Here is a 288,358-nt window from a genome sequence, read left to right on the forward strand (position 1 = left end):
CCATTGAAATACCTGTAGAACAGACACAGCATGCCTACATTGCGTCTATGCATCAGAGAAGGCAATCGGTCTGTTAACAACGGATTGTCAATCAGACGGATCGCTCTCCTTTGCACAGACTCAAGCAGGTTTATCAAGTATTTTGGGGCACCAGCCCAAAGGTGGCTCCCAAATTCAATAGTTGGGCGGACTTGAGACTTGTACAGGGTCAGCAGCTGGTCACTGTTGAAGAATCTCCTAGCCCTTTACAAGACGCCCAACTTTTTGGAGGCCTGATTAACTCGTGCGTCTATGGATCCCCGATACTTGAGCTGGTCTGATATAGTAACTCCAAGCATTTCAATGGAGTCTTTATTGGGGAGAGTGCTCCCATCAAATTGCACCAGACAGTCATTGATCTCCCTCTTTGCCGAAATCAGACACGCTTGGGTTTTTGAGACGTTGAAACTGACCAAGTTGGCCTTACCCCAGGCACGAACCATCTCTAGGTGTCACTAGTGTCCGAGTGAGAAAAATATTACATTATTCGTCAAAAAGTACCAAGGGTAATAAATAACATTTGTAAATCTTAGAGGTTAGGAGGTTTTAATGAATAGTACCTATATACGTATATTGAATCTATTCACTATATGACTGATGCTCTGATATGATAGTCAGGGCCGCATTTACGCACAGGCTATCAAGGCTGCAGCCTATGGAGCCGCACCACTAAAAATTGTTCAAAGTTATGTTGCGAAGATATTATATGTAGCTTCATCAATATGCCTTATTAACATGTAAAAAATATTTAAAATTATTATCTACTAGTCAATCTATGAGAAATAGTTAGGATGCAGGTGAATTCTCAAGTTGTTGTTTTACAAAATTATCTTTTAAGGCGATGCACTACGTCGTGTAATATTTTAAATTGAGCCGCTATCAATAACAACCCTTACCACCATCCACCTGTTTTGATTTATGCAAGAAAAAAACATGGCCAAAAAGTGCCTTTTATTTTATTTTGTGGATGTTCAGGCATAAATATTCAATTTTTTTTGATCATTTTATGAATGACTTAATTTTCCACATTATACAATAAAATCATAACCGAAATGGGTTCATAAGTAGGAGATTTTGAACTTTAAAGCAGTTTTGATAGGCCTTATACATTATTTTTTCTGGGCTTATAAAAAGACTTAACTAAAATATACTCGATTATTTCAAAGGCCAAGATGTATTCTACTCGCAGTATTTAATTAAAGCATCTGAAACATTTCTAGGCGACCAAAATTTCAAACCAAAAACACATGATTTTGCATTACTACGTATGGCATCGCCTAATTTACGGTCTGTATCTGTGTTTTCTCCTTAAATAAATAAATAAAGTTTAGAAGCAAACCAAAGCTATTTCCAAATTATGTTTTATGCAGTGACTATAAATCTCTGACTGTTTTACCTGTTAGAAGAATATTTTTGTATTATATTGTAAGCTTACATGTTATATTATCTAATTCCTTGTACAGGGAATGAGTTTACCCTAAACACAATAAAAGATTCATTCAAAATGAAGATTGGTGTGATTTGAGTTATTCGGCTTTGGGGTGTACAGATCCTAAATACGGCCCTGACGACTCTAGCACCGCTAGAGATCTCCTACACGCGACCATCACGTTGCGCCTGTACTTGTATTGGTAACAGTTTCAAGGATGTCATCAAACGGCGCACGTCATCTTTTAAAAGGTGCATGCATTTAAAAGTCGACCGCGGGCAGATTGATTGATTGAACAGTTGACCAGCCCCGGTGCTGGGGCTGATCAACTGTGATGTGATTTTACATGCAATTGAAGCATAAATCAACGACACTGAAGAAAGAGGTTAAACCGATTGCGGGTTTTTAATCGTTATCTCAATTTAATTGCGCACTATTTTTACTATTTTTTAATTCATATATTTTTCATGTGAAACTGCACAAGAGTCCCATCTGCTCCCAGCCGTCTGGAGCCAGGGAGACAATGGCATCCCCGATTGGGGTATGTTGTGAGGTAGTGGGAAGGGGAAGGAGATGGGGAATAGAAAGGTGGGAATGTACCTGGCTATTCAGATCAGGTCGCAAAACACGGCTAAAGCGATTTCAAGCAATGTTTCAATTCTGAATGATGGTCTTACGCCTAGGCGATACTGAGAGTATCTTCCACTCTGGAACATGCTGCAAATGTGCTGCTTATTATTTCATATTAATCAAATAACAATCCTTAGCGCACGCCGGGATTCGAACTCACAACATCCGGCTTGCAAGTCGATAGCCTTACTCCTCGACAACGGAGACCATCAAATTTACTTCTCCAATGTAATTAAAGTCACAATTAAATCCCATATATAATTCCGTGTACCTACGTACCTATTTTATTTTCAAGGAATGCACTCAGAAAAAATGAGTATGGCTGATTTATTGAAATGCTGTTAAAAAACGTGATTGAAATCCATTTCCTAATAAAATATTAGTCTATTAAGGATATATCGGAACACGTGTTCACGCAGGATTCCTTTTCCTGATAAATATAATGACGAAATGTTACAATACTAAATTTTTTATGAACAAGTGTTCCAACAGTCTCGATAGGAAACCTGTCAATTCATTCGTTGAAGGCCTGCAATCCCTTTTTTAACAGGGTTACGAATAATTTGACCAGATTTTTAATAAATTAGAAATATTTTATACCAGTAAGATTGAAAGTGTATACGTGATAAAATTATGTTTAAAATAATAATATGATGATATTTTCCACCCCTTTAATTTTTTTTTATGCTGACTCTTGCATTCAATGCAGCAAATGAATTATGAAGGTTCAGATGAATTTGAAAGAAGACTGTTAACCGTGACGAAACGAAATGGTGCTTGTTGGAATTTTGTGACGGTATATTTAGGATAGAACAAGGTATTGCAAGAAAAGAATGACCAATCACTGTAACATCTGTGTAAAGGAACACAACTTTGTCAACACAATCACAATATAGTTAAATGCACTGTGATACCTCGAAGTAATTACCGCCATATCAAAAAATGAGTTCTATATTACGAGATTGTACACCGACAACACGAACAACTTGCTTCCATGATAGTCTAAATCAGAGGTTCCCAAACTTTTTTGCCCCGTAGACCACTTGCCAAAATTTTTTTTTCCGTAGACACCCTGCCTGCCGAATATTGAATTTTTCTAAAACTATTAACGTCCCATGTGATAATCATTTCTCTTTTTTGTAAGAAGATTCCCTTTCGTTGCCAGTCCACCAACCGAATGGCGGTATAGTTCCTCTGTCTTTGAATTGTGCAGACAGGGGCGCCCGTGTGAGGTATTACACCAAATGAAAATGAAGCAGGATAAGCAACGGGAATTTCTTTCTGTAGTTGGCCCTACATGACCTGCCCCTTAAGTTCTTTGTCAGTGCTTATTCCGGTCAGTTCTTCTTTTCAAATGATATCCAATTCTTCAACGTTGCATTTCCATAGTCAAAATGTCCTCAAACTTAGTTTGAAGTCAGTGTGAAGTGCATTTAAATGTTGAACCTCATTATTGCCCTGGACGTTTTTCAAAAACAAGTTGGGGAATTAAGAAAATTCGCGGCTTCCAATGTGCAATGTTTTGCTTGAATATATTAATGCTGACGAGAATAGGAACGTAGACTCTATTTATATATCTCAATTAACAACTTTACGAAATATAAAAATACCAATATCAAATAAGTAATTTCTCAGTCTATTATATTTGTGTTAGGTCTATTGTGTCATTTACGGAACTCCTAAATGTCGACTTGAGGTAAATGGGGGTCTGCTCGTATGTACCCCCATTTGAATCTCGTGGACCCCCAATTTTTTTTCTCGCTTACATAGACCCCCAGCAAGCCGATATCGACCCCTGGGGGTCCATATAGACCACTTTGGGAACCTCTTGTCTAAATCGTTCTTTTTAAAATATTCTGTTCCATTTTTTGAAAAGTTTCTAGCTACTGATCTACTCAGGGAAAGGTAGGTATCTACTAGATAAATGACATTCCGGTAGGAACCAAGCATATTGTCATTGCAATACGAAACACCGACCAATGATTAAAGTAAATACCCTAAACACGGGCCAAGTTTTTCTTTGATTGGAACTTCATCAGAGTTTTTAAAATTGGGACCTGATAAAAGAACTGTTTAGCATAAAATATATTATTAATTGTCTTGTCTTCGAGTTTATAATGTCAAAAGTACAACAACGCAAAAATAACTTCTTTGTAAGACTGTCTCATTTGGGCACTAGATTTTGAATATGCTCATTGAATGATAATTGTACGCACTAAAGTTGTGGGTGAAATTTATAAAATATTTTCTAAAAATATAAAATTAAATTTTTCGTGTTTCAAAATGGAGGGGATATATTCCAATGCAAAAAACCCTTATCACAGACAAATACATAAAACATCGTCTTTGTACTATGATAGGTTTAGGGTTCCAAGGTCGTAATCTAACTATCGGGCAATTCCTGGGGTATTGCAATCCAAAAAGAAAAACAATTTTGTGAGCTAATCATCAATTTCTGTCAATGGAGGAAACACGCAATTTATGTTGTAAAGACGAATACAAAAGATCGGATGATTCTCATAAATGGCCAACCACATAGCTAATGTATATTGATATTAAGGTCATATTTAGACTTCAAAGCAGAACTGAAGCCTTTTCAGCCTTTCAGAAACCATTATTCATCTATTATCGGTTATATTCTATACTCTGTATAAAATACCATCAAGTATTATGATACCATCAAGCTGTCAAATGACTCATATAAATATTTCTATTAATGAGACCAAATGACGATCTCCGTGGCAGAACAGTAAGCTCCTTTACTAAAATTTCGACTTAAAACGAAATATATATATAAATATGATCGCGTATTTTGCACTTCTTTCAAAGGTAAAAAACATAGACATCCACAATCATAGCGTAGCTAAAATGGCTTTTGCATCGTTAAGTAGCATGATCTAGAACTTCTAAATTTCTTCCTTTCATAGTTCATTTGAAGACGAGATCGTTGAAACTCTTGTTCAGTAGGTATCTTTTATAAAATAATGATACATATCAATTGAAATAATGTCAATAACTTCAACATCAGGTTCCAACCAAGGGGTCGAGGGGTCAATTTTTCTGAGGTAATTCTACCATAATTGCACAAGCATAATTTTCCACTTATAATGATAGTAGTAGGAGTTTTTAAAATATTTTCAGGTTATTCTAATTCCGGATTTTTTTTCTTTCACTATCAAAATAAACAAAATAATAATGAAATAAAATACTTTTTGTTAATTTCATTTTAAATATGTCAAACCACAAAGTGATTGCTTTCTACAATAATAAACAAAATAATGTTTGTGTGCTTACTAACATCAAAAATTTCAATAAGTGGGGCGTTAATGGCAATCGATTAAAAATATATATTTGCAAAACCAAGAAAATAAGAATAAACACACATAATTATAAAATGCTATATAAAATTAAGCAAAAAAAATAACCGAAATGAATATATTTAAAACAAAAGTAAAAATATGGCTGTGAGAACAAAGTGATATTCAACTTACAAACATTATGAAGACGATTTAAAGACAACTTGCAACTAAATACAAAAGTTTAAAAACTACAGGCCGCCTCAGAACAGGAAACCACAGTGAGGAGGACTATGATTTTTTTAAATGTATACTTATATTATACTTTATACCTACATCATGTGCAAACTTTACAATTAAAACTAATAAAAAAATAAATAATTTTAAGGTTTACGCAATAGGTATCGTCATTAAAGACACGTGTAACATTTGATATCTCTTTAATAGGAAAATGGGTGGATTATTTGGAAGGAAGGAGCTCTTGACTATTGACCAAGCTCCGAGTTTAAAAGTCACTCTCAACTCCTTGAGCAAATTGTCGCCATTTATTTAGGAGATCTGGCCCATAATTCATACTTCCACGTCAATTATTTTGACATTAACCATTGAAGATATACTTGACACAAAGTGCCGTTGATATTTGGTACGTTACGAAGTGTTGATTGGTTAAACGTTTTTTTTCGCCGCTTCCCGGATAAACCTTTAATACGGTCCAGGAAAGTGAGAGCATACAGAAGCAACGTGATGATCATCAGAACAAAAATAATAATGGATTTAGACGTGTTTCTTCAACTTACCCATCTCCCTCTCCCCTAATAATAAATGACTAACTATAAGCTTCTGAACAATTTAGGCATGAAAAAATCGAAATATTATTACGTTGAAATTGTTTCAATTGCTTTTATATTTCCAAATTAAAATAGTTTTTATACAGGGTGTTTGGGGATAAAGTGCTCTAATTAAATAACTTTTACAACGAAAATAATTTTAAAGAATTTTTTCCAAATTCCATTATTTATTTTCTCATTCAAAAATATTTTTCCATAGAAGAATATTTATTTTACCATACGTACAATTCAATTATTTTTACCTAAACACCAGAATTCAGAAAAATAGATATTTTTAAAGTTGTCTCTTCCGGAACACCCTGTATCATTATTTTTAAGTCTTCTACTGAATAAATTTACCCTTGATACATATCGAAATTTCATTGTGTTGAAATTGTACAGCTCTTATATTTAATATTTAAAAAATATTAACTATTTTTATCTTATTATCTTAAAACTTCCACTACCTATACTTTCAACACACTATCGTCCTATTCAACACAGGTGAACTCCTACTATGGACGACTATATAAAATATCTGTAAATGAACAATATATTACAGAATACCTTCTAAATAATAGTTTAAAAAACTCTAATAAACCATCATATATCATCACCTATCCTAGATTTTTCACACGTAGTAAATATAAATAACAATTCAATTATTTATTTCATTGAAATAACGAGTAAGTCTTTGACAAGTAGGGAAGTAGTAGTATAATTAATAATGATGTCGGCATCACTGATTGCTCTATTTAGTTTCTGCTTCACAGTTTCATGTTGTTGTTTTTTTTTTTTTTTTTTTTTTTTTTTTACAGTGAATACCTCACAAGAGTCCCAACTGCTCCCGTCTGGAGCCAGTGAGACTATGGCATCCCCAATTGGGGGGTGTTGTGAGGCTGAAGGTAAGTGGGGAAGGGAAAGAGGAAGGTGGGGAAGTACCTGGCTATTCAGATCTAGTCACTAAACACGGCTAAAGCCATTTGGAGCAACGTTTCAATTCTGAATGGTGGTCTTACACCAGGGCGATACTGGTAGTATCTTCCACTCTGGAACGTGCCGCAAATATACTATATATTATTTTAATTAATTAATTGTGAAATAACACAAATTAATCAAATAAAATTTATTTGCGCACGCCGGGTTCGAACCCGCGACCTTCGGAATGGCAGTCCAATGCGTTACCACTGGACTATGCCGGCCGTCTATATATGAATATATATAGTATATATGAATCAATTAAAAAAAATGTTTCTTAGGTTAGATTGTGTAGTGTTGGGTAGGTTTATGTGAAAAATATTGTCTTTTTTGAAAATACTGTTTTCAATAAAGAGTATACATATATTACACGCCATTGGTAACTCTTATGCTGTCAGCTGATGTTTTAATATGCCTCTATTGAAGTATAAAGCTGTACTATTAAATATTTTAGCAGTGCATATTTTAACAAGGTCACTGCATAACAGGTTTTTCTTTTTTGTTTCTTATTTATTTCTTTCAGTATTACAGTTTTTTCCACTTATCTATTATTTTATGTTTTCGAATAACTTAATGAGTAATAGGACTCCAACCCAGGACTCTTGCCTTGCCGGGGCACTGCTCTACTAACTGTAATAAAAATAAGATATACTTATCTAAGAGACTGTCTAGATTGTATTTAATTCAAGTTGCATCTTGCGATCATACATAAAAATTGCAGTGAATAAAAATGTGCGGTGAGAAAAATCAAGGCACATACAGTGAAATATGAACGAAGGAGATAGGGTCCCATTAGCTCAATTGGTAATGCGGTGCCCCGGCAAGACAAGGGTACTGGGTTCGAGTCCTAGATGTGAACGTATCTTTTTCTGATTTTCTGTTTCAAATATTCGTTTAGGAATCTCTAATATTGTCTTCTATAAATATATATTATTCGTTGTTGTTTGGTTTTCTTTTATAATCTTATATTGTACTATGACTGTTAATAACTGTTAAATAAAGCCACTCTAAGTAAAATCCACAAAAAAGGTTTCTTAATTGGGTTTAAGCACGTTAATAAATGTAAAAAGTAAAACATGGGTACGTTACAAGTTCACAGACGTAATGTCTTCGTAGTTACAAATTCATTACTTTCATGGCGCGTTTGATATTACGGACTGCTGAAAATCAATTGAAAATTTAGTCACACAGTTTCCAAAGTTAAAAGACTATTTTCATACGACTGAACACAGTTATAATCTGTTTGGAAAATCTGATATTTTCTGTAACCTGAAAATTCATAGTTGTCTTTTCAACGCTCCATTTGCTGCATTGTCCAACTGCAGCAATAGGAGTTATCATAAATTTCCAACAAACTTACCGATTAAAAGACAACCACCACAAAAAGGATGCATTTAAATCTTTGGTCTGTAAAGATTATGTTATGAGGGTTTGTTTCTTGTGGTAAAGTTGATTTGTTTTATGGACGCCGGACGTGCAGAAAGAGCAAGTAGTTGAGCTCTTGTACGCCGCGGCGTCGTTAAGTCGACGTTCAGTCAGTGGGGCGTCGGCGTACAAAGAGCCCGCTCTGACGTCGCCGCGCGAATTTGGCGCGTAAACTGTCCAATTCCAGCGCGAAATCTTAGCGTGAAAAACGTCAAATAATATTTTACACAAAATAGCTTATTAAAATAGGTCCAATTTTTTTTCAGCGTTTTGGTGCGAACACTTGAAACTTCAAGGTTTTATTTAACGTAGAGTAATACAAGTGTTTTCAGTGAGTTTTATTGTTATATGTTATTGTATTTGTTTGTTCCGTAAGAATTGATTCTGAAGAGTGCAACGATCGTGCTTGTAAAGTGTTTGATTTTTGTTTAACGGTTGGTATTTTATTTCTAGAAATTCGTAATCTATTTACATTATTTTTAAGAAACCTTTAATTTGTACTTGTGTAAACGTTAACGTGTGTTCGTTCTTTGTTGAAAATTCTCGTTATTTGAACATTACGTATAATTTCAGAACCAAAAGCCATTAATATAGCAAATTAAAAGATACCGAATTCTTTTAAAGGGTTTTTTTAGGTCACATAAACCTTTAATAGTTTAATAATAATGTGTTTTATGTGCATGCTTGGCAATCGATGAAATTTCATTAATCTTTGAAAACACTTTATAAAAAAGCAAATTTTACTATTTTTATACACGTGTTTTATCTTTTTCATTGCAAACAAAATAATTTTTAAAATTAAAATCGTCGTCTTATATAATAACTGGTTCCATGACATAAAAATCAGAACAGTGATAAATATTTTTCAAACATTTTTGAAAAGTGTTATGAAATCATTAAAATTTATAAAAAGGAGTTTAAAAATCTAACATATCCTAACCTAGTTTATATTTTGTTATTTTTATCAAAAATACCTAACCTTATTTTTACATGTCTTTATATCGCTTTTATAAATATATTATATTCTTTTATTTTGCGGGGAATAAACGGGAATAGATGGATTTCTTCCTTGTAAATGTACCTCTATTAAGAATAAAACATTGAAATTTATGAGGAAATTATATAAAAACAAAATATAGCTCGTAATAAAAAAGCATTCTGACGTATCACAGTTCTGATTTGTCCGGTTACCATAAAAGTCACATGTCTAGGTAAAAAAATGTTAACTTAAATGTTGGTAACCGAGTATAACTTTAATGATATAATTGAAAATAATATATTATTGCAACAATTATTTTTATAAGCAATAGCCATTGGCGTCATGTATCTTTTATCAGGAGATTTTTCAATGTGGATGAGTGTTTCAGGCTAATAATTATTGCCTATAATAATAATTCTTACCCTTTGTGCTATGCATAAAAAATCTTGTCTTAAAACATTAGTTTACCAAAAATATAGTTAATATATTATTGCATTCCGTGTAATGAACATGGCAAATGTGGCTGTGTAGAAACATTGCAATATGTCTAGTAGGTACACCGCATTCACAAAATATTAATATTTAAACACCAACATAGGTACATCATGCTAAAAACTTATTAATCTTGTAAATTAGTGATTAAGAAGTTTAAGTAGCTATTTAAGGCTGGCAGAAAATATAAGGGAAACGTTTTGCCAGTAGAAAATTTAACAAAATTTTAAGTGTATTTAAAAGGAAGCACTGTCCTCTGGGACATCAACTGGCTTAAAGCCCGCAGCCTGTAAAATAAACACACTAAGTACACAAAAGGAAAACGACAATTTCCTCAAAACCAAGCACGCGATCACACAAAAATGTCGCAATGAGATCATAGCATGATAAATTATGACCAAATTTCATGGATTTCATATATTATTTCGTGGTCGCCTTTTGTTGAGCTTTTGGCTTCTGTTTCGCAAACTATTCTTTACCTACATCAAACCTCAAAGAAAACTTTGCTAAATACTTCATTTCAATACTCTATTACACGCAATATTATTTAAACGAATACAAAATTTGACTGGAATTTTCAGAATAACAATGGAGATCTGAATTTGTCAAGAAATTTCGCTTTGTAACAGAAAGTTGTCAGTATCACACAATGGGAAGTTGAAATAATGGTTGTAAATAATTTGATATGACAAAGATAAACGACACTTGCTGAGTTGAAATGTTTAATGGGAAGGAACTTAACACGCCTTAACTGGGGTGGACTGGCAAGCAAATGGGAAGGAACTTAACACGCCTTAACTGGGGTGGACTGGCAAGCAAATGGGAAGGAACTTAACACGCCTTAACTGGGGTGGACTGGCAAGCAAATGGGAAGGAACTTAACACGCCTTAACTGGGGTGGACTGGCAAGCAAATGAGACTCGGAAAATGGTTAAAATCGGCTCTTTTAACGGACCTTTTTATGTACCTAAAACAATAAACTGATTGTACGCGTGTATTAGGGAGCATTAAGAGAGTACGGAGTTTTTTTCGCATTATTCTCGCATTATCTCGTATCTTTCGCTCGTTGTTGGAGGAAGTTCACACTATACGAGAGCTCTCGCGTTTACGTGGCGTATAAAGTCTTAGTACCTTTATCATAAAAAAATGTAAAGTTTCGGTATAAATATTCAGAGAATGCAAGAAATTCGCCAGGAAGAGCAACTCATTGCCGATGTGCAATTAAGTCGTCTGTATTATTAATTGGAGCTCAATTGAGTTCTAGACTCTAGTTCCTGCGTGAATTGCTGTACCACCGTATTTATTCGTACCATGCAAGAGGAGATAATATGTGAACGAAACTCATCCATAGTATTATGTTGTTCACACAAAGAGTCCAGGAAAGCACATTGCTAGGTATCTCCTTGCACGATAGACAAACTAATGATTCGTTCGGGTAGGCGCAAGACACAGGTAGCCATTGTAACCGTCACAATGTTTATAGACAAGGGTTGTAAGTTGCCGTTTAGCACTTCTACAGACGGGCTGGCCCTGAGCCAAAAGGCGCCTGGCACTAGTAAAAAGCTCAAGGGCGCTGTATTATGCGGGTGATAGGTATTATCAGCGTCTTACCAAGTCGGCGCCCAGAGCGGACTGCTCCAATTGCGCCTGCACAGGGCCAGCTGGATGGCCGTTGAGATACCATTATCACAATATTAGTCATTGAAAGAAAAGTAAAAAGAAAAGTCCTTGCCGGCATCGAATGGGAGAGAGGTGAGATATATTCGGTCATAGACATATTTTCTTATGACTACCACGAAAAAGTGATTCAACGGGTCAAATCAAATGGGAATCAATCAAAAAGTGAAAAATTGTCGACACTAAACACCTTGTTTATTACCGAAATTTTAACTCAATCGAAAATCGGCCATTGACAGCCGCCAGCCAACTATCCATTCGACCTTTTGTTCAGTAGCATAAATTGTATTTTGACGGCATGATGTGATTATCAAATACAAAGTTGGTACCATCGCACACCAACGTACACCACAAGGGGGTTTGATTGTTCGGAGAAAGTTTTATCTCCATTGCGGAATTTCGGTATAAATTTTCTTTTTCAATTTTTTATAATCTCTCAGCGACAAAACTAATGGTTTACCATTAAAATAACTTATCATTAATATTTCTTATTCCAAACATCGAAGAACTTCACAAACTGTGATTAATATTCTTTTTAACAAAAAAATATCATTACCAGGGAACGTTATACATCGAATATTTACATAAAAAGGACTTAAATATTTCTGTTAACGATTGTTGTCAAGTTTCGTTTTCTACAAAAACTTGTAGAATCGATTTTTTTGGGAAAACTGTAACATGATTCCTCAGTGAATAATGTTTTCTTTGAATATATAAAATGGGTTGCTTTAAATGTTGGTGATTCAAGACTTTTAACCTTTTTAAAGGAAAGTAGTTGGGTTTTTTTTAATTATGATTCATTATATTGCTACGCCGGTGACGTCCCTGGCTCACTAGTTATTGGTAGTGGAAAACCTTTTTTGAGGTGAAATTAATGAGTTGGATTAAATGAAGCTGGGAAAAAATCTAACAGAATCTAAAAAAAATAAGAAACAAACTGTATTACTTTGTAGAAAGAAACAAACTGTATTTTCCCATTAAATTGGGATATTTTTTCGAAGAAAGTTCTATACTTTAGACATCTTACGAGAAAACTTGTTGTTTTCGAATTGGGATAATTTTTTGTGGTGTGCGTGGGTCCATAGAGATAACATTTTCAACTTAAAATTTAGAATTTCCAAAAAAAAAAAACACTATACCCTAATGTTCAGGTATGAGTAGTAAACTATTACTTGGTAGAGCAAGAATCTCTTTTAAATAATATTTAAAAGAATTATTTTTTTTTATTTGAAATTTGGTGGTATTCAAAAGTTTTTGTGGCGACAGAATTAATTATAATTTTAAAACCAAAAAGCCACGTTAGTTCCCTTCACGAGCTTACTTACACATCAGTTTTATCTTACTTAGATCAGTTTTCAATCTTAAAGATGAAATCGAAATGATGGCACGAGGATGATTGTAAATGATCACGTTTCATCAACCATGGAGGTATTGTGTGATTTTTCTTTCAACGTTTCATAAAAGCTTTTCTGTTAGTGTTACTGACAATTACTGTTGGTACAGAACATCTTGGGATTAATCGATACATATTTCTATACAAAGCGTTAGAAATTAGAAGAAACAATCACATGGACTGTGACTACACCGGAAGTGGTTTACTGAGGACCACCCTGAGGAAAGAAGCCTCGCAGTTTAGCAGTTGGGTTCACATACATGGTGTTTGATTCCATGTCCAAGGTCTGCAACAAAGTTAGCAACGGCTTGTCGGAAGGTTTACAAGCTCGTCTTCCTAACATTATTCACAGCTTTTTCGTACCCCCCCTGAGGTTTACTGTCTCCCGCCTTAGTGTATATAGTGTGATATTACACGCATTAATAATATTTGGCTTTTCACTAAATCAATTAGTTTGTTGAAAATGGAAGTAAGTTTGATTTGTTCACACACTGGGGCAGTTCGACACAAGACCCTAAAGAAATACAAGCTGAAGAAAATTATGAAAATTTTAGGAATAAACTTACAATACACTCAAACTAATTTGGTTGTGTGGTATATAATATATATATTTTTTTAAGAAATACAAAAATTCCCGGGTTACGAATAACCTGACCGTATTTTAAAATCTCCTACTATCACCACAGTAAGCGAAAAATGTTGCTTGTTTTGTGATGGAGGACTTATGCAGCCGAGGAATTGAACACACCACTTCTGGGTGGGACCTAAACGCGATGTCAACTCAGCCACCGACCGGTCATTGAGTAATAATATTGTATAAAAATCAGTATTAAAAATATACGCATAAATGCACACAGGAATTTTATTTTAAATTATTCTTAAATTTTGCAACAATTAGCGTATTATTATTACATTAAATAATGTTATTCTTTACATATATGTTCATAATTTGAAAGTTTATATGTATTGTAGTAGTGCTAAAATTATTTTATATATAAAACTCAAGACGACACTCCCTCCCTAAACACGAGTTATTCTCAATTAGGGAGGTATTAATTAACAGCTTGAAACATATATTATATACATACCCTTATGCATCATTTGAAATAACACAGAGTCATTAACAACTTAATTGATAGTCCTGCCATCGTTACCACTATTAAATTCCATGTGCCGACTAGGAAGACAAAATATAAAATTCTTCTGCAATACATACACTACTAACTATCAGACACACTCACTGACCAATAGGATGCATGATCTGGGCAGCAAATATAGGGGTGCTATTGATTTATTTATTGACTCCATTTATAGAATTAAGCATAATCTATACCAACACTAAATTAGTTGTAATGTTTTGTTTAATATGTAGTGTTGTTGTAATTTATTTGTTCCTTTATGTTACTCTTACGTTTTTACTAATATTGCTTCATATTTAGTTTTTTAAATTTTTTTTGTTTTAAATTATTTCTTAATATTTTCTCATTATACTTGTAATCGCAATTTTACAATTGTGTATTTTGTACCTACTTTACAGTGGATTACATATTACATCTATTTACTGTCAGTATCTCCTGTATAATATTCTCCTATGTACACATTGTACACTGCATAATGTATCACTTTTATGTGAAAGCCTTTTTAGGCATATACAGGGTGAATCGGCACGTACCCGACAAACTTTAACCAGCTATTCCTTAGCACATTTGGAGTAAAAAATGTTATGGGCACTTTGCTGTCCGGTAACATTTTTTTTCAATTAAAAACAAAAAATTATAAAAAAATCCACACTCACACTCCGTCACTGTCATTGGCATTGTTTCTCGTGTTCAACAGCTGTTATTAGCAAGTGTGTCAAAAAGCGTCTTCGCTCTTTCATACACACTAAATAATAATAGTTAAAAATGAGACGAATGGTGCCATGCCATTTCGTTGTGATTGTAAAAGCGCGCCAATGTAGGTACGTACGTATATTATTCAACGAAACTCGAATAAAATATTGCCAGATGGGTTTTCAAACTGTGACAAAGGATAAAACAGTGGTGACATGCGGTGAAAATATGAATGGTAAATTTTTTATTAAAAAAAAAATGTTACCGGACAGCAAAGTGCCCATAACATTTTTTACTCCAAATGTGCTAAGGAATAGCTGGTTAAAGTTTGTCGGGTACGTGCCGATACACCCTGTATATAAATAAAAAAAAATACTGTTCCAAACCTTCATTGGACGGTCGGAATATATACTTTGTAATTTTCTCAATGTTAACCCTATCTTTGCTGTACACTTAATGATGTTCTGACTTACTATCAATGTGTATTATAATCTCTATGTTAATAAAATATGTAAATATACATATCACCAAAACGCTCAGTCAAATCGTACATTTCTGTCGAACATTGAACAAGAATTACGCTCCTTGAATCTTTTTCGTATTGACCGAAAAGGTACACACACACGTTGAGACATGTTCGAATGAGCGTAAAACATCGAGCATGAATAGGCGTGGGTACACAGCTTTGGGGTAGGTGTTAGGAATGATTTGACATTTCTTTACTGTAGAGTTTTTCAAGACATTGTAAATAGTGCGTGGTTGGTGTTCCTCGTTTAGTTATTTCTTAGTAAATTAGTTAAAAAAATGTATGCCATAATAAATAAGATTTTTATTAAGTATGATACATAAACAGATTACCTCAGATATCCAGTTTTAACAGACTTCTAAAAAAAGTGTTTTTGTAAAGAAATTTGCCTCTCAAAAGAAATCTAAATCCTTGTACTGTTGATATTTGGCTCTTTTGCCTAATGGGGAGGATGTAGCAGGATCGGAATGTAAAAGGCTCTGTGAAGTAATGTTTTCTAATCCAATCTCTCTGTTCAGTAATCAGAGCACAAAAGGGTACATCTCTTTATTGCCCACCTTGATTGTTTAGCTTTATCCAATAGATTGATTGCGAGATTGACTGATTGATTGATTGATTGTTTGGTTTATGTTTGATTGTTTGTTTACAGGGAGCAGTGGCGGGACGCGGCGCGCGGCAGCGGACATGTGCCGCCCCCCGCGCGCCCGCTCTGCTCGCCAGTGGGCTCTGCTTATCCTGTGGTGAGTTTACATATCTTATTTTAGTTTTATCAATTAAAACATAATATAATGTCAGTAAAGTAATTTTATCAAAATCCTTCAACCTACCACATAATTTCAATACCTACTGATGATGTTGAAAGTTTTTAGTTATTTGTCATTAAAGTATAGCAACCCATACCTTATAAATATATATTATTTTTAATTATTTGGAATATTTCGATTCATATATTTAGTATATTTCGATAAATATGTATACAGGGTGTATCGGCAAGTACCCGACAAACTTTAACCAGCTATTCCTCAGCACATTTGGAGAAAAAATTTTTATGGGCGCTTTGCTGTCCGGTAACATTTTTTCCATTAAAAACAAAAAAATAATAAAAAAATCCACACTCCGTCACTGTCATTTGCGTCGTTTCTCGTGTTCAACAGCTGTTATTAGCAAGTGTGTCAAAAAGTGTCCTCGCTCTTTCGTACACACTAAATAATAATAGTTAAAAATGAGACGAATGGTGCCGTGCCATTTCGTTGTGATTGTAAAAGCGCGCCAACGTAGGTACGTACGTACATTATTCAACGAAACTCGAACAAAATATTGCCAGACGGGTTTTCAAACTTTGACAAAGGATAAAACATTGGTGACATGTGGTGAAAATATGAATAGTAAATTTTTTATAAAAAAAACACGTTACCAGACAGCAAAGTGCCCATAACATTTTTTACTCCAAATGTGCTAAGGAATAGCTGGTTAAAGCTTGTCGAGTACGTGCCGATACACCGTGTATTATCTATAAGCATTTGGTATCGCTGCTGGCGTATTGTTCATCTCACTAGATGATAAACGCCTGTATTGAGATGGCAATTTACGGGAGTGGTTGTTTAGCCAGGTCTATGTTAAAAAAAAGACAAGCAGATGAAAAATTACAAATGTTTTAAAACTTTAACCGATTTTAAAATATAAAAGGTGAAAAGGAATTACTAACCGGTTGTATTTACTTCAAACAAAAAAGGCGTGATGTTGATGCTGTTGAAAATATACATCGACTTAGATATGATTTGAGATTTTCACAACGAAATTTATTTTTGGTGTACTAAGCCATTAACGGTGTGAAAAGAAGGAGGTACCGCAACACGGTATAATACCCCACAAAAATTATTACATTACATCCACATTTACTTAATTTTTATCAGGAGAGGTACTGTTCTGGAAAAATACTGCCGAACCATTCAAGCAACTATCTTTCGTAAGTTAATAATGCGTAAAATTTCGAGTGAAAAATAATTTAAAATAGAATGGCATCACTGGTAGAGTCAGATTTTTATTTTTTTATTTTCTAGATTCTTATATTCCATGAAGTGGTGAATCATTTAAATTTACTGAATTTAAAGTTAATGTTGATTGCAACAATAACATTTGGCTGTCATCAGTTGTTTTGTTTTGCTCTATCTAAAATTAATTTTTTACCATTCTTTTTTGTTTTCTGGCAAAAAAAAGTGTAGTGTGTTGTGCCTTGAGGTTTCTTCTCCCTCCTGATCTTCCAGGAGTCACTTTTCGCTGCTGATTTCCAGATATTTATAAACTTTTTTACTTCTGTCATTTTTCATACTATTATTGTAGTTGTTTACTGTTGTGAATAATGGAGGAAGATTTCCCTCCTGGACCCCCTACAAAGCCCCCAGATCCCTCTCCAGACCCCCCAGACGGGGAAAATGTAGAAATTTCTGACAGTGATTCTGTCATATTGACTTCTACCAAAAAAAGGAAATTTACTCCTTCTTCCCCAATAAAACTTGACTCGCCTTCGACTTCACTGTCCCCACCAGCACTTTCTCAACTTCCTCCAACAAACTTTTATTCTCCTCATTCCCGTGGCCCATTCATAGCATACGCCCAAAAAACTGAGCAAGGAAAAACCATCCACCCTCTTGAATTTGGCAAATTCCTATCAAATAGCAAGAATCTTTCAATCAAACCTGGAGGTGTAAAAGCCGAGGGTCGCTTCCGAATCTCCGTCGAATTCCTCTCAGGGCCAGCTGCCAACAGTTTCATCAAAAATATCTTCATTTCATCTAATTCAAAGTTCAAGGCATATATCCCTACTTTCAATGTCACTCGCATGGGCCTGGTCAGAGGTATCTCGACCGATCTGTCCATCGAAGAAATTCTGTCTTCACTTTCAACCCCCCAACACATTGGCAATCCCATAAAAGCCAGGAGGCTAAATTACAAGGACTCCTCTGAGGGTATAATTACCTGGAAGCCCTCCCAATCTGTTGTTATCACCTTTGAAGGTCAATCTCTTCCCTCCCATATATATTTATTCTTCAACTCATTACCAGTTGAAATGTATACATATCCCACCACTCAATGTTTCAATTGCTGCCGTTTTGGTCATACCAAAGCTGCATGCAGATCTCAACCCAGATGTTTTAAATGTGGAGAAAACCACGCAGCTGACCAATGTCCTTCTTCCTCCTCACCTAAATGTTTTAACTGCTCAGGCTCACATACAGCTATCAACACATCTTGCCCAGAACAATCTCGCCAAAAAAATATTAAAATTTCAATGGCCTCTCAGAACTTGTCTTTTCTGCAGGCTTCTAAATTATTCCCGCCTGTCAAAAAATCATTTGCTGAGGCTTTATCCAGCAACTCCTCATCCAACCCTCTTCCCTCCACTGCAACAACTTCTTCTCGTTCAACTAAATTCACATACAAAAACGCTATCTCTAAACCGGCTCCTGGATACGATCAGCAACAACACAACTCACTGCTCTTAAATCCCAATGGTTCACCTCTTTCAAATGCCACAAATGGGTGTGCAAATAATTATAATCCGTCCTCAATGAACTCTCTTAAGCTTTCTGAAAAACTCTCCCAAGACAATTCTTCATTTATCCAAACTCTTATTATGCTTCTAATTGACCTTATTTCTTCTCAAAGTAATCTACCGTCCAACGCTGCTACTATTATTTCCACATTAAAATCATTTATTCAAAATGGCTCTTCAGGATGTCAGAATACTTCAGTGGAATAGCCGAAGTGCTATTTCTAACAAATCTGATCTCCTTAACCTATTAAATTCCAACTTTATTTCTTTGGCTGCTATCTCGGAGACTTGGTTTACTCCATCCACCCACTTTAATGTGGGAGGGTATTCCTGTCTCCGCGACGATCGCCCGGAAGGTTTGGGTGGCGGTGCTGCCCTTTTTATTAAAAAATCCATATCATTTTCCCCAATAAATAATATCAAACCCCCCAATGCTGACTTCCAAATGGTTGCAGCTAAAATAAAGGACACATCCTTTATTTCAGTCTATCTTCCCCCAACAGCCCACTTCAATAAACAAACTTGGTTGCAAATTGTAAGTCAACTAAGCCCTCCTTTCTTTATATTAGGCGATTTTAATGCCCATTCCCCCGTCTGGGGTTCTGCTTTCTCCGACCGAGATGGTCGAAGTGTGATGGATTTCCTAGATCAATCCAACCTTTTCCTTTTGAATGACGGATCTCCTACTAGGATCTCACGCCCCAGCACAAACCCCAGTGCAGTGGATCTCTCGATATGTTCTACTAGTCTGGCTTCTCTCTCCTCGTGGGTGGTGTCCCCCGACCCTTGCTCCAGTGATCATTTCCCGATCATCATTACTTATCAAACTTCTTTCCAATCGGACAAGTCTCATATTTCGACAAAGATTAAAACGAAACACACCAAATGGGATGAATTTAACTCTCATATGGACAAGTTCCTACTAAATTCACCCGCCACCGATATATTTTCCGTCAAAGATGATTATAATAACTTCAAATCAATGCTCATAACTGCAATAAATAAATCAAATCCTCCCCCTAAAACTAAATCTCTCAAAAAACTCCCTCCAACTCCCTGGTGGGATGAGGAATGTTCCAAAGTAGTAAGAATTCGGAAAGCTAAATCTCTTTCCTATCGTTACAATATGACTATGGAGAACTATCTTATATACAAAAACGCTGAATCCAATGCCAAAAGGGTATTGAGGTCAAAAAAAAGATCCGGATGGTACAACTTTTGCAGTTCAGTATCTCCGAACACTCCAATTTCGGAAGTTTGGTCTATGATCCGAAGATTTCGATCCTCCTTCAGTTCACCATCTCCTCGAGCGTCCCATTCTAAATGGATAGATGAATTCTTGGACAAAATTGCCCCCCCTTCTGTTCCTAACTTAGATGAAATAACGCCCATCTATAATACTCCCATGTCTAATCATTGGCTAGACTCTCCATTCACCTTAATTGAGCTAAAAAATTGTTTATCAACAGTCAAGGACTCATCTCCAGGCAGAGATGGTATACCTTACAGCATAATCAAAAATAGTAATGATAATGTTCTAAACCACTTCTTAAGCATCTTAAATAAAATCTTCCAGACTGGTATAATGCCTGATGACTGGAGTTCTCAAATAATCATCCCTATTTTAAAAACAAACAAATCTCCAAATTTTGGATCCAACTACAGGCCAATCGCTCTTTCATCCACCCTCAGTAAACTTTATGAAAAATTAATTAAAAACCGATTAGAATTTTTTGTCGAGAGTAAACAGCTTCTCTCTCCATCTCAATTTGGATTTAGGAAAAAAAAATCCACTCAGGATAACCTTGCCATCATCAGCACTGATATTAATTTATCAATTTCTAAACAGGAAGTTTGTCTTGCCGTCTTTATAGATATAGAAGGCGCCTTTGACAATGTTTCCATCCCAATCCTGAAAAAAAAACTTCTAGGCCTTGGCCTTCCCCCCATGTTTGTCCAATCAATTATTAATCTATTTCTAGATAGAAAAATTTTCATTGAACTTCCAGATATTTCTCCTCAAAGTAGGTCTATTTGGAAGGGTTTACCACAAGGCGATGTATTGTCCCCCTTACTGTATAATATATACACATATGATATGCATGTCACTATTCCCCCACAAATAAAAATTATCGAGTTCGCAGATGACATAGCTTTCTTCTTATCATCCAAAATCATCCCTCTTGCCGTCAAATATCTTAACGAAGCCATGAATGCCCTTTGCACATGGCTCACGTTACATGGTCTTGAACTTTCAATCCAAAAGACTCAGTGTGTCACCTTCTCAAACCGCCATAAAAACCCCCCCGTTCAAATTTTATTTAAAAATTCTCCAATCTCCAACGCTCTGAAGTAAAATTTTTGGGAGTAACATTTGATAGGAAACTTAAATGGTCTTCCCATATTAATAATTTAGTTACTAAATGCGAAAAAAATTTAAATATCATCAGATCATTATCTGGCGTTTGGTGGGGAGCTCACCCTACTTGCATTAAGTTGCTTTACAATGCACTTATTCGAAGCCATCTCGACTATGCCTGCCCACTTTTTAGTACTGCCTCAAAAAATGTACTTAATAAATTAGAAAAAATTCAATCTAAATCTTTGCGAATAATAACTGGAGCGATGCAATCGTCACCCATCAATTCCCTTCAAGTAGAATGTTCTGATCCTCCTCTTTATTTAAGGCGTCAACTATTTGCTGACAAATTTGTTCTTAAATGTTTAAATTCTAAATGTCATCAGGTTATCCCCAGCCTCTCGTTGTTCATTGACTCAAACCATTCATCTACAATCAGAGCTTCAACTAAACCTATTCCTGACATCTGTAAAAATTTTAAGTCTCTCTCAGAGCTCCACATCATCCAAAATGATCTACTTCCCTTATACAAACTAAAATATAGTCACGTCACCCTATCCCCGACAATATTAGAAGGGATCGGAATCTTTAAAAGTCATTCCAATCTCCCGGCCCGAACTGTCAATAATATGTTCAATGACATTATTTTATCTAAATGGCCCAACTTTTCTCTTTTATTTACTGATGGATCCAAATCTCCCGACTCTCCTAACTGTGGTATAGGTATTAACGTTTACCACAATAATTCTAATGATAGAATATTTCATTCAATTTCAAATCAATTTTCAATATTTTCAGCTGAGTGCATTGCAATAATAGAATCTCTCAAATATATAATCAAAAATAATTTTGAACATTCCCTCGTTCTCTCTGACTCTCTCAGTTCCCTCCAAAAACTTAAATCCAGTCCTCTTCTTCATCCTGATGATCATTTTGTATGCCTTATTCGAGAGATGATAGCATCCATTCAAAGCTCTGGTAAATCTGTAACTCTGATTTGGATTCCTGGACATGTTGGTATCATGGGTAATGATATTGCGGATGCCTTGGCAAAACAAGGAGCGTCCAACCCTGTTGTTACCCTCGTAAACCACATTCCCTTATCTGACATTTTTTCCATCATCAAAGAAAGATCCCGCAATGTTTGGTCAGAGTATTGGCACATTGCTAGTCAATCCAAGGGAGCCTGCTATGCCTCAATACAAAGGACTATACCATCAAAACCGTGGTTTCAGCAATTCCCTCATTTTTCCAAAAAAGAAATTTCTTCACTCATTCGAATGAGGATCGGTCATTGTTCCGTTCCTTCCCATCTTTTTAAAATTCACGTCCTTGACTCCCCAGATTGTACATTCTGTGGTCTAGAAGTGGGAACTTTAGATCACATATTTTTTGGTTGTCCCTCTCTAAACAAATATCCTCTCTTCTATCAAGCCTTAAATAAAATTGCCTCCCCTCCATTCAACATTTCATCTCTTTTAAGTCTGAACTCGACTCCAATTTTCATTATAATTTTGAAATTTGCCTATTTAAATAAAATTAATATTTAAATTCACCTTTCAATACACCTTTCTCAATAATTTTAAATGATGGCCAAGAACACCCTTGAAGGGTGAAAGCCAGAAATAATGGAAAAAAAAAAAAAGTTAATGTTCTTTATACAAATAGAACGGCGTCATATGCGCCTCACAATTTTTACCTCATATGGGTTTATTCAAATATTACCTGGCTTTTATAGACTTAGAGGCCTTGTATTTTCTCGGTAGGGAAAAAATTTGTTACCTAAAAACCCTACTAAAATTGCATGTATCATCATCCAGCATCAGCACCAGCGGCGACCTACAGCGGCCATATACTACATACGTGTCTGTTTGTGTTGTGTTGGGAATGGGGAGGAAATTTCGGCTGCGCCCTTTTGTTGGAGTCCTTCCGCATTTGCCGTTGGGAGTAAGGAAAATCGCAGAAAACCTTACCCAGGAAGGAGCGGCCGAACGTCAACTTGAAACGTTTGCGGCCTTCAGTAACATCGGTATATGATGTCCTGCATTTTTGAGATGTGTGTGTGTGTGTCTGTTTTTATGTTAATATATACTTATGGGAAGATAGAAAATAAACATACATATACATACACATTATAAAATATTATATAAATATATAAATAGATATATAAACATTATATATTTGGGAAGAAGGTCGGGAGTTTAGGAAATACCTACTGCGTACTCGTCCGCGTCTAGTTCTGGTATGTGCCATATTAGGCCAGTGCAATTAGCGCCAAAAAGGGGGTCGCAAAGCGATCGAAGTAATTCCGGTAGTCCCAATTTTTTTATATGTTATATAAACTGATCCTCTGATGTAAAATCTGATTTTCCGACCTTGGCGCACCTGTGCTCGCGCCGCCATTTTGAAAAAACTGGCCGAAATCGGGCCAAAATCTAGTTTTTCCAAAATATCTCATTTCCAATGCAAATTTCGGCTAAAACATTTTAACAAGTATAATAGAACATAAAATAACCTACAACTTTTGTAAACCAAAATTTCTTCTATCTCTAATAGGTACCGAGGTAGAAAGTCGTAAAGGTGCGTATATTTTTGAAAAAACAAGTTTTTTGCGCGACTAAGTTTGGTTTTTTATAAATACCTCGTTTCCAGTGGAATTTCATGAAAATTTTATTGATACCAATTATGTAGAACATAAAATTTCAAAAAAAACTGTGCCGTTTTTATGTTTATATAGTTTTTTACCGATATAAAGAATAAACAAATCCAGGTAGGTACGCACAGAAAATCTATCACGGTTTATTATCACGTTATTAGATTTTTTTTGCATTTTTAAATACAAACATCTATAAATTTACTATAGGGCACTTCGGTATGGGGGGGCTACCCCCCACCCTTCTACTCCACCCCTCTGGTTCCCTTCAGTTGCCGCGTGTCACGTCTTGAGCCTGGAGCGGAGCTTCACAGCGTCAGTGTCACAGCAGCGTTCAGTGCGAAATGATTCAGTGCAATCGAGTATGAAAGATTTACAAAAGAGGGCTACTTTACGATCCGACGGTCTCATAAATTTTGGTCAGGGATTTGGTCTGACATGACCATCGAACAAACTCTGATGAGATCGATGAAAACGAGGTTTGACCCAAGGACGGGGAATCACAGACAGTTCCATCCTTCGTTGGACTGCTGGATTCGTTTATCTGCATAACATTTGTGAGGGTATCGAGTCATTTTGTGGGATTGAATCAGGAACGTCAGAGCAACATGTAGAGATGAGGCCTGCAAGAATTAAGAGGGATGATCGAGACGTTCAAACTCTCATTGATTGGTTTGCTTGCCATGAACCATTTCCTAAAACAAACGTGATTATGTCTATTAGCAGTGGCACAATCGGGGATAGCAAAGTCACTTGTCACATGGCTGAAAAGATGGGGAAATTAGCTATGTCTAAAGTTATCAACAAGAACTTTGGAAACCTACACTTAAAACGTAATGATGCAATAGTTTCTCTTGCGGCGGTGACCAGCAGTGTCAAAAATCAGGGTGTGACTATGTCAATAGATCCATTAATGCTATTCCATCGTATATGTATTGCCAAAAAGTCTAAAAATGAACTTAAATAATATTTTCAATATGAACTCTCTCCTGTACCATTGTCTCTTTTCTCAGAAGAAGGCATGCGCAAAAGAACGAAGTCTATATTTTATTCATCATTAAACCCTCTACCAAATAATACAGAACTGGGAAGCAGTAAAATACATGTAATTGATGGAGGATATTTACTGCACAAAGTTGTATGGGGCTCGTGCTCAACCTTTTTCAGTAATTTTCCAGCAATATGTCAGATATGTACAAAATCACTATGGATCCAATGCAGTAGTGGTATTCGATGGATACCCAGATTCTATGGAAAAGAAAAGCACTAAAGGGGTGGAAAGAGCACGGCGTGCCAGAGTTACAACTTCTGCTGAAGTTTTGTTTTTTGAAAGCATGCACCCACAGGAAAAGTTTCTGGGAAATGAGAAGAACAAGTCTCGTTTTATTTCCCTACTCAGAACCTCATTTGCACGATCCCACATAACGACAGTACAAGCTGAAGAGGATGCTGACGTTCTCATAGTGAACACAGCAAATTCGTTGTCATCTCAACATGATGTAGTCATAATCGTTGGTCAGGATATTGATCTGCTGGTACTCCTTACAGCTCTTTCACCTCTCAACGTATATTACCAAAAAGTTCTAACGCGTTGTACTCGAAAAAATGTTTTAAAAACATTGAAATAATTGAAAACATTTTATTACTTCATGCCATAAGTGGTTGCGATACAACTGGAGCTCCGTTTGGTCAAGGCAAACACAAATTTTGTAATATTCTTCTCAAGAACCACTCAGTGAATGAACTTGTTCGTGTATTTCAAGACCCAAAAGCAAAGACAGAAACAATCACTTTGGCTGCCGAACAACTATTTGCACTTTTGTATGGCGGCAACGAGAAATCAAATTTGGAAAATTTAAGGTACATCATTTTCGTCAAAGGAGTAAAAAAGAACAAATTCAATTTATCCAGGCTACCACCCACCAAAAATGCAGTCCAGCAACACGCTTCAAGAACATACTTGCAAGTGCAGACTTGGCTTGATCACGATAAAGATCCGACTGAATGGGGGTGGAAAAAGGATGCTGTTGGGTTACTTACTCCAGTAACAATGTTGAAGGAAGCTGCAGCTCAGGCCTTGCTGAACTTCATATCATGTCAATGTAAAAAAGGTTGCGCTGGAAAGTGCACCTGCAGAAAGTCGGGTTTGAAATGTTCCCTACTCTGCATTCATTGCAATGGCAACTCCTGCGAGAATGCTGTAGAAGCCTTCGTTGATGACGATGACAGGAATATGATGTCCCAGTCGCCACAAATTTGGGTGATAAGACAGATGAAGAAGCTATTCAGGGCCAGAAGTAAGAAACTATAGTCAAGGGCTCGTACTTCTGTCTAAACTGATCTACCATTAATTTTATTTTTTGTTATGCTGACAACTTAACTAATAAAGAAAAGAATGTCAATAAATGTTAATTTTACGAAAATACCAATTTTTTATCTTTTTTATGTACCTTATCATCTTAATTGTATTAATAATCTTAAATGTATGTTGTGATTACGTTGATAGGCATGTCAGACCAAGCTGCGAGCACAAATGTAGTGGCTTGGCCTATTTTAGTGGTCTTCCCATTGGGAATGTATGGCGACCGATATGCTGAAATAGTCTATCTACTATATTTATAGCTAGGTCTGACACAGGCATGACGATTGTTGTCAACGTATATGTTCTTAGAACAATAATTGTTAAAGAAAAATAAAATCAAGGAATGCCAAGTTTAAAACACCTAACCTCAGTTTCAATTTTTGGCCTGGTTTTGGTGGATTAGAGTTTGGATACGTAATAGAGATAAAAAATAAAAATTATATACCTATTTCTTTAACGAAATTTTATTTTCTACAAAATTATTATCAATAAATTTTTCACAAAATTGTACTGGAAACGAGGTATTTATAAAAAACCAAACCTAGTCGCGCAAAAAACTTGTTTTTTCAAAAATATACGCAACTTTACGACTTTCTACCTCGGTACCTTTTAGAGATAGAAGAATTTTTTATTAACAAAAGTTGTAGGTTATTTTATTTTATATTATACTTGTTAATATATTTTAGCCAAAATTTGCATTGGAAATGAGATATTTGGGAAAAACTAGATTTTGGCCCGATTTCGGCCAGTTTTTTCAAAATGGCGGCGCGAGCACAGGTGCGCCAAGGTCGGAAAATCAGATTTTACATCAGGGGATCAGTTTATATAACATATAAAAAAATTGGGACTACCGGAATTACTTCGATCGCGAATCGCTAATTGCACTGGACTATATGTGGTCATGGTCCATGAGGATGTGTTTAGGTAGTCTATGTGTGTATCTGAATGTCAGGTCGCTCGGAGCATTGTATTGTCCTATGTCTCGTATTAGTTGGTTTTTACTAAGTGTGAGTGATTTGTAAAAGCGTTCAGTCAGTCTGTGTGTGAATTCGTATAGAGTTGGAATTTGATCTCGTTCGTGTAATCTCTTCAAGTTTGTTCTGAGTCTCGTGTTGTATGTGATTTTAATGCAGAGATTTTGAAGTGTCTGTAGATTCTTGTGGTCTGTGTGTGAGATGCTGCTCCATACGGGAATCGCATAAGAGAGTACTGGACGAATGAGCGAGTAGTAGACGAGGAGTTTGGTTTTGGGAAGTAGCGGACTCCGTCTATTGAAAATTGGCTTCATCATGCCGATCGCTTGTCGCGTGCGCGTGTGCATCTTCGCTTGGTGAGATTTCCAGTTGAGGCGGGAGTCCATGGTCAGGCCCAGATATGTCACTTCATCTTTCCATTCTATGCTGTGTCCTCCCATTTCGATGTTAAAGTCAGGTGTTCTGTTTACACGTTTTCTCGTGAACATGATGGCTTCAGTTTTCGCCTCGTTCAGTTTCAGGCGCCATTTTTTGTAGTATTCTACGAGCGCGTCGAGCGCCCTCTGTAGGTAAATAGCGGCCATATTCGCTTTCAGCGAGGAAACGTATAGTTTGACGTCATCTGCGTAGATAGACAGATTGCATCTCTCGTCTCGGGGGATGTCGAAGGTAAACAGAATGAAGAGAAATGGTCCAAGTAAACTTCCTTGCGGCACGCCTTTTGGAATCTCACGCATTGAAGATAGCACGTTCCTTATGAACACTCTGAACGATCTATTCTTTAGGTATTCCTGTATCAGTCTCGTTAGGTATATGGGCGTGTTAGTGCGGTGCAATTTATGCACGAGCCCGTCTATCCATACGGTGTCGAATGCCTTCTCTAGGTCGATGAGCGCAGCAGCGGTGAAGCGGTGTTCGTTAAATTTTCTTGCGATGTATTCCGCTACTCTGGTGAGTTGATGGGTCGTGGAGTGCCTCTTTCTGAAGCCGAACTGCTCGTCTGGCAACGTTTTGTTGTCGTCGTGGTGCGGTACAAGCCTGTTGAGTATAATTTGTTCAAATACCTTGCTCAGCGTAGATAATAGGCTAATCGGCCGGTAACTTGTCGGCTGCGTTCTATCTTTATTCGGCTTTGCGAAAGGCAGCACGGTCGCCGATTTCCAAATCTGGGGGAAATGCCCGGTCATGAGGCAGGCATTGAACAATTTTGTTGTGTAGATGATGGCTTTTTGAGGGAGATGTTTGAGTAAAATGTTGTGAATTTGATCGCTTCCCGGCGCCTTGTTTGTTCTCAATCGCCTGATTGTGACAGCAATCTCGCTTGGCGTAGCAAAGCGAATATCTTCAGCGTTTGTCTGTTCCGCTTCCCTCAAGTCTCGTAGAGAGTCAGCTACGATCCGGTCCGTAGCCGGGTCGGAAAGGCCGTCTGTAGCGGCGTAGGCTCTCTCGAACCCGTCGGCGAGTGTTTCAGCTTTTTCTTGTAGCGAAAGCGCCGTCCCGGGGCCGTTCAATTTCTGTAGCGGGGGGATTGTGAAGTCTTTATGTCTCAGCGCGCTTGCCATTTTCCATAGGGAATTATCCTTCGGCGTGAGTGATGCGACTTTTTTGTCCCAAAGTTCGCGCTTGAGTTCTGCGATTTCGGTCTTGATTTCCCTCTGCATGCAGTTGTACGCTGTCTTGAAATATTCGTCGCGTGTGCGGTGAAACATGCGTCGCAGGCGATTTTTCTCCTTGATGAGCGATAGAACGTACTCGGGAAGCTTGATCGTGTATGGGTGTATTTCTTTGAGAGGAATGTGTGTATCTTGTGCTGTTTGAAGAATCTCCGTGAGAGTGCTTGTAGCTGCGTCGATTTCTTGTGGCGAGCGCAGAGTTCCCGAAGTGAGATGAATTCGTTCGTTGACTTCTTTTTTGAATCCTTCCCAGTTCGCATCCTTGTAATTGCGCTGTTTTCTGGGGGTCCTTGAAGTTGTGCCGCCTATAGTAAAGCTCACGGGCAGGTGGTCCGAAGACAGTTCGTCTAGTGTGCGCAGTGGAGATATTGTCTTGACATTTTTCTCGAGTACTATGTCCAGTGTACTCGGATATCTAGATAGTTGCGAGTAGTACGTAGGTCTGTCGGGCGCCATTATCGAGTAGGTATTTGTCTGCATGTGTGTAAAGAGCGTATTTTCGTTCGCATTTCCTCTGTAGTTATTCCAATAGTTGTGTTTGGCGTTCAAGTCGCCTCCCATCACAACAATCGGTCCCAGATTGAGCAATTTATTGAGATCTTCTCTCACTAGGTTACGTTGGGTGCAGTATACGGAGATGATGGTGTGCGCTCTACCCTCTATGGTGACTTCGATAATCGTGGCTTCGGCGTACTTCAACTTCGGAGTGGGGATTCTTGTGGACGTCATAGATTGCCGAACGAATATTGCGGTTCCTCCGCCTGATCTTCCTTGTCGGTCGTCACGATAAATCTCGAAACCTTGCACTCTCAGCGGTACGCTTGGATTCAAGTGAGATTCTGATAGGAGAATAATGTCGGTGTGTAATTCGTTTGCCAAAGCGAGCAGTTCGTCTGTCTTGTTGCGCACGCTAAATGCGTTCCATACGAGGACTTTCACCGTCTCGGTATTAGGCATCGAGGGTGTCTAGGAGCTCTATCAGGATGACGAGCTTGTCTGCTCTTGTTGTGCAGCGGGCGAGCTGTGATCGCATCCTCAGGAGTCCTTGGAGCAGGGCCATCAAATCCAGGTTGTCCTCTGAGGAGTCGGGCGCGCGCACGTGCTCCTGCTGTGGGCGGGGCTGGGGGCGGGGCTGTGGGGGCGGCACGGGCTCGCGCTGCTGTTGGGCGGGGGCGGTGCCTCCGGCTACGTTGGCCCATGTGCGTCCATCCGTCCTCGGCTGAGGAGGTGGCCTGCTCGGGTTCTGTTCTTCCGGTGGGCGTTGGGCCCTTCTGGCAGGTCGCTGCTGTATGGAGGCAACGTACGCTACCCGCTTGGGGCAGCCTCTGTAGTTGGCGGGATGCGGGCCTGAGCAGTTGCAGCATGCGGCGTGCTCATCTCTTGTCTTCTTGGGGCATTCTGCCGAAGCATGCTCCAGTAAGCATTTTACGCACCTTGCTGTGTGCGAGCAGTTTCGGGACCCATGCCCGAAGTCTTGGCACCTGTAGCACTGGGTGCCGTGCTGTAAATGGTTGCTCCTGTGCTTCTGGAGGCGAATGCGGCAGTGGCACAGATATTTGACGGCCGCACGCAGCTGTCCCATGTTGACTTCCTTATTGAAGTGTGCTAAGTATAGGGGATACTCAATTGAGGCGGTCATCTTGACCACCTTCACTGCTGGGAATCCTTGTGATTCCAGATCTGCCTTTATTTCTTCCACTTCGACGAGCGGCAGGCCCTTGATGACGGCCTTTTTCATCTTTTCCGCTTCGGCCGTGAACGTGTGGAAGCCGCGAGCCTCCGCTCGCAGCCCGTTGGTAAGGGCGCGGTGGTCCTCCATCGTGCGCACGAAGATGTTAGCCGTGCCGCCCCTGTTGTATCTGAAAGTGAAGAGCTTACCAGCCCCCAGATGTCCTTGCACCGCAGCTGTGATCTGCGCGTGTGTCATGTTCCCCAGGGTCATCACAACCGGGGGAACGCGGTCTCTCCTGCCGGTACCTGCGGGAGAGAAAGATGTATTAGTATTGGCACGCTTTATACGCGGCGCGCCAGCGCCTTCGCTTACCTCGGGCAACTCTTCAAAACGGTTGCCACACTGGAGCGGTTGTGGTCCCCGTGGGGACATGGGCCTCTTCACGGGGTTGGACGGCCTCGTCCAGCCTCCATCCTGGGGGGCAGCCGTCTCCATCGGCTGCTGCGGTCTCGGGGGCGCCACGTAGGCCGACGCTGGGCCTATCGGGGGGCGCGTGGGGGCAGAACTGGGTCCTGCTGCCCAAGAGGGGCCTGCTGCGGGCTCCGTCATCTCGGTGGCGTCGGGCGTCGTGGAAGCCGTGGTGGTGGATGGTCTCCGGGTCCTTGGGTCCTCGGGGCGGGGCTGTGGTGCGGGGATCGTAAGGCGCACGGTCCCGGTCTTAGTGCGATGCGTAATTTGGTGAGCGCCGGGCGGTACCACGACCGGGGAGTCCTCGTGGTCAGCGGGGAGCATCCGGGTCGGGAACATGGTCATCTGTGTCGAACGGTGACTCCTCTTGAAAAGGGAGCACGTCTCGGGTGCTTGCGGGCGGTTTGTGGGGGCCAGCGTGGATCTTCGTAAGTTGAGTGTTTTGCGTAGAAAAGTGATGCCTTGAGAAAGGCAGTTGGGGGCGCGAGCGCCTGCTCAGTGGGCCGGCGGGATTCCTCCGGCCGGCAAAAGTAGCGGGGCCTGGCTGAGTACACAAGCCAGACAAAAACGCTTCTGTGGTTGTGTCACAAACCACAAAAACTCCGATCTCTCTCATCTATCCTCTCAATCCTCCAATCTCCAAGGTAGAGTCAGAATGAATGCCTATAAAGACCCATATAACTAAAGATACCTTTACCACACATCTGATGGGTCTACTTTTTACTTAAGGACAAGGAATTGTCCTTAACCATAAAATTAACCGGAATCGCCCCTTTGCATTGATAATAGATATATTTATATATAAAGGGCGTTAAGGGACGTACTTAACTGACTTTAACCAGTGATTCCTTACATTATTTGGAGTAAAAAAGTAAATTAAATTTTTGAATCTGGTGACACATTTTGTTTATATTTTAATTTTTAATTCAAAATCAAGCAAAAAAGACACTCGTAGGGTCGTAGCAATTCGACTCATATATTGTCGTAAGGATAATCTTACGATTTGGGAGGCGGGTATAGGTAACACCGCCCCGGGAACCATTTATTGGATAATCAACACCTCTTCCATTTCACACGGTTCGCTACATTTGGTGACTTGTAGACTAGTTGAGGGACACCTATGACCTCTCCAGTAGAATAACCTCGACCCATCGACTTGCACCGCAATAGGAGGAATGGATTATGTTATTAATGGGAATCTAGGGATCAGTGTCAGTGTCACTGAACCTGGAAACTTATCACCAGATTCCTACCCAGCTCTCACACCCTTGTCCTTCCCAGAATTTCCTTTCCTTCATGTTTTAAAAGAAGCCCTCCACACATCAACTCCAATGATAACATAAGCCTTTGTGAACTAATGGAAAAAAGGAAAGGATAATCATACAATTTAAGCAAAAAAAATTTTTTTATTTTTTTTTTATTGAATAAATAGTTAATACATATCAACAAACAAGTCCTGCTAAGCCAATTGATTGGCTTGTCAACAGGTGCTTAAAGTTTAGTTACATATACATTTTTATAAGTTATAATTTACATCTTATATCTACAGAATCAACAAGTTTTTCATACAATTTTTCATATACAGGGTGTCCGGAAACTCGTAGTACAAGCGGGAAACTGGTGAATCTACATCACATTTGGAGTCGATTTTGTGGTATATTTTTTTTTTATTTGAGCTTTCGTTATCGAGTAAATCGAGTTTGAAGTTGATTTTTTTTTATTTTTTTTTTTTAATCAAATTCTTATAAATTATTACTGAAGATCAAAGTACCCAACTAATTAAAACTATTTGAAAGTAAAACAAATGAAGAAACTCGGATTTGAAGCATTATTTTGAAATCACCCTTCATTTAACCCGGTGTAATCATAAAATATTTCTGCTCTGCAGGGTTAAAACATCTGTTATTCAACCCTAAACACCAGAAAAAACTTAAAAAACCCTAAAATAGCCGAAAAATATTTTTTTTTAGTTTTTTTTTTTTTTTTTTGAAAATGCTCAAATCAAAAAACTTTATGTTTTTTCGGGTTCCCCATGTGGTGTAGATTCTCCAGTTTCCCGCTTGTACTACGAGTTTCCGGACACCGTGTATAATAAAGTAAATATTATTTTTCCGATAGCCAATTTTTCACCATATATTTGACTTTATTCATAGACTTACCTACATTGCTTTATAGTGTCAGGTAATAAATTAAATATCTTCGGTATGTTGTATTCAAAAGTTCTCTGTCCGTATTTATTATTAAATTTCGGAACTACCCGTCATTGCGCGTGAATCTAGTACTGTATTTATGTTCTAATTTTTCTTTATGCTGCGGGGTAAATATATACTAAATTATGATTTTTTGCCATAGAATAGCCTTAACAGGTAAAATTTTGGCACTCTGAAACAGCAACAGTGTATTATGTCTCTGTTTAAAAATATTAGGGACGACTAGTAATTTTACAATTGCGTTTTGTACAACTTGGACTTGTTTCAGATTGGTTATAGTAGTATTTCCCCATATGGTTAATCCATATCTTATAATAGATTCATTGCCATATAAATTATTTTAAGTGTTTCAATTGATAGGATAAAATTTAATGACATTTGATGTTAAAAAAATACATTTGACTAGCGACAATTAAGTATCATACGAAAATAAAACAAAATAATAGCAACTCTAAAAAAAACCGGAGAGTTTTTTAATTTGTATAATTTAGCTCATTAAATTTTTACGAGAAGTTAAATGTTAACAATTAACCTTTTAATTAGAGCTAAGCTAAACTGACAACTTAATAAAAGCACATTAAAATACACACTAAGAACATTAACACTCTGTATGTACTTTGAGCTTAGATCTAATAAAAAATAAATTTTTATAATGCTGTTGAGAATTTTGCTATTCCACTCACTTAGAATTTATTTAGTCGCACAAATCAAATGGCATGCATGATTTGTACCAATTTTATAAAATCCAACTTTCATACATTATAGTGAAAACTTTTCAAATTCCGAGAATAATGACATGTTTCACGTGGTTTGTTATATCCGGACGATTGCTGAACGTTTCAGTTGGCGTCGGTGGATGTATGAAATATGCAATATATATAGATATGTACCTACCTCTGGAGATATAAACAGGTACAAGCAAGGGAGCGTGTTTGTGTGCCCGAAGTAATTTCAACTTGACAAAACTTGGCCAAGGAGTCGAAAGATGCAAATTGGTGACAATTTTTTAGTTTTGACAGTTTTCTTTCAAGTTGGTGCACGGAGAAAAACGAGTATTGCTAATTTATTAAGAATCTTTAAAATTATTGGTAGTCCGATTAAAAACGGGATTGCAAACCTTAACGACATTCTAAGAAGCTTCGAGCTTCGAGAGCTTTTAGTATGACACGTAAATAAAATTTCTGCTTCTCTAAATAGTATGAAATAAAGTCGCTATCCGAGTTTGTCGGTTTGTGCGCTTAGTTCTTATAACTAGGTAACAGATTTTGTCAAGGTTTTCACTATCATTTAGAGAATTTCTTCTAGAAGGTTTTTATATATAATAAATGCATTATATTTATAGGAAGTAGAGAAAATTTGATGTTTTGTAATCAAAAAAATCATAAAAAAATTATTTTCGGGCATATACATTGCTAACGCTAGCTAAACCCTATGAGATACATCAAAATAATGTTCCACGGGATTGTATATCTTAAAAAGGCCTACAGAAATGTCTGTGATATATGTCTATCTTCTAAGGATAATCCCCATGGGCACCAAAATGAAAACTCCTTTAGTTGAATTATCTTATAAACGTTGTTAGTGGCTTATTTTTTTTTTTTTTTTTAAAGTCGGAGGCGGTTTACTTACGTTCCCCGCGAGCACTTAGCACCATTGTACTATCTCCCATTTTACCTCATTCCCTTGCCAGTAACCCGGTCCCTTTTATGAAGTTCACCAGGGCTGTCATTGGATATGTGGCGATATCTTATGGTTCCACACTGTGTCTTCCCAGGTATCTGAGCCTTATTCCCAGCAGAGCGGGACATTGGCACCATAGGTGAATTGGAGTCTCTTCCTCCTCTTCACATTTCCTACAGATGTTGGTGTTTTCCACTCCCAACAGTTGCATGTGTCTCCTGAGATGGCAGTGTCCCTGTTAGTGGCTTAACTACTGTTTGTAAATTAAGTAATGGAGAATATCTATGAAAAATAATTTACTTCGTTTATTCGTTTGATCCTCCTTTGTTCACCTGTACAGATAATGGGTACCTGTCTTTGTTTCTAAATCTGTACGTTGGTTTGGCATAATTCAAAATCAAACTATACATGGTCTACGAAAACTAGTGGTACAAGCGGAAAAATAGTGAATTTACATCATATTTGGAATTAATTTTGTCATATAGCTTTTTTGATTTGAGTTTTCGTTTTCATTTTTAGTAGTCCGAAGTTGAAATATTCGAAGTTCAAAATTTAAAAAAAGGGTTCGCTAGTAGTTAATAGTTACTTTCAGTTGTTTGTCGTCTTTTAAAAAGTGTCGCAACGTAGACCCGGCACCAAAAGTTTTTTGGGTTATGTGATGTATATTAATTAGTTTCCTGTTTGTAACACTAAATCCCGGATACCGTGTATAAAAGCCTTAAAATTATTGCTATTTTTAAATAAATAATACTACGTAGTTGATTCGTTCGTTAATGAATTATTTCTCTTTTTGCTTGCGCACATATGTTTGAAAATATGTTTATATGTGTAAGTACCACAATTAAAAGAAAAAGAAATATTATAGTTTTAAAACTATATTATTTTTCTAAGTTTTTTTAAGGAGGCTATAAAATATTTTCGCATATCCATTGAGTAGGTAATCATGATTAATCTTATTCTAATACATTAATCAGCCATATTCATAAACAACATAATCAGACATTTAAGATTCTAGGATTTATAGGTATTTTACCTATATATTCTGATATTTTTATCGTTTTGACGGTTAAGGTAAATGCTAAATTCGGAAAAGCTTGGAATACGTTTTACGATTCGTAAAAACGAACATAAATAATGCAAAATTTTTGATTTTCACCGGAGGAGAGATAAAACTAGCGTAAGGATTTCGGTGATAACTTTTTGAATACCAAAAATTGAAATAATAAAATTTATTACAAGATTTTAAAATAATATGAAAAATTACGATTTTGCATTGAATTAAAACGCAAATATCTTTATTTTAAGTATTTATCATCAAAATAAGCTAGAATGACATTTTATTTCCGTTTTGATCAACACATGAAAAAAATCCCTTTTCTATTTATATATTTAATATGAATACCGCACAAGGCAAGATTGTGCGAAATTCACATTAAAAAAATACTTTAGGTAGAATATTCGATCATTTACATACAGTAATATACTAGTTAAATGGAGATAAGGTTCTAGAAATGTGCTTAATTTTTTTTCATAATAATTATTATTGGTCTGGTGAGTAATACGAACATTCATTCTCGATTATTTAGACAATCATTTGTTCAATAAAACTTAACAAAAATAGAATACATGCCTCATACATTAAATAACCTTTCGTGATGAAAAGTTATGATCACGTCAACTATTTTATACGCAAACATTTCTAACTGATTAAACAAATATCACGCCATACGCAATTCAAAGTAGATGTCACCCCGAGGTTAAATATATAATATTAGTAACACCATGTTATCATTTGCCTAAGAAAATGATTCATTCATTCATTAAAATTAAAGTCTTTTAATTGAATTTCAACACGGGTTAAGCAGCTAAAAAACATGCTTTATTACATTTTATAATTTTTTTAGGTTGGAATTTTTAAACTCACTAGGACAAGCCTGTATTGAGGTTAATAATTTTACAAAAAAATAACATAAAGATTATGTATTAAGATGACAATATTGTTACATTGACGTTTCTACGAATTGGATACCTACATGGTACCTATCATCCTATTCATTACAGTATAATGTTCTAATTTAATAATATTTCCCCAAGAAAGAGAAATCGCAAAGTTTTTCCACTTAAGGAATCATTCTACGTTATACGGTTGAAAAATGAGGTATTTTTGCGATTTTTTATCATAGTTCCTATAAAAGATATTAATGTAAATCTTTTTGAGCTTTTTGAATGTATGAAACATTTTATTGAACCTTGTTTTTATTTATTTATCTATCCCTGGTAGCAGCATCCGCATTGCCCCTCGAAAAAAGCTATGTCAGCTTCGTTGCTGTTATTTCTAAGTAGATTTATCTGAACCACTGAAACCAAAATTATTTGTGTTGTTTATAGTTGTGGCTACCGTCCGAACTAGAATTATAATTTTTTAATGTAAAAATAACCTAATGGTGGCTATTGGCTCCAAAAATAAGCCAATTTTTAGTGAAATTTGATTATAAAAAGTACAAAAATCAAAATTTTCAAATAATTCTAGTTCCAGCAGTAGCTATATACGAAGCAAATGTGTAGTTCAAATTAAGTAATGATCGGTTCAGTAGTTACGGAGAAAAAAATTACGGAGCAAGAAAAAATGGTTTGGAGAAAAAAGCTTTTGAAGTATTTTTTACCGAAAACCAGCTAATCTCTTCGACTCGTTCTGGCTGTTTGTATAAAGCAGAACTTTTAATAAATTATACTCCATTATCGTTATTATGTTAAGTTATATCATCTGGAGGAAAAGCCTACAAATGGATTTCTTGCCAAAAAATCCCATTTCATTTGACGGCCTCCGTAGTCAAGAGGTAAGGCTCTCGACTAGCAAGTCGAATGTCGCGGGTTCATAATCCGGCGTGCGCAAGTAAATTTGGTTTTATTAATTTGTGATATTTCACAATTTATTCATTTAAAATAACAAATACTACTCTTACAGAATGTAAGATACTCTACCCTGGTGTAACACAACCATTCAGAATTGAAAAGTTTCTTGAAATAGCTTTGGCGACGTTTGATGACCTGCTCTGAATAGCGAGGTAGTCCCCTACCTATCTGCTCTTCATTCCTACTACCTTCAGCCTCACAACATACTCAAATTGGGGATGCCATAGTCTCACTGGCTCCATAAGAGTTTTCAGAAAACTTCAGAATTTTGAAAGAGCCTTTCTAACAAATTCGAGAATCGATTTTTCAGTACTCGGGGCCAATGTCTGTACTAGAATAGCTTTTCTTAAAATTAAAACTTGCCGAAAAAGAATTTTTTTATGTAATTTGATTTGAAATACCGATATTGCTCTTGTTCGAATATTTTATTAAATGATGAATTTGCTTGTCAGATATTCAGTCACCTGAATAATAATTGGAATTGTATTATCATTTCAAATGATTTTATTTTTCGAATCAATATAATAGAGTAATGACAATTTTTCTATACAGTTACTGAATTATAAATTTCAAATTCATTGTTGATATTTGTTGTTATTATGGGCAGATGTATACGGGTAAGAAGTCGGGGACTCCCTTGCAAGACATGGCGCGAGATATCTTTGCCCTTCGAGTATATACAAAGAAGTTAGTTGACTGTTTTTTACATTATCTCCACACAGAAAAAAATATTTATTTATTATTATTACTCTCTGAGCCTATGAAATCTTTGGGGGTGCTGTGTGGAGGGTTTTATTAAGGAAAGGAAACAGAAGAAAGGGATTAAGATCTGGGAAGGAAAAGGTATGAGGGGTGGGTAGGAATTTGAGTTTCAGTATGTCCATGAGTGACGGCCTTTGAATTCATCCCTTCCACTGCAGTGAAAAGCGATGGGTTGAGAGAGTTCTGCTGGAAAAGGTGAAAAAAACCTCCCTCAACCACTCTATCCAAAACCATAAGACAGTATGTGGGCAGGCGCATCCGCCGCCAAGACCGAGACAATCCTTACCCCCATGAACCCAGGCACCCCTGCCAAGTTACCAAACGTGGCAAACCACTATGATAGAAGTGTTGGTTATCCAATGAATGGTTCCTGGGGCGGCGTTACCCATATCCGCCTCCCAAATTGAAACAGCCCTTAACTATATAAATGAATATACAACATTATTCCTAAGGATCGGTCAGTTCTCCAAACATGAGTAACATTCACATCACCCGACCTGGTCATATCAATATTCTAAGTACATAATTATGTATATATGATGGAATAGTTCAGTTGCGGAAAATCGTTGGTACCATCTAATCACTTAACAAAATAGCGAATATGGACTAATGTATGACGAAGCGAATTCTCCCCAATCGCACAAGTTATGTAAGGAGAAATTGCTTAAACTTCCTCAAGAGTTAAAGGTCACTGGGTAATACAACATTTCATACATTTTCGGTATACCGTAGCAGGTTATGTAATGCGTTATTCAATCTTACGAAATGTCATAAAAATTCCGAAATTTGTGGAAAAAATATAAGAGGGTCATAAAGTGCACGTGTTTATACAAAATTGCCATACTAGTTGTTTAGTGTGGTTCATGTAAGTATGGCGATATTTTTGTAGTTATTTTTTATCATAATTATTAGTGTATATTAATGAGTTTTCAGAAAGAGGATTTATTGTTGGCATGTGATCCAATTGCTGTTCATAATGAAAATATCAAAGAAATTCTAGAGTCAATCTAGAAGGTAACTAGGCTCATTTACCTTGCATAACTTAAAAGAAATAACCGAATGGAAGGAGATGAAACACCAGCAACCCAGTCTTGAGGCACACCCATTGCTTCATTCTCATTCACACATCGTCTCACAATATTATTTCTGTTATTTCGACTTTTAACACGGCTGACTTAAGTATTTCTTACTTTCTGTGAAGTTGAAATTATTAAGTGGGGATGGTGGTAGCTTTAATGAAGAACGAATGCAACAAGAAAACACTGAAAAACTGATCAAATAAATGAAAAAAAGCGATGGCAACAAGAAGACCATGAAAGGTAGATTAAATAAATAAAAAAGCGATGGCAACAAGAAGACACTGAAAAGATGATCAAATAAATAAAAAAAGCGATGGCAACAAGAAAACCCTAAAAAGATGATCAAATAAATAAAAAAGCGATGGCAACAAGAAAACCCTAAAAAGATGATCAAATAAATAAAAAAGCGATGGCAAAAAGAAAACCCTAAAAAGATGATCAAATAAATAAAAAAGCGATGGCAACAAAAAGACACTGAAAAGTAGATTAAATAAATTAAAAATAATTTAAACTATTTAAAAAAAATCCAATTACTATACAGATTTGCGGTTAATATTACGAAGTCAATCAATAGGATAATACAGTTATCTCGGACGACTTAAAATGCGACAAAAATTACCATTTCATTAAGTTAGTATCCTATTTCGTTTTACATAATTACACACATAACCATCACAAATTATCCTCCAAACCAGTGTGGAAACGAGTAAAACTTATTATTTAATTTATTTATTTGCGATTATAAATTATAGAATTAATTTTATTAATTTAAAAATGTTCATTTGCAAAGGTGTGGCTAGCTAAATAAATATTGGGAAACTCTTACACTATTAGATAAGAGAAGAATTTTACTTTTTACTTGTGGTCCGCTGAAAGAATTTAAGTAATTGAGTTGAAATTTTGTGATGTTCTATTTCTACATAAAACACAACTTGTAGAATTTATTGGCACTACGACGTGTTCCAATGAATAATTTGTGGAATAAAATATGTTTACCCATAAATAATGCCGAAATCCGGAGTATGAAAATCTTAAGTGAGGAAAATATAGAACTGGCCATTTAGAAAGTTGGCCATGTATTATATCCGCATAAGATACGTATTGAGGGGAAATGAAGAAAAAATAGCTGACCTTCAGGAAGTAAAAAGGAAATGAAGGACTGAGAGTACTCCAATTGACCCTTTTTTATCATTTCATTTCATTGTATCGCCAAGTATCAGCATTACAGACAATTTACTTGTATGATTGTTTTTTTTTTCAGAAAAAATATAATTTCTATCTAGTTTCAATCGTAGGTACTTACAAAATATTATATTGCTTACATAAATAATACTTATATATAGATACATTCTTTACTTACAATATAAAATTTTTGTACTTACTCTTACCATACAAATGTGTACATGTGGATCAAAGTTTTAATGTTGATTTTGATAATACCAAAGAAATCCGCCACGAGTATGACACGTTAATATATATATATATATATATATATATATATATATATATATATATATATATATATATATATATATATTTTTTTTTTTTAATTTTTCCGACATAAAGTCTGGGTTAAATCTTTCCCACAGGAAAAACTAAACCCTTCTACACAATTTTCCACAAGTGATCATCTAGTCAATCCACATTATGTAAGTGCATTATATAAGCATAATAAATACAAAACAATACAAGAACAACACGTCAACTCACCAGAGATCAAATGGGAATATAATTCAGATATTTTCATATCAGAGGGTTCGGCTCGGTAGAACTCCTAACTGGACCTATAAATCCTACTGATCCTTCAATATAAATATTTAAAGAATCTTTCGTAATCCTACATGTATTTAAAATGACTGATTTTTGCATTTTTATATATAAATTCTTTGACAGATCTAATCCGCCTAAATTTTTAATGAGAGAGCTAGGTATAATGCCAGTAGCCGTCTGAGAATGCAAAAATTTTATAATCTCAGGAAAATATTATTGTTTGCGTTATTTTTTGTAATATATTATTTGTCATATTATTATTTTACGTTATTATTTTGTAGTATGACAAATAATAACTTTAATATTATTGGAATCGAAGTAATGTGTACGTACTCGTATGAATAAAAATATTGCCTTCGAACTTTTTTTGTTCACAAGAACAACAAATATATTCTGAAGTGCTTATTACTCAGGGTTTGAATTAATATGGGTATACGATATGATCACTTCGTTTTTTCTAATGAATTATAATATTAGATACGATCATAATGAAGTGCCTACCTACTATTGATTTAAAATGTCGAAGGATTTACAGGTTAGTCGGACGAAATACATAAATGGAAGTTAATCGATTTACCAACCAGTCACAATAATATAAAGTGGAACAAGTTTAGTCATGAAAGATCCATGTTCTGTACCATATCGTATTAAAGCTCTGGCAGTAAATCAATTAACCAGTGATAATTATTTATAAATCACACGTTTTGTATCCTATCGCCCGAACATCAAAAGTTCGTACTAAAATCCCCCGTTACTGTTATTGCTCCAAGATTGCCTGATTCATAAAATTATACTACACCAATCTCAATAGTTTCAACGGGTTTACCATAAATTTTTTGGCACCATTTTGCTACGGCCGTGGTGAAAATACAACCTTGTTCGTATTCAAGTTATGGCTGTTTTAAAATCACCAGGGAAACTTAAGGTCGTTTCACCATACGGCTTTTGTGGTAGTTCCTATCCGTTATGTTAAAAGTCGTACCGCATAGTATCTTTCCTGGTTGTTTGTAAATGTCTTGAATGTTTCTTTCGCAGCCCTAAACCAGCGAATTTGACTAGTAAACTATGTACTTTGGAGTTTGTAGGTCGGTCTAGGCGCAAGTCTCGCCCGTTTTTATGAATATGCCCTGGCGTATAATATCGTAAATATTCATTATAATATAAAAACTATTCATATTTATCCTTGTACAATCAATATTATTGGACAAAATATAGATTGAAATAAAATCCAAGACAATCAGCCAACAGTAAAATGTGTTAATTTATTGTATTTGTGTGCACACTAAAATGCGCATTTGCTTGACTTTTGGTGGAAGCCGGGCTATTAGAGATTTTGAGCAGACACGTGGAAAATATATAGAAATTCCTAAAACTCGTGATTAAGGCGATGTCATACGTAGTAAAGCAAAATCATTTGTTTTTGGTTTGAAAATTTGGTCGCCTAGAAATGTTTCAGATGCTTTAATTAAATACTGCGAGTAGAATACATCTTGGCCTTTGAAATAATCGAGTATTTTTTAGATAAGTCTTTTTATAAGCCCAGAAAAAAATAATGTAAAGGCCAATGAAAACTGCTTTAAAGTTCAAAATCTACTACTTACGAACCCATTTTCGGTTATAATTTTATTATATAATATGGAAAATTAAGTTATTTATAAAATGATCGAAAAAAATTAAATATTTATGCCTGAATATCCACAAAATAAAATAAAAGGCAGTTTGTGGCCATGTTTTTTTCTTGCATAAATCAAAACAGGCGGATGGTGTTAAGCGGGAATTTAAACCTTATCGCCATCTAAGTAAGGGTTGTTATTGATAGCGGCTCAATTTAAAATATTACACAACGTAGTGCATCGCCTAAATTCATTTGTATTTCAGTCAAATTAGTCTTTCTGTTCCACATTCAAATTTCCGGATATTGCCAAAATGCTCTTGAACCAGTCTTAAACCAGTGAATTTGTCCGCCCCGAAAGTGGTGTAGTTTGGAGTACGGACTATTTGAGGAGTGTTGCTCGTTTTGAGGAGTGTTGCCGTGGCACTGGGTGGTGTGTTGCCGTGGCCCCGTTACTCCTTCCGGTGAATTTACGGCCATGGAAGTTAACTACAATTTCCTGAGGCTGCATCGTGATAAGCGTGAGCTTCGCCGTGGAAAAGGCCAAGGTACGGAGCTCTTTGACGTCATGCACGTTATACGAGTATGCACGTTTTCTTACCGCTGAGTGTGGTGAACATCTTATTTACCGTTTATTATTGCTGAGGGTGTACCTACGTTTTATGTACGATTTCGTAATGCCATGAAAAAAGTATTTCATTACCACTTACACAAAGCTCTAAATTTCGCATGGTTTTGCAAATGCGTCGTTTATTACAGGAAAAATTCGCTTCGTTACTTATCCATAATTAATAAATTTATTAGTAGTTGATACATACCCTATTCCTTCGCACAGAAAAATAGAATCAAACATGGTTTAAAGTCATTTATTTTTGAGGAATTATGCCGTGTTGCGCTACCTACTTCTTTAAACAACATTTCGGACGGCATTAGAGTGTCCATCATCAGGGCAGATGTGTAAAACCCGATGGTGGATAACGTAATGCTGTCCTAAACGTTGGCGAAAAGGTGTATGGGATTATACCCCAAAAATAAATCACTATAATTCTTTCTGCCATGAAAACTCATATCTTATCACCAAACAAGCCAATTAAACCAGCTTTCTTCTAGTGCAAAAATTAAAGGTACAAAACTGACGTCAGTAGAGATAGTCTTGCCCTAACTTGAAATTCTGGAATAATTTCAACGAGCCACAGACAAACCATGTGACCATATTTTTGGCACCATGATGGTTCGAGAATGCTTTGAATAATCTACGACATCAGTCGTACGTTGAACGCCGAAGAGCGCACATTAAAGTAACCAGACCCTTGTCAAAAAAATACAGTTCGCTACAACGCAGTCCATCAGACATCTGAATGTTCCTTCTTAAACGAATCGCCTGGCATAGCGACGCTAAACTTGAGTGAGGTGGGTAAATTATAACACATTTGTAAAAGTTTCTAACTAAATAGGGCATTTTCGAAATAAGCCCGAATTTTCGTTTACCAGTTTTGGGATACGTTGTTAAGTTTTAAACCATTGTCAAAATAACTGGTAATTCGTAATCAGATTTTATTTTCGAGACATAAATAATAATATTACAATTCGAGCGATGGCGGCTCGTGACTTTTGTAAGTAATAGGGTGCTTATATTAAAATAAAATGGCATTATTCATATTGAAGATCGAAAACGTTTTTTTGTTTTTTTTCTAAAACTCGATTTTTTTGTAAGATTTTCAGAAAATCGGTGCAGTGCACTGCCAAACTGAAATTTACAAAAATCTCCTTACAAAAATCGAACTTTCGAAAAAATATAAATAACGTTTCAGGATACAAAAACATCAATGATGACTAAGTTTTTAGATTCTCACGGCCAAAAGCATTTTTGTTGTTTGTTTTTGGGGTGTTATGCCGTGTTGCGCTAACTCCTTCTTTAGCCGACGTTTCGGACAGCGTTGCAGTGTCCATCATCATCAGGATCTGCCCTGATGATGGACACTGCAACGCTGTCCGAAACGTCGGCTAAAGAAGGAGTTAGCGCAACACGGCATAACACCCCAAAAACAAACAACAAAAATCAATGATGACATTTTATTTAATATTAGCGCTCTAGTACACCCAAAAGTCACGAGCCGCCAATGAATGCGAGGTGCCTGTATACTGTCAGATTCATTTATTGACAAATCACTGTAAGTGACACGTTTACGCCATTCCTCCTGCTCCGCGCCTTGGTTTATTCACCTCGCTCTTATGGGTAGCTCTGTCTATTTCTCTGTAAGGTACAATAATTTTTTTATAGGTAAACGGATTTTTTATAGTTGCATAGATTTATAATTTACAGATAAAAATAAAGGTTTTCTGGTTTATTGTGGAATTGATATATTATGTATCTACATAGGTACAATATTGGCTAAAAAAAACATTGAGATTACACCATCCATCATAATGATTCGCTATAAAAATAGCTTGAAAAATTGTATTTTTCAAATAAAAATATGTTTTCTTCTGAATTTAAGACACGACAATATTTAACTCAAGTCCTTGCAATGAAGTTAAGTGTATAACTGCGGGTTTCCGCTTTTGAGCAATTTTCAACAACAGTTGCTGTTTTTTCTGGAAACTTCATTCCTGAACAAATTCGTTTAATAAAAACAATACTTCTCTTCCAATACTCAAATTTACAAAATGAAAATAATTTAAAAAGTGCATAATAATTATTTTTGACTTAGATAATTGGTTATTTTATTTGTTTTTTTATTTAATTCTCGTAAAAAAAGAAAATAACTATAAAGAATGTATTTTTTGTATGTGCTATTTCCGATTTGCCGCCAAAACGACATGTTCGTTTTTTCAGCGGCGTTGAAGTCACGCCGGCCAACGTTGGTGACAGCCATAGACATATGAATATTAGTAGACCTGCCCTAAGTGATTAAAAGCGTATTATCCCCACTCCCCATATTGGTTCCATTGGAGCCGGCTGTGCTGGCGTATGGCCTCAAGTGAAATTTGAAAACGTGACGTCATCATTCTTGTGCGAACTATGGTCGAGGCATCATCGGTTCATTTTACGAAATAACACGGCAAAATTTTGACTTGTACTATGAAAACTTGTAAAAATAGATGTGAAAAAGAGAATAAACCCAATTGTCGTATTACATTCCATATATAAGCATTATTTTACTTTATTTTAAGCATATTCACATCGTATAATATAGATCAGTTTTAGAAATATATACTATCACATCGAGAAACGTCTGGACGCGAAACGCAAAGCTGGTTGGTTGCTGGGAAGTAAATTATGAACATTTATAAAAGTGTCTTAACTAAATACTTAAACGAAATATTCGACTCTGAAAATGAACCGAATTTTTTTGCCGAATTTGGACTTCGCAAATTTGTTCATAACGTGGCGAGTAATTTGCGCTCCCATGTAAAAATGTCTATTCATTCAAAAGCAGATTTTACTTTTAAGAAGTAAATGGTGATATTATAATGCGAGATGCCTATTTACTGTCAGATTGATTTATTGACGAATCACAGTCAGCTTCACTCCCTTCGTTCTTCAACAGTTGATTTTACCCCTCGCCATTATCTTCTCGTCTATTAATTCCTATGTCTGTGGTGACAGCCGTGTTACTAGACATATGCGTTTTCTATGCCATAATGACGTTTTGAAATCATTAATTACGAATAAAAATATTAAAAAGATACAGGTTTTTAGTACGATAATCATAGTCAGAAAAATAAACTTTTAATCTTCCAAAAATTCGTAAAGGTTTTCATTCATTTGTGAAAATACCCTATTAATAACTTTTTTTACATTTAAAGTAGGTAGGTACTTGCTTCATTATCTCATGATGTGCACTTTTAATCATTTTTTTACCGCGAACTAAGTTTGCTTAACCTTGGTAAGTAATTCATTAGAAACCTTAAAGCAGAAAATCATATTGGGTCTACCGAACGGTGATTTCTGACGTCACAGAATTTGCATGAATTTTGTATGAAATTTGATTGTTCGAATTATTTGAAATAATATGCATTTTATTGATAAATTCTGCAAAATGTTTATCTCTTCAATAAGAATAAATCGGTAGGTGAAAGATTGTAGAATATATCTTTAGAAACTGATTTTTTTCTGTTATGCAAGCAAAATATTTTTCCACTGCTATTCAAAAAAAAAGTTTAAACTTATCCAAATCCGGAAAAAGCCATTAAATATAAATTCAGCTATTTTTTACCATCAATTATTTTCTCATTCATATTTTTTTATATACGCAGTCAAAAGCGCCTTTGAAGTGATTTTGCACCAAAACGAAGCTATAAAATCATTCAAATAACTTTATTATTATTAAAAAATTTGATAATCTACCTTATTAGCCTACTATTAGCTGAATTAATTGTGCTCAGTTTTAAACTCCACACTAATAGCACATATTAAATATAAAGTAATTTTGAAAATTAATAAGCGACAAACGCCATCATTAATTAAATAAGAGCAAATAATATTATGCAGAAATTCTCTCAGGTATTATTTTTTCAATTCCATTAGCGCCGTTTTAAAATGGCGTGCCCGAAGACATTTGTAGCAAATAATGCTCGACGATACCACCCGCAATCTATAAGGAAATAAAGGTATTTTTTCGTTGCATAATTACTACGTATAGATGGCAGAATTTCAGCTAAGGTTAAACGAAAATCGAAAAGTTGAAAGTTTAATTAGCTTACCTTAAAACATTCATTAGGCTTTGTTTTGAGCCAAGGTGAAAAGGCCAAGGACTAACTCTGCATGGTGTCTGCGAGGTGTATCTTTTATCGGAACCGTTTATAGGTTTTTACTATACTACGCCTAAACAAACCTTATGGGCTTTCAAATTGTGTTACGAATGGCTAATCAGGGGTGTGTTTTGTTATTTTTAATTTTTTTATGTGAATACCTCATAAGACTCTTAACTGCTTCCAACCGGTTGGAGCCAGTGAAACTATGGCATACCTAATTGGGGCATTTGGGCTGAAGGTAGTGGCGAAAAGAATGAGACGGGGAAGAGGAAGTTGGGGATTACCCGGCTGTTCAGCTCTGGTCACCAAACACGGCTAAAGCCACTTCGAGCAACGTTTTTTTCTGAATGGTGGTCATACACTTGGGCGATACTGAGAGTATCTTCGACTCTGGAACTTGCCGCAATTATACCATATATTATTTTTTAATTAATAAATTGTGAAATAACACAAAATAATCGAATAAAATTTACTTGCGCACGCCTCAAGAGGCTGTGTTACTCCCAGAGGGGTTTTTCATTTTTGTTTTTGTTTCATGTGGTATCGCACTAAAATTTCTCCAGCTAGCATAGGCAATGGAAAAATGGCACAGTGCATTGATTCTAATCAATAATCAGGCTAGCTAGACAAAATTATTGGATTGGTTTTTTTATCCCTGAAAGACAAAACACAAATGTAATTTTTTTCACCTATTTTCTGGTCATTCCGTAGTACAATACGTGAATTTAAGGATCAAAATAGGTTTATTTATAAATTTGTTATTGAAACCAGAGGAATAAAACGTACAATATTGTCGGAAGTTTGTAATTTAAAACGAAGTATTAAGTACAATCACACCCGCTTTTCGATGCTTAGCTTAGATTTATCTGAAATTCATGCCAATTTTCGAGAAATATTGTAAAAATTTTACAATAAAATCTTAGACACCTACTAATTAGAAAAAAATATGTAATAGTAAGAAAAAGATATCACTAATTTATCCAAACGAAACATGAATCAAACAGGACCCAGTAAAATAAAAAGATAACGGTCACAACTAGGAATCGAACCTTGGATTTATTGTCTTACTGGTAAGTTAAAAAAAAGTTGTTCCTGAATTATTAATTCAATAAAAATACTGAAATTCCGTTTTGAATTTTGTCTCGATAGATTGTTTGAATCAATTCACTGTGTAATGGGTTCAGTGACGAATTCAAGGGAAAGTCCGGCTTAAGGAACTTATGGAAGTAGAACTTAAAAAGGAAACCTACCTATTCAAATCTAAACATACCTCAATCAAATTCAATGAAATTTGTTTTGAATTTGACTAGTCTCTCGCCAGGTTTACATTGAAAACGTCTTTCATCCAAGGAGAATTTATACTGGCAATTTGTTTGTCTACGATTCTTATCATTTATGGCGCAGAAAAGTCTGCAGATTGTCCATATATTTTAAATGGCAGAATCTGTTTTGAATAGTGGTACAGGTAATTGAGACTTGAAAATGTCGAAAAATTAAATCAATGGTTACTTTACAAAATTTCACTTACCAATACTACACTGTCAGAATTACACACGGACGGAATCACACAGGACCAAATTACACCTATTTAATTTTACACCCCACTGAAAAACCAAACCTAACTTTTGTATTTTTTTTTCTGAATATGAAATTTATTTAGGACACACATTTATATGTATAAGGCCAAAAATTTTGACTCATTTAAAAAAAAATATATAATTTTTAACTATGTAATTATTCCAGTAGGCGTAATTCGCTACATTTGTAATTTCGTCCATGTCTGAGTAATTCCGTCCATGAGTAGTTCAGGCAGCGTAATACTTAAAAATTAAATTAAAAGTTAATTTACACCTGTGTAATTTTGTTCTGACACCACTAACAATATAGCTTGACTTTTTGTTTACCATGAAATTCCACTTGGAAAAAGCAGTGGAAAATACAACAAGCAATAAAAAAATAACATTATTCGAGAAATTTGGATGCTGCAGAAAACAAACTTGTGCTCTATCGTTGTAAAGGAGAATTGTGTGTGAAGCTTGCTCTTGACACCCTTCGCAGGATGATATATTTGACGTAAAGCAGTAAAACCAAGATAACTAAGCAGTTTAGTTATCACCGACGCAATTTAATGCAGGAACCTCAATTTCCCTTTGAATTAACTTCCGTATCGTTAATCCGTTCTACCCATGTTCTACCATTAGTTAGTTTCTACCGGAGAACAACGAAATAGGCCTTTTTAGTAGCTGCCATTGTGGAAATCAAATATATTTTTTCATCCACCCTCCGCCTCGAAGAAAAATAATTTTCGTTACATAAATGAAAACAGAGCTCGCTTTAAGGAACCCACTAATTATTACAGATTGGAAAATCAATTCTTGCGTCTTTCAGTTCCAGTTTCAAGTAACCTAATTAAAAAAAAACTTTAACATATTTTTATTTTCCTCAGTGTTTCTTGTTTTTAAATGGTTCATATTTAATTGATAATCTCTCCTCATCCTTTAATACCAATTGTTGCCATTGATGTCAAAACTGATGCCACCCAGGACCCTTAGAGTGCCTCAGAGAATCAGCTTGGGTTTATATTTAATTTGTTTTCCTTTTACCTTAGTCTGCCCTGGGTCCCATGTCTTTCTATTTAGATAATCCATCCTCGGCGCGCGCTGCCAACGGATGCTTATCTCAGTGTGTGATGAATGCCCGTCTTGACCTTCAAGGGGCTTAGCGGCCGTTGTACAAGTGGCGTGATTGCCAATTGAGATACCAGAATAATAGTGAATGCCGTATGCACCGCACACTACCCGTACCTACCATCACTACCACTACCACTACCACTGCCCATGCAAATCCAGGGTCACTTTCCTAATGCGATAATTACGTCAAATGTCAACGTTTTTAAATTATTATAAGCAATAATTAGTCGCCTAATATCAAATAAATTAATATCAATACAAATTGAAAATATCTCCAGAGTAAAAATAAATGCCGCCGACGGGAATTGTAAACAACCAACTTTATTTTTTTAGGAAAGGCTTTGTTAGTGCTGAATTTTCCCGCTAGATGGCGTCGAGACATATTATATCTACATTTGTTGGTGAAATATTTTGACTTAAATATTATTATTTTTTTAATGATAAATTAATGTTTATAATACAAGGTTTTTATGCAAAGCACAAAGGATAATAAATTATTATAAGCAATAATTAGTCACCTGTAATATCAATAAAAATTGAAAATATCTACTAATTATTGCTTATAATAATTTATTATAAGCCTTATAAACATTGGTTTATCATTAAAAAAATAATTCAACGCTTTTGCTAATGGAACATCGACCAACAAATGGAACGTCGACCAACAAAAAGTACATCGACCAACAAGAGGAATATCCAACAGCAGATCGATACAATGAAGTCAGGAACTTCACAATTGTAGATTTTGGAACCATCAGTAAAAAGTAAATCTTTGAACTTTTCTATCATACAAATTATTAAATCAATATAGTGTCCAAATTTATTAATTCTTCCTCTCCTGTATAAGGAAGTGATTTTAAATATTGTAAAATAAATTATTCATTTTGAAAAAGAGATTTTTTACAGCAAAATTGGTATTTAAGGGGCTTCTTGTAGTTTTTCAACGTCCATTAATGTCTAAACTTTGTGAAAAATGTTTATTGGCCTGCAAAATTAACCCCATAGAAAGATTTAATTAATCTTTTAACTCGTTATGTTGCAATAACTGTATTCTCTGAGAAGTTATTTGCCGTTAATATAACAAAAATTTATATTAATTTTAATAATCTATTAAGTCAGCTAAAGTATTTTCATGAACTCTATCGAGACTCCGATTTTCATTACGGCGCAATTGATATATTTTTATTTAATTGTATTATTTACACAATTGTGAGTAAAGTTGTAAGTCAATCAAATCAAGTTATCTTTGTTTACTCTTATGCTCGTACATCCATTTTTCAGTACGAGTAATACAAAAAATGTTCCTATTATAAATCATTTTAGTAGAGTGTAAAATAATCAGTACTGTATGTAAATGCTTAAGTATAAGGACGGGTTGTTTCGGAGAATTTGAACAATTCATCAAATTTCAACGTTCATTTTCCAGTTCCGCGAAAGATTTTTTCAAGTTCTGTTTTTATTTCAGTTCTTTCAAGCCAATAACCTATAATGATATATTAACAGAACTCGCATAGGACTTTCACAGACCCCGAAAATGAACGTTGAAATTTGATGAATTGTTCAAATTCTCCGAAACAACCCGTCCTTAGTAATGTTTTGTGAACACCTCACTAGCAGAAGCTGTGCTGATGTTCACATGTTTTAGATAAAGTGTTTTTCGTATATTAGGGTAGAAGCAGTTGAAGTACATCGTAGTTGTATATATATAGACATTAAAAATTGTAGCAATGCAGTATGTTCCAATTCCAAAAATAATGTAAGGAATGGACAAACAAACCTCAAATCTATTAAGTTTTCATCAATAAAACCAAAATTGGTTTTCAGAGTTTCCATAAAAAATATTAAAATGACAAGGTTATCGATTTATTATTTAGTAAATACGCACATTGGCATTGAAACTAAAAGGCGGGTAACTTTCAGTAAGGGCTTTCAGCCTCAAATAGTATTTTGAATTATTCAATAAGTACAGCGGGTTCCAAATTAAAAACAGATTAAGGGAAAAGTAGATAGGTACAGGCAAATCATTTTAAAGAGCCTACAATTGGATGTTTTTGTGAACGCCGATAGTGGTTCGACATAGTTTGGAACACCCGCCCGCAGTCCCTTCGCACTCCGCAGTAGTCCTACGATACAGAACACCAATACACAAGATAGATTCTCCTTAAAATGCTTCTACTGTACTTCCTCCCGCCAGGAAAATGTCGGGAAATCTATGCATATGTATATAGTAGCTTGAATGAAGGAATTTTTAAAGAGAGTTTTTCATGACAGCCAAACTAAAGCTCTTATTATCTATCTCTATCAATGGTATGTACATCACAGGACCTCACTAAATTATGACGAGCCACAAAGTAAATGCTTATTACAAATATGTAACGAATAAAAAATGGCTCAATTTATTTGTTCACTAAAATTGCAAGGTTACGTCGTAACGAATCATTGATTCGTCTTACGAAGGTTATTAAAAATCATGTATAATGTAAACAGAGTCATAATATTTATTTTCTATTTTTTATTTCTTGCTAGAGGAATCCCGATGAGTTACAAAACTCATTGTAGGATGAGAGGAACTTATAATTCACAAATTACAGGATAAAATTGACATGATTGACAAAACAACATTGATAAAACAACATAAAATAACGTAACATAAATAAACCAAACATAACATAAACATAACATAACATAAATATAACATAACATAACAAAACATAACAAAACATAACATAACATAACATAACATAACATAACATAAAATAACATAACATAACATAGCATAACATAACATAACATAACATAACATAACATAACATAACATAACATAACATAACATAACATAACATAACATAACATAACATAACATAACATAACATAACATAACATAACATAACATAACATAACATAACATAACATAACATAACATAACATAACATAACATAACATAACATAACATAACATAACATAACGTAACGTAACGTAACGTAACGTAACGTAACGTAACGTAACGTAACGTAACGTAACGTAACATAACATAACATAACATAACATAACATAACATAACATAACATAACATAACATAACATAACATAACATAACATAACATAACATAACATAACATAACATAACATAACATAACATAACATAACATAACATAAATATAACATACTTAACGTAAACGGTACAGAGCTGGTAACAGTAGATTATCACAAAATTATAAAAATAGGAACCTGTGTACAATATAAGTGGGCGCTTTTCGTTATTAAACCAAAGATTTTTCTAAAATTAGTAGCGTTTTTTTAAAACAGAATTATGAAATTGGCAATCTTATAAACAAACACAGCATATGGGAGTAAACAAATGTGATTATAAAACATAAAGATAAACATAACACAAACATACCATGAACATAACATAAACATATTGTATTGTTTTCACCCTCTCTTGGTCAAAACCAAAGGAAAGAAGCCAGATAGATCTTCTTAACGGATTAATATTTTGCTCGTTTGATTTACAACTTCCCGCGGTTTATCAACCCTTCAATCTTAACGAATTAATATGTCACGTTGTGTCAATTTTTTTGTTTCGACAGGGATTAATTCATTGAAGGATCCTGTTCATTGGTTGTGGTAACTTTGGTTCTTTTTAGATGAGGCGTGTTACATTCTGTATGGTTTGAAAATAAGACAATGACCGACTACCCTGATTTTAACTACCTTTTCCTACCTTGTTTGCTCGCCCAAACGTTTCCGGTTGCTGCAGTTGATAATGTGCTAATATAATGAGACAATTAATTACAAATTAAGTACATAAAATTCACTATAGACAATTCAATTCAAGATGCACAAGATTCTAAGTTAATGATTTGACTATGGATTGTTAGTTTTGTGAGTTATTTCTATGAGTAGGTATTTTCGGGAATAGCTAGAGACAAAACATGTGTTGCTTTCGATTGGTCTCCGTCCAAATCCCACCCATCAACGTGACCAGCTCGAGAGCAGCCAAGTTGATGGTCCAATCCCAACACCTCCAGAAATGAATTGAATATCGCTCAGCGACAGATGAGATAATGACATGTTTTGCCTCCTGCCGGAGGGTGATGAAGGTGGAATGTGGGTCCTTGGTGGTAGCTGTTGATGTTGATGTTGATGATGAATGATGAAGATTCATCTTATACCGTTAGGTACAAGGAGCTGCTCTGGTCCGGTGGCATGATAGCCTGGTGTCAGGAACCATTTGGGCCACGTGGGTAGCGCGAGGTTTAGGTCGCGTCAACCTCCCCCAAATCGATGATGAGTTGAGCTTCGCCAGTATGCCGAAAATTAGGAGTCCACTCTACTAACCTCAAACATAAACGTATACTGAAGTGGTTTGCATCAGCAACGTCAGGAGTTCGGGAGTCCCGTGAACACCCCTCTGGTTTACGCTCGTAAGAATAATGATGAATTCAGCTTCAGTTTGTTCGACTTCGCCTCTGCAGTCACGCTACTCCAAATAGCTTCCGGCTCCAGTCTATACAGCTTCTCGTTCCAGTAGAGGTAGTGACACATATTTATCATATGTACAATACAGAACATACTTCAAGTCTTTCGTCCACACTCAAAATAGTCATGTCAATATTTAATTTGGATGAGGGCGTCCATCCGAAATAACGAATGTTTCCTAGACGGGAGATTTTACCCCACTTCAAAGTCATGGTCATTCGCTCTATCGTTTGTTACCCTCCGTTCGCTTCAAATATCAAAGAATAGTAGAAATTGATATCCTCGACTTCCGGCGCTAAGGATCAGGGATACTGGAATCATCAGGTCGTGAATCTGAAATCATCCGATCTCCGTCAGCTCAAACGGTTTCAGTCGGAGTCAATTTCCAACCTAATTCTGGATGACTTCTCCTCCTATAGTGGGGTAAGTACTTATTGAATTTGACAGGAAGGACGTCAGAAAGCGCCGAAACAACTTCATATTCGTCACGATCCCTTCGTTCTGTCAGCGAGAAAATCCTCTCCATACGCCAGACAAGAATAGCATAGCCCTTATCCGCTTTGTTCCTTCGTCTACCAGCTAACTCAAGTAGGAAAGCCCATTAGCAATTTTCGTTCCCTTCGATCTGAACTCAGTGAAAACGTCCTCTCACCAGCTGAAAATACTCGAAACAGGGGTCTATTCCGGGTGACTATCTAAGGCTGGTCCGCCAACACCTTCGACAGAAACCGGTGCTTTTACGGGAATAACTCAACCACACCAATAGCAGGGGAAAAAGCCGGCGCTGCTATACTAAAATAGACGTTATATCGGTATCCAGGGTTATCGACTTTGCTAACACAAGAGTCCCTATTAGGCAAGCCAAATTACAAATTTCGTTCCCTTCGCTTTTGTCGCTTTGGTAAGATAGGACAGCCTACGGAAAATTCGTATACTTCGTCCCCGTCAAACCCATGAAAAATTAAAATCTCGCTTGATAGAATAGGAATGCCAGACAGATGCACTCTCTCGGCGACTAGCCTCGATCCGCTGCGTTATTCCGATTCAAAAATGAATTAAAAGAGCGATGTTTGAATAAATTATATTTAATTAAATATATTTTATGAATTCCGTATAGAATAAGTTGAATTCCCAAGGAGGATACGACAACTCATTTTCAAATAACAGGCATTGAAGCATTTAATTTACCGTTCTATCCGTTACTATAAAAACACTGCATAAATACAATGGTTTGTGTTCTTTAAATTTTGGCGCTAAATATAACTACTAGAGAATTATTAAATCATTTTAAACTCATAAACAATGTCTATTGTTGGATGATCTAAAGCGGTTTCAGGGTAACCGTTCTTCGTCCCTTTTTTTTAATGGCCAGGTCTCGTAATTTATGACCTCCTTCGCTAACGGGTACCTATAGTGCTCAAGTTGAATACCCTTACTTCAAAATACAATTGGATTATTTGGTTTACATTAAGGAAATAAGTGTTAATAATTAGATTATAAAAGACTTACCGATACATCTTAGTGTCAACAATCCAAATAATTATAAAAAAACAAACACAGTCACATGCAGAAAACTCATGCTGTTAGAAAACCGCACCTTCTACACTAAATGATTTTAGCCGTGTTCGCGTCCCGACGATTAATTCTTGTTGACGCGCTTCCTAGTTTTTACTAACTCGACTATCTTAAAACGCTGACCGATCTTGATTATTCCTGACCGTCTCCCAGACCTTGAAACTCTGACCCCCTTGACTTTATTTCCCGCCTCCCAACGTTTTCAAACTGACTATCTTGAACCGCTTTTTCTAACCACCGACTATCGACTTCCTTCTTCCGTTCTTCAACGCTGACTGTCTTGAACCGCTTTTTCTAACCACGACTATCGACTTCCTCCTTCCGATCTTCAACGCTAACTGTCTATCCGCCCGGGCTCATTAACCACGACTATCGACTTGCTTCTTCCGACCTTCAACGCAGACTGCCTTGACCGTCTCCCCGCGCTTTCAAATCCAGACTCCCCCTTCTCAAACCAACCCCCCAAATCACCATATGCGATTTCTAATTTATGTTCTTTTGAATTCTGAATGCTTTTTGTTTTCAAAAGACAGAAATGCACTAAAGGAACACATCAATTATGGCCCTAGAACCTGTCACATTAATTTTAAATCGTCTCAAAACCAATAAATTGTTACTCCTCCAGTGAAATGTCTAATTCTTTGCAAAAGAATGAAACACGACCCCCCTAGATCCAGTTTCCAGCCCAAATTCGCTCTCCACTGAATAAAATCTAAGAATTCAAACCACATCCCGGAGGTCTCTGACGATACAGTGCACGTTCCCATTTTTTTTTCTCTACCCTAATAAATCTAAACACTTGTTTCTAAAACAGCTTTAAGGCCAACATCTGGAAGTCTCCATCTCGTGAGATCAACTGAAAAATTCCTTTCCCACCATAATAAATCAATACTTAAAAAAAAATGTCCCAGGGCAAGTTCATCACAGACTCCCTTCTGGAAAAATAATAGTGGGAGTAGATACGGAGATAAGCTATTGTCAGCTATTATTGTACCATCAACTTAGCAGCAGAACACGTTTGAACTCGCCAATAATACATTTTTTTTTCAAACCTTCCTAGGTTTCACTTGCTCCCCACTGCCCTGTTCTTGTTGCTAAAATTGTTAAAACTCCTAATCCCTTTTACCTTTTATTTTTTTTTTTTTTTTTTTTTTTATATATATTTTTTTTCTACGAAAGATTTCCCAATCCGCCCCTGTCTCGCTCGACGTTCTTATTTTTTTTTTTTTCTTGGCCGCACGCTATCAGTTAAACCTCTGGTAGGTCCGTTATGGGGCCCTTTTGTTAACTTTTTGTGTGTTCCTGCCGTTGTTAATTGTTTTATGACTGAGCATATAGTAACCGAGATCTTGAGAGTTATTTCGCATTTTTAAGCGTTGGGTAATTTGTTTAGGTTTTTTTTTAATTCATGTGAATAGGACTCCTTCTATATGAACAATCTATTAGTGTACCTATATGTTTTGCGGTAATTCAGTTCCGTCTAATTAGAGTGGATAATCTCTTTACCAATTTAATTGATAAATTATTTCTCGTAAAACCGTGTGCCTTATTTCCTATTCCTCCTTACAGGACGCCTGATAATAATAATTATTATTATTGAATAATTAATATAGCGCCGCTTTCGTGAAAGGCTAACTCAAGGAACCTAATATTGTAGTAGCTACTAATATTTTGATAAGAGTTTTGTTGAACAACTAAGTCGTATTATGGGAAAGGAAGTGTGGAGGGGGAGGGGAAGGAAAAAGGGGTAAACTATACAAATGAAATCTCTTTCAAACTACGCTGTCTTACATTAGCCAAACAATAACGGTGAATGGTGATCAGAACTCAAACATTGACCTCAGCGTGTCTTAGGCTATACTTTAATAGCTGGCGACCCACTTCTCAAAGGTACCGTGACCTACCAGAGCCCACCACGCCTGAAGGAAAACGAATTGAGACTTCCCAACACTTCCAGATACTGTTCCAGCGTATTCACTTCTGTGAACCTACTTTACTGTCTCTAAATGGGGAAAGTAATTGCATCCCATATCACGATGCTGACGCGAAAATGTGTCATGTAAGTTTCGTCTGATGAAGCCCTCCTTCCACGTGCTGTCAGACCTACACTTCACCTCTTAGAATCTGTTGTAATTAAGCCAAGATTGCGTTGGCTTACATCAGGTTCCAGGTCGACGCCATTGGAGTATTTGATAGAACTTTAACGGGTTTATTCCTACGGAATATCGCGCGAACATCTCTTCCACATAACCTTGCAGGAACCTCGCAGGTTACCTTCAGCTAGACGCCTTCAACAGCGAATTACGCTCTTTTCATCCCAGAGTCACTCATGTCTTCTCACCCTGTCTGTCATTCCCCTTTTCATTGCATAAAACCGCGAAAGAGTGAAGCCTTCAGTATGCCGCGCTGATCCGCTCAGTTCACGCTGGCGTCTTCGTCCACGCGATAGCGCAGGAAAAAAAACCCATTTCGGCTTGCTAATATTTGTGTGATATTATTACAGCGAAACTATCTAATTCTCCAATTATGAAGTTTAATCGTTGGTCGAAAATCGGGACAGGGAAAGGTTTAGTAATGTTGATGACACTACCGAGGTAATTAATGTTGATTCGATGGGGAGTCTGAAAATTATCAGGGAAACCCTAGGTATAAATATGTTTATATGTATACATATTTTTTTTTTTATCGAACCCTTTATTTCAATACGCAACTTTTATTAAAATCTTAACACTCGTGTTTCTATTACGTTTCAGGAATCCTATTATTATTCAACCGTTTTGAATTGAAGGCCCCGATCGATTTTACATTCGAACTGTGCTTAAGATGAGTTAGATTATTTTTTTATTATTAAATTATGTTGATCCCTCCGTTTATTATTGTAGTACATATTTTTTGTTTAATTTGAAAAGAATTTAATTGTTTTATTTACAAAACTTAATCATTGATTCACGCCGTAATGTTCTCATCATCACTTTATTCAATTAGCAAGTTAGGTTATATCAAAATTGAATCAATTTATTGTAGCTATTCACTGCACAAGGACACGGCCTTCTTCTCATGGAAGAATACCCGTTAGGTAACGAAACATAAATACTCTACCAGTGCACACTTTTATTGTTCACTGAATTTTTTCTAACATTTCAAGATAATATAAATCTGTTCCGTCGACCCACTTATAAATGGTCAAGTTCATAGTAAGTGACGTAATAAGCTATTATTTGGTTTTGTCCCCCCCGGGAAGAGGCTCCGGTCTAGTAGTACAATACATCTTTGTTTAGATTTTACAACCGTCTTGGCCCTAGGGTCTTCCTCACCGTACGTCTATTATTGACTTTAAAATGTTTGTTTAAATTGCACTTTCCCTTTTCGTCTCCCTTCAAAGTAACACGGCATGTGCCTAGCATAGTGGTCGAAAAAATCCTAAATGCATTTAATAAATAATTTCAATGAATAAGGAAACATAAAAAAAAGTTTTATCTGTTAATTCAGTCCTTATCGGAGGTTGGACATCAGCCTCTAGAATGAACTGGGTTTGTGTCTACTACTTGAAGAAACGATTTTCTCCCTCCACAATGTAATACCTTTAATAACTATGTCTTATCGGAGGTTGGATGACAATACAAAATTTTGTTTTACAATTTTATTTAAAATTTAAATAATCTAATTTATTCCCTACTGATAAATTCACGGATATTTTTATTACGGATATTTAGCATTTAAAGCAAATAAACTAATGCGCTGGTGTTAGGTCTACTACTGAAGGAACTATTTTCTCCCTCCACAATGTAATACCTTTACTCACTGTGTCCTATCGGAGGTTGGATAACATCATAAAATTTCGTTCGTATATTTTTATTTGGAATTTAAGTAAATTAATTTTTTCCCTAGTGATAAATTCACGTATAGCTCAACTATTATTGTAGAAATTCACTACCTTCCGCAGTTTTGTATTTAAAACACTGAACTATTAGCCCTGGCTTTTTATATATATTTTTTTCGTTGTCTTGAACCAAACAGAATGTAAAACATTTTAAAACCCCACCTCCTGGTCCAACGGCATCACTGTAATGTTTCCCCGTTCTCGGTATCCAGGGTTATCGACTTTGCTAACACAAGAGTCCCTATTAGGCAAGCCAAATTACAAATTTCGTTCCCTTCGCTTTTGTCGCTTTGGTAAGATAGGACAGCCTACGGAAAATTCGTATACTTCGTCCCCGTCAAACCCATGAAAAATTAAAATCTCGCTTGATAGAATAGGAATGCCAGACAGATGCACTCTCTCGGCGACTAGCCTCGATCCGCTGCGTTATTCCGATTCAAAAATGAATTAAAAGAGCGATGTTTGAATAAATTATATTTAATTAAATATATTTTATGAATTCCGTATAGAATAAGTTGAATTCCCAAGGAGGATACGACAACTCATTTTCAAATAACAGGCATTGAAGCATTTAATTTACCGTTCTATCCGTTACTATAAAAACACTGCATAAATACAATGGTTTGTGTTCTTTAAATTTTGGCGCTAAATATAACTACTAGAGAATTATTAAATCATTTTAAACTCATAAACAATGTCTATTGTTGGATGATCTAAAGCGGTTTCAGGGTAACCGTTCTTCGTCCCTTTTTTTTAATGGCCAGGTCTCGTAATTTATGACCTCCTTCGCTAACGGGTACCTATAGTGCTCAAGTTGAATACCCTTACTTCAAAATACAATTGGATTATTTGGTTTACATTAAGGAAATAAGTGTTAATAATTAGATTATAATAGACTTACCGATACATCTTAGTGTCAACAATCCAAATAATTATAAAAAAACAAACACAGTCACATGCAGAAAACTCATGCTGTTAGAAAACCGCACCTTCTACACTAAATGATTTTAGCCGTGTTCGCGTCCCGACGATTAATTCTTGTTGACGCGCTTCCTAGTTTTTACTAACTCGACTATCTTAAAACGCTGACCGATCTTGATTATTCCTGACCGTCTCCCAGACCTTGAAACTCTGACCCCCTTGACTTTATTTCCCGCCTCCCAACGTTTTCAAACTGACTATCTTGAACCGCTTTTTCTAACCACCGACTATCGACTTCCTTCTTCCGTTCTTCAACGCTGACTGTCTTGAACCGCTTTTTCTAACCACGACTATCGACTTCCTCCTTCCGATCTTCAACGCTAACTGTCTATCCGCCCGGGCTCATTAACCACGACTATCGACTTGCTTCTTCCGACCTTCAACGCAGACTGCCTTGACCGTCTCCCCGCGCTTTCAAATCCAGACTCCCCCTTCTCAAACCAACCCCCCAAATCACCATATGCGATTTCTAATTTATGTTCTTTTGAATTCTGAATGCTTTTTGTTTTCAAAAGACAGAAATGCACTAAAGGAACACATCAATTATGGCCCTAGAACCTGTCACATTAATTTTAAATCGTCTCAAAACCAATAAATTGTTACTCCTCCAGTGAAATGTCTAATTCTTTGCAAAAGAATGAAACACGACCCCCCTAGATCCAGTTTCCAGCCCAAATTCGCTCTCCACTGAATAAAATCTAAGAATTCAAACCACATCCCGGAGGTCTCTGACGATACAGTGCACGTTCCCATTTTTTTTTCTCTACCCTAATAAATCTAAACACTTGTTTCTAAAACAGCTTTAAGGCCAACATCTGGAAGTCTCCATCTCGTGAGATCAACTGAAAAATTCCTTTCCCACCATAATAAATCAATACTTAAAAAAAAATGTCCCAGGGCAAGTTCATCACAATATCATAACATAACATGCACATAACATGAACGTAACATATCATAAACATAAACCTACCATAAACATAACATGGGTGTAACATAAACATAACTTAACAAAAACAATACAGAGCTGGTAATAATGGGTAATTACAAAATTATAAAAATAGGAACCTGTGCACAATAGTAGTGGATTGGAGTTATTAGGTACAATTTTGCATTGGTATTTTGATATCAAAATTATAAGTTTCACAAATGAAACAGTACAAAAATAGAAAATATCATAATTATAAGTGTTACATACAAAACAGTACACAAATAGAAAAAGGGAGATTAAGTGGAACAAACAAGAAGAAACAAAAAAAAAACAGTCAAGGAACAAGAAGAAGGCACTTACTCACCAATACATTGGTAAAAATAGATTATGCTCGATTAAAAATACATGGGAATGTAACATGTGAATGGAAAACGGGAGAGAAATAAATAAAACAAAGTATACAACACGACAAGAATTACATATTTTCGTTTAAATATGTTTTAAAAAAAAAATTATTTTAAAGCCTTAATTTCAATTTTTGGATTATGCTGGCTGTTTTTATACATATCTGGAAGAGAGTTATAGAGTGTGTAGGCAATAAAGTTAAGATATTTTATTATATTAGTGTGTTAGAGGAATTAGGATTTTATTGTTATTCCGAGTATTGTGGTTGTGGATGTCTTGATTGTAAAGTAGTTTGATGTTAGTCTGGGTTCATTGTTGGGTAATTGTAGGATGGTGTTATTATGAATAAAAATATTAAAGTGTTGATTTTTGGGTTATTATGCCGTATTATGCTTTCTCCTTCTTCAACCTACGTTTTTGACAGCGTTACAGCGGTCATCATCTGATGTGGACACCGTAACACCGATGATTATGAATCTGCCCTGATTATGGATACGTAACACTGTCACTGTCAAAAATAAATCACGATAATACTTTTGGCCGTAAAAAAAATCAAATCATATCGAATAAAAAGATTGTTTATTGCTAAAAACCATAAGTAGGGTGACTTGGAAACGGGTGAGTGTGAGCGCTAAAAGGGAATCGTGGGAGACGTTTATAATACAGGCCAACAATATTAGTGGTATCCAGATGGTAGATCGAGGCAAAAAATCGCAAAGATGGAGGAATAGGAAAATAAGTAAAAGGAAGGTGTTTTACTAGGCAAGAAAGACTTATATCCAACTATATTATTATTACCAGCACAAAACCTGCGCTTCCAATATTAATGTGCCCTTTAAATATCGCGACTAGGGTCAGTGTTCCGGTTTCCCACAATTTCCCAGTCTCTTTAACTTTTACTTTTTCTTTGCCTTGTACGGAAAACATTTTAAATCAGTTCCAGTACCAAGCAATTTCGTAATAACTAGTAATGTGATAATGCTGGGGTGTAAACCGCCCAAATTCATAACATGTGATTGCTGGTTTAGAAATTTATTTAGCTCATTACGTCCGTTGAACTCAACTACAAAGCTTTATCATGTCTGACAACACGACCTTAAAGGAATAATGGAAACATTAATAATAAGGTACCCCCGTGGTTATACCCACTAGATTATAGTCTGACTCAAAGGTTCCCAAACAGGCATGGGAGAGCCGTTGGAACCGAAGGAATCGTAACTCAAAAGTTCCCAATCAGGTAAAGGAGAGCCATTGGAACCGAAAGAATCTTAACTCAAAGGTTCCCAATCAGGCATAGGAGAGCCGTTGGAACCGAAAGAATCTTAACTCGAAGGTTCCCAATCAGGCATAGGATAGCCGTTGGAACCGAAAGAATCATAATTCGGTAAACTAATATATATTTTTGTTTTTCAATAATCTTAATAGAACTATGTAGTACTACGATAAGGTTTGCAGCAGGTATGATAATCTGGGCTGCCACTCTACTGTACCACTTTGACGATATTTGCCGAAGGCCACATTTACGATTCTGTTTCCCTCATGAAGCACCGGGTTGCTTGTCGAAAATTCTCAAATACATACGAGTATGCAACAACTTTATAGTTCGGTTATGATTAACTATATTTGTATTATTATTAATATTGTCTAATCTTTTCCACGCACTGATCATGTAGTGGAGTTGGCATCATGGTGTTACAAACTTCTTGGATTTGTGATGAGAACAAGTAAACAGTTTTCCAAGCCCGAAGCAATTACATCGATATTCAGCTGCATTACACGATAAAAAATAGAACACGCCTCTGTTGTTTGGGATCCATACTAGCAAAAATAAATATAAGTACTAGACCAAATTCAAAAAATGTCTCTAAGGTACCTTTATATGAGAACGCATGAGTACCGTGATTTATGCATCACGTAGATTTTTTCCCTATAACAAGCTACGAAAGTCTCCAATCTAAGAGGAATGGGGCCCCCAATAACAGCATTAAAAATAATAAACTATTTTATTGACTGCCCATACCTCCTGGAATTCTACCGAACAACTACCCCCAGGACTTGCTCTGTATTTCACATGGCAAAACGGACTTGGAAAACTGGCCCAGGAAAGCATGAGAGGAGGTATGGTGCTGTTGAACGAAATCTGTAGGTCTCTTGACTTTTTCAAAATTGCCCTTGAAGGTATCAAAAGTTATTTTAGGCAAGGCTATATTATTGTAAAATTTTAATTTATTTATTTGAAGTTATGTTAATTATGTCATGCGTATTGTAATAGGATTACATACCTACATCTAATACGTATTATTATTTAAAAAAAATATGTATGTATTCTTTCATCCATATTTTTCACAGTGGAAATAATTATAATAATTACTATTAACCTAAAATAGATCCATTAATAGCAGCGCTTACAGTAAACCTTCAAATACAAATCGATTCTTCATTCTTCAATATTATTGTTGCTGTTCACATATTTCTATTAAACTCTTTAGTATGAAAATTGTGTTTCGAATACACATACACAGTACAAAACCATGAAAAAAAAAATATTCTCGATTTCGAAAATGTATCGCTGTTCTAAGAATTTTGAGAACCAATGTATCTGAAAGCTTGTAAATAAATGTGATACTTTCGGTACGTTTTTATCACATTAACTAGGTATTCATATTAATTTATTATTCCTCGTTTTCGAATGTTGGATAAAATCATCCTTCTGGATCGAAACTTAAATTGTCTTCTGTCAGACCCGTTTTACCACAAACCCTTTTGTATCGCCATTTATGTATAGATGGACCAGAAAGGTTTCGCAGTTAATAATAATTATTGCTTGTTAAAAGTACAGTAGTTTGTGTTGATAACTTCCTTACTGATGAAATTCTTGCTGCGATATCTCTTTTCGATTATATAAGAGGTTCAAAGACCTTTTTTCTTTGTCGGTTATGAGTCCACGACTAAACTTCATATACATTCAAGTATTTGACTGTTTGTAAACAGGATTGTAGATATGAAGGTACATAACGAAAAGGTTCGACTTAATTTTTGATAGCTATGCACTTATTCGACTCTTCAATGCAAAACAACACTGTTTCTGCAATATAAGTTTTATTGGTCTTGTACATATGTTAAGCCTTCGAAAAACAAGTGGTTCTTATATTAGTTTTACACAGCAAATAATTTAAGTTCGATTTCTCCAATACCCAACATTATGTGTGTCATTGCAAATAAAAATCTTGTTTAAATATGCCACTAAATGCTCTCGATTTTATATATTGAGTTTTTAAAGAAAGTATTAAAAAGCTAGCAATTTTGGTCCTCTGGTTCATAACACAATTTTCTTTTCAAGAACATTTATAAAAATACTTTTAGTGATTTAACTTTGTACAGCATAAGTTATTCACATCAATTTATTTTCTTGAAACATTTTATTATTACTCTTCGCGTTAGGATTGGTTACTTTTGTTTTCATCAATGACTGTTCATTATCATTGCTTGCGCGTCAACTTGGTCATTTATTACTCCGTGCATATTTGCTTTCATCCACCTAATAAACGATTGTCTGAATATGAGTTCATGTTTACAATTGTAGGTAGTCCACTACACTTTTATGATACAGCACAATATTTTCAATCAATACCAAACTCATAGAAGTACAATAGAAATACGTTACCCATTCAAGTTATTTTTAAGCCATTTAGTCGGCGCACATGTTTTACATGTTAGAAATCACTGATAAAGGAATAATGGGATATTCAGTAATGACAGTGTTATAACTGATTAATGTTTTTAAAAAAGAGCTAAAGATCAAAAGGAACATTTCTTTAAAAATAATTGGGCTCTACAAGAATGTACCTGCGTACTTATGTACGTTAAGGCGATGCACTATGTCGTGTAGTATTTTAAATTTAGCCGCAATCAATAACAACCCTTACGTGAATGGCGATAAGGTTTAAATTCCCGCATAACACCATCCGCCTGTTTTGATTTATACAAGAAAAAAACATGCCCAAAAAGTGCCTTTTAGTTTATTTTGTGGATGTTAAGGCATAAATATTTAATTTTTTTCCGATCATTTTATAAATATAATGGGTTCGTAAGTAGGAGATTTTTAACTTAAAAGCAGTTTTAATATGCCTTTACATTATTTTTTTCTGGGCTTATAAAAAGACTTATATATAAAAATACTCGATTAATTCAAAGGTCAAAATGTATTCTTTTTATTTTTTTATTTTTATTTTTTATTTTTATTTATTTTTATTATTTATACTTTAATATATTTGTTAAACAATGGTATAGTATATTGTTATTATATTCTACTCGCAGTATTTTATTAAAGTATGTGAAACATTTCTAGGCGACCAAATTTTCAAACCAAAAACACACGATTTTGCATTACTACGTACGGCATCGCCTTAACTTATATATCATATTGGCTTTATGGCTACTACAAACGATTTGGTGTCTCATATTATTTGTGGACAGTTGAATGTATATTCGAAGCTCCATAGCACATGATGGAAGTGATAAGATACATAATTGAGTTCGGCTGAAAATTTCAGATAGATAATTAGTGCAATTTTCTCAATTATACTTTTGAAATTTTTTTAGTGCGTCACAATCAGATAGATTTTCTGCATTATAGTTTTTTTAGAGCCTCACAATCAAATATTTTGCTTTATAGTTAAAATGCGATCGTATCTGATCGACTGCTTTATTTTTGCTTGCTTCTAAATATACCTAATTACTTTATTCACATTCCAAATGCGATAAGTACCGCGATGATAAAATTGATGGTGAAATACTTAGTTTCCAAACTAACCTTTAAAAAACGTGCTGAGTATAGACGAAAGCAAAATGGAAAGAATTCGTCAAAATATTCCAGAAAACTCCATTATTATCGAAATTTTAATTACTGCTCAACGATAATTTTCATATGTAATGACAGAAAACAAAATAAGTTGCAAATTCTCAAAATATAGCAAAGAGAGTAATAATTAGGCGAAATAGATTTACAAAAGTAGTTAAAATGTTAAAGGAACTAAATTGGCTAATAGTGAAACAGATGCTGCCCTTGAACGCGATGATATTTATACATAAAATAATAAACAACCTGTTACTAAAATGTTAAAGGAACTAAATTGGCATCTAGTGAAACAGATGCTGCCCTTGAACGTGATAATATTTATACATAAAATAATAAACAACCTGTCACCAAATTACTATTCAAACAAAACTATAATTAAAAGAAATACAAATATAAACTATATGTACTTATTTTTGATCCTAAATTTTGGAAAATAATTGGAACATATTTATATTTAGCCTGAAACAGTAAAACTTTTGAACATTTACTTGATTTGAGCTTTATGGATATTATATAAGTTAAGTTGAGCTTTTCTGCTTATAAATAGGAACATGTTTTTTATAAAATGGGGTTTCTATTTTTAAAACCCGCTTTTTACAAATGGCTGTTTATAGAATCGCGAACGATTACGAGAACGGTGGCACAGTTAAGAGTGTACATACAAATATCACGAACAGTAGGTTACGTACACATTGTACTAGAGTTCAGTATACTGTAAAATCAATGAATTATAATAAAATCCGTTTTGGATTGGTTAGAAGCGTGACAAAGGTAGCCAACATCTAGTAAGCTTGTCATTCACAAGTGTGATCATTCTGTGCTCGAAGCACGACTAACAGGATTCAAACATTATCAGTGGGGCGATTCCGGTTTCACTTAGGGTAAGGAATTATCATTAACCTTAACATTAATGACTTCTCGCTATCATTCGAGAGAACTGGAATCGCACTTATCGAAAAAGTCGTTTATTTGAATGTTAAGAACCCTTCCTTATCTTAAAGTGCCCCTTGTTAACGAAAAATCGTTTTAAATAAATGAAATGAAAATAATTGCTTTTAGGTAACTTTATTGATAAATTTTATTGTGTACCGGTACAAAACCGGTAGACAATAAAAAAATATCAATAAAGTGAACTAAAACCAAGTATTGTCATTTCATTTATTTAAAATGTCAAGTAACAATGTGTTTTCTTCTTCCGAAAAAAAATTAAGAAAATCGTTTATTTGAAGGTTAAGGACAATTCCTTAAGTAGAAACGGAATCGATCATAGATAATAAAGAAGTTGTACATTTGAAGGTTAAGAACAATTCCTTATCCTTAAGTGCCTCTTGTTTAGGAAAAAATAGTTAATTTAAAGGTTAAGGACAATTCCTTATCCGTAAGTAGAAACGGAATTGACCTTAGATAATAAAAAAGTCGTTTATTTGAAGGTTAAGAGCAATTCTTTATCTTTAAGTAGAACCGAAATTTCCCCTTGTTAACGAAAAAATCGTTCATTAGAAGGATAGTGACAATTCATTATCCTTAAGTATAATCTAAATTGTCCCTAGTGAACGAAAAAGTCAAAGAAAAAAATGATAAGGACAATTCCTTATAAGAATAATAATTAAGAAAGTAGAACCGGATTGCCCATCTGGTTAGTTAGGAAAAAGAAACGGAGGTCAATCCAAAGAAAACTATCGAAAAGGTGAGAGCCATAAGGATTCAGAGTTGGCCTTTTTTAGAGTTTCTCGAGTGAAAAATATGGAGAATACGCTTAAAAATCAAATTTACGGTCAAGTTAATCCTACTTTCGGTTCCCCGAAGGTATTTCAGAAATGATTTGACGCGATCAATCTTGCTTAAAAAACTGCTAGGTAATCCGAAGAAATATTTCTTTGAATCGGATGCATTTGTATTGTAAATTGCGTGATCCAATTCATTTTGCTCGAGTTAAATGTGTGTTCTTAATTAGGTCGAAACGTAATAAAACTAAAAGATATGTCAAGGTATTCAATAAAAATAATTTTATTGTGATTTGAAGACCGAACAACACATCAACGCTCTTGTTCGACAACAGAGTTAAATTTCTACTGTAGGGTTAAGATCTTGATAGGGTTCAGTTACCTGGAAATAATATCACTATAAATCATGTAAAAAAGTAATCGCTGGATCTTGCTAGAAATTTTAATGTTACGGAATGAAAGAGGAAAGCAAAAGTTTTATCGGAGGTAATTGAAAGCGTATGAAGGTAAAGGTTATATAAGGTACGAGGTTTGGAACTTCTTGATCTTGACCTCAAGGCAAACAGGCGTTATTTTGCATTATATGTTTTATCTATTCAAAAACCCTTGAGCTCTCGTAATAAATTTGAGATTATAAAGACACAAAAGATTATAAAATAAAACATTTGTAACTATATTTTATTCAAGAATCTTTTTTTCTCTGACTGAAAATGTATGAAAAAAATTGATCATAATGAAATAAAAAAGTTGACTTAGCATAAAATATCAAGTAATTAAATGGTAATACAAAAATCAATTTTAACCACTATTTTTAATTATGTATATCAACATGTTTCGTAACCAATGGTTTCTTCATCAGAATACAAAATACCGTCATAGTCATAAGTATACTTTGTACCTATCCTGACGAAGGAACCATTTTTTAAGAGTATATATATATATATATATATATATACGTATGCCAAATCTGATGATTTACTCAACCAAACGCTCAAATAATTTATAAAAATGTACTCGTGAATGGCCATGGGGACGCAGTACTATCGAAGTAATGCGTGGACGCAGCAAAATCGTCGTTATGCATTAAAAACCACGCAAGACGATTCTTAGTTCTGAGTATCAAGCGGCATCGTTGTAAATTAACCAATTGTTGCCAAATCTGATGATTTACTCAACCAAACGCTCAAATAATATTTAACAGTGTACTCCGAATGGCCACGAGGACGCAGTACCATCGACGTAATGCGTAGACGCAGCAAGACCGTCGTTATGTATTCATAATAATATTTCAACATGATCGGCCAGGGGGACGCAATACTATCAAAGTAATGCGTGGATGCAGCATGACCGTCGTTGTATATTCAAAATAATATCTACTAGTGATCGTTCAATGGGACGCAATACTATCGACGTGATGCATGGAAGCATCATGATTGTCATTATGAGTTAAAAATAGTATATTCTCATGAGCGGCTACGGGGACGCAGTACTATCGACGTAATGCGTGGACGCAGCACGACCGTCGTTATGTATATAAAATAATATCTACTCGTAATTTTAACATTACACTCGCCACAGCGGCGGTGTGTGGACGTATACGTAAATACTTTCGTCTTTACAATATTAGAGTATTGTTACACCGTTACTAGTATTTTGCCGCGAGTGAGGTGACTGCGGTCACTAAACCCAACCCATTATGGATGTGCTACAAATAATTGAACATATTAAACTAGAAATCTCAAATATTTCTACCAAACAGGACTCCAAGGCCAAAACTAATCTGGAAACAAACATCAAACTTCTAGAAGAAAAATGGATGCACGAAAAAACTTCATTTCAAAACGAGATTGTTTCTCTGCAAACCAAATTTATAGAAAAATTAGAAAAAAAAATTGAAAATTCAAGTTACATGGAAAAAAAAACCTATGCAAGTCGACTAAAAGAAATCCCGGAATCGAAATATTCATTGATTATTAAAAGTGAAAATTCAAATATGACATCAGACGCAATAAAAGAACAAATTGTCAAAAAAATAAAAATAGCAAATTTAGGCATTGCAGTAAATGGAGTTCGTAAAGCCGCCCAAAATAAACTGATAATATCTTGCCCTACTAAAGTCCACGCAGAAAAATTGACGGATGAAATTAACAAAACGCTCAAAAAAAATATGGTTGCGGAAGAACTAAAAAAGAAAAACCCAAAAATTTTCATAAGAAATCTACAGGCAGATCTCACAGAAGAAGATATAATCGAGGCTTTAAAAACCCAAAATGAAGGTATCAAAGATATAATGGAAAATGATACAAAAAACACTGTAAAACTAATAAAAATGTTTAAACCTAAAGTACAAAATGGACTCACGAACTATATACTAAGGATCACGAATGGAAGGAATGCCCAAACAAAAACTCGGAAGAAACATGTAGCAACTGTATTTACCAAAACAATACTTTTAAGATGACCCTTAACACTAATCATAAAGCAAACAACACTAACTGCACTTACTTTAAAAAGATGATGCATATCGCGCAAAGTCGCATAGACTATGATTAGGTATGTTTATATGTATTATTATTCTAAAAAATCAATGCTTCTAACCAAAACTTTATTTAAATACTTAACATCTTCTTCTGATAAGCACAATAATGTATATCTTTTACTTCCGAAATATGAGTATCTCATATCTTTGATATTTTTTTCTTCTTTAAATATATTATATTCTAATTTATTGTCCGGTATCTATAGTGTTAACACGGGAGTATTGAAATGTATATTGATGTTAGTTTATCCTAGGTATACTCATACATGTAGAAAAAATATTTATTGTTGTCAATTATTTAACCAAAAACTTTCTGAACAAAGCAAAAATCTAACTAGGAATATATTGGTAATGTTTACTTCCGTAAAAATATTTATACAATTTATTTGCCTTGATAAATCTTCACACTTGTTTATATACTATTGCCGCCTATTAAAATATTATTCAATATGGGTGATTTGAACGTAGATTTTGACACCTCTGAAATCGCTTATGAACGCACACAAAGTTTTGAGAACTGGATTATCAAAAAACATGTTTCGGGAAATAATAATTTAACTGCAATCAACTTAAACATTCGATCCTTATCAAAATATTGGGATACGTTTCTTGTCGTTATCTCTAGCTCTCTAACTAATATTGATATAATCACGCTTTGTGAAACGTCGATTAATGAAAATAATATACATCTATACAAAATATTGGGTTTTACTTCTCATTACTTTTGTCGAAAAAACAAATCGGGAGGCGGGATTATTTTATATGTGAAAGATCACCTAACGTTTGAACAAATTAACATAATGCCAACTAAATTTGAATGTGTCTACGGAACTATTTCGGTCAAAAAACATAAACGTCTACATATATTGGCAATATACAGACCACCTAATTCAAATAAAAAAATATTTCTCGAAGAGCTAGATGTAATATTGGGAAATATTGAAATTAAAGAATCCGTTATGGTACTTGGGGATACGAACATAAACTTATTAAATTATCAGGAACCAATTGTAATGCAATATGAAAACATTATGGCTAAATTTGGATTTTTAAAATGTATTAATGACGTTACCCGTGAAGCCATACTGACTAACTATGTAACGGCTACATGTCTAGACCATATCTATGTAAGAGAGAGAGAGACAAATGAAATCAGCTCATGTGTATGTGAAACTATAATAGCGGATCACTACCTTATTGCAACAACGATGCGTTTCTCTACCTATGAGGCAGGTACCACCAATAAATCGCACCATACAAAATATACTGTAATATCGGAAAAAAAAGTCGACCTACTTATTGAAATCACTGATTGGAATGAAATACTAAACATAACGGAACCTTACTTAATTTATGAAGAAATTAAATCGAAATTCAAATATATTTACGAAAAAAGTACTGAAACAAAATCAAATACAAATAAACAGCGTAATAACCAAAAGGGCTGGATAAATTATAATCTCATTGAAAATATACAACTACGTGACACATTATGGAGGAAATGGAAAAACACGCCTAACAATAAAATATATGAAATCGAATTCAAGAAATACAGAAATAAACTAAATAAAAAAATATTAAACACAAAAAAAATATACTATAATAACAAATTTAAACATTGTTTCAAGGACATTAAAAAAACATGGAATGAAGTAAATCAAGTATTGGGTAGGAAAAATAAATCCGATTGTGATGAAGTAATATCTAAATATTTCTTAAATTCCCAAACTGCGGATGTGGTGGCAGAAAACTTTGCAAAATTCTTTGACGAAGGTGTAAATCAGTTATTGCACGAATGCAATGTTCGAGCGACTGAGTTGAAGCAAGAACATTTGCAACATTCAATGTACCTACCAAGAGCTAATACAGAACAAACTGAATGCATTATCGGAAGAATGAAAAATTCAAAGACACCGGGCGTCGATCTAATTCGCATGTATGATCTAAAAAAACATGTTAAATTATTTAGTCCTATAATTACTCACCTAATTAACAGAATTATTGACACAAGTCACATTCCAGCTGAACTAAAATGCAGCATCATAAGGCCCATTTTTAAAAATGGAGATCACACCGTAATAAATAATTATAGGCCTATTTCCTTATTACCCGCATTAGAAAAAATATTAGAAAAATATATATCTATAAATTTGGATAAATATTTAAATAATTTGGGCATTATTGATGAATGTCAGTATGGCTTCCAAAAACAAAAAAGCTGTGATAAACTGCTCGAAAAATTTTCCAATTATATAAATTCAGAGCTTAACTCAAAAAAACATGTACTAGTATTATTTATTGATTTCTCAAAAGCTTTCGATACACTCAGCCATACACAATTAATCAAGGTACTCGAAATCATAGGAATCCGTGGTAAACTCCTATCATTTTTCAAAAACTATTTAACAAATAGAAAAATGTATGTAAAGATTTTGAATGTAATGAGTAATTTTAGATTTATTAAATCAGGGGTGCCACAAGGGTCAATTTTAGGACCAAAATTATACATTATATATGTAATTGCCATGTCTAAACTTTTTAAAATAGCCCGTAGATTTATTTTTGCTGATGATACTGCACTAGTTGTCTCTAATGAAAACCCTGAAATAGCTATTCAAGAATTACAAATTGACTTTAACGAGCTACTTAAATGGTCTCATGATGTAGGATTAATTATTAATGTAAAAAAAACTAAATGCATGTATATAAGATCACCGAGCTTGAAAATGTGGAACTTACCTAAAATAACTGCACATAATTTTGATTGTATACATAAAAAAATGGATAATATTTGCTGCTGTGAAAAAATTGATTTTGCAAACGAATATACTTACCTTGGCATAATCGTAGACAATAACTTTAAATGGGACAAAAGTGTGATAAAAATTTGTAACCAGCTTCGATGTTTGGCGAGTAATTTTTATAAATTAATATTTGTATTGCCTCGATGTACTCTCAAACTTATATATCATTCTATGGTCGAATCAATACTTAGATATGGAATTCGAACTTGGGGACACTCGAGTAATATTAATATTAAATACATTCAAAATCTACAAACTGCTATAATTAAAAAAATTGTTAAACCTAGCATTTACAAACAAAGAAACAACTTAAAATTACTGTATGGCTCTGAGGGCCTACTCCCAATTAAAGGGCTTCTCTGGTTTATTATAATTATGGATAATGCGGGAGAAAATGCGTACAAAAAGCCATTGGTGCATAGTCACAAAACAAGATTTACTGAAAAAAAAGGCCTAAAAATTCCACTAATATCAAATAAGTATGGTAGCAGAACACTTGACTATTTGATACCTGTGATTTATAACAAATTTAACGAAAACTTTAACTTGAAAAATAATGAGGAACCTTGCCCTAAACTGACAAAAAAGTGGTTAATAAATGAACAAAACGTTTATCTATCCTAAACATTATATTTGGTATTTATATTTAAACTTAAGCTAATGTGTATTATGTTATAACATTAAATGGTAGAACCTACAGACAAGCTGATTGTCACAGCTTTGTGGGACTACCCATATCTTATATTGTATAAAATGTAACTATATTAAATTTAATAAATAAAAAAAAAATAAAAAAAAAAAAAAAAAAAAAAAAAAAATCGGTCTTGAGGTCTTGATATATATATATTTTTTATTTTTTTTTATTTTTATGATAAACAAATGTTTATACATCAATATATAATTTATGAATAGCAAAAAGGAAAACGCACTTTTATAAGCAATAATTATTCACCTGAAATACTAACACTAATTGAAAAAATATTCCGAGAAAAAATAAATGCCGCCGGCGGGAACTGAAAAAGCAGCCTTCTAACTGCCGGTCAGCTGCTCTAACCATTAAGCTACGTCGGCTGATTACATAGCCACCAAAAAATTCAATAAGTGCTAGTATTTTTCACTCAACAATTATTGCTTCTTAGATTTTTTTACCTGAAGACGACTGCAGGTTCAATTCCCGTCGGTGGCATTTATTCTTTCTCGGCAGATTTTTTGAATTTGTATGGGTATTTCATGTGTATAATTATTGCTAATAATTATTTAGTTATATTTTGTCAAATTATAATTTTTTAACATTTTATATCTTGTAAATATATCTATTCTAGAACTACTATAATATTAGTTCTGAAAATAACCGTTGCTTCTGAAACATGTTGATATAATATAGTCAAACAAAGTACCTTCATAAGTACACTTTGTAGGTACCTATCTTGCTGAATTGGTTCTGAAACATGTATATATCATTACAAACTAAAGATGTAATCATTTTTTAATTAAAAATGGTGCCACAGACTACTTTTACAGTTACTAAAGAAATAAAAAGTTTAACCTCAAGATTTTTTTTATCAGAATGAATTGAGAATGACTAAAATTGACAGAAGCTACGATATAAAGGAAATATAAGAAATTGGGGTCAGAACAGAAAACATTATTATTTATCAAGACACAGTTTTTTATGAACATATTATTAGAATAAATCTTCTAAAGAATCAGTCTTATTTGTGGAAAAATAATTGAATAAATAGCAAGTTGCCAGAAAAAATGTTCTTTGAAATATTATTGTTCACTGAAAACAGAAAATTTAAGGAGAAAGCATTTCAGATAAATAAATTTGAGCTTTTTGGCTGTTCTGGAAATATCGAAACTCTATCGATAATGCAAGTACTTGGAATACTTAGATTTTTTTCCTTTTAAACCCTCACTCGCTCAATGGAAGAAACTCACTACACGGCAAAGTTAAAACCCTCTTAGCTTATGTATGCATAAATAAATATAGCTCAACGTTCTACGTTAACACACACAGTATTACTTATAAAGATTATAATACGCCGCTCCAGCGTTGGCATAGCTATAAGGGATGTATACAGCTCTGGTTGAAATCTTTACTCATAAAAATATTCTTGCATTTTTTTTAGACTGGCATCACTCTGTTCCAATTCTTAAAAAAAACAGGTCATTTTCGCTTTAATTTGCGTTTAGATAACTTCACGTTTCTTCTTGACCCGGTCAGTTTTGAATTTCTTCTAAATTTAGTTAATTCGGTTATGCGTTCCGCATTTGCTTTTGTAAATCGATATTTCGATTTAAAATATTCCTCTAATGATAAATGGGTATTACAGCTTTTTTACATTTTCATTGCGCAACCGATCGATAATTGTCAAATCAACCAGATTGTTAACAAATCCTCGATTTCCGCCTTAATACGATCGTAGTACATCCCTAATCCTGTATTTAAAAATAATGAACTGTATTTAAATATTTTTTCCAGGTTTTGCACTGAAGTTTCATCGAAGAGAAATCACACCCTAAAGCCCAGAATCGTATTGCCGGAGCATTATGTTAAAGGTAATGAATTTCTTATCACTGATCACAAGAGTCATAAACCACCATCCACCTTGATTATTTGCTTTCACCTCTGACCTTTGGAGCTTTTTACCTTTCAGGTATCTTCAGGTAAGAAAACATGTAAGTACGGCGATTATATCGCTTAACGATATAATCTAGTCTGAGTGTTATTAAAATTGGTAAGCATTGGCGTTGGAAATGCGTCTGACATGTAGTGTAAAGAGCACTTAAGATAATTTTTCATTTATCATAATTTAAAATATTTTGAAGGTCAGCTGTGTTTTGGCTTATGAAATTCTATTTTAGAACATTATCAGCATCTTCAATTATTAAATTGATCATAGCCAAGGTACATGCTTTCATTTCATTTAAGAAATATACCTGTCACCAAGTCAATCCATTGTAATCATGTCCCCTAATGTACGAAGACCTCTTTCGGATTCTTTCACCTTCTTTGACACGGAGTTCATGAACCTTTCGCAGACGGGATGGTGCGTGTGATTATCATTACACGAATACAGAAGTCTTTGTATCTATAAAATATAATATTGAAGAAATCGATCACTTTGTGGCTAGTCATATTTGATAATAATAAAACACTTATTTTGTGTTGAAACATGAGTTTTTAAATTTATTTATTTACCGACCGGTTTAGCTTTGCTCAAGCATGATCAGGGTACAAATTAATACTTTAAGAATTTGGTAAGGAGGCAATGAAATAGGAAGGTTGTGATGTCACAGCGTTTATTTTGAGTCAGCTGCGCAGTTGTGAGATGACTCCGGACCGAGTAACGACACCGCGTTGGTGGAGTCCGGACTTGTGGATTCGTTAAGAACTGGCGAAGTCATGGAGTCTTCTTGGTACTCCAGTGTAAAAATAGCCGAATGTATGACCTGGTCTCAGATGTGCCGGAGATGCAGGCCAGCGACGATATCGTGGGACCGAGGCGCAAACCGGCGCAGGTGTCGCAGGGTCTAGGCGCGTGAGAAGCGCAGGCCAGGGATGATATCTGGGCTCAGGGTGCAGATGTAATCCCGCGTTAGTCCATGATAATTCGTAGCCTCTCCTATAAGGTCGTAAGTCGGTCCGTGGCCTGTAGCGGCGCGGTGGGGTAATGGCGGGGCACGACGCAATTGGCCGCGAGCACTCGAAGGACCCGCAGGTTGCTCACAGTTGTAACTGCTGATTAATGACTGACAGACTGACTGCGTCAGATGTTATTATATAATTATTGAACAGTTGTTTCACAAAAATGAAATAATATGATTTTTTCAAATTCTATGAAACTACCCGTCCTAAATGTTCACTGAAAACAGACCTTATTGGGCTACTAGATACGTCTAAATTATGTATTCTATTGTATCTGTATTGTTTGTTATATGTTTGTGTTGTTGTCACCCTCTTTATGTATATATAAGCACACACTATGTATTATTATTAATTTGTACCCTGATGATACTAAACCGATGGTGAAGCGAAACCGAAAAAAGCGTGTTTTCAAACACGAGAATCGAATCAGATAAAAACGGCTCAGAGTCCTCTTAGCTCATATCGGTAGTATTTTTCATTTTATTATAAGAAAGCATAATTGAATTGGCATATAATAAAATTTCTTAGTTTAGAGTAACAATCTAAACAATATAATCGATGATAACAACTTCTGGAAAAATACCTATCTTTCTTTGTATCACTCTGTATAGTATTTTGTTGTTGTTGTCGAGAATATGGATCCTACGTTTGTAGAAGATACGAAAAGACAATGCTATCAAAAAGTCTCTACCGTAATAAAAGCAAAATTCCATTGCAATCAATCTAAGTAAGGTACCGAAAATAAATTTCCCATAAAGCTACCCAAATTTCCCGAACACCTCCATTATCTCAGCCTAATCGTTAGTTGGGAATAACCTTCCGATCTGATTTCTCAATGCATAAAAAGTAGCTCGTGTGAAATTTTGCGCGTAAATTTCCCAAGTTGATTATACACCCCGATAAGACCAAAGCAATAGTTTGACTACACGCAAAACGTAGACAATTTACGAGAATTTGAATTAATCAAAATACCAACAGAGCTAGATTACGGAGCGTTTTCCTACTAAGTTTTCAACTATATTTTTTCCTTGCTGATATTTTGATAGCGCCATTTCCAGATTAAGGGTAGGATAATTTTTTGCACAAAGAAATATTTAAAAAAATGTATAGAAATGATACAAGCTCTTGGTAACTATGTTTTTTATTAAGGTTGAAACCTGTATAATTTAGCAATGTTGTCTCTTATTATCTAACATCTAGGAAAACAATTATTCTGCAAGTATTAAATTTCAAGCATCACGCATCGTCGTGTAATTTCAGATTCATAAATCTACCGACGATAAAATCTGAAACGGACTTCATGCGCGTTTGTATCACTGAAATTATTTGATGTAGATTGTGCGTAATCATTCCACGATTATTTTATGACACTTAAAAACTTGATTGCGCACTAAATTTTATTATTATTACGATTGTGCAAGCTATATATATGATGTACATAATATAATAACTTGCCAAGCTTTATATATATAAAAGTACATGATAACAATTCCAACACTAATACAATGATTTAATCCTCACCTTTTAGTCGTTTACTTTAAGCAAAAGGACGTGAATGAGTCATTTTATTTTATCTTTTATATTAGCTACACAAAGGAGTTACTGAGGAAAATTATTCCCCTCAGGGCCTATGTTACCTTTGAGGATGCTGTGTACAGGGGAAGGAAAATTGTACGAGGGGCGGGTAGGAACCTGGGGGTCAGTGAGTCCAGGAATGACAGACGTATGAATCCATCCCACCCACTACGGTGCAAGGCGATGTTACGAAAGAATCCTGTTGGAGAGGTCAAAAGGTCTCCCTCAACAGTCTCTCCGATCCGGCTTACAATAAATACAATGAAAACTTACCAATAAAAAATCTTTCTTATTTATTAAGAATTTCTTCAAATTATTCGTAATAAATGAATTGAAAGGAATCCTGATAAACTTTGATGTTGGAAGGTGAGTTCATAAAAATTCTAACTTCTTCGCATTTTTCGAGGCAAATGCGATGTACGAACACGTGTTCCGATACAATTAAGAATTAACTAAAAGTTTATCAGGAAGCGGCCTGCAGTCCCGTTTTTAACAGGATAACCAGATTAGATTTTTTTAATAAATCAGCAATACCCATTTTTCTCCGTGTAGTGGAAACAACTGATTAGTGTATCTTTTAAACTGGATGAATAGGTAATTTATCTTGTTATTATCTGATTTCAATTTTACTATCAATATGCTATTTTTTTCCATTTTATCATTTACATTTTACGTTGTTAAAAATGCATTGTTAGTAGAAACGTCACAGGCTTATGTAACAAAGTAAACCAGTAATACATCAACATGTTTACATGCGAATTTATGTTTTCTCAAAAATTTAAATAATGCATAGACATGAATATAATATTTCTAGAAAACGTTTAAAATCGATCGTCATTGAATATAAAAGCGGGTGTAGCACTCGTATGAGTCTCTACTAGGCCAATGTCATTGACATGACGGACTTAGTCATTACTTCCAGGTACTAGGTACTATTGGTAATTGGCATGCTCAGTGAGGCAATATTATTAAACATAGTTTAGTAATGTTTAGGGGCGGAATCCTGTCGAATGATTATCTTGGTTAGCTAGCCACACATCAATCTAAAATATGTTGAAGGTTAACGTACATTGTCATCAATTGGAGTATTATTCAACGGTTTTAACGGAGTTTAACACAGTTTATAAAGAAATATGTTTTCTTTGTTTGATTTCTAATTTGGTACGAAATCAAAAGTACTCTGGGTTTTCCCATTTCCCATTTCAGTAAATATTATTTCAAAGTTCGTAGATCACGATCGATATGAAATTTTGCTAAAACTAGGTTAAGGCGATGCACTACATCGTGTAATATTTTAAATTGAGCCGCTATCAATAACAACCCTTACGTAGATGGCGATAAGGTTTAAATTCCCGCTTAACACTATCCGCCTGTTTTGATTTATGCAAGAAACGAACATGGCCAAAAAGTGCCTTTTATTTTATTTTGTGGATGTTCACGAATAAATATTAAATTTTTTTTCGATCATTTTTATAAAAACTTAATTTTCCACACTATACAATAAAATCATAACCGAAAATGGGTTCGTAAGTAGGAGATTTTGAACTTTAAAGCAATTTTCATAGGCCTTTACATTATTTTTTTTGGGTTTTAAAAAGACTTATCTAAAACATACTCGATTATTTTAAAGGCCAAGATTTATTCTACTCGCAGTATTTAATTAAAGCATCTGAAACATTTTTAGGCGACCAAATTTTCAAACCAAAAACACATGATTTTGCATTACTACGTATGGCATCGCCTTAAGAAAATCCAAGAAGAATTCCAGAGTTTGACAGTTTTTTGACAGTTTTTAATAATCAGATTTTTGATTTCTTTCAGTTTTTAAACAACTTTACTTACCTTCCCTTTTTACGTTCTTAGTCCTACTCTTAAGATATATATAAAATAATTTACCTTTTTACCCCCTTTTGACTTCCACATAAACACACACTATGGCAGAGTAGTAAGATCCTTAGCTCTGAATCCAGATGCCGATAGTTTCCGATAACCAAAATTTTTTTTTGTATATTCTGGATTATTGAACATGCTCCATTTAATTGTTAAATATAAAAAAATTATATCATACGCGTAAAATTTCGGAGGCAGGTATAGGTACCGCCGCCCCGGGAACTATAAAAAAAGGATTATCAACACCTCTGCCATAGGCCGCCCCAAGTACTATGTTCAAGTTTTGGCGGCAGATACGTCTGTTTATTAACTGCGTGGTGGATCTGATTAAGAGAGAGAAACCTTTTGATCTCTCTACCCAGACGCCTGGGAGGGATGGATTCATAGGACACACTGACCACCAGTTTTATATAAAGTTTCCCTTAGCGAACTTCCTCTCCTTCCTTTCCTTAAAATCTTCCTCCACACAGCATTCCAAAGATGACATAGGGCCTGAGGTAAATTATTTTTATTAGAGCCTCGTGTATGGAGTTAATGTAATGTCACCATTAAATTCCATTTGCCGACTAGAAATACAAGACAAAATATAACATTCTTCTGCAATACATACACGACCAACTATCAGACACATTCACTGACTGGGGGTGCTATTGATTTATTTATGGCTCCATTTATAGAATCAAGCATAATCTATACCAACACTTTGTCGAATCCTAAAAAAAGCGTTGGTAAATTTATTTATTCCTTTAGATTTACACACAGTACAATATGATACAAGATATAATTAAAATATTTTTAGTGATTATAGATTATTGTACCTTAATTAGTTTTAATGTTTTGTCTTATATATGTAGTGTTGTTGTAATTTCTTTTTTACTTTATGTTACTCTTACCTTTTACTAATATTGCTTCATATTTAGTTTTTTTTCAATTATTTCTTAATATTTTCTCATTATACTTGTAATCACAATTTTACAATTGTGTATTTTGTACCTACTTTACAATTAAGGTTTTAAAGGATTACATCTATTTACTGTCAGTATCTCCTGTATAATACAGATTTTCTCCCATGTACACTGCATCATGTATCACTTTTATGTAAAAGCCTTTTTAGGCGTATATATATATAAATAAACAAATAAAAATATATAAATAATGTAGAATAAAAAATCATTACCTGTTTAACGTGTCACTCTATTGCAATTTACATAATAACCAACGTCCTTAACCCATTTCGCTTTTGATATAAGATTTGATAGAAGTAATCCAGTGTCCATCGGGTCGCCAAGGTACGTCAGAGCATCATAAAGGCCACGTGGTCATAAAGTAAACTAGTGAGATCCCCTTATGCAACGACAATAGTGAGCCGAACGGCTGCAGACTTGATTAACCCTTTGTTATTTATTTGCTTGGAACGCGATTTCCAAACACTGCAAATGGCGCGTGCAAAGAAAAATAAATTCTTTCAGTAAATGATGATGATGATGATTGGATTATTTGTATGGCGCTGTTTTCGTCAGAAAATCACCTCAAGGGTGCTTAACAACATCATTTATGAATTTAATCTATTCCTACCCCTTAGAATTATAAGTTATTACTTGTGGTTTATAACTAAATTTTATAACTAGTAGCTTATAACTAAGATCAATGTTTAGTAATTTACAACTCTTTTAAGTGACTTAAGGCGATGCACTACGTAGTAATGCAAAATCATGTGTTTTGGTTTGAAAATTTGGTCGCCTAGAAATGTTTCAGATGCTTTAATTAAATACTGCTAGTAGAATAAATCTTGGCCTTTGCAATAATCGAGTCTTTTTTAAATAAGTCTTTTTATAAGCCCAGAAAAAAATAGTGTAAAGGCCTATGAAAAGTGCTGTAAAGTTCAAAATCTCCTACTTACAAACCCATTTTCGGTTATTATTTTATTGTATAATGTGGAAAATTAAGTTATTTATAAAATGATCGGCAAAAAAATAAATATTTATGCCTGAACATCCACAAAATAAAATAAAAGGCACTTTTTGGCCATGTTTTTTTCTTGCATAAATCAAAGCAGACGGATGGTGTTAAGCGGGAATTTAAACCTTACCGCCATCTACGTAAGGGGTGTTATTGATAGCGGCTTGATTTAAAATATTGCACGACGTAGTGCATTGCCTTAAAACTATACATATTTTCATGACCGAGTGGGTATTTACGTAATACCGTTATAATAAAACTTACAACTACGGCGTAGACTAGAGATTTATGACTAACATACCTACATAATATTTACGTTTACAAATACAGATTGTTATGATTTCTGCCCGTGATGTCAGTGATAAGGTATAAAATTGAAAAAATAGTTAAAGCATAATAAATGGTTTTTACATTAAAGCGGTAGTCTATATAATATGACTTGCAACTACAGGCAATATCGATTTACGACTAAGATACATGTGGGTAATGTTCTAACAAGTGCATGCAAAAGTTGATATATGTTAAAAGTTTGCAACCACGCGATAAACAAAGCCATTTAAAACAGTAATAAAAGGTTAAATCAATATATATATGTCGATACTTGCTACCTTTTTCTGCAAATGTAAACAAATCAACTACAAGCACCTTATCTGTGTCAAATCAGACCATAATCAACAGGTACCTACCTTAATGCACGAAACACATAGTACAACACAAACAATTTCTATTTACAACCTTTTCTGTAATATTTCAAACCAACACCAATATTCATGCCTCAGCCTTCATATAAAAAAAACATGTTTAACACCTGCATATCTGTACGAAGTGTAAACATTATCAACACTTTTCCAGGACTCAATCCAAACATAATGCTGGGTTCCCACGTTACCTTTTTTATAGTAGCGCCACACGAGAGGCCATGAAGAAAATAATTTCCCCCATGGCAAATGTCTTCTTTGGGGATGCTGTGAGGAAGAAAGGAAGGAGAGGAAGCTCAGGGAAGCATAAATGTTACACGGTGATAACTTACTGATTAAAATTTTTTCTAATTTAAAAAAAAAATGTGGTAGAATTATACATATTCTTGTTAAAAATGGGACTGCATGGCTTTAACGAATGAATTGACAGATTTCCTAACAAACTATCAGTAAAACGTCGTGTCGTGTAGACTTTCGGAACACGTATTCATTAATACCTCCGCGCAGTAATTGGGTAGTCGTATCCGATGCCAAGTCCTAGAAAAACCTCACCCATGTATTTGAGCACCCCTGCTAAGTCACCAAACGCAGCGAACCAATTAGAGCGACCTATGTCAGAGGTGTTGGTTATCCAACAAATGGCTCCCGGGGCGGCGGTACGCATGCCTGCTTCCTAAATTGAGAACCTATTTTAAGGTATATTTCGACGAGTGAAATTTGAAGACGATTCAACTTTGGGTTTCTATCGAATGTTCATGGAATAAATGATGAGGTGTGCTCCCAGCTTAATCAACGTTATGTTTTTTACCAATGCCTATAACTCAACTTCCAAGTTCAGGTCTAGTGTGGTGTGCCCGTGTCATTAAAAAACACGTAGTTACACAAAGGAAAAACTAACCGGTTTCTCCAATATTTCTTCTTTTCTCTGTCCTTCTCTATCCTAATTCCCTTTCCCACACAGCGTTGCCCAACATTGCGGCGCCATTCTGTCTGAGGGCAGCTTAAGCCTCTTACTCTCGATTGGTTCAAGATGTCGCAATCATATAAGAATTGATTCGTAATTTTGACAGAATATATAATAAATATCCAAAAAGCATTATCTGGCGACTTCTTGATAACAAAAAAAAACAGCCGACAAGCTTTTAGACAAGATTATTATGTCCGAAACCATAAACTTGTTATATGAACGCAGACCTAAGGAAAACTGTAAAAAAAATATACCCCTTCGCTTCGTGTGTCATCTAAATTGGATAGTCTGAATTGGTCTGAATCAAAGATATTAGAAGAACGAGATGTGCTATGCGCAGTTCGTACTGAGTGGAATTGTTTTGCCGAGTGTCGCCGGTTTTGTTCACCAATACTACTGCACACCTTCGCTTGCGCTAAGGTATCCGCACTAATACATAGAACAGATTTCTGTGCGTACACGTCCCGATACCGTTCAAAGTACCCTAATTAGGTAGTACTCCGGCTACGGTCCGGCGGCCAACATAGCATATCTCGTTCTTTTAATATCTTTGGTCTGAATGCTCTCAAAGTCAGTTCCAATTCTAAATATGGCAATTAAAATAATTTTCCGTTAATTTTTTTGTATTATGGGTACAATTTTGAAAATGAAACTAATTCAATGCAAAAGATTTATAATTCATATAACCGGAGTTAAGGAATGAGCCACAAACGAACTTAGTAGTTTAAATTATCTTATTTATAAATTTGAATGTACGCATTTTTCCCAAAAAAAATGTTGGTAAAATGCTTCATTTACGATTAGTTCACCGTTTTACCGCCAGAGTGCACTAGCGCTACCTTCACCACTGGCGATAAAAATTAGAACTATTTACCTTGTCTTTAGGAGGACTACACTTAACAAGAAATCCGATTTTATTTACAGGTGTATACCTACCTTGATGGTGATCAAATTTTGTGGTCAATATAAAATAGACATTACTCGTCCACGTGTCTAGATGTTAGACTCTTCTCGCTTCCACGGAGAAAACTGATTACTGATATAAAATACTGTTAAAAAGGGGACTGGAGGCCTGTAACGAATGTATTGATTCATTTCATAACAAAATATCAGTAAACTACGAATATGTTATGCGGAAGTCGGAACACTTAAAATTTATAATATATTTGCATCTCGTCCATTATATTTATACTGTCGTGTTCAGATAAATTCTGAATGACTAATATTTTATAAGGAAATGGTGTAGTCACATTTTTATCAGTATTTCGATTTATAAGCTGTACTCATATTTCTCTGTGTACATGGAAACATTATCCCCTGAGTTGTAGGTATTGTGAATATACTGTCAGAGTTAACGAGCCTCTAATTAGTCTAATTGATTATGAAGATTTTTGGGGATGAAGAGGGTCAGTAAAAGAACTGAGCAGTCCCAAAGCGTTGTCTCTTTGTTGAATTAACTGAGCTCGTAAATCAATTTGTAAGTCATCCTCGTGATGTTTGATATTGATTAATAGCTCCACTTCTGTCATCAAACGAAGAATGGAAATCTATACGCGGATCTGCCGGCTTAGCGGGTACTTCTGCGTTCTGTGTCCACATAAGATTATGTAACCACACGGAATAAGGCAGCAGGATGTAAATTTTCTAAATAAATGTATTTGCTTCAACTAATACGATTTCTGTTTATTTGCACTATGCTTTAGAACATCTTGGCTTTGCTTTGATTCAGAGTATGAATTTCATCCAAAAGTAAAAGTTTTTTCGGTAATAAACATGACCGCAATAAAATATGTACCCAAAGTATCCCAAAAGTCAATCTCATCCATTGAGGGCTGATAGGCCTAATCAATACTCATATATTAAAAGACGAATTTAGTAAAACATCATTAGTTTACGAGATATTGTTACTTTTATGAATTTCGTGAAAACTGATAACTTGCAACAGTTTTTCAAATGCAACAGCCAAAAAAATCTATATTTAAGCATTCAACCCTGGATCAGCGCCTCACACTGATAAAAATAAATCTACCGCGCTAATCCAGAAAGCTATTTAAAAAAAATGGTAAAAATAAATAATTCATTCGAACCGGACTCAATTTTTTTTCTAAGGGTTTTTTAAAGCTGTTAGTTTTATTTTGGGTTGTGATCAATAGCAGGGCTTTTTAGAGTTGATAAGTAAAAAACCGAATCTCAGAATATGGAACTTTGTAGCTGTGGCGCTCTAAAAATTAATGATTCACGAAATTTACGAAAGCGCCAATATCTATTTTATTGAACTTTAATTCCTTTTCAGTTGATTGAATAAAATACTTGTTTTGGTCTGTAAAAACAAATAAACGACAATAAAGTTTATTGAATCAGTTTCTTTTCAACAGTCGGTTTGGTTTTTGTTTGGTTACATCTGACGCAATATCGCTATCTTGATTTTCGTTCTGTTTTGGTTTTCACGTAGAACGCGAACGGCTAAATTCTTAAATTAAAGGAAATACATTTCCTTTACATATATCCAACGATTTTTCTACTGAAGCCGTATTTTGATATTCTGGTCCGTCATAAGTTGGCCTGTCAGCCCTCTAGATCATTAGTCAACTCGAGGGTTAAAATTTAGATGTTTCTTGTAAAATCCCATCTCAGCCAATACTACAGTGGTATTGTATCGTATGCAATAACAATAAAAATATGAAAAATAGAATCAGACATGAAGCAATCGTACCACATTCCATTACAAAGTGTTAATCAATAACATTTTCACAGTAATAATATAAATTACAAATAACTTGAACAATTCGCCCTGGTGAAGTAATATCGTAAAAGGGTAAATATAGTTTTGTGATGTGATCGAGAAGTAAGGATATAATATCGAATAGTAATCCTGAGGTGGCGGGTGCGCAAGTAAAGTTTATTTAATTATTTTGTATTATTTTAACAATTTAAGCATTTAAAATAATATATAGTATTATATTTGCGCAACTTCAAGAGTGGAATATCCTCTCACTACCGCCCTGGCGTAGGACCATAATTCAGATTTGAAACGGCTTTAGCCGTGTTTGGTGAGCAGATCTGAATATCCAGGTACTTCTCTACCTTCCTTCTCCCCTCCCCACTGCCTTCAGCCAAACTACCCTGATTGGGGATGCCACAGTCTCACTGGCTCCGGGCGGTTGGGAGCTGTATTCACATAAAAACTTTACGACGAAGTTGAACTGCTTGAATTCTCTTCCGAGGGAGGTCGGAAACAAAAAATAGTTTCCAATAATTTGTGCACAAATGCCAAAAGTACCTACGTGTAAACTGTAGACTATACAACTACATAGGTAGTAAAAATAATTAATGCATTTTTAGAATTGAATTTGCATGAGAAGTTGCATGTTCTCTCTCATAAACGTTTGGTGTTTCACATATCGTCCCTCCCCTATTTTAACATTCTCTTCATTCTAATATTCGAACTTATTGACATCTCTTGGGATTAAACTTTACACTTTGCAACCTCCAAGATTCCCTGGTAACAAATTCTCCGAATTGTTTCAGTACCCACATAAAGCATACAATTCCTGGAACTTTCGCATGATTGTGTGGAACGATTATCCCAAGTGGAAATATAATCCCAAGCGGAATACAAGTCTTCTGGAAATTTTGGCTTATACGAATCGAACGTTATGGAATTCCACTTCAGGCCTATTTATTAGTCTGGCAAAATATTGATGCACGGAAAAAAAAACCAATGAGGTAATGACTTCACGAGTGCTCTGGTATAAGAGTATATGAGTTGGTGTTAGAAGCAGTTGCTCGTATAAGTCCTTAGCAACACGCTCGAAGGACCAGTCCCAAAACTCTATCAACTACAATTATATTCTATGGGACAATTAAATTTCTACATATATATACAATTTTCACATGATAAAAATGGGAAAAAATGTAAAAACAATAATATTGTAATAAATAAAATTTAATTGGCAATACGATTAGTAATAAATAAACAAAAGAAAAATTAAATTAAAAAATATATCGCCATCTACGTAAGGGTTGTTATTGATAGAGGCTCAATTTAAAATATTACATGACGTAGTGCATCGCCTTAACTAATAATTCCCACCTCCTACGCAAATTCATATAAAAATCACCAACTCATTAGAATGATTAACAAAGGGTGTTTATTTTTAAGACAGGGGTTTTCGTGTAAAATAAAGTGAGCGCACAAATTAATATTGAAAGTGGAAGGAAGCGCTAAACTGAGAGTGAAAACAGAAGCGGCTGTGATTGATTATCTAAAGCTGCAAATGATTGAAATTTTCTTATTAAATATCCCAACTAAGTGGTCTTATCTTGTTTTCATTCAAGGGCTCCTACAAAAAGACGGAGAATTTCGCAACGTTAATTTTAAACAGCCATTCATCTCCATAAAAATAATGTTCAGTCGAGTTGATTGGTGGGTATTTTCCATTATTTTTTTATTCAAATATATAAATCAATTTTACAACAACAAAAAAATCATTTGAGTTTGAATATTTTTGACATTTGTGCACGGAGAAAACTTACTGCACTAACTACTGGTAATTTATTAAAAATCTAGGGAAATTTTTCGTTTCCCGTTAAAAATGGGACTGCAGGGCTTCAACGAATGAATTGATAGAGTTCCAAACAAAGTATCAGTCAAAACGAATGTTTTTGAAATGTAATAATATTATTTTTATTTTACTACATCCATATTCTTAAATTTATTTACATTTAGTGTGTATCTAATTTAGTAACTGCTGTTTCAGTTTATTTCATTATCTATACGTTTTTTATCATGCTATATAAATTTGTTTTTCTTACTTTATAAATAAAAACTTTCTTTATTTTCTTTACCTTATGTATACTGTAATGGCACTACCCTAATTCAAACACGAGAAACGTTTTTTTCTATTGAATTGGGAAGTTAACGTTAAAGAAAATATTTTATTGTAATTAATTTTCAGAACCATATGTTTTTCTTCTGTAAATCTGTCATATGTACGTATTTCAAATAAAAAAAAATCAAAATTTACTATGACGGCGGAAAAAATGTTCATATTGATATTGATATTACATACTGATATTTTTAGGAAAAGAACACGTGCTCTCGATATATTCTGAATGACTATTTTATTAGGAACTTTTTTAAGTTTAATTTTAATTTTTCTCCGTGTGGAGATGCTTGTAACTAAGATGATTTCTTTGTTTCCAGTGTTTTTAGTATTTTTACCCGATTACCTACTCCTCACACACTTTTTAAAATTCATTTTGGGGTGCATGCTCCGATAGTTCAAAATGATTCGTCACAAGATGGCATCACATTGACAATCTTCTTTCTTTCGGCTTATACTATAATATTATGTTTTAATATTAATGGAAAGGGCGGTACGTATATTTTATATTTTAATGTATCTTAAAACCTTCTTCTTCTTCTTCAATGGCGCTACAGCCCATTTCGAGCCTTGGCCTCCTTTAACATGAGCCTCCACCGCCCTCTGTCCTCGGCCGTCGTCTTCCAATCTGCAACATGGAGTAGTCCTCTGGCATCTTTCCTGACATCGTCCTCCCATCTCAGCCTAGGTCTGCCCGCCTTTCGTTTACCTCCCGGGTGTCCTGTTAGAACCTTCTTTGGTACACGTGTGCTTGGCATTCGGTGCACATGTCCGGCCCATCTTAGTCTTTGGAGCCGTAAATGAGTAGAGAGTCTGGGAGCTTGGTAGATGTCATAAAGCTCCTTATTGTGGCGGATTCTCCATGCCTCTCCCTCTCGCACCGCTCCTAAGATTCTTCGAAGTACCTTTCTTTCGAAGGTGTCCAGCCGTTCCGCAGACTTTGCTGTCAGTGTTCCCGCCTCACATCCATAGGTCAAGACCGTTCTAATAATTGTTTTATACAGGGTTATTTTGGTTTTCCTATGGACGTTTCGGGATTTTAACACTGGCAGCAACGCGAAGTAAGTGTTGTTAGCGGCTGTGATGCGCTTTCTTACTTCTGCTGGGTCTTCGTTGTCCTGCGTTATGATGGAGCCCAGGTAGGCAAACTCTTCGACCACTTCAAAGTTATAACCATTAACACTTAAAACCATTCACAATTAAACAAGCAGTATCATAAAAGGTTTTAAAAAATGGTTAAATTTCTGCTGAAAAAACGTTAGAGATTCAATTTATTACACGCAGGGAGATAGTGAACGCAATATTTTTCTCTCTAACAGTCATGTTTTCTTTATATAATATCTCTAGTCTAAGGTTCCATATATACTGTCGGCTGATCCCACCACTTCACTATGCCAATTTCATGATGCAAGATCTCACCGTTGACGATTTTTTGTTGCTTAACAGAAACAGATTTATACTCTATCTGACGTTTTTGTAGACTTCGTAGAAAACTTACATACTCGTAGTTATGAAAACAATTTTCCATCCGTAAATCTTTTATATTATATCTATGTAGTTTTATAACTATTATTAATATAAATTATATATTTATTGCAGAGGTCCGTCCCCCGTCGAGAAAGGGTCAACCCGTCACGGTGGAGTTCAGCATCTACGTAGTGGACGTCAATTCAATCAACGTCGAGGATATGGATTTCCGGTAATACTACGTTCCGTTGCACAGCGTTATTACTTTTCCTGGCACAGACCCGTGAAATATCATGGGACATTATATTTACAATTTTGAATAAGAAATTAAATATTTTTTTGTTAAAATATTACATTAGGTAGGAACTTCATCGATGTATAAGCTTTATTACAATCAGTCCCCACTTTGAAAGCTACAATTAAATTTAAAGGAAATTGTGTGGTTCATTGAAATGGAGTTACAGACGGACTTACAACCGAAATTCGTATTTTTGATTATTTCGTTCAATTACTTTTTTATTATCTTGGTTTGTACTACATAGGTTGTCATGAAATCTAGAAGATGAAGTCTGCCATTCACTTTAAGGTGAAAATCATTCAGTTTAAAAAAAAGTTTAATGCTTTGTCGCGTCAATCGCCTTCCTAGAGTTACGCAAAATATTGATTTATTTTATACTAGCTGACGATGCCCGGCGTTGCTCGGGGTTGTGAATGATTTTGAGGTTTTTCTCTACTTTCTATAAATATAATATGTATGTATTATACATGTAATCCTTCCGAAAGGAAATCCGTTGGGTAGTTTAAAAGAACTAAGCCCACAGACAGTTGCGGATACTGACTTATTTAATACTAGCTTATGACGTGTACCGTGTACCCGGCGTCGCTCAGGGTTGTGAATGATTTGGAGAAAAATTTTGAGGTTGCAAGCTCTAGGATAAACGCCGACTTTTCTCTACTTTTTATAAATGTAATAAGTATCTATTATATATATGAACCTTCCGGAAGAAATTCTCTAAACGATAGTGAAAACCCTATAAAAATCCGTCTCGTAGTCTAGAAGAACTAAGCGCACAAACTGACAGATCGGATAGCAACTTTATTTTAGGTATACTATTTAAAAAGTAGCAGACGTGAACCCGGCGTTACTGGAAATTACCCTTAGAAGATGGACATTTACGGTTGCAATTTATTCTGTAGGTCTGTTTAAGATACAATTCCGTAGTACATTATTTTGATGCATCTCATAAGGTTTATCCAGCGTTGGCAATGTATGCGCCTGAAAATAGTTTTTACGACTTTATTACAAAACATCGTTTTTTCTCTACTTTCTATAAATACAGGGTTTTCCAATAAGAGGTGTTATTTTGAATAGCCCGCTATTTCAGTAGATGTTACTTTTGAAGCTGTCATTTTTTGACATTTGACAAGTAGAAACTATGCCATTAATAAAAATGGAACGTACACGCTTCAACAATGCATTTAAATTATTAAAAGTCACTTGGGTGAATCAAATGCAAATCATCTTGAGTGATGAGGCCCATTTCCACCTCGGTGGCTTCGTCAACAAGCAAAATTGTCGCATCTGGGGCTCGGAAAACCCAAGAGTTATTGTTGAAAAGCCTCTCTATCCTCAACGTGTGACTGTTTGATGCGGTTTATGGTACTTTTTCGAAAATGAGGCTGGAGCAACAGTTACGGTGAAGGGATTGGGCTATCGAGAGATGATTAATGATTTTTTTATGGCCGGAATTGATCTGGACAGCGTTTACTTTCAACAAGATGGCGTTACGTGCCACACAAGCGACGAAACCATTGATAATTTACGATTGAATATCAAAATAACACCTCTTATTGGAAAACTCTGTATAAAACGCATGTATTATTATACTTTAACCTTTCGGAAGAAATTCTATAAATGAGGGTGAAAACCTAATCAAAATCCGTTGCGTAGTTTAGAAGAACTAAACGCACAAACAGATAGACACGGATATAGAATTTGTTTTATACTATTTAACTAATAATAATAAAAACTTTTAAGAGATTTACAGCTCAAATTTAAAAATGTTTTTAGTTTAGAAATTGAAATATCCCACATTATACAATAAAACACTCGAACAAAATTTAGAATTCTTTACGGAATCCGAAAGATCATTTTCGCAGGCCTGCTAATGAATTCTTTAAGGGCTTATTAAAAGTTTTACAAGAAAATTACATAGGCCAAGGTGAATCATAATCAAAGAATTTATTATTATTCTGATCGATTAGATATAAATTACTTTGAAGTTCTAGAAAAAATCAATCACTTTGAAAAGTGTAAATAATATTTATAATGTCTCATAAGTTATTAGAATTATCTGTTAACATGTTTCAGCGTGGACATGTTTATTCGCCAGACATGGGTGGAGTCAAGACTTCAACTGCCGAATGATATATTCGAAGAGGGGGACGACTACGTCACACTCCCATCGGAGTTCTTCGATAACCTCTGGCACCCGGATCCATACTTTCTTAACTCTAAAATAACAGGTTGGAAATTACCTTCAAAACATATTATTGGAATAGTTTAGGTAATCTTCATGTTAGCAACATTGATGGCAATGGCACACCACCCCCCAGTGAAATATAATATCCTCGCGGAAGAAAAATTACAGAACCGAACTGCGAGGACAAAGAATATTGTCTACGCTTGTGAGTATCACCAGTCATATTGGGTAGAAGAACGTATGTGCGCAAGTGCACGGATAGAATGAGTAGCTACGGCTTTTTAAATTTGTTTATTAAGGTACTGTTGAAAATTTGACCATTTCCAAATAAAATATTTGTCTTTCGGAATAAATCTAAACACGTGTACAACGCATTTAAATAAATTTAATGGACGCGATGCATAAATATTAGTATTTTGAAGAACACGTGAACTGAATTTCTCATAAAATATCCGTGCTTTACTGACGGTTTGATATGAAATTTGTCAAATAATTCGTTTTAGGCCTCTAGTCCCGTTTTTAACAGGAAAATTTTGACCAGTATTTTAATAAATTAACAATATTTCATGTCAGTAAGTTTTCTCCGTGTGGTTCGAAGAAGCCTGAGTTACCCCTGAAAGATATGACTGAAATACCAAGGTAATTAATTAATGTACCATAGGTTTTTCGAAGTAAAATTAAAAGAGGTTGTACTTTAAAAAGGATTTATTTAAAGGTTTAAGAGGCAGGGTTTATGATGTAAAGTGGAAGGACGCAGAAAGGAGAGTGTATGACGGGCAAGTGCATGGGTGGAAGGAGAAGTCAGGGAACCCCAAGGAAGAGATTACATGGCAATGTAAATTAATTACTTGAGTCGAGTATTAATGCAAATGAAGCTAGGACTGTGTGCGTGATAGTTATTCATGTATTTAAATACTTAAGAGTAAACTGAAACGGTTGTAGGTATTTTTCGTACCACCATTGTATCCATTACGACTCTCTGAAAGTCTTCCATTCGCGTGCTAAAAATGGGCACGATTTTGTAATGTATTAGTTTATTATACTAAAAGGTTGGCGTGCGAATAATTGATCTTGTTAAACGGTGGTTTTGTACCTACAGTATGATAAAAACAAATTTCTTTTATTCCAGAGATCGCGACGCTCACTCATAAATTTTCTTCAGTCACTCTTTATAAAAATAAAACTGTGAAATACGCTGCCCGAATGCACGCCATCATTGCGTGTCAGATGGAGTTCCAATTATATCCAATGGACATACAATCCTGCCCGATATATATCGAAAGTTGTAAGTATAAAACCATAAGCTCACTGCTCCTATAGGGCTTGTGCTTTACCTAACCTACCGTTTCGTACACAAACCATGACCATGAACTTTTTTGAAAAAAGCGGCAATAACTGTATTAAATTAGTGATATATATAAATAAAGCTTTCATATCGATGATGCTATAAAAAAAAATCACCAATGTCAAGGAGCAAGATTTTAATAATAGGATTTACAAGACTTATTTGGGTAGCTGATTCCTTTTCAAGTATGTTTTGCCTCCAGCACCTCTCTTAGAAAATACTTAAGCTTTTTAGACTAATTATAGCATTGACATGCTCTTCGTAATACGTATTTCTGCCATATCCCACACGAGTCAGAAGTACTAGAAGTAATCTGTCATACCTGCCAATTTAAAATCGATAATTATTTTTTAATGATAGACTAATGTTTTTAAGAGAAGTTTTTTATGCATGGTACAAAGGATAGCAAGTTATTTTTACTTTCGGCATTTGTTTTTACTTGGGAGATATTTACAATTTGTTTGGATATATCGATTATAATCATATTTTTTTACACCTGTAATATGCCCTATAGCAGTGCTCCGCAACCTTTTCTCACCTACGACACACCAAATTTCTTCCTAGAATTCCGCGGCACACCAAAAGCTAAAATATATAGATATTAAATTGATACACAAATTTTACAATAATTCCTTGTTTTTTATTTGAAAAGTATACATACATACATATAAATATAACATATTTATTTTTAAGCAATCTTAACAATTATTATAAAATAATAATAAATTAATGAGCGATTAATTGTTAAATTAACCTGCGCTTGTTTCAATGAACACAAAAGTTTTATATTCGGCTCGATTTTTGACAGCGCAACCCGAAGTTCTTGGTCAAGACCTTTTAAGCATGACCGCTTATCATTTTTAATTAATACAAGCGTTGAAAAACTTTGCTCACATAAATATGTCGTTGAAAATGGAAGTAGTGTTAAGAATGAGTTGGCGGAAATGTGAAGATATTCTTTTTTAACGTAAATCCAGAAAACATCTAATTGATCTTCGGAGAAGTGAAGTTTTATTGTCATGTCATTATTTAAATCTGTAAATTCCACTCAAATTTGCAGAGGCAGTGCTTCCGTAGAATTTATTGCATTGGTTGCAAAAGGATTTCGAATCCAATCGTATTATTCCGTATTAATGGAATGAAAATACTGACCAAATTTTTGCTGAAGCATAATTAAATGTTGTTGGGCCAGATCCACAGTTTTCAATTGTACTAACCTTGATCCTTTGGGCTAACTTTGGTACTAACTTTTTCTGCCGAAGTTCGTTATTAAGTTCATTCAAATGCTCGAATATATCAGCCATGTATGTATGCAAGTTTGGATATCCAGTAATTATCATCGAGGTGCTGAAATAGTTTGGGCATATTTTGATTTAAAAGAAACTCGCACACCTCGTGACGAAGCTCAAACAATCTAGCCAAAGCTTTGCCTCGGGATAGCCAACGAATTTCAGTATAAAACAATAAGGATTCATATTCGGCTCCCATTTTTGCATAGAGTATTCCAAAGATTCGCGAGTTTAGGGCTCTTGATTTAATTGTGTTTACGATTTTAATGCATTCATTCATCGTGTTCAAAAGTTCCTCCGGTAAATTTTTGACCATCAATGCTTCTCGATGTATGCAGCAGTGTGTAAATTGTAACTTTGGATTTTTTTGTTTTACACAAGAGACAAAACCCCTTTTATTACCCGTCATTGCCGCAGCGCCATCCGTGCAAACAGCAATGCAATTGCTCAAATCATCGGTTACTTGAAAAAATTCTTCACCGGTAGTTCACTCTGGAACCTCCTTACAAAATAAATAATGTTCTTTAAGTCCTCGTTAACGAAAAGTACAATAGCTATCAACTGTGCTTTATTTTTAATATCGGTTGTTTCGTTGATCTGAAGTGCAAAATTTTCAGCCAATAACAGTTTTCTAATCAGTGTTTCTAATATATTGTGAATAAGTCTTTTAACAGTATCTTCAGACAATGAAAAATAGACAATATTATGAAAAATATTTTGTCATTGTGTAATAAATACATAATGAAATATTCTAAAATGTCAAATACATTGAATTTGACCGCGGCACACCTGTGCCCGGCTCACGGCACACCAGTGTGCCACGGCACACCGGTTGCGGAGCACTGCCCTATAGTAAAGTGAAAATAAAACGGAAGCGAATGCGATGTTGAAAAAAAAATTGTCACCATTTTTTCAGCAAGTTTTTATTGCTCTTGTAGGTCCTTTGCTGCCCTTCAATACTCCCCTATTGCTCCCGAGGTCACCGTCGTTCTTCCCTTGGATCTCTTAATCCAAATGATAAAAGATTATACACGGTCAATAATTATTATTCATAATCTATTTAAAAATATTTTTCAGTTTCTTACAATAATCAGAAGGTCCGATTACGTTGGAACGTAGCAGGTGTCACCATAAACCCAGAATTGAAGTTGCTTCAATATCACATGGGTGAACCACTAAGGCTGGAAGAAACAGATGGATATATGGTAGAGAAAGACGGTAGTAATTATCACTTTTCTATAGCTTTGATGGAATCAAATATACAAACTATACGTATTTTTTGTAATGGTTGTGTGGTGTTCCAGGAAATTATTCGCGACTGGTAGTGTACTTCAGATTCGAAAGACAGATCGGTCACCATTTAATACAAACGTTTGCTCCATCGTCCTTGGTTGTGATGCTATCTTGGTTCAGTTTCTGGTTGGACCTGGACGCGATTCCTGGTCGAGTCACTTTGCTGGTCACTTGCATGTTAACGCTGGTGACTATGTTCACTGGACTTAGAGCTGATATTCCTCCAGTGGCTTACGTCAAGGTTTGGCTTATCTCACTTTCTTATCCTTGTTCCTTGAAAATCTCCAAATAACTCATGAATCGAAAATCAGTTGTCCTTGAACATTTTTCGGAACTGCTGGAACAAGATGACGTTAAAGTTTTATAAGTAATAAATAGGCAAAACTTCAAAGTGAGAAAACTTACTCGTTTGTACTAACCGTTTAGGATTGGTGCACATAATCTTTTGATTATTATTATATTATGTATTGTTTAATTTACAGGCTTTGGATTTGTGGATGGCAGGATGTATGGTGTTCGTTTTTGCGGCTCTTGGAGAGTTTGTTGTAGTAAAAGTTCTTGATGTTCAGTACCAAATAAACAAGAAAAAGTCTCAGGAAGGAATGCCCCGTTTGATTCCAGTGGTAAGAAATACTCACTGTTTATGCATTTCCTATCGACTTAAGTAAATAATAAAATTGGCTGGAAAAGAAAACTAAAATTGACACTAAAACAAAAACCGATCACAATAAGTGATGGATTTGAGATTCTGCAAGACAGCAAAATTTGTGTTTTGGTTCTTTTATGATTGAGGTATATTTAATTATTATTTTTATACTTTCTAGAGAATCAACTCCAACGAGAAAGGCGGTTGCAACACCGTGGCAGCATGGGACAATGCTGGAGTGCGATGCAGGAAGGTGGAAGTGGTATCTCCATCAGGCAGCAGTACTGGACGGGCTGGTATGGAGAGAAGACAGAGCATCTTGCAGGTGGCCTGGATGGACCAGGACACCGGACAAGAGAAGGTGCTGTGGCGGGAGATCGACAAGCTCTCCAGGGTCATCTTCCCAGCTGTCTTCCTCCTGTTCGTCATACTCTACTGGCCAGTCTTACTCCTCAAAACCAAGATGGTTGCGTAACGTCATACTTTGGGTAGTTCAAAATAGTTAGCTGCTCAAACCTTAACGGAATACAGCATTTTGTCATGCTGTCTTTATCAGACGTCGATATTGAAAACCTGCCTATCGATTATATGTGTCTTTGATACAAACTTGAGTAATATTTTTAATTTATATCATTACCAATGAGTCACATTACTACAACACAGCCGAAACTGCAAGAAAACTCCTTTTTGCTAAGTCAGACACTAAGAGTTCAAATTGTAATCAAAATGTTTGGTTTGAAGAAGTGAAGAATATAGGTTGTGTTAGATAAGTTAACAATATCAATTAGATCCTGTTTATGGAAAGGAAGTGTAACTATTGCTTCTGTGTTCGGAAAATGAGGAATACAAAGTCAGGTCACACAGTTTCCATAAACTAGGGGACAGAATTTTCATAGTAAATAATATATATTTTCGCATTGTTATTTTTCAGCCAAAAAATGGTCGAGCCGATGTTTCGTAGTGTGTATGTACGCATTGTACACGCGCCATTCAAAATAATCGTTAATCGTAGTTCTTATCATTAGCTTAAATTTCTTCTTCCCTTCTACACGAAACCAACCAATATATTTTATTGAGGATATCTATCAATCAAATCATATTGATTTCGTAGGGTTTTATACCATATAATATTATTAATATGAGCCCATTCATATAAATATTGTTTATCCAATATATTTAATTCTAAATCATCAAACAATTTGTTATGCGAAAATTGTTGCGGTTGTTTTAATTTTAATTTATACACTAACAAACGCATTTAAACTCATTCCTATTTTTCACTGTAATCATGCTTTCTTCCAAACACTCTAATATTACTAAGAAATTTAATGAATTTAAAATAAAAATCATCATGTTGTCCTTAATCTATTTGTTAAAAATTAGGGAGAATGGTTTCCTTAAACATACCTATATTAATTGATTCATAAAGTAATTTAATTTTTATATATATTCATATTAGTTTACATTGTCTATAGGTTGACTGTTCAAAAATGCAAGAAAAACATAAGAAAGAACAAGCCAATTTTTTGACAGATTTTAAAAATCAACGTTTTACCAAAGTTTCTCAAAATATTTGTAACATTTGCAAACCATTCTATGAAAAATCACCTGTGCCTGAATACGTAGGGAAGATTTGTACGTCTACACAATTTGTATTTATATTCTAGAGTAGAAGTAAAAGATAAGTTTTCATCTTTTAGGCAGTGTAAAAATGCTTAAACACCAATAAATTTTCCACAAGATTAGAAAAAATGCACAATATTTTGAATGTATGCGTATTTAAGTTTATGAAAAAATATAAAAATTTAGAAACATTTTTATTTAAAATTAAAAATAATTTATTAAATCTTGTGTAGTTACGTTAGGTAGCTAGTGTTGTATATTAGTTAAATATTCAGGACCCGAATAATTACTTATATTATAATATAAATATAATATTTATTGAAATCAGCCTCCAGTGAAATTCGTCCCTCCAAATATCCTTACAATTACTCTTTTGGCATACAAATTGCAAGCTAGCTTAACAATAATTGCTTCATTGGAATAAGGAATAATTTTGGAGGTTTAGCCACAAAGAGACGCGTAAAATTTTCTTGTGTTAATTAAATTAATTAGGAAAGATGTTATGAAACATAACGGTGATAATTATTTTTTTACTAAATATATATTTTTGAATAGTTAAATATATTATTCAAGCTGAGTTAGATGCAAATAGCACAGCAATGAACATATTATGTAAATTATTTGCTTTTGAGTAGGTTCCTCCCAATTGTATTTATGTATTTGTTTTTTATTAGTAAAAAAACTTACTTTCCAATGATTGACTTTCAGTGGCTTTACCACTGTTCGAAAACGAGAAACAGCTGTTACATATTGTAAAGAGTTGTATAAAATGTACACAAAACTATAAAGACCTTTGTTTGTATTTGTACGCATGCATTAACTTATATTAGTAAGTAACTAAGAAAATGTAGCTATATTGTTAAGTTTTTATTTGCTGTAAATAAAAGTTTATATATATATATACATATTTACATTTTAAGATAAACTTCATGACAATATTAAAGAAATTGCAGCTTTTGCGTGGCCTTAAACATTCACATTTACTATTAGTATAATACATTTGTGGTTAATTATCACAAAACCTTGCACTCAATTGGTACTGCGAAATACCCCAGGACTACGATTTTGGGAACAATTTACTTGGAACTTGCTCCAAACAAAATTAGTTTTTAACGAAAAAAAATTATAAGACCAAATTCTAAAATTAAAAACGAAGAAATAAAAAAATCGAAAGTCTATTATCATTCCATACAACACATAATAATAATTATTATTCCATACAGTGTTCAGTCATTTACATTCTTAATATCACATAATCGACTAAATTAAGTTATACATTCTGCCTTTACCGATATATTACAATATTACAAGTCTAAATCATTGCTAGCGCCATTGCCCAACAACTGAACTCCTTTTGTTGAAAATATTCTTCCTGAACTCGTCGATCTTTATAGAAAACCATCATCGTTCTTTGTTCTTTGACCGCGCCATACCGTCGAACGTGAAAGTTTTTTAACAGTCCTTGGACCAGGGAACATAATTTTTTTCGGGTTGCAACCCCAATTTACAGAGGCTCATGCCCTTGGGGTAGTAAGGCTTCTTCTGCCATTTTATCAAACAAAAATAAAATTTAGTTACAATACGTTCTTCATAACTTTTCGCAAATATAGAAGGCTATTTTCGGATATTAGATAAAAAAAAAATGTGATGCTATCAAACTTCGAGACATATAATGATTAAAAATTAACATTATTACAATAATATCTTGGGGCGACCCCACAGAAAACCCTTCGCGACCCCATTTGGAGTCGCGACTCATTATTTGGGAACCTATGTCCTAGAGGTTGGATACCCTAAAAAAACTGAGTAATTCTTCTGATTCATGTTGGAATGAACGTAATATGTTTAGAAATTTAATAGGTACTAACCTGTCACCTTGAAGCTATAACCGGAGTGAAGCAAGGGTGCATTATTGTACCAACACTATTTTCTATGTTCCTGGCTGCAACACAAAAACTATCGAAAACTTTTTTCAAAACCATAAATTATTCGATACATTCCATCGATATATTTAGGTTGATCGTAGGTACCATCAACAAAATACCAGGTACAGGTAACAGGTACCTACCATGAACCAAATAACAGGTTCAGGTAACAGGTATACACCATCAACGAAACCAAGCATTTGGTTGATGGTGTATACAATTTACGTTTTATATATTTATCTAGGTAAGTGTTGGCTTTTATTTATGAATTGGTGCTATTCTATTATCCCTTCATTTCCTTTGCATTGCGCATTCCACACGGAGAAAAATGAGCATTGCTGATTTATTAAAATCTTGTTAAAAACGGGATTGCAGGCCGTTTCCTAAAAAATACATTGAAACACGTATGAGGAAATATTCGGATTTTTATGAACACGTGTTACGACATTGTGATTGTACATTCGTATCTTACTAAAAGTTTTTTGGGAAACCTGTCAATTTATAAGGGCCTGCAGTCCCGTTTTTAACCGGATAATGAATAATTTGAAGAGAGTCTTAATAAATTAGCAATATTTTATGTATGTAAGTTTTCTCCGTACACTTTTGACATACAACATATTGTAAATGGAACTTAACTGGCTTATTTTGTTCTCAACATCTTAATCCTCCAAAAAATAAAATTAATTCATTTGTATAACTGTATGTTTCCTAAATATACTCAAATAAGATATTGTCAAAGATAATAAAAAAAATAAAGTTATATACCTAATAATATAATCATTTTCGTTTAAATACATAACTAAATCATAAATCATTTAGTCATACTACGACAAACCTGCCTATTTACTTGTCATTTTGGGTTTAATTTTCAAAACATTATCCAATTTTCGTTAGAAGTTAAATATTTAATTTTAAATATTATTTTTCTCCGTGTTTTTTTTTATGGATGGTAGTTGTTTTGATACGGTTTATTCCACTAATAAATGTCTCTTTCTACAGTCAATATGCAAATATTTTCTAATTTTTTTCTAACAAAAATGCCAGGCTGCGATTTACATTGTGCTTGTACATGACGAATTTTATTATTAACATAGAATACCGAAACATTTTGAATCATGGTCACATAATATATTTTTGAACTAACAGATAGATGTACCTAGTAGTGTGGTATATATAAAACAAAAGTGCATTTACGGTCGACAAAATAAGTTTAAAAAATACCTAGGTAATTTTAATGCTTTCAAAATAAAAGTTTGCTAATAACTTAATAAAAAAAAATAATGTTTTAAAAAACAAGTTAACGATCTTTCTTCATCGTGCTATTTTTATTATGTAAGAAAATAGTATGCCTACACTTTTGTAAGGTAGTTGTGAATGCAGAGTATATTGTACAGAGTATTAAGAGACGTACCTACCTGACTTACCCACCAGTGATTTGGAGTAAAAAATGTATATGTAATTATTTTGCTCTCCGGTGACAATTGTTGTTTAATTCTTTTTTTTTTTTTGTAACTAAACAAAAAAATTTTCACAGGCTGATTCAATACATACTGATTTTTTTCGTTGAAAAAAAAATCAATCGAAAAAATGTTGTCTACATTTTAAACTCCAAATAACTTCGAGAATAACTGGTTAGAATAAGTGAGATAAGTCTCTGAAAAACCTGTATATCATACAAAAAATTTACTTAGAAAACATTGCGTCATAAACTGTTAAATAAATTTTCTTCATAATTATGTGAATACATATTTTCAATAAACTCCATAAATGTATTTTTCAGTGAGTTTTATTTTTCTGGGTGACATTTTTTTTCTACAGTATTATACATCAAAAAATTGTATTATAATTTTATAAAGCTGCCTACGTAAAAAAATATTATTTTGGGAAAAATTATTACTCGTGTTAACATATCACAGAAATAAATATTTATTTAAAACATTAGGAAAAATATTGTTTTATTTGATTATTTTTTATCAGTACTAAATTAAAGTATACACGAGATTTATATTAAATAAAAATCGGCCCGATTTCCGCCATGAACTATGAAAAGAGAATAAAATATTATATTTACAATAAAATTAGGTCCTAACCATAAATAAATTATTTTTTAATTAACTTCTTCTAAACGACGTAAAACGACGGAAATCTGTGGGTTTTCCATGCGGAGATAATATTAAATTTGCATTACGTTTCCGCATGAAAGCTAATTATTACAAAAATATAAAATAAGATAATGTTACTTAAATTATTTATACACGGTGTCCAGCAACTTGTAGAAAAGCTGGAAGTTATACCACAAAATCGACTTAAAATGTGGTGTTTACGAGTCCGAACACCGTGCACTTAAAAATTTCTGTAATTTTAATGTACTAGTTAGATTTTTTAAACCTTTAAATGTGTGACTTCTTACGTGTGTTCTCAGATGACAGAAAAGTGATTTGAAAAATGTCAATTTCATTTTCCATTTTTCAGAAAATCGTGTTTTTCAGTTCAATATAATAAGGAAATTATTAAACTTACTAATTTCGGTTGTCGGTGTATGAATTTTACTATTCTTTATTTTGGCATTCACCCATTAGGGATGATCTTGGCCATATACAATTAACATTTTTCTTATTAACAATATCATCATAAACATAACATAAATAAACCAAACATAACATAAACATAACATAACATACTTAACATAAACGGTACAGAGCTGGTAACAGTAGGTTATCACAAAATTATAAAAATAGGAACCTGTGTACAATATAAGTGGGCGCTTTTCGTTATTTAACCAAAGATTTTTCTAAAATTAGTAGCGTTTTTTTTAAACAGAACTATGAAATTGGCAATATTATAAACAAACACAGCACATGGGAGTAAACAAATGTGATTATAAAACATAAAGATTAACATAACACAAACATACCATGAACACAACATAAACATATCATAACATAACATACACATAACATGAACATAACATATCATAAACATAACATAACATAAACATAACATAACATACACATAACATATCATAAACATAAACATAAACATAAACATAACATAACATAACATAACATAAACATGACATAACATAAACATGACATAACATAAACATAACATAGGGCATAACATAAACATAACTTAACAAAAAAATACAGGGCTGGTAATAATAGGTAATTACAAAATTATAAAAATAGGAACCTGTGCACAATAGTAGTTTTTTTGTTATTTAAAAGAACCGAATTTTCCAAAATTAGAAGCATTATTTTTTTCAAAATAGTACTATGAAATAAATATAAACAAATACAATAAAAGAATCAAGAAAAACATACAAATTCATAAAGAATAATATTTTAACTCAGTCAAAATATGCAGAGTTGGGATTAGTGAAAATAAAGATAAAAATAGGAAACTGAACAAATGTATACAAATGAAGGTGAAAGAAATTTTATGTATATTTATTATTATGGTCAGATATTAAGGCCATTTTTATAAATAAATTTTGCCAGCAAGCGATTTGAAATTGTTTTCCTGCGTAGTTTATAAATTTAATTTCCAAAATCAGAACTCATAAGTGTAAATCAGATCAGACAAGCGATAAAGTAGGAACTTATCTAATAGGTAGGAATTTGTCTATTTTTTTTATTCGTATTGTAAAATGGAAAGAGTTGAGTTGGCAGACACAAAACGTTTCGAAAATTGTGTAATATGTGAGATTCGGAAAATTACGAATTTTTCTTCTTTTAAACGTATATTATAATTAGAAAAAAGATTCTTTCGTAATCACAGCTATTTTTCTTCAATAATATGTAGTGTGGTGATATTTTGGAATCAAATGAATTCGTAGACGATATGATGTAATGGCGTGTCGTTACCTTTACATAAATTATTTCTTATTTTATTCAAACTACTACACATTTAAAAAGAACATATAAATATGCCAGAAGGTATATTATACCAGTAGGTAATGTGAGGCTGAAGTTAGTGGGGTGGGGAAGGAGATGGTGAAAAGGAAGATGGGAGAGTATCTGGCTATTCAGATCTGGTCACCAAATACGGCAAAGCCATTTCAAGCAATGTTTCAAGTCTGAATGGAAGTTTTACACCAGTGTGATCCTGAGATTATCTTCCACACGGGGAAAGTTGGGGCTTTCAGAATCATCAGAATCAATTTTAGAGTACTTTCGTTGTAAAAAAACACAAATGTAGTCGACGAGAGAAGGACATAGAGAGACTAATCAATATATTTCGAGAATGTGGTGAATGCCCGCGACTGTTCAAAAATGCCCCGCAGAAAAAATAATATAATGTTATTTTTATTTTTACTGAGGTAGCACAAAACTGAAACGTCAAAACAAACGTCAAAATAACTTCTTTCGTTGGATTATTAGGATGTCGTAGCATTGCAAGTTGAAATAAGATTATAAATGACAACATGTTTTTTTTTGCCTTGTTTTATCTTTTGTTTGCCTTTCTTCTAATTTACCCACCGGTGGAGTTCGTCACCGCGGGTTTGACTATTCCGGGGATATTTGCTAAGTTCTTGGGCTCTGAGGGAGAGTCCTTCATAGAGTATCACAGGGTTAGAGTAATAGTTACTCTGCTAGTTCATTCTTTCTTACCGTTAGGTTTCATTTTCGGTTTGTTTCTAAATGACCCTGATGTTTTTCCTTCCCTATTCCTTGATCCACCTTACGCACTCTTGTGGCGTTGCTATTTTACGGCGGCTTTGGCGATTCCGATTACACTTGCGTTGAAAATATTTGATTGGTGGAGAGATTCGTGGACCCGTCATCCTGTGTTCTTGAACTTGGGGAAGTTTACTGATTCAGATCATGATTTCAAGGCCCTGGTCTCAAGTGTAAATATAGAATTCAGGAGGTAAAAATAGATTTTGATTTATTTTGTGTTGTTAATTTTTGTTTTTTGGCGTTGGAAATGATTTATTAAGTGAAATCTAGCGAATTGATCACTGAATAATCTTTATTCAAAGATTTACTTGCATCTCAATGTACATTTGTACAGAGGAATTACCTAAATTCGCTGTGCTAATTAAAAAAAACAGTATTCATTCCATTGCAGCACTGATAAATTTGAGTTTATTTCAGATTTGACAAAGTTGCCATTCAAACAAATGCAACTTCAAGAGCATACGTGACTGATACCTGGATTATAAAAATAGGAATGTATAGTGTTTATTTTGCACATCAAACAGATGCTATGCTAATTGTTAATGATGTAAGTATCTTTGAATTCATTATTTGAAATGTAAATAGGTAACATAATCTAATGGTGACCAATAATAACCACACATATCAACAATAACCTTCGTTAGTTATATACTAATATTCAACCATTTCAAGTAAACAGCAATTGTAGTTTCAATCTCTGTCACATTTCTACTGAAAAAATGGTTAATGCACAAAAGTGCCATTATTTTATATTAGTATATTGTCAGTTTACCTTTTCGAATCGAAATGTTTCTTGAAATAGCCGTATTTAGTGACCAGAATTGAATAGGGATTTCTCTATCTTTTTCTTTTCTGTAAAATTTCTTCCTCTACTGTCTTCAGTCTCACTACATACGCTAAATCTGGAATGTCAGTGGCCTTGTGCAGTTGGAACTCTTTTGTGTATGCATCTCTTTTATTAGGTGGAATCTTAATAGTTTCCTCGCTTCATTTTATTTCATTCTAAAACTGCTAAGAGATTAATGCTTCTTGAATTTTCAGAGTGACACTCATCAGTTCACACCAGCCGGCAGTGGAGAAATGCAGTTTATAAATATAGAAGTGAAATCTACTAGGCCAAATAGGCCAACCTTCAATTTTAGATTAATTGCTCAAGACTTCAAGGAGTTACAAGAAAAAGTCAGAAGGCCCATTATTATTCTGCCAAATATTGTGTTCCACAAAACTCTTATAGATAAATTTATTGAAGTTTTTAGGGAACAAACTTCTTTAAATGAAGTGCATGTTGCCACTCACGTGAGTACAAAGATATGAACTATTTTTAGCATGACCTACTTACTAACCATTCTTTCTTTATTTATACATTCTCCCACATATTTTAAGAAGTGGTTTTACAAAAATGAAAACCTGTCTATCAGTTGAGACTGACTTTGTTAAGAATCGAAGTCTAAACCACTATTTCAGATTCAAAGCCATGGCATAATTGTATCATCAATATTTTTTTTGATTTTTGGTATGTTAAATTTGAAGACATTGCAATGTTTTTCTAATTAACATTTAACCTCCGCGAGAATGGACGCTTTTGGACGAAAACAGTTTCAAAGGGGTATCGACACACCCAGGCATTCACGGCTAAAAATCAAATGAATATATTTATTAGAAAATATACCGATTTGTGTTGCAAAACCAATTGTTGACGATTTCAAAAATGAGTTTTATTCGGTTTACATACAGTTGGCAAAAACTTACTCTCCGAGAAGTTAAACATATTTTATACCTCTATTACAGCCCTTGGAGCTGTGCATAGGATGTATGCAGGAGAGATCTAATGTGAAACTTAACAAAAAGTGTTTAGATCCTACTGAAATAATTATAAGACCAGGAGAACCAAGGCCTCCGGAATGCACACAGTGTAACTGCAGGTAAAAACAAACTATGTAATATAATATATGCATACAATCATAGATTAAAGAATATCAATGGAACTGCTTTCCATACAAATTTGAATGGAAACAAATGTTTCATTTAGCCCAATGGCCCAGTGTTTAGGCTCACTTACACTCGCCTGACATCGTAGATCTCGATGCCATTTGAATTTTGTATTTGAAATATAAGGTTCAATTAGGAAAATAATTGTATTACGAATCACGTCCACAAGGCACCTCTTGTGTTATTCTTTATTCTATGCATACAATGAATCATCCATCATCATTACGGCATTACAATCCAATTATAGAATTCTGCCTTCTCCGGAAATGTTCTCCACCGCCTCTAGTTATTCACTTCCATTCCTCAAACCTTCCCATCCTGCTACATTCTTCTTCCTGTCAGTAGACCTCTTCTACTGCCTGTCTATGCATCATTTCCACTAGAGCACCCACTCACTATACACTGCCAGTCACACGCAGTCTTTAAGACTTTTATTGTGGTAGAAAATTTCATTAACTTCATGTTTACCATTATTTCATCTGTTTTAATGCGTGTTAATCCTTTTTGTTTCAGGCCTATGTGGTGTATCGATTGCATGGCCCGTTGGTTTGCGTCTCGTCAAGACCCGGATCAGACTGACAAGTGGCTCAGCAATAAGTGCACCTGTCCCGTATGTCGGGCCGTGTTCTGTCTACTAGACGTGAACTTTGTTCAAGAACCACCAATAATCACCCTTTAATTAAATCGCAGACATAATATTCTTATAAGCACCTACAATAACATTTTAATGTGAGTTTCACACTCAAAAGTTAATTAAACTGATTAATGAACTGCTACGTAATATGTATTCAAAATAACTCACTTGAATTTTTGTGATGAAACTTTCTTATAAGGTTTGCCAAGGGACGGAAAAATCTTATATTATGTACATAAGTTCCAAATATTAGATTTAAAATAAAAAAAAATATTTCAGTGTTTAAAGAACTAAAACCAAGGTCCAGTTGTTTCGTAGAATTTCACATGTGACAAAGTCATCAAATCGCCACTCAGCGCCATTTTATTTTTTGACATTTGAAAGGTTGTACGTCGATTCTTGATGTGTTTCAGCTTTTTATTAAATTGTAATAAGTTATAAGGGCACAACAACATGATAGTGACCCTCTTCTGATCATCACAATTTGTTCAAAAGCTGAAACAGACTTGGAATCGGCATTTAACGGGATCTTTCAACTGTCAAAAAAACCAAATGGCATTTGGTGACAAAGTTACATTTGAATTTTGACTGTCCTAAAACGGGAATTCCTCCTAGTTGGGCAGTCAAAGTATTTTTTATCTACATGTGTCATTGTATCATCACCTGTACTAAATAAATAAATAAATAAATAAATAAATTTCTCTGAAACAACCTGCCCTAAATCTTTTAGAAGTGAGCAATTCTTCCATGGGAACCTTATGTGCGGGTTTTAATTAATACTCACTGCCAAAATGTTACTAATGTGATATTGTTGTGAACAAATAAATAAATCATTACATTTTCGTAACAAATAATAAATAACTCTTTTGTAAAACTTTTCATTACTAATAAATAGGCCAGATTTCGCTAGTGAGTAAAGTAATCACAGAGAGAGGTTGAACATACGTCATCGACGATCGTTCTCTTCCTTACACATCTATGAAAAGACAGAGTAAACTAGAACGAAGACGCCACGTACAACCTCTCTCCAGACTATGAGCATTTTATTTTTTTGTGTACTGCCAACTATATGCGAACACCGATATTATAATAACACAATTCCATCAGTGGGCTACTTGCAGTATATGTATTGAATTGTTTAATTCTGCTTTAATAAATTAGTGTGTTTGGAGTAACTGGGGTATGTTTGAATACAGGTCCTAAGAGAAATCATTTTCCTCAGTACCTCGTGTGTAGAGTTAAGACCCTGCACACCTAAACGGATTTATAATTTTGTAAACGCCTACCGCCAATAGCTTCAATAGCTGCGCACAGGGGTTCCATAGTTATTCAAAGATAAGAGATTATAATGTACCGAATTTTGGATTAGTAGTTTTTAGGTAAAAAAAAAAATTGTTTGTACGGTAAAATAAACATTAAATTTCGAAAAATTTATAAATCTTTTTTACTTCTAACATCACGTACAATCTCCTCCCGAAGTTAGTACACTTTATCCCCGGACACCCTGTATTAAAGTGTAACTTAGTTTTTTATCCATATTCATTCTATAAAAGTGTATATATAAACTTTTATAAAGTTAATGTGTATGCTTTCATAAAAAAATATTAAAAAACTTTTATTTGCGCCGTTGAGGTGATTTTCTCACGAAAACGTTGCTATACAAAAAATTAAATCATTATTATTATTATCGAATTGAAATAAAATTTTCACCCATGAAGGTATTTCTTATAAGATTATCTATATAAGATGTCCAGGGGTAAAGTGCACTAACTTCGGGATGTGAACTACATGATGGTAGAAGTAAAAAAGACAAATTACTTTTTTAGAAAATCCATTGTTTTTTTCCCATAGAACAATATTTTTCCATAGAAGAATATTTATTTTTCTCTACCTTATTAACTTATTTACCTGAAATCTACCTTGAAACATTGGAATTTCGGAAAAGTTACATTTTATTTTTTACTTGTATAATCATGCAGAATCACCTGAATCCTGTGTGAAATTACGTAAAATAACATCATCATCATTCAATGTCCAATACAAAACGAACTTCCTCGGTTTTTACACTTATCACAATGCATTAAATATATCTTCAAATGGACTCATTTTTACTTAAAAATAATTAAAATAACTTGATAAGTTTTATATATTTTTTAATACAGAGTTGTCCCTTAGCGATAATTTCTAATACTCAGGTTTGTTTGTTGATATTTTTGCTTTAACTTTTTTGTTTAAATTTAAGTAAAAATTGAATTTCATAAAGATATATGTAAATTTTATAAAAGTATATGTGATAGATACATCTTAATAAAATATAAAAAGAACTACGTAATTCATTAAAGAAATAATCTCAAAGTTCTAAAATAATCAGCTACCCAATGCGTTGTTGTGAAAAAAGCGATAGCGCGTTTTATACGATTCAGGAATTTGGTTTTCAAGTGGATATTTCTGTAAAATTAATTCCTACGATTGAAAAACTCCAGGTGGTATTTAAGAATTGGCATTGGTACAGATTATACAGATGGTAAAAACTATTTTTGTTGGAAAAAATATCAATCATGACCTAAAATATACTTATCGAATGATTGGAGCTAGGATTATTGTTGTACTCTTTCAGAATACAGAACGGTAGAACATCCCATGTTATTATGTACCTGCGCTAATGCAGGCCATTTCATTTCATTTTAAGAACATGACAGCTAATACTCAATTACCAATGGCACTTGAAGTGAAATTACACTAAACTGCGCTCTATAAATGCTGTGTTATTATTATTATTCCATGTCATGGTACTGAGAATCGGACACCGAAAGTTTGCAAGTAAAACTTTCATTTTACAATTTTAAAAAAAAGTAATAATATAAGAAAATAGTATATTAATATTAATGTAATAATAAATATACGGGGACTATGTAAAATGGGCTTGCACGCCCCCAGTAGCAAGAATCTACTGTCCAGATTGCAACATGTGTGACTCTGGAGATTTAATATATGTTTGTTAATTTAACTGATAAATGCTATATAAACGTAAAATAAATTATTCAAATATTTGCAATAAAATATTATTTACAATAAATCACGTCATTTTAGGTGCCGAAAGCACTAGCGCAGATCTATTAGGCTTGCCGTCTGGGCGGCGAATGACGATTGTTTGAAAGGGACTTATGTAAATCCGAATGTTAGAGAGAGGGCGCAAATATTCAAAACGATTGCAATGAACAGACAAAAGTGACTGCTGTGAAAATATTTAATAAAACACGACTCATTTGAAATAGAGGAAAAAACTCTCAATAAATGCTTTAGTTGTATTTAAAGATACACTGTGAATTTTTTCATGCCCATAACATATTAAATAACAGAACAAAATGTGTTTTTAATAATTTTCTGAGTTTATTTTGCTATTTTTTTTTTCTATAATGGCAATTTTATACAGTTCACATTTCGGCATAACAAATAATGTATAGATATTATCTTCAAAAGTAACATATATTTTTTTTGTGACTTAAAAGCTTAAAGAGTTAACGAGAAACTTGTTATAAATTTATGTATGCGGGGTCTATTAAAAATAAACAACATTAATCTTAAAACATATTTTTTCTAAAAACTTATAAATACTGTACACAATCGAAAATGGGCATAAATTTATCATTTTGTACAACATTAGTACAAAAAGTAATTTATATTTTTACAAATTATAAGTATAAAATTTAAAAAAAAATATTGTCAGGTTTAGAACAAATTTTCTTCATATTAGTCTAAAGTACAACCCAAATTTAGTTTACAAGTACTTGATTGGTGTGTATCAATTTTTTTCCGTCTGGCTTGTATGAAACAAAACTCTGTGCGTCGCACCGAGGTAAAACATACACACGGATGTCATCTTGTCAACTTCCTTCTAGTAAAATTTTTCTGTGTGGAGGTGTTAAGGAATTGATCTATTTAAAAACATTGATTGATTCTCGTGGGGACATGGTCGGGACAGCCTGGGACCATGCATGGGACCATCCTGGCGCATTCTGGGACTGCCTGTGGTGCGCCAGTAACTGTGGCTGTTTTTGTGTTGTTCGCTGCCATTTGTGTTTGAATTTGCTTTTACTTTCTAACATATGTTCTTCTTTATAAATGTCGACCATACTCTAACTTCAAGAACAAAAACAAACTGCCTTGGATGAGAACGCTTAAACGTTTTTGGTATGTATTTGTTATGTGAATACCACGCAAGAGTTCCAACTGTTCCCATCCGTCTGGAGTCAGTGAGACTATGGCATCTCCATGGGGTATGTTGTGAGGCTGAAGATAGTAGGGTGGAGAAGGAGATGGGAAAGAGGAAGGTGGGAGAGTATCTGGCTATTAAGATCTAGTAACGCTAATTCAAGCAACGTTTCAAGTCTGAATGGTGGTTTTATACCAGGGCGATAATGAGAGTATCTTCCACTCAGTATAAATGTATGTTGTGCCGTGTAGAAACAGTTCGGGCCTTTCAGAATCATCCAAATTAATTTAAGAGTGGCTTCGTTTTAAGAAACCAAATGTGGTTTTGACGGGAGAGGGACACAGATGGGTTGTGAGTAGTTTATTTATGGAAGGACCAAATAAAACATTTCAAGAATGTCGCGGATTTCAATACGCGGTTGTTCAATAATGCCCCGCTTCAAAAGCAGAGAAAAATAATAGAATGCTATTTTTATTTTTACTGTGGTAACACAAAACTGAAACGTCAAAACAGACGTCAAAATTACTTCATTCGTTGGATCGCGTTGGATTATTACAAATTATTACGATGTAGCGTGAGTGCCAGTGAATGGCCAGTGAGTGGTTAATTTATGGAAGTGGCATTGCAAGTTAAAATAAGATTTTAAATGCAGATATTTTTTTTCGCCTTTCTTTATCTTTTTTTTGGCTTTCTTTTAACTTACCCACCGGTGGATTTCGTCGCCGTGGGTTTGTCTATTCCGGGGATATTTGCAAAGTACTTAGGCTCTGAAGAAGAGTCCTTCATAGAGTATCACAGGGTTAGAGTAATAGTTACTCTGTTATTTCATTCTTTCTTACCTTTAGATTTCGTTTTCGGTGTGTTTCTAAGTGACCCTAGTGTTTTTCATTGCCTATTCCTCGATCCGCCATACGCACTCTTCTGGCGTTGCTTTCTTACAACGGCTCTGGCAATTCCGATTATAGTTGCGATGATAATAGTTGGTTGGTGGAGAGATTCGTGGACCTGTCATCCTGTGTTCTTGAACTTGGAGAAGTTTACTGATTCAGATCATGATTTAAAGGCCTTGGTCTCAAGTGTAAATACAGAATTCAGGAGGTAAAAATAGATTTTGATTTATTTTGTATTGTGGTATTGAAAATGATTTATTAAGTGAAATCTAGCAATTTGATCACAGAAAATTTCAGAAAGAAAACAGTTTTTGTTCATCGCTCATAAAATGTACAATGTATTGAACACCTAAATAAAGTCAATTGATTCTATATTCAACATTGGCTATTTTAAAGTATACTAGCCATAAATAAACCGTACTAGTTTCTTTAGAATTCATCAGTTCCCAACATCATCTAAAAAAAGAATGTCAACTCTTTATCATTCATTTGTTACTATTGCTAAATTCAAATGTGATAATGTGACCGTAAATAGGTACATCTCTAGATAAGTACGTACCATGATTAACCTGTGTAAAGAAAAAGAAAATAATGACATAAAATTTGGTACAATTTACTTAATTTAATTTTAATTTAAGTATCTTACTTTTAATATTTTCTTTAGTGTAAGAATAAACTGGTTATAATAATAATTATTTTTTATTTCTAATATGATTTCTTTAATAATAGGTATTTTTAAAATTTTTGTTTACTATAATATCTCCTTTTCCCTTATGTTTTATTATTTGTTGTACAAATTATTTTGTTATTCTTGCATAAATCATGTACGACTACCATAATACGGGCATGAGTCTAGTGTTTTAGTTGAGAAAGTCATCAAAATTGTAATCTTAAAATTTATAAAATAAAAATTTTATACAGAGGAATTACATAAATTCTTTGCACTAATTAAAAAAAGTATTCTTTCCATTACAGCACTGATGCAAACTAAGTAATAATGGGTTTTCCAATAAGAGGTGTTATTTTGTTATTCAAAGAGACTTTTCCCGTAAAAGATCAATGGTTTCGTTGCTTGTGTGGCACGTAGCGCCGTCTTGTTGAAAGTAAACGTTGTCCAGATCAATACCATCCAATTCCGGCCATAAAAAATCATTAATCATCTCTCGATAGCGCAATCCATTCACCGTAACTGTTGCTCCAGCCTCATTTTCGAAAAAGTAATGTCCAATGACTCCGCCGGACCATAAACCGCACCAAAGGCACGTGGAGTATAGAGAGGCTTTTCAACAATAACTCTTGGGTTTTCCGAGCCCCAGATGCGACAATTTTGCTTATTGACTAAGCCACCGAGGTGGAAATGGGCCTCATCACTAGGGGTACGTAAATTTCGCAAATAAAAAATCGTGATTTCGTATTTAAAAAAACTCAAAATAGAAAATTTCGCATTTATTTCGCAAAAAAAAATACAGTGTTTAAAACTCAATTAAAGGCTAGCATTGTTGTAATTTCTACATTTTCATCTTTCATTGTTTGCCTGCGATCAGTTACGACAATGTTGTAGATACTAGAGTACCTCTCGGCATCAACACTATTGACAGGGCAATTGAGACATTGAATAGCTGCTTTTGGAAATCCAGGGTAGCAAGATTTTGATGTAACTAAAACTTGCATTACATCCACAGGAGCTTCTTGGCCGACCAATCGGAGTAATTGTCTGTGAAAATGTGAGTACCCGTCAATTAGTTCTTCTTGTGGTACACTTTTGAAAAACGGAATTTTCGCAAAGCTTTCCACTATGGAATTTGAATTGACAGAAGAAGAGGGCACATTTGTTGCTTCTGATGGAATTAAAAAATGTGTCAATGTGCTTGTAGCACTCATTTGTTGGATTCGGCCCCATGTGTACCAACAATTTATCCAAGCTCTTTTGAGCTGCTGTCTTCAACATCATGCTGTGATCGATAGAATTTTCGGTTGATAAAATAGCCGTCTCTGTCTGTTTTGAACAGAGTTGTAATAATTGTTAGCGCGTCTGATCAACATTTGAAAGCACGTAACGTAAAAAGGTGCGAAAGTATTTAATTTTCAAATTTCGCTTTTATCGCAAATAAAATGCAGATTTCGCTTTTATCGCATCTATTTCGTAAAAACGAAATTTACGTACCCCTACTCATCACCCAAGATGATTTTTCGATGGAATTCTAATAATTAATAATAGTGAATTTTAATAATTTCAATGCGTTGTTGAAGCGTGTATCGTTCCATTTTTATTAATGGCGTAGTTTCTACTTGTCAAATGTCAAAAAATGACAGCTTTAAAAGTAACATCTACCGAAATAGCGGGCTATTCAAAATAACACCTCTTATTGGAAAACCCTATATTTTGCAAATACAGTTATAATGTAAATATCAATAATTTGAGTTTATTTCAGAATTGACAAATTTGCCATTCAAACAAATTCAATTTTAAAAGCCTTTGTGACTGATACCTGGATTATAAAAATAGGATTGTATAGTGTTTATTTTGAACATCAAACAGATGCTATGCTGATTGTTAATGATGTAAGTATCTTTGAATTCATTATTTGAAATGTAAATAGGTAACATACTCCAATACCAATAATAACCACACATATCAATAATAACCTTCGTTAGTTGTATACTAATATTCAACCATTTCAAGTAAACAGCTATTGTAGTTTCAATCTCTGTCACATTTCTACTGACAAATGGTTAATGCACGAAAGTGCAATACATATATTATAGTCGGTCACGCAAAAATTTAAGACAGGGTCTGCAGCCAAAAAACGACCGCTTCGCCCCATTTTAACAGACCGCATTGTTCATTTTCGGTCGCAAGGTACTGTGCCGAGATGTATGAAAAATCGTATGGAAAATTCAGCCAATATTCGGTATTCATTTGTTTCGACGAGGTGGTTTGCGATACTCAACCTCCGTCGCCCGTATTTTGGTCGACCTCAGGGTTCACTTTCGCCAGCCCGATCGCGTGAAAGTTACGTCATTTCGCTTCCGAGCCGCGAGTTCTCAAGCGGGTCACGTAGCGTGATATGATTGGTTTTTTTTCAAAATCTCCATCGTTCACTTGGTGATGAAATCCCGTCCGAAACGCAGACTCTGCGGTTAAATTTTTTGGAAATTTCATTGTCTGAATGTTTAGAAACGTTAATCAGCTGTTGCAAATATAGCTATTCATTAAAAATGTCGCACAATACCAGGCCAAAGTTTTGACATTTGCGAAATCACAAAAAAATGTCATTTCATTAAAATATTCAGTTTGGCTACATTTCCGTAGTAGACATCTAGCGGCGGGGAAAGGAAGTACGCATAATTTGCGAAAGAAACTCTCAAATGCTTTCATACAGCCGTAGTTCTATATCAATCCGTTCAAATTTTCGCTGATGTGCCGTTTTCATTTTGCCATTTCAGTTTCACAATTTATAATTCCTAAGCAGGTTGGGGTCGTTAAAAAGAAACCCCTTAAAAAAATTAAAATTAATAATTTGCTATTATTAACTAAATTTTCTTACATACTAAATAATGGCGAGACAAACGATGAGATACACATTGAACATCTGTTGCCTCGAAAGAAAAAATTCAACATTAGGTGGAAGCAGACATACGTTCATTGTGTATCTCATCGTTTGTCTCGCCAGCAGCATTAAGGTGATAAGGAACAAAAGCTTATTGTCTTTTTTGTGCCTTCGCCGTGCCATAACCGTGAAAATAATAATATTAGGTATTAGTTGCCTGCAACAGGTAAAAGACTAATCACACACTCCTTGCTTCATCCACATTCAAACATCAAACCGCTTAGTACTCTCACCAATTAGTTACCTGCAACGGGCAAAACAGCTAGTTATTTTATATTAGTATATTGTCCATTGTATTTCCCAATCTTTTTCTTTTCTCTAACCTTTCCCCCCCATTCTACCTTCAGTCACACTACATACCCTAAATTGGGGATGCCACAGTCCCACTGGCCTCGGGCAGCTGGAACTCTTGTGTATTCATTTCTTGTATTAGGTATCTCTTGATGGAATCTTAATAGCTTCCACACTTTATTTCATTCTAAAACTGCTAAGAGATTACTGTTTTTTGAATTTTCAGAGTGACATTCATCAGTCCACACCGGCCGACAGTGGAGAAATGCAGTTTATAAATGTAGAAGTGAAATCTACTAGGCCAATGAGACCAACCTTCAATTTTAGATTAATTTCTAAAGACTTCAAGGAGTTACAAGAAAAAGTCAGAAGGCCCATTATTATTCTGCCAAATAATATATCCCACAAAACTCATACGGATAAATTTATTAAAGTTTTTAGAGAACAAACTTCTAATGAAGTCCATGTTGCCACTCACGTGAGTACAAAGATACAATCAATTTTCAACATGACCTACATACTGACCATTCTTTCTTTATACATACTCCCACATATTTTAAGAAGTGGTTTACGAAAATGAAAACCTGTCTATCAATTGAGACTGACTTTGTTAAGAATCAAAGTCCAAACCACTATTTCAGATTCAAAGCCATGGCATAATTGTATCCTCAATATTTTTTTAAATTTTTGGTATGCTACATTTGAAGACATTGTAATGTTTTTCTAATTAACATTTAACCTCTCCCCGAGAATGGACGAAACGGTTCTTCCAAATGAAAACAGTCTCAAAGGGGTATGGACATAACGGGACGTCTGCGGCTAAAAATCAAATGAATTTATTTATTAGAAAATTACCGATTTGTTTTGCAAAACCATTTGATTATGATTAAAAAAAAAAAGTTTTATTAGGTTTATTTGTGTGAATTGATGTCAATCACATTTTTATTCATAATATAAGACTATCGTCGCTGCATATAAAATATAGCCAATGTGACAGTTTTTTCGAAAATGAGTTATTGATACCATTCGATGTATATTTTTTTCTACATTGTCCACAATATATCGCATGTGAAAATAATTTACTCACCCTTTATTAAAGCTATATTAAATAATTACTATGTGCCGGCATCCTAAATCGTGCATCCAAATTAAGCTTATGTGACAAGTGTCACATAGGCTATTTTTAATATGCTTTGTCTGCGCTCTTTTCGGTACATAGGTTATATTTTAGTCTATGGTGATTGTACCGGACAGCAGATGGATGTACCTAAATAATAATTGAAATAATTAAAGAAATTAATATTTTTCTGTTATTACATATTTTACGATGTTGAATCCTTTATGATGTTTATCACCTGACACATATCATGTGTCAAATGGGATTTAAGGGTAATAATTAAAATTTCAGTTACTATTTCAGTTTCTTGGTTCCTTAATGCCCTCATTCATCCTGTTTAGAGATAAGAATAATTGCTGCACGTGATACATGTAGAATCTGTTGAATTTTAGACCAATAAATACGCAAACAACTGGCACAATCAGTCAGTTGTCCAACGACATTCATGAATCTGTGTGAAAAAAGTATAATACAGTGGATTTGATTTGTTTCACAATGAATAATTGTGCCAGAAATATGGTTCGTTTGGCTCAGCAAACTATGCAGCAAAGTGCGATAGAAGACCCTCAACCTTCAACATCGCAGCACCATGCACCACAAGTACTGGACTATTTGGCGGAGCCTAAGCCTGAGCCTGAGCAACGTATGCACATTGATACCAACTTCTGTGACGCAAACCAAGATCTTCTAGTACCATACGAAGACATCATTGAAGATTATATGTTATGTGAAACCACTGGGCAGCTTATCCGTCCAGGCATTATTCATATGGAACTTCTAGCTACACCCTGTAAAGACGTAACTGAAAGTTATGTGCTATGCAAGACCAATGGACAGCTTATCTGTCCAAATCTCATAATATGGATGTATCTTAAGTAACTGAGCCTGACATATCAGTCACTCAGAAGATAAAGATAAACCAAAAATGAACAACTCTTAGGAAAAGGTACATCGGTTATAAAAGAGCAAATAACACACATAATAAATATGTTCACGATGAGAAAAAGCCGGCAAAAACATTGCTAAGCAGATGTAAGCAAAACTCATATTTATGCAAGTCGATCACAGCAGCAGACCGTCAAAAAATGTTAACTTACTTTTGGACATTAAAAACATGGCCCGAGAAGAGAGTATACATTCAAAGTCTCGTGTCAACTCGAAGCATAAGGAAGCGTCGTAAGAACATTCCGGTAAAGGCAGAAAGAAAAAACTGCACGCGATGTGTTCCTTTTAAATAATGCCGGAGAAAAGCACAGAGTCTAGAAAAAGAAAAACTTCCTCAATACTTTGTGTATTGGTGATAATATTTTCAAAAGATGGAATGTGCCTACAGTAGAAGAAGAATCAGAGGATGGAAATATTCCGCTCACACTTGCGGTTCTTTCAAAGAGAATTGACAAAAAGATTGCCACGGAGGGAAATATAAGAACATGGCTCAATCTTCTGCCAATGGTCCCAAGCTTCTATTATAGCAGGGGTGTCAAACTGGATATTCTTAAGGGCCGTTTATAACATTTGGCGTGTGTAAGCGGGCCGGACTCAATATTTAAAAAATAAAACCCATACTTAATTGTTAGAATCTTTATTTAGTTAGATACCTATTTATTATAAATTCAGTAAGTTAAAAAGAAGGGTAACAAGGTAAATTATCTTGAGCCGGACACCTGACTTCTCTTGTTTTTGACAAGTTCATTGATGTCGGGTGTCATATTCGTCGTAGTTACTTTTAGAATCGATTGGAGATTTTCATCCGTAAGCCGTGAGCGATGTTTGTTTTTATTGAAGTGAAACTTCTTTAGGCGCGTAATTCGGGGACGGAGTAAAACCGAGTCAGGATCGACACGAAAATGCGGGTACCCCCACCACCGCTCACCGTTCACTGTCCCTCTCTCACCATATGCGCTTGTTGAGGTGGGGGAGCCGCTCACGAACGTTCTCTCTCTTCTCTTCTTTCCTCTCTCTCAGACACCAGCGAACTGCGCCACGCCAAGCATCAGCTGCTTGGTTAGTATACTGCGTCGTGAGTGTAATACGAGTGAAATACGTAATTGATTGTGGTTCATACGGTTTAACAAAAGAAGTTTCACTTCTGTCTTGCGTAGGCTTGACACACCCACTTTTTTTATTTTCATAACGGAAAACATCTGCTCGCATAAATACGTACTACCAAACATACACAGGATACGTGCCGCATGATTTCTTATACTTGGATAGTTATTCAAACTCTTGAAATATTGTGTATAAAATGTAGTAACATTAACTTCCTTAAATTTATCCTTTACAATGCTGTCGCATTGGAGATTTATCAATTCCATTTGCAAATGAATTGGTGCCAGTGCAGCATCAAAAGTAAATGGATTGTTAAAAAGTGGGAATTCCATTTTATGCATTTTGCGAAAATCTTCAAAACGACTGTCCTCTGAATATCTAAAATCTACAATGAAAGAGTGCGGTTCTGTCCTCCGCGACATAATATTGTCACGTGGTAGCGAGCCGTAATGATGGGACCTGAGTGCCGCATACGGCTCGCGGGCCGTATTGATAGGGTCCGAGGGCCGCATGCGGCCCGCGGGCCGTATCTTTGACACCCCTGTATTATAGGGTCAACTCAAATAGGAGGTATGTTGAGTCTTCGTTCCTGTCTCTGCAACACATGCTGTCCGTATACAATACATGGTGCACTGACAACAATATGGCTATTGTGGGCAGGAATTTATTTACAGAAGTACTGAAATATTAAAAGGTGTCCGTTCATAGGCCTCAGAAAGACCAGTCCGTAGGTTACCAATGTGGTAGCATTGGTAAAATAGCATATGAACATCACATAGAAAAAAAAATCAGGCAAAAGAGGCAAAAACAGCAGCAAAGGACAGTGCGAGCAATTCTACATTGGTCTTAACAATGGACTTGCAACGTGTTCTGCTATGTCCTAAACTGTTAGCCTCTGCGGTTTATTTTAAGCAAAAGCTACAACTTCACAAATTTACTGTTTATGTTTTAAATAATGCAGATGTTACCCTGTATATGTGGCATGAGGCAGATGGGGGCATGACAGTCAATGAATTCCCTACCTGCGTAGTAGATTATTTACAGAGCTTACCAACAAATTATACAAAAATAATACTAATTTCTGTGGCTGCAATTACCAAAATCGAAATAGAGTGCTGGTGAGTGCCCTCAGTGACCATGCCAAAGCTGCATCTGTCACTGTGGAGCAAATCATCCTCAAGAAAGGACAAACAATGATGGAGGCTGATAATTCCACTGTGTTGGAGCTTTTTTTCAAGCCACCAATGTATTCCTATATCTATTCCTACATCACCCTTATGTGAATGGCCCAGTCGAAACAGCCGTATGTACAACATTAAAACAATTAATTATGAAGCATTATCTACAAATCTTTCTTCCCTGCGTCCCGGAAAAAGAGTCAGGAGATCCTGTGGTTACTGACCTTAGACGAATTAAATACTTACCCTCAGGAAATAACCAGTATATGTAAGTTAAATTATTCAGGGGCAAAGCAAGACCTTCCCCAAAGGTACAGGACTGGTCAAGTTGCCGTTTCTTTGGGTCTTTAAAATGGACCCCTTGCTCTCACGGAATCTAAATGTAAGCACTTGCAGGAGCTTAAAGCGGTCATTGATATTCTTTAACTTTCAGTCGGGGCAAAATCATCATTTCAATGGAAACATCGAGATAAGAATATTAAAAAAAAAGGATGATCGTCTATGTCTATTACTTGCTTTATTTCTGGTAAATGCCATAAAATTGACCTTATTTGATTTGCAACGATGATTTGTGATAATTGTTTACTTGTTTTTTTGTTTATAACTTTTCTTTAAATAAATAAAATAATGATCTTTAATATTACAGTCAATTTGTTTTATTTCAAGAGCCAGTATAGTAGTCCCAGAGCGAGAGCTCGTTTGTATGTCATCCATGATCGTCCTCTTCCTTCTTACACATCTTGTATGAAATGAAAAAGACAGAAGATACTAGAACGGCATCACATATGATCCCTCGCTGGGGACTAGTATAAAAAAATTAAAGGAATGTAAAGATATCTATTTTATCAAGAAAGGTTCACCTGAGATCCCGTTGCTTTAACTTGGTTGATAAAAACTCTGCCTACTCCTGCAGACACATACTTTCGAAAATAACCTAAGCAATTTTCTCTCATTAATAAAAACATACTTACCTCTCCCATTTCATGGACATACGTCAGTATAGAATAAATCCTATGTGCACAAAGTATGCAAAGAATTAATCCTATGTGCAAAAACGTCAGATAATGACAAATTTTCATTTAAATAATGGATATTTACTAAAAATCGTATTTTTCTTAAGTTGCAAAATATGCCTACTAATTATTAAAAATAATTTTGAAATACTTACCTTCGCAATTATTTATTAAAGGTTTTTTTTTAGATTATTGTCATAAGTTAGTACAAAATACATATATCCTATGTGAACGAATTATGCACAGAATAAAGCCAATGTGCACAAAACGAGAGAAAATATTATTTATTAATATAATTAATGGATGTAAGCTAAAAAGTATAGTTTTGTTATGCTGGAAATCTTTCCTAATAATTATCAATATTTTTTTTTTAAATCTAGCAATACAATTATTTTTTAAAACAGTTTTTATCGATTATCTCAGAATGTCCAAAACGTCACATTGGCTATATTTCATATGCAGCGACAATATGTTATTTGTTAGTTTATGATACTTCAATTATTTTTTAAATTAATTGATTGAAAAAAAATCTCCCCACATACAGATAAACTAACTGTTTGCAAAAACTTACTCTCCGAGAAGTTAAAAATTTTATACCTCTATTACAGCCCTTGGAGCTTTGCATAGGATGTATGAAAGAGAGATCCAATGTGAAACTTAACAAAAAGTGTTTAGACCCAACTGAAATAATCATAAGACTAGGAGAACCAATGCTTCCGGAATGTACACAGTGTAACTGCAGGTAAAAAACAAACTATATAATATAATGGTATGATTTGCGATTTGCACGGCCAAAAGCATTATGTATAGTGATTTGTTTTTGGGGTATTATGCCGTGTTGCGCTACCTCTTTCTTTAGCCAACGTTTCGGACAGCATTGCAGTGTCCATCATCAGGGCAGATGTGTGCATCTGCCCTGATGTCAACTTCGATACAAAGTCGAAGTGGAGCGGGCACAAAGTCTATGAAGGAGACATCGTCCGCGCCACGTCTCCATCACTCGCCACTTGTGTAGGTATAAACCATGCCTTAGATTCTACAGTTAATGGTTATTTTTAATTTCCTTAGGTTCAATTTTTCGGTGTAGGTTCTAGAAACTGTTTTTTTGCTAAATTACGATAATTTGGTTTCATTAAGTTTCAGTTACCCAGTGAGGCCAACATTACTGGAAAACTTTAAAATGTAAAAAATATTGTACCAAATAAAATAAAAAAAATATCACATGTGATTGTCATGTCACATGTTCAATGAGATGTCACATGTGATGGTCATGTCACATGTTCAATGAGATGTCACATGTGATGGTCATGTCACATGTTCAATGAGATGTCACACGCTTTTCGGCTGACTGCAAATATCAGTATTTTAATGGCTTGTATCTTTGGTACTTTTTATCTATTTTCTAAAAATTCAAAAGTCATCCTCAGCATCTCTAAATAAAATAAAGTCACTTTTCATGTCTGTCTGTTTGTGCGCTTAGTTCGCCTGAACATCGCAACAGATTTTAATACAGTTTTCAATATCGTTTAGAGAATTTCATCCAGAAGGTTCATATATAATACATGCATATTGTATTTGTAAAAAGCATAGAAAAGTTGACATTTTGTAATCAAGTCAAAAAAAAATATTTTCGTTAGCTTAAATTGCTAACGCTGGCTAAACCTTGGAAGATACAACAAAATAATTTACTATGGAATTGTATATCTTGAAAAGGCCTACAGAAAAGTCCGAGATGGTATATATCTATCTTCGAAGGATATCCCACAGTAATCATTTTTATCTTTTACATATATTATGTGTTATTTGCGATGCTATTTTGACCAATAAAATATTAATTCTTATCCAATATAATATGTTAGTTATGTTGAGCATTTGATGTATATTAAAATTGCCCTTAACAACATATGATTGAAATCAGTAATAGAAGCATACTAGGGCCCGTTCTTTTCATAATTTACATAAATGAACTTTGCAGCATGGAAATAGATGGAGAAATAATTAGTTACGCAGACGACACAGTTTTACTATTTAAATCTAAGGATTGGAATAAGGTTTATAACATAGCGAATCTAGGAATCACGCAAGTGAAAAAATGGTTGGACTCAAATACACTCACACTAAACATATCGAAAACAAAATTCACAACGTACAGCATAACTAACACAGGACAGCCAAAAAACAATACAAACACCATAAAAATACACGAATGCATAAACACCAACATCTGCGATTGCCCCCCTCTAGAAAAAACAGAACAAATAAAGTATCTAGGAATCGTAATTGACCATAATCTTAGATGGACACATCACATCAAACAAATCACAAATAGACTCCTCAGAACAATACACATTTTCCTAAACATAAGAAACATATATAAAATAAAACAATTGAAAACAATATATTATGCACTATGCCAATCAATAATAGAATATGGAATAATTGCTTGGGGAGGAGCAACAAACGCAGCTATCGCTCAAATAGAAATCGCACAGAAAACGATATTAAAGGTAATACTCAAAAAACATAAACTAACCGACACAGACCAAATATTTAAAAGCTGTGACGTACTTGATATACGCCAATTATATGTTAAAACACTAATAAACTACATTTTCGACCAAAAAAACAAACCCCAACAAACACAAAATATCACTAATAGACCGGTCAGACAAGCGTACAAAGAAAACATAAAAACTCCGACGGTAAACACTACCTTTGGACAAAGACACCATAAATACCACGCTATTAAAGCATTCAACAGTCTTCCACTTGAAACAAAAATTGAGGAAAGTAAAAATAAATTCAAACACAAAATAAAAAAATAGATTAAAGAACAAAAAAGACAATATTACCAAAATTCCATGACATAAAAGAATAAAACATATACACGCAACACAAAAAAATATATAAAACACGCAACACGCACAAACACATAAATCATTATAAATGCCGATTTCCATTCTCTTTTAATATTTTTCTTTTAGTGTGATAATTATATTTTAATTTGTAATCTTTATTTTTAGTTTAAATTTATCTTTATTTTAATGTTGTTTTATTTTTAAATGTATAAATTCTTATATTATAAAATGGGGGCCTCAGCACGGGTAAACAACCCAGTGAGGCCAACATTACTGTATTAGAATATAAATATTGTAAAATAATGTAGCAACAATAAAAAATAAAAAAAAAAGTATCTTAGAAGATATCGCAATTTGAAAAATCACTTGCAACAAAAGTATTTGCCGCACGCACAAAAGCCGCCGTGGCGAGTATCTTTGTCGCGATAGCAAGTATATCGGAGCTCTCCGTGTTGGGTTGTTTATTGATAATATTATTTGGTTTTCAAATATGAAACACAAGCTATTATTATTTTAGCGTTGTTCTTTTAAACAACTGTAATTTCTAGTAAAATTGTATTTTTCAGTGACCACAAGTCACAGGGCTCAAACTCTTAGGACGGGTTGTTTCGGAGAATTTGAACAATTCATCAAATTTCAACGTTCATTTTCAAGTTCTGTGAAAGATTTTTTCAAGTTATGTTTTTATTTCAGTTTTGTCAAGCAACTAGCCTACAATGATATAATAACAGAACTTGAATAAGTCTTTCACAGAACCCGAAAATGAACGTTGAAATTTGATGAATTGTTCAAATTCTCCAAAACAACCCGTCCTTAATGTTGCAGGTTTAGATTTGAGTGTTTTTTATATGGTATTTTATATGTAGCCCTTTTGCGTGTAACTTCTAAGCAAAATCTGTTTGTGCTGCGTAATGAAAGATCAGCTGTAAACATTGTACATAAAGATATTCTGTAGTTACTGGCAGTATAGTCTGATTTAAGATAAAAATTGATACTTACAGCTAATATAATATAAAAATGCTATGTAAAAAAATGTATGCTTACAATAAAATTTAAATAAAAAATAAAGCACATTACTTAGACCAAATTTATTTTTTTAATTATTGCTAAACGCACTTCGGGACTACAAAATGTCAATGTCAAAGCGCTAAAAATGGATCGGATAGTACATTATTTGTCGCTCGCACTCTTATGATGCCACATTAGTTTACACTCATTTTTGTGTTTATATTTTATCTTTTTTCACTTACATTCTGATTTTTTGTGCCTGTCGGAATCACCTGTATTATTATTAATTTTCTTAGTCTAATTATGTATATTATTTCAAATATGGAATGTATTGCCTTGCACTACCCCTGCATACATCTGGAATAAATTCTTAATTATTATTATTAGTGCATTGCACCCGTGCGAAGCCGGGGCGGGTCGCTAGTCTTCTAATAAATTAATATGATGCATTTGTAAAAATATCTACAAATATTTTTTTGTGGTAGAAAACTTCATTAACTTCATGTTTACCATTATTACATCTGTTTTAATGCACGTTAATCATTTTCCTTCTAGGTAATGAATATCATTTTTGTTTCAGGCCTATGTGGTGTATCAATTGCATGGCCCGTTGGTTTGCATCTGGTCAAGACCCGGATCAGACTGACAAGTGGCTCAGCAATAAGTGCACCTGTCCCGTATGTCAAGCTGTGTTCTGTCTACTAGACGTGAACTTTGTTCGAGAACCACCCTTTAATTAACTCACTCACATAATATTCTTATGAGCACCTACAATAACACGTTAGTGCCAATATTCAATATTCACACTAAAATGTTAATTAAATTAATTAATTAACTGCTACTTAATATGTTTTTACGATGAAACGTTCTTATAAGATTTGCCAACGGACGGGAAAATCTTAAATTATTTATTTATGTATTTAATATCAATATACCATACACAATAATCACATGTTACAGTATTCAACCATAATCAAACACTAGTTATAATTTAAACAAAATATAAAAATTACCTGTGGCAATTGATCATAAAATGACGACAGATAATATAAAATTAATACAAACTCCAGAAGTAGATACATGTATATTCAAAATATAATAAACCATCAGAAGTAGATACAAGTATATTCAAAATATAATAAACCATCAGAAGTAGATACAAGTATATTCAAAATATAATAAACAAGTAGAAGTAGACTTAGGTTTAATTAATAATGATTTAAAATATAATGATAGTATGTATAGCCTTTTAGTACGTAGCTTCCGTGCAGTTAAACAGATCCACTACATCTACATGCCCATTACTAACTTCATGTAAACTAGGTACAAGCGAGTGTTTGAAATGCTCAGTCCTGGAATTGTTACATTTAAACAGGATTTTAGAATGAGTAGTTCTTGTAGGTATATGAAATTCAATGAGGTTAATTAAATCAAGACTATTTACAATTTTGAACATAAATATTAAGTCAGATATAATTCTTCAATCTGAGAGTTTCAATAAATATAATTTTTTCATTAAGTAATTATAGTTTATGCCAACCTTTTTAGCTTTTTGAAGAATGGAATATGGGTCAGCCTGGATTTATGGTAGAGTTGAATTGAAGTAATTGAAGGTACTAGCGGCTTGGTCCCTTAAATTGATGTAACTAGTGTTAATAATATTTGGCTAATTTATATAGCTCCATTTTCGTGAAAAATCACCACAAGGGCGCCATTGACAATGTTCACTTAGTTTTAGTTTAAGAAACTTGTAAATTTGTTTTAGAACTTACTTAAACTTGTAGCTACTTAATGGCTTGTTATATTGTAAGTTGCACTCATACTCTGACTTCAATAATATAATTACCCTAAAAATTCGTTACTGTTCATTGGTTCACCCTGTAATGTTTTCACCCTCCCTCAACGTTCTTATTAACGAATTTACATTTTTTTAAGCGTTGGGTTTTAACTTCTCGCGGTTTATCAACCCTTCAATCTTAACGAATTAATATGTCACGTTGTGTCAATTTTTTGTTTCGACAGGGATTAATTCATTGAAGGATCCTTTTAATTGGTTGTGGTAACTTTGGTTCTTTTAGATGAGGCGTGTTACATTCTGAATGGTTTGAAAATAAGACAATGACCGACTACCCTGATTTTAACTACCTTTTCCTACCTTGTTTGCTCGCCCAAACGTTTCCGGTTGCTGCAGTCAATAATGTGCTAATATAATGAGAAAATTAATTACAAGTACATGAAATTCGCTATAAACAATTCAATTCAAGATGCACAAAATTCTAAGTTAATGATTTGACTAGGGATTGTTAGTTTGTGAGTTATTTTCTATGAGTAGGCATTTTCGGGAATAGCTAGAGACAAAACATGTGTTGCTTTCGATTGGTCTCCGTCCAAATCCCACCCATCAACGTGACCAGCTCGAGAGCAGCCAAGTTGATGGTCCAATCCCAACACCTCCAGAAATGAATTGAATATCGCTCAGCGACAGATGAGATAATGACATGTTTTGCCTCCTGCCGGAGGGTGATGAAGGTGGAATGTGGGTCCTTGGTGGTAGCTGTTGATGTTGATGTTGATGATGAATGATGAAGATTCATCTTATACCGTTAGGTACAAGGAGCTGCTCTGGTCCGGTGGCATGATAGCCTGGTGTCAGGAACCATTTGGGTCACGTGGGTAGCGCGAGGTTTAGGTCGCGTCAACCTCCCCCAAATCGATGATGAGTTGAGCTTCGCCAGCATGCCGAAAATTAGGAGTCCACTCTACTAACCTCAAACATAAACATATACTGAAGTGGTTTGCATCAGCAACGTCAGGAGTTCGGGAGTCCCGTGAACACCCCTCTGGTTTACGCTCGTAAAGATAATGATGAATTCAGCTTCAGTTTGTTCGACTTCGCCTCTGCAGTCACGCTACTCCAAATAGCTCCTGGCTCCAGTCTATACAGCTTCCCGTTCCAGTAGAGGTAATGACACATATTTATCATATGTACAATACAGAACATACTTCAAGTCTTTCGTCCACACTCAAAATAGTCATGTCAATATTTAATTTGAACGGGGCGTCCATCCGACATAACGAATGTTTCCTAGACGGGAGATTTTACCCCACTTCAAAGTCATGGTCATTCGCTCTATCGTTTGTTACCCTCCGTTCGCTTCAAATATCAGAGAATGGTAGAAATTGATATCCTCGACTTCCGGCGCTAAGGATCAGGGATACTGGAATCATCAGGTCGTGAATCTGAAATCATCCGATCTCCGTCAGCTCAAACGGTTTCAGTCGGAGTCAATTTCCAACCTAATTCTGGATGACTTCTCCTCCTATAGTGGGGTAAGTACTTATTGAATTTGACAGGAAGGACGTCAGAAAGCGCCGAAACAACTTCATATTCGTCACGATCCCTTCGTTCTGTCAGCGAGAAAATCCTCCTCACACGCCAGCCAAGAATAGCATAGCCCTTATCCGCTTTGTTCCTTCGTCTACCGGCTAACTCAAGTAGGAAAGCCCACTAGCAATTTTCGTTCCCTTCGATCTGAACTCAGTGAAAGCGTCCTCTCACCAGCTGAAAATACTCGAAACAGAGGTCTATTCCGGGTGACTATCTAAGGCTGGTCCGCCAACACCTTCGACAGAAACCGGTGCTTTTACGGGAATAACTCAACCACACCAATAGCAGGGGAAAAAGCCGGCGCTGCTATACTAAAATAGACGTTATCTCGGTATCCAGGGTTATCGACTTTGCTAACACAAAAGTCCCTATTAGGCAAGCCAAATTACAAATTTCGTTCCCTTCGCTTTTGTCGCTTTGGTAAGATAGGACAGCCTACGGAAAATTCGTACACTCCGTCCCCGCCAAACTCATGAAAGATGAAAATCTCACTTGATAGAATAGGAATGCCAGACAGATGCATTCTCCCGGCGGCTAGCCTCGATCCGCTGCGTTATTCCGATTCAAAAATGAATTAAAATTATATGCTAACAGAGAAACCCCTGTAATAACTACAATAGACCGCAGCCTTCACAAAGTTCGTAAAACGGACTTGGAAGTAGATATTAGTGGTACGTAGGTATACGCACGTGGCTCTAATATTTGAAGTAATGGTGCACTCGCTGTACATGGCTAAGTGAGAGTGATGGTCGAATAAGTTATATTTAATTAAATATATTCTATGAATTCCGTGAAGAATAAGTTGAATTCCCAAGGAGGATACGACAACTCATTGTCAAATAACAGGCATTGAAGCATTTAATTAACCGTTCTATCCGTTACTATTCCGCCCATAGGTATCTGATTGTTTCGACTAGTAACCGTTCTATCCGTTACTATAAAAACACTGCATAAATACAATGGTTTGTGTTCTATAAATTTTGGCGCTAAATATAACTACTGGAGAATTATTAAATCATTTTAATAATTGCATAAAATAGTCTAACTCATAAACAATGTCTATTGTTGGATGGTCTAAAGCGGTTTCAGGGTAACCGTTCTTCGTCCTTTTTTTTTAATAGCCAAGACCCGGTCACTTCAATGCAATGGGTGATTTATGGCCTCCCTTGCTAACAGGTACCTATAGTGCTCAAGTTAAATACCCTTACTTCAAAATACAATTGGATTATTTGGTTTACATTAAGGAAATAAGTGTTAATAATTAGATTATAATGGACTTACCGATACATCTTAGTGTCAACAATCCAAATAATTATAAAAAAAACAAACACAGTCACATGCAGAAAAACTCATGCTGTTAGAAAACCGCACCTTCTACACTAAATGATTTTAGCCGTGTTCGCGTCCCGACGATTAATTCTTGTTGACGCGCTTCTTAGTTTTTACTAACTCGACTATCTTAAAACGCTGACCGATCCTGATTATTCCTGACCGTCTCCCAGACCTTGAAACTCTGACCCCCTTGACTTTATTTCCCGCCTCCCAACGTTTTCAAAACCTGATTCTCTTGAACCGCTTTTTTCACCCTCGACTATCGACTTTCTTCTTCCGTTCTTCAACGCTGACCGTCTATCCGCCCGCGCTCCTTAATCACGACTCTCGACTTCCTCCTTCCGATCTTCAACGCTGACTGTCCCGACCGTCTCCCCGCGCTTTCAAATCCAGACTCCCTCTCCCCAAACCAACCCCCCAAATCACCATATGCGATTTCTAATTTATGTTCTTTTGAATTCTGAATGCGTTTGTTTTCAAAAGACAGAAATGCACTAAAGGAACACATCAATTATGGCCCTAGAACCTGTCACATTAATTTTAAATCGTTTCAAAACCAATAAATTGTTACTTCTTTGTTCAAAGGATGAAACTTGACTACCCCCAGTCCAGTGGCGTGTTGGCCCACCAGCATTTTAGCTCGGCTTACTATTATCAACCACCATCACGGAGGTCTCTGACGATACAGTGCATGTTCCTTTTTTTTTTCTACCCTAATAAATCTAAACACTTGTTTTAAAATCAGTTGTCCAACATCTGGTAATCTCCTATGTCGTGAGACCAACTGAAAATTTCTTTCCCACCATAATAAATCAACAATAAAAAAAATGTCCCAGGGCAAGTTCATCACAGACTCCCTTCTGGAAAAATAATAGTGGGAGTAGATACAGAGATAAGCTATTGTCAGCTATTATTGTTCCATCACCCTTAGCAGCAGAACACGTTTGAACTCGCCAATAATACCTTTTTTTTTTTTTTTTGTTGACCGTGCTCGATCTTTGCAAAACATTGTAATCACAATAACTATCGCGTCTGGAGTGCATGTTTGCACATACTCCCAATGGAACACAAGGCCACACCTGGGTAATTACAATATGTGCAAGAATGTATATAAAAAAAAAAAAATTTTTTTCTTTTTGGGTGCGCACCCGCCCGCGCTAACCCGATGGCTTTCTACCTTTTGACCAAAGCCTCTCGTACAATGTTTTAACAAAGATCGTGCCACAATCTCGCGAGTATAATTTAGTGTTCAGCGGTCGCCAGTCACGCGTGCCCTCATGGCTATTTGTAACCCTTGTGTGTTTTTTTTTTCGTTATTATTATTTTCATATTTTTTTCTCTGTCAATATTAGTTTGAATTCGCTGTTCTCTAACGACCGGTGTACAACTTGGCAAAAAAAAAAATAAGACAATTGAAATATCTGTTGCTTAACTAACACATTGAAACTGTTAACATTCATTTATCGTTGACTTAAGAAAGACTTAAAATTAATGTTTTTTTTTTCTTTAATGACAAACTAGTGCCTACAAAACAAAGTATTTTATTTTTCTCTAGCATCTTTTCCAAATAATTACTGCTTATCAGCATTTCTTAAGATAATCATAATTACAACAATATTTATTCTCAAGTGCATTTATGAAAGGCTTTCAATAAAGAGTCTCGCCTATTTGTTCTAACGGAACATCCTGCCTTATATAACCTTGCACAATAAAATCTTAACCTTGTGTAAACTGCCCTTACTTTGTTAAATCCAATTTTTTCTTAAAGGAAACACAATTATTAATACTACTACCGTCCTACTGTCATAAACTATCAAAGCCATTACTCTGCCCTTTTGACTCCTAACTGATCCATTCATACGCTCTCCCCTTTCTTTCTCTTAGTCGCACTTGTCCCCGCTAGTCTGTGTCTCGCCTTTGTTAACGTAATACCTCGCTAGATGTATGGCACTGTAATTACCCCTAATCTTCCTAGTTTTTGGGTCTACCAGTGTATAAGTATTGCTATAGGGGGTGGCCCCGATGACGTAAGGCCCCTCAAATAACAATGAGAATTTTTTTGTCTTCTTTTTCAAAAGGTCCGACTGTGCGAAACGCCTCAGTTTTACTATTGCACCGATCTCATAAACGGCTAGTCTCTTCTTCATGTTAAAGTAATGTTGCCTTTTCGTAGCATTAGCTTGCAGATTCTCGTAGGCCTTCGCTTTTACTTTTGCTAAATCTACGATAGGTACCACACTATTGTCCAAATACTTATCCAGACTGTACCTAGGCCCATTTCCAAATACTATCTCATTTGGAGAAAACCCTGTGCTACAATGTATGCTGTTATTATAAGTATCTTCAATATTGGGCAACAGCGTCGTCCATCTGGTGTGTTTGTCGTGACAATAGATCCTAAATATACGCCCTAATTCTTTGTTGACGCGTTCGGTTATGTTGGGCCCCGGGTTATGCACCGAGGAATGCAGTATTCTAATACCTAACCTACTTAAACAAAGGTTCCACTTTTTTGAAGTAAACTGTGTACCGTTATCCGTCAAGATGGCCGTTGCCTTAATAACCTGCAGGAACTTTTCCAGACACCTTAAAACTGTTGTTGTGTTCGCAACCCTTAAACTAAACAAATTTATATATCTGCTGAAAGAGTCTTGAATGACGAATATATACTTAACTCCAAGTAAACTTCGAGGTAGTGGCCCGTAGAGGTCTGCCATTATCAGCTCGCCTACTTCTCGGGTGATGATCGACTTTCCCGGTCCCACTGTCGGCCTTATCTCTTGTTTCGACAGCTGACAGAGTTCACACTCCCGCACTAATATTTTCGCCTGCTTACTCATTCCTGGCCAGAAGTACCTGTCTTTTAAAGCAGCTATGGTTTTATATCCGCCTCCGTGGCCGATTTCCAGGTGTACGTATCTAATTAGCTCACTCGCCATCTCTTGTGGGACTGCAAGTACACTCCGCCGTTCGCCGCTGAGATAGTACAATACTCCGTTCTTCAAATTATAATTCTTGCCGTATTTACTCAGGCTCCTACTCGGTGTTCCCTGTAGCCCCTTGTCTACAAACTCTCGCACCTTTATCAAAAATTCATCTCTTCCCTGTAGCACACCTATGTTACGCAACCCCTCTTTAAGCTTTCCTTTGTCTCTGACGATAAATGCCGCTATATCTGGGCACTCCGTTCTATCCTCTTGCACTTCCAAAGCATCGTGCGAATATCGAGATAATATGTCCGGGCCTATGTTATCCTTCCCTTTTACGTATTCTACTTTGAAATCGAACTGGTTTAGGTACAGAATCCACCTAGTTATTCTACCGCTATACATTTTCCAACTTTTCAGGAATGACAACGCCTGGTGATCCGTTCTAATGATCAACCTGACGCCGCGCAGGTACGTTTCAAACTTATGTAAACAGTATATGATGGCAAATAATTCTTGTTCGGAAACGGTCCACCTCAGTTCTGGCCCCGTTAACCCCTTACTAACGAACCCTATAACGTGGTGGTTGCTATCTTCATCTAATTGGTAGAGCTCTCCGCCAATTGCGTATCCAGAGCTGTCTGTTTGCAAATAGTAGGTATTCTGCGGATTATGATGGTGTAAAATAACCGAAGATAAAAATAACTCTTTTACATTGTCGAACACCCGCTGTTCCTTGTCCGTCCAACGCCATGGTTGATTTTTTTGTAATAAACTGCATAATCCCTTTGTCGCCTCCCCGTACATTTTCACGAATCGCCGGTAGTAGTTGCACAAGCCTAAAAATGCCCGAACTTGTTTAACTTTTTTTGGCACAGGAAATTTTTGTATCGCCTCCACCTTTTCCGGATCCATCTGGATACCAAAGGGAGTAATAATGTGACCTAACATATGGATTTCCGTGTATAAAAACTGGCATTTCATCAGTCGACATGTCATGTTAGCATCCTTCAGCCTCTTCAAAACCGCGTCTACGTGCCCTAAATGTTCGTCAAGTCCACCGCAGGTAAATACTACTAGGTCGTCTAAATAATTTGCGCAAAATTCGCGGACGCCCGGGCCCAAAATAAGGTCCATCGCTCGGCTAAAACTACCGACAGATGTTTTCAACCCTTGTGGCAGTACTCTGTACACGAATGATTTACCATTGTAAACAAACCCTGTGAACTTGCGACTTTCCTTACTGAGGGGGATTTGAAAATAAGCATTATTTAAATCTAGCGTTGTTATATGCTTTACGCCGTGAAATCTCTGTATGATCTCTGAAGTTAGAGGCGGCTTCTCCACTTCGGACTGCATTCGCGTATTAAGCTCCCTCGCATCTAGCAAAATTCTAACGGTACCGTCCTTTTTTAATGTAAATGTGAGTGGGCTCGAAAACTGTGTCGCTTCTCGGCTAATTATATTCAGGCTCTCCAACTCAGCAATCTTAGCATCTACCTTATCCCTATACGCGAATGGCACTGGATAAGAACGTTTCACGAACGGCGTCTCATCTATCATTCTAATTACATGGGTGTATGCATTCGTAAGGCCCGGGTTTTCAACAAACACTTCCCGATTTTTTAACAATACTTCCGCAAGTTTATCCTTAATAGCTACCTCTAGTTCCAGTTCACCTACAAAGTCGTTGATCTTAGCCGACACTCCCTGTATCATATCTGCTTCGTTGTCAACATCGATGGTGTGCACATGGCACCTGTGCTCGCCCCTGCCGGGATATTGATTGATATTATCTGCTTGCGGCTCAGTACGGATTATTCCTGATAACCTTAATTCCACTTCAAATGTGCCTAATTCCGATGACAGTACCAAACTACGTTTCCGTCCACACTTTAATTCTGCGCTATAATCGTCAAGCCAATTAATTCCTAAAATTATAGATTTTATTAGCTTCGGAACTATAAGACAAGGGGTATTAAACAATGCGTCACCGAAACGTAAAGGAATTAGTACTAAGCTAGATATGCGTTGACTCTTCTGACCTACGGCACCCCGTAGCTGCATAGCCGTCACCGGTATTACGGGATATCGTCTATGGTCGCGCAGTTTACATTGCCACAATTCTTCCGCCACGCACGTTATCTGACTACCGCTATCTATTAGGCACCACACCTTAATCCCGTCAACGTCGGCTTCCACTTCGGGTAGTTGGGACAAGGTACTACCCCTTTCTACTTCATCGTACACCCCTTCCTCAAAAATCGTGTTAAAACCCGCGTATCTCTTTCCTTTCTCACGCTCTCCTACCTCACATTCGTTCCAAATGTCACTCACATGTTGTAGTCTTTTCACACATGAGCCGACGTCCATACCCACATACTCCCTTTTCCAAGCTCTGCCTCTCAATGTCTCGCCTTCTTTTATTCTCCTCGCTTTTACAGGCTCAACCCTTCCATTCTCTCCCTTCCCTAACCCTTTTCCTAAATTCCAATTTTGTCGTAACATTATCCTTAAAGCTATGTTTGTTCTCGCCTCCGGTGCCCCGCTCTCTGCTGGTTGAGTCGATGTCCTCAGGGCATCGGATCCGACTCGACGGCGTTTCCCGCGTGCTCAGCTTCTATCGGCTCCTGCTCTGCGTTGGGGCCCTCAGATGTCCTGCTATTGGCGTTCATTCCAGCCGGCCGGCGTTTTGAACTTTCCCTTACGAAAGTGTTTATATTCCCCCTCTGGAATCGGCGCCTTTCGTGTACTCGCTCCTTTTCCCTCGGTTCCTCTCTCCGTCCTCCCTTCTGGATGTTGCTGGCGATGGGCGGACTAACCATATTGTCCATCTTCCTCAGGAACTCGGCAGCGTCAAGTTCATCTCCCTGTTCTCGAGAGAACCACAACGCTTGCGTTTCCTTCGGGTAATGCCTCATAATTTCATTGATTACCCCGGCCGGGGAATCAGTTATTTTTAAGGCCTTCGCCAGCTCCCAGTATCCGGCAAAGTGCGTAAGCATCGTCATGTCACCGTTTGGGTCCCAAGCCGCATCTGACAACTTCCGTTTGAGTTTATTCTGGCACACTTCTCCCCAATAATTGGCGAGGAAATCTCTCTCAAAATCTTCGATCGTCTTCCACCTGCTACTATAAATCTTCATCCAGCTCTTAGCGTCTCCCTTTAGGCTTTCCTTTGCCACCATCACTTTATCCGTCCTCTTAGTCTTCCGAATGTATTCCCGCAGGTCCTCAAGGAAAGAGATAGGGTTCTGGCTCCCCCCTTTAAAGGATGGCTTCTCCTGCGCAGGAAGTAATTCCACAACCTGTCGCATGTTCCCGGATCCTAGGAGCACTTCCGCCTCGCTCTCTTCCCGTCTTATCACCCGTATTTCTAGTTGTCTTTCAATAGTTTGCACCTTTTCTACTAACGGCCCTAGCGCGTCCTGGATAATCCTCGTCACCTGGCTCAGGTTCACCGGTATTGGCATCTCTCCAACCGTCTCCACTGCGGCAGCGACTTCCTCCCTCGCTGAAGGCCGCCCACGTCCTTTGGCCTTACGTGCTGACCCTTCCATCTTTAACTGTTACCGACACTAGTTGACACTTTAAATCCACAAAGAACACACTATGTTAGATTTCTTATTATTATTATTATTAAAAAAAAATTCACTTTCAATTTATTTTTTATATATTTTTTTTATTTTATTTAATCGATTCTACTTCCGTAATTGGGATTCTGAAACTGACTTATTTTAAAACATTGTTAACATTCAAATACCAGCATCCTGTCCGTTGACCCACTTATAACGGTCAAGTTCGTAATAAGTGTCGTAATAAGCTATTATTTATTTTTGTCCCCGGGGGGGTCCGGTCTAGTAGTACAATACATCTTTGTTATGATTTTACAACCGTCTTGGCCCTAGGGTCTTCCTCACCGTACGTCTATTATTGACTTTAAAATGTTTGTTTAAATTGCACTTTCCCTTTTCGTCTCCCTTCAAAGTAACACGGGCATGTGCCTAGCATGGCGGTCGAAAAAATCCTAAATGCATGTAATAAATAATTTCAATGAATAAGGAAACATAAAAAAAGTTTTATCTGTTATTTCAGGCCTTATCGGAGGTTGGACATCAGCCTCTAGAATGAACTGGGTTTGTGTCTACTACTTGAAGAAACTATTTTCTCCCTCCACAATGTAATACCGTTAATAAATATGTCTTATCGGAGGTTGGATGACAATACAAATTTTTTCTTTCACAATTTTATTTAAAATTTAAATAATCTAATTTATTCCCTGCTGATAAATTCACGGATATTTTTATTACGGATACAATTTTATTTGAAGTTTAAATAAACTAATTTATTCTCGGCTTATAATTCACGGATATTTTTATTTCGGATATTTAGCATTTAAAGCAAATAAACTAATGCGCTGGTGTTAGGTCTACTACTGAAGGAACTATTTTCTCCCTCCACAATGTAATACCTTTACTCACTGTGTCCTATCGGAGGTTGGATAACATCATAAAATTTCGTTCGTATATTTTTATTTGGAATTTAAGTAAATTAATTTTTTCCCTAGTGATAAATTCACGTATAGCTCATCTATTATTGTAGAAATTCACTACCTTCCGCAGTTTCGTGTTTAAAACACTGAACTGTTAGCCCTAGCTTTTTTATATATTTTTTTTCATTGTCTTGAACCAAACAGAATGTAAAACATTTTAAAACCCCACCTCCTGGTCCAACGGCATCACTGTAATGTTTTCACCCTCCCTCAACGTTCTTATTAACGAATTTACATTTTTTTAAGCGTTGGGTTTTAACTTCTCGCGGTTTATCAACCCTTCAATCTTAACGAATTAATATGTCACGTTGTGTCAATTTTTTGTTTCGACAGGGATTAATTCATTGAAGGATCCTTTTAATTGGTTGTGGTAACTTTGGTTCTTTTAGATGAGGCGTGTTACATTCTGAATGGTTTGAAAATAAGACAATGACCGACTACCCTGATTTTAACTACCTTTTCCTACCTTGTTTGCTCGCCCAAACGTTTCCGGTTGCTGCAGTCAATAATGTGCTAATATAATGAGAAAATTAATTACAAGTACATGAAATTCGCTATAAACAATTCAATTCAAGATGCACAAAATTCTAAGTTAATGATTTGACTAGGGATTGTTAGTTTGTGAGTTATTTTCTATGAGTAGGCATTTTCGGGAATAGCTAGAGACAAAACATGTGTTGCTTTCGATTGGTCTCCGTCCAAATCCCACCCATCAACGTGACCAGCTCGAGAGCAGCCAAGTTGATGGTCCAATCCCAACACCTCCAGAAATGAATTGAATATCGCTCAGCGACAGATGAGATAATGACATGTTTTGCCTCCTGCCGGAGGGTGATGAAGGTGGAATGTGGGTCCTTGGTGGTAGCTGTTGATGTTGATGTTGATGATGAATGATGAAGATTCATCTTATACCGTTAGGTACAAGGAGCTGCTCTGGTCCGGTGGCATGATAGCCTGGTGTCAGGAACCATTTGGGTCACGTGGGTAGCGCGAGGTTTAGGTCGCGTCAACCTCCCCCAAATCGATGATGAGTTGAGCTTCGCCAGCATGCCGAAAATTAGGAGTCCACTCTACTAACCTCAAACATAAACATATACTGAAGTGGTTTGCATCAGCAACGTCAGGAGTTCGGGAGTCCCGTGAACACCCCTCTGGTTTACGCTCGTAAAGATAATGATGAATTCAGCTTCAGTTTGTTCGACTTCGCCTCTGCAGTCACGCTACTCCAAATAGCTCCTGGCTCCAGTCTATACAGCTTCCCGTTCCAGTAGAGGTAATGACACATATTTATCATATGTACAATACAGAACATACTTCAAGTCTTTCGTCCACACTCAAAATAGTCATGTCAATATTTAATTTGAACGGGGCGTCCATCCGACATAACGAATGTTTCCTAGACGGGAGATTTTACCCCACTTCAAAGTCATGGTCATTCGCTCTATCGTTTGTTACCCTCCGTTCGCTTCAAATATCAGAGAATGGTAGAAATTGATATCCTCGACTTCCGGCGCTAAGGATCAGGGATACTGGAATCATCAGGTCGTGAATCTGAAATCATCCGATCTCCGTCAGCTCAAACGGTTTCAGTCGGAGTCAATTTCCAACCTAATTCTGGATGACTTCTCCTCCTATAGTGGGGTAAGTACTTATTGAATTTGACAGGAAGGACGTCAGAAAGCGCCGAAACAACTTCATATTCGTCACGATCCCTTCGTTCTGTCAGCGAGAAAATCCTCCTCACACGCCAGCCAAGAATAGCATAGCCCTTATCCGCTTTGTTCCTTCGTCTACCGGCTAACTCAAGTAGGAAAGCCCACTAGCAATTTTCGTTCCCTTCGATCTGAACTCAGTGAAAGCGTCCTCTCACCAGCTGAAAATACTCGAAACAGAGGTCTATTCCGGGTGACTATCTAAGGCTGGTCCGCCAACACCTTCGACAGAAACCGGTGCTTTTACGGGAATAACTCAACCACACCAATAGCAGGGGAAAAAGCCGGCGCTGCTATACTAAAATAGACGTTATCTCGGTATCCAGGGTTATCGACTTTGCTAACACAAAAGTCCCTATTAGGCAAGCCAAATTACAAATTTCGTTCCCTTCGCTTTTGTCGCTTTGGTAAGATAGGACAGCCTACGGAAAATTCGTACACTCCGTCCCCGCCAAACTCATGAAAGATGAAAATCTCACTTGATAGAATAGGAATGCCAGACAGATGCATTCTCCCGGCGGCTAGCCTCGATCCGCTGCGTTATTCCGATTCAAAAATGAATTAAAATTATATGCTAACAGAGAAACCCCTGTAATAACTACAATAGACCGCAGCCTTCACAAAGTTCGTAAAACGGACTTGGAAGTAGATATTAGTGGTACGTAGGTATACGCACGTGGCTCTAATATTTGAAGTAATGGTGCACTCGCTGTACATGGCTAAGTGAGAGTGATGGTCGAATAAGTTATATTTAATTAAATATATTCTATGAATTCCGTGAAGAATAAGTTGAATTCCCAAGGAGGATACGACAACTCATTGTCAAATAACAGGCATTGAAGCATTTAATTAACCGTTCTATCCGTTACTATTCCGCCCATAGGTATCTGATTGTTTCGACTAGTAACCGTTCTATCCGTTACTATAAAAACACTGCATAAATACAATGGTTTGTGTTCTATAAATTTTGGCGCTAAATATAACTACTGGAGAATTATTAAATCATTTTAATAATTGCATAAAATAGTCTAACTCATAAACAATGTCTATTGTTGGATGGTCTAAAGCGGTTTCAGGGTAACCGTTCTTCGTCCTTTTTTTTTAATAGCCAAGACCCGGTCACTTCAATGCAATGGGTGATTTATGGCCTCCCTTGCTAACAGGTACCTATAGTGCTCAAGTTAAATACCCTTACTTCAAAATACAATTGGATTATTTGGTTTACATTAAGGAAATAAGTGTTAATAATTAGATTATAATGGACTTACCGATACATCTTAGTGTCAACAATCCAAATAATTATAAAAAAAACAAACACAGTCACATGCAGAAAAACTCATGCTGTTAGAAAACCGCACCTTCTACACTAAATGATTTTAGCCGTGTTCGCGTCCCGACGATTAATTCTTGTTGACGCGCTTCTTAGTTTTTACTAACTCGACTATCTTAAAACGCTGACCGATCCTGATTATTCCTGACCGTCTCCCAGACCTTGAAACTCTGACCCCCTTGACTTTATTTCCCGCCTCCCAACGTTTTCAAAACCTGATTCTCTTGAACCGCTTTTTTCACCCTCGACTATCGACTTTCTTCTTCCGTTCTTCAACGCTGACCGTCTATCCGCCCGCGCTCCTTAATCACGACTCTCGACTTCCTCCTTCCGATCTTCAACGCTGACTGTCCCGACCGTCTCCCCGCGCTTTCAAATCCAGACTCCCTCTCCCCAAACCAACCCCCCAAATCACCATATGCGATTTCTAATTTATGTTCTTTTGAATTCTGAATGCGTTTGTTTTCAAAAGACAGAAATGCACTAAAGGAACACATCAATTATGGCCCTAGAACCTGTCACATTAATTTTAAATCGTTTCAAAACCAATAAATTGTTACTTCTTTGTTCAAAGGATGAAACTTGACTACCCCCAGTCCAGTGGCGTGTTGGCCCACCAGCATTTTAGCTCGGCTTACTATTATCAACCACCATCACGGAGGTCTCTGACGATACAGTGCATGTTCCTTTTTTTTTTTCTACCCTAATAAATCTAAACACTTGTTTTAAAATCAGTTGTCCAACATCTGGTAATCTCCTATGTCGTGAGACCAACTGAAAATTTCTTTCCCACCATAATAAATCAACAATAAAAAAAATGTCCCAGGGCAAGTTCATCACAACCCTAAACTAGAATATGCCTGCGTTATTTTGTCTCCATTCTACGATGTTCACAATAATCATATTAAATCCTTACAGCATCGCTTCTCAAGGGGAATCGCTTGGAGGTTAGGACTGGAAATAGGCGATTACTCATACGATGAACTTGAAGTAAAATTAAATCTTTCTTCTTTAGAAACATGTGGGAAGGACTTTGATCTCATCTGCATTTTCAAATTTATTAACAGTATGATTGACTCATCTACTTGGTGCAACTCATCCCTTTCAATATCCCTTCCTGGAGATTCAGAAATAATAAATTGCTTTTTCTCAATCAACACTCCACAGATAATGAATACCATTCACCAATGGCAAGACTTGTCAAATCAAATCAGGACCTTTCATTTTTTGGTGTAAGCTGATTGTAAGGTGATTTATGTTAGTCATTACGCAAGTAATATTTTATATTGATGTGGCAAAAGTCGTGAACTCCATCAAAACCTTGTAAATGTCTTGACTTGACATTATCTTTATTGTTTATTTGCCCTATTTTTGTCTTAGCGGTAATTTATTAAGTATCCAGTATTGCAACATTTCTCCTTGTATATGTGTAATATGTAATTTGTTGAAATTGGACATGGTCCTTTAGTAAATAAATAAATAAATAATTAAAATTCAATTTTACTAATAATTGGTATTCAGCATAAAATTAAATGTGCTCTCTGCGCTCATTCATGAATTGACGAATTTACATAATTACCAAATATTAGATATAAAAACAAAAATTATTTCAGTTTTTAAAGAACTAAAACTAAGGTCCAGTTGTTTTGTAGAAATTCACATGTGACAAAGTCATCAAATGGCCACTCAGCGCCATTTTGTTTATTTTTGACATTCGAATGGTTGATTGTCGATTTTAGGTGTGTTTTAGCTTCTTATAAAATTGTAATAAGCTGTAAAACTTAATAACATGATAGTGACCCTCTTCTGCTGATCACAATTTGTTCAAAAGCTGAAACAGTCTTTGAATCGGAATTTAACGGGGATCTTTCAACTGTCAAAAAAAAAAAATGGCGCTGAGTAGCCATATGATAACAAAGTTACATTAGAATTTCTCTGGACGGGTTGTTTCGGAGAATTTGAACAATTCATCAAATTTCAACATTCATTTACGGGTTCTGTGAAAGTCCTATTCAAGTTCTGTTATTATATCATTATAGGCTGGTTGCTTGACAAAACTGAAATAAAAACAGAACTTGATAAAATCTTTCACAGAACTTGAAAATGAACTTTGAAATTTGATGAATTGTTCAAATTCTCCGAAACAACCCGTCCTAATACAACCCATTGAGAGAGAGAGAGGTTGAACGTACAAAATGGCGCTGAATGGCCATTTGATGACAAAGTTACATTTGTCTAAAACAACCCATTGAGAGAGAGAGAGGTTGAATGTACTTCATCGAAAATCGTTCTATTCGTTTTCACACCTCCATGAAAAAACACAGTAAACGATGAACGATGACAAGATGAACGACCTCTCTTCGGGACGGAGCGTTTTTATTTTTTGTTTACTGCCATCTATATGCGAACACCGATATTATAATAACACAATTCCATCAGTAGGAGGTACTTTGCATTGAATGGTTTGATTCCACACTAATAAATTAGTGTGTTTGGAGTAACTGGGGTATGTTCGAATTTTAATTTTACCATCTGCAGATAGATGGCAGTATACGCAATAAAAGTTGGAATACGTACGAAGCTTGATAATAAAGAATTGCAATCTGAAAAACCGATCATACATTCTTTTGACCCCAGAAACGAAAAGAAAACTTCTAAAGAATTATCATACGTGGCGTTGGCATTATTATAATCCCAAATTAATGTCTATGAAATAACATTAAAAAATCGATTGATCGAAATCGAAAAATCGATCACCGATTAATAATTTGTGCTGTTTCAGATTTCTACTTTATAGCAAAATACAGATGGTAACGGAGATAAATTAATCACAAGGTATATTACTGGTATTAGTAAATTTCACCATGCCTACCTTAACTGACCTGGGAAATTAGCTCTGAAATAAAGACCCACAGGTTTATGAAAAGGAAAATAAAATGTTTTTCAAAATTGACCTCAGGGAGATGATTGATCGACGAATTTTAATTCGCAGCAACGATACGCGGACGTGACAAATTAAAAGCAGAATATTAATGATTAGCTTCCATTAGCGTTTTGTGTTCTCATTCAGACCTGCTTTAAACTTTTAAAGCCATTGTTGTTAAATGGCGGAACTACGGTCTACAGTCTACAGTCTACACTGAGTCCGCATTGAAAGGGAAACGGTGGGAAATTTGATCAAAGGGAAATTCGTATTATTATTATATAGCGGGAAAATTTCTCTCTGGATATTGAAATTGCGTGAAACCAAATTAAAATTGGCTACCCGGAAATAATTATGATCGCATGATTATGGTGATTGTAATACGAGATTCTTCGAAATTTTCTTCGCCAATCAAATCTGATTGATTTTTTTAATGGTGGGCTTAATTTCTCTTCTAGTCAAGTCCCACATTATTGCAAAAGCAACATCTTCCGCTCGTAACGATGGTAGCAGGAGTTTTTCAAATACTGTGAAGTTATTTGTATCCCGGGAATGACTTTCTTTTAAAAACAATTTCTAATAATTAGATAAAAAAATCTACACAATGAATCTATTTTTATACAAAGACGACGTCTGATGTTGCGAGTGGGCGGCTGTATGGCGGACACCGGGCGGGAAGTGTGGAATATTTTTTCTTAAAAATATAAAGATTTTTTATTTATTAAAAGATAATACATTACAAAATGATAACAAATTTATAATGTATTATTTATTCCCAGTGAGTTTACAAAACTCATTTAGGGAAAGACAACATTAGATTAGACAAGACAACATAAATACATTAAAATAAATAAACACAGAAGTTATTTTGGAGTTCCAAAGAAATAATGTGTGTCATTAATAAAACTGCTGAGGAATTAGCTTTTAAGAGCTTTTGTCAATGTTTTTTTGTTCGTTGCCGGAAGTTTTAGATTACTAGGTAATGCGTTATATTGCTTCTGTGCAATGTGCTGTAAGGAGTTAATTCCAAATTTAGTCGTGTAAGTAGATAAGTGTATTTGATTTTGTGATCGTGTTTTGTGCTGGTGTATGTCGGAATTAAAGACTGGTTTAGTGTTAGTGTGTGAGGAGTGTTGAATTTTTTTTGTAGAATGGCAGTTGTGATGTTATGTATACTTTGGCAGAATCGTAAAAGGAAGTATTTGTGTCTGTGAGTATATATCTTTGACATGTGTATCCCATGGTAGATTATATATATTCCGTACGGCTCTATTTTGTATGGCTTGTATTTCGGAACTTTTTTTTTGTTAATGGTGCCCCAGATACTAACTAGATAACTCAGGTGGGAGTGGATCATAGCATAATATGTGGCACGCAGCAGAGATGGGGGGAGCACACCTTGGAGTCGATAGAGTACACCGGTTATCGGGGAAATTTTGGATTTTACATTCTCAACATGGGAGTTCCACGATAGGTTAGAGCTATGAGTAACCCAAAATATTTCGTTACTTGAACATGTTGTAGCTTTTTATTTTTTTCATATTTTTTATTAATGGATGTAAACTTCATTCTCAAATCAAAAGATAGTGTACGAGAAATTAAAAGGCCCTTCATAAAATATTACGTCATGAAGCAAATTAGTCAACGTTTTTAAATAGCTGATTTTCCTAACAAAGTCACACAGAAAAATGTTATTACAAGGAAGTTGACAAGATGACATCCGGGTGTATGTTTTACCGCGGCGCGACGCACAGTGTTTCGTTTCATACAAGTCAGACGAAAAAAAACTGTAACACACGAATCAACTACTTGTAAACCAAATTTGTGGTGTATTTTAGCCTAATATGAAGAAAATTTGTTCTAGATACAGCAACATTTTGAATTTATAATTCGCAAAAATGAAAATTACCCTTTGTACAAAATGATTCATTTATGCGCATTTTCGATCATGTACAGAGTTTATACGTTTTCAGAAAAAAATTAAGATTATTTTTTTTATATTAACTCCACACGCGAGGCCCTGAGGAAAATAATATCTACATAAAGAACTTATGTCTTCTCTGGGGATGCTGTGTGGATGGTATTTTTGAGGAGAAGAAGGAGTGAACATGGGTCTTGAAGAGACCCATGTTGTAGAAGGGAGAAAACACAGAGGCCGGCAAATCGTTCCACAGCCCAGCGATTGAACTCAAGAACGAGTCGTAGAAGGGATCCTTTCTCATGTGACAAATGTCAACCGTGCCCAAATGTTGGGCGCGCGTATTTCGTGTTTCCCGATTATGTATCGGTACCGAAGGGTTCAATGACTCAAGTTCATCGGAGCATATTCCATTGTAATACCGGTAGAACGAGAGCAGCATACCTACCTGACGCTTGTGCTCTAAAGATTTCAATCCGCCTGTTGAGATAGGGGAATCTATCAAACGGACCTCCCTTTTCTGCACAGCATCAAGGGTTTTTCAGGTATTTTGGGGCTCCAGACCAGAGGTCTAACAGATTGGAGCGATGACTCTGGACATTAGGAACCATTGCAGGCTCCTGAACCATTTACTCCAATCCGCGACAAAGGGTAAAGGATTCCGTCTGTCGTCCAGCCGAGTATGTTGTATGAATGTAAATTTCATTCACAAATCAAAAGATAGTGTACCACAAATTGAACATCCCTTCATAAAATATTAAAACATGAAGCAAATTAATCAATGTTTTTAAATAGCTCATTTCACATTTTGACATTGACCCCCAGAACCACAAAATATCAGAACAGATTTGAATAGAAAATTAGTTGCTATATATTATTTTAAAAAAAATTCTGCAATTTTGATGTACTTATCAAAATTAATTCTCGGTAAGTTAGAAATATGGTATTTAAAACACACATTTTTATAATATAAAAAATAGTTGATTTTAAAGCTTTATGAGAAAACTATACCACATATTTTTTTTAACCATTTAAACTCAATAAACAACCAAAAACGTCGCGCCGCAGGCAGCATATAAATGCATCTGAACATTTCATATTAACTAATTACCTAACTTTCGGACTAGGGTATTAGTAAACACAATTAAGAACGCATTTGTCACACTGTCTATCTTGTAATACCTCATCTATACAAGAGTGTCTTCGCTTTTATGGGGCGAATCACAGTGCGATGTTAAAAGAATTTTCACATAAATACACTCGTTGCTGGAGAAACATCCCGGTCTCTCAGAGAAACATCCCGGTCTCTCAGAGGGATGTAATTTAATTTAGGAAATGTTTGTCCTGTCACTCGCCGCGCATACCTCGGATCTTCCAGGCTTTCTCTTTTTATTCAGTTGCCACAGTTTTACTTGTTAAATAACGAAAGTCACTTTGGATAACCCTTAAAAACCCGCAATATTGTTTCCTCACATAAAATATATTTAAGACTACTTGATGGCACATTCAAAGTAACTTGTAACGTTGGTTGAAATGGGTTTAGTCGTGTTTAGTGACCAGATCTGAATAGCTATATACTTCCTAACTTCCTCATTCCCATCTCCTTTCCCTCCCCCACTACCTCCAGCCTCACAACATACCCCAATTAAAGTTGCCATAGTCCCACTGGCTCTAGACGGTTGAGAGCAGTTGGGACTCTTGTGCGCATTGATTTAAAAAACAACATAATTTTATTTATATACAGCATGCTATATTTCGTAATTTCGTTTAATGATACTCGTAAATGTTTGATTTTCTTCCTTTTTTTGTTACAAGTAGATTTAATCATTCCCTCACTGAGTTCTCCCGTGCTAAAGATTGAATTTACAAAATAAAATTTAATTGAAAGAATTCGTTGTAAATATTGTGTGTTTTTAGTACGGTTGAGTGATTTTTTTGCAGTCTTTACTTGTTGTCTTGTGTTTTCTATTTCTGATCTCCCTATATTTTGTATCCAGCCTTTTATTTGTTGTCAGTGTGTCTTCTATTTCTGATTTCTCTATGGATAATTATCCAGCCTTTTTTGCTGTCAGTGTGTTTTCTATATTTGATCTCCGTATGTTTTGTATTCAGCCTTTAATTTACTGTCAGTGTGTTTTCTATTTCTGATCTCCCTATGTTTTGTATAGAGCGTTTTATTTGACTTTTTAATTTTATAATGTTGTGAGTTTTGAGTAAGATTGGAATAATATTGTTATGATTTATTTAATAGCTGAGATTTAAGTTACTTTGATTAGTGTTAGGTTTCGTCGCATATTTTGTTTAATTACTAAGGTAAATAAAATAACACGCAAATAAATATTTTTCTAAAATACGTTTACTAGTAGTTCTGTGAAAAATAGACCTTGCGTCCAAAAAAGTATGTTTCTAATTTTCTCAAGTTTAATAAATCTAAACCAATTTTTTACTGTAATCGTAAGATTTGTAAGTAGGTACATAAATACCTACCTACATAAATAACACACACGAATATTCGAAGATCGATCACACTAAAAAAATAATATTTACTGGACCATTATTAACTCGTCTTATGCTGACGTGCCGTGCGTCAGCTGTTCCTATTTTCGTAAAACCTTATTTGTTTTTTTGTAAAATCTAGACTAAAATGAAAAAATAGACGCCATTGAGAAGATTGACAGCTATTGAAAAACAAAAACTCGATTATTTTAATCACAATGGTTACGGGGAAAAAGCACAAAGTTCGTGTTAATTTAAGATAACACCGGGTGTCAAAGGGTTGATGTAGTTTTTGATATGGCGTGGGGTGGGCGGGATAGGTAAGTTTCTTAGATGGAGAGGTGGGGACAGTTTCTTACGGAGTAATGAAGAGGTTAGGCTAGGTTGCAATGAAGTAAATAAATTTAGAAAGAGTAATGGAAATGAGAGATCTTGAAATAATAATGGATAAAAAACTGCACGAAGAAAAATTACTGATACAAAATATTGCTAATTTATTAAGAATCTCCTTAAATTACTCGTTATCTCGTTAAACATGAGATTGCAGGCCTTTAACGCATAAATTGATGGGTTTCTTGATTTCAGTAAAACACCAATGTGTTATTGCGATGTCGGAACACACGTTAAAAAACTAATATTTTCGGATTTCGTCATTGTATATTATCAGAACAAATGCATGAACACTTGTTTCGATTTATTAGGAATTAACTAAAAGTTTAACAGGAAACCGCCTGCAATCCCGTTTTAACCGGATTTTAATAGATCAACAATACTTATTTTTCTCCGAGTAAATTTCACGGCCCACATTCAACAAATTGTGAATCAGGGTATGACAAATTAGGAATTATTAAAAACTTCAAATCATAAAACTGTTATACTTATCCCTTAGTTAGAAGCCCAATAGAACACAATTCCATATTGTGGTAGCCCTCTACCAAATTCATATTCATAATGTAGAAAGAATTCATAGGGAATTTAAAATTTAACATGCCTTTATAAAGGGTTTTCCAATAAGATATGTTATTTTGAATAGCCCGCTATTTCGGTAGATGTTACTTTTGAAGCTGTCATTTTTAGATATTTGACAAGTAGAAACTACGCCATTAGTAAAAATGGAATGATACACGCTTCAACAACGCATTAAAATTATTAAAATTCACTTTAAAAATTGTGAAAATTTGGCAGAGACGGATCGTAAAACTCGAACATTTTTGGGTCGTCGTGAAGCACCTTGTCGGACCGCAATACAGAAATTGGTGGAAAAATTCGAGCTGTTGGGACAACTTAGTGATGTGAAGAATAAAACCCGTGCACGTCGCTCAAGAACAGCCGAGAATATTGCTGCTGTAGCCGAAAGTGTTGAAGAAAAGCCAGGTTTGTCCATTCCACGTCGTTCTTTGGAATTAGGCATTCCACAAACATCATTACACCGTATTTTGCATAAAAAAATGTGTCTTAAGGCTTATAAAGTTCAGTTAACACAAGAACTTAAGGCGACCAATCATCAACAACGTCGTGTCTTTGCTGATTGGGTCCTTGAAATGTGTGAAAATGATCCGGAATTCCATCGAAAAATCATCTTGAGTGATGAGGCCCATTTCCACCTCGGTGGCTTCGTCAACAAACAAAATTGTCGCATCTGGGGCTCGAAAAACCCAAGAGTTATTGTTGAAAAGCCTCTTTATCCTCAACGTGTGACTGTATGGTGCGGTTTATGATCCGGTGGAGTCATTGGACCTTACTTTTTTGAAAATGAGGCTGGAGCAACAGTTACTGTGAATGGATTGTGCTTTCGAGAGATGATTAATGATTTTTTATGGCCGGAATTGGTTGGTATTAATCTGGACAGCGTTTACTTTCAACAAGACGGCGTTACGTGCCATACAAGCAACGAAACCATTGATCTTTTACGATTGAATATCAAAATAACACCACTTATTGGAAAACCCACTTTTCCCTAGTTAGAAGCCCAATAGAACATAATTTAATATTGTGGTCGCCCTCTACCAAATTCATATTCATAATGTAGAAAGAATCCAAAGGAAATTTAAAATTTAACATGCCTTTATACTTAAAGTTATCGAGCTAAACTCTTTATTAAATTTTATAAACTTTAAATTCGATTGTTCTCAACCACTGCATCTTTTAATCAATCTACATGTACATGTAAACTAACGACTACAGAGACATTAACATTTGACATATTATTATGTGTATCTCGTTCCAACAGTGGTTTGTATTACTCAATACAACGTTTATTCAGCATTTCCAATAAAATATTTAATGTATCAATTTAAACTAAGTAAACTTCCATGTTGCGCGTACTATTTCCATCTTGTTTATACATTATTATTAACATGAATTTCGTAATTTTTTTATTTATTAATATTGACTTTGATCGGTTGAATATTGGCAAATTACGTTTTATGTTATTTATATTTTCGTTTTTCTGTATTTTGTAATGTAACTCTTGTGAATGTTTATTATTATTTCGCATTGAAACTTCCCAAAAAGGGGGTTAGGTTAATGGCTTTAGTTACGAGAAAAAACACAAAGTTGGTGTAAATTTGAATTAACACTGGGTCCTAAAGGGTTTGGGCAGGTTTTTTAGGTAGGGAGGTTAGGCTAGGTATACCTGCCTAGAATACCTGTGGTTTTATTTGAGTTCTCAAATTTTAGTCCGGAAGCAGAGATAATAACGTGAAGACGAACGTAAAGTGATTGTGCAAGTTTTCTGATTACGTTTTATCTTGGAAGAGTGGGTGTTTCACGTGAAAAACAACGAAACGTTCTAATTTGAATCTCATTTTTTACAAAAAGAAAATAATAGCATTTCTAAAGAATATTTCTGCTTCGAAAGGAAGGTATATAATAATACTTTTTTCGTGAATTGTCGATAACACGTGTAATAATGTACGTAGAAACATGAAATACAAGAAGTCTTTAATGATGTTTGTTTCATAAAAAAAAATCAACGCCAAATACGAATTGATTTTTCTCGCCAGAATTTCTAGGATATTTTCACAATAAGTTCTATGCAGCTTTTATATACGCCACTGTAAAAATAAGAGAAGAAAATCTATTATTCACTTTATATTTATCGAAGTAGAATACAAGCGGTTATAATAAGAATAAAATAACTTCATTTGATTAACACTTTATTTGAGTATAATATATAAACCAAACGGTTTAGATTCTACCTGAACCTTCATCGCGGTTTTATAAAACTTAGGCACTGAAGACGGTTCAGGTCTAATCAATACCGGATGGTTTACATATTATACTTAAATAAAGTGGAAATCAAACTAATTAAAAAAAATATATATATATAATTATGTACACAGAAAAAGTGATTTCTACCTGTGAAAAAACTTTTATAAAATAATTATCAAATAAATTTTTAATAGTAACACCACGGACTATAATCAAGCCATATTTTTTTATAGGTGCAAAGCAATTATCAAGAGTGAAAGGTTTAAACTAGTATCCTACGGAACGCCTACGTCCCTTTACTACGTACCAAAACTCAATACTGAACAATTAAAGCAAAGGATTAATAGATCATTAAACCCTTAGATTTGCGACGCTACACCCTATTCCAAATTAAAACTTTGTCGATCCTTCTGTTTCTCGCGCCGAACCCATTTTTCTTGAAAAGGAAACCACACATCACCGGGCGAGGGTGGAATAACGATCACTAAGCCCTATTCCATCCACTACCTCCTACCTACTGACTACTGACCACCCTAAAACTGGGATGGCCATCATTCCTCGTTGCGGAAATGGGACTAGGGGAAGTGAAAAAATAAATATATATTAAGCAAAAGCAAATCCTAATCTAACCTAACTTTAAAAAATGATGTTGTGTTTTATTAATACTTATGTACTGTTATACTATTTCCCTATGATTTAAACTGAATATCTAACAAAATTTAATACTTGCTACTTGCAAGAGAGTGATTAAAATAATGGATATTCTTTAGTTTTTAATAATCAGATTCTTACACGCCTGTTCAACATAAATTCGTTCGCGTTGTGTGGTAAAGCCGCCCTCGAGCTTGGTTTAAGACCGTTTTAACCAGACAACGCCATGGTAATAAGTGAAGCTTTTTACTGTTCTGACCTTACGGGCCGCGTAATATTTAAACCACGTTCTTTAGTAAGGCCGTAAAAGTCTACTCTGAAAATATTGAAAATATTCCAGTGAAAGCAATGACTTTACATTATATATATAGACGCTATAGAAATCTCAAAGTACGTCAGTAGTAGTTCTTTCGATTTCGTAGTTGTAGAACTAAAATGTCACGCTTCGCGTAAGTTGTATGCTAGCTCTAAGGACAGGTTTTTTTCAAAGAATTTGAACAATTCTTCAAATTTCAAAGCCAATTTTCAAATTTTGGGAAAGTTCTGTTATTATTTCAGTTCTGTCAAGCAACTGGCCTATAGTGATATAATAACAGAACTTGAATAGGACTTTCATAGAACCCGAAAATTTACGTTTAAATTTGATGAATAATAACATAAAAATTTTAAAATATTATAAATATGTTAAGACGATAACCATAAATTTTCCAATACGATAAAGTTCAAATTTCATATTTTATAGAAAGAGATCAAAATAAAATACATAACTTTAGTCATCTCGACAAATAATAATGACATGTGAATGTGTATTCAAATTAGTTGAATAGCTACGATATATTAATTCAGTAGGTACTTAAATATCCCGACTAATATTTTGAAAATTTATTTTGTGTTTATCAAAAATAGAATAAAGCGGGATTTTTAAAGTTCCACTGTCCCATTAAAAACATGAACTACGGTCAGTCTAGGCGTAGCAGAATCTAATAGGTCTGGTAGGAGATACTTTCCCATTTCCTCCCGTGGCACGAGTACCAACTTGCAGCTCGCAACTAGCAACTAGCAACTAGCAACTAGCAACTAGCAACTAGCAACTACCAACTACCAACTACTGAGCCCCCGAGCTCAGGAACCCTGAAGCCTCTCGGGCGAACGTGTGGACGAGTATAAATTAACGTTATGGTCCCTATATTCCCAAACGATGGTTTTACGTCCCCCTCGCCTAACTAGCAAAGCGGTTTGCAAAGACAACCGTTTATGAGGTATGTAGTTCAAACTATCGCTCCACTTTTGTTCGCTATTTTTATGTTGGTCATAACGCATTCCTTGGCGGAAAATAAAACCGTTCATTTGGCAAGGTGGAACAATGTATTTTTAATTTATTTGGACGAAAAATGTGTTGCTTTTCTTGTTACTTCCGAATGGGCTTATCGGCAAAAGATACAAATAAATGCGGGATGACCTTTATTTTTTATTGTCAGCTTTTAAGATAAGTTTATATAGAATTATAATGGCCTTTGTACAGTTTAATTAAAAACATAATTTACGTAGGTTTATTATAAGTGGAATTATAATATACATGTAATAACGACTCTCAGAATCAGAAGATATTATAGATTATCAGAATCACCCTGATGAGAGACAAATATTCATAATGTAAACATTGCTTACTATAGGCTTAGTTACCAGTTTTGAATAAGCTCATTCTCCATCTCATTCCTCTCTCAATATTTATTTCCACTGTCTTCGAGTAGCATGGCTCTTGTGCGATATACGTATATAAAATAATAGCTGTATCTGAACAAAAACGGTTTCAAATCACGTTTCGTACAAATAATCAAATAAAATATACAAATAATCCGTAAATTAAAAAAAAAACTTTTTATGTATTTTATTGTATTTTTAGGTAGGTAAAAATTATTATAATTAGGATTAACATTTAGGTATTATATACCTTGAATAATTCAATGCGTTCATTGTGTATATCTGTACATATACCGTAATTCCAAATTGTCATAAATTTCAATAACTTTCATGCTGTTGAATTACTTTGTAATTTTTACAGATTCATGTTTCTTTATAGAAACTGAATATCTGAATCCGACAAATTAGTTAAAAAACAATATAGTTTGAAATACTAACTTGAACACAATATTTTAGTAAAACAATGAGGAATCTGGGCTGTAGTAATTGGCTTAGTTATAATTAACGTACGTTTCTACCCGAAACATGTTATTGTTCTATGAAAGGGTAGATGATACCTAAAGATTCAATTACATATTGAATACAAAGTTATGAACACCTTCTGTAGTAAATAATCTATTTATTTATTCAAATAAATATTGAATAGAAAGTTATGAACACCTTCTGTAATAAATAATCCATCAATTTATTAAAATAAATATTAAATACAAAGTTATGAACATCTTCTGTAGTAAAAAATCACCAATATTTATTCAATTAAATATTGAATACAGAGTTATGAACACCTTCAGTAATAAATAATCTATCTATTTATTTAATTAAATATTTAATACGAAGTTATGAACACCCCCAGTAATAAATAATCTATCTATTTATTCAATTAAATATTGAATACCAAGTTATGAACACCTTCAGTAGTAAATAATCCATCTATTTATTTATTTTTTCCTCCTCTGCTCATCTCACCAGGGAATTCCCGTGTCGAGATGAGAAGCTTTACAATTATATTTAGTCAAATAAGTAAAGTACAAAATACATACATAGATGGCTTAGATCGAATATGGGGTTACTAATGTGATTTATGACAAAAGCCTCGATATGGGTAATCCAAAATCACCACTCTCAGGTAGTATTGAATTTTTAAACATTTTCTTGAATAAATTTAACGAACCTATAGTTTTTATTGTTTCACTCAGCATATTATGAAGCAACGGATCTATATAAAAAAAATCCCTTGCCCAAAGGATGTTCTGATATTCACCGGCTGATCCATTAAAGAAGAACCCAATCTAGTGTTGCGCACATTTTGTTATCTTTTAGCAATATCAATGTTGTTGAAAAATTTACAGGAAGCCTGTATTATTACTATATAATAATATTATTATCATTATTACATAGTAATAATACTACCTTACTGACATCATTTTACTTTCACTATAAAATAACTGTGACGAATACAAAAAACCTTTCTTGTACGTGATTTAATTTTTTTTTTCATATTAGTTTTATAAAACATACAAAGGAGAGTTTATATGGTGGCGTGGATTTTATTTTAATACAAATCTACAGTTTTATTCCGAGATTGATGAAATCTTTGCATACCTGAACTTCAAAGCAAGAGGAAGGTAACTGTCTACGTAATTTCGAAAAACTCTGGGAAAAGCCCGAAAAAAGCCGGGGATTGCTAGTATGGTGTAAAGTAGGTATTTATGGAATAAAGGGCCTGCTAAGGCAAATTCGACCATAGGTCGAATATAGTTTTTACACGACTTCATCACTTACGTCATTAATCTTCCCACTTTATTTTAAAGATTTGCTAGGGAAAATTCAATCCTAGATCTGTCCAATACACAAGGCCAAGCGTCGCATATTTGTGTCCACGAATATTACATTTACGTCGTTAAGGTTCCGACGTTATTTAAAGGTATCTAGTTTTAAGCAGAGTTTCTGAAACAGCTCAAACTTTCTAACTATGGAACTTTGAAATATAAATAATAATCGTAAAAAAATAAAACTAGCCACCAATATTGTTTTTCACTTGATAAATAATAAAAAAGAATATGTTGAAATATAGAGTAAAGCCGGGTACTAAAACTGAGGGGTAAATAAAACACAGAACTTCTGGCCATTTCATTTATGAATTATCACCAATATGTCCATTTATTGTCAGACTCATTCTTTTTAAATGGAATCTTGCGGATAGAGTCACACGAGCCATAAAAAAGATATTAAATCGGATACATTCCAAAAGCACCCTTTATATCGGTACGTTATAACACCTGGCCGGGAACACGACCTTAGTATCCGATCAAAAGTGTCTAGGAATTCGTTTTCATGGCCCCCGCACAGAGGTTTTAATCGCAACTTTAGCTGGCCAAAAACATTAGTGAAAATAAAATAGAAAACGTTTTCAACAACGTTGATATTAATAATTTTGAACGGTGACCGGATAACTCATCAAAATGATAATTCATCACATCTTTAAAAAGTTATATAAAGTCATGGAAAGTGATGAAACAAAACTTTTATAACTGGGTTAAGTAGGTTAGGTATAATTTTTTTTTCATCGTTTTTAATGACTTTATAGCACTTTTTAAAAGTGTGTTGAGTTGTCACTGTGTTGAGTTATCATGGAACCTCTTGAACATTATCTAACACACATTTTTTAGCAAGTTTGAAGTCGCTAACATTTTTTTACATGGATAAGCATGATTATTTCGATGTTCGTATACAATTTAATTTGTGCACTAATAAATAAAATTGTTTCATACCCAAACCTGAGCAATATTTTTTTTTAGTCTACTTAAGGCGATGCACTACGTCGTGTAATATTTTAAATTGAGCCGCTATTAATAACAACCCTTACGTAGATGGCGATAAGGTTTAAATTCCCGCTTAACACCATCCGCCTGTTTTGATTTATGCAAGAAAAAAACATGGCCAAAAAGTGCCCTTTATTTTATTTTGTGGATGTTCAAACATAAATTTTTTTTTTCAATCATTTTGTAAATAACTTAATTTGCCACATTATACAATAAAATTATAACCGAAAATGGGTTCGTAAGTAGGAGATTTTGAACTTTAAAGCAGTTTTCATAGGCCTTATACATTATTTTTTCAAAAGACTTACTTTTTACGAAAAAATACTCGATTATTTCAAAGGCAAAGATGTATTCTACTCGCAGTATTTAATTAAAGCATCTGAAACATTTCTAGGCGACCAAATTTTCAAACCAAAAACACATGATTTTGCATTACTACGTATGGCATCGCCTTAATGTAAAATTATGTTAAGCATTTTGTTCGCTGTACTACAAGGGTGTATTTTAATAAGTAAAAAAAACTTGCCTTCATAGAATTTGCGAGCAGTTGTTTCAGAAGCACAAATGCCGCGATTAAAATATGAAGTGTTTGCAGTCTGCCATTCCTGGTTACGTGATTTTTCTAACATAAATTTTATGTACGAATTCGTGATATTTGACTATCTTTGTACACTTCTGGTTTGGCAATTTTCTTCAAGTAAATGTATTATTTTTTACGTTTTATCACTATTATGTGATTTTTGTCCAGATAATGAAGCGAATCGGACATTTGCGGTCCATTCTACGAGTATGTTCGCGGGCCTTGGAGAATGTTAACGATGAATCATACCCGGGCAGTGCGGCTCTTCGTCGAGTTTAGTATCTGGCAAGACGATCGGGTATTTTTTTACCCTTTGAATATCGTGGAGAAATGGAACAATTTGTAAGGGAAGATATCCGGAGGAGAGACAAACAAAAAGTAATTGCAGTTATTACTCTTCTCACGCATCAACTCACGAATGGCATCATTCGTCATAGGATTACAGCCTCTACAAGGGATGGCGAACTTTGGCATGAAGTTTTGTATGAATTGTTGTATTTTTTAATTTTTTTAATATTTTTTGTTGAAGCAATAATCCACTAGCTTACAGTAATGCAATTTTGACGCAGGGGTAGGTACTAGTAGATAGGAAGGACCACTAACATGGTCACAATTCTTCATACCACGCGCTCTTTAATTAATTTAAATTTATATATACTTCCGTTACATCGGCTCTTCACATGACCCAACTCAAGTAATTATTTCATTTTGTAGTTCCAATAAATATTTAAAAAGATAATGAAAATACGTAATACATTTTACGAATTGAATCACGTGTAGAAGTAGTCTACAACATTCATTTAACTCCAAGCACAAAACAGAAAAAAGTCCGTGGATAAAGATTACAGAGCAAAACTTACCTACTCTCAATATAGCATAGGTGAGCACAATAATTCATAACGGAAACGTTACTCGCTTCAGCTATGTTGAGTAACTAGATCTGAATAGCAGGGAACTCCACAACGTTCCTCTTTCCTTTCGACTTACTCCAGTTCACTTCACAGATTTTATTGTTTTACTAGCTTCGGGCAGTTGGTACTTTTATGTAATGCGAAGTAAGTAAAAAAATGTTTCTTGGTTTGAAAAATTGATCGCTTACAAATATTAAAGACGCTTTCTTTAAATACTTAGAATAGAATACATTTTAACAATTGCTAAAATCATTTTTTTTTGAAAAGCCTTTACAAGCCTAGAAAAAAAAAATTAGGAATACAAAAATGCTTCGAAATGAAGAATCACGTACTTAAAAACTGCTTTTTGAAAATATTTTATTGTAGTACAAAACAAGCAATTTGGCAATGTTTTTTTGCATAAGTTAAAACAGGTGACCGGTTTTGGTGAAGGAATTTCAACCTTATCGCCATTTGCATAAGGATAGCGTGATTGCACATTTCCGAGTGTGTAACGTGATGGTGAATCTTCTAAACAACAATATTTAAACTTTATGCAATATTGTAATAAACTTGAAGATATCACCACCCCTGACCTGCCAGGCCTAATACAATTTACACAATTCTCTTAGAGTCCACGTTAGAATTAATATTAATTTCATCTGAAATTATTACTCAAGGGTATTACCGAGAATCTTTACTACGGCTGCCGCTTAATTCGTGAGCCTGTACGCCCAAAGGCGTATCGCTGAAAGCTCAGCTGTAACCTCTCCCTAGTTCTCATGAAAAGTAAACGTAACAGAAAGAGAGGTTGCGAAAGAGCTTTCAGTGGTCGGACCATAAACCTATACATACAGTATACAGTAGCTGGTGGATCAAGGATTTGCTGTTTTTCGATTGGCTCGGGTTAGGCAATTAAAGAAAGGGATCATCAATAAAATGTTTTTTGGTTTAATCTAACTAACGTTTCTGGGCCGTTTTTTCAATTAAGGATTAATTTAAAAGCTCATTCTCGTAAGGCAGGTACTTAATGTCCACCCTTGGGCAGTTAAATAAAGGTTTTAGGGACTCATTGTACTCTTCCTGATTTTTTCTGTAGATCGTCTCATTTTATTAAATTGAGAGTTCATAGGACTATTGTTTTTTATGCATATTTTTTCACATAGTTGAATACAAATGTTTAATTTTGTCTTATCGTTTGCACTCTGTTTTTTCTTCATTTACATGCAATTAAACATTCAGCACTCAAATTCACTTCACTCTCATACCGAGAAACTTCAAGGAAGATAAGGCGAAAATTTGTTATTGTAGTTTTCCACCTAAGTCACATAATATTGTATAAATACATTTAAAATTAAAAAAAAAAAACAAAGTTTATTTATTTCCGTTCGTTTGACAAAGAGTGTAGGTACGATAATCCCAAAAGTAGTCTCCAGAGCGGTAGAGACGCAGGTAAATTTTTCATGTGACTGTTGGCAACACTGTTGTGTTTGTTACTTCCCCAATCCCAAACAAGCCTACGAGTACCTCACATGATCGCTCTATGGATCGCTCAGTCTTAGCTTGGAAGTCATTTGTAATGGAGCTCTCGCTGTGTGCTATCGCCAAGTGCGAAGATTATGCAGTTATTCAGTTTTTGAACGCAAGTGTTGTCAAACCGGTTGAAATTCATTGCCAATGGCGGAAAATGTATAGCGAGTCGTGTGTGGATGTCAAAACGCCCGCAAGTGGTGGAAGGAGGTAGCAACTGGGCGTATTGAAATTCACGATGAAAAATTAAGCGGGAGTAATTTTCCGACTAGTCAGCCGAAAAGGTTGTGCAAACCAAGTGTGAAGATCACTCAATCACTCGACCACTCTGGATGATCTCTGTATTTTGGTTCCTGAGATTTCCCGTAGCAGCATTCGTAGGATTTTTGGATTTTACTTCATAGGAAGTTGCAATATAGGAACACCACAAACGCGCTTCCTAAACGACGCCAAGGTAAAAGATGAGGTTTAACGCTTCCCCAATGTCATGGCGATGAGCTGGTATGACCTGGTTATACAAAAATTTCCGCAGCGCTTACAAACATTCATTGATTGAAATGGTGATTATGTAGGAAAATAGATAAATATTCAAGCTTTAAAAAAATTAAAAATATTGAAAAATAATTTTTTTTATTGTATTTCAAAAAATTGACTATACTTTGGGAATACCTTCGTATAAACGTAAATTGATAATCCATTTTTCTAATCATAAATACTCATTCTTATTATTTTGTCACTTGGTGGACCTACCTCTATTCAATGCCTTGGGCGCTATGCGAACTTGTGATAATAGAATTAGAAATTCGTAATTTTGGTATTAAAAAATTAAAGATACTTTCATTATACGTTTTCTTTTGATTTAAAAAATGTTTACATACTTATACGCACCTACATTATTTGAGAATTCCAGTCTACGCTTCAAAAGCTTTAATATGATATTTTTCTTAAAATTTCATGAATATAAAATACAAAAACGAAAAACTTGCAAAAAAGTTCTTGGAATGAGCGTTGCACGTTTTCACTGGTAACTATTTTACGCTGCTTGATCGTGCCACGCCTTTTTATTCTTCTTAGCCCTAAAGACTCTGACATTTTGCAAAGAACGTCTCTTAGACGAACTGTCATAATGCAGATTGCGCGAAAAATATTTTCGCATTACATTTATTTCCAGATAAAATATTTTTGCATTACACTCAATTCCAAATAAAATATTTTCGAGTTACATTCAATTCCAGATTAAATATTTTAGCAATATATTCAATTCCAAATAACATATTTTCGCGTTACATTCAATTCCAGATAAAATTCTATTTTTTAAAAACAATTGAAAGACTCATTCATTTTATTATTACAAATCGACATATGCAATTAAAAATATTATGATACGATAAAGTTTTAAAACTGCAATTATCAATTTACACGAAACAAAAATCTAAAACAAAGGTATTATAAGTATAATTGTGATTTTATTTTTTTGTATAAAAATATATAAAAAAAAATTGCAAGTCTCCACAAACATATTTCAATTGCAATGTAGATGTTGTTTCATAGAATTTTTCATATTTTTTCGTTAGCGTTCATGGTATTTTTTTGTATGCAAACTGAAGCGCGATATCCTCTTTTTCTAACACTGTTTAAATCATGTATCGCACCGTTATACAAAATGAGATAGCATAACTTTTATAAGACCGCGTAAGCCTGGGTGACATATCTCCGAAAAAGACTGTATGGGTTTTTGATGTTTGTGAAGAATAATAAATCTCCCTAAATTGCCTAAGGGGTAAAAAATTAAAATTAAAAACTCTTTTATTAAGAAAACCCCCTAAAGTTTGTTATTTCAATGTTTTTTTCAAGTATAACATTCAGCACCAAAGCCTAAAGAATAATATGTCACATCTTATTCGTGAATTCAACTGTTCCCCGGGGCCTCGAGGGACAACATACTAAAATACGTTCGTGTTATTTCTTGACACATCGTCGCTTTTTATCCTTGATATTGTTTGATTCACAATTTTTTTTCCTATACTGTGGACTTCTAGGTGTAAATTATGTATTAACTTTAATTAAGGCTGATGAGTTGATGGATACACACACTAAGAAGTTATATTGTTAAATCACAACCTCCACACAGCACCCCCAAAATGACGAAGAATTTCTCATCCCACGTCACTTCCTCTTTTTGCAGTGTATTCAAATTTCTAATGACCCAACTGGTTACTCGTACTTAAAGTTCTATGTTCAAAAGATAAAATGACAGAATTGTGTAATGAGCGTGTCTGTATCCCTGGAATTTTTTTTCCTCATTTCTAGTGAAAGTGATGAAATATTTTCAAATACATTAATGCTCCCACCTATTTGGGGCTCATAGTCAACAGACTTTATGTGAATTTGTGACATCAGTGCAGATATATATTTCACATATTTCTAGGGAGGTCCTCTTCAGTGGTTAACTATAATAAGTTATATTAGACAAAATAATCCAGTGGTAAGGTCCAATTTTTGGACCAACGCCCAAAAATCTTGCAAAAAAAAACGGCAACTTTGATGAAATATTAATTGCTTGAGGAAAATCGATTTTAATCCTTATTAATAAAGCATTTTTATCGATTTACATTGATATAAAAATAATCGGATTTTCTTGAACACATGTTCCGACATTATGATAACATATTGGTAATTTACTAAAAGTTTATCAGTAAGGCCTGCAATCCGGTTTTTAACTGGAATTACCAATAATTTGAAGAGATTCTTAATAAATTAGCAAAAGTCATTTTTCTCCGTGCACGTAGTTAAAACCGGATGTTTATTGGTGAAGATGGCAGTAGATTTTGGTCACAGTCTTATAATTTATTGGATATTAGACATTTGTAAATTATAAAGCTTCGCAGATTAAGATTACACAATCTGGTAAAATTATACGTTTTCATATTAAAAACGGGACTGAAGGCCTTGCAAAGGAATTGACAGATTTCGTAATAAACTATCAGTAAAGCACGAATATGTTTATTTATTTATTTATTTACTATTACACGCCCTAATGGGCTTTTACACACTACAAAGTTTAATAGTAGAGTATCACAGTTATTATTAATTCTACAAAATTAAAACAATAAAGGAAATATAATACAACGAAAGAACAAAAAAATATTAAATATTACAACAAAAGCATATAATAAAATAAGATACATTAGTAAAAATGATAAGAAGTCTTACATAAATAGATATTCAAAATAAAAAAAAAATATATATATATTGCGGAAATTATAGATGTCTATTTGTGTCTCGATATATAAAAGAATTGAAATAAACGATGAAATATATCTCCCAGATCAGAGTATTTATTTCCGAGACTGTGAAGTCTTGGAATCGGGGAATTTTGATAAGACAGTGTCCTGGTGTTGTAAAAATAGAAGGGTAGTAAATTTCGGCAAGATCTTTTGGGTATGTGGATGCTGATTAATTGGAGTAACTCAGGACAGTCAATTTTGTAATGAATGATATGATATATGATATATAATAATGTTATGAGGAAGTCGGACGTATTCTTAAAAATTATAATGATTTCGCATATCGTTAAATTTACAAGGAAAATGCCACCTGCGTGAACACGTGTTCATGCATTCATATTCTGAACGACTAATGTTTTATCAGTCACATTTTTAACAGTATTTTGAAAAATCATCCGTACTCATTTTTCTCCATGTAGTTCAGATATCAGCTTTATAATTAAGATGACTCACATCTTTCATAACAAAAAACAAATAATAGATGATGGTCACTGAGGTATTGCGAAACAGATTTCTGCTTTGGGGCGAATATTTAACATGTTTTCCGAAAATATCAGCTTACAGGAATGGTCGGTAACTATTGATAATATTTTATTTCGTGGTATTGGCATTAGATAAATCAATACCTGGCGATAATATTTGGTCGAGATGTTTAACCGAAAGATGTTTGGTCGAACAAACAGCCTTCCTCCGATCTTGATTGAAAATTTCATCCTAAGAGGTATTTAACTCCTGGTGGAGGTAGTTGCGGCGCGGGGGTATGTTTATAATTAAACATCACTTAACGTGCGGATCTGTCGATGTCCCCGTTCCCTGGGCTGTGTTGACTTAACTTGTTTGCTTTTCTCCTACTACTGGTTTATTCCCCAAGTTTGCTAGACGTATTTACAAAGTAGGGCAGAGTAAAGTAGGTTCTTGGTGGATTCATAGTTGGATCTACGGAGGTTCATTTATTTTTTTATAATGCTCGTACGCAAAACTTTTTAAGTACTAGTACTAGCATGATTTGGAAAACGCTGAAGTATCTACGGAAGTGGTATGCGATCCAATCTAAAAATACAAAACAAGCTGTTGGGATAGAGCCCATACGTCGGTGAAACTTTATGTAAATGAAATCGTTGGTTTTTATTCGTTATTTATTTCTTCATGGTGATTATTGTTTGAGGTATTATGCCGTGTTGCACTACCTCATTCTTTAACCAACGTTTCAGGCAGCATTACAGTGTCCATCTTCAGGGCAGATGTGTAGAATAATATGTGGGCGCAACACGGCATAATACCCCAAATGTAAACCACTATAACAAGAAAGTCTCTGATCATATCTATATATTTCTTGTTTTTACATTCGCTCAACACAGAAGGCCTTGAAGATAATGATTTTGTTCAAGATGAAATGATGTGTCATGGAGCATCCCCGTGCTTCTTCATGGGGATGCTGTGTCGAAGATATTTTAAGGAATGTAAGAAGAGGAGGTTCTGGAAAGGAAAATGGTATGAGGAGTGGGTAGGGATTTGTACATCGGCGTGTCAAGGAGAGACAGAAGGAGTTTGAATTTATCCCTTCCACTGCGGCTTAAAGCGAGAGGTCGAAAAATTCTGGCTGGAGGGGTGATTGGGTCTCCCTCAACAGGCCTCTCCAAGTCAGGCCCTCCAGGTAGTTGGTGGGCAGACGCATCCGCCGCCAGGACCTGGACAAACCTCAATCACCCCCTGAACCCGGGCACCCCTGTTAGCAGAGGTAAGCAGACTTAGGTCACCAATCGTAGCAAACCACTTTGGTTGACCTATGGCAGAGATGTTGGTTGTATAATGAATGGGCGGCGGTACCCAAAACCACCTCCCAACATGATAAATGGTCTGGAATAGATCGATGTTAATATTAATGATGTTGCTTTTAACGTTGTATTAAACTTCAAGTGATTAATAGGTACTTAAGCCCCATTCTAATGCTGTAGCTTATTCAACTTCAAGTGACTTTGAGCGCTATTAAGTACTTAAGCCCATCCCTATTAGAACGCTACAGCTTATTCAACTTCAAGTGACCTTGAGCGCTGATAGGTACCTAAGCCTATCCCGATTGTAATGCTGAAGCTTATTCAACTTCAAGTGACTTTGAGCGTTAATAAGTACTTAAGCCCATCCCCATTAGAACGCTATAGCTTATTTAACTTCAAGTGACCTTGAGCGCTGATAGGTACCTAAGCCTATCCCGATTGTAATGCTGTAGCTTATTCAACTTCAAGTGACTTTGAGCGCTAATAAGTACTTAAGCCCATCCCCATTAGAACGCTACAGCTTATTCAACTTCAAGTGACCTTGAGCACTGATAGGTACCTAAGCCTATCCCGATTGTAATGCTGTAGCTTATTCAACTTCAAGTGACTTTGAGCGTTAATAAGTACAAGCCTATCCTCATTAGAACGCTACAGCTTATTCAACTTCAAGTGACCTTGAGTCCCTGCCTGTGCAGTGTACAGACAGGGGAACTATGTCACCACCCGGTTGGGCGGCGTTGTGAGGCGGAAAAACGTACCTAAGCCTATCCCGATTGTAATGCTGTAGCTTATTCAACTTCAAGTGACTTTGAGCGCTAATAGGTACTTAATCCCATCCCCATAAGAATGCTATAGCTTATTCGTGCCAATATCTGAAGTAGACGCCATGACCTGTTCAGACTACAAAAGACAAAACAGATATTCTGGCACAATATGGCAAGAGAAACAGTGTCGATAAATAAATCTTCAAAAATGTTTAGTATTATTTTCAGAAATTTTGTAGGAAGCACTCATTAGTAAATGAAAGACTTATGTGCAATGGTTGGTGTTATTGTAATAATGTGGGAGGCGGGTTTGGGTACCGCTGCCCCGGGAACTAATTAAAGGATAACCAACACCTCTGCCATAAGTCAACTTAAGTGGTTCGCTACGTTTGGTGATTTAGCAGGTGTGCCCGGGTTCATCTGATGAGGTGTGTTCAGGATGCGCCTGCCCATCAGCTGCGTGGCGTACCAGATCGGTAGAGGTTGATTTGGGACTTTTGACCTCTCCGGCTGGTCTCGACCCACCGCCTTGCGCAACAATCAATGCAAATCATCGCAATTAAACAAGTGTCTAGATTCCTACACCCACCTCTTATTTCTTTTTCCTTCCCACAACTTCATCTCCTTCCTTGCTCTAAAAAAATTCTCTACACAACATCCCATCTAAAGATGACATAGGCCCTGAGGAAAATAATTTCCCTTAATGGGCCTTCTGTTAATGTAAAAAAAGTAATGATGGAATAAACGCATTGGGTTCCATCACAGAATGTAAAGGTATGTGTGGAAATTGACACTTAGCTTGCAGTGAAATTTGTGGAGCTCTTCTATTAAGTCTTCTCCGCAAAAATACTAACTTTAGATTTATATCTGAGATAATACAAGTACCTGCTAAAGCATTTATTTTGTAAAACAAGACAAATAGTTGATTTTTTTCTTGGAAATGGGATTTTGAACTATAGGGTTTTCCAATGAGAGGTGTTATTTTGAATAGCCCGCTATTTCGGTAGACGTTAGTTTTGAAGCTGTCATTTTACAAGTAGAAACTACGCCATTAATAAAATTGGAACGATACACGCTTCAACGACGCATTGAAATTATTATTATTAAAATTCACTTGAGTGAATCAAATGCAAATCATCTTGAGTGATGGCCCATTTCCACCTTGGTGGCTTCGTCAACAAGCAAAATTGTCGCATCTGGTGCTCGGAAAACCCAAGAGTTATTATTGAAAAGCCTCTTTATTCTCAAAGTGTGACTGTTAGGTGCGGTTTATGGTCCGGCGGAGTCATTGGACCTTACTTTTTTGAAAATGTGGCTGGAGCAAGAGAAACGGTGAATGGATCGCTATCGAGAGATGATTAATGATTTTTATGGCCGGAATCGGATGGTATTGATCTGGACAACGTTTAATTTCAACAAAACGGCGCTACGTGCCACACAAGCAACGAAACCATTGATCTTTTACGATTGAATATCAAAATAACACCTCTTATTGGAAAGCCCCGTAATTAATTAATTGTTTTGTATTCATAAATTCGGACATTAATTGTAATTGGCTGAACCAAAAACGTCTAAAACCCTACGATGTTTTATTCTCTTAACTAACGAATTAACTCCATTTAAGTTAATGGTCTTAAAAATCGTCTACAACTGCTTACACGACATCCATAATTGGTAACCAGAGTTTTCTTTTGAATTTAAATTCGTAAATTGAAAATAACATAATTGGGCGTAACTCCCATTAAAGCTCGGGGTTCACTAAATTCAAGGAATACGCCGGCGTTGTATATTGTTTATCTACAGCGAAAGGTTACGCCTAATGACTAGTCTAGGCGCCATAACCTAAAAGGTAATAAGTTTTGGTTCACGAAGCGTCTCTGTGCCCTCTCCCCTGCAGCCGGTAATATCTGCAATGTCTATTAAATATCATTAAGAGCGCGCAGGAGCGCCGAGAAATTTTAACGATAGGTATTTGTAAAAATTATTTCTATTTCGTTCATCTCAGCGGACACAGCAAAAGCGCTATCGGTGTATTGGTGAACCCCAATGCGTGTGTGTGCGTGGCTGCAGGTGTTCGAAGCACGAAACGTCGCGCCGCGCCGGATAGCGACTTCGCGTCAAATTATCGCGATCAGTTCTTATTATTTCATTTACTGTTATTCATTTATTCCAAAAATTAAGTAGGTGCCTAGGTACATATTCGTAATAAAATAGCGAGGTCTACATTATTTAATATTGTATTGTACTTAACTTTATTATTATTATTACTTACTAAAAATATGTACGTAGATACATTTATTTTGCCTCCGTGGTTGAGGGGTGAAGCTCTCGACTTCGAGTCCGGAGGTCTCGGATTCAAATCACGGCGTGCGCAAGTAAATTGATTTTAATTAATTTATGTTGTTTCACAATATTAAAATTAATATTCATTAAAAAGAATATTAATTAAACATAATATAAAATAATTGTCTGGAGAAATAATGATACACGCGGCGACTTAGTTACGGCCAAATCAGCTATCAGCTTACAGGGTTTTGTAATACTAGTCCAATTAAGTCGCCAATTGGGGAATCCACAGTCTCACTGGCTCCAGACGGGAGCAGTTCGGACTCTTGTGCGGTATTCACATACAAAAAGTCACGTCGCAACTCGCAACTAGAGCGCCTGCTGTTCGCTCATCACCTCAGTCACATCGCGACTTGTGCGTAGTTATATACATGTGACTGCCTGCTCCGAGCTCATCTTCTGCACACGCACAAGTAAATGAGACTTGTGGGTGCGTGTATACAGGTTGCTGCACACATAAAAAAGTCATGTCGCAACTCGCAACTAGAGCGCCTGCTGTTGACTCATCATCTCAGTCACATCGCAACTTGTGCGTAGGTATATACATGTGACTGCCTGCTCCGAGCTCATGCCATGGAAGCCCACATTATAGCAGAAGGGTTCTCGAGAAGCATGGAAATGCATGGATTGAAATTTAACAAACTAGTTGGTGATGGCGACTCCAGCATCGTGAAAAAAATAATGCAACAAATGCCATATGGTCCTAACCTTATTGTACATAAAATAGAGTGCAAAAATCACTTACTCCGCAATTTTTGCAACAAAATGAAAGCACTTGGAAAAAAAACCAACAACGCTAAAGGCTTTGTACCAGTTCATATAAGGAAAAAGGTTGAAGCAAACGTTTTACGCATGAGAAGAGCTGTAGTTGGAGCAGTAAATTACAGGAAAGAGCAAGAAAACACAGTACAAAGTGATAAAATAAAAAAATTTGAAAATGGACATAAAAAATACCGCAAATCATGTGTTTGGTGATCATAAAAATTGTGCATCGTACTATTGCAAGCCGGAGAAGTATACTGATGATCCAAATTTAGTAAGCGATCTTCGAGATTGTGGAATATGGACTGATATCCAACAATTCTTATTGTCTCTAATAGCAAATGCAGAAAGTCTTATTATTGACGTGACAAATAACACTGTGGAGCAATTCAACAACGTTATCGCCAAATTTATAGGTGGAAAAAGGGTAAATTTTACTACAAGAGGATCTTACCAAGAAAGATGTTTTGAAGCAGTAGCTTCGTGGAATAGTGAATTGGCAACCCATTCAAGAATACAAAAGAAAATCCAAGGCCACAGTCCCGGCAAATACACGAAGCACTTTATAGAGAGAAAACGACGTTCGAAGGAGAATACACAAATGTGTCAAAAAAAAAACTAAAGTATAATGAAAATACGACAGAAAAAAGAAAAAAAGTTACAGGGCCCGATGAAAATTATGGTCAATTGGAATTAGAACCAGATATGCCATCTGAAATATTTGAAACGAAAAAAGAGGAATTTCTCAAAGAATTATCTTAACGAATAAGGAAGAGCTCGAACGGAATACGGTAGGCCAAAGCAATAACAATCTGTGGGCAATTGAAAGACGTAAGCGGATAACGGCGTCTAACTTTGGAAAAATATGTAAGCTTCGGCAAAAAACTTCAGTTACGTGAGTATTAAACTCTTTACTGTACTCACAATTCAAAGGAACTATGGCCACAAATTATGGAAAAGAAAATGAAAGCCTATCAATAGAGCAATTTTCAAAAAAAACAAGTTTGCAGGTATCCGCTTGTGGGCTATTTATCGATAAAACCAAAAACTTTTTAGCGGTGTAGTGGTACGCAACTACTTCATTCGAACGAAATTCTAGAAGTCTCGATTGTTCCAAACAAACTTCTTGGATGTTCTTTTATTTATTTGTTTGGAAAATTCTACATAGCAACCAAATTGTTCCAGAAGCTTCTTCACCTTTTAAAATCGACAGCATGAAGAAGTCAGTCAGTCATCAATCCGCCATCAGTTAACAAGGTGCTCAACAAGTGATAATCCACGCACCTTATTTGCGCGAAGGACATTCTTCCCGGCTCTCATCATGGACTCCATCGGGACATCATCATAGCGCTTTGGCCCAGATCGTCGTTCCTGGCCAACGCTACGTGGATTACAGCGCCCTGGTTCCAGCGTCTCTGACCAGCGCTTCATCCACTCACCATGACCACCACGAGGACACGCAGCATCCTCACTGGTCTACCAGCTCCCGCTCAACCGCATACAAGGTCCACCGCACCTTCGGCATTCTCGTCAGCACTGGAGTACTGATTGCCAAGATCGCCAGTGCCTGACAGACAACGAGTCCGGTCACCAGCGCCCGGCGTCGACTCACAGACCCGCGCTTGACCTGCCATCACCGCCTGCATCCGGAGGATACTACATCTGTCCTACGTCCACTTTCTATCACGGCCCTGACTCCTCAAATAAAACACTCTGACCTTCATAACATCTTTCATTCTGTGCCTCCTCACCAGATCACCAAAGCGGCAAGTCCGGATGGCCTTATCGGTGAGGATTCTATAATTGAAATTAAATGCCCTTATAGTATAGCAAATATGTCAACAGAAGAGGGAATTGCACAAAAGATAATTGATTACTGTAAATTGGAAGACCATTCTTTAACATTAAAACGGAATCATAATTACTTCTACCAAGTACAAGGCCAGTTACATATTACTCGTCGTAATTATTGTTATTTTGTTGTGTGGAGTCCAAAAGGTTTGCTGTATGAAAAAATTGAGAGGGACGATGAAATCTGGCAAAAAATCGTTCCACTGTTAGAAAATTTCTACCACCAATGCGTTTTACCAGAAATAATTGACGGTCGCATACCAAGAAATTTACCGGCGAGGGAAAGGTCTGGACCATAAATTGTTTTAATTTCATTGTGTAGATGTTAAACAGTAATTTTTTTTACAATAAAGCGTTTAAAAACAAAAAATATTAGATCATTGAAGAAGATTGAAAATGTCAAGTGATGTAGGAGGTATTCCCAAAAGTGCATTTTTCTGTAATAATATAACGTATTAAAAAAGTTAAATAAAAACTAAACTAGTTATGTGTATGTACCTAATATGTAGCACAATAAACAATATGGTGCCTCTTATACATAGATTTCAATATTCATTTGTATAATATGATATTATAATAACATAATCGATTCAACAACATGTGGTAGATGCATGTACCACTGAACATACGCTGTACCAGCATTCCATCAAACGATCAGTGGTGTATGTACTTACCATCACACATTTTCTTGTAAAATATAATTTATTTATTTTTAAATCTAGAACAATATATTTAGTCAAATATAAAAGTTTTTTTTGGTTCGGTAGTTGTATCTTAAAAAAGTGTCCTATAAAGGGATAATATTATGTTGAGTACAACCTTCAAAAAAAAAGTTATCAAAAAATATTTTAATTAATTTTTGTGTTCCATATCCAACTCGGCAATACGGAACGGAATCATCTCGGGGTCTGTCTGTAACAGGTGTTTTTTTTTCAATTTTTTTTCCATTAATTTATTTGACGTAAACAAATTAAATTTGTCACAATAACTTTAGTAAATAAGCTCGGTAAGTATTGGCACACTCAAGATAAGTCACCAAACAGAAAAATAATTTTAAAAAAACATCGATAACTCGGGACATGACAACACTAGTGGACTAGTGTATCGATATAATTATTGAGAATGTCACATCACTTCGTTGACTGTATACGTATTCAACAAAACCCTCTCCGCCCTCCCTCACCCCCGAATACTGAGAGAAAGGGACACATGCACCTCAGCCTGATAATACCTAAATAAAATTGTCCAAATCGAGGTTTTGTAGTCCTCATTTTTCTACTCCAAAACTGAACCGATTTCCAAGATTTTTTTTACCAAATGTATTGGAAGAAAACATTCTATGTCTGTACGTTTTGCTTTTTTTAAAAATACATCGTCTTATTTGTATACTGAACGTTTGTTGATGGCGTTAAAAAAAGGCAATTTTAACAATTTTTGAAGGGTTATAACTCCTATAAAAAGTAACTTATCAAAAAAATCAAAACGTACCGACACGCTTGCGGTCAATATTCATATTATGTAAAAAAAATATTTTCTCTAGTGTCAAAATCCAGAGAGGGAAATGAGGAATACGTTTGTATGGAAAAAACACCACCCGGTTTCCTCTTAAGTTATATGAAGAGCGCGCAGGAGCGCCGAGAAATTTTAACGATAGGTATTTGTAAAAATTATTTCTATTTCGTTCATCTCAGCGGACACAGCAAAAGCGCTATCGGTGTATTGGTGAACCCCAATGCGTGTGTGTGCGTGGCTGCAGGTGTTCGAAGCACGAAACGTCGCGCCGCGCCGGATAGCGACTTCGCGTCAAATTATCGCGATCAGTTCTTATTATTTCATTTACTGTTATTCATTTATTCCAAAAATTAAGTAGGTGCCTAGGTACATATTCGTAATAAAATAGCGAGGTCTACATTATTTAATATTGTATTGTACTTAACTTTATTATTATTATTACTTACTAAAAATATGTACGTAGATACATTTATTTTGCCTCCGTGGTTGAGGGGTGAAGCTCTCGACTTCGAGTCCGGAGGTCTCGGATTCAAATCACGGCGTGCGCAAGTAAATTGATTTTAATTAATTTATGTTGTTTCACAATATTAAAATTAATATTCATTAAAAAGAATATTAATTAAACATAATATAAAATAATTGTCTGGAGAAATAATGATACACGCGGCGACTTAGTTACGGCCAAATCAGCTATCAGCTTACAGGGTTTTGTAATACTAGTCCAATTAAGTCGCCAATTGGGGAATCCACAGTCTCACTGGCTCCAGACGGGAGCAGTTCGGACTCTTGTGCGGTATTCACATACAAAAAGTCACGTCGCAACTCGCAACTAGAGCGCCTGCTGTTCGCTCATCACCTCAGTCACATCGCGACTTGTGCGTAGTTATATACATGTGACTGCCTGCTCCGAGCTCATCTTCTGCACACGCACAAGTAAATGAGACTTGTGGGTGCGTGTATACAGGTTGCTGCACACATAAAAAAGTCATGTCGCAACTCGCAACTAGAGCGCCTGCTGTTGACTCATCATCTCAGTCACATCGCAACTTGTGCGTAGGTATATACATGTGACTGCCTGCTCCGAGCTCATGCCATGGAAGCCCACATTATAGCAGAAGGGTTCTCGAGAAGCATGGAAATGCATGGATTGAAATTTAACAAACTAGTTGGTGATGGCGACTCCAGCATCGTGAAAAAAATAATGCAACAAATGCCATATGGTCCTAACCTTATTGTACATAAAATAGAGTGCAAAAATCACTTACTCCGCAATTTTTGCAACAAAATGAAAGCACTTGGAAAAAAAACCAACAACGCTAAAGGCTTTGTACCAGTTCATATAAGGAAAAAGGTTGAAGCAAACGTTTTACGCATGAGAAGAGCTGTAGTTGGAGCAGTAAATTACAGGAAAGAGCAAGAAAACACAGTACAAAGTGATAAAATAAAAAAATTTGAAAATGGACATAAAAAATACCGCAAATCATGTGTTTGGTGATCATAAAAATTGTGCATCGTACTATTGCAAGCCGGAGAAGTATACTGATGATCCAAATTTAGTAAGCGATCTTCGAGATTGTGGAATATGGACTGATATCCAACAATTCTTATTGTCTCTAATAGCAAATGCAGAAAGTCTTATTATTGACGTGACAAATAACACTGTGGAGCAATTCAACAACGTTATCGCCAAATTTATAGGTGGAAAAAGGGTAAATTTTACTACAAGAGGATCTTACCAAGAAAGATGTTTTGAAGCAGTAGCTTCGTGGAATAGTGAATTGGCAACCCATTCAAGAATACAAAAGAAAATCCAAGGCCACAGTCCCGGCAAATACACGAAGCACTTTATAGAGAGAAAACGACGTTCGAAGGAGAATACACAAATGTGTCAAAAAAAAAACTAAAGTATAATGAAAATACGACAGAAAAAAGAAAAAAAGTTACAGGGCCCGATGAAAATTATGGTCAATTGGAATTAGAACCAGATATGCCATCTGAAATATTTGAAACGAAAAAAGAGGAATTTCTCAAAGAATTATCTTAACGAATAAGGAAGAGCTCGAACGGAATACGGTAGGCCAAAGCAATAACAATCTGTGGGCAATTGAAAGACGTAAGCGGATAACGGCGTCTAACTTTGGAAAAATATGTAAGCTTCGGCAAAAAACTTCAGTTACGTGAGTATTAAACTCTTTACTGTACTCACAATTCAAAGGAACTATGGCCACAAATTATGGAAAAGAAAATGAAAGCCTATCAATAGAGCAATTTTCAAAAAAAACAAGTTTGCAGGTATCCGCTTGTGGGCTATTTATCGATAAAACCAAAAACTTTTTAGCGGTGTAGTGGTACGCAACTACTTCATTCGAACGAAATTCTAGAAGTCTCGATTGTTCCAAACAAACTTCTTGGATGTTCTTTTATTTATTTGTTTGGAAAATTCTACATAGCAACCAAATTGTTCCAGAAGCTTCTTCACCTTTTAAAATCGACAGCATGAAGAAGTCAGTCAGTCATCAATCCGCCATCAGTTAACAAGGTGCTCAACAAGTGATAATCCACGCACCTTATTTGCGCGAAGGACATTCTTCCCGGCTCTCATCATGGACTCCATCGGGACATCATCATAGCGCTTTGGCCCAGATCGTCGTTCCTGGCCAACGCTACGTGGATTACAGCGCCCTGGTTCCAGCGTCTCTGACCAGCGCTTCATCCACTCACCATGACCACCACGAGGACACGCAGCATCCTCACTGGTCTACCAGCTCCCGCTCAACCGCATACAAGGTCCACCGCACCTTCGGCATTCTCGTCAGCACTGGAGTACTGATTGCCAAGATCGCCAGTGCCTGACAGACAACGAGTCCGGTCACCAGCGCCCGGCGTCGACTCACAGACCCGCGCTTGACCTGCCATCACCGCCTGCATCCGGAGGATACTACATCTGTCCTACGTCCACTTTCTATCACGGCCCTGACTCCTCAAATAAAACACTCTGACCTTCATAACATCTTTCATTCTGTGCCTCCTCACCAGATCACCAAAGCGGCAAGTCCGGATGGCCTTATCGGTGAGGATTCTATAATTGAAATTAAATGCCCTTATAGTATAGCAAATATGTCAACAGAAGAGGGAATTGCACAAAAGATAATTGATTACTGTAAATTGGAAGACCATTCTTTAACATTAAAACGGAATCATAATTACTTCTACCAAGTACAAGGCCAGTTACATATTACTCGTCGTAATTATTGTTATTTTGTTGTGTGGAGTCCAAAAGGTTTGCTGTATGAAAAAATTGAGAGGGACGATGAAATCTGGCAAAAAATCGTTCCACTGTTAGAAAATTTCTACCACCAATGCGTTTTACCAGAAATAATTGACGGTCGCATACCAAGAAATTTACCGGCGAGGGAAAGGTCTGGACCATAAATTGTTTTAATTTCATTGTGTAGATGTTAAACAGTAATTTTTTTTACAATAAAGCGTTTAAAAACAAAAAATATTAGATCATTGAAGAAGATTGAAAATGTCAAGTGATGTAGGAGGTATTCCCAAAAGTGCATTTTTCTGTAATAATATAACGTATTAAAAAAGTTAAATAAAAACTAAACTAGTTATGTGTATGTACCTAATATGTAGCACAATAAACAATATGGTGCCTCTTATACATAGATTTCAATATTCATTTGTATAATATGATATTATAATAACATAATCGATTCAACAACATGTGGTAGATGCATGTACCACTGAACATACGCTGTACCAGCATTCCATCAAACGATCAGTGGTGTATGTACTTACCATCACACATTTTCTTGTAAAATATAATTTATTTATTTTTAAATCTAGAACAATATATTTAGTCAAATATAAAAGTTTTTTTTGGTTCGGTAGTTGTATCTTAAAAAAGTGTCCTATAAAGGGATAATATTATGTTGAGTACAACCTTCAAAAAAAAAGTTATCAAAAAATATTTTAATTAATTTTTGTGTTCCATATCCAACTCGGCAATACGGAACGGAATCATCTCGGGGTCTGTCTGTAACAGGTGTTTTTTTTTCAATTTTTTTTCCATTAATTTATTTGACGTAAACAAATTAAATTTGTCACAATAACTTTAGTAAATAAGCTCGGTAAGTATTGGCACACTCAAGATAAGTCACCAAACAGAAAAATAATTTTAAAAAAACATCGATAACTCGGGACATGACAACACTAGTGGACTAGTGTATCGATATAATTATTGAGAATGTCACATCACTTCGTTGACTGTATACGTATTCAACAAAACCCTCTCCGCCCTCCCTCACCCCCGAATACTGAGAGAAAGGGACACATGCACCTCAGCCTGATAATACCTAAATAAAATTGTCCAAATCGAGGTTTTGTAGTCCTCATTTTTCTACTCCAAAACTGAACCGATTTCCAAGATTTTTTTTACCAAATGTATTGGAAGAAAACATTCTATGTCTGTACGTTTTGCTTTTTTTAAAAATACATCGTCTTATTTGTATACTGAACGTTTGTTGATGGCGTTAAAAAAAGGCAATTTTAACAATTTTTGAAGGGTTATAACTCCTATAAAAAGTAACTTATCAAAAAAATCAAAACGTACCGACACGCTTGCGGTCAATATTCATATTATGTAAAAAAAATATTTTCTCTAGTGTCAAAATCCAGAGAGGGAAATGAGGAATACGTTTGTATGGAAAAAACACCACCCGGTTTCCTCTTAAGTTATATGAATTATTCACGTAGTAATTTCAGCGATTTTCGTCGGAGATTATTCCGAAGTTAGTTTGCGGCAGCTCGCTACTTACCGGGGAGAGTGGAGACCGCTATTAATTCCGCCACCGGCAAATGGATTGTTACAATCAAAAGATACGGAGAAAGAGATGGATCAGAGGATATCTGTCAGGTAAAGCAATTTTCTAGCGTATTAACGAAACCGAATTTTCAGATTCGATCAACGATCTAGTGGAAGGAAAGGGAATCAATTATATTCACCAACTTTCACTAAGGATTGGTAGTTTCACAGAATTTGAAGTTAATTTTCAAGTTCTGTGAAAGACCTTTTCAATTTCTGTTATTATGACAAACACAAGGCTGATGTAAGCGTAGTGAGTAAGATTAAGAAAGGGACGCTTAGATGATTTGGCCATGTAGAGCGAATGAACGAAGATAGGAGTGTTAGGAGGATAATATATATGATGCAAATGCGAATGGTAGCAGAAGTCGGGGACGCCTGAGGAAGAATCAAATACTCGAGTCGGGCTATGTCAAGAGTCAGAATAATAGAAGAATATGTATGAGACGATGCATGAATGTAAATGAGGCAAGAAGTATGTGTCAAGACAGAGTTTTTTGGCGGTCTGTCCTCTCTCCCTACCCCTCCGGGGAAACGAAGTGATGGTAAGTTAGTTATGACATCACGCACGGAGAAAAATTACTGATTTAATTACTAATTTACTAAAAAATCTGTTCAAATTATTCGTATTCCTGTAAAAACGGAATTGCCGGCCTTTGACGAATGAATTGATGGCTTCCTAACAAACTGTCGCTAAAACACGAATATGTTATGGGGATGTCGTAACACGTGTTCATAAAAAATGTAATATTTTCTTTATATTTATTAGGATAAGCATAGCTGCGAGAACATGTGTACAAATATACTCTGAAAGTATTGATAGTTTGTTAGGAAATGGCATGCAAAACACTTTTTTGACAAGATTTTAATAAATGAGCCATACTAATTCTTCTCCGTGTGGGCCACAGAACATCGAAATTTTATGAATTGTTCAAATTGAAAAGACCTTTCGTGTTGTATGGTAGATGTTCGGGTGTTGTACGATTTTACATCGTGTCACAGAGTTTTTATTAATTATCATTTTACGCAGCTTTGTTATCCGGCACAACTCATGACGTTTTTCGTCTTATTATTATCGTGTTCGTTAATACGCTGACGTCACACTTATTTTATGTTATTTTTTTGTGTTTTGCGGCGATTGTTGTTGTTGTATGCTTGCATGTTCTAATGATTTTTTTCTACCTACCCTGTTAGTTAGGTATGACGGATTCGACCATTTTAACAAGAAGTCGTGCGTTAATCAAAATGTCTAAACCAGAGGATGGCACTTCTTCGGCAAATTCGGCGGTCGCGTCTAACACGGTTCCGGTTTACAAATGGAACTTAACCTTCGACGGTACTGGGAACGTACATAATTTCATTGAACGGGTCAACGATTTGTCTCTATCTCGGAACGTAAGTACAGCTTCTCTTTTTTCGTCTGCGGTGGAACTTTTTACAGGTCATGCTCTAGACTGGTTTAGAGTCAACCGTTCTTCATTTAATTCATGGACGGATATTGTAAATGCTCTAAAGGAAGAATTTGAGTTACTGGACCATGAAAGACGTTTAGTTGCTCAGATCAGAGCCACGTACCAGCTTCAAAAAGAGAACCTGGGTTCATTCATAACTCGTGTTTTGATTTTAAACAATCAATTGTCGTCAAAATTACCAGATGACGAAATTCTTGAAATATTGCAATGTAATATGTTACCGAGATACATTCAAAAATTATCGCTCTCTGTCATCTCGGACATTAATTGTCTTAAAAGATTGGGAAAAATGATTGAACTAGCAGACAGTCGGTAAATAACCCGTCCTAAGACCTCGTTCATTGTTTATGACCAAAGGCAGAATAAATAATTGTATTCAAAGATCGTTGTAGTACTAAAAGAATTAAAACCATCTTTAGGATGTTTTAATAAATACAATTATTAATACGTCTAGAATTTACCTAGAATTTTATTAAATCAAATAGTAACAAATTGTACCTCATTCCAGAGTGGAAGTTGCTCCTACCATCGTCCTGATGATAAATTTCTCTTCAAATTATTTGCTATCCAAAAACAGGGTTACAGTCCCTTAACGAATGAATTGAGAGGTTTCCTGATAAACTTTTAGTAATATACAAATGAATTGTCACGATGCCGGAACACGCGTTCTTAAGAGTCTTAACATTTTCGAATTTCTTCATTATATATTATTATAACAAAAGCAGGTGCATTGACACGTGTTCCCATATTATTAAGAATTTACTAAAAGTTTATCGGAGAGCGGCCTGCAGTGCCGCTTTTAAACGGATTACCAATAATTTCAAGAGATTTTCAATAAATCAGCAGTACTTATTACGTAGATATGAATAACTAGTTAGGTACTTACCAACCTTCTTTCCTCAGTCACTTCCTTCAGAATTAACACGTTTCTCAAATGAATACGCCACAGTCCCACTGGTTCCGGGAAATTGAAATTTTGCACGAAAAAAAAGAAGTAAAAAAAAAAATTTGCACAAAGTTATTAATTATCATTAATACAAAAAATGATAAAGAAGAATTATCTGATTCGTGTGGGAACAAATGAATTATAAATTGTGTAACACGTGTTTATGAATAACTCTGAATGAGCAAAAACCTCATGTTAATTAATGCTAACTTCCAATTTAATACACCTACCGTGATACGTATGAACGTGGTAGTAAATAGGCGGAAAGGGGTCTGCTGCAGAGCATCTTGAACAATCTTCAGATCTCTGAAAGGGAAAGTTCGTGTGGTGTCTTCTCCCAAAGTTTGTATTAATTAATAGTTAGTTTAGCCTTTTCTCATACACTAATCAACGTCTGTGAAATAACTGGAATCAAGTGCGCGTGAACACAAACTTCTAGACCTACCGCTGGAACATTCAAACGACTGAGATGTTTCTTAAACTGTGATAAGGTACCCAATTTATGTAAAAACATGTTTCCAAAAAATAAATTTAAGATTTTATGTGTAATTGTAGGTACAAACACAATTACAAAAACTGTAATGGATAAGAGAAAAAATACCGGCTTTTATGTATTTAAATATCATATTTAAACTATATTTTTGCGTGTGGCTTTCGAGTGTTCCTTCTCCAATTTACATTATCATAAATGTTTGTATAATTATAAGACTGAAAAGTTGTTTTTGATAAAAAAAATATAAAAGCCAACAAAATATATCCAGAATTCAGATACCCCAATGAAATTCTAGAACAGCTTATAATTGTTTATTGAGCCCATCTTTTTTCTAAAAATAACCCTTCGCGAATAAGTCACACATTTTAATTAAATTAAGGAAAAGACATTGGAAAACTGGTTTCCCCAAAATAAATAAAAAGTGCACGAAAGGGTTTCCGAATATAGGCACGTAACACTCGGGGTACGAAGTAGTTAAAAAAAATCTGGCATTAATTAAATAATAATAAATTTTCTCCAGGTGTGAAAGCAGTGGCGGCTCGTGACTTTTGGGTGTACTGGAGTGCTAATATTATTTAAAATGGCATTTCTGATGGTGAAAACGATTTTTACATTTTTTTTATGAAAATTGATTTTTTGTATGAAGATATTCAGGAAATTTCAGTTTATCCGTGAGCCGCACGGATTTCCTGCAAATATTTCCTGAAAATACATAACTGGAAAGTAGAGGAAAATTAAATTAATTTATATATGAATAATGTATAATGAATGTCTCTAAAGGAGTTGAAGCAATTTCCAGAGAAGTTTGGGAACCTCTCCACACGAGTTTCACTATAACAGAGATGGTCTAATACCAACCTACCTGTTACATATGAATAAACATGGTTCAAATTTACAAGGTCATTCTAAAACATTTCCAGTCTAAACTTCCATATCAATTATCATTGGTCCAACTATGCCAAGTCGAACAATGTTACTGTCTGTTAACATTCCAACGCTAAGTTAACAATCCTAATTTCTAAAGATCTGCCAATATGATTTAAAACTTTTAACTCATTTGATAACGTCTACATTTAATAAAGATAACTTCAAACCTCCGTAGGTTTTACAGTTGATTTTATATGATTTGTTATCGTGAGATTAAGTGGCAACAAATAAAAGTAAGGATGGGTAAAATCTAGAAATAAAGAAATAAAAATATCTAGAAATCTAGAAATAAAAATATTTAAGAATACTAAAAATGTATTACCACAAAAAAAGACATAATAAAAAAGAAATTAATTAGCATACTACCATATAAAATGTCTGGCAAAGGGCTTGCATAGGTAAAATGAAGGTGTGATACCAGTTCGTTCTTGATGCGAAGTAGTAGATTCAGGTTCTTCACAGCAACTCCCAGTTTATAATTTATCCAAAAAATAATCTTTTAGTCCAATGCAAAACAGCCTCACGCTGCTGGTCTCCAAATGGGTACCGCTTAACCAATGAGGATCGGCAGATACCATCCGATTCCATCAATCCAATGGTCAATGCTCCATATGCAAAACTGATGCTCACAAAAGTTGGCGAATGTGTTCGTCGAACCTCAGCCAAGAGGAATGCCCGCTGCTCTGGGCTGGTGATCAAATAATGGCGACTGCTTCCAATGCAAATCACATATCCTTGCTCCGTCAGGTTTGGCAACTCCCCAAGTCAGAATTCCACGGCTGTCAATTTGACCAATAGCAAAATGACAATGTGTAGGTACTTAAAGGTCCCACAAACCAAGACCATAGATGCGATGTAAGTAATGTGATGCACATACACCTTGTTACAAATCTTATATGTAACAGATTTTTAAAAACTTGCAGAACTTAACATGAAGATTTGTCCTATGTCCTATGATAGTTAAATAAATTAATATTGATGAATGACCAATAATTTATTGTTTTATTTATCTAAAAACATATTTTTGTGTTTTTTAGGGCCTCTGGCTGTAAGTCAATATTTTAATCTTATTCTATCCCCCCATGCCTATAACATCCATAAATTTAAAAAAAAACTCTTCGGACAACAGACGCCCACGATCATCAAAGAAAGGGAGAAAATTCATTCCTGAAATAACTTCTCCAAGAAAGTCTATCTATTTTTAAACGAAACTTAGCTAAAAAACATTCTAAATTTTAGTACCCACGTAACAAAAAAAATCTTCCGAAATATAATTCAAACTTTGTAAAATAATTAGCTTATGCTGTTTAAGTTGATCCTTCGTACAAGAATACCGGAGTAAGTAAGCTACATATTCTATCTTACGTAAATTCAAGTACTCAATGTAACTTTAAATCTATGTTACAAAACAAAGCTAGTGTAATCTTACAAAATTGATAAACCTATGAAGGCACAATAAAGTTTTCTAACAGGTTTTACTCGGAAAACAAATTAAACATTTAAATTACTAATCCATCCTAAAACTTGTTCCTAGGATTATTATGTTTCTACTGATAATAATAATTCATGTTTTTCTGAAACAACCAGTTGAGTGATTTTAAGCATATTTTGCCATTTTGCAAAAGCATTTTTAGAGATTGCTTCTCATAATGTGCCATATTTATATGAACTAAACATATTGAATAAGCGGAATATCTTGGTGGATTCATTGGCTGTAAGTCGCAGTAAGCAGTTTCTTATTTTATCATATGAATATTTTGCGGAATGGTATTAATTAAATAGAATGGAAAATGTATATATATATGACACCAATCACTGATGAAATATTATTACATTATTTCAGTTACATAGGTTTGGTCAGTAAACAGTTAGTGGAGTTGTTGCTTAGTAACAAACAAATTTATTTTTGGGTAGTAATAAATTATTACTAAAATTTTGGTTTTGATTTCATAAATAAAATAAAATTAGAAACATCACATTCACAGAACTAATAGTTATAAATACACAATCTCTGATGCATCAGATTGTATAGAAGTATAATTTCTATCATATTGGTGTCCATTGCGCATTGGGTGACATACAATTTGTTCGTTAAGGCGATGCACCATGTCGTGTAATATTTGGAATCGGGCCGCTAGCAATAACACTCCTCATGTAGATAGCGATAGGATTTAAAATCCCGCGTGACACCAGCCGCCTGTTTTTATTTACTCAAGAAAAAAACATTTATTTGTTTAGTGAAGTTTAAGCACAAATATGTAATATTTAAAGTAGGAGATATTGAACTTTAAAGCAGTTTTATAATCCAGTTGTGTTCAACTCTAAGTATTTTATTAAAGCTATATAAAAGTTACTTTTACGCGATCAAATTTTCAAACCGAAAGCACATAATTTGGCATAAATTCGTAGTGTTTCCCCTTAAAGACAAACATTTTGTACCATGACTGCATCCACTGGTCAAATAATCGAGCTTTTAGTTTTGTGGGGGTTTCATTCCAATCGTAGGGTTTAATTTGGTATGATTCTATTGAAGTTAAAATGAAAAAATATATTTGAAAAGAGAATCGATTTACGGCATAAATTGTTTTCACAACATGTATCTTATTTTTTCAACAAACCTACCGAAAACAACAAAATTGAGATGAATGGCTTCATGCTAGAACAAATGTTATTATTTAGATAAGATATATCTATGGTCTTAAGTAAATATGTGGTTGATATCTTATTATCTGCCGTTTTATATAACTTTAATAACTCAACCCAAAGGCATGTATCACTGAAAGCTACGTTGTGACCTATTCCTCTTTTCATTATCATAGTTAGGTCACAAGGAAGCTCTCAAAAAAACAATTTAGTGAACTTTCATATTTTTCTATTAGTAGTGATAATATTAAAAGCTTTCAAAAACCATTCATTACACCTTCATATTTTTATAAAAGTTGTGATAATATTTAAAGCTCTAAACAAATAATTGATTGATCTTTCATATTTTTCCAATAGTTGTGAAAATATTTAAAGCTGTTAACAAACAATTCATTACACCTTCATATTTTTATAAAAGTAATGATAATATTTAAAGCTCTAAACAAACAATTGATTGAACCTTCATATTTTTCTAATAATGGTGATAATATTTAAAGCTCTAAATAAACAAATCGATGAACCTTCATATTTTTCTAATAATAGTGATAATATTTAAAGCTCTAAACAAACAATTCGATGAACCTTCATATTTTTAATAATTATTATGACATTTGTTCTGACGAAATTGTAGTCATAACATTCTAACAATTATTTTAATTAATTTCAACTAATTTGTGGTCCAATTGTTTTAATTTAATTGGCGTCGTAGATATAATTACGTAATTTGACGATAGCGAGAATATCACTCAACTATTTGTCAGTTCTTTTTTGAAAAATTACCCCTCTTCTGTCAGGCATTGTTGGTAATCGGCGCGATTAATTTACTTCCCCGTAAAGAAATTTCGTTTTGGGGATGCGAAGCGCCTTATACACGAGGTGAAATTCTATCAAGACCACGGAATACAAAGAAACCTATCAGCGGCAAGAACATTACAAGATACGAAAAATCACAGGATATTTTAATCGTAGGATTTGTGAAGCTGAAATTATTTAGAAAATAATAATATTTGCATCAGGATCATTAACTTTCTAAAACAAACATTGTCAATTGCAATTTTTTAATAAATCCCTCAAACTACTTGGTTTCATCACTAGAATCACTTCGGACTTCAAAAACGTAAATACCCTTAGAACTCTTTACTGCTCTTTGGTTCGCCCCCATCTTGAATATGCTTGTGTAATCTGGTCTCCTTTTTATGCTGTCCACATTCGACGCATTGAATCTGTTCAACATCGGTTCTTAAGAGGGATTGCTAGGAGGCCAGGATTAGAAAAAGGCAAATACACATATGATGAAATTGAACTAACTCTAAACCTCTCTCCTTTGGAAGTCCGTCGGGAAAGAAATGACCTCATTTGCTTCTTCAAAATTATAAATGGTATTATTGATTCACCTACTCTACTGCAACTCATTCCCTTCAATATCCCCTCGCACAGACTCAGAAATAATGAACTGCTCTTCCTCAACCATCATTCGACAAATTCTGGATATTATTCACCATTGTCCAGAATGTGAATATGGAATAAGTCTGAATGATTTTTGCCGGTCGCTAAACAAGTGACGGAATATTATAAATGTCCTGTGGTCCTGACCCACGGCGTAGTCTTGACTTGATTCGACTTGTCACTTTATTTTCTTATATTATTATATCTGCCTTATGTCTTTGCTTTCATGTACCTTTGTCTAATCCTGTATTTTTCATTTTATTGTGTTCGTGTTATTATTTTGTAATTTGTCCGTTAATAATAAATAAATAAATAAAAAAAAAAAATTTCAGAGACGTTCAGAAATTAACATTTCGAATGAACACCGTCAGTAAATATTTAAACAAAAGAAATATACATTTTAAATATAGCATTTTTCAACAACTATTTAATCAAGAAGGTAGTGTTAAAAGTCGGGTACGCCTGTGGAAGACTTGACACAACCGAGTGAACCAAATAGATGTGTCGGGCTATGTCAAGAGTCAACATAGCAGAAGAGTATGTAGCCTCACAACTTACCCCAATTGAGGATGCCATACACCCACTGGATTTGGGTAGGTGGGACTCTTGTGCGATATTCATAAACAACACAAAAATGAAATGGTTAAATCAAATAAATTTAAATGATTTAAAAACATCATGAGTTTTCTACTTATTTACTTAGAACCTTACTTATGCTGGGGTACTAATAAGTGGAAAAAGTTATTAAGCTTTCAATCATAATACTAATTCAATATTATTATTAAAAAATCATAACGGAAAATTTGCCCATTAATTATGCAAAAGGTTAATTTTCCAATGTACAAAAGTCCAGAAGCTTATTTCTGAAAGATTCGTTTCTTTGCTTGGTAAGGTTAATTATTCTTTCAATATTAATTTTCGGAAGTAGTAGCCATTTAGATATTATGATTATTTTGAAGTAAAAGTTTTCAGCTTTTCACAGGTGAGTGGAAAACTTTCTTATCGTTACCCCCTAGCAGATTAGTCGAATTATACCTGTTTTTATACCGATATGTCTACAACAGAATACTGAGAGCACAGAAGAATACCGAGAACACACGTCTTGGCCTTTGTTACATACGAGCATTTTTTTGTATATATTTTGAAAAAGCCTAGAAAAAAAAGTAAGCAAGTGGGAATTTCAACGCAAGGAGTGCGTGATTTCGCCCGATTCCCAATGTTACACGCCGAGGCGCATCGCCTTAAGCCAAGTTTATAACAAGTTTATCGTTAACTTTAACTTTGTTTTTAATGTTTTTAAGTTTTAAATTTTTTTTTTTAAGATATACATTTGTTTTGCGGAAATGTTATTTATATGAAATTCCCTCGATAGAAAAAAATCGCAAGTAAGCGCCAAAAATTATTAAAAACACGCTTTGTTCTGTTATTTAATGGGGATGAAAAAATTCAGTGTATCTTTAAATGCAACATAAGCATTTGTCGATAAATTTTTGTTCTATTTTAAACGAGTCATGTTTTTTCTGCGTAAGGAGTGCGTGACTTGGCCCGATTTCGAATGCTACACGCCAAGGAGCATCGGCGTTAGTGGGATTTTCAACCTCATCACAAGATATCGCCAGATTCCGAATGTTATACGGTGAAGTGCATCGCCTTAAGTGAGATTTTCAACATAATCGCCATCTTCGCAAGGAGTGCGTGATTTCGCCCGATTCAGAATGTAACATGCCGAGGTGCATCGCCTCAAGCGGGATTTTCAACCTCGTCGCTATGTGTGAGGAGTTTAACTGTTCGTTACAGCACTATTTTTGTCATTATTGTGCGACATATTGTTCCACACCACAACAGTCCCAACTGCCCGGAGCCAATGTAACAATGGCGTGGTAGAAAAGTGAGAAAGAAGTTGGATGGGGTTGAGGAAGATTGAGTAGTACCCGAATATTCAGATATTTACAGTCACTAAATATTTCTATACATTTAGAGGAGATATGCGTAGAGATATTACGTATGTACGTTCAATCACTCGATCACATAAATATTTCACGTAAATAAGTACGCTGGATTAAAAAACGAACACATATTAAAAAAAATCACTTATCTTTTTTTTATAGAACAAACAAATACGTTAAAACGTCGGCGAGTAATTAAATAAATACGCCTTTAAACACTCGGTTTGCGCAGATCAAACATCCTTGCGCAAATATCGGCATACACGGCACCCGGCCTCGCGCCTGGCAGTCCTGCCCCATCATTTGAGCGCATGCCGAGGCCCTTTGACAGAGTGGCCGCGATGCGGACTGCTTTGTCGCCTGGCAAAAATCAAATAATGAGATCCACACGAAGTAATTTGATTCTAGTGTCCCCGCCTCTCTCCGGGTCTCTTTGTCTCCATGCCGAGTGTACCTCTCATCTAGTTTCATACCCCGTCGGCAGGGGCGGAATGGAAATCGTGATACGTTTAGAGTACTTTTGATACGATGTTCGAGCCCTTTATTGCGGTTTCATCAAATTTACGTAACACCTGGTCTATACAAATATTTCAATGCGGGTTAAACACAACATTGAAGAAAAATAAGAATAAACCACCCACTTAACTTCAACTTTATTTTACAATTTTCTGATTTTTCTCTTTTCTGTTACCTATCCTAATATCACCAAGATAAATCAGATTCTAAACTAATTCATTCTCATATAATTTTTCCCATGGTCAGTAGACCACCATTTATAAATCCAATTAGATAATATCTCTAACCATAATCTATTTCATAGTAACAAACAATATGGCATCTTGCATAAAAGCTTGTTAATTATTGTGACATAAGGCGAAGCTTAATGCCAAATCACTATTTTGATTCATTTTTATAACGAATTGGTGTACATTATGAATATAAAAAAAATAGCTTTAGATAAATTGAAGGTTTTCCTATCATTTCGCTTGAATAGAATAGAAATAAAAAAAATTAATTACTCAATATTTTTTTTTTTCAATAGAAATGTATGAACACATAAAGGAAACAACTTTAAAAAATACAGTATTATAGCTAAGATTATCTGTGATAGTTTAAATTCATTAACTTTTTTGCTTTCTTATAAACTTATTTAAAAAATAAATAAAAAACAGTTTTGTGCTTGAAATCGAAGATTTTTGGACTACATTTGTCAAGCGATTTTAATGCGTATTGCCTACAATATAAGGTATACCAAGAATGTACACATTTTTGGCTTGTAGCTTCCTCTTTTAAGAGGAATTTCATAGATGGCACTGGTAGTTCAGGGAATGAGACTTAATAAGGTCAACGCCCAGAATATTTCCTACCGCCTACTGATTGAAGTCATCCGAGTTCATTGTAATAACTAAACAAAAGTCAAAAGTGTTTTATGACCCCAGTGGTTTTATTTGTGGAGTTTGTGGAACTTCCCGGAGTTACAACAATTCTAAATGGAAATGACGTTGTGAGCTGAAAATAATTGTATAACCTACAATAATTGTGTTAACCTACAATAATTGTGTTAACCTAGCATTAACACAGAGCTTTTCTTTTGCATAGTTACGATGTTCCAATTTTAAACCCTAAGCAGAATGTTAATTTTAGTAAACATTGCGTTATTACTAAACCAGAAATCCATAACTTTTTTCCGGAGAAAATTAATTCACATATCAAAAGGTAAATTAGTTTAACGCTTCGGTTCACCGGAAGTTTACCCGGCAGCTATCGGATCAGTCCAGTGGCCACCACTGGGCAACGGCAGCCCCCAGGGCAACAAGAGCTCTGGGGCAACGAACATACCCGCCAAACACGAGGCACCTTCAACCACGAACCGCTGTGAAACATCTCTCACATGCGAAAGTAATAAAAAAAAAACATAAAAATATATTGGTAAGGTGACCAGCTATGGTCTTTACAGGAATTATACAAATCCGCCTCGACCTTTTGAAATTATAACCCAATTTTTTTGATAAAAACATTTTTTTTTCAGAATTAGCAAATCAACAAACTATTGACTGAAAATAATTGATAATGGCCAGCCAATTAAAGTCTTGGGATACGTCATTAACACACGTCGATTTATTCGGATATTTCCTAATACAAACAAATATGTACTTAAACTTCGTACATTTCAACAAAGGTTGTTGTTGCTATTCTGGCTGGGAATACAGATCTTGTAATAACAGATAATAAAGTGCAGGTATAGACTCCGTATACAAAACATAAAGTTTTGTTTTACTCAGTGCATTATAGACTCGGTGCACAAAGCATAAATTATTCAATTTAGATTTAGAAACATCTGCCAATTTCACATCATTCAGACTGATAAAATTGCAGGTTACTTCGGTAAAGAAAAACACACTCCGATTTAAATATTTGTCTGAGTTTACATACAATAGAACAATTTACACGACTGTACTTTAACTTTAACTTGCACTTTTTTATCTCTACACAGATAGATAATGGACGGCTAGGCTCTCTACTTTTCCGCGTACGAAAATAAAGTGATTTGAAAGGAAAGCACATATCACATCTATAAAAAATGGATCTAACTAACACAATAACAAAAGCATTGACAAAGTCTGTGTTACTAGGTAACCCCTGAAGTAGCATCCTACCTTATCAATAGAGAAACTGCTTTACCATATAATCAGTGAAACATAACTAGACGGCACGACTTAGTCAAGTTTCAAACCTAATATCTTAAAATTAACAACATAGAGAGCAATAGTTGTAATATTTTAAGAACAATTATTTTTTAACAAATTTTTCAAAGAAATTAATGTGCATTATTTAATTTTCGAATTTCATAAAAATATAACTAATCATACCTACATACTTTATTCCCGAATAACAATTTTTCACAACTCTTATAAAGTTGCACAATTTATTATTTTAGTTTGCTTTGTTTTTATTATTATTTTACATCAGAAGACTAAATTTCATGTTTAAAGTGTCTGTACTTTTTAAATTTTCAATTAATTGTTATTTTAATGTAATATTTTGAAATTACAAATTACTCATTCACACAACCAAGCTGGAACAAAACCTCCGCGTTATTTTTTATTTTTATTCTCACAACATTTGTTTTTTTTCGTCCGCAAACCGTGAAATCAAAAAATAAACAAGTCTAAAAAAGTTGGTTGGCTGTTTACGTAAACTACAGTTTTAAAGTTCACGGCTTTGTAAAAGTTTTTATTTTGTAAATTCCCAAAGTAAATCGTTTAAACTAAATTTAAAAACAAGATACAGGAGGTATTTGTAATTAAAACAGATGATAATTAACTTAGTAAAAGTTTGCAAGTTCTCGAAACCTCTCTAGGCGAAATCGGTAAAGCAATTTATCTTAATAACACGGCAAGCCTGCATTGAAACAAAAGCAAAATGGAGCAATCAATAATAATTATTTGGGTTTAATGAATAATTTGGGTCTTATTGGAGATTTATTGATGAATGGGGTTCGATCAGTTTCAAACCTTTCATTTTTCATTCATTATTTGAACGATTTTTATCGATATTGAAAAACACTTCGTTTCAACTTAATTAAAATAAGAAACAACTATTCATGTCAGGTGAGACGAAATACCAGTCATTTAAATTTGAATTTCGTAAATTGTATCAGCTTAATTTCTCGTTTACAGTTGACGCCATGTTGAAAGCCGTTCGTAAAAGCATCCTCGATGAGACATTAATCTGATGGTAGCATAATACAATAATCTATGGATTTAGGTAGGCATCTACGTATGCGGAATTCTCTAAATCTAATCTAGTTGATTTTAAGACTATTTTAAATTATATAAATTATTGAAAAGACGAGCTGGCCAAAGAATTAACAGAAAATAGGATTCCGGGTAGTTTTAATTTTTTATTTCATTACTTTTGATGACTACACGGAGAAAACTTGCTAATTGCTTATTTAATAAGAATCTATTAGTATTTAATCCGGCTTAAAACGAGATTGCAGGCCATTAAAAATGAATTAATAGGTATCCTGATTAACTTTTAGTAGAATACCAGTGTTTTGTCACGATGTTGGAACAAGTGTTCATAAAAATCCGAAAAGCAAGTGCATGAACACGTGTTCTGATATTATTACGAATTTTATCAGGAAGAGGCTTGCAATGCCGTTTTTAACCGCGATCGTTGTGTTTCCTTACGTCTGCCTGTGAGGGATAATTGACCCTTGTTCCTCGTAGCATTTTCCATTGAAACACCGGTAGAAAAGGACAACACAGTAATTAAAAAAGTTTTTTTTAAGTATTTATTTCACTTGATCGCTCCATGCTTCCTCGGGCATCCTCGACGTCTTCTACTATTCACTTCTACGTCATATGTTCTTAAGCCTAGTTTTACGACTCAGTATTTGTTTCAATTGATCGCGCTAAGTCTTCGTCGGGCGTCCCCGACTTTTCTACCATATACTATAATATTGTAACTGTCAAAAAAACTGAAAATGTATCGACTTTAATTTGATTTCGTGTGTCAGTCCAGTTTAGAGATATTACGTTGAGTCTTACTCCAATTTATCTACCATTCATTCTGTATACCACATTGTTACTGTTATGCTACATATACACGCCCGAGCCGAACTGCGCTGAACTGAATCTCATCTTAATCAGTCAAGTTAAACATGAAAAGGGGGTTGTGCTTGCAAAAGGTCCAGTCATTCTGAATTTTTTATATGTTGTTAGGACCTAAACCAGTATTAAAAAAAAAAAATTGCAACTTCGAAAGTGCTGTGCGAGCGGCGGTGGACCTAAAAAACCAGGAAATTTTCTGATTTTTTTCAGTTTTTGCTCAATATCTCAGTAAAGGAAGGGTCTGACCGGTGTAGTCAGTACACTTACTTATAAAGTAGACTAAATTTGCTATAATTTTAAACCAAAGCAAGCTATATAAAGCCATTGGTTTTCAAGAAACAGTTCTTCAAAAATAGGCAATTTTTTCCAAAAAGTGAAATTTTTTCGAAATGGTCACTTATTTTGTAAAATAATTTTTAAAATACGCATCTCACGTCAAATATTGAATAAAATAAAGTTGTTGTAAATTTAATAAGCTTTTATTAGAGACTAGATTGATATCTGTAGACTAAACGGTTCTCTCAAAAATGGCAGATATCCAAAAACAGTCATAAGTGGATTTTGGGTGAAATGCAAATAAAAACGTCTTTTTATGGTTTTATTTATCAAACAGTTAACAGATTTTTGATGAAAAAAAGAAAAGATATTACATCTATCGGGAATTATGTCATCTTCAAACATTGTTTTTTACACCTACATACCAAAATGCTTGTACAAACATCATGGTACCTACTATAAGGACAAATTACATGTACACAAAAAATAATACTAATATAAATCATGTAGGTATTGTGTCTTGGTTGCCAAATCATATCTTTCTTTTTATCTTAGCTGGGAAAGGCGCTCAGTCTGTAGTCGGGTCATCTTCATCGTCCGAGCATTTCAGCTCCACAACCGGGACGTTAATGCAAAATTTGCCACCGCATGACTGACAGAGGACTGAGCAGTGGAGCCCAGCCTTTCTACACGAGCAGCTCCCAGAGCATCCTTTATTGCATTTACATGAAATTTTTCGCAAAAGGGCAGGAGGTGCGGGATCCATCGTGGTGGGGATGGGGGTGAGTCCTTGAGAAGACAGCTTCCACCCCCATTCAGTGGGATTCAAGATGACTCCCCGCCACTTCTGCACTTGGAGGTAAAACCTTGCTGCATGGTGGCCTGCAGCATCTTCCGTCGGTGGCAAACGGGCGAGGTTTATGTTTGTTGAAGTGACAAACGTCTTATACCTCAGGAAATCCCAAGTATCCCTCGCGATGTCACCCCCATATAGAGCCACGAAGCACTTGATGCCTGCTTCACTCACGGCTTGTGGGGTAGAGTCTGGCCGAAGGAAGACCTCCACTTGCTCAGCAAGTGGTTCACTCTTGCTCAGAAGTGTGCTGATTTTGGTCTTTCCTTGGCCAAACGGTGCTGAGGTGGTATCGCACCCGGCAAACGCGTGGGTAAATAGTACCGTTCCTGGTAATTGTCGGGAGTCCTGGTTGTTGTAGGAGGTCGTAGAGTAGTGACAGCAACCAGCTTCACCCTTCGTGCTCTTCTGAAGATAGACGTTTGTCTCTTCAGCGCCTAAACCATTGAGAAGAACGAGCAGGTCGAAATCTTCTCCCACTATGACGACCCGATCGGCATCTGCTATTTTTGATAACGCCATCATGACGATCTCTCGATCAGCATCTTCCTCGGCAACAGCCACTTCTACTCCCTTCTTCTGAAAGGCGTCACAGAGAAGAGTTATAAGGCGTCTCTTATTGTTTTAATTGCCCAAAACATGCTCTTGAGCAATTTGAATTACTGTGGATTCATCGAAAGTCAATTCGTAGCTGGAATGAGCTGCGTAGCGCCGGAGTCGTTCCGCTGTTTTGGTGGTTTTTTTTTGGTAGCATCTTCGGGTAGCCGTCAAAAACGATGGAGACGTTCTTCCCAAAGTGGTTTCGGACGTAGGTGGTATAACGCGCCAAAAGTGCTCGAACCGTGCTTTTCCGCTGCCACACGACCTTGTGCAAAGAGGTAGCCAACATCCAAAATGACGTGAGTGCTGGCATCTATCGGCGTGTGGCTGGAAAGAGGAGTGAAGGGAGAGTACAGAGTAGATTTTGTGCCCTTGCGCATCCCTTGTTCATTGAACAGAGACATCGGGAACGGGGCCAACTCATACTTGAAGTCATCCTGTAAATCCTGTTCAGATTTCTTTGCAATACACACTCGCTGAAAAATTGTGAGCGGATCCACAGCCACTCTTCTGTTTTTGTCCGGCAGTTTAACGGTTGAGGTGATCGATGCCAGCGTGGTAACTTTATTTTTCTGTTTTATTACTACTTTGTCGTACATTTTCCCCACAATTTTCATTACTCCTTCCGTTCCAACTCTCTGGGCTATGTGGCAATTAATTTCAGGACCTGCCAGTAAACCACTACTGATAGAAATTAAACAGTCAGTTTTGGGAAATGGAGGGTGGAGAGCAAACCAGTTTTTTAGTTTTTCCACATTACTATTATCTCCGATGATTTGAGAAGGTCTCATGTCTACATGCTGCTCTCCAGTATGACATGATAAGCTGCAAAAACTTTCCAGTTCTTCACAAATGTTCAACATAAACACCATTCCTGTTGTCCACCTCGCCAGAACACTTTCGGAGATTCCTCTTCCTTGGGTCAACCCACCTTAGGTTTTCACGGATCGCATCAGCTTCTACTCAATTGTTAGGTCTGTCCACAACCCAGACCAAAACTTGGCAGACCGGCAAATGGTGAAGGATCCTTTTGTGAACATGTCGTATTCACTTTTATCCATTGGATCTTATAGAGCCATCATATCCTGAAGATAGAGGTGCGCGCTCTTAGCATACAAAAAATGTACAGCTGCGTGGAAAAAAGGGAGCATCTTGTGGACAGTGTACAAATGAAGGTTCCAATCACCAGCACGCTCTGCCTGGATGAATAGTTTTATCAAAGTGGTCATACGAAAGTATTGGACCTACAACTGTGATGTTGGACCATTCGCTTTAATTTTCTCCAAGGCACTTTTAAATTTTGCCTTTAGTATTTGGTAGGTATCAATTTCTTCTGCTGATATAGTGAGAGACCTTTCAGTGTCTCGCAGCAATTTTTTAGTCTCGTCTCGCTCCTCGGGAGTTATGTCAACCTCATAAAAAACAATGCTGGAAAATTGTGAGGTTTGCCAAAATGTGGGCTCGAACAGCTCGTGAATATGCGTGCCCATTCATATGGGTACCCATGGGTATAAGTACTAATGGGTACTTGAAATTTGAAATAGTCGTAATTATATTATAACCCTAGGATAAATCCACGATCATTAGTGGATTTACTTCACAGCACAATAAAACCATAAAAAGACGCGAGAACAGTTTATTTGCATTTCACCCAAAACACACTTATGACTGTTTTTGATTATCTGCCATTTTTTAGATAACCGTATAGTCTACAGATATCAATCTAGTCTCAAATAAAAGCTTATTAAATTTACAACAACTTTATTTCGTACAATATTTGACGTAAGATGCGTATTTTAGAAATTATTTTACAAAATAAGTGACCATTTCGAAAAAATTTCACTTTTTGGAAAAAATTGCCTATTTTTGAAGAACTGTTTCTTGAAAACCAATGGCTTTATATAGCTTGCTTTGGTTTAAAATTATAGCAAATTTAGTCTACTTTATAAGTAAGTGTACTGACTACACCGGTCAGACCCTTCCTTTACTGAGATATTGAGCAAAAACTGAAAAAAATCAGAAAATTTCCTGGTTTTTTAGGTCCACCGCCGCTCGCACAGCACTTTCGAAGTTGCAATTTTTTTTTTTTAATACTGGTTTAGGTCCTAACAACATATAAAAAATTCAGAATGACTGGACCTTTTGCAAGCACGGATGTACATCTTGACTGGACTATAAGGGAAAGGAAAGAAGTTGCTGTACATATGTGCAAACATACAAGTCCAAGGAAATTAACTAGAATTTATCATATTGTATACATTGCGAAAATGGAATTAGTTCGTTCCTTTCATGTCACTAGCTTGTGAGCGGCCCGATTTTTTTCCAACAAGTGCCTGTATGTGAGAACCTTGTAATACATTTTATACTAACCTTGTTCTAATATCATAGTATCAAAATTGAACATGGCGTTTTCTGAAAAATGAAAATTAAAAAACTCAATTGAAGGAACCGAGCATTATATATTAAATAATACAATTATTGTAGAATTTATACATTCGTTGAAGAAAATATGCAATGATTTTTTTTTCATTAACATAAACACCTTCTAAACTGCCAAAGCAGTTTGTCAGCGGATATTAATTTATGTGTATTCCCTAGTGTAGATACTACCCAGGCGAGGTAGACCAGGAATATAGTTTTATTATTTTATTGTAAAATTTATGTAGTCAATGAAGTTTTAAGGACTTTTTTATTTGTCTTCAGTGAGTTCTTGAAGCGGAAAAATAATTTGTTTTTTGAATTTATTTTATTTTTTCATTTTCTTAAAATCTCGTAGAAGGATTTGTAAAGTTTCAGGGAAAATGTTTGTGGTTGCTCTGATTTAATGTGGGGTTTGATGAATTAAAAAATATAATTACGTTGATTAAAAGTAGATTCATTTGCTGTAGTGAAAACGTTTCATAAGGATCACTGTCAAAATAATGGAAATAAATACCTAACATTTTTGCAAAATAATGGAAATAAAAACATAACATTTTTGCAAAATAATGGAAATAAATACATAACATTTTTGCAAAATAATGGAAATAAATACATAACATTTTTGCAAAATAATAGAAATAAATACATAACATTTTTGCAAAAAAATAGAAATAAATATATAAAATTTTTGCAAAACCGTATCTTTATTTTCGTTATAACTCCAGATAGAAGACCTTGTGGTATCTCTAAATGATTATTGGAGATGGTGTGAGAACATTTTTTTCCATAGAGAAGTAGGCTAGAAGATACCCATGATCCAAGACGGAAGAAAGCCAAGAGATGGCAAGTCGTCCCTTCTCTCCCCTTTCTGTATCGCCTTGATTATCATTTATAGTGAGTTCTAAAACTTTTGTGTTGAACGCGTCAAAAAAGCTCAAGCAACGGGTCAGCTATCTAATTTTGATGAACGACATTGTGGATCCTACTGTTCTTACGTTTCTACTACAGAATAAAAAGTAAGAAAACGTTAATCGAATTTGAATAATCTGAAAAATAAAAGATATACATGAAATTATATTAATGTCTTCGTTTAAAGGTTTGTCAAAACAGTGACGTGAAAATAATAAAAAATGTCATACTTTATGTCTACAATTATAATTCCCATGGTCTGCATGTTGATTCGCTGTAGCTGAATCTAGTCCTTGTTCTCACGAGAGGAATCATTTTGAAGGATGATTCTGGTCATTTATTAATGTTACAATTATGTCACGATTTGGTTCGTTTTCATTAGGAATGGAGTCATAATTTATGTGACGTTATTTCGTGTAATATGTGAGGATAGAAAGATACTTCTTTGACTATAGAGGAGAGCGAGACAACAATAGTTGAACCCATCTATGAAGTAGCGCCGTCTTACACGTCCTTAATAAGTAATAATAATTAAAAAATAACAGACCAGCAGCCAGTTCAGAAGTTAGTGATGGCCTGCGTGGTCGAGGAGTAAGTCTCTCGACTAGCAAGCCGAACGTCGCAGGTACAAATCTCGGCGTGCGCAAGTAAATTTTATTTGATAAATTTGTGTTATTTCACAATTTATTCATTTAAAATAATGTATATTATACTTGTGACGCATTTCAGAGTGGAAGATACTCTCAGTATCGCCCTGGTGTATTCAGACATTCAGATTTGAAACGTTGCTGGAAGTGGATTTAGTCGCGTTTGGTGACCAAACCTGAATAGCCAGGTAGTTAAGCCTCATAATACACCTCAATTGGGATGCCAAAGTCTCACTGGCTCCAGACGGTTGGGAGCACTTGGAACACTTGTGCGGTATTCATATAAAAAAGTAATCCGATTCTTAATCGATCAAAAAATTTCTAAGAATCCGATAATTAATCCGATTATAAATCGCTCGTATCACCTATTAAAGTTCATTGTAATACCACTTAAATGATAGTCTTTATTCAAAACAAATACCATCCAAACTTATAGACTTGCCCTAATATGAAATCTGGTATTACTTCAACGAGCTTGAGACAAACCACGTGATCATATTTTTGGCATCAGGAGGGTTTGAGCATGATTTGAATACTACATCAGTAGTACATTGACCCAAGAGCATACATTGAAATAATGCCATGGACCAAGGACTCAATTCATAAGAATTGAGTTAAAAAAGTAATAATAACAAAACAATCAAAGTTAGGTAGAGTTTTGGTTAATATTGGGATTATAATTTTTAAATATATATTCACCTTAATTACTCTAAAAGGCAACTATCCGAATTTGGGAAATTTTTAATAAATCCCGAATAATTAACAAAATTTTTTATTTTCTCGTATATCATCAGTTTAAATATAAAAGTAAAATAAAACAGGTCCTTAATCAATCATGATTTAAATAAAAAACAATTAGCAAATAACGCGTGTATTCTCTTACCGCAAATCTAATAAATAACACAACCCTCAAATAGTAACCAAAAAGTCGTCCAATACTAAAACTGTCGGAAAATTTGGTAGATTGTCAAAACTTTAAAACTAATGTATCACGTTTTATGAGATTACTCACTTCATATAAAAAAAAAACTTTCAAGAAACCCAAATGAAAAATATGAGAGCTGAATACAAAAAAAACATGTTGCAATTAGTACATCTTTTGGTGGATTGGAAAGTGGGTTCAATGATATTTCATTAAAATGAAAATTCAACACATCTTTGAAAAGAGATATAGAGTCATTAAAAGCGATGAAAAAAAAACTAGGTTTAATAGTTACCTATGTAACCTATTAAACCTAGTTTTTGTTTTATCACTTTTCATAGCTTTATATCACTTTTTGTAGGTGTGTTGAATTGTCATTTTGATGAGATACCCGGTCACCTGTAAGTTATCTATATCCAACTGTATGCATTGCATGAACTGCTTCACGATGTATGGAATTACATATGTATATAATATTACTGTGTACAGTGTAGGTACTTTGTTGGTCCTGTGTAGGCACTATGTACATTGTGTGTACCACGTACATCAGGCAAGTTAAACTACTAATAAGATTAGCAGAGACTAATGTTTGCTTAACTGTGCTTTAATTATGTTGACTCACCTGTATTCGAATATTCGTAGAGCGAAGGTCTTAAAAGCTTTAAAAGCAAGGGCCATTAAAAGATTCTTGTGCACTTTTATAATTTTCTTTCTATAGCTTTTGCATGAACCTAAAAAAGAATTCCACAAGCCCTGAACTTATATGACTATTGCATATTTTTTATTTATGATCAACTTTTTCGTTTAATTTATTTTGAAGGTTATCATCAATGTAATAAATCATCGAAGAAGAATATAATATTTATAAATCAAACCAAATATGAAACAGAACAAGTCACAACTAAAATTCGAACCTAAGATATCTTGTCCTGTCCCGGCATAAATTTTATATGACTTGTTCTGTTTCAAGTTTCGTTTAATTATATTAATATTATCTTTTTCTTAAATGATATCTTTTTATTGATTTATTTGATTAAAAATTGTACATTTATATGTACAGTGGTTAAAAATGTAGTAATATAAAAAATAGCATAATTACTAATAGTAGTACTGTTATCGTTACTTCTTTGGAAAGGATGTCTTACTCTTTTTTCGCGTAAATTCTGAAAATTTGTTGACCGTTAAATATTTAAAAAACAAAATCAGTAAAGCAATACAGTTAAGTAAACAATTTCATAATATTAAAAAAAATATTTTTCTTCGTATTCCACTCCTGTAAAATTGGACCACATTAATGATTCCTGAACCCTTAAAAATGTTGGGCTGTGACCAAATCACCCAGCGTTCGCATTCTGCCATTTTTTTTATCAAATACCTTTCCCTTCCTTATAAAAGATATGTTTTTAATATTAATAAAAATAACATAATGTATTCAAACTAAATGATCATTTAACCATTCCCAGTTTTACTACATTATGATTCCTTAGATATTGGGGAATATTGGAAGAAAAACCATAATACGGGAAAGAGTAGAGGAAAGTTTTAAGAGCCTGGAATTTCAGACATATTTGTAACAACAATACGTTAAGAGAAATGTGCGATTCTTAAAAGTGCAAAAATTCCACTTTCTCAGATAAATTTTTTGAATCAGCAACATATTTAGCAAAGTTTTAAAATCAGTAATTATGCAAATATGATGAGAGTAGTGGAAATATAGTGGTCGACCTGCAATAGCCATCCCATGCAAAGGTGTGAGCTACCTTGCTTAGGCAGTATCAGAAATAGTATCACGAACGGTACCTCCGAGAAACAAGGTAGCATCACGGAGTATTTAGACCTTACCCCAGCAGTCGAGGCTCTGGTGGAGTGAACCTTCTATTTCCCTAGATACTCGTGGGATGAAAATTCAACCATTCAAAACTCCCTCTTCCCTCGTGGGGCCTTCAGGGAACCAATCGAGAGTGGATTCTTCCGTCGTGGGACCTATAGGGAACCAAGGGGAGGTGGAGAGGGTAATGACAACCCTGGTGAACTGTTAAAGAAATCATGTCAAATAGGAGATAGAGCAATAAAAAGAGATAGCTCTCGGGAACTACATGTAAAACATCTGCATTCAATCATAAATAAATAAAATATATAATTAGAATAATACACAAATAACTTTGTTTACATCACTTTAATATATATAACCTCTACATGTTTCATGAACAATGTTCACCTCATCAGGGGCAAGTATATACTAAAGTCAAAAATTAAATATAGATTACAATTGAACAGTGGAAGAAGTGGGCAGGGGTAAGAGTGGGCGGAGTTTTCAGAATTGGGAATCACAATATTGTTGGACGGGAAAGACCAGCTTAGTGGGAAAATATTAAAAAGTGTGTTTATAATTTTTTTTGCTTATATTAAGTCTTCTTTATTATTTACATGTTTTCTAATTTCTAAAATTTCCAAATTATTTATTTATTTAATTTTATTAAGCGAAGCTTTATATCCTGTGTGCAGTATTTTAAGACCCAAGTTTTTATCAAATGTGTGATCGTTATTTAAAAGATGATCTGCAAACTCAGATTCATAATTTCCGTTTAGAGGTCTGAGATGTTCTTTAGTTCTAACTTCAAAGTTTCTGTACGGGACGTGTTTGCCTGCACAAGAAAATACTGTAAATAATAAGCACCAGCACACATCAGCCCTCAACCTGGGTAATGATTTAAGTAAAACACCGTGAGGTGTTCTATCCAAACCATCATAAAAGAAAGACGATTCAAATCAAAATTCATATTTTAATTACAAGTATTGTACTGGTATACAGAACGTACAAAGGAGTGTAGCTTATAGGTACTTCCTATTTTTTACAGCCAACCCAATTCACAAGAAATATTTATATGTATTTCAATACAACTGGGTTTTAATACACAGATAGAAAACAGAGACAATCGGAAATCTTTCAGCGATAATTTCAGATTGGAGCACATTGTGCATAATCGCGCCATACGATACAGCAAATGGCGTAGGCGACTGCTGCAGCAGTGGCCAGTTCGATTGGTAGCCAGCAGGAATCGGCCAGCCTCTAGGTTGTTAGCATCAATGGTTAATTCAGTCGGTAGCCAGGAAGAATTTTCCAGCCACTAGGTTGTCAGCATCAGTGCTGGTTCAGTCGGTAGCCAGGAAGAATTGGCCAGCCTTTAGATTTTCGGTATCAATGGCTAATTCAGTTGGTAGCCAGGAAGAATTGGCTGGCCTCTAGGTTGTAAGCATCAATGGCTAATTCAGTCGGTAGCCAGGAAGAATTGGCCAGCTTCTAAGTTTTCAGCATCAATGGCTAATTTAGTTTGTAGCCAGGAAGAATAAGCCGGCTTCTAGATTTTCAGCAACAATGGCTAATTCAGTCGGTAGCCAGGAAGAATTGGCCAGCCTCTAGGTTTTAGCATCAATGGCTAATTCATTTAGTAGCCAGGAAGAATTGGCCGGCTTCTAGGTTTTCAGCATCAATGGCTTATTTAGTCGGTAGCCAGGAAGAATTGGCCAGCCTCTAGTTTTTCAGCATCAATGGGCAGTTCAGTCGGTAGCCAGCAGGTGTTCGTCAGCCTTTAGGTTTTCAGCATCTGTGGCTGGTTCAGTCGGTAGCCAGGAGGAGTTCATCAGCCTCTAGGTTGTCAGCATCAATGCAGCATGGATTGGCCAGCCTCTAGGTGATCAGAGGCAGTGGGAAGTTCAGTTGGTAGCCAGCAGGTATTTGTCAGCCTTTAGGTTGTCAGCATCTGTGGCTGGTTCAGTCGGTAGCCAGGAGGAATTCATCAGCCTCTAGGTGATCAGGGGCAGTGGGAAGTTCAGTCGGTAGCCAGCAGGTATTCGTCAGCCTTTAGGTTGTCAGCATCTGTGGCTGGTTCAGTAGCAGGAATTCAGCGGCGGCATGGTCATTTAATTATAAGAGCCGGCACGCGGAGACGCCCCATTATTGTAATGATGACAGATGCGTCTGGCTCAGCTGATAGAGTGTCGGCCGTAAACAGCTTGTTGCAAATAGTTGTCATCTTTAAAACGATTGTGCCGTGATGGAGGAACAGAAGCGACTACAGATTTGTTGACACTCAGGAATATATAATTTTCAATTATATTTAACAAATCGCGATTTAACTGGAGGTGTTCCGTCCACTCGTGGTAATTTTTAAACTTGACTGACCCAATATTTTGTTTGAACTGGGTATTTATAATTTCTCCAACAAGCGTTCTTGTGACATCAATAACATGAAACAAAAAAACTTGTTTACTGTTCTTAACGCAGGTGTTTGTATGAGTCAGCGTCAGGTGTTCAATCTTCTTTTTTTTTCCGGCTTGAATCGCCTAGTAACCGATTATTTTAATGCATTTTTCAATTAGCAAATTTTATAATATTAAATGCAATAAAATCGTGTTTTCATGTTCGATACAGTTTCTATTGGTCCTTCCTATGTAAAAGAAATTGTGTTTATAAACTCCTGATTTTTTAGTTAGATTATTGCTATCTTTATTTTTACGAATATATTTCTTCATTTTGTTATTGGTGTAAAATGCCGGTTATTAAGGAATGTTTTTATTTATAATTTTGGAAAAATCATTATCAACAAATAGAATTCACAACATTATCAACAAATAGAAAAAAATGTATAAATATGATTTTAACACCATTATGTTTTTGTGGTGTTAAAACATTATTGGTATTATTTTATATTAAAATTTAAAATATGCCAATCTTGAATTTATAAAAAAAATAAATAATGTCTGAAATCGATGGACTGACTTATAACTTGTAATAATAGTAGACATATTTATACCTTGCCTAACATAACCTAACCTAACCGACATCTGTCAGCAGAGTAAAGAATGGTTGAATGTGAGTAAAACACTGGTAGGGAAATTTGGGGCGGTGTTCTGTTTAGTACACACCCCTATAGGAGCTCGGCATTACGTAACCTGTGTTTATTATTTGTGAACATACAGTGGGTATAGTGTTGTACATGTACGTGGTGTGTAGAACATACAGGTGCAGATAGAGGGTGTGCTTAAGAAACAAATACGGGCGGGTGTGTTTAAATTTAAAACAATTTCTAAACTGTGAAGCTCAAAAACTTAATTATTATTTTAAATAATTGCCTACCATTAGCGAAAAAATAATTTCCAAAGTGTCCTCTAAAATTATGAAAAACATTTTATAGTAACGAAAATAATTGAAATATTTCTAAGCAGTACTGTGTATTTGCTAATCAACTAACTAACCATCACGCCCCCGAAGGGGTAGGCTGAGAGAACGGACCGCCAAACAACTCGGTCTTGGCATACAGTCCTTGCCTCATTTACATTCATATATTCTCTTAAAAAAAAAAACAAAAAAAACCAGAAACTTTTCTGTGCCTTTGTAGATTTACAAAAAGCATATGACTGTGTCGACAGAAAAAAGCTATGGAAGGTGTTGTCCAAGTATGGAGTGAATACAAATCTGACTCAGGCAATTGCGTCTCTGTATGAGGGAAGCGTTGCATGTGTTAGGGTAAACGGTGGTTTTATGGGGTGGTTTGATATCACAAAAGGTGTTAAACAAGGCTGCGTAATGTCACCGGCGTTATTCAATCTATACATGATTAATTATATGTAAGAATTGAAAGAGGTGGGATTGGGTGCGAATTTGAATAATTTGAAAGTATGTTGTCTATTGTATGCTGATGATGCGGTGCTGATTGCTAATAGTATAGATGATCTACAGTCTCTCGTGTCTAGGATGAACGAAGTATGCATGAAAAATGAGTTAATGATGAATGTAAGTAAGTCTAAAGTAATGGTGTTTGAAAGAGAGAGTACGAAAACAGTGTGCAATATAGTTGTGAATGAAGAATACTTGGAGCAAGTGGATGAGTTTGTGAATTTAGGAAGTATGTTTACGAGAGATGGGAAGGTTGACAGAGATATTGAAAGAAGGGTAAATGCAGGTAATTCCATTAATGGAGGACTGAACGCCGTTGGCGCTAACAAAAAATTGTCTAAATAAGCGAAGTTAGCAGTCCACAACAGAGTGCTGGTACCTATCTTTATGTATGGAAGTGAGGCATGGAACTGGCAAAGAAAGGATGAAAGTAGATTAAATGCTGTTGAAATGAGATACCTGAGGCGTATGCGTGGTAAAACCATGTTTGATCGTGTGAAGAACGTGGAGATCCGCAAAGAGTGCAAGGTTGATGTAAGCGTAATGAGTAAGATTAAGAAAGGGACGCTTAGATGGTTTGGGCATATGGAGCGAATGAGCGAAGATAGGAATGTTAGGAGGATATATGATGCAATTTCCGAATGGTAGCATATGGACTCTTGATATGGCCCGACTCAAGTATCTGATTCACTTGATCGTGCCATGCCTTCCTCGGGCGTCCCCGACTTCAGCTGCATGGCTATTTGCTATACCTTTTGATAAAGAAAGACCATTTAGTTAAATTAGGTATTTCGGCTATTCAACTGTTAATCATTTTCATCGGCTTGACTGGGAACTATGATGGAGTAGATATTACGAGCTGAAAATAGTAGGGTTACCCTATAAATTTTACGTTAAAATAGCGGCAAAATTCATGGCGACAGAGCTCATCTTTCAATAATTCATTTTAAACATATTATGTTTATAACACTGATCCCCTGATCACTTGCTACGTGACGTAACATACTAGGCAAAGTTTGAAAAGGCGTCAGTTGAATTATACGAGTATATCTTCTGTGTCAGAACTAGACGAAGGGAAATTCGAAATTGCAATGTTTCATCACTTGCATTGGTGTTATTTTCAGCTTATAGTGATGGGAGTAAGAGGATTAGTATATAATGATGTCAGTTAGAGGGTTAATACATGATGATCACAGTAATGGGATTAAAATATAATGACAGCAGTAAGAGGATTAAAAAGTAATGAAGGGAGTAAGAGGATAAAAATATAATGACGGCAGTAACATTATTAAAATATAATGATGGAAGGAAGAGGATTAAATATAATGAAGGGAGCAAGAGGATAAAAATATAATGACTGCAGCAGGAGGATTAAAATATAATGACAGCAGTAAGAGGATTAAAATTTAATGATGGGGATAAGAGGATTAAAATATAAGGAAGGGAGTAAGAGGATATAAATATAATGAAGGCAGTTAGATGATTAAATATAATGATGGCAGTATGAGGATTGAAATATAATGATGGTAGTAAAGGGATTAAATATAATGATGGCAGTAAGAGGATTGAAATATAATGATGGTAGTAAGGGAATTAAAATATAATGATGGCATTAAGAAGATTAAAATATTCTAAGATTTTTCATAAATCCGGAATTTTCGCATTTATTTTGAATACAACAGCAAAAAAATTATGCTCTATCTCACCAAAACATACTGAAAACTTATGTAGAGAATATAATTTGAGACTATTTTGTGTTTTGATTTTAAATGACGTCTTTTACGATGGTTTTATTTAATTTAATTACCTTTACATGAACAAGATATTTACAAACCTTATTAATATTTAGTGTTCTCTACGTAACTCTTTTTTTTACTTTCCATTGATATCATTTAAATAAGTGTTTAGGATAGCTGAATGTTAAATTATTCAAATTATTTGAATTTATCGTACACCAACGCTAAACTTTTGCACCGAATATTATTTACGTATAGCAAAAAAAAACTTTAATATATTACGAATCGGGCCGATTTATGAATGTGAGTGACGCAAGGAGTGTGTGCTAAGATAGAGTTGTGTGGCGGTCCGTACTCTCTTCCTATCCCTACAAAGAAATGACGTGATGACGTGAACACTGTGAACAGGTTAGTTGGACCACGAATAGTTTTCAAAGTACCGTGGTTGTTACGAATTGTTAAACTAATTCATTATAATAAGCTATCAGGAAAAAAGTGAATCCGTTTCATTAGAAAATTTCTATAATGATACTAAGAAAGTATTAAACTTTACATAATCCAGCTAGTATTCTTAAATGTCTTCTGTTAATCCAAAGCTCATCTTTAGAAATTATTTAAAAAAATATTCTTTGAAGCCATTTTACTCAGAACTACTTAAAAGTGCTGACATCCTCTGACCTGAGTGTTAGAGCTAGGGTTGATGTACGGACCTAATACAGTCTTATTTAAAATGTATAGCTTTTGTTATCTGCAAACAAAAATGTTTTAAATTTAAAAAAAATACAGCCTTGTAAATTACCACTAAGAAAATAAACCTCATTCATAATTTCAATAGTTTGCTGCTTTTAGTTAATTTGGTGATTCAATGTAAACTAGAGTTTTACACTAAAAGAAAAAACGATTACAAACAAAATGAAAATATTTACCGAAACTGAAAAAATTGTCACATCTGAATTCGCCTCAAAAATTGAAAACTACCCAGATTTTCGAATCAAGTCCACGATATTATCTACCCATTTAATTTTGAATGGTGTTTCCCCAGGGCAATACAGATTTATAAATATATTTGAATTTTATGTGGGCAAAACCTTAACAGATTTTTATTCTTTTTACTATTTTTTGATTTATTTATTTATACGCCTTTTGAGCTTTTACATACATAGTTCATAAAAAAATATTCTGAAGATTGTAAGTTCACAATAGTAACAGTAATGATACATATAACCATATCAATTTGACATATTATAACATCAAGTAAATAGTAAATGAATACAATAATTATAAGTAGGTATAACCTGTTGTACAAAAATAAGAATATGTATAATTAACAAAATATTTTAAAATCCTTAGCCGGGTTTTGAAACTGGTTCCAGAATCAATACATTTACTGCTCTGCCATCAGAAGCGTTATGATTGTCTGAATTTAGTGTCTCATTTTAAATCGACCGTTTTGTATTTCTTCTGTCTTCAATTTTGTTTGTACGTTTCATTTTCGTTTCACGATGGTGGCCGTGTTGGATACGAGTTCGAATGTGCATGGATTTGTTAAATTATGGTACCTACCCGCTTGAAGAAAGTTTAAAGAAAGAATTCTCACTGAGATAGTGATATTTCTTTGGACAAATGGTAAAATGCTTTATTTACAAAAAATATATTTTGATTTTATTTATTTATGATAATTTTTTTATTTATTTAAATTTTTTATTAAAGATTTGTATTTTTTATAATAAAAATACAATTTAAAAATAAATTTTTTTAATTTAGTTTTTAGTTGTTAAAGTACCTACTTAAAAATCTTATGATTCAGAGGATATTTTGGTTTTGATTTATTAAATAAGAGAAAATTTGGAACATGACGCAACGACGCGAGGTACTTTTCACGGAACTATCACTAGTAGTGTAAATTGGTACAACACAATAGTAAAAAATAACCTGGGGCTCGATTCTCCAATCTAGGCCGCTCGTATTTGCCGCCGAAAGTAATAAATTAGTCGACTGTCTTATTCTCGAATCTCGTCGAACGTACATACTTAAACGCCAAATGTCGGAAGTCTTTTCACTAGAACAACGAATGGGTCGATTCAGTTGACACCGACTTGTCTTATTCAATTAATGTAGAGCAATCTGAAGCAGCTACTTTAAGACCAACAGGGACGTTCTGCCAGACGCTTGATTCCTTCGCTAATCTGATAGACGAATTTTAGGCTTAAGAAATTTTAGTCTTAAAAAAACCTTAGTTACGTCGGCAGGTAGTTAATGCGTCTGCATTTATAACACTCCATCCCGTTCTTCAGCTCAGATGTCGAAATTAAGGTTAATTACGAAATTAAACATGACGCGATCGCGTTTTGTTTTTGACATTTTAAACTATCACCATAGAGACATCAGAAACATAGACAATATTCTCTTGGTTGCCGAAAGAATCATCTCTTATAAACCCTTCGACATTCAAGAATAAATGTTTGTCGAGACAAGTTTTAACTCGAATAACTCATGATCGCTGTTGGAGAATCGAAACCCTCGCCTACGACCTTCTCACAGATCTTTATATACGATTATCTTTCGTTACGAATAACCTGACACTATTTCAAAATCTCTTGCTACCACCACATTAAGAAGATGATTTTGCTTGTGTCATGATGCAGGATATAGGTGAGACCAAGACGCGATGCCAACTCGGCCACTGACCGGCTATAAAATTGACTATTCTGCCATTTAGCCACATAAAAACTTTGTTAGTTCGCAACGAGCCCGCAGTTAATAACACGTGAAACAGAATTAAAATTAAAAAACTTTTTCACTTTGTTCCACTTATTTATTATTACCAGGACCGGTTTCATCCTACTACGGACATTTTCAGACTGGTAGTTGAAACTCTTATGCTACTGATTTTATACAAACTTAGGCAGGGGTACACAACATTATTTATATATAATGAATGATTCTATTTTGTTAATTTGAGGTAGGTATTATGAGTTATTTTGTTAATTTAGGGTACATTAGGTAATTATAAAGTTTATTTTTACAAATTATGAATGATGTTACAAAGCAAGTAGATATTTAAAGTTCATATGAATATAAAAGAATTTATATAATTAAAAAGGTTTGTGATTTCTGATATTTTATTTTTGTAATGTTGGGATATTCCCTCCTTGTTGCTTAGGGCTTATTGTCAAATATTGATAGCACTTAAATAATTATTATTATCAGGGTTCCCCACATATTTGGGTTATTACATCTTTAAATTGCATACTTAAATTATACCACTGCTCTCTGAAGTAAAATTATTCTAAGTGAATTATAATGGGTAAATTAATGGTGATTGAGCATTATGTTCCAACTGTTTATTCATAACATATTTACGATCTATTTTCTTCGTTAAGCGATTGATTTCTAGTGACTCTAATCTGTCTAATTTTTGTCCTTTGTTGCAAACATGAAGGATTTTTACATCTCTATCTTTGTCAAAAGTATGTTGGTTTTCTAGTAGATGCAAGGCAACGTTCGATAAATCTCCTTTTTGATTAACCCAACTAGCGAAATGTTCTTTTATACGGGTTGATACTGCTCTTCCTGTTTGTCCTACGTAATACGCGAAATATGTGGGGAACCCTAATAATAATAATTATTTAAGTGCTATCAATATTTGACAATAAGCCCTAAGCAACAAGGAGGGAATATCCCAACATTACAAAAATAAAATATCAGAAATCACAAACCTTTTTAATTATATAAATTCTTTTATATTCATATGAACTATAAATATCTACTTGCTTTGTAACATCATTCATAATTTGTAAAAATAAACTTTATAATTACCTAATGTACCCTAAATTAACAAAATAACTCATAATACCTACCTCAAATTAACAAAATAGAATCATTCATTATATATAAACAATGTTGTATACCCCTGCCTAAGTTTGTATAAAATCAGTAGCATAAGAGTTTCAACTACCAGTCTGAAAATGTCCGTAGTAGGATGAAACCGGTCCTGGTAATAATAAATAAGTGGAACAAAGTGAAAAAGTTTTTTAATTTTAATTCTATTACAATGGAATTCCACCACGAATTAACAGTGCAAAAACTAGACTCATTAAAAGCAGCAAACACAGCAACACTGAAGAGACTATACAAGAAACTCAATCTGAAGCGACGGATGGCGACACAACACCTTTGGTTCAATCGTGAGTGTAAAAAACGAGGACTTTTACCAAAATACATCAACATCAAAACGAACACGAATAGCAGAGCAGCCACACTTGCAGTTGCAGCAGCCCAGAGGACTTGGACCACACAGGAGATGAAGAAGTGGTACAGCATCCGGGATAATGTCAGTACGTACTTATTTTACATACACACTGCTCTCACATCAAAATTACATCCAATAGAATTTGATTGCCTTTTTAACGAAACTACCCTTATGGTAAATAATAAAATACATGCAACATATCAGAAAAAATCGAAAAATTAAAGTATTGGACACAAAAACAATTAAAATCACCGACTAATGTTAATATAGAATTACCTCAAACAACTTTTTACGAAAAAGTAGTAAACACGTCCAAGGTACAGTTTAATGTAGATGAAATAAAAATGCTAGATAAAGGATTAAAACATTGCCCTGACTTACCAATTCACATAAAAGATTACGAGAATTTTGCATTAGACGTAGACATTGCAATTCCATCAGATTACGGTAAAAAATATTTATGTTCAAAAATAATAAAAAACGCTATAACTAATAGTAAGTTTTCAAGCGAAGCTCGTATAATAAAATCAATTAAAAATAAAATTAAAGAAAATAACTTAATTATTTCAAAAGCTGATAAGGGGAATAGCACTGTAATTCTACCAAAAAATATTTATATTGAAAAAGTCCAAAATGTGCTGGACTCTAGTGATGTAATTTTATTAAAAAAAAGATCCCACCCCAAAATTTACCGCAGAAATAAATTCAATTCTTAGTACATGCCAAACACTCATTAAAGATAAATTCCAAAAATCCAACCTCACTGTCATGAACCCCCAATGCCCGCGGCTATATGGACAACCTAAAGTTCACAAATTAGATATACCAGTGAGACCAGTCGTAGGATATAACTCAGCACCAGCCTATAAGTTAGCAAAATACGCAAATAGAATCATTAAAAACACTTTAAATTTCAAACCAAAATATGGAATAAAAAATTCTTTGCAATTAATAGACCTCATCAAGGATATACATATACCAAACAACGCCTCTCTGGTGTCATTTGATGTTGTTAGTCTATTTACAAGCGTACCCACAGATGAATTAAAAATAATAATCAATAATTACATGGAGAAAATCAATTTAAATATAATAAAAAAGAGAGAAATTAATCAAGTAATAAATACGTGCATTGAACAAAACTATTTTAGATTTGATAATAAATTCTATTTACAATCAAAAGGGTTGGCCATGGGCAGTCCTATCTCACCAATATTAGCAGAGTTCATGATGGACCACTTAGAAGAAACCATCGAAAAGTTAAAATCATTTAAAAATGTTATTTTCTATCGGAGATATGTAGACGACATTTTGATCATATGGACCGGTACGCAGAGACAACTAGATATCTTCATCAAAGAAATAAATCAAATCAATAAGTCAATTCAATTCACGATGGAGATAGGAGGAGATAAAATCAACTTTTTAGATATAGGAATGAATATAGTTAATAACAAATTAGAATTTTCGATATACAGGAAACCGACATATAGCGATAATATTATTCACAGCTCCTCAAGACACCATATTTCACATAAATTGTCGGTATTCCATTCTTTAATCCATAGACTATTACATGTACCACTAAACGACATAAATTACAATAATGAATTAAAAGTTATCAAAACTATTGCAGAAAATAATGGTTACGATAGCATAATGATTGATAATCTAATAAAGAAGAAGAATAAAAAACTCACCGTAGCTTCAATTACATATGGCCTTACGCCGGACAAGGAAATAGAAACAAAACAATGGACTAAAATACCGTACCTTGGCAAAATATCAAATAAAATTTCAAAATTAATAGACAGTGATAAAAAATGTAAGACAGCCTTTTATAATGTAAATTCTTTGGGTAAAATATTTATAAACAATAAAGATAAAAGAGGTAATCTGGAAAACTCTGGAGTCTACCAGGTGAACTGCTCGAATTGCCCCGCGTATTACGTAGGACAAACAGGAAGAGCAGTATCAACCCGTATAAAAGAACATTTCGCTAGTTGGGTTAATCAAAAAGGAGATTTATCGAACGTTGCCTTGCATCTACTAGAAAACCAACATACCTTTGACAAAGATAGAGATGTAAAAATCCTTCATGTTTGCAACAAAGGACAAAAATTAGACAGATTAGAGTCACTAGAAATCAATCGCTTAACGAAGAAAATAGATCGTAAATATGTTATGAATAAACAGTTGGAACATAATGCTCAATCACCATTAATTTACCCATTATAATTCACTTAGAATAATTTTACTTCAGAGAGCAGTGGTATAATTTAAGTATGCAATTTAAAGATGTAATAACCCAAATATGTGGGGAACCCTAATAATAATTATTTAAGTGCTATCAATATTTGACAATAAGCCCTAAGCAACAAGGAGGGAATATCCCAACATTACAAAAATAAAATATCAGAAATCATAAACCTTTTTAATTATATAAATTCTTTTATATTCATATGAACTATAAATATCTACTTGCTTTGTAACATCATTCATAATTTGTAAAAATAAACTTTATAATTACCTAATGTACCCTAAATTAACAAAATAACTCATAATACCTACCTCAAATTAACAAAATAGAATCATTCATTATATATAAACAATGTTGTATACCCCTGCCTAAGTTTGTATAAAATCAGTAGCATAAGAGTTTCAACTACCAGTCTGAAAATGTCCGTAGTAGGATGAAACCGGTCCTGGTAATAATAAATAAGTGGAACAAAGTGAAAAAGTTTTTTAATTTTAATTCTATTACAATGGAATTCCACCACGAATTAACAGTGCAAAAACTAGACTCATTAAAAGCAGCAAACACAGCAACACTGAAGAGACTATACAAGAAACTCAATCTGAAGCGACGGATGGCGACACAACACCTTTGGTTCAATCGTGAGTGTAAAAAACGAGGACTTTTACCAAAATACATCAACATCAAAACGAACACGAATAGCAGAGCAGCCACACTTGCAGTTGCAGCAGCCCAGAGGACTTGGACCACACAGGAGATGAAGAAGTGGTACAGCATCCGGGATAATGTCAGTACGTACTTATTTTACATACACACTGCTCTCACATCAAAATTACATCCAATAGAATTTGATTGCCTTTTTAACGAAACTACCCTTATGGTAAATAATAAAATACATGCAACATATCAGAAACAAATCGAAAAATTAAAGTATTGGACACAAAAACAATTAAAATCACCGACTAATGTTAATATAGAATTACCTCAAACAACTTTTTACGAAAAAGTAGTAAACACGTCCAAGGTACAGTTTAATGTAGATGAAATAAAAATGCTAGATAAAGGATTAAAACATTGCCCTGACTTACCAATTCACATAAAAGATTACGAGAATTTTGCATTAGACGTAGACATTGCAATTCCATCAGATTACGGTAAAAAATATTTATGTTCAAAAATAATAAAAAACGCTATAACTAATAGTAAGTTTTCAAGCGAAGCTCGTATAATAAAATCAATTAAAAATAAAATTAAAGAAAATAACTTAATTATTTCAAAAGCTGATAAGGGGAATAGCACTGTAATTCTACCAAAAAATATTTATATTGAAAAAGTCCAAAATGTGCTGGACTCTAGTGATGTAATTTTATTAAAAAAAGATCCCACCCCAAAATTTACCGCAGAAATAAATTCAATTCTTAGTACATGCCAAACACTCATTAAAGATAAATTCCAAAAATCCAACCTCACTGTCATGAACCCCCAATGCCCGCGGCTATATGGACAACCTAAAGTTCACAAATTAGATATACCAGTGAGACCAGTCGTAGGATATAACTCAGCACCAGCCTATAAGTTAGCAAAATACGCAAATAGAATCATTAAAAACACTTTAAATTTCAAACCAAAATATGGAATAAAAAATTCTTTGCAATTAATAGACCTCATCAAGGATATACATATACCAAACAACGCCTCTCTGGTGTCATTTGATGTTGTTAGTCTATTTACAAGCGTACCCACAGATGAATTAAAAATAATAATCAATAATTACATGGAGAAAATCAATTTAAATATAATAAAAAAGAGAGAAATTAATCAAGTAATAAATACGTGCATTGAACAAAACTATTTTAGATTTGATAATAAATTCTATTTACAATCAAAAGGGTTGGCCATGGGCAGTCCTATCTCACCAATATTAGCAGAGTTCATGATGGACCACTTAGAAGAAACCATCGAAAAGTTAAAATCATTTAAAAATGTTATTTTCTATCGGAGATATGTAGACGACATTTTGATCATATGGACCGGTACGCAGAGACAACTAGATATCTTCATCAAAGAAATAAATCAAATCAATAAGTCAATTCAATTCACGATGGAGATAGGAGGAGATAAAATCAACTTTTTAGATATAGGAATGAATATAGTTAATAACAAATTAGAATTTTCGATATACAGGAAACCGACATATAGCGATAATATTATTCACAGCTCCTCAAGACACCATATTTCACATAAATTGTCGGTATTCCATTCTTTAATCCATAGACTATTACATGTACCACTAAACGACATAAATTACAATAATGAATTAAAAGTTATCAAAACTATTGCAGAAAATAATGGTTACGATAGCATAATGATTGATAATCTAATAAAGAAGAAGAATAAAAAACTCACCGTAGCTTCAATTACATATGGCCTTACGCCGGACAAGGAAATAGAAACAAAACAATGGACTAAAATACCGTACCTTGGCAAAATATCAAATAAAATTTCAAAATTAATAGACAGTGATAAAAAATGTAAGACAGCCTTTTATAATGTAAATTCTTTGGGTAAAATATTTATAAACAATAAAGATAAAAGAGGTAATCTGGAAAACTCTGGAGTCTACCAGGTGAACTGCTCGAATTGCCCCGCGTATTACGTAGGACAAACAGGAAGAGCAGTATCAACCCGTATAAAAGAACATTTCGCTAGTTGGGTTAATCAAAAAGGAGATTTATCGAACGTTGCCTTGCATCTACTAGAAAACCAACATACCTTTGACAAAGATAGAGATGTAAAAATCCTTCATGTTTGCAACAAAGGACAAAAATTAGACAGATTAGAGTCACTAGAAATCAATCGCTTAACGAAGAAAATAGATCGTAAATATGTTATGAATAAACAGTTGGAACATAATGCTCAATCACCATTAATTTACCCATTATAATTCACTTAGAATAATTTTACTTCAGAGAGCAGTGGTATAATTTAAGTATGCAATTTAAAGATGTAATAACCCAAATATGTGGGGAACCCTAATAATAATTATTTAAGTGCTATCAATATTTGACAATAAGCCCTAAGCAACAAGGAGGGAATATCCCAACATTACAAAAATAAAATATCAGAAATCACAAACCTTTTTAATTATATAAATTCTTTTATATTCATATGAACTATAAATATCTACTTGCTTTGTAACATCATTCATAATTTGTAAAAATAAACTTTATAATTACCTAATGTACCCTAAATTAACAAAATAACTCATAATACCTACCTCAAATTAACAAAATAGAATCATTCATTATATATAAACAATGTTGTATACCCCTGCCTAAGTTTGTATAAAATCAGTAGCATAAGAGTTTCAACTACCAGTCTGAAAATGTCCGTAGTAGGATGAAACCGGTCCTGGTAATAATAAATAAGTGGAACAAAGTGAAAAAGTTTTTTAATTTTAATTCTATTACAATGGAATTCCACCACGAATTAACAGTGCAAAAACTAGACTCATTAACACGTGAAACCTTCGCCAATGCCAAGTCTCAAACAGATTATTTTCTTTTTAAAAAAATTCCCTACAACTACATTAGATAAAGGTGAAGTCAAATGAATATTTCGCATTTTTGCTCTTTTGGCGTTTTGAAAATGAAATCTGGTGGAAGGAAATTGCTTTTCCACCCTGCAAACTGTTGAGTTGAAATAGCCCATTATGCCAAGCAGCTCTGTGATCAATGTTGTAGCGAGATATTGGCGAGCCCCGAGCAGGCTGTTCAAGTACACACTTAAAAAAAAGTCAACATGGTAAATACACTCAAATATATCGCAATCGATTAAAATGCAATTTTTATTTTCTATCGCATTGAATTTCTATTCTGATTGTTATCTTACTGACTCCATAATTGAAATACCTAGAAGTTAGCCTTTCCGTGAACAACACAATTTTTTATCATCTATCCAGAAAATGATATTTAATTTTTATAACAAACTTTTTTACTCTTTTAAATCACAGCGATACAAGATCTCTTGAAGCACTTGTCAGATTTGAGAAAGATGTACAACTCTTTAGAAATTTTCGCCAAGGTTTGTACATTGCGTGTTTGTCGTGTCCCACGATTTTGATTGGTTTTTTCATGGTTACTTATTATAGAATATTGGAAAGTACCAAATTTTTAGCATGCAAATTTATTAATTTACAATATTTAGTTAATGTTAGCTCAATATTTAGTCAATGTTAGCTCGTTAATGTTAGCTCACAGGGTTGGAGCTGGCAACACGGTATCACAACCTCATACATAAGCTCACATTTTAACACAACCTCAAATAACACATCTGCCCTGATGATGGACACTGCAATGCTGTCCGAAACGTTGGCTAAAGAAGGAGTTAGCGCAACACGGCATAAAACCCCAAAAACAAATAACAAAAATACTTTTGGCCGTGAAAATCTTAAATCATATTTGAATATTTAGTCAGTTAAATACAATTGTCCAACCTTTGTGTATTTTAAATTAATTATTTAGATAAACAAAGATGTGTGCTCTTACCATGGTCCATTTATAAATTCAAATAAGGCGAATTTCGTATTAAATTTATGGTATGTACGATTAATTTTAGGGTGTCTTAAAAGATTGATATTATATTTTTTGAAAATATGCTGTTTTTAGATAACTTTGAAGCACATTAAAAAAATCATGTTTTCCTGTTAAAGAGTCCGTTTGTTCCATTCAGTGACCAAATTCGTTAACACCCTTTTAGGGGCTTTTTACATAAGAATTGTTTATAAAATTATGTGGAAATGATATTACTGTTATTTTTTTTAACAGTTATATAATTTGTAATATTTATATGTGTAACTTATAACTGAAGTGTGTCATGGCAACAATCTTTTGCATTTATTAAGTGATAAATTGAAGATGTTCACCGAAGAATCAACATTAATTCTGTCCAGTAGTATTCTGGGCAATTATGAGTATGATGATAGTTAGTCCCAAGATTTCTGTTCCGATAAAGTCCTTACTTCTACTACTCTGTTAATGGCGGAAACTTAAACGAAATACGTAAAATATAAAAATGGTTAAAACATGTATAAATTTTGTCTAATGTGCCTCTCTTAAAAAATTTGCGGTTTTTTAGCATTGATCAATGCCAGTTAAAATGAATCTATTGGGTAGATTAATGTGTGCCTTTGGAAAGATTCAGTTCGCCGGTAATATATACAACAGGAAAATACAATATTTTGATTGATTTAGTTAATTTTGAGTTGAAGAGCCCAGATAGTATTTGCATTCGCTGCGCTACTGGTCCTGATTATCCACACGTGCTTATTATTCACCCCTCCAGGTGACAATGGAATAGTTTAGATGAACGAAGGATTTATTGAATTAGCAATGCTGATATGATACATTATTTAAGTATATTAGAAGGTACCCGTAGACATGTCTAAGTACGTGATTATATTTCTAGAACATCCGTAGTGAAATGTGCTTACTGCTTACATATTATAATGTTGCTTATCTTCGTCTGTCACTCAGGTGTCGTTTACATACCTGTGATAATTAACTTTATATTGACGGGATGAAATTCTGTGGATTTTACAGGAGGTAAAATCGTTGGAGAGCTATTGCATTATGCAAAATAACACGAAATGCGATACTAAAATCAAACAATTTTGGAGAATTTGTGTTTGTAATAATTTTTTTTCATAAATTTACTTTGATGTAGTGACATATTACTATAACTCCGCTGAAGATAAAATTTACAAGTGTTTTCTATATACACTACAAGTTTCCCAACATTGCAAGCACACGGAAATTAGGGAGGGGAAGGAGAGTATTTTTAGTATCGTTTAAGTTATCAACACTGTTCTTTCACTATTTTGATAGTTACAACAAATAATTCTTAATTATAAATGTTTTATATATTCTTTGGTACAATCGTAAGATCGTTGCTTTTGGGAACAGAGGTTGCAGATTCAAATCCTGGAATGATAGGATGTCCCATTGCGAGTTGTTAATACATTAGTTGTAAGTAGGTATTATTATCTCTGCTCAGCTAATAAATCCCATAAAGTAAGCTATTTCCTATTAATTCCTAGTCGTCATCTAGTTATTTTTACAACATTGACTGTATTCTAAAGTGTCATATATATATTATATAATTTTAAATTTTTTAATATTTAATAATTTATACTACGATTTATATTACGATTTGTTGTGATATTCACCTTTTAAAAACAATATCATTAAAATTGTTTCAATAAGCTTATTATGATAAAAGTTGATTGAACATATTTTGCTGCCATATCAATAATAAATCAACAGTGACTGTATAGTTTATATATTAAATAACACAGGACAGGGCCACGAAAAAAAGATTTTTTTTTCGAATATCGAAAGTTCTTCAAACCATTGAAAAAATATCTCTGTAATTGCGTTTTTGTGCTCTAATTCCCGAGAATCATTTTTTGTTGGACGCTTTTTGTAGACAGAAGCAAGCACAGAACCAGGTGCTGGAAAATAGGAGCGAGTATGTGAAGGGTGGTGGGTACATCAAACACTTAAGTTCCAACAAGTTTGGTGTTACAAATCCTCTTACATATTTCATGAACAGGAAAACGAAACTTTCGAAATCCTACAAAACTGTGGATGCGTTTAATATACGGCTCCGTTTATGTTTTCACAGTTTGAAATAATATCTGAAATGCTTTTCTAACCGTAACTCAAAACGTCTTAGACATACCTCTATTTAAGACATCTTTTTAAAAATGTCTTTTTAAACTTTTTTTTTGGGTTAACCGAGGATTGAATCTTTCTACCCTAGAACTGGAGTCAACAGCTCTACCAACCTCGCCAAATACCGATCGGGTAGAACCGACATTTATTTCATAAATTAACTGTTGTATTGTCAAGCGATTTCAGAGAAATGTGTATGTCTGTATGTCTAATGCGGGTTTGGTTATTCTGGGTTTAAGTCCTAGATGCGACCGAATCTCTTTCTGATTTTTCGCTTTAAAAATTGTTTAAGAATCGCGAATATTATCTTCCATATTTAAATAAGTACACTTATCTACTGTTCAAGTGAATAAGATTATAAGCTTGAAAAAATAATTTTAACAAATGACAGTGTAACGTAAAACCATTCCACAGCGACAAGTAGTATGGATGTAACTTAGCTTGCAAATAAATAAGGCAGGTGAATTACTCTGTACATAAATTACATTCCGGAAATAATATAAACGCCAAGGTAAAACTTGATTAATTAATGCTGTAGTGATATTATTATGCGAAAATTTATCATTTAGTTGTTCACATCACACGGAATTAATTCATTCTATTAACATCTAAAATGTACTCATTACAATTATACAACTAAGGTGTCGTAGCAAATACGGAAGGAATGATTGATTGATTGTGTCTAATTTCCCGTGTACAAAAAAAGTTTTATTATTTCTTCTAGCCAAGGATTGACAACATATTTTTCATCTTTGTCCTTTTAAATTCATGGCATAATATGTTTTATATGTATATTTATTTTTATTTTTTTAAAAATTCAAATTACCAATATATGGTCACCCTAAATTGTACCGTAATAAATTGGCTGGAATTAGCTTAATAGGTAACCAAATTGTAGAAACATTAATGTAACGATATTGTTCTCTCAATATATAATCGTTGTGTTATTTTTCAAGCATACTGCGTTCAATTCCTCGGTTGGCTAAGTCCAACATCACAACACAAGCAACATTTTCCGCTTACTGTGGTGGTAGTAGGAGATTTTCCAATATTGTCAGGTTATTCGTGACTTGGGAATGTTTGCCTTTCTTTAAAAAAATAAATAATACTCGGTAAACAATTCCCCACAGGAACAAGTTTTGTTACCATTGTGCTAAAAAGTTCAACTTTTTATTTGCTGCCGGCGTTCGTATTTTATGTCTCCTAAAATATGTGTCTTCTAAAGACATAGAATAAGTTCTTCCTTTTTATTAAAAAAACAGCATCCATTAAGATGACACAGGAACTTTACTTTAATTCTATCATCTCTTTCATCGATATATATTCCATTAATTTTCAAGCTTCAGATAAATAATTTTTATATCAATGTACGCGTATGGTTGTTTGTTATGTAACTTGTTTGTAAAAAAGGTATATAAAGTTACATTCATGTTAAATGTTAACGTTACAAGGGTACGTAGTATTTTCCAGGAATACTAAATCCCCTTCCTCACGGGAATATTCTGCGAAGAGATAAACGATTCTCTTACATCGAAATTCTGTCTTCTAACCAACGAACATTACAATTGACTGATATATTTACATCCGACTCCTTTAAGTGAAATAATTTTGACGGTGGGATATACGCACTTCGTATTTTATGCATTATTTCCCTGCTTGAACAACGGTACGCATGTAAATTATTAAATGATTCGTCGAAATTTTCTCAAACTCGGAGATTAAAGATATCAAAACATTTCCCTTACGACAAGTGCTTAAATCTGAGCGAGAATATATTTATTAACGCGTTTTGTACTTTTACTTCTTGTTATTACACTAAACAAAGCTTTTACACGTAATTGCGTAATATAATAAGAAGTTGTGTTTTTGAAAAAAAAATGAGATCAAGGAAACAGTACAACATAATGTTAAGGACAAGTAAGTAGAACACACATATATATAAAATTTAATTGTAAATATATTCTTATATAATAACGATGGTAATTCAAAGTATGTATAATAAAGTTTTAAAACAGAAACAAAAAAAAATATATTTTTTAAATTATTTATAATTTTACGAAAGTAAAATATAATGTGACTTTACCACGATCTAAGATCGCATTTTACATGATTTTTGTGTATAAATTATTCGTTAATTTACTAATTTTAGTTAAAGTAATTATTTATGCGTTCTTCAATAGTTGCAAAATTACTTTGTTGCGTTAATTATACGAAAATGAAACACTATGTACAGACAACTTTTAATCAATAATAATTCTAAAATAACCAATGATTCATATAATTATTTATGTAACTAAATATTATATTAATTCATTTTTTTACTGTTAAGGCTGCGTTACAAGCTTTCAAAAAGAAGAAAAAAATTACTTAAAATGAAAGCATTATATATAAATATGAACGATAGAGGGAGCGCGCTAATATTATAAAGATTGCAGAGAATAGGCTTAATCGGGTGTTGTGAAAACATTATAGCAAAAATCTATTGACAACTGAGTTTAACATAAAGAAACACTGTGTGTTTTTTCACACCTATGACATGTTAAATAACAGAACTAGGTGTATTTTTTATAATTTATCAGATTAAAGATTATCTTATAAAAAGACAAATATTTTTTTAAAGATTAAAAACTTAAACGTAAAAAACGTTGTGAAAATTGTATTAATTTAGAAGTATGTTATATGTCGGTAGAAATCCGTAATTCGGGGTCTTAAAATGCTTTTAAATTGTGAAAATCTGCATCACTTGCATATTCAATATTAATTCTGTGCCACCGTGAGCAATGAAAAATATTGCTTGAAATGCTTGAAAATTTGGATTTCATATGTGAATAGCCAGGTACTTGTGAAACTTCCTCCTTTCCTATCTTATTTCTTTCCCCACTCCCTCCAGCTTCACAACGTTCCCCGATTGGGGATGCCATAGAATAACTTCCTACTTTGCAAAGTAGGTACCTAAATAAAATGTGAACAACGAAACAATCATCGCCAGGATTTCAGAGACTCCATTAAATTTATAAACGAACAAGATTAGATAATTCTCTCATGTCACTTTCGAACGTTTTACTAAAAGCATAATTTGTATCCTTAGACATTTATTTAGCTTCCCATAGAGAATTGATAGATAAATCGTTTGTAGTGTCGCTCGCAGTAGAAGGCCACAAAGTGTGTAGAATTTTTTGAGCCCTGACTTCAACATTAACACATTCGTCGAATGTAGAAAATCATTCATTATTATGTATGTTTGTGGCACCAGTCGTGAGAATAATTTAATGTGCGATTGCTGTGGTTTCCAAAGGATGTTATGAATGCGGTCGGGTTTGTAATGCGTATCTGGTAGACTACAAACAAATCAAATAAGGGCTTAAATACGATCATATACCGCTGAGTTAATGCTCCATGAATACAAAATATGACGTGCCTGCCCTGAGCGGCATTAAACCACGAATAATTTAGCGTGCTTCACGGCACAGGCCACATATGGTGCCGTACTTGTAAGTGGACCTCTGGATCACAAAATGACCTCAAAATTCATGCAAAACTCTGTTTGTGTAAGGCTTTGGCGTGGTTACTACAACTTGCTAACAGCTCGATACATTAAAATACAGTTTATTTAGAGTCTACCAATTTAAGTTTTGTAACCTAGATAGGCCATTATTCGTTTAGTTACGTTATCGGGTGGAAAACCAAATATAAAATAATAATAATACGTAGTTCGGAAAGAGCAAACTGTTCAATAACTGTGTTATTTATATTAAAAATTCTGTGTTTGTAATCAGTCGTTTTTTTCTAAGAGAGAGAACATTTGTGAACTGAAATTTGCACAAGTTAGTTGTTGGGAATTGGTTGGTCAATCTTTATCTCGCTTCGTAATTTCTATCGTGTGCTTTCCATAGAGCTTTGAAATTTCCATTTCATTTGATAAATTCGAATAATTGTTTGCTTATGTTATGTATAGTAAGAGTAATGTCAATTTGTGATTAAAACAAAATAAATCTTTTTTATTTATCCCTGCAGACTAACGTCGATCTTTATATGCATTTTTAGTTGAATTATTCTTCGTAATGTTCTGTTGTATTTGCGTGTGAAGAAAAGAAAATCTAATCGTATTTTTTTGTATGTTTGTGAGTAAACAAAATAATTATTATTGAAGAAAAAGATAATTCTAAGAAATATAAAAGAAACATAAAATAGAACAAGACACAGAAAAATATAAAGTTAACGGTCACAACCAGGAATCAAATCCTAGATCTCTTGTCTTACTGGAACAGACGTCAAACAACTAAATTCTTTATATACTATAATATATCACAAGTTTCAAAACCACATCAGCATTTCATCATATAAGTGAGATTCCAGTCCAGTAATTTAACAAATAATCAACATTTTCCAAAAGTAAAATAAATAAAGATTCCCAGGTAGTAAGGCTGGGAAGTGAATGTGCAAAGAAAGGAAAGTGGGAGACATCCGAGTTATCGAGAGATATGGTCAGGAAACCATATATCCGAGGATGGGTAGAACAGGAGGTTTTAGTATCGATCCCGGTGTATGGGGAAATTTATGAATGCGAGGGAAGCTGGAATTATTGCTTATCAGATTTCTTTTGCATTCTTCATTGCAGGATATTTGTATGTACTTATTTTATTCATTCTATAAAATGCATACTTTTATAAGCAGCAAAGTTATAATATAAAAAAAAAACATAATAAAATTGCATCATGTCTTATTTAATTAGGCATCGCTTACGCTAGAAATATTTTATTTATTTACGTACAAATAAATTGAACTTCAAACATTTAAATTTTTTATCATTAATTCAGCGATTTCAATTTATATCCAAATAGGAAAATTAAAAACAGAAATTTTAAAAAATTATCAGAAGCAAATAAGAAGTATTTAATGGTAATAATAAAAAAAATCATAATAATAACTTTCTACCACAACACATAAATACGTGTCACCTTTAATCACAAACACGTTAACACCTCAGCACAGGTTTTCCTGGTGAGGTGCTCACGTTACATACAATATCACCCAAACACAGTTTTACCTATGTCAACCAATGTTCTTTATTTTTTATACCTTTTTTCTGTACTTTTTCTCTATACTACAATATAAACCACTGTAAATCATTTGTAAAACGTGTATTCAAGAATAGACATAAATAAATAAAATAAAATAAATCAACTTGCAAACATTATGAAGACAATACAAAGACAATTAGAAGCTATTAAATACAAAAATATATATTTATATATATAAGTATAAATCATAAGAGCAGTTACCCAAATTATTAAATTTTTTAAAATATTTCCTCCGCTTTACAAATAAAATCTAATTCTGAAAAGATTATTACAATGTATTACGAGCCTACCGGTTTAGTTTATTATTAAGTGTCATCAGAACACTCCGTTAGTCTATTGCCAAGATGAAACATCGATTGAAATATTAATACGAACATCAGAGTCATTACTCTCTACATTTTTTTGATTTTATAGTAAACTGAACCCGGGAGCTTATGACACAAAGCTTATGTCTAAATGCCACAGTATTGGTTAAATAATGATTTATGAGAAGGTACGTAAACGAAAAGACCACAGCCGGAAGCTCCTAAATTTATGTCCTTCCATCGATAAATCCCCTCGCTGTCAGTTGAACTGCAGCAAACCTATTTTTGTTGTTGAAAACAAGACATCATTGGGTTCGGTGAATAGCCGGCCTATACTAATGGGTGAATTATTATTTTAATCCCGCATTTTGCGTAAAGCCGTTCGGACATTATTCCAGGGCTTAACAACGCATTGGCGATTCTCTGAATGGAGTCCAACTGTGGATAATGTACTACATAATTGCATATCCATTGGCCGCGTAGATTGTAGAGCTTCATTCGTGATGGGAATCTTTGTCGCGATGCAGTTTAATCGACCTTTTGATTTAACATTTATGAACACAAAATAAAGGAATATTATACAGATGCTTTTATAAAAACCGGTGATATAGAAGTTGATCAATATGATAATATGTTTAGCGACATGCTATTGGATAATACGGGCTTCGCGCCTGGAAACTACGATTTGTACGGTGAAAGCACGCCGGGCTTCCACAGCTTCATAGCAGCCCGGTGATGCGAGTATCGCCATTCGCAGTTGTAGCTCAGTTGTTGCGGCTGAGAGTGAGTGAGTAATAGATTGATTGGTTGGTTCTGAGTTGGTCGGAGACGAGAGTGTCGCCAGTCGTAATTAGTTGATTGTGAGTACCTAACTAGATGGCGCGGCACGCGGCGCTTATATAGGCGCGTGCATTGTAAGGCAATTCCGAAATTTCTAGTTGTGGAAGGTCGGTGCGCGTTCGCCATACAACTCGAAGTTTCTAGGCTGATGTATGTGGCCCGTATTATCCAGGGTGTCGCTACATACGTACGTGAATCGGGTCATTTTCAGCTTCGGTATAACAAGAAAATATACCTCTGTATGATGCGATTGATAAATGTGAATGAGAAAGAGATCTGTTCCAAGACAGAGAAATCTGTGGTTAAACGGTGTGATAGTTAGTTTTTATTTTGTAATGTGTGAATGAAAGATTATGTGTTCAAGTGAGTTGGAATGCTTGCCATTTTATAAAAACAGTGAGAATGCGCGTCTCATCATATTTCCCATATTTTCATCTCCCAATGTTCATTGGGAGATCAACTAAAACTACCCACATCGCCTCATTTGGATATCAAACACCGCTCCCGCAAACAATTTTATATCGAATCTAACAGCGAAGAATTGTTGCCCAACAATTTCAAAGAGCAATATTTAAGTAAAAGTACGTAAAACTATTGAATTTGTCAACCGCTCTTACTATTTTCAAATGTGGGTAATTTAAAATAATAGAAACAAACTAGGGTGGTGATAATTTTAACACTCTTTGTCATCGGTCTAAAAGCCACGGTCAAAAAACTTGCTGCGTAATCATGACAACTGAAAGTGCACTTGCAGCTAATAAAAAATAGCACTCAATGTGTTGATGAACTGGTTAATCAGCGTCATGACTCCAAAGTCAAAAAGATCCCGTGCTTAACATTTTCTTTCTTGTGAAAAGGGCTTAACAGTACGGTGCGTTGAGATTTTAATTAATGGAATAAATAAAGTTCGCAGTATTAACAGCCAAGCTCATCACTGAGCTATTATTACATATTTTGCTTTCATAATCACTAAATTAATTAACGAAAATTTTATTTTTCCGAACACGATTGAATATTATCTCGAACGCCGATTGATATAAATAAGATCTCGTTCAAAAATTATTCTCAATATTAAGTATTTGGAACACTGCAGTGAAGCAGAAGGTATTTAGAAAGAAAGGGTAGAGGAGTGAACGAAAATAAGAGAGAAACAGACAATATAGAGCAAGTCAATTATTAGTCCCGTAGGAAAGGTCTTCTAAGTTATAAGTCTTACAGTCGTTCTCGGAGGAACGTTACAAAACTGCTTATTGGCATAAAATTCTACACTTTTGAACTGTACCCAATCAAAATCCTGGTGGATAGGATTTTATTTTGCAGCTATTTTCACCCGAGGCCGCCAACACAGGCTTTGAAGTCTTTCCAGGGGTATAGCCAACTTACCAATGTTTATACCCCGGGGTTACAAGGTTAGGCTCTATTTAACAGTCACGGAAGATATGTGGATATTTTCCACATAACCTACTGTAGGTACAAATTAATTCAATATTACGATTCAATAATGATTATTGAAAACATTTTTGGTTTCTTTGTGTCAGTTTGTCAAATGTATTAAATGAACCAGCACACTTCCAATCGTTCTTGGTCGTCAAGATTTGTACCTTAATCAAACCATCTATACCTAGTTATTTATATCTTTACGGTTTCTATAAGGATTAAACAGCCACAGATTACTTGCTTCACTTTCCATTGATCAAATACTTCAACATTGTTATTCAAATCCTCAATTGAATCGTTCCATTAAAACCGGAAATTACCTTAATTCGCAATGATTCCCCAGGCAACGATACATTGTATTATCTTAAGGGTTCTCAGGACTTGAGTCAAGTCTGGACAAATACTTGTCCGTAAATGAAGGCAGCATCATTATAGACTACTTGTTTCATCTGCTCCAAATTCAGAACAATGGGTACGGGAAAATTCCAGACGCATAGCAAACACCTATCATGGTCGTAAATCACTGGCAGTAAATGTGTTAGTTAAATAATTTTAATTGTATGTAAACATCTTATAAAATATCATGGTAACTTTATTTACTGTCTTCTTTATAAATCAGAAGACTTTTTTGAAGACTCTGGAACTGTGAGGTCTCGGTAAGGTTGTGATTGTTGTGTAGGTCTCTGAAGGTTTTGTTTGGCACTCAGTGTATCTGAAAGTATGAAAGTATTTTATTTGAAAATGCTTTATAATTAAATATTCAATTTGGGGGGCGGGTTTGGGAACCTGGATTTATTAGTGACCAACACCACTGCCATAAGTCATCCAAAGTGGTTCGCGTTTGATGATTTAGAAGGGGTGCTCGGGTTCATCGGGTGAGGTGTGTTCAGGATGCGCCTGCCCACCAGCTGCGTGGTGTGCCAGATCGGGATAAACTGATTTGGAGAGACCCTTTGACTCCTTCACCTGGTCTCTCGACCCATCACCTTGCACCACGGCGGGATGGACATATCCATATGTCCGTCACTCCTGAACACATTGATCCCTAAATTTTTATCCAACCCTCATATCTTTTACCTTCCCAGAACTTCCTCTCCTTGCTTATCTTGAAAAGTCCCTTCACGAAGTATTTGAAAAGATGACATATGCCCTGAGGAAAATTATTTTCTTCAGGGCCTCCTGTGTGGGCTTAATGTGAAAAAAACTGGGTTTACATAACAGAGAAAACAATATCTTCACTAGTATCAGCATAGGTGAGGATTTCTTTAAAATATTATTAAAATATATTTTTCTGGGAAACACCTATTTGTGAACACGTTAAACCAATTAAGAAATGTGTTAATATATCAGCGAGATATCAGAAAAACATTAAAATCCCAAAATTGAATACCAAGCATATTCAAAATACCTACCCCTCTATCTAAGAACGACAAATTTTAATAACTTTTCTTTCAATCTAGAATTGAAAAGATTCGTGAATTTCATTTTAAATTAAAAAAAAAATTATTAAGTGAAACACAAAATATATTTTTTTTTATAATATACTGTAAGCCATGTAAAAATAGTTTCTTTATTTATTCTAAAAAATACATTTTTATTAAATAAAAAAATATAGTCTTATTTTTCTAGTTGACTTGCAATGCTTTGTGAATTATAGAAATCGTAGATAACAAAAACTCAATCTCTTCAAAGCTCTGTAGAACTTGTTATAGTAAATAAAACATGTTTAAATCCCAAAATAAGTACACATTATGTAATAAAAATTGGTGTTTAACCAATATAATAAAAAACACACATTTAAATCCCAAACTAGATGTATATTATGTAATACCAATTGATGTTCAACCAATGTAATAAAAAAAACTTGTGTAAATCTTAAACTAGACACATATTATGTAATACCAATTGATGTTCAACCAATATAATTAAAAAATGTTTAGATCTCCAACTAGATACATATTATATAATAACAATTGGTGTTAAACCAATATAATAAAAAACATGTTTAAATCTCAAACTAGATACATATTATGTAATAACAATTGGTGTTCAATCAATATAATAAAAAACACGTTTAAATCCTAAACTAGACGCATATTATTTACTTCCAATTGTTCAACCCATATAATAAAAAACATGTTTAAATCCCAAACTAGATACATAATATGCAATACCAATTGATGTACAACCAATAAAAATAACATGTTTAAATTCCATACTAGAGACATATTATGTAATAACAATTGGTGTTAAACCAATATAATAAAAAAGCATCAGCGTGATGAAGTAAAAACTTTCGGCCAGTGAGCAGGTTTCATCAAATTTAATTACAGAATTTTCTGCCTGAAATTTCCAGTCTACTACAACCTTATTCAGAATGTAACGCCATTTTCATCAATAAGCTAAAGAGCTTTAAATATTCCAAATTCAAAATCAAAATGACTTTATTTCTTTTCAATTTTTCGATAAGTTCAGAGACAACGAACATAGAATGTTGAAACTAGAAACGTGAAGCCTGGTAGCGATGTCTAGTAAATCATCATTATGAAGGTATTCACGATGAAATAATCCGGCACGTTTACGGTACCAGTTCCCCGCCTAAATAGAATATAGAATAGACCGTAATTCAAATTGCGTTTTGTGGGAACACATGCGATTTCCTATTATTAGGTATTCCGTTCGACCATAGCGCATAGTACACAGTTGCAGTGTCAAACAATTAACCACTGACCAGTATAATACGGGGATCAATTAAATCCACCCTGGACGTTTGGAACTGTTTCCAAGTAATTGTAAAACAAACGAGCAATTTGTAGATTATTTGCCCATTATTTACTTAGGTTCATTGAATTAAATATTATTTGAAACTGTTGATGCTACACTGTTATGTGAAGTAGTTACAGATATCTACACATAATTAAAGGCTAGTTTTGGTTTGTTTAAAATAAAAACTAAATGTTAGAAATTAAATAACATAAAATAATAACCATTAAGTGGGTTAAAATAAATAAATACCATTGAATAATTTTGTTGATTTTTAGCTTAGCTTATTTGGTTTAAAATTATTAATTAAAGCAAATGAAAGAATGAAAAAAAAAATAGTCAGAGTAAACGTTTTTCAATTTATCCTAAAAGATCGACTATAAAAATATTACACCATCGTTTTATTTATTTATTATACGCCCTAGTGAGCTTCTATTTAATATTTTAACAAGTTAAATGATAAAAACCGAAAAAAATCACAAAATACAATGCCAAAAATGAGAACAGAAACTAAGAATTTAAGTAAAATCTAAGAGATCACATCGACGTACGTCACCCCTCACATGAAAAATACCAAATTTGATTTACTAATTTCTGTTTATTATAATGTTTAGTATAAAAATATAGTAAAAGGTATGTTTTATTTCAGGGCGGTCAATTTTGTAATGCATTATTCTACGTAATAGTATTAGATTTGTAAATTTATTATTTACTTTCTGGAAGTTTCGGTAGACATTTTGTCCCGGAGGTAGTTATAATCAATGTTTTGTATAGAAATACGTATTTTATAGTTTAAATAACTTAGGAACTTATATACTTTAACTTATTATCTCATTACATAGAAATCCCGATAAGTTATTTAAATTCATTGTTTTTTTTTAAATTTGAAACTGTACGTAAACGAGTAAACGGATTCAAATTACCCAGGGCCATGACATCCATAGAGCTACAATTAACTACTACTAATATCTCGTCCAAACTTGTTCCACTATTAGAAAGCGATGAGCGATGCGGTAGTTTTAGTTAGACCCAATTCGGTAATTATAGTGAGACCGTTGGGAAAATTGGAAGTCAGTTGGAGGTAAAGAAGCGAAACCGATTTTATACATCAATGTTTCACTATTAAAACGTGGAAAGCGGTGCTCATAGATCGGATTAAGTAAATTTAGTTGGAGCGTTGGGTAGTTGGAAGTATAAAAGCGGAACCAATTTTTTCGCTTCATGTTTCATCTAAATATAATACATCAATGATCACATATTAGTTTGGGTAACACTGTGAGCCTTAGATAAGTACGGAAGACGAAGGAGCAGGATAACATAAATGTAGGGAAGAACTTGGCTATTCTTACTAAACGTAGCTAAATTCATTTCAACCAACGACAAATTTAATGTTGTTTACGCACCAGGACACTTCTGAGAGTATCTTCCACGGAGATGATAAGATCAGTAGACGGACAAATATCTATATTTTAATAGGCCACAAATTTCAAAGCCGCTATCTTGTGGACAATAAAGATGATGTCCACTATGTCACAAAGGTAGTAAAAAAGGTATTGATTGCAATAATTGCATATCGCAAGTAAACAGATAATCTTCGAGAATCGGGTAATTGAAATCCTCAACATCAAATAGATGGTAATAATAGTCAAGCAAAAAGTCAATATAATCCTTAAAAAACAACTTTTTTTTAATCAAGCTCTGCATACCAAACCACCCTACGAGGCGTTCGTAGGAAAAGAAATATATTTGAAGGGAATCTCGGATTATAAGCCCCGATCGACGTAATAATACGTCAAACACAGATATTTAGAATTTTTCGAGATAGGTATAAGGTTTCCAATTTAACGAAAAATTTTATAGTTCGAAATTTAAAATAACTTGAAAGGAAAACCATTTGAGGATAAATATTTTACTAAAATAAATTTGTTATTTGATCGAATGAGGAAATTGCTTAGTGCTACGGTGTATGAAATAATTTTTTGAATACTTTAATCTTTATGTGGAGTTATTTGAAATGTACACATTTTTTGTGCTTGCTTTAACGTATCCACCTACGTACCTCAAATAACTTCGAAATATATATTTTTCGCTTTTCAATACACTTTTTAATTTTTTGTGGATAGTTAAATTCCAATAATTAAAAAAAAATACATAAAAATCCATAGAAATTAACACTTAAGTTATATCATTTGTCTTCCATATGTATATAAATTTTGTAGCGATGCGGGAATTTTTATTTTCCGTAATGAAAATAATAATAGACAAGAGATATTACAGGTGATGTAGATAGGTATATGGTACAAGTAACTTAACTATAAAACAGAAAATCTGTATCTCACTTTAAAAAAATGTTACCAGTAACATTTATAGTACTATTTTATTTAGGCGGGTAACACAAATTGAGCTTTTAACCGACGTGAAATTAGGCGACAAGCGAAAACAATTTTTTTCAACCGCTCAATAAGAATAGAAGACTTTGTCTACACGGGTTAAGTCCTCTTGTAACTTTATATTCCATTTTCTTGTCAGCTTAAAAAAAGCTATTAACTGGTGAGCTCTTTTTCTACCTAAAATGACTTCCCAACTCAATTTCCTTTATGATATATGGAGCCTTAGAAAAATCCATAAAAGTAAAAACAAAAAATAGTTCATATTTTACAAACAAAAATGGTTAAAAACCGGTAAAAGAGTGTTTTATAAAAGTCTAGTGAAGCCTGCTAGTACCTACTTGAAAAACCCACATTCAGTTTATTCAATTCATACCCATATGAACTCGTGTTTTGGTATACCAGCGTAATAGGCTGACAGGTACTACTGGAATAGGTTGGTTGGTTTTGCCTGTGTGAAATGAAATGAAATGAAAACTTACCGCGGCCGTGTTTGCAGTTTCCACAAAGCAAATTCAAACGTGAAAACGAAAACAAAAGATTGAACCATCCGTTTTGTTTATACCCGTTGATTACTAATTGAATTTTGGGCTAAGCAATTAGCGGAGCGAGGACGACAGTCAAAAAATAGAAATTCGTTTGCGGCCTGGGAGGATCAGAACTCTCCGGTCAATATCAAGCGATTTTGAAAACCTAAGCAATTTTTCCATCAATTTTCACTAAAGGGCATTTGTTTTTGAAAAATTGGGTAAGAATTGCTGGAAATAAATAATAATTGTTATTTTTCGACCGCCATGTAAAATTTTGAAAGTAAGTTATTACGAGTCCTAACTTTGAATTAATTTATCTAGGTTCCTCATCATATGTGAATAGTAATTAATTAAACCAACCTATCTCTACACACCATCTCTCGAGTGAGATAGGCACATTAAAAATAAGTCTAAACCTCACTTACATATGTAATATGTACCTAATAATATTAATAACTAATTTGTTATTTAAATTTTTTTCATATAGAAATTTGTTGTTTCTTGTGTGTATAATCAATGTACGAGTATGTAGATAGACTTAGAGATAATATAAAAATATTATGTATATATATAAATGTAATTATAAAAATAAGTTAAAAAGAAAAAGTTGTCATAATGAGTATCCACGTGATCATGAATATCTAAAAAAGGGTAAGAAATCATTTAAATAATATAGATTTTATACTGTTATTAACTTATATGCTGTGACAAAATAAAATTAAACAATAAAAATAAAAGTAGGTTCACAAATACAAGATCAAATTACTTGTTGAAAGAAAGCAAAAATTGAGTAAAAATATTTGAGGCACTCTTCAAATTAATTACTTCCTCTTACAAATAACCAATTCTGAACACTGATGGTATAATTATCATCATTCTTAAATTTCCTAGTGTTAATATTCAGTCAGGTGAACATTTCTGGAGCAATATAAGAAAATTGTCGCTGGGCGAAAGCTGTTTTCGTTGGAGGAATCATGCATTTTAGGTGTGATTAGAAACGGTTGTATATTTTTTGTTCGTCTAATCCTCTTTCCATATTTATATAAAAATTGTTTATATGTTTAATAATTGCCGAATATATTAGGATACGTAACATTGAATGTATTATGATACGTGACATTTGTTAGTCGAACCGCTAGCCTAACCACAAACCGGTTCCATGATAACTCAACAAAGTGACAATTCAACACACTTTTAAAAAGTCATATAAAGTCATTAGAAACGATATTTATTTAACCTAACCTAACCTAACCTAACCTACTTAACCCAGTTAATAAAGTTTTTGTTTCATCACTTTCCATGACTTTATATAACTTATTAAAGATGAGATTAATTGTCATTGTGATGATTTATCCGGTCACAATATATATATATATATGACGGCCGGCATAGTCCAGTGGTAAAGCATTGGACTGCCATTCCCAAGGTCGCGGGTTCGAACCCGGCGTGCGCAAATAAATTTTATTTGATTAATTTGTGTTATTTCACAATTAATTAATTAAAATAATATATAGTATATTTGCGGCACGTTCCAGAGTGGAAGATACTACCAGTATCGCCCTGGTGTAAGACCACCATTCAGAATTGAAACGTTGCTCCAAATGGCTTTAGCCGTGTTTAGTGACTAGATCTGAATAGCCAGGTACTTTCCCACCTTCCTATTTCCCTTCCCCACTTACCTTCAGCCTCACAACATCCCCCAATTGGGGATGCCATAGTCTCACTGGCTCCAGACGGGAGCAGTTGGGACTCTTGTGAGGTATTCACTATAAAAAAAAAAAATATATATATATAAATATACTCGGATTTATAAAGAACATACGTACGTAATAGTTATAATCATAATAAAAAAATAATACAATTAAGGATTATTGCATATCTGCGTGTATGTTTGCCTTTTGAAATAAATTAATGTTTTTCAACTTAAATGTGTCGACAGAGTTAGAAGTTTTGTTCCCACACGATGCAATCTCTGAGAGCAAGAATTATACATAAAATTAGTGCGAGAAACATTAAATGAAACATGGAGTCTAGTTTCGTATTTATTTAGTACGCGATAATTAATGTAAGTTGATGATTTCAATTAAAATTTAATTGAAAAATTATTAAATATTTTGCCAAATCCGAGAGCCAAAGTTGCAGCATTTGCTGTAAGCGTCAGATGGTAGGTAAGACTAATAAAGTGGCCATAAATTGTCCAGAAACACGAGTCCTGTAGATTGTAGACCATCCGGGACACTCTTGCCACTCAAGAGGCTGCCAAATCGTTGACCTCCTAACAGATACACGAGAGCTTCTTTCATTTGAGCACAAAGTCTGTAAAATCCTGTTAAATCGGTAAAATAATTTGTAATTTTATTATTTAATTTTTATTTTTAACTTTTATCTTTAACTTTGACTTTTTAGCATTTAACATTTTATACATGTAACTTTCTTCATGTTGTTGTACTATTCATACCTATGTTAGTGGATCACGTCCTGTACACATGAGAATAAATAAATCATAATAATCAAATTAGCTGTCTCAATTATTAGTTATTTTTTTAGTTGAATTTATCATATTCCAAATTTGATTATTTTTTTATTTGAATTTATCATATTCCAAATTTAATTATTTTTTTTATTTGAATTTATCATATTCCAAATTTGATTATTTTTTTATTTGAATTTATCATATTCCAAATTTAATTATTTTTTATTTGAATTTATCATATTCCAAATTTGATTATTTTTTTATTTGAATTTATCATATTCCAAATTTGATTATTTTTTTATTTGAATTTATCATATTCCAAATTTGATTATTTTTTTATTTGAATTTATCATATTCCAAATTTGATTATTTTTTTATTTGAATTTATCATATTCCAAATTTGATTATTTTTTTATTAGAATTTATCATATTCCAAATTTTTTTATTTTTTTTTATTACAGTGAATACCTCACAAGAGTCCCAACTGCTCCCGTCTGGAGCCAGTGAGACTATGGCATCCCCAATTGGGGGATGTTGTGAGGCTGAAGGTAAGTGGGGAAGGAAAAGAGGAAGGTGGGGAAGTACCTGGCTATTCAGATCTAGTCACTAAACACGGCTAAAGCCATTTGGAGCAACGTTTCAATTCTGAATGGTGGTCTTACACCAGGGCGATACTGGAAGTATCTTCCACTCTGGAACGTGCCGCAAATATACTATATATTATTTTAATTAATTAATTGTGAAATAACACAAATTAATCAAATAAAATTTATTTGCGCACGCCGGGTTCGAACCCGCGACCTTCGGAATGGCAGTCCAATGCGTTACCACTGGACTATGCCGGCCGTCTAATTTACTAATTTGATTATGTTCTAAGGCTGAAGGATGTTAAGAATATGACGAAGATGTAGATGGGGAAATATCCTGCTATTCATATCTGATCTGAACTAAAAAAAATGATTAAAGCCATTTGAGTAGAAGTGCAAATATATTAAAAACATAATTTGTAGACCTACAAAATAATAAAAGAATGTTAGGATAGGAGAATTAATAAAAAAAATGGTATAGTGGAATTTATAATGCAAATATAATGGAGCGCATAACTTGCGAGCATAACCGCGAGCCGAACCAATTGCAAACGGCGGTTCTGGCATGGTTTGTAAGAAAATAATTAATCTAAGAACACTCCAGTGCAGAAAATTTTAATTTTAAGTCCGTTTTCCGTTGCCTAAAAAGATTTACCACTTACGTGGGATTGACTTTTATTTTAATAACATAATAACGCACATTATACTATACTATAGTAATTATTTAAATAATATTGTAGTAAGATAATTATGATAATAATGGTAGCATAATAATAATTCATTATACCTAGCTCTCCCATTCAAAATTTAAGCGTATTAGATCTGTCAAAAAATTTATATAAAAATATGCAAAATTAGTCATTTTAAATACATGTAGGATTACAAAAGATTTTTTAAATATTTATATTGAGTTATCAGTAGGATTTATAGGTCCAGTTAGGAGTTCTACTGAGCTTGAACCCTCTGATATGAAAATATCTGGACTCGGTGAATTATTTTCCCATTTGATCTCTGATGAGTTGACGAGTTGGTCTTGTATTGTTTTGTATTTATTATGCTTATAGAATGCACTTGCATAAAGTGTATTAACTAGATGATCATTTGTGGAAAAGTGTGTGGAAGGGTTTAGTTTTTCCTGTGGGGAAGATTTAACCCGGACATAAAGTCGGAAAATAAAATTGTTGTATGTATTTAAAATAAAAAAGAGTATTACCGTATGATTGGTAACATCTTTTTGGACAACTCTGCATATACTTTTTATGTATATAGGATGCTACCAAACGATTTTTTTTGTAATATAGATTAATGTTATCAGGGGTTACCTAAGTGGCGTATAATTTTTTCCAATATAAATATTTGCGTAACGGAATTGTAACTAGACTAATCAATAAATATTTAAAATCGCCGTAACCGTGTTGGGATACATTAATTAAAAAATACAGACGCGAATAATTAAAACTGCTAAAATTACAAACCATCGTGTAAAAGTTCGACTTTTTTTTTAATTGAAAAGTTTTTTTATGAATACGTGCTTAGTGAATTATCAAACTATTTTCAGATAAATCGTTCAATAAAAAAATGTCCGTGAAATGTTTAACGTATTAAGATATATTTTTTAATTATTTTCAATTTTACAAAATCATTATTGGAGTAGAAATTCTGTTACGAGACTTCCCTGTTCATTCGAGTATTTGATGTCGTCTTTCATGGTTAAATCCTTGGTTCAGAACCCAAATGGATTAAGACATGTTTAGTGATCAAACCTCTACAATCAGGTATCACTCATAGCATTTCAAAAAAGAAGGATATATTGTAATTTCGTGTTTACTACCTACGGGAAGTTGGAACTATTGTACGGTATACTTTTGCATGGACCTAAAGCTGAAGGATGTGAAGAAGATGAAGAAGAGGACGATTGGGAAATACCCGGCTACTCAGATCTGATCACTAAACATGATAAAATCTATTTTAAGTAAAGATTAGTTTCTGAATGGTGGTCTTTCATGAACCGGTGTAAAAGAGCAAATATATTAAAAACATATTTTGTGGTTTTAGTATGCACGATATACGAGTATGTACATCGTATAATAATAATATTATTTTTTTACTATTAATCGTTTTAAATATATATTGAGTTAATCATTATGTATGGTGTCCCAATAAGATCTGTGGATTAGATAAATGGATTTAGTTTTCGAATTAAATCAAACGCAAAATTCTAATTCTTTTAATGAAACTTAATATAAAATGGTTGGATGATTGTGGCAAATAAATCGTTTGATCTCCGCCTTAAGCTCACCAATTATTTTTGGCATATTGGAATTTGCTTGTAATTTAAAATAAAAACAGAAAGAAATAATTAAAATGTTGTTAAATTACAGGATTTTGCTGGCCAATTCTTATCTTCATATATTATATCGTAAAACATTTCACCCCGGACACGTGTAAACACGTGATAGTATAACCTTTTGCTGTATCCCCGTCTCGTGTTTTTACGTGATTAATGTGTATTTTAGTGACGTCTAGTGACTTCTATTATAACTTTTTCGTAGTTTTATGGACGACAACTACTCGAACCATTCCAAAGCTGTCATCGGATATGTGATACCCTGTCGAACCTGCAAGGTGTGTGTAAAGCACAAGAAAGGAATGAAAGCCGGTCTATGTGCAAACATTGAAATGTGGCGTTCCATAAAGGCCAATGTTGGCAAAATACCACACAAAGATGATATATTAATGTGTTTCAACCACTTGTTTTAAACCAGTATTTTCATTATTATAACACTTTTAAGAAACCTTTCACAAAACATGAAATTTCACAGAAAATGGACCCGCACAGGGTAAGTTTTATGTATATTCGGCCGGTGCTCATACCCGACAAGGAAAATTTCCTTGCAAATATAAATGGTTCTTCTTGTATTGTATTCTGATTCCAGCTGAAAGCAATGTCTTCAAGATCCAAATCAATCAATTCTGATCAAAGTAAGTTGGTTATCATCGTTCTGTAATGCAAACTAACCACTGTACTTTCTCAAGTCCCTCCAATAATTGAATTTCAGAGTCGGTGCTAGAGCCTGCTTACTGATAAACCTAATTGATTATGTGCAGAGGAGGGCGGTCCGTTTGATTGATAATTCGTTGTTAACAGACCGATTGCCACTTCTAATGCACAGACGCAATATAGGCATTCTGCGTTTTTTCTTCGTATATTTCAATGAAGTCTGCTTGAAGGAAATAGCAGCATTGATTACCTGTGCACCGCACCGGTGCAAGTACGCGAAACTCGTACTGCAAATAATCTGGGCCTCTTTAAGACCCGCAGTCTGGTGGCGACGTAGTTCCCCTGTCTTTTTTATTTTTTTTTTATTAACAAAATTTTTGATACATATACAATTCAGGTACACACATAGTAATATAGAATGAAAGAGTAACAAAAAAATCCCACAAAGGCGAAGCCTGAGCGTGGGTATTATAGTGTAAGGATAAAACAGTGGTGAAAATATATTTTTTTAAACATGTAAAAAGTATCTATAGAGATCAATGTGATTAGTTTTTTTTTTTTACAGAAGTTTCTATTTTTTTTAATATATTTTTTTTTAAATTTACAAATATACATACACACACAACACACACACATACACATACACATATACACACCCTCACACACACACACAGACACACACATACACACACCCTCACACACACATACACACACACCCACACACACACACACACACATAAAACATAGATGCATGTATATTTCTTTGATTTACAGAAATTAATCTTTAATTTACAGAAAGACATGTGGTATTTTAGTTATTTGAAAACAGATAGATTAAATTATAGAAAAAAGTTACTCGCTTCGAAATTATTTCTTATCCAACTTTTGACATTTTTCTTATATAAGTTCAGGTTTTCACACATGTTGATGGAATTGGTACTACAATACTTATTCCGATGTCCTTCAAAAGTTCGGACATGATTCATCAATATTTTTTTATTTTTTTTAAAGCTTTTTATAGTTTGTAGCCACAAAACGCTAAACACTTTCTAGTCTCTACAAGAAATATATCATTTCACATCATTGGTTTAATATTTTGCAATTTTCTTGCCTGCCAAAATAATTAATAATTTCTATTTTTTTTTCTTCATGTTGGCCTAAAACGATTATAAGAGATAACATAGCATATTATAAGAATATGAATACATTTTTAAAAAGAAAATACAGATACATTTTTCTACAAGCTTCTTTTTTTTCTTTTACAACATAAAAAATATTATTGGATTAGTGTTATTTTTTTAAAAACTTTTATTATTTATTTATTTATACATGCAGCTATTGATTACGTTGTATATTGTTTTTTATCGTGATAATATGGCTGCATTATCACGATAGAAATTAATATAATATGCAAAACAATTAAAATTAAGTCAATTCACAACGGTGATCCATTGCCCGTAAATCACAGAAGTAACATTGCATTGCCTCTAAAATATGTACACATAATTTTATCCTAAAAACTTACATTTGAATCTAACGTACAATAATATTAAAATACTTTACATTAGTTTTTCAATATCAAAACCTGACAAAGCCGATTACTAACTAGCCTATCCACTAATTGTGCTGCAAATAAGAATTGAAGCCACATAGTTTTTCAATATAAAACATCACACAACAGTAAATTAGCTTATCAAGTAATGGCATTGCAAGTAAAAGTTGAAGCCATATTGCAATAACTTAGCATATTATCAAGCATTGGCACTCCAGATACAATTTTAAACCTTTTCAATATAAATCTTCGCAAGACATAAATTTTTCAATGTAAAAACTTCGAAAACCAATTGATTAGCCTATAAAGTAATGGTGATGCAAATCAAAATTGAAGCTATATTTTTTCAACATAAAACAACAAACCAATAAATTAGTAAATGAAATTTCAAATAAAGTTATAAACCATATAGTTTTTCAATACAAAACTTAAAAAATCAATACATTAACCTAAAAGGTAATGGCACTGCAAATACAATTTGAAGCCACATTGTTTTTCAACATCAAAAACTTCACAAAACCAATAAATTAGCCTATCAAGCAAATTGTATTGCAAATAAAAATCGAAGCCATATTCAACATATATTTTTTACGTTTTTGTTTTTTATAACATCTAAATATTAATGTGTTGTTGAATAATGTAATTTTTATAGTCGACCCAGCATTTAAGGAATTTCTATCGATGATTGATAGAAACAAACATAATTTTATAGGCATATCTATGAGCATGTTTATAACCTACTTATTAGACATATATTTGGTTAAGTTAACATTTTTTATACTACCTACATTAACATAGTCATGTCACTAGATTTTATTTTGAGTAAATTCATAAAACACTATGTAATATGACGTGCATTCAAGCCCATAATTTATTTTTAAATGAATAGGAGTATATTTAAATTAATTAAGGGTTAACAAAAAATCTCATTTGTAAATCTTATATATACGGTAACGCATTCGTATACATACCTACTTCTATTTGGTTGATTGAATCTGTTTATGAAATGTAGAAATAATGATAAAATAAAAAGAGTTCATTTTTAGTTGAGTCCGGAGGTCATCTTTGAAGGTGCGAGAGGGAGTCCAGGTTATTGAAAGGGTATGTCGCTCGCGTCTCTGATGTGTATAATTGGAGTATCCTTATTTTTGCGGAGAAGGACGTTCCCGTTCTTCGTCCACGCGTATTGGTAACCCATCGCCTTTGTTGCTCTCGCTAGCCAGAGCAGTTGTTTATTTTGTGGCGTCAGCTTATCGTTTATGTAGATGGGTTTTTCTGAGTTGGAGTGGTTAATGTCTTTGGCGGAGAAATATCCCGCTTTCTTTTTTTGGAGAATGATCTTGTTTTTTTCTTCTTTTGTGGCCATTTTTACAGTTAGAAGTGCTGTCGAGGTTTTTTTGATTTTCAATATTTTGGTTTGTTATTTGGGATATTATATCTTTTTTCATAGGGTCCATTTTTTTTTCTAGCAACTGAATAATCTTGTCTTCACTTTCCAGAGTGGTTGTCTTGCCTCTCGTGCTTGTCATTGTCGATTTTTTGATGGATCTTTACATTGTACAGACAACGCTTTTGTAAGATGTCACATAAAACAAACTATTTCAGTAAAAACTGCATATATTTTTAAGTACGTCTATTTAAATTTTACTTTTGTTTTCGGTAATGAATAAATGCAAATCTTGGAAGTGGAAATAAACTCTTTTCCCGATATCCGATCGAGCTGAAACTCATCAGATCGACTTGTTGTCGATGAAAATGCATACACACGTGCGAATATTTACGCATTTCTCAGAAATTGGATATTAAAGCAGTAAATATACGAAACAAATGTCAGTCCTACCCAATCGGGATTTAGCTCAGTTGTGAGCGCAGTTGACTCCAGTCCCTCTAGTCCAGGGGAGGAAATTCATTCCCGGTCAAACGATTTTTTATTTAAAATTACTAAAAATAAATGTATTATATTTTTGTAATGAGTTTGAACAATAATAACGCGTTGTTATTTCGTATAGCGCTCAAATTAACTGATCGGAAGATTGACTGATGACACAAATTAAATTATCGGAGCTGTCAACATTGTAATAAAATGATGGCAAAATTATAATAAAGCGGATTATACGTTAGTTACATTCGTGGTGAGGGCTCGACTCGATCTCGACTTACCACTAAAATTTGCCGTATTTAAATTTGACAAAATGGCAAAATGATGAAATTAAAATACGTCTTTCTTGTTAGGACACCCTATATTCATGGTAAGTCGAAGTAGAGCCCTCACCACTAATATAACTAACGCTTAATCCGCTTGGAGTGGGTGAAATGGTAAACGGCTACCTAATAACCTAATGTCTGGACGCCGCATGATGTATCGACCAAACTTAGTATGATAATCCCTTGGATAACTATGATAAACTCACGTCACCTGACTGCTAAGTAATCTCGGGTTAAATTAACTTTTCTTATGGCTACGCTGTGTGATCTGGTGATTCTTAGGTTAAAGCCAATCTCGTCCCCTAAGTGTGTAACTAAACTAAGGCATTATTATTTAGGGCCAGCTATAACGCATTATTAACAATTATTATTTCTTTGCTGTGCCGAGAAACTTTGTTGTATGTTCAAAGTTTTATCCCTACTAAATAATAATATATTTCGCTAAGTCAGGTTTTTCTCGGTGTGGGTTAAATTGATGGCTTAGTAAACTTTAACAAGTAACAACTAGACTTAAACTCAGTTTTAAGCAAAATGTGTTTTGTCATAATCAGTAAGCAATGTTTCTTATTATTTCTTATCAAACTCCCTCTTTCTACCAGCAACAATACTGCCTTAGATGCTTTCAATGTTTTGAACTTAAGTCAGCACTTTGCAAGAAATATTCTGGTTAATTTGCACAAAGACATCAAAACACACTAAAAAATCAATGCAAACTCTATATAATGTTTGAGTTAGAAATAAAGAACTACTCCAAATTCCCTTTGATAAAATTACCGTTGGACAAAGACGTTTTAAATAGATAGCATTCAAATGATACAATACACTACCAGCTAAGCTTAGACAAATAGAAACACAGACTAAATTTAAACTTGAAATAAAGTTGGAATGAGTTGGATTGTTAAAATAGGTCTTCCCATTAATGTAATCCACTGTAAAGGAAATACTGAGGACGGATTTATTTATTTATTTTTTATAATATTCATTACATTATATGCAAGGAAGCGTTTGACTGTCCAACTAGGAAGGTTTCCCATTTTAGGACAGTCAAATTAACAGGTTTCAAATTATCCTAGAAGAATACATGATTTAAGAATAGTGAAAATAAGTATGTAAAAGCGAAGATACAACTAGGCGTTCGTGATAAATAATTATCAGATTACAAAATAAATAATTATTTTAGTAACATTTCGGAATCAGTCCTGCCTAGATCTAATAACCATTTTGTTATTTTTGAACCGAAGGATGACAATTCATACAGTTTCAGCTCTGATGGGATTTTGTTATATATTTTAGGACCAAGATATGAGAATAGTTTTTGATAAGCCGCTCTGTTGCTTGTTGGAACGGAAAGGTCATTTCTTACCTTACTTCTGGTTTGAAGTTTGTGTTTGGAATTTTAATTTGAACAATTCGTCATATTTTCAAATTCTGTGAAACAACCCGTCCGTTTCAGTTTTATGAACCAACTAGCCAATACTGATATAAAAACAGGACTTGAATAGAACCTTCACAATCTCTAAAATCCACTTTGAAATTTGATGAATTGTTTAAATTCTGTGAATCAACTCGTCCTTAGTTGTAAATACTAGTTTACATTTAACCCAACTTCTATAATTAAATAGCTAGTAATTCACCAATTAATATATTTTCTTAAAAGTTAACTTTCATATATTATCCTTATTATTATTATATCTATTTTATGTTATGTTTTATTTCTACATTTTTTAAATTTTTCTCGACCTTGAGGTGATTTTTCACGAAAACTGCGCTATATAAATCAGCTAAATATGAAATATTATTATATTTCCTATTACTTTTTATTTTCAAAAATCTTCTGTAAACCTCAAAGAAATTATTTTATTGCTGTACTTATACCTATTATTTATGTAGGTACCAGCATCCTTTTTTAAAATTAACTCCACACAGGAGGCCCCGACGATAATAATTTCTTTCAGGTTCTATGTCAACTTTGGGGATGCTGTGTGGATGATTTTTTTGTGGAAAGGAAGGAGTGAATCGGGCCGTGAAGAGATCCACGAGTTGTAAAAACGACCCGTTTTTATGAGACAAATGTCAATGTTCCTCGGAGCGTCTTCCATTAAAATACCAGTTGAACAAGAAAAGCATTCCCAGCCGACGCCTGTGCTCTAATAATTGCAATCCGCTAGTGAGATAATCTGTCAAGGGAACCATCCATTTCTGCGAAGGTTTCAGAGTCGAGGGTTTTTTTTAAAGTATTTTGGGGTTCTTGTCAGTGAGGTGGCTATCAAATTCAACCATAGAGTGCACTTGCAGTTTATGCAGGGTCAGCTGTTGTGTATTATCAAAGTATCTGCGGGCCTTGAACAGTAATTCCAGCTTCTGAGAGACTAATTAAACTCTGGCTTCGAAGGAGACCCCGCACCAGAGCTCTTACCTTTTACGTCTGTCTCCTTGTATTGTATTATCTTTGGTCTCGACAAAAAATAAATGATATAATATTATATTATATCAAGATAAATAATAAAAAAAATAAAATTATAAAAAATTGTCAAACGTAGCGTAACAAACACTATGAAATAATAATGAATATGTCTAAATTGTTTCATCACTCTAACAAATCGACGGCCGGCATAGTCCAGTGGTAACGCATTGGACTGCCATTCCGAAGGTCGCGGGTTCGAACCCGGGGTGCGCAAATAAATTTTATTTGATTAATTTGTGTTATTTCACAATTAATTAAAATAATATATAGTATATTTGCGGCACGTTCCAGGGTGGAAGATACTACCAGTATCGCCCTGGTGTAAGACCACCATTCAGAATTGAAACGTTGCTCCAAATGGCTTTAGCCGTGTTTAGTGACTAGATCTGAATAGCCAGGTACTTCCCCACCTTCCTCTTTCCCCTCCTCACTTACATTCAGCCTCACAACATCCCCCAATTGGGGATGCCATAGTCTCACTGGCTCCAGACGGGAGCAGTTGGGACTCTTGTGAGGTATTCACTATATAAAAAAAAATGTATTTTTATGTTTCTATAATATTAATATTTTTAAAAAAAGAATAAAAAGTCTGTTTCATATTAAATCAATATAAAAAAATGTATAACGTAAGTAGACAGACGTATATAGTAATGTATAAAATAAGGGTAGGTTTCTTAGATCGATATTCGATACCTTTTGGAATTCAGTCCCAACACATACACAAATTTAGTTGGAAACTTCGTGCCGGATTCGTCCCACCAGGGGCAAAGTTTCGTCCAGTTTAGGCCGGTTAAATCAGCCCCGGTCGTGATACAAACTGAACATTGATTACCAATTTGCATAGAGTTCAGGCACAGAACATGACATAAACGACCGGATCGTTGATAAATCAGGCCGCGTCGGGCCGTGTCGGTCGGTCATTGTAATGCCGCATGACAGAAGCCATTCCCAATGCAAATTTTACAAGTCCACGTTAGTTACAATGTCTTTTCCTTTGTTCAGCTGTGTCATTGTCTGTGGAAGATCATTAAACAATGTTCTGTGACATTGTTACGGTAATAGCTTTGCACCATAATCCTATGAAGGTATTCCAGTATGGCTTTAATCTACGAGAAAACTTTTAATTGCATCTGTTAGTAAATAAAGAAATTAATAAAACATTTAGAAATACTATAAAAACGTGCGTGTAGTTCTCAAAAAGCTTTGTGAAGCTGTCGAATCAAGAGACAAACAAGAAAACAGTGTAAATTTATAATTAAATTGACTTTATAATTTATTTTTAAAATTTTTTACGACCGACTAGTTTCGCTTAACACAAGCGTCATCATGGTACAAATTAAACCAATCAAAAATATAATTCGTGTGATTGTACATACATATATAGTGAGACAAAATATAAAATAGAATAAATGAAGAGTGAGAAAGAATGGTATTAAAATATAACATAGTAACAGAGAGAAAGAGATAAATAAATTGTAAATGATGGTTCACCATTTATATCGACAAAGACAAAACGTTAAATAAAGAGGTGATTAGATAATATAGAAACCCTCGAAATAAGGAAAGCCATTTAAACTAAAAGGCTAAATCTTAATAATTGATTAAATGTGCCCAATAGCTCGATATTAGGTATATTTCTCATAAACTCTTCATTAATTAATCATCTCTTCAGTTGACACTTTGTCTCTTTAGATATAATATGGTAATCCATTATTAACAAACACTATCGGTCTACTTCTGTTACTATTAAACTTTATATTTTGTGTCACTCTTAATGTATAAATATATAAACAGAAACAACATTTTTTATTTGTACCCCGACGATGATTGTGTCAAACGAAATCGGTCAGTCTTAATAAAATAAACAAATTTCGTGGTTATCAACAAAGTTATTGTTTAATTACATTTTATTTAATATGACACTGTCGAATAAATCGTTTTGATTACTGAGAAATTTCAAAATCAAAATTTGTAAATTTTTCTCGGAATTTTTTTCTGGAAAAGCAACCCTTAATTACCCAGGAGAAAATTTTGAAATTTTTCCAGCATGATAATAAAGTTAGGTTCTGAGTAAGATGATATGTCGTGTTCCTAAGGAGGTTTCTTTATGTTCTGCATTACGGTGCAGGCGGTAGCGAGCTCGTTTCTCCCGAGGGCCGTTTGTGACACCGAACACGGCCAACCGTACCTTCTAGGAACGTCATTGCTTCCAACGTAACAATGTGCTCCATCATCTGCAAGAACTTTAATAAGAATGTAAAGGCCACTATCATTCAAAGGCTAACAACAAGTTTCGGTGTTTCTATTAGTTTTAGCTACTTATCTGATATTGTCTCCTTAGTGGGGAGATAAACTATTGCATTACATCATTTAATCGACAAGTCAGAGAAACCACCTATCTCAACCTGACCTAATGTGTTTTATATACCACGATACAAACCGTCTTGGTTAATTAATCAACTTACAAAAAACATTAACCCAACCTAAACAAACATTCTAACTTAATTAATTAACTTGTAAAAAATACTGAAAAAATTCAGCATCGAATCAGTAAATGGAGTGCGAAAAAGTTTATAGAGGGATACAAAGGGGGTGCGGTGGAAAGCAGAGAGGTTTTAGGTTAAATTTAATAAATAATTACAGGAGCTGTAATTATTATAACATTGATTTCAAATACATTTTGCGGTTAAAGCAAAATAATGGTTTAATTTGGTCCAATTATCACGGGCCAAAATCTAGCTGCCTAAATTGAATAGTTATAACATATAAATATACGTAGCAATAATTGTTTCTATTTTATATAATTAATTTTTATAATAATTGAAAATCATTTTAATAATTTTTATGAAAATAAATAACAATGTATAAACCACTATTTCATAAAAATAATCGACTTATTTCGAAACCAATGATTTTTCTTCAGTATAAATTTGTGAAGAAAGTTAACAAACACAAGAATAGACAAACAAGTATAGACAAATAAGTACCTATAGACAAACATATTGCAATGAGAGTTAATTAATTATATTTTGCACACAAAGTTTTTTTTTCAATAAATTAAAATGATGCCACAATAATCGCAAATACAATAGCCAATAAATTGTAATGTTTTGAAGGCTGATCAAAAATTTGTGGAGATTATGTTTTAATTTTTTTTCATTACATAGTTAAGATGTAGTAGATTTACATAGCTACGTATTTGATTTTTTCTTCATATGAAGCAGATACTCTGCTATGCGATATTATAATTTAAAATAAAACACTAATTTAGCTCCTACCACATTATTTTTTTTACATTTAATGCCGACCAGGTTTTGGTACAACCGTAGCTTCATTATGGAAGTATAATAAAAGTGCTTTTTTTTTTTTTTTTTATTTTTTATATATACAATAATATTATTATTGGGTTTATAAAAACAGTTTATTTTTAAACAAGTTCTGCTGTGTAATTATTATTACGCGTGACAGCTGTTTCGCCCTCTGAAGGCATTATCAAACTGTGGGTAGCCCACTTACAGACGATAAATTTATATTATTTCTAGGTAGGTATTTTAATTTCATTTACTGATTTCTTAATTGATTTCTAAGTAAAATATCAAAAATTATTAATGGTTATTACCCCAGCAAAGTTTCCCCAATTAGTGTAATGTTTAAATTTGACTGAATGTCTTTATGTTAGTTATTCCCAAACGATGACTCATAGGGTTATTTTAATAGCATAATTAAGTACTTCATAGTGCACTCATATTTGCATTAGGTTTGAAGATATCTAGTAGGGGTGAACGAATTATATTTGTTTGTTCATTAATTAGAATAGCTTTTGGATTATTAGAGTTTTTGTTAATTTCTAACTGCTCTAAAAGATTCAGTTTACGGCCTTTATTTTGTATGTGTAACGGAGTTGGTTTATTATTATCATTAAGTGAGTGATTTTCATCTAGGAGATGTTTGGCAAATTGAGATTGTATTTTATTATTATTTTTAAAAGATCTTATATGTTCTTTAAACCTAGTGTTAAAGGACCGGCCCGTTTGTCCAACATAAACAGCGTTGCATTCGTCACACTGGAGTTTATAAATGCCACTATTTTGTAATTTGAGTACCTTACTTTTTGAGTTTTTAAGAGATGATCCTAAGTTGTTATTTGTGCGGAAGGCAATATCTAAACCACACTTTTTGAGGACTTTGGCAATTTTATTAGATGTCTGTCCGATGAATTCTAAACACCCGAATTTATTATTCGTCTTATTATTAGTCGTTGGGTAAATTAATTTAAGGTTATTTTTGTGTTTGTTATTATTAATTATTTTTTCAATGTCTCTACCCTTGAAGCCATTATTTTTAGCAATAGTTAGGATTGTATTTTTTTCCTTCTCGTATGCTTTCTTGTCAAGTGGGATATTAGTAAGCCTATGTACCATTGAGTGGTAGGCAGATAATTTATGTGACCATGGGTGTAAAGATTTATAATTAATGGTCGTATCTGTAAACGTAGGCTTACGGAAAATTTCAAACGTATGTTTATTATTTTCTCTACCGATAGTTAGGTCTAAAAAATTAATTTTATTATTACACTCTCTTTCAACCGTAAAGCAGCTCCTAAACCTAAACCTAAACCGTAAAGCAGCTCCCGTAAAGGGCTCCTGCATTATACGGACAACCTAAAATTCACAAGGATAATATCCCCATACGTCCCGTGGTTTCTTTTATAAACGCCCCAACGACAATACTCGCCAAAAAACTTAACTTTCTTTTCAAACAACATACTAAATTCTACCCAAAACATAGCGTTAAAAATTCTCTCGAACTTGTAAATAAAATAAAAAACATTAATCTACCGCACAATTGCCAGTTCATATCTTTAGACGTGGTCAGTCTCTTTAGCAATATCCCTATTCAAGAATGCCTTAAAATCATTGAAGATATTTTAGACGAATCTAATATAAACCCAGTTACTAAAAAAGACTTATTCGATCTATTTAAAATTTGTGTTGAAACTAACTACTTTGAGTTTAATGATAAATTCTATCAACAAAACGACGGATTACCAATGGGATCGCCCCTCAGTCCACTTCTTGCAGAAATATTCATGGATTACATTGAAAAACAAATTTTAAATTCAATCTTTAGCAAACACATAATATACTATGTTCGTTATGTTGACGACATTTTGGTCTGTTGGAAAGGTACCAACAGACAATTAGATCTTTTTGTCACATTTGCTAACTCCATCAACCGTAAAATCTGCTTTACGGTTGAAAGAGAGTGTAATAATAAAATTAATTTTTTAGACCTAACTATCGGTAGAGAAAATAATAAACATACGTTTGAAATTTTCCGTAAGCCTACGTTTACAGATACGACCATTAATTATAAATCTTTACACCCATGGTCACATAAATTATCTGCCTACCACTCAATGGTACATAGGCTTACTAATATCCCACTTGACAAGAAAGCATACGAGAAGGAAAAAAATACAATCCTAACTATTGCTAAAAATAATGGCTTCAAGGGTAGAGACATTGAAAAAATAATTAATAATAACAAACACAAAAATAACCTTAAATTAATTTACCCAACGACTAATAATAAGACGAATAATAAATTCGGGTGTTTAGAATTCATCGGACAGACATCTAATAAAATTGCCAAAGTCCTCAAAAAGTGTGGTTTAGATATTGCCTTCCGCACAAATAACAACTTAGGATCATCTCTTAAAAACTCAAAAAGTAAGGTACTCAAATTACAAAATAGTGGCATTTATAAACTCCAGTGTGACGAATGCAACGCTGTTTATGTTGGACAAACGGGCCGGTCCTTTAACACTAGGTTTAAAGAACATATAAGATCTTTTAAAAATAATAATAAAATACAATCTCAATTTGCCAAACATCTCCTAGATGAAAATCACTCACTTAATGATAATAATAAACCAACTCCGTTACACATACAAAATAAAGGCCGTAAACTGAATCTTTTAGAGCAGTTAGAAATTAACAAAAACTCTAATAATCCAAAAGCTATTCTAATTAATGAACAAACAAATATAATTCGTTCACCCCTACTAGATATCTTCAAACCTAATGCAAATATGAGTGCACTATGAAGTACTTAATTATGCTATTAAAATAACCCTATGAGTCATCGTTTGGGAATAACTAACATAAAGACATTCAGTCAAATTTAAACATTACACTAATTGGGGAAACTTTGCTGGGGTAATAACCATTAATAATTTTTGATATTTTACTTAGAAATCAATTAAGAAATCAGTAAATGAAATTAAAATACCTACCTAGAAATAATATAAATTTATCGTCTGTAAGTGGGCTACCCACAGTTTGATAATGCCTTCAGAGGGCGAAACAGCTGTCACGCGTAATAATAATTACACAGCAGAACTTGTTTAAAAATAAACTGTTTTTATAAACCCAATAATAATATTATTGTATATATAAAAAATAAAAAAATAAAATGGAGTTCTACAAATTAAACTTAATAACAATAAATAATAAAAGTGCTATTTACTAAGGTATTATTTAATAAATTTAAAAAAAACTGTTTCATGAAAAGAAAAAAAATTATTTGTTTCTTAATATTTGCAATACTTTGTATCCTGATGAAGAAACCATTGGTTTTGAAACATGTTCATATTTTTTACTAACTAGTAGTGAAAGCAAAGCTTGTCATTTTAAAATGACGCTACGCGGTAATTTTGCTATTATTCAAGAAGTAATCAAAACACAATTTGTCAATCTGGTTACCTAAATAATCCCTCAGACATTAAAAAAAGGTTTTTCACTAACAGAAAAAAGCAATTAAAACTTTATTTCGGCGTCTTAAACGTATTAAAACTTTCAAACTGATGAACTGTCTCTGACGTACTGACTACTGTATGAAATTTTACATTTCATAATAAATCGATGGCCTGAAAATCGTTTTCTTATGAAGTAAAGTAAAGACTTCAAAGACTTATAAAAACACACCATCTGACTTATTGGGATCTCAAAAAACTCGACATATTGGGATTTTCCAAATCGGATCGTGTGTAGGTGTCACTTTAATAATTGTACATATTATTAATATAAACACGCTCCCTCTATCATTTGCGTACATTCCTTTCAAACCATCTTCAGTAATTTTATTATTTTTGAACGCTTATAAAGGAGCCTTTAAGCATCACCGATCAATCAATCAATCTCCTCTAGAGAAGGGAATGTTATGGTTGGAAAATATCTGATTAGCCACTTACTGGACAATTTTCTCTTTTCCAATCTCATTTATTTCCACACCTCATCAGACTCGCAGGAGTCCCTAAATTGAGAACACCTCAGTTCCACTGGCTCCAGCTTGTTGGGGGTATTACGCGTTTAAAGAAAGGCAATACGGAAACACGCTCAATGCTTCAAAGCTAATGATATCTTTAATCGATTGCTAACAAATACTAATAAGATTAAGTTCAAAATTCAATTATCAAAGTAAACATCTCAATTATTTACTATGTATTGAAAAGCCGCCTAATCGGACGTTGATTGAAGCCCAAGCGTCAGGCGTAGTAATTATATATTAGACATTAGGGAAATTAGTTAAAAAAGCCCGATCAATTAGGCCCGACTATTCGCCGATACATAAAGTTCGGTATGATCCCGCAACTAATCAAAGGCGTACCAAGCTGATCAGTTAACTAACCTAAACTTATCACCCTCACCCTGTCCACCTACGTATTTATAACTTATATACAGTGGTGTGCAACGAGAATTTTAGTGGAAACAAAAATAAAATAAGAAAAAATATAAAAACGGGGCTCTTTGAAATAACGCGTCCATTATTATAAATATTCGATTACACAAAATTTTAAACAATTAAATTATGTTATATATTAATAAAATTAAATTCTTAGCGTATTCATTAAATGTATCTTTATGAAGGAATAACTTGCTTTAACAACCTTCAAAAGATTCATAAATTTCAGCTTAAATTAAAAATTGCTCTGAACTGCTAAAAGGGTATATCATGGTTAGATGTACATAATTTGTTTAAAATTCTTTTTTTCTCTTTTCGATAATCTAATTTTATTACTTGAGCTTAAATCCTTCACCAAACACAATGGCTTTATCTCTTTATGGTGAGGAAAAGCTTTTATGATTCTTTTTACTTTATGCTACTCTGAAAATAATTATAATAGTAATAATAAATTTTAAAAAAAATTCCAATAAAATTGATTAAATTATTAAATGTAAATTTAAATAAAATAAATTTCTTATATTCAATAATAATAATAAAATATATATAAAATTAATATACACACAGCAGCTAAAAAAAACTGTTACATTATGTACAGCTGGAGAGGTTAGAGACATTTTTATTGGTTAAAAATCTATATAGCTTGTTTTCACTTTTTATTTTTGGAAGGGATAGTTTCACCTTTTAGCTGGCATCCGCAGACCGGCACAACACTAAGAGGACAGTACAATAGTGTCCTGTCCCTGCTCCGTGAATGGCCGCGACCGCGAAGGGCAGAACTATGGGACAATACAAATTTTACCGTAGTTCAAACAAAAATGCTGTAAAAATGGATACACCACGGTGCATGGTACGAATGAGTTCGCAAAAAATATTATCTTTCTATCGGTCTTTTATAGCAAGATGTGTTGAAGTGTTCCATTTACGAAATATTTTACGACTGGATATTGTCCTACCGTTTTGTCAAAACGCGTTTACACGCGGACAACCCGGTCAGCTGCGGTGTATTCCAAACTAGTGTTTATACGAGGAAAGTGGGTTCGAGCTGGGACAAAACAGTATTGTACTGTCCTAGTTTGATCGCTGCACAAATCTAACTGGCATAATTTCCGCATTACCAATGACTAGCTGTTTCGTCTTTATTCTATAGACCAGCCAGCCCATAGCAGTCTTTGGGACCAACAGAATCCTACGATGGTAGGACATATAAGGTTTTATGATGTATAAGGTTTTCAAGTTCATGATAAATCCTTATACTGCAGGTTGTAAGATATATTTTTCTGGAGGTCAAAGATTTTTCGTAGAATTTTACTCTCAAAGACTCGTGGATCATTTTGAGTTAGGCGCCATGCCTTACAACTGTTGGTAACAACTGAAGATATGCTTGGTTAATAATATACTGCCTTAATGATAATACGTAAAAGCTCGACTGGCAAGTAAAACACTTAATACATTATTTGTCAATCGATCATAACAAGGATTGCTTCATTGCATATCTTTTTATCGAAAATACGAGAAGAAAAAAACGCCGCCCGTCACTGGGCTATAACTGCCCACGTAGCATTATAGATTACCTATGTTTATAGGCACCACCTTCGACTAGTTACCAGCGTCGCACTTTTCCAGTGAACATTATTTATAACCCAGTCCAACACTTGCGTGAAAGGGGTAATGAATCTCACGAAGTCTGCCAAAGACAACGCCAAACTGGTACGGCTGACGCTATTGAAAATTCTCTACGTCGTTTTTGTTCTGAAAATGAATAAATAAATAAATAATTTTTTTCCATCCATTCATCCATACATCCATACATCCATTCATCCATTCATCCATTCATCCATTCATCCATTAATCCTTTCATCCGTTCATACGTTCATCCATTCATCCGTTCACCACAGTAAGCGAAAAATGTTGCTTGTGTTGTGATGGAGGACTTAGCCAGCCGCGGAATTGAACACACTACGCCGGGGCGGGACCCAAACGCGATGTCAACATTCGCTAATTCATTCATTCATTCATAATTCTTTCATTCAAGAAAAGAAAATCGATATTTAAATTGATGTATTTAAAAATAAGACAAGATGTGTTTATATATATATTAATGTTGGTGTTTTAGAACAGAAGATATGCCAATTATCTAAGTACGAGTACAACGCAAAAAAGAGCATTAGTAGACAAGCAATTTTTCAAGACAGTTTTGCATTAGAAGGGGCGTCAATTAAGAATATGGCGGTTTATCCTATTTACCTACTACGTAATGGTCAAATTTTCTACATTACATAAACATACCATGAATCCTAGACCTATAATTAGAGCCTCTTCGGGGTACTAATATCTCGACGAAACTTGTTCCACTTTTAGAAGAAATAATTTGAAATAGCATCCATCGCACAAAGTAAAGGCATCATTAGATTTCACTCAAATATTATTCTATTTTACGGTCTACAATGTCGCAACACCCAATACCTCTACCAATGTTATCAAAGTGCGTATTATTCGTTCATTAATATATTAGAAATGTAATAATTATTCTGCAATAATTATTTTACAAGCAATAATTATTCGCCTGAAACACTCATCCACATTGAAAAATCTCCTGATAAAAGATACATGACGCCAACGGGACTCGAACCCGTGTCCCTTCGATTTCCGGTCGACAGCTCTGACCATTGAGCCATGGCGGCTTATCTCTTATCCGCGAAATAATTCAATATATACTAGTGTTTCATTCAACAATTACTGCTTGTTACATTTTTTCACCTGAAAACAACCAACTTTATTTTTGTTTCAGTGTTTCAGGCGAATAATTATTGCTTGTAAAATAATTGTTACCCTTTGTGCTATGCATAAAAAAATCTTGTCTTAAACATTAGTTTACCAAAAAATAATAATTTATACCGTAATAACTATCATACCACGCACAGAATACTTTAAAAACTTTACGTCATGCAATATGAGTGCAAGGGAGATAATTGCCGGACAAGCTACACAACGATCGCTATAAACACCTCTGAGGGTCTCATCAATTTTAATTTTCCTGCTCGGGTGTAGTAAGATAATTTGGTCCCTAACAACGTTAAATCAGAGCCTAAATTTATACAAGCGGAAACCACCTTACAGAATGTGGAGTGAAACGTAGGATGTTCTGAAAGGATGCAGCGGTGCGATGATTTTTTTTCACCATCATCAGCCATTAAGTGACAAATAGAGGCCTCCTCCTCTTGCATTTTCATTATTGGCAGCTCCAGATAACAACATATATGCGATCTTCTTATTTGAAACTTGTTCTTTATTTTAAACGGCCATTTCATTATAACGGTCATTTTAAAATGAAATTTATTTCAATTGAGATATTATTTTTTCATGATATTTTTTTATACTTCAATTGCGAAATCCTATAAAATAGAACGTTTTCTTCTGAAATGTGGCAAAAGTGTTTTGTAATTCCTGATCAAAAGAAATTTATTTTTCTTTTCAAAAATTTCACAGTATGTTTTATTGTATCATACAGAATTCGGTGACCAGAAAATTTATTTCTGATTTCAACAAAACGTTTCAATCTCTTCACCGGTATTCCTGTCTTTGTATTGCCATTGACCATTCAGCCTATAATTTCTTTCCGGTGATTTTTACAAAGATTTTCTCATCCTGGTCAAATCAAGGGAGCTCATAATATTAGCCACCCCTGTGTAGGTGTTCATAGAAGGTCGACTTACGTTTCGTGATGAATTTCTCCAGCTTTCTTGTAAAGTTGTCCTCGCTCAAAACATTGTCAGGAATCCCATTTTATGACTAATATTTTTCCGGGAATCGAAACTAACAATGCTCGAAGTCGTACATGAATGCGATGCCTAGATTCCAATAAAGACTGTAATAATATTATAATATATTTTTTATTTTTATTTTTTTTATTCATTGAATTTTATGAATTACAATTTTTGTGTACTTAATAACTCCCACACTAGGCTTATGCCCGTGTTGTGGTAGTCATAATGCTATAAATTATAATAAAACCATATGTTGTAGTAAGAAAGAATAAAAAATAATAGAGAAGAAAAAAAAAACATATTTAAGGAAAATATAAAACAAAATATATGTTTTTTATACATGCAAACATACATACATACACATATATAGATGCTCAGATACACATACATATACATACATACACAGACATACATACATGTATATATAAATACATTCATACACATCTATATATGAACACACACAAACGTAATGTGTATTCACATATATACATAAATATACAGATACATGGTTAATTTTATTATAATGGTTCAAAAGTTAGGAACTCATGTATTCTTTAAAAAAGGCTCGTCCCCTTTCAAATATCCAGTTTTGGACACGTATAATAAAAAAGGATATAGTATTAGTTGATTTTATGTCCCTGTCCAACGCGTTGTATGTTTTAGGGGCGATGAACCAGAATTATCTTTGAGCGAATGTGGTTCTAGTTTTTGGGACCACGCATCCCAGATTTGATGAAAAGCGGGTGTTTGCTTGGTGTTGAGGAGCCATTAGCAAGTCATTTTTTCGTATGTAGCATAAGTTTGTCTTGCTGGCGAATATCTAAGACCCTAATTTTAGTAAATAGTATTTTGGAGGGATAGGTAGGATGATATTTAAATATAATTCTGAGAACTAGTTTTTGTACTGTAATTATTGGATTAATGACGGATTCTGCACAGCCACCCCATCCCAGAATACCATATGCTGCTATTGATTGAAAAAGGGCAAAATATACGCTTCTTAGAGTCGTTAGGTCTTAGATGGATCTAAGAGAGCAGAATATGTGGGAGAGTTTACGAAGTCTTTTTGTTGTTTCTTTTATATGGGTTTCCCAGCGTAGTTGGTCATAGATTATTATTCCCAAGTATTTAACTTCCTTTGAAGATTTAGAGTTGAACACGTGCATTGAATATTAGGTGAGGTTTCAGGAGTCTGTATGTTGAGTGAACACGAGTGGATGGTAGGTTTGGGGCAGTTATTGGGAAAGCTATGTTTGGGTATGGAAAACGTCATGTATTGTGTTTTGTCGATATTAAGTGTGAGGAGGTTTGTGTCTAGCCAATGCTTAACTTTTGTTAGGCCAATATTAGTTTTGTTTGTAACTGATTGCCATGTTTCATCTTCAAATGTTAAGACTGTATCTTCGGCATATGAAATTATCTTGCCTCCAATATTCATAGTACATAGTGTGTTGATATATATGAGAAATAGAATTGGCCCTAGTAAACTACCTTGAGAGACCCCGTAGGACATGTATAATTTTTTGTTCATATATATTTTGTCAGAGTGGATAAGGGTTTGTTGTGTACGATTAGCTAAGCAGTTTTTAAGCCATGTGTAGGCTATCCCTGTAATGCCGATCTGTTGAAGTTTTTTAAGTAGTAAGGGATGGGAAACCGTATCAAATGCTTTTGCGAGGTCAAGGAAAACAGCAAGTGGTTTGCGACCTTTGTCAAGATTTTGGGAAACAAATTTTGTGAGAGCAGCTATTGCATCAGAGGTATTCCTCCCTTTGCGGAAGCCATATTGGTTAGCCGATATTATTTTATTATTTTCAAGGAACTTACAGAGTCTATGTTTCACCGCCTTTTCTATAATTTTAGAAATTGTGCTGAGTTATGATATCGGTCGATAATTATTAACAGATAATTTATCACCTGTTTTGAAGATAGGGATTATTGTGGCCTGTTTTAAAGAGTTAGGGAATATTCCAGTTTTAAAGCTTAAGTTGATAATGTGTTTAAGAGGTGGGGCTATACATTTTTGAATGTGTTTAATATTTTTTGTTAAAATTTGATCTTTCCCGGCAGAGTTACTGTTTTTAAGAGATGAGATAATAATATTATTTCTAGTTCAGTGGTGGGAGTGAAGTGAAAAGGGTTATAGCTGAGATTATTGACATGTATATTTTTTGCAAGATCTTTCTCCGAGACGGTGTTTTGGTCTAGAATATTTTTTGCTAATTTATGTCCGATATTGGAGAAAAATTGATTGAAATGGTCGAATATTTTTTCAGGTTCGGAATTGACATGAGTTGTTTGGTCTTCTATGTTAATTTTAACAATGGGTGAGTCGATATAATATGATAATATCCTTTCTAAAATAGATATTTCAAAGCGATGACATATTTTGGTAAACCGTTACAAGATATTACGCTTTCTGTAATTCCGTTTAACCATATTTAGATTTTTTTCATATGTTTTTTATACATGGTAATCTTTTCATCACAGCTAGCCGCGAAAAATCCGAGGTTCTCGCATATCAGGGTACATGTCAATAAAAGTGAATTTTTATGAGAAAAAAGTATGTACGTTATCGATTCGAAAAAAATTTATTTACTTCTCTAATGATGCATATTAAAAATAAGCAGGATGCTATAAATACCAATTTATACTGACCAAAATAATAATAAATGAAACCTCAATAATCTATGAGCTGGGGCTCTAAGTCAAACATGAATGTGACCAGAGATTCATCTGACAAGCAACTTTCTTTATGGTTCTTTTTAGCAAATGATTTGAGTAAAAATAAATATTTTGAATTATTTCGCATTATTCAAACACAATATCGCATTTTTATTTTTAACTCCCTTTTCAAATACGTTTACAGAAAGTAATACAGATATTCCCATATATTATGAAAATAAAGATATTAGCATTCGATCAACTATAATAACTTAACTTAATTTGAGCAAAAATGTGAGATTTACGCTTTTACCCGAGACAAAGAAATTTTCACCAACAAATTTTAAAGATTACTACTTTAGAATGTAACTTCCACATTAACAAAAAACTCTGCAATACTCCGAAAATACATTTCCCCAGCGACCATTGAAACAGATCCACAAGTTCTTTCCACATCAACAAAGAAACATTAATTTATGTGGAATTTATTACATTTCTAACATTCCAAGACAAAAACCCCGTGAAGTTAGCTAGTCTTGCTGTGTGCCTACCGCATTTCTCTTTTAACAAGATGTACACGTACGGGGCTACCCTGGAGCAAACTTTCCTCTTAATACTGTTAATGTTCGCGGCGTAATGTCTTTGCTGGAATTTACCATCTACATGTTACACACTTAGCTTGTTTATGCAGAATCTTACGGCTTCTCTCATTCTTGAAGCGAAGCAAAGTGGATGTTGATACTCGTCAAAAGTTTGCTTTCACAAACTTACATTAAATTAGTAACTAAGAGTAACGAGGGTTTAAAGGAAGTATTTTGATTTTAATTTTATTACAAGTCGGTTAACTTATTATTTATTATAAATTGTTCTTAATTATCTTCTTCCCATTTAAGCAAATGTAATTGATTGTTGATAACAAAAGTTTGCTACATCTTACTATGTACTCGTATATAATGAAGTCATATTATAATAAACCAAATTAGAAGACTTATAGAAACCGTATCTAAAATTAGACATGGTTACATGGTTAATTGAGTGATCTGTAATCTCTTCAAATTAATGTAAAACAAACTGAATGTTGATACACGTCACAAGATGGCTTTTACGAACTTAAGTTAACTTATTCATTAAGTAACGAGGTTTTGAAAAACTATTGTTTATTTTTATTCAGGTAATATTATTGTTTAATATTGTTTTTCGAAATTTATTGATTTCATAAAATTTTTCAGGGTATGCAACAGAAAATTTGGTTTATCATCATTGGTTAACTGATTAAAGTATTCATTCTTATTCAACCGGTGCAAATTAAATGCCAATACTCATAAAGTGTTTGATTTGAGAAATATATTATTATTAGTTACAACGTTAGAAAATTTCTAGAAACATTTTTTTTATTCATTAGCTTACTGTTACTCAATTAATCAATTAGGTGACATTGAACAAGTTTCCCTTTCACATTAGTGATTGATCTTGAAAGTTGTACCTCTAACTAATGTATTTATAAACTACTCAGTATTATTAGTACCACGTTAAGGTTTCTATAAAAAATAATAATATGATGGGTAAATGATTGACGATAAAATTCATCTGATGTATTTTTTCTTTATTAATCTCGAAGATACAAATAATATTTATGGTATGTAATGTTTTTTTTAAATATAATAATAATTGTGTTAAATTCTAATTTTTTAATCTTTTTCTCAAGTTAAATTTGTAGAAATGTTGTTTTATTGATTTCCGAATAAATATCGGAAAATATTTACGGTTAACACCATCGATATATCAACTCTAGATATGGCGAGTCTTATAAATCAGATCGAATAATTCTATACTCCCACCTGCGAGTAATTTTATAAACAAACTGCCCATTTGATTACGTCTGCTCGCTTCGATAACATAATATCAGGTTCTCCAACAAAAGATAAAAAACAATACTTCTTACGATCTTTTGATTGTAAAATAAAGGACTTTCTTTTTGATAAATATTTTTGCTACCCAATTTTTTGAACCAGTAATTTTGGTTTCAGTGTCGTTTTTAACATCCACTCGCCTTGTCAAGACTTTGTTGGTCGATGGATAAAATACCCTTTAAGATTTACCCAATAATCGTGTTGTTTAAATTTGAATAAAGGTCGTTAAAAATCTAAACAAAATAATAATCACGCATCGTAATAATTACACAGCAGAACTTGTTTCTTACATTTATGAATATTTTTGTATATATAAAAGAAATACCAAAACCAAACTTATTTTTCTTCTTGTAAAATCAGTGAATTAATGAAAGAAGTTACATTTTTAAATAACATTGAAAATAAAATTAATAAAAAATTCATAGTCATCAAAATTTATCCGCAAGTTGTTCAATACATCTTAAAACCATTAATATGTTCTACAAAACACAGTATTTACGATCATAAAAAATAATTTGACTGGTACAATTCTCCATGTAAAATTTGTGAATTAATGAAAACAGTTAATTCTTTTTAAACATTGGGAAAAAAATTATAATAACCACCATTAAAAAGCTTTTGAAAGTTTTCTTGGGAACAATAATAGTTCAGCGAAAGTTTTAAGTTCAGACACGTACCAATAAAAGTTTTAATGACATTTTAAGCTTCTTGTAATATTTCCTCAGAAGTTTGCTGAACAACTCAACGGCAGTTCAGCGTTTTAAATTAATAGCCTGACATGCTTGACATAGATAATTTACTTAAAAGAAATTGCGATTTAGCTTATCGAACTACTTATTATTTTTTTAATGCTTTTGGAGTAATACGGAAGACGATCATTAAATATTAATCATTTTATAATTAACGGCTGGCATTTTAGAGGTATCTCCAAATAATTATTAAAATCAATAAAGTCCTTTAATTACTAGTAATAAACAGATTCCGCTGTGATAAGAATCGCGGGAGACTTCAATGATTTTAAAGTAGTTCGTCAAGATTACAAGTTGTTTTATTTACGATAAAAAATACAATCGTACTGTTATAAAGACTGACGTCCTATTTTAGAGGGTCTCTAGGTTATTCCAAGTACTGCAATAAGCAAGTGACAGCTCCCGACTGCACGATCGGCTGGGTCCGGAATTGGTTGGAACCATTCGAATACTGATGTGCGGGCGCACTCGCGTGCGCCCGCACATCAGGAATGTTGCCAGTTTCTAATAACTAATAAATAAATGTAGTAACTTAACCGGCACAACAATAATATAATATATATATATAAAAGCGTAATGTGGTTTTTGTAGACAAAGCACGATGTACTAAAAGTTACATGGATCGCTTTGTTTCCCCTTCAAAGAATTTCAATAATATTATTATTATTTGTGTTGTGGTGTTTTGTAAGATACATTAATGAAGTTTATACATCGTGTAAGAAGTTTGGTTTTTAATGTTTAGTCTAATAGTAAAGGTTTTAAAGGCTTTAAAATAGTAATGGTGAATTTGATAAATATTGTTCAATATGTATAAAAATATAACATACTTAAGGAAGTTCTCAATATTGACAAAATAAAAATGATTTGATTTTCATTGGTACGATAATTACGATGTACTCAATGTATTAAATATAATTGAAATGGAATAAGTTTAAAGGTTAATAATATATTTTACATAGATATAAAATCAAATTAATATACTAGAAGTTCTATTGTCTAGGGCAATTTATGAAATATCACTCTTTTTTTAAATTTTTTTTTATAGTGAATACCTCACAAGAGTCCCAACTGCTCCCGTCTGGAGCCAGTGAAACTATGGCATCCCCAATTGGGGGATGTTGTGAGGCTGAAGGTAAGTGGGGAAGGGAAAGAGGAAGGTGGGGAAGTACCTGGCTATTCAGATCTAGTCACTAAACACGGCTAAAGCCATTTGGAGCAACGTTTCAATTCTGAATGGTGGTCTTACACCAGGGCGATACTGGTAGTATCTTCCACTCTGGAACGTGCCGCAAATATACTATATATTATTTTTAATTAATTAATTGTGAAATAACACAAATTAATCAAATAAGATTATGGCTGAATGATTTAGATTTTCAAATATCACTTCTATAAATTATTTATGTTTGTTTCACAACTACAATATTGCTTACATACAATTGCACTAACTTCGGGAGGTGATTCTACACGATTGTAGAAGTAAAAAAAAGATAAGTAGCTTTTCAAAATTCCATTTTTTTTCCCATAAAAACAATTTTTCCATAGAAGGATGTTTATTTTTACATACAAACAATTAAAGTTCTTACCTGAAAACAAAATTATAACGTTGGAATTTCGAAAAAAGTTTTATGTACTTTTACTTCTACCATCACGAAGAAGTGTCGAAAACACTGCATTTCGTAGATTGTCAGGTGCCGCCCCCCGCTTCGTCCCGCACTTTGCTCCTCTGTCACTGCTCCGAAGTATATTAAAATAAAGAAATATTTGATTGCAATAGCTAGTTTACTATATTTGAATATGTTATTAAATAAAACAAACATATTTTAATATATTCTGTACTGTTTTGTAGGCCGCGCAAATAGCCCATAAACTGTCGTTTTTGTAAATGTTCGATGTCTTGGCGGGGCTTTTACCGTTGTCTGATATTATTTATATTTTAATTGAGGTAATTGATGGCAATTGGCAACTTAAAACAACTATTCCAAATCAAAATTAGAAAAAAAAATTTCGTTCCGCCCTACTGCACATGCTTGTACATATCTCCAAAATTTCCATTATATAATTTCATGTTGTTTACTTAGATAATCAATATGTTGAAATAGTATTGCTGAAAATCTTTCTTACATATTACTAACTGTTTGAAAATTTAGATCACATAATATTATGTAGCCTAACTTTAAAAAAAATACATAATATACTTTCATGCTATTGTGCTACATGAATAATTTTTCATAATACTTATATTTACCACACACAGGCAGCGCCCACGTGGGTTCCCATTTCTTATAACTATTATTAAAGCTGTCATCATATAAAAAAATATAGTATGTACTTATGTAATGTTGTATTTAAATAATAACATTGTTGCATAATTGTAATTATAACATTGTTGAAAAAAGAACATTACTATGTTTTTATTTTTATCTTTTGTTTATTATAATTATAGTCAAACATGAGCACATATCACAATTTTTTGATTATTTAAAACATAAAAATTTTATCCACGTACACGTATATTATTTAACGAAAATACCGCACATGAGCAAAAATAATAATAATAATATTTAGATGATTTGTATAGCGCCTTTTTTGTCAAAAATCACTTCAAGGGCGCAAGCCAAAGCTCGTGTTAAAAAAATCGGTAACACTAAATAATCCGGTGCGTAAAAATATTTTGGTTGGAAAATAATTAATGTAGGATAAGAGGCTTAAATTATAATTGAAAATAATATATAGGAAGATTATTAATTTCACTTTATTGATGTACGAAATAGTGAGTAATTTGCGCTTTGAATGCTTAGACACGTTTTAAATAGAGAAGTATCTTAAGTTGCTTGTCACAAACCAATTTGAATTGTTTTTTTAATTTTTTTTAAAGAAAGACAAACATTCCCAGGTTACGAATAACCTGACAATATTTGAAAATCTCTTACTAAAACCACAGTAAGCTGAAAATGTTGCTTGTGTTGTGATGGAGGACTTAGCCAGCTGAGGAATTGAACACACTACGCCTGAGTGGGACCCAAGCGCGATGTCAACTCGGCCACCGACCGGACAAAATGAAATTATTATTCCCAAATGAAATATTCAACGAAAAATAGATTGCCAAAACATATACAGGTACCTTAATAATTTTTCTACTTTTGTGTTTGAAATAAAACAGGTGGATTTTATTCCCATCGTTTTACAAATTATTTTATTTATTTTTATTTTTATTCAGTTTTTCGTTTTTAAATTATTTTTTATTTTGACTATTCTTTTTTCAAATACATCTATTTGAATTTTACTTTTGCTTTAGGGAATGAAAGTAATGGAATCCTGGAAGTGGGAATGACGAAGGAAGGATGCTTCCGAAACCAGTAGAGTGTAATTAAAATTAAAGTGGTCTAAAAAAAATTATATATTTTTATTGTAACTCATTTCCCGTCATCCGATCGATCTGAAACTTGGCAGATAGATTCATTCGCAACGCATTCTATCAACCTGTTGTAATGATTTTAATGTTTTAATCTCGTTATCTAGAGTATATTTTCTTCCGTAGGCTCCTGATCACGGCTGCCACTGAAATGAGCCTACCCCTCTCCCGCGTAAAAGAATTGCTTTTACCTTCTCACTTCGTGAAACTAATGATTTTTTCTGTTCAATTTTGTAACATCTCGCGGTACGTCAACCCAGTGATTAATTCATTGGAGGATTTATTTTTTGGGTTGTGGTAACTTTGGTTCTTTAGGTGAGGCGTGTTATATTCTGTATGGTTTTAAAATAAGACAATGACCGATCACCCTAATTTTAACTACCTTTTCCCTACCTTGTTTGCTCTCCAAAACGTTTCGGGTTACTGCAGTCGTTGATGTGCTAATACGATGAGACAATTAAATACAAGTACATGAAATTCTCTATGATATAATTCAATTCAAGATGCACAAGATTCTAGGTTAATGATTTGACTATGGATTGTTAATTTGGTGAGTTATTTCTACGAGTAGGTATTTTTAGGAATGGCTAGAGACAAAACATGTGTTGCTTCGGTTGGTCTCTGTCCAAATCCCATCCATCAACGTGGCCAACTCGAGAGCAGCAAAGTTGATGGTCCAACCCCATCTCCTCCAGAAATTAATTGAATATCGCTCAGCGACAGGTGAAATAATGACATGTTTTGCCTCCTGCCGGAGGGTGATGAAGGTAGGATTCCTTTGAATTCTGATATGTGGGTCCTTGGTGGTAATTGTTTATGGTGATGTTGATGGTGATGATGATTGATGAAGATTCATCTTATACCGTTAGGTACAAGGAGCTGCTCCGGTTCGGTGGGCATGATAGCCTGATGTCAGGAACCACTTGAGGTACGTGGGTGGCGCGAGGTTTAGGTCGCGTCAACCTCCCCCAAATCAATGATGAGTTAAGCTCCGCCAGCATGCCGAAAGTTAGGAGTCCACTCTACTTACCTCAAACATAAATATATACTTAAGTGGTTTGCATCAGCAACGTCAGGTGTTTGGGAGTCCCGTCAACACCCCTCTGGTTTACGCTTGTAAGAATAAGTTAGATCCAGCTTCAGTTTGTTCGCCTTTGCCTCTGCAGTCACGTTACTCCAAATAGTTCCTGGCTCCAGCCTATACAGATTCTCGTTCCAGTAGAGGTAATGACACATGTTTAATGTATGTGCAATACAGAACATACTTCAAGTCTTTCGTCCACACTAAAAATAGTCATATCAATATTTAATTTGAATGAAGGCACCCATCCGACATAACGAATGTTTCCGGGACGGGAGATCTTACTCCACTTTTAAGTCATGGTCACTCGCTCTATCGTTTGTTACCTTCCGTTCGCTTCAAATATCAAAGAATGGTAGACAATGGTATCCTCGACTTCCGGCGCTAAGAATTAGGGATGCAGAAATAATCAGGTCGTGAATCTGAAATCATCCGATCTTCGTCACCTCAAACGGTTTCAGTCAGAGTCAATTCCAAACCTAATTCTAGATGACTTCTCCTCCTATAGTGGGGTAAATATTTATTGAATGTGACAGGAAGGCTGTCGGAAGATAGTCGAAAAAACTTGATATTCGTCACGATCCCTTCGTTCTGCCAACGAGAAAATCTCCCCATATGTCAGAAAAGGATAGCATAGCCATTATCCGCTTTGTTTTTTCGTCTACCAAGCTAACTCAAGTAGGAAAACCCATTGGAAATCTTCGTTTCCTTCAATTGGAACTCTGTGAAAGCGTCCTCTCACCAGCTGAAAATACTCTGAACAAGGGTTTATCCAGGGTAACCATCTTAGGCTGGTCCTCCAACACCTTCGACAGAAACCGATGCTTTAACGGGATAACTCAACCACATCAAGGGCGAGGGAAAAGTCCGGCGCCGCCCTACTGGAATAGACGCTATCCCGGTATTCAGGGTTCCGACTTTGCTAACACAAAAAAAGTCCCTATTAGGCAAGCCAATCACCAATTTCGATTCCTTTGCTTTTGTCGCTTTGATAAGATAGGATAGCCTACGGAAAAGTCGTACACTTTGTCCCAAGCCAAACTTATGTGAATGAAAATCTCACTTGATAGAAAAGGGAAGCCAGACAGATGTATTTTCTCGGCGACTACCTTCAATCCGCTGTGTTTATTCCGTGAATAAGTTTGGTAATACCAAATATATTGAATGTCCAAGGAGAATACGAGAACATATTGTTAAATAACAGATGTTAAAGCATATAATTAACCGTTTGCCGGCTTCCCGAACCGGTTGCTTATATTATAAAAACATTGCATAAATACAATGGTTTATATTTTATAAATATTAGACGTTTAATATAACTACTGAAGAATTATTAAATCATTTTAATTTACAAAAATAATCTAACCCGTAACCCAACTAATGCCTATTGTTCAATAATCTAACGTGTTAAAAGTAACCGCTCGTCATCCCTTTTGCAATGGCCAAGACCCGGTCGGCTTTGACACAATATGTGATTTATGACCCCTTATTTTAAAAGGGTCCGGACTTCAAATTCTTCTGTTGAAGATTTTAACATAATTACCTATAGTATTCAAGTTAAATACCCTTACTTCAAAATACAATTGTATTATTTTGTTTACCCCATATTGGAATGCATTTATCCATATTAAATCCACAGGAAATAAGGGTTAGTAATTAGTTTATAATAAGACTTACAAATTCATCATCTTAGTGCATTCCAAATAATTATAAGAAACAAACACAGTCGCATGCGGTAAAATACTCAAGCTGTTAAAAAAACCACACTTTCTACACTAAATGATTTTAACCGCGTTCGTGTCCCGACGATGAATTCTTTGTTGTCCTAGCTTTTACCGAACCCAACAATCTTGAAACGCTGACCGATCCTGATTATCTTTGACCGTCTCCCAAACCTTGAATCTCTAACTCCCTTGACTCTATTTGACCGTCTTCCAACGCTTTCAAAAACTGACTATCCTCCCGCGCTCTTTAACCCTGACTGTCTCTTCTCGCTACCCAATCTAGACTCCCCTCCAACCCTCACACTCTCCGACTCCCTTCATCTTCCCCCACCCCCTCGTCTCCTCCCCCAAATCAACTCCGCCTTTCGCCATTTATCAATTTAATTTATCTTTCCGAATTCTGAAAATTTTGTGTATTCAAGTACAGAATCGCACTAAAGGACATACATATATTATAAGCCCTAGAATCCGTCACATTAAATTCAATCGTTTCAAAACCAATAAATTGTTGGACTGTCAACTTCTTTGTCCCAAGGAATGAAACTTGAGTCCCCTCAGTCCAGTGGCGTGTCGGCTCACCAGCTTCTTAGCCCGGCTTACAATTACCTACACGGTCTAGGATGTATAAAATATCTATTATTTAATAGTATTATTTTTAAATCTTCTTGCAGGATTTTAATTTAATTTAGCAACTTCCAAACTCGTCCTGTTAAAATGTTATTTACCTCGCTAGTCATAATTATAATTCGTCCAATTCCTTAGAAAAATTACGTAACTATATTTAACGGCGTATTTCCTACTTAATAAGTCACTTAGTAGCATTGCTTAGCGGAGTTTAATTGTTTCTTATTGACTTTGTTAGGGTTTTTTTCTATCCGCCCCAATCTGCCAAATTCGTTGCTACTGCACTGAAATAAATCTGAGATTTGAAAATACCATCACGGAGGTCTCTGCTAAGCGTAGTGCGTGTTCCTAATTTTTTTGCTAGCATCATAAATTGAAGCACTTGTTTTAAAATAGCTTTAACTCCAACATCTGGTTCCGTCCCATTTCGTGAAATCAACTCAAAAATTCTTTCTCACGATAATAACTCAATAAAGTAGGTTTTACCTGTCTATTTCCAACTTTCATTAGCCCCTCTTATTGGTTGCATTTTATCTTTTGGCGTAGGTCAAAAAAAAACCGCCCGGTTCCCTCTAGTTCCCAGCACCTCCAATAGATGTTACCTCTGACCACGTTTTGATTGGAGAAACCAGAATTAATTAATTCCTACAATAAACGAAAAAAAAAATATCCCAGGGCAAGTTCATCACAATGTCTAGAATATTGGTGGGCAATCACGTACGCATAAACGGATGTACAGACATTCGGATGACATTACAGCAGTTAATGTACGAAATAAATATCGGTCCTAAATCATAGAGTTTGGCTACTAGCCGGCCCAAGAGATGCCGCCACTGTGTCGAAAATTGAAAATTAGATGTATTTAAGTAAAAACTATGCCAATTGAAGGATGAATTTTTCCCTTTTAGAAGTGGGTAAAGTAAAGTCAGTTATTTTATGGTTTAGTTGGTTTTTAAGATTGGAATCCATTTTCTCCATCATTATTTTCATGATATCCATTTATATAGATAAGTGTTTAATGGAAAGCGCAGATGATGAAGACAGCAGAGGCGCCACTAGCTGTCATAAAACCGCCCTGGAATATAACGTAATGCAGCAGTAGAATTATTAAAGTAGGAATACTTCAGCCAAGACAATATAACGTTAAACTACTACGGTGCTACTTCCATTTCTACGGAGTTTTATTCCGCCCCAGAGATAATATTTTCCAAGTTCCTTATTCAGAAGTAGTACCGAAGCAGTGAAATTATCATCTGCACGGACTGCTTCACAATACTTTACTCAAAGAATAATGTACGGGAACAACTTGTTCAGTGTGCAGGCACAACATGTTCAACGTAATTTTTGTTTTGCTCTGAAATATTAGTTCCGGGTAACTTAATATGATGCGTATTATAACTCTTCTAACAAACTCACTAACACAACTCTAAAGCCTAGTGCACATACGCGGTTCACAAGCTGCGGATGAAGGTAGTTAGGATCTGCGCGATACTGCTCAGAGCGTAAAAGAAGTATATTTTTGATTTCAACAGTTTAATCTTTTAATAGAGGCTTAATTTATGCGTTTTATTGGTGTGCATTTATTACATTCACTTGGCTGGGTTTGTTAAGTGCCTAGCGGTCTAAAAATCTGTATTTGTGAGAGTTATCGTGACCATTTAGCTAACTGAATATTTGAGATTTAACACAAGAGCTATAAAAATACGAGATTATGTGATACGATGACTCCCGTTAGAAGGTTGATTGCTCAGTGGCCGAGAGGAGATCGCGCAAGGATGGGAACCCAGTCATCGTGAGCTCAATTCTTCAGCTGCCTAAGTCCTCCTTCACAACTCAAGCAAAATTTTACATACCGCATACTGTGGTGGCAGTAGGAGATTTTCAAATATTGTCAGGTTATTCGTAACTGTTGTAAAGTGAACAAAGAAAGTTTGAAGAACAAACAAGCAAATTGACAATGCAATTGGAATACAAAATTATTTTGTTGAGGGATTTTAGAACTTAGTTGAAAAAATCCCTGCTTGGGATAAATGGTTCGAATAAGTAATTAAATAATTATATTTCTAAGTTTAAAAAAAAAAAAAAATCTTACTAATGATTTTTTTGGTTTGGCTGTGGATTCTAAAACACGACGGTTAGGGCGCGCGTACGTGCACGCGTAGCTCCAACCACTTTCCTGCGGCCAAACTGCCGAGCGCTAGCCGCAGTGCGCGAGGGGCATGAAAGAAAGCTTGGGGAAACGAAATTTTCTAAAGATTGGCTCTATTTCTTTTGTGGGTGGGGTGAAGACACAGAAAAATCCTTACAAATTTTATTAATTCATTTTTCATCGAAGGTACTACTATCGTTTCAGGCTGTGAGTTGTTCGACTTTAAATGGAACTAACATACGAAGTAATCATCACGCCTCACATCATTTCCGAGCGAGAACAGGCAGATAAGATAAAACGCCACACAATACTGTCTTGGAACACATTTCTTGCTTTATCTTCGTGCATACATTGCTTTGCACATGTACAACCCATGCATGTAGGTAGCCGAGAAAAATAATGGCTCTTTTCATAATTATTTTCACAGACCCGTGATAAATCACATTTAAATTTTGAAAAAAAGACAATTAAAATAATATATATAATCGCTGTTTTCTGAATTTTTCTTCACGCAAGCAGTTCAAATATTGAAAATGACCCATAATTTAAAAAAAAATGTAAATTTAATCAAGTACCCTATAATGTTCATACTACCTCCAACTTCTGACATTTCTCATACGTCCTGACGCCAACATGCTAGACGACAGTGAGAGCTAGGTGAGAGTTGTGCGCCTTGGTTTTCTTTCCTACATTTTAACGGATTTTATATGAAATACATTCTTTATTTTACGTCAATAAATTATAGGAATCGAAAAAAAAGATATTATTGTTTTTTGCTACTACATAAAATATTAAAGCGGCTATTAACTCTGTCCTTGATGTTTTAGGAAGGTAATAAAATACTCGTACTTATTTAAAGGTGAGAATTTTTTTACTTCCATATTTTGACTTATCAGTATTTAAATTATTATTAATTATTAATTATTTTCATTATATTTCATTATAAAAATTAAAATAAAATAACTTTGTTTGAATACCACTTTATTATATATATTTCTAAACAACCGGTTTCGGTTCAACCCAAAACTTCATCAGGGTTTATAAAAACATACAGGTTTGCTACAAGTGAAAAAATAAAATTTCATTCTTGGGTATTGTTCGCGTTCAGATTTTCGATATAATTTCTTACTAATTGTATTTATATTAATATATATTTTTTTATTTTCGGTTTCAGTTATATATGTGAAATAGTTACCGTTATTTATTTTTGAGATATTATGCCGTGTTGCTCTTCATTCTTCTTTAGCCAACGATTCAGACAGTGAATAGTGTCAATCATCTGGGCAGATTTGCCCTCGCATTTACCGTCACATCTACACTGATGATGGACACTGTAGCGCTATCCGAAACGTTGGCTAAAGATAAAGCGCAACACGGCATAATATCCCAAAAAATAAATCATTTTATTACATTTGGCGGTGAAATTAAAAAATTATACACGCTAATTATTTAATTCTCTTATTATATTTGTAATATCCTTGATATTTAATATCAACACTAATTTAGTGAAAGAATTTATCAATAGATGGCAATAGATATTAGTTTATTAAGTTACCCATAGATGGCGTTTTTTTTTTTTTTTTTTAACATTATTTCTGGCTTTCACCCTTCAAGGGTGTTCTTGGCCATCATTTAAAATTATTGAGAAATGAAAGGTGAATTTAAATATTAATTTTATTTAAATGGGCAAATTTCAAAATTATAATGAAAATTGGAGTCGAGTTCAGACTTAGAAGAGATGAGATGTTGAATGGAGGGGAGGCAATTTTAGATAAGGCTTGATAGAAGAGAGGATATTTGTTTAGAGAGGGACAACCAAAAAATATGTGATCTAAAGTTCCCACTTCTAGACCACAGAATGTACAATCTGGGGAGTCAACAACGTGAATTTTAAAAAGATGGGAAGGAACGGAACAATGTCCGATCCTCATTCGAATGAGTGAAGAAATTTCTTTTTTTGAAAAATGAGGGAATTGCTGAAACCACGGTTTTGATGGAATAGTTCTTTGTATTGAGGCATAGCAGGCTCCCTTGGATTGACTAGCAATGTGCCAATACTCTGCCCAAACATTGCGGGATCTATCTTTGATGATGGAAAAAATGTCAGATAGGGGAATGTGGTTTACGAGGGTAACAACAGGGTTGGACGCTCCTTGTTTTGCCAAGGCATCCGCAATATCATTACCCATGATACCAACATGTCCAGGAATCCAAATCAGAGTTACAGTTTTACCAGAGCTTTGAATGGAGGCTATCATCTCTCGAATAAGGCATACAAAGTGATCATCAGGATGAAGAAGAGGACTGGATTTAAGTTTTTGGAGGGAACTGAGAGAGTCAGAGAGAACGAGGGAATGTTCGAAATTATTTTTGATTATATATTTGAGAGATTCTATTATTGCAATGCACTCGGCTGAAAATATTGAAAATTGATTTGAAATTGAATGAAATATTCTGTCATTAGAATTATTGTGGTAAACGTTAATACCTATACCACAGTTAGGAGAGTCGGGAGATTTGGATCCATCAGTAAATAAAAGAGAAAAGTTGGGCCATTTAGATGAAATAATGTCATTGAAAATATTATTGACAGTTCGGGCCGGGAGATTGGAATGACTTTTAAGGATTCCGATCCCTTCAAATATTGTTGGGGATAGGGTGACGTGACTATATTTTAATTTGTATAAGGGAAGTAGATCATTTTGGATGATGTAAAGCTCTGAGAGAGACTTAAAATTTTTACAGATGTCAGGAAGAGGTTTAGTTGAAGCTCTGATTGTAGATGAATGGGTTGAGTCAATGAACAACGAGACGCTGGGGATAACCTGATGACATTTAGAATTTAAACATTTAAGAACAAATTTGTCAGCAAATAGTTGACGCCTTAAATAAAGAGGAGGATCAGAACATTCTACTTGAAGGGAATTGATGGGTGACGATTGCATCGCTCCAGTTATAATTCGCAAAGATTTAGATTGAATTTTGTCTAATTTATCAAGTACATTTTTTGAGGCAGTACTAAAAAGTGGGCAGGCATAATCGAGATGGCTTCGAATAAGTGCGTTGTAAAGCAACTTAATGCAAGTAGGGTGAGCTCCCCACCAAACGCCAGATAAGGATCTGATGATATTTAAATTTTTTTCGCATTTAGTAACTAAATTATTAATATGGGAAGACCATTTAAGTTTCCTATCAAATGTTACTCCCAAAAATTTTACTTCAGAAGCGTTGGGGATTGGAGAATTTTTAAATAAAATTTGAACGGGGGGATTTTTATGGCGGTTTGAGAAGGTGACACACTGAGTCTTTTGGATTGAAAGTTCAAAACCATTTAAGGTGAGCCATGTGCAAAGGGCATTCATGGCTTCGTTAAGATATTTGACGGCGAGAGGGATGATTTTGGATGATAAGAAGAAAGCTATGTCATCTGCGAACTCAATAACTTTTACTTGTGGGGGAATAGTGACATGCATATCATATGTGTATATATTATACAGTAAGGGGGACAATACATCGCCTTGTGGTAAACCCTTCCAAATAGACCTACTTTGAGGAGAAATATCTGGAAGTTCAATGAAAATTTTTCTATCTAGAAATAGATTAATAATAGATTGGACAAACATGGGGGGAAGGCCAAGGCCTAGAAGTTTTTTTTTCAGGATTGGGATGGAAACATTGTCAAAGGCGCCTTCTATATCTATAAAGACGGCAAGACAAACTTCCTGTTTAGAAATTGATAAATTAATATCAGTGCTGATGATGGCAAGGTTATCTTGAGTGGATTTTTTTTTCCTAAATCCAAATTGAGATGGAGAGAGAAGCTGTTTACTCTCGACAAAAAATTCTAATCGGTTTTTAATTAGTTTTTTCATAAAGTTTACTGAGGGTGGATGAAAGAGCGATCGGCCTGTAGCTGGATCCAGAATTTGGTGATTTGTTTGTTTTTAAAATAGGGATGATTATTTGACAACTCCAGTCATCAGGCATTATACCAGTCTGGAAGATTTTGTTTAAGATGCTTAAGAAGTGGTTTAGAACATTATCATTACTATTTTTGATTATGCTGTAAGGTATACCATCTCTGCCTGGAGATGAGTCCTTGACTATTGATAAACAATTTTTTAGCTCAATTAAGGTGAATGGAGAGTCTAGCCAATGATTAGACATAGGAGTATTATAGATAGGCGTTATTTCATCTAAGTTAGGTACAGAAGGGGGGGCAATTTTGTCCAAGAATTCATCTATCCATTTAGAATGAGACGCTCGAGGAGATGGTGAACTGAAGGAGGATCGAAATCTTCGGATCATAGACCAAACTTCCGAAATTGGAGTGTTCGGAGATACTGAACTGCAGAAGTTGTACCACCCAGATCTTTTTTTTTGACCTCAATACCCTTTTGGCATTGGATTCAGCGTTTTTATATATAAGATAGTTCTCTTTTTTGTTTTTAATGAGTTTTATTAATTCACAATGTACATTTGTTACGTATAAATTTTTATAAAATTAGCGACCGGTTTCGACACGTCCAGAATTTGGTGATGCAAAAATAGAGAAATACAAAAAAAAAGATAGTTCTCCATAGTCATATTGTAACGATAGGAAAGAGATTTATCTTTCCGAATTCTTACTACTTTGGAACATTCCTCATCCCACCAGGGAGTTGGAGGGAGTTTTTTTAAAAGAGATTTAGTTTTAGGGGGAGGATTTGATTTATTTATTGCAGTTATGAGCATTGATTTGAAGTTATTATAGTCATCTTTGACGGAAAATATATTGGTGTCGGGTAAATTTAGTAGGAACTTGTCCATATGAGAGTTAAATTCATCCCATTTGGTGTGTTTCGTTTTAATCTTTGTCGAAATATGAGATTTGTCCGATTGGAAAGAAGTTTGATAAGTAATGGTGATCGGGAAATGATCACTGGAGCAAGGGTCGGGGGACACCACCCACGAGGAGAGAGAAGCCAGACTAGTAGAACATATCGATAGATCCACTGCACTGGGGTTTGTTCTGGGGCGTGAGATCTTAGTAGGAGATCCGTCATTCAAAAGGAAAAGGTTGGATTGATCTAGGAAATCCATCACACTTCGACCATCTCGGTCGGAGAAAGCAGAACCCCAGACGGGGGAATGGGCATTAAAATCGCCTAATATAAAGAAAGGAAGGCTTAGTTGACTTACAATTTGCAACCAAATTTGTTTATTGAAGTGGGCTGTTGGGGGAAGATAGACTGAAATAAAAGATGTGTCCTTTATTTTAGCTGCAACCATTTGGAAGTCAGCATTGGGGGGTTTGATATTATTTATTGGGGAAAATGATATGGATTTCTTAATAAAAAGGGCAGCACCGCCGCCCGAACCTTCCGGGCGGTCGTCGCGGAGACAGGAATACCCTCCCACATTAAAGTGGGTGGATGGAGTAAACCAAGTCTCCGAGATAGCAGCCAAAGAAATAAAGTTGGAATTTAATAGGTTAAGGAGATCAGATTTGTTAGAAATAGCACTTCGGCTATTCCACTGAAGTATTTTGAAATCTTGAAGAGTCATTTTGAATAAATGATTTTAATGTGGAAATAATAGTAGCAGCGTTGGACGGTAGATTAGTTTGAGAAGAAATAAGGTCAATTAGAAGCATAATGAGAGTTTGGATAAATGAAGAATTGTCTTGGGAGAGTTTTTCAGAAAGTTTTAGAGAGTTCATTGAGGACGGATTATAATTATTTGCACACCCATTTGTGGCATTTGAAAGAGGTGAACCATTGGGATTTAAGAGCAGTGAGTTGTGTTGTTGCTGATCGTATCCAGGAGCCGGTTTAGAGATATCGTTTTTGTATGTGAATTTAGTTGAACGAGAAGAAGTTGTTGTAGAAGAGGGAAGAGGGTTGGATGAGGAGTTGCTGGATAAAGCCTCAGCAAATGATTTTTTGACAGGCGGGAATAGTTTAGAAGCCTGCAGAAAAGACAAGTTCTGGGAGGCCATAGAAATTTTTATATTTTTTTGGCGAGATTGTTCTGGGCAAGAAGTGTTGATAGCTGTATGTGAGCCTGAGCAGTTAAAACATTTGGGTGAGGAGGAAGAAGGACATTGGTCAGCTGCGTGGTTTTCTCCACATTTAAAACATCTGGGTTGAGATCTGCATGCAGCTTTGGTATGACCAAAACGGCAGCAATTGAAACATTGAGTGGTGGGATAAGTATACATTTCAACTGGTAATGAGTTGAAGAATAAATATATATGGGAGGGAAGAGATTGACCTTCAAAGGTGATAACTACAGATTGGGAGGGCTTCCAGGAAATTATACCCTCAGAGGAGTCCTTGTAATTTAGCCTCCTGGCTTTTATGGGATTGCCAATGTGTTGGGGGGTTGAAAGTGAAGACAGAATTTCTTCGATGGACAGATCGGTCGAGATACCTCTGACCAGGCCCATGCGAGTGACATTGAAAGTAGGGATATATGCCTTGAACTTTGAATTAGATGAAATGAAGATATTTTTGATGAAACTGTTGGCAGCTGACCCTGAGAGGAATTCGACGGAGATTCGGAAGCGACCCTCGGCTTTTACACCTCCAGGCTTGATTGAAAGGTTCTTGCTATTTGATAGGAATTTGCCAAATTCAAGAGGGTGGATGGTTTTTCCTTGCTCAGTTTTTTGGGCGTATACTATGAATGGGCCACGGGAATGAGGAGAATAAAAGTTTGTTGGAGGAAGTTGAGAAAGTGCTGGTGGGGATTGTGAAGTCGAAGGAGAGTCAAGTTTTATTGGGGAAGAAGGAGTAAATTTCCTTTTTTTGGTAGAAGTCAAAATGACAGAATCACTGTCAGAAATTTCTCCATTTTCCCCGTCTGGGGGGTCTGGAGAGGGATCTGGGGGTTTTGTAGGGGGTCCAGGAGGGAAATCTTCCTCCATTATTCACAACAGTAAACAACTACAATAATAGTATGGAAAATGACAGAAGTAAAAAAAGGTTATAAATATCTGGAAATCAGCAGCGAAAAGTGACTCCTGGAAGATCAGGAGGGAGAAGAAACCTCAAGGCACAACACACTACACTTTTTTTTTGCCAGAAAACAAAAAAGAATGGTAAAAAATTAATTTTAGATAGAGCAAAACAAAACAACTGATGACAGCCAAATGTTATTGTTGCAATCCATAGATGGCGTTTAGCTTGTATAATTTTCAGAGTAAGTACGGACCACTAGTGACATCTATGAAGGCTAAATTATATTGTTCATGAAAGGTTCTCGCCTCTGCTATTTGTTTATGATTAAATTGTGTCCGCAAAGACGATCCCTGTTTTGCAACCATTTTGAATTGAAATATGTCAACAGTATTTCGTATAAAAGGTGGGTTTCTTTAAAAACCCTCCTCTTGCTCAAAAACAACCGAAGGTTTCACCTTTTCTAAAGAACCACAGGAACTAGCCTGTACCCAGAGTATTTATTAAAAAGTATGCCTAGTCATATCATGTGATAGTGGAGGTTTATTTTTAAATAAAAGTGATTCAGTTTGCTCTCAGGAACGGAGTTTTAATTCCAAGTACCCTATTTTATAACATAGCTGTCTAGTATTTTAGAAACCGAGTGAATAATAAATTAGGGGGGGGGGGGAATCTCGAGGTCAAGGTCCATATTATCAACCTGCTGCTAATTAAGATAACCGCGCCCATTGTCAATCTATCACATTAATGTTCAAAGTGCTATGCTGAGCAGCAATTTTATTTAATAAGAGAGTTTGCGAGAGAATCCGGAGATACAACAATATTATTTACTTAGATTATTCCTGGCTGCCTGAATAGGTAAAGCCAGGGGTGAATAGTTTGTCCATTGTGACCCGTTGTTTAGCATTCTTCCACAAGTTTCTGCATACAAATAGCGGCCGAGCGGAAGTAGGGAAATAGACTAGGAAAACTGGAACGAACAAGTGTGTAGGAGACACGTTTGCAGAGGCTAAACACACACTTGTGCACGGACCATTCGTTCATCCTTACCCATACCTCTATGAATCAAACCACAGATCACATAAAATAAAGAAGGAGAATTAAAAATAATCATACTGTAACGGTGAAAGTTGGGGCGCCAAATGTAATGTAGAAATTGTGAAATGTAATGAAGGTACATTCCAATGTTTACAAAAACGGTAGAGCAGAAATCTCATCTCAAGATTGTGGGAATAATTTCCTGTCAAGTAAGTTAGGTGATCATAAATAATAAGAGTGAATTCTTAATGGAAAATGTATTGAAACCATCAAAAGTTACAACAAAGGAGTACAGATAATAACTATATAACCATAGGAATAAAAATAGGCACATACCAGATGGACTCTTGAATCAAACTAAACTAACTTTACGTGGTCGAGAAACGAAAGACTAACCACGGATGGCGAACGAAAACTTGTATTCGGTAGCGGGGATCGGACCCGGGACGAAGGCCAGGACATCCTTCTCTTAGTGGAAGCGGGAGGACGCAACTCCTTCAATGGACGCCTGCAGGGGCATCAGGCCTGCAGCACGTGGTAGTCAACCAGACTCTTCTACGGAGCCAGGACAGCAATCCGTTCTCTTAGGGGAAGCGGGAGGACGCAACTCCTTCAATGGACGCCTGCAGGGTCATCAGGCCTGCAGCACGTGGTAGCCGACCAGGCTCGTCTTACAGACTTCGGGAACAGCAATCCGTTCCTTCGCGACGCGGGGAAACTCAGCCATCAACTACTAGCCATAGCTAGGACCAATCCATTTACGGTTTCAGTTCCGAAACACGAGTATACAAATATGACCAACGGCCAACACTGGATGAAAAGCGGGATTCCATAATCCCCACTAGAAATAATAATCAACACGAACTATTCGTGAAAGGATAAACACCCCGCGCCCTTTTTTTAAAGAAATAATAACTCCTATTCACATGATTAACTCAGATTGAAACCCCTTAAAAGGCGAGTGACTGGATCCACCGACCCATCGGCCAAACGGGCCGGGGAGGAAGTGACCATAAACAAAACTGTACTTCCTTCCTTCAAAATATTGCCAAAGTTCGAGAAAAAACACCATAGACAAAATAACCCCAATTAAGCAAGAACTAAACTTGTCACAAAATATTTATGTGACAATACGTAGTATCAGGCAATGTCAATACTCCAGAGGTTGACAAAATACTTTAATAACGGGGGCTTGCTCGAGACTCACATTTTAATTCATTTCGACGAATTATAGTTATTCATATTTAAGATTGATATCCAATGGAGCGATCGCTTGTCATAATGCACCACATTCATAGAATATAAAAATCTAGATGGGTTCATTCGCTTTATACCGCACTAAGCAATTTCACGTGTTTCCATATTAATATTTCGAGGATTGGTTAAATTAATTAAAAGCAGTTGTTGAAAATAATACCTTACCATTCAAATATTTTACGTAAAACGTTTAAAAAATGATATAAAATGGTAAGCACTAGACTTTATTTTTCCAAACGATAAATTATAAACATCTCAAGGTATCCATTTAGAAACACCTGAGATTTAATTAAAATAAGCAAGGATAGATCAATTTTTCTAGAACCGTAATGGAAATTTTTTATGCGAGCCTTCTTCATTTATGTTTTTACGATTTCCACTTAATTTTAGATCAATTTCTAGGGCAAATTTGACCGTAGGTCCGCCCAATTCACCAGTTTTTGTACACGCCGTCTTCACTTACGTCGTTAAAATTTTGACTTTATTTTCATACTATATCAATGGTATTGTATCATCTTTCGTGCATGGCTCTTTGTGCATTGCAATGTTCATACGAAAGTTATATAGACATCGTTCCTTGTATGTGGTAAAAAATTATCCTAAAAATAAATCTGAATATCTGCTGTCTAAAACAACAATAATTGTGAAACATTTACTATCATTATTATGTTTTAATGTAAATTACGTTCAACTGATCCCAACCGTTTGGAGATTGGTAACCCTTTGGGTATACATTATATAAAAGGTAATAGAGAGGGAAAAAAGATGTGGTAGATAAAGGGGGGGAAGGTAATGGGGTACTCAGTTTTGGTCTACGACCACGGCTAAAGCCATTTTAAAAAGTGTCCCGATACTGAGGAGTGGTTTTATGACCACGAATGTGATACAACGTGAAAGTTACAAGAAGTAATTGTGAAATAACGCAAATTAATCAAACCAATTTTACTTGGCATTCCGGGATTTGAACCGGCGACTTTTAGATTTGTAGTCGACGATATTAACCACTCGACCGCAAATCCAACAAGATTAAACAACTTTTAATTTTTTTTATATAATCAAACTAGTTATATTCATATTCTGTGCCACCATCCTTTCTTAGAAACACTCCGACACTGAGCGACCGTTCTTGGAGACAATACAGAACGGCTTATCCGCCAGAACAGCGCAGAGCAGAGGTGAGAACTCTGTTTTCCTCAAGTTGTAGGTTTTCCGAGAGCGCAGGAGATGATGGAAACAGAAAACTGGTTTAGATTACACCATTTCCTCGAGTGTTAACCAAATATTTACATAATGGTTTCTGCTACACAATTTCCATGATATTTTATGAGAAGTCTTCAGAATTTTCAACACGATAATATGTATGAAAAATTATAATAATGTGTAATCGTTTTGTTTAGGGGTTTGTGATTTTTTTGTAATCTTTAAAAATAAACTTGTTTGTACTGAATTATGTGGGTTTTTTGTTTTTGATTTAAGATTTTTTGCTCGAATTTTTAAAAATACTGTGATTGGCACGGGAGAGGTAGTCAAATAATATTACAATTATTTACGATAAAATTTTATTAACATTACTCGTTAAAATTTCAAACCCATTTCAGCATAAAAAGCTAAGACGATAAAATATTTTATTAATTTATAGTTAAATTTGGCATGAGACGATAATTCTTAGAATGTTTACAAAAAATAATTATTTTTGGAATCAAAGAGAAGGAGAAAATATAATACATATATATAATGTAATATATATACAATCATGATCAACAACTCTAGAAACGTCCTCATCATCGAATCCCGCCAGACCTCAGGATCGAGCATCGAAAACCATTGGAGAAAAATATTGGCCCCCATAATTATCGCTCCGATATACCAATAAGCTTACAAGAAATGTAAATGTTTTATGATATCACTCTCCATTCTATATATTTTCTATATATTTCCCTTTACTTTTTCTTATGTTTTATTTGCTTTATCTTATGTTTTATTTGCTTTTTATTTTATTTGTACTTACTTAAATCTCTGTATATAACAGTGTAGTTATATTTTATGGAATGTGTGGGATTGCACTCACCTCCCCACATTCTGGAATAAACTTTAATTATTATTATTACATATAAATATAATACATATATAGAATACCTAATTTGATCCGAACAGCTGGAGGCACATAAATGTGACGTGAAAAAGTAATGATTTCCTTTATGATTTGTGTTCTGACCATTATTCTGATAATACATAAAAATTCTTGCTTCGGCCTCAACGGTCCAAGGAAAACCGATATTTTCATTTTACGAAGCGTCCTTTAAAATATACTATCAAATACGTTAAATTATACGTAAACAGATAACTGATAAAACGTCTGTCTGCCTGGTGCACCAAAGTTAAGTACAGATCTGAGTACTTGAAAACCAGAAGCATTTAACGGCAATCTGAAAATATACATTAGAGGATTTTGTGAATGAAGATACGCGCCAACGCTTGTAATAAAATAAAATAATAATGTTATTTTGGTACACAGCGGTTAGACATATCAGTGAAATAAAACAACAATTTGTTTGACCGACCGGTTTCGCTTAGCAAGCATCATCGGGGTGCAAAATTAAACTAATCAACAAAATAACTAGAGTACTTATATTTACAAATAGAATGGGACAAAATAAAACACAAACTAAACACGGTAACAGATTTAAAAAAAATCATCCCACTATTCCTTTATTCTGTCATATTTTTTCTCACTCTACTTGTATATATAAGCACATACTATGCATTTTTAATTTTTGGTTTTTTGAAAAGTTTATTATCTGTATTTTATTTTTATATGTTTTATTACGATAATTATACTAACCCTCTCATTACTATCAAGTTTATTACCTATGACTATTTTACTACTCAAACTTGCTCGAGTGACTCTCTTAAACTTGTTCGAGTGACTCTTTTAAGCTTGCTTGAGTGACTCTCTTAAACTTGCTTGAGTGACTCTTTTAAGCTTGCTTGAGTGACTCTCTTAAACTTGCTTGAGTAAATCTATTCTCGATTTTTTTTTAACAATATTAAAGTTAGTAATAAACATTTTCTATCTTGTCATTCTTTTGATAGTTTATACACGTCTCACAGTTCATATAAGATATGACGTTGTCAAAAATAATAATAGCGTTGATATAGAAATACAAGATAGTAAAGCAGCCCAACTGCAACGACGTCCAGTCTCATTTTACGAGAGTTTTTGTTGAAAATATAATTTCTATTTTACGGTTTAGATTATTCGATAGTTTGTACGTTTGCTATAAAGGTTAATATCTAAAGATCAAAATAATGATGCCAGCTGAAAATAGTCGCGTTGACTTTCAAATTTAAGACAGAAAGCTGTCCAAGTTCCATGATGACCTCACATTTCAAAGAATTTGATATAATCCTAACAGAAATATCTGATAAAGTTAAGGTAAAAAGACAGAAAAAACTATTTTATAACCCATTTCATAACACACCCGTAGCCGTAACATGGGGAATTTAAAAAACTATAACCCGGACTAATTTCATTACAAAAGCCAGACAAGGAAAATTTTATAGCCTTTTACCAAATGGCCTGCATTCTCATGCCTCTAAAAATTTAACGCCATCTGCAGTGGTAATTAAAGTAACTAAATATTTTAGTGCTTTTTAGTACGTGGTTTTGTTTTGCTAGCCATTTTCATGTTTCCAGGCTTGGCGTCACAAGGAGGGGGTTTAAAGCGCAGGAGTGGAGATTTTCTACGCTGTCTCGGAAGCTAAATAAACTCATATCATTGGTGCTAAGTTTATATGGGTGACATAAAACAGAATTGTGTAAATTTTTGAGTAATTGACTGTAAGAGATGCAGCAAATTGAATACAAAATGAATTTGGACTACTTTATCCAATATTTATATTTATCTATCTAAAATTATAATGGATTACAAACTATTTAAAAAATCGCCCACTTAATATGTCACAATTAATAGTGATAAAGAAATATCAGTTCCAAAGAAACCCCATTCCCCATTTGGTAACCATAATAATTGAACATTACCTTTAATTCAAATTCAAACTTTAAAATATCCATTACATACCTATTTACATTATATTAATTAAATAATTTAGTGCCAAAATATTAGTTATCGAAATAAATAAGTATCAATATAACTTCAAACTTTCATAAAAGACAATAAATCTGAACATTATGTAATTTTTTATATAATTTATATTCATTACTTACATTGCCAACGCACACAAGCTGTGACTAAGTGAGTTCCCATTTAATGTAATTTCTTTGTAAAATTTAATATTGTACACGTACGTAAAAATAACGTCTATTACATCCTATTTATTTTGTAAAATTAAAGGGAAAAAAAACAATAAATATGACTTTAGCTGAGTTTGGTGACCGGCTCCGAATAGCCAAGTACATCTTCCCTCTTTTTACTGGCTTCGGTTAGCAGTAATCAATTAACCGTATGAGATGACGTTAATATAAACAAGCACTACCCAGAAAACATACCAGAAATTTTAGAAACAGATAAAAAACTATGGAAAAATTTCTATAAAAAAGTTATTCTTAGTTTATTTTACAAGGTGCCGTTATTAAAGCTACTTAATACGAAATTTGGTTAAAGATTGGAACTACATTAACGCCATCATTTTAAAGCTATCCAGTTTACTATTTCATCATTGGGAATAGGGGTAGGTATACGCAGGAACTGGAACATATAAGGTTGATACTGGATCTGGACCTGTTACGGTTAATGTGAACTGGGAATTTATATTCTCTTTACTGGCGAACTACTGATGGTCTTGGGTATTTTGTCGTCTTTGATTCTAATAAAATCCGGTTTCTGGTGACTGCTGTTAAATTCCTTACAAAAAGGAAATACGGTTAAAATTTTGTTATTTCAAGCAAAAGCAAGTAATTTTTCACTCACATGTTAGGAACGTCCCTAAATTATGATGGAAATATTTAATTGCTTGTTTTATACTCAATATAGCAGAAGATTATTGTATTTGAAACTACGTAAGAGTTATGCAGCTACATATAAACTTGAAAATGGACTGTAAAGCAACTAAATCATAAATTATGTTCGATAGAATTGGTTGATGTATGGCTCAAAACAAGGTATGGAAAGGAAAAAAGAAAACAAATCACTTACTACCGAAGCATATTTCTGAAGTAAGGTTAGTTTGGATAAGTTCGAGCTCAAAAACATATTTAACTTTTTTGCATTTATTTATTGGTTTTAAAGCAACAAAAGTTCACACCGCAATACTCGTGGTAACTGCAATTAATCGACTAAAAGTGAAAAACGATATTTTACTTCAAAAATGAATAACAATAATCTGATTCAAGGAAAGCTTTTTTTCTTCTTCTTGGTCAAAACAAAAGAACTCGAACTTGCACAATCATACATTCCAATTTTTTAAATTGTTTCAAGATAGGAAACCTACCTGGTAAAGAAAAGGTAGGAACTGAAAAAATAGCATTACGGTAGGAGCTAACCACATTATTCTTATTTCAAAACCTAAAAACTCACAAGACTGAATAATGTTGAGAAGGGGTAGGTGAAGAGGTAGAGGTAAGTATCTGGCCCCATAGATAAAAAAGAAATGCATTTTCAAACACCGATTTTCAACTTTTTTCTATTTGGTAAAATATTTTAAATTCCATGGTACAATCCAGCAATGTTGGCCTCACTGGGTGGCTTACCCGTGCTGAGGCATCCATTTTATAATACAAAAAATATACATAATACATTTAAAGAAAATATATATAATGTTGGTGAAGAAAAAAAAACAACATAAATTTAAACTAAAAATATTGATTTAAAATTAAAGTAAAATAAAATGAAAAAAAAAATAAAATTAATTATAGACCTAAATGCGCCACCTCTTAGACCGGCTAGTAGCCAAATAAAAAGATTTTTTGTTCCACTGAGGATTGAACTTTCCTCCCCGGAGACCAGAGTCAATTAAGCTAAAAAATGCGATAAATCCCAATTGTAAAGAATCGACATTTATTTCATATATTTACTGTTGTAATGTCATCCAGTTTCAGAGAATTGCATATAAGTCCGCATGGGTATGCGTGATTGACAACAAAAGTTTATAGAATGCATCGCCATCGACGTCTGGTCTATTTGCCGCGTTTAAACTCGATCAGATGTGGGAAAGAGGGTTAATTTCCACTTTCAAGATTAGTATTCATTCATTCATGAAAACTGAAGTGAACTTTAAATAGATGTGTCTATGTCTATGGATATTATGATTGACGACTGACATGTGGTAAATTTGATTTTTTCCGGTTTGATTTTCAGTTTTTGACAAAACTTTTCGTCTAACTCTACCAAACACAGCTAACTCTAGGTAATTACGAAACATGAAATGCAAAAAAAATGGCAAACCACTTAATACTTTTAAATCTCTTCTTAGATTGCAATTTTTACTGAATTTGTTGGTAAAACTCTAAATTTTCTACTACGTACAACTTAAAAAAAACCCTCTAATTATTGTAGTTTTAAATATAAGGAAAAGCTTTAAATTATTTCGTTAATCTTGTCGAATTCCGCTGCACGCTTAATACACCAAAAAATATAAACAGTACTTGGTTTCAACTCAATTACTTCAAGAAATAACTATT

The 288,358-nt window shown here is 34.4% G+C and overlaps 3 protein-coding genes across 5 annotated transcripts; all 3 read left to right on the forward strand.

Moving 5' to 3' along the window:
- Nucleotides 1-8,750: 8,750 nt before the first annotated feature.
- On the forward strand, nt 8,751-104,381 carry alka (glycine receptor subunit alpha alkaliphile). 2 transcript variants are annotated; one of them, XM_089632008.1, is made up of 10 exons: nt 8,751-9,058; nt 16,173-16,263; nt 77,372-77,448; nt 92,113-92,212; nt 94,352-94,506; nt 95,593-95,748; nt 98,175-98,318; nt 98,402-98,631; nt 98,873-99,013; nt 99,215-104,381. In XM_089632008.1, the coding sequence occupies exons 2-10, from the start codon at nt 16,208-16,210 to the stop codon at nt 99,509-99,511; spliced, it is 1,356 nt and encodes a 451-aa protein (XP_089488134.1). In that variant the 5' UTR covers nt 8,751-9,058; nt 16,173-16,207; the 3' UTR covers nt 99,512-104,381. The 2 variants fall into 2 exon arrangements, with proteins under 2 accessions (XP_089488134.1, XP_089488135.1); XM_089632009.1 differs by having other exon boundaries at nt 98,175-98,315.
- A 2,564-nt stretch (nt 104,382-106,945) lies between these two features.
- LOC149423562 (transmembrane protein 129-like) lies at nt 106,946-110,468 on the forward strand. Its single transcript, XM_089632010.1, has 5 exons — nt 106,946-107,456; nt 107,684-107,813; nt 108,308-108,562; nt 109,055-109,188; nt 109,769-110,468. Exons 1-5 carry the CDS (start codon nt 107,011-107,013, stop codon nt 109,932-109,934), a joined length of 1,131 nt encoding a protein of 376 aa, XP_089488136.1. The 5' UTR covers nt 106,946-107,010; the 3' UTR covers nt 109,935-110,468.
- A 4,160-nt stretch (nt 110,469-114,628) lies between these two features.
- Nucleotides 114,629-144,809, forward strand: LOC149423563 (transmembrane protein 129-like). 2 transcript variants are annotated; one of them, XM_089631646.1, is made up of 6 exons: nt 114,629-115,200; nt 117,425-117,554; nt 119,121-119,372; nt 124,860-124,993; nt 128,698-128,897; nt 144,277-144,809. In XM_089631646.1, the coding sequence occupies exons 1-5, from the start codon at nt 114,749-114,751 to the stop codon at nt 128,855-128,857; spliced, it is 1,128 nt and encodes a 375-aa protein (XP_089487772.1). In that variant the 5' UTR covers nt 114,629-114,748; the 3' UTR covers nt 128,858-128,897; nt 144,277-144,809. The 2 variants fall into 2 exon arrangements, with proteins under 2 accessions (XP_089487772.1, XP_089487771.1); XM_089631645.1 differs by lacking the exon at nt 144,277-144,809 and having other exon boundaries at nt 128,698-129,991.
- The last annotated feature ends 143,549 nt before the right edge of the window (nt 144,810-288,358 follow it).

The sequence above is a fragment of the Hesperophylax consimilis genome, chromosome 5 (genome assembly GCF_061612785.1).
Source record: "Hesperophylax consimilis isolate HC1 chromosome 5, BYU_Hcon_1.0, whole genome shotgun sequence".
Classification (NCBI taxonomy): Eukaryota; Metazoa; Arthropoda; class Insecta; order Trichoptera; family Limnephilidae; genus Hesperophylax; species Hesperophylax consimilis.

Coding starts and splice junctions, on each gene's coding strand:
- LOC149423563 (XM_089631646.1), top strand. CDS start 114,749: ATGCAGATATTTTTTTTCGCCTTTCTTTATCTTTTTTTTGGCTTTCTT. Junction 115,201..117,424: donor GTAAATACAGAATTCAGGAG/GTAAAAATAGAT, acceptor AGTTTATTTCAG/AATTGACAAATTTGCCATTC. Junction 124,994..128,697: donor TGTACACAGTGTAACTGCAG/GTAAAAAACAAA, acceptor TTTTTGTTTCAG/GCCTATGTGGTGTATCAATT.
- LOC149423562 (XM_089632010.1), top strand. CDS start 107,011: ATGTTTTTTTTTGCCTTGTTTTATCTTTTGTTTGCCTTTCTTCTAATT. Junction 108,563..109,054: donor AAGTGCATGTTGCCACTCAC/GTGAGTACAAAG, acceptor CCTCTATTACAG/CCCTTGGAGCTGTGCATAGG. Junction 109,189..109,768: donor TGCACACAGTGTAACTGCAG/GTAAAAACAAAC, acceptor TTTTTGTTTCAG/GCCTATGTGGTGTATCGATT.
- alka (XM_089632008.1), top strand. CDS start 16,208: ATGTGCCGCCCCCCGCGCGCCCGCTCTGCTCGCCAGTGGGCTCTGCTT. Junction 16,264..77,371: donor TGGGCTCTGCTTATCCTGTG/GTGAGTTTACAT, acceptor TATTTTTTCCAG/GTTTTGCACTGAAGTTTCAT. Junction 77,449..92,112: donor GCCGGAGCATTATGTTAAAG/GTAATGAATTTC, acceptor TATTTATTGCAG/AGGTCCGTCCCCCGTCGAGA.